The 243,793-nt window shown below is 48.8% G+C and overlaps 5 protein-coding genes, 1 long non-coding RNA gene and 1 other non-coding gene across 8 annotated transcripts in view; 2 read left to right on the forward strand and 5 right to left on the reverse strand.

Annotated features, from left to right (window-relative positions):
- The window catches only part of MTURN (maturin, neural progenitor differentiation regulator homolog), a 24,222-nt gene extending 5,208 nt beyond the window's left edge, over positions 1–19,014 (reverse strand). The window contains exons 1-3 of the mRNA XM_028526149.2: positions 18,617–19,014; positions 9,661–9,783; positions 1–22 (exon numbers count right to left, since the gene is read on the reverse strand). The exon at positions 1–22 is cut by the window's left edge and continues 5,208 nt beyond it. Of these exons, the coding sequence (XP_028381950.1) occupies positions 1–22; positions 9,661–9,783; positions 18,617–18,778 (307 nt within the window). The 5' untranslated portion in view covers positions 18,779–19,014. The remainder of the gene's footprint in view (positions 23–9,660; positions 9,784–18,616) is intronic.
- A 19,417-nt stretch (positions 19,015–38,431) lies between these two features.
- Positions 38,432–92,271, reverse strand: PLEKHA8 (pleckstrin homology domain containing A8). Its single transcript, XM_028525684.2, has 14 exons — positions 91,820–92,271; positions 70,740–70,856; positions 69,580–69,735; positions 67,995–68,119; positions 65,796–65,954; positions 64,764–64,804; positions 63,112–63,269; positions 60,930–61,086; positions 60,451–60,536; positions 56,734–56,792; positions 56,202–56,332; positions 55,490–55,560; positions 48,896–48,957; positions 38,432–43,668 (listed from the first exon to the last, which is right to left on the reverse strand). The coding sequence occupies exons 1-14, from the start codon at positions 91,857–91,859 to the stop codon at positions 43,471–43,473; spliced, it is 1,560 nt and encodes a 519-aa protein (XP_028381485.1). The 5' UTR covers positions 91,860–92,271; the 3' UTR covers positions 38,432–43,470.
- A 76-nt stretch (positions 92,272–92,347) lies between these two features.
- FKBP14 (FKBP prolyl isomerase 14) lies at positions 92,348–105,229 on the forward strand. Of its 2 annotated transcripts, XM_036010449.1 has the most exons (7): positions 92,348–92,583; positions 93,226–93,294; positions 93,454–93,529; positions 94,122–94,342; positions 96,826–96,977; positions 100,062–100,189; positions 102,854–105,229. In XM_036010449.1, exons 4-7 carry the CDS (start codon positions 94,146–94,148, stop codon positions 103,010–103,012), a joined length of 636 nt encoding a protein of 211 aa, XP_035866342.1. In that variant the 5' UTR covers positions 92,348–92,583; positions 93,226–93,294; positions 93,454–93,529; positions 94,122–94,145; the 3' UTR covers positions 103,013–105,229. The 2 variants fall into 2 exon arrangements, with proteins under 2 accessions (XP_035866342.1, XP_028381500.1); XM_028525699.2 differs by lacking the exons at positions 92,348–92,583; positions 93,226–93,294; positions 93,454–93,529 and having other exon boundaries at positions 93,943–94,342.
- Positions 98,669–113,323, reverse strand: LOC118497030. Its single transcript, XR_004899572.1, has 3 exons — positions 112,885–113,323; positions 105,787–105,858; positions 98,669–98,783 (listed from the first exon to the last, which is right to left on the reverse strand). It is a non-coding gene; the product is annotated as an uncharacterized LOC118497030 (long non-coding RNA).
- On the forward strand, positions 111,936–165,568 carry SCRN1 (secernin 1). Its single transcript, XM_036010448.1, has 9 exons — positions 111,936–112,263; positions 112,294–112,346; positions 133,117–133,276; positions 144,244–144,425; positions 149,458–149,660; positions 152,098–152,292; positions 154,873–155,038; positions 160,369–160,549; positions 161,644–165,568. The coding sequence occupies exons 3-9, from the start codon at positions 133,118–133,120 to the stop codon at positions 161,800–161,802; spliced, it is 1,245 nt and encodes a 414-aa protein (XP_035866341.1). The 5' UTR covers positions 111,936–112,263; positions 112,294–112,346; position 133,117; the 3' UTR covers positions 161,803–165,568.
- On the reverse strand, positions 120,317–120,419 carry LOC114508236. The gene has a single exon (XR_003685492.1). It is a non-coding gene; the product is annotated as a U6 spliceosomal RNA (small nuclear RNA).
- Positions 165,569–168,691: 3,123 nt separating the features above from the next.
- WIPF3 (WAS/WASL interacting protein family member 3) lies at positions 168,692–241,923 on the reverse strand. Its single transcript, XM_036010450.1, has 9 exons — positions 241,535–241,923; positions 217,547–217,696; positions 188,803–188,935; positions 186,591–186,722; positions 180,802–181,578; positions 177,066–177,215; positions 175,995–176,096; positions 171,255–171,331; positions 168,692–168,995 (listed from the first exon to the last, which is right to left on the reverse strand). Exons 2-9 carry the CDS (start codon positions 217,637–217,639, stop codon positions 168,972–168,974), a joined length of 1,488 nt encoding a protein of 495 aa, XP_035866343.1. The 5' UTR covers positions 217,640–217,696; positions 241,535–241,923; the 3' UTR covers positions 168,692–168,971.
- Between the last annotated feature and the right edge of the window lie 1,870 nt (positions 241,924–243,793).

Raw genomic sequence — 243,793 nt, forward strand, 5'->3', positions numbered from 1 at the left:
CTGCATCCGGGAGCCCCAGTAACTGCAGGGGAGAGGAGAGAAGCAGTTGTGAGCACCGAAGGGCCCCATGCAGGAACACCACCAGGGGCATCGACTCCAAGTTCAATAGCACTTAACAGGACAGCAGCTACAGATTCCCCGCAGGAGCCAACTACCCGGCAGTTATGTGTATGGACTTCTTACCCAGAAACGTCAGTCCTTTAGCGGATTGGCGCCCAGAGGGCTCTGTTTTCCTGGGGAGCCTGGAGATTCTCTACTTTTAAGCATCAACACATGATAGCACCTACCACCTATGCACAAAGATGTAATATCTACGCACACACATGCACACCTGCATGTCAGCAGCAGCACAATGAACAGTGCTGACTGTCTCATCAAGATGTCAACAATCCCCTGGCTGGTGTAGCTCAGTGGATTGAGCGCGGGCTGCGAACCAAAGTGTCGCAGGTTCGATTCCCAGTCAGGGTACATGCCTGGGTTGCAGGCCATGACCCCCAGCAACCACACATTGATGTTTCTCTCTCTCTCTATCTCCCTCCCTTCCCCTCTCTAAAAATAAATAAATAAAATCTTTAAAAAAAGATATCAATCTATTCCCCATACTTTCTCCCCTAAAAACACACTGCTATTATTTTATAACACGCATACAGAAATGTGGAAACCACTAAAATGGTCCACAAAGCAGTTAAATAAATTACGGTGTGCCTGGAAGATAGAATCTCATATAGCCTCTTAAAATAGTGTTTTAAATAGCCTAATGATATAAAAATATGCTCATAAGTGTAAATAAGCATGATAAAATTGTTTTCATTATGATACAGATTTCTTTATACACAAATACATTGAAATACAACAGATGTCGGTGAAACACATCCAAATTTTAAGAGTATATTTTTATAGACATTGTGATTATGGAAAAAGTTTTTCCCTTTTAATCTTTTTGTATTTTCCAAACGCTCTCTATTTATCACCAGAGAAATTCACAATGATACACAGTAAGCACTTTCTTGAACCACTGGCTAGCCTTCGCTTAGAAACCGAGTGCCATTTGCTGGGCCGGATCAATATGGACAAAAAGCCCTGGGCTTGGCAAGGAGCCGTGACCTTGGGCTCGGCTGAGCCTTGTCCGTGATCATGGGCATCGCTCCCCCGGCTCCTCAGTGAGACGAACGGCACGCAGGTGGCCAAAGGACTCTCTCACATGGCGACCCCTTCCTTTGCTGATGGCTGTGAGGCAGCTTCACCAAAGGGCCCTAAGATGTGAACTCAAACCGCATTGAGACACTAACATAAGATCGACCGAGCTCCGTTGACTTCGCGGTGCCTCCTGAGCGTCCTGCCACCTCCACCTCCTCCTTCCCTCTCCTTCCCGACTGTTTAATGAGACGAGAGCGAGCAGAGTCCCGACCTAAATGATGCCTTGACTCTGATGTTCTTGAAAGTTCCACAGGTCTGACAGGGCCTAGGGACCATGCTCAGGGCAAAGTTGTCTGCCAGGCACCGCTGGTCCTATCATGCCTGTGGCCTGCCAGGCACAGCCAACCACGGACACGGGCTTTCCCCTCAGAGCTCCAAGGACGCAGCTGTCTCAAAGGGGCACCGTCGGCTTGCAGCGGTGGGGCAGGAGCGCCGCTCAGTGTGGCCGAATAGTTTGCAACAACCTCATGTGTGCTTGGGAGAACGCCTACCGCGGGCTCCCTTCCATGCCCTAGCGGATGGAATAAAAGATAAAACTTGCCTCTCAAGAGAGAGAAGAGATGGTTGGTTACAGTGGACGCAGGTGACTCACATTCCAGTGTCCGGTTTTCGTTTGAAACGTGAAATAAGTCAGAAAAAGGTAAAAGCCATACGATTTCACTCAAATGTGGACATAAAACTGAAAGCAACAAATGAACAGACGAGAAAAACAAACGAGACACTCACAGACACAGACAACAGTGGGGTGGTTGCCGGAGAGAAAGGGCGCGGGAGGAAGTACAGCGTAAAGGGCCCAAATATATGGTGGCGGAAGGTGTGACCTTTGGTGGGGGCACGCAAGGCAACATACAGGTCACGTATTACAGAAACGTACACTTGAAACCTATTTAATCTCATTAACCAGTGTCACCCCAACAAATTTAGTAAAAAGAAATAATGAAAATAATCAAAATGAACTCTGATCCAAAAAAAAAGCTGCTCGACATCACTCAGAAGGTGGAAAGTGTCAAAGTAATATTATTCGAATAGCTAATATAAATATTGTGACCACCACCACCAACTCCAGAATCACCTAAATGCTAGAAGAGGCATTCATTCAACAGTACATATGGCCCCTCACTGCACTAAAGGGGCACCAGTGGCCCATGAGTTTCCTCCCGCTTAACAAATCTGACGGGCAGTGGCTGCTCTGAGCCCTGGGCTCAGCCGGGTTCTGAGGCTCGGTGGGAAAGGTCATGGTTAATTAGCAATGGCTGTCGAAGGTCAAGAGGGCACCGATGAGGCACTCAGCTTTGCAAGCTGGCCCTAAAGAGACTTGCCATTGATTGTTCCTTTTCATAATACACTTTAGCGATTCTCATGGACCCAAAGCATGGGTATCCCTCAGCACCCTCTGTCTCCCCAGCTCCGGCGGGGTGGCTTGCAGAAGAGGCTCCAGCTGAGGATGAAATCATCAGCACTCCCTTCGCCTCCCTCCTCTTCCTAGCTCCCTGCCTTACCTTAGACGTGAATCCAAAGCCCATAATTGTAGGTCTAGAGCATCAGCCCTATGGGAGGCCCTTCCCTCTGGTGGAAAACATTCTGATGCTACTTTGAGAGCTGCTCACCCCCTGCCCTCGAGGAGGGAGAAGCAAGAGGCCCCAGTGGCCTCCTGGACTTGGATGGCACCTTCCAGCAGGGCCAGCAGATCCGCTGAGAGGCTGGCGGAAACGGAAAGGCACTGGACCCGGGGTGCGGAAGCCAGGGCTCTCGCTGGGGACCTCTGCCGAGCCACTGCCTTAGCTGAGCCTCGGCGCCCTTCTCGGTCAGGTGGGGACCATGACACCTGCCCTACCTCCAGAGAAACTGGGGAGAGCGAATGAGAAAGTGGACGTGGCCATAGTCTGTGAGCTGCGGAGCCCCCTGGGAATTATGTAGCTGTGTCGAGTGGCCGTGCCTCTCATTCGAGAGCTCCACCAGGTCAGTGGCTGGTGGGAGTCACTGCTGCAGGGCCAGACCACCTCCCTGTGCATCAGCACTGCAGGAGGCGCGAAGCGAAGGGAGAAACCCAGTTCTGTTAGCCTCTTCGTTTGAGTGTCAGGCTCACATCCAGCATTGCACGGAACCCATCCATTTTGTCCTAGTTCAGATTTCATAATCATAGGTAACACTGGTTAACATATTATCTCCTAGGCACTGAATGGCTTTTTTATGTAAGCAGCTTTGCATATATTAATTCCTTTTGTTCTCATAATAATGCTATGGAATAGGTACTATTAATACCCCCATTTTATGCCTAAGACCTGGAGAGGCGAGTAACCTGCCCAGTTACCGAGGTAAGTGTCAGAGCCGGGATTCAAACCCAGGCCACCAAGCTGCCGACTTCACACATCTAACCACCAGGCTACACAGGATATTCCCTTCCAGCTGTCACTGCTGCTCCTATAGCTGGGGGCGTCACTGGTCTCACTGGGTAACACACCTTTCTAAGAATCCCATACGCAGTGTTAATGTCCACTCTTATGAGTATGCACGATTTAGAAGCCTTACAGAGACTAGAATAAGCATCGGAACTAGAATCCGCCTGGGATTCCAAGAGCCATCACACAGACATGTAACTGTCTAGCGTTCCCACCCCACCTCCATTCCCACCGATGGCGGGTAAGTCTAAATTTAACTTCTGGACCCAAATTTTGAACAGTCAAGAGACACATCAGAGACAGGAGTGCAAACAGACTGGTGAGAATGCTGGAGTCCTTGCTTTGACTGCGCCCACGTGTTCTCATAAGGAAAAGGAGACAGGCCAAGGAATCCTCTCTGGTACATTTAAAGGACTGCTGATGGTTATGATCATCAATTACTGATTGATTCCTAATTCAGTAAAATGTCTTCCAGTGGACTGGAAAAATCTTTATGCTCACTCTGGACCAGTACTGGCATTTCCGGGTCTCGCGGTCCAAGAAGCTCCTTGGAACAACTTACGATCACGTAAGAATGTCCAGGGGCCCTCCATCCAAATAGGATCGTACTGAAGAGGGAGCGAGATGCCAGCCCTCGAGAATTAAAGTTCTGTAGGCCCCGAGAGTATCGATGATCTGTTGGACTAACTCAGAGCCTTTTGGAACGCGGTGTAAACCAGCGGAAGCCATGTTCAGTTGGCATCTAGCACCTGCTCTCTCCCAAGGCGACCGTCACTCAGCACAGTGGGCCAGAGTGTCTTTCTAAAAGGGGAGGGGGGGGTCCGCCTTGGAGAGCACAGCCAACCAGCGGGGGCTTCGGCACTTTCAGTAAGTGCCCTGTGGTTTCAGAGGTCCCTGCGAGCCCCTCCCAGAGAATTCCTTGAAGCAGCAATCCTCCCGCCTCCCTGCGTGCGATTCACCCAGGGACCTACGGAAAATGCGGATTCTGATTTGGGGGGCCTCGGAGCGGGGACCTGAGCCTCTGCACTTCTAACCCCCCAAGGGACGGGGTCACTGGAACTGCACACTGAGTGTCGAGATGGTAACGCACTTGAGGAATGAAGCGCTGATATTTATCCTAACGGCCCACAATGCTGGTGGTGCCCAGAGACCCCTGGACAGGCCCCGGGCCGGCCTGCCTTTGACACCAGGGGGCAAAGAGGTCGGTGGCAAGACGACAAAGGGGTAAGAGAGGTAGGTGCTCTCTTACTTTGGGGGTCACATCCTTTCTAAAAAGGACAAGGGTTTGAATGTTTATAATGTGAGCAAGAAACATAAGCCACAATCGAACTGAAATCGTCAGCTCAACGGCTTTCTTTAAAACCCGCAGCAGTGCCCCGGGGTGCATTCTCCCTCTTCTCCGGGCTCCTGCGCCGACCTGGAGGGGGAGCGAGAACTGGGCTTCCTCTGGGACACCCAGGGCTCTGTCTGCCGCGGGGCTTAATCCCTGGCCTCCAGCCGACCATGGCAAACTGAAAACATCCATCCTGCTCATGCGAATAAGCCAGAATTAGGGGAGTTTTTCTGGTGGACGTTGTCTCTGCTCCTCCAGAGGAAACACGTGGAGTCACTCGGCATCCCCGGGGACCAGGGTCAGTGACAGTGAGAAAACACGGGGAACCTCGGGCTCTAACTCCAGGGAGCACCAGCAAAGGATCAGCCACCAACACAGCCCACAAAACTGTCACGGCGACAGGTGCCTCGGGACCCTCAAGTCTGCAGCACTGGTAAGAGGAGGAAGAGGTAACGCTCCAGGAAAACAAAATAAAGCATTGAGAGAGTGTGAAAGGGCACAGACAGGGTCTGGTGTTGCAGCTAATGGAGACAGGGAGCTCTCTTTCCCCTTACGAACTGGCCTGAGCCAGGGGCAGCCTGTGGGTCGTCACTGAAGAACAGACACAGAAACGTGCAGGAGACGAGCGAGTGGCATCATCACCAATATTCAGAACCACAACCACGGCTTTATTATCTAGCCTGACCATGCAACGACCAGCAACTGTCCACCGAGGGCCGTTTAAACAAGAAAAGCGCAGGGCTCCAGAGATCGCCAGTTCACGTGTATCATGGCTACTGACCGCTGATGGGGAGCTCCAAAGACACCCCTTACAGATCGTGCGACACGGATAGACCCGCCTGCTCACGGACGGCACGGACAGTCTGCTCGGGGCTGTCACTTGCGTACGTCTACCCGAAGGGTATGACGTTCCAGCAGAAAGGGGACAAAAGCAGGTACCAGCAGGAGTTCCCGCAGCGCAGTGACCGTGGTCACCCAGACTCAAGGACCCGCCTGGTAAGCCTTTACGAACAGCAGCGACGAAGCAGAAACAAACAGCAGCCTCGCGGGCTGGCTCGGCTAGGACGGTCTTTTGCGTTCTTAGTCTAACATTGAAGTTCCCTGCGAATCCGCAAGACAGAGAAACTGATACGACGTCTGTGTTAAAATAAAGATGGGGACACGGAGGCTGAGCAACCGGAGCTCTGGAGGCCACACGGCCTGGGAGCCAGACCGCTAGGGCAGGGCTGAGCCCCCTTCCCCCACTGGGGGCATCTGCAAGGACTCTGAGCCCAGGGGCCAAGGTGGGCCGTTCTGGCCTTTCTTCCTGGCCAGCCCTCCTGTCCCTCTGAGCACGTGCGGACCTGCCAGGTCTTCGAGTCCCGCCTCCCTATGAAGCCACTGCCCCGCACGGTGTTCCTCGGTGAGCCGCTCACACCTGCCACTCCCGGCCCTTCTGACCCAGTGTGGACAGCGCGGCTTCTTAAAAAACACAGCACAGTTTCTGATTGTACATGTTTCCCGTGACATCATAGGATACTCAGAAAATATAGAAAAGGAGAAAATAAACATCGCCCGTCACCCTGTCACCAGAGGCTCTGGCTCACGCGCCCCTCTAGGGATGGGAGTGTCCACTGGTCTTCTGAGCAGCACTAGCACCCGCCACAGTGAGCGGTTTGGACCAGCTCCTAAAGGATGGTCATCATTTTGCCCAAACCAATGCTGAGAAGCTTTCGACTGTAGCTAGCACGCCAATAATGCCTCTCTACCTCCTTTACGTTAGCCAGACGCCTCTGGCAGGCATGTGCCAAGAGCACTTAGCAAATTGCTTTCTTTCTCCTCCAAGAATCTAAGAGTCTGATGAAGCATTTCCCTAAGTCCTCTCCCTTCTCACTGGCATCTGACCTAGCGTCCCCAGCCACGCCGGCCTCTTTTGTGTTTATTACGTGTAATGGGCTAAGTCCCCCACAAGAATTGCACCATTTAATCATCACAGCAACCCTAAGATAACTATTGTCATGGTTTCCTAACTTTACAACTGATGAAACGGAGAAACAGAGAAGTTAGGTAACTTGGCTAAGGTCACACAGCCATCAAGTAAGTGGCAGAGCTGGGATTTGAATCGCTTCCCCCAGAGCTTGGGTTCCTCATCAATAAACTATCCTGATTCCACGTAACTGGGGGAAGAGACCACAAACAACACCCCGATGTTCACACTCGCTAACATCCTCTCAGGAAATAGCTCCCCAAAGAACCAGCAGCGCGCAGTGCGCAGAGCAGGGGATGGAACTCTTGGCGCGCTCCGCTCAGTAAGTATCCCGCCGAGGCCTGGACCAAAATAAACACTCTGTCCTGTAACGTGGAGTCTCGGACGTTTCTGCGGCTGTCTCTCCTACTGCAGAGTCAGCTCCCGAGCGCAAGAGCGGGGCGCTGCGCCCTGCCCCTCACTCGCAAAGCTGTGCTGTGGCCGGGGCAGGCGATCGATACATCATACATCGGGTTGAAAATGGGATGAAGAAGCAGAGGAAAAAGAGTAAGATGGCAAAAAATAGCATTTTTCTTTCCTTTCAAAGCCAACCATGCATTTCTTGGGGCGGGGGGGAGGGAGTGGCTTTGATGGTGATACTGAGCATTCCGGTGCGGAGAAGCCAACCAAGAGAGAGGGGAGACAGCGCTGTCCGCGAAGGGCTGCTGGCCCACCCAGCCCTCCAGGCAGGGCAGCTGAGGAGGGCCAGCAGATGACCCGGCTCTGGGCCGGCGGGCGGGAGGCCGGGGCGTGCTGGGGTGCACGGGCGCCAGCAAACTTAACGGACTCTGCCCGACCGATGCCCCGAAAGGCGGCAGCAGCAGGCTGTTAACAGACGGGTCCTCGTCTTCCCGGGGGGACTGCACTGGGCAGGGGCTGGCCATGGGCTGGCCGAGGGGAAACAAGGGTTCAAACCCGCTGAGGAGGCTGTCCTACGGTGAAAGCGAACGAAAATACTCCTCGGCGGTTTCCTGGACTGTAAACAAAAAGCAGCCGCCCGAGTGGATCAGGTTCCCAGCAAGTTCCAGGGAAACAACGAGCGGAAGTTTACCTGCTTCTTGGGAACTGCGAAGTTTACGCCCAGTAGCAGTGGGGCATGTGTTACTTCAGCAAACACTTTCAACTGCAACACAAGGCTCCTCCCTGTATCTTAATTCTAAACGCAGCGCTCCCTTATAGAAAGCAAACAGGCGGAGGGCGGCGGTGGAAAGATGCACACTCTTCAGTGGAGACGGAGAGGGTGAATGAGTCTCCCGGCTGGTCGCCAGCTGTCCTTCACCTGGCCAGCAACACTCCCTCCCGTCCTACCCGCGGCACATCCTGGCAGGCAGACACCCGGGTCCTCCTGTGCTCCTCTCCTTCACTAACCCTGAGAAGGTGCCTCCCACGCACCTCTCCGAGCACAGCAAAATGACCAAGCCGGAGGGCACCCAGCACGCAACTCCCGCCCTTCACCAGAGGGGGGCACCATGCTAGGTCAAGGCCTCCTCACCTTGGGAGCACCATCCCTGCCCATGACCTAGGTAGGGTTCTGCTTTAGAAATGAACCCGGGAAGCCCCACATTAATCAAATCTGTGTGTCTCCATGACATGGGGCAGCTGGAAGTAAAAGAAAATACTCAGCCCATTGAATTGTTTTCAGCAATGCTTCTGATTTTGGGGGATTGCATTTTTCCCCCATTTACACATGAAAACAATCCCATGTGTTTCCTTTCCCAGGTGTTCTCAGACGGGTAGTGCCCCCAAGCCCTGGCAGAAGGAAATAAACCTCCTCTCTGAAGGAAAGCACCCTCACCTTAGGCCTCAGTGTATTCCTCTGTATAAATTTGCAAACACGATAACCAGCACACAGAGGTAATCCAGCACACAAAGAAACCCAACAGCAGGAGTGAGGACCAGTCGAAACAACTGGTGACACACCGACTGACAAACCTTGAGATACAGGAATGGCAGACACGGCCTATGGTGCAACCACGCCTACTGTGTTCAGAGAAATAAAAGGCGAGCTTGAAAATTCCAGCCGAGAAGTAGATCGTTGTAAGAGATTTGAAAAACCAATCGATAGAAATTCCACAGCAACTGTCCTTGTACATGCAGAGTACAGTAATCACTGAATTGCACTTGTCACGACACTGAATTTACCTCCCAAATATGATAAAGGGAAACAAGGACTTTTCAAAGTGGGGGTGGTGGTGGTATTCATTTTACCTGTTTTTCAGCCAGCATGAAGACAAACACACAGATTCCTAAGGGGGGGGGGTGGCGGGAAGCAAGCTCTCTACATATATAGTGAGGTTAAAACAAATGAGAGAAGAGAACCAGCGTTGAATGTCACCCTTCTCCTTACCCACGGACGTGGAGGTCCCTCCTGTGTACAGAGCCTGCAGAACACTGCCCAGCACTTTGGCTTCAAGTCTACTGGGTGAGGACAGGATTACTCAGTTGTCTCAAGAAGGCTCAGCTGGCTTCCCACCCTATCAGAGATTCTTATCTCAAGTGATGCTAGAAATAACCATCATCCTTGCGCCACACAGCTGTGTCACATCCTGCTCCCCCCTCCCTCCCGCCCTCAGCCACCCTCCGTGAGCTATCTTTGTGCCACCGAGCAGACAAGAGGAAAACAATTAGTCATCCCAGGTTCTGCCTACTTTCCCCACAATCCCCGTCACTCAAAGCTCGGCCGGGGCAGAAAACGAGAGGGCTCTGGAAGCCAAGCAGGCACCTACAGGTCTGAAGGACTTGAAGACTTTTTCCAAGACTTCCTGGAGCGTCTTCTTGCCGCAGGAGGAGATGTAGTCCTGTGCCAGCTGCAAGAAAGGCAGGCAGTCCTCGCTCTCGCTCCACACGTGCTGGGCGTCCACCGGCCGGCGGGGGGAGGAGAAAACAAAGACACAGTCATTACACTCGGTGTGAGAGACAGAGAGCCAACACAGTGTTTTTTCATGACATGCATTTGAAGAAGGCCTCCATTCCACAGTGAGACTCGTGTATTCCTTCTCGATCTGCCTGCGCTGAAGGGGAGCGGGAAACGTGTACCCGGCACAAAACCCTGTGCTTTCGGCCCGCAATTCACCGGCTCAACGCGCCGTCAGATCTGCTGCTTCTACGCCGTGAAAAAGGGCAAGTAGGGCCGATATCCTCTCTCCCATGATTCCCACTGCCCCCCTTCCAGTGCAGGCTGGGGGCGGCTCTGACACTGGAACGAGGAGAAACCACGAACCTGCAGGATCCTTACCTTCACCTCTGGCGTCGTTAGTAACCACTCCCTTGGAACAAGACCTTTTTACCCAGACTGGCCTGGGAGTGGGGGCCATGGTAAAGTGACCTCAGAATGAAGTGAAAGTAGAACACACAGAAGTCGTCGTCACTGAGTCCCTGGAGGGGCAAAGACTTCTTGAAAGCTCCCCATCTCTTAAAATGCTTTTAAGAGGGATCACACCCAAGCATCACTTCACAACGTTAACATGCCCCAAGAAGAGACTGGCTTAGGTTTTTATTTTTTTTCTTCAGGCTAGACAAGTTTTTCTTTTTTTCTTTTTCCACGTGAGGATATCCATTTTGGCACATCTGTGAGACTAGACAAGTCTCTCCCATAAATGTTCCAGGATCTGGAACAAGCCCAAGAAACAGGCTTGAGAGAGCTCCAGGCAGAAGGGACAGGCACTGGGCTGCCAGGATGACGTCAGGGTATCCTTCAGGTGTCCAGCCTCACTGATTGGAAGGGACCAATTAATGACAGCTCAACGCTAGTTTCTAAAACGTGTAGAGGTGTGGGAGAGAGGGTGATGGTGGCAGATGGGAGAAAGCAGCAGGGACTGGGCAGCGGGGGGTGGGACTTCTTTGGAGAGACGGTTCATGTCAAGCACATACTCATTCCCCCCGATTATTAGAAATGATTAGGGCATTGCCCCAGAAAGCGCCATGCCCATCACTCAATAAGCACATTTCGCTGTCTTCCTTCTTGTGGCAGCATTTCCAAGAACTAGGTCTACAGACTTAAGATACTGCTCAGATCTAAGCGGGACTAATGAGGTGCTGATGGGCCACCTTTACAGCCAATTATCTGTTCGGTAGATGCAAAGGCCCTGCCTCCTAATAAACATAACTTCTAGATTCTCTCACTTTGGAGAAGAGCTCAAACACGATTCCCTGTTCATTAGGGACCCTGAAAGCTGTCGAGCCACGGAAAGGCCATTTATGTCAGTGTCTTCATGGCACAAAAGTAGAATCATACAAAGCGCTTTGTGTCCAGTATTGAACTTGATTCTTAATCAGCAGGGATTCAGCCAGAACAATCAAGTCCCACTTTACTGTAAGTTCTGCTCAGCACCCACGTTCATGCTCAAATTTTAGAAAGTGTATTTCACATTCTTATCCAAGAGGGGATTATTATGTAGCGCCACCCAATGGGAAATCTTTAAGCCCGTCTTCCCTACACTTGAAGATCAGAGTAAACGTAGTAAGTTTGATAAGTGCCAGGCACAGGGCCTGGCTGGCACGCAGTGGCTGTTCAACGCGTGGCAAAGCCAAGTGCCCTCTTATTAGCCCTTTGAGTCTGCAGGAGAACGGGGGTGGGTGGGGTGGGCCGTTCCACCAGCCACATGGCCAAGGTCACACGCCGACCAAATCAGACACTCAATGCGACTTCACCGAGGACACTATCCAAGGCAACGTGAGTTACAGTTCATTCAGAAGTGGGTGTATCCATGGAAACCTTGTATACTTGGTGTTTTTTTTAAAGTGCATTTGGGCTTTAAATTACAAAGTAAACTAAGGAAGTGGATCACTCAAACACTGTCGGAACGACAGGGTCCCCCCCTCTGCTTGGAAATCAGACAGCTTCTTTGGTGCAGAGCTATTAGGGCATCTCTGTCCTCACGAGCAGACGGTTCACGCCACGGGTTTCATAGCTTCACTCGTGCAGTTGCTGGTGTATGAATGTATCTTGGAGAAGGAAGACGTTAACACCGGAAAAAGGATATTCTGTCCGGTCTGCTTAAGCTGCCCTCATTTGGCTAACTCACCCTAGATTCCCTGCCGAGTTGGTTTTGTGGGTTTAAAAAACAGCTGTTACCGAATCCTTTCCCTTGTAAACAGGCCTGGCCACTTGCTGGAATAGGACACAGATTTGCCTCCAGAGACCCGTGCAAAGACAGAAGGCAATCAGTGCCCGGGGACAGTGCCCGCAGATAAAACAGGGCTCTTGGGAACTCACAGGCAAGGTGCCAGAGGCAGGAGGGTTACTTCTTAAAAAAAGCGGAGGGATCCATTCCAACCCCATGGGAGGGCGGGCAGGGTGGCAGGCGGGCGGGCGGATGCGCCTGAAAACAGGATCTCAGGTCTAGTCTTGCACAGAGACAAATGGGCGACCAGAGACCCGGAGTCGTGCACCCCAGAGCCCGGCCTCCGTGCCTTCAACGTGGAAGGCATTTGAAGCACGTGTAACCAAACTCCCCCTGTGGCCATGAAAACACTCCAGCGGGGGCCAGAGGACTCGTGGCTCTGAACGATGTACAGAAGTTCCCTGGCAAATACAAATATAGGCACGGAATGTCTTGGCCTCCCAACAGGGCTGTGAGCGCTAAGGCAGATCACAGCCCTCACGTGCTGTAATGGGAGAAACGCCAGGCAAAGGCTGCGGGGCGGGGAGGAAAGCAGTGGGTCTCCAGCTCCGGTCCGCAGCAGTCACCGGGGACTGTGACAATCAAAACGCATCTGCTGGGTCCCACTTGGGACTGTCGGATGGGGGCAGGGCTGCGGATCTGCATTCCCAGCAGGTTGGGTGGGGGCAGGCGGAGACCTGGGACCACACACACCTTGAGAACCAGAAGCAGAGTAGAATTCTAACTCACTCCAGATGTGGGGGTAGGCCGGGGAGGGGGAGCACTTCATTTAAAAACCTGCGTGTCGTTACTAACGCCGAGTCCAAAACTCAGCACAGCACGGGTTGCAGGGAAGAGCGCCCCCAGCACAGCTCCCCTCAGCAGCCTCCTCTTTCCCATAGGTCCCTCCCATTAGCAGTTGAAAGTCCCTGGTGAGAACCTGGATTTTAGAACAAACAGGCCAGCGGGGCCTCCTAGGCCCTTCCTTCTGTTGCTAAGTTGGGCGGGAGTTTGTTACCAAGGCTTGCCCGGCTTAAGACAAGGCACCTTGTCATCTGCAAACAGGAACGTGAGTGCCTTTCTGTTTTCTACAGTGTGGGTGGCAATACCCAGCTAATCCAAAACTGGCATCAGATCATCAAGGTCATTCAATCCCACAAACAGCTTTTCCAGCACAGAGGGCCATTGCCATGGGCCTCACGCTCACTGGAGTCCCCGCCTTGGGAATCTTCTGCTGTCATCAGTACCGGGGGGCCCATTTTCAGTGGGTGCAGCTTAATCCCAAAGGGACTGCTGCCCAGAGAAGCGATGGCATAGGATGAAAGGCACAAGTCACCCCTGGCCCCCTGACATATTTCTGCACAGGGTGGGAAGAGCAGGGCCGGTGGGACCTATGACCTATTCTTATGTCGGCCACGGATCTGTTGTACCAAGGAGGTAACTGAGGCTCAGAGAGGTCAGGCAACTTGTCCATGGTCACAGAGGGAGCAAGAGGCAAAGCCAGGACATCACCAGGTGCATGCCTCCAACTGGAACCTCAGCTCCTTCAAGTGCAAGACACAGAACATAATCATGCTGACAGGGCGGTTACAAAGATGAAAGGAGATACCTATAGCCTGACTCTCATTAGCAGGGGTCCATCGATTTGAACTCACATTGCATAACTTTAACCTCCTCAGGAGGAACCAGTTCAAGAATGTATGAAGGACATCTCTTTTTCCCCTGAAACAGTCTCTCTGTGTAAATAATGCAGCCTTGGAGGAAAGCCTTCTGGTCTACCACTATTCCCCATGGAGTCCTCATAGTAATACTGTCATGTAGATATGACGATCCCTATCTGACGGATGAGGAAACTAAGGGTAGAGTTTCAATTAGACAAGAGAGTGCTTTGTCTCCACTCTAGCACCATGCCCACACCATGCAAGCTCATTTAAACCAGTTAGATCTTCTTCTCCCAAATCAAAAGGTTGTGACTTGGTCACATAGTTAAGAACACAGACATGCCTAGACTGAAACCGGGGAGAGAATATAGACACAGCCATAGCACACATATAAAGTTAAATCACAGAGTTCTTCTATAAATAAAACTTTGTTCTTTAGTACTATGACAACTGCCATCTTTGTTTTTTGTATTGAGGAATGCTTAAACTACACGAAACTTTAGGTCCAAACACATTTTGATGGGTTGGCAGAAAAAGGAGGGCAACAGGGGGGTCTCCCCAGGGAGGGGAGGGCCGTGCTTTGGGTTCAGAGAGCCCCTTCTTCCTGGGCTAGGGCAAGAGACAGCGGCGGGGACCACCACGCCCAGGAGCAGGGGCGCACCTACACGCGTGCCCCTCGGTGCAGCTGGTATGTGAGTGGCTGCCGACGCCTTGCTCCCCAAACCTGGCAGAGCCCTCAGGACCTTGCAAGCGGGCAGAAGAGGGGAACGTGCCACCTGTCTGTGACCCCTTGCACTCCCCGCGGGCAGGGAGCTGGCAGCTTCATTTCATCCCGGGACCTGACCTCATGGCCCATCCACAGGAGAGGCCCGAATCAGGGCAGCGGCACAGACAGGGACAGCGCGGCCTGGATGGCCTGGGAAGTGAGAAGGGGAGAGAGTGCTCAAGGGACTGAGGAGCTGCCAGGGCAGAGAGGAAATCAAAGGCAGCCCTTGTCCCGGGGCCACCAGAGCTGTTGGCCTGCCCCGCCTGGGGGACACACACCGTGCACGGCGGAAAGAGCAGGGCTCTGGGCTCGGGCTCAGGTCCTGGCTCTGCCACTTCCTCGTGGTGTGGTCCTGGGTGGGTCCCTTCAAGTCCCTGGGCCTCAGTTTCCTCGCCTACAAAATGGGGGTAAGGATACCCACTGCACGGAGTTTTTGTGAGGCTCAAGAAGCCTCCCTTGAGCCCGTGGTCTGAGCTGGGCTAGGTTCCCAGGTGTCACTCCCGGGCTGTGTTTTCAGTGTCGGGTTAAGGTTCGAGCTGCTTTGCCACTTAAAATCTGTGGGGAAGTTAGGAAACCTCAGCGTGTTTCCACTTCCTCATCCGTCAAACAGAGATAATTATAGAGAACCCTGAAAGATTACTGAGATTATCGGAGTTCGTGCCCACCAGCGCCTGGAACACTGATACACAGCAAACCGCACGTGAGTGGTGCTTCTTGCCGTTATCGACACTGGCATTCCTGAAATCTAACCTTGGCCTTCTACACTAGACTGTCATCCATTTGTGTATTCTTATAGACACGGACTGAGCACCTGTCGTGTGTCTGACCCTGTCCCAAGGGCTGGGATACCGTGATGACTAAGACAGACAAGGTCACTGCTCTCATGGAGCTTCTCAGTCTGGTGGCGGGGGTGGGGGGCCCGGAAATAAATGGGAGGGCTGACAGAGACCACTAAGTCCTAATGAGTGCCGTGGTACGACTGAAGGAGGCTGAGGTGCGGGAGTGTGCGGCCAGAAGGCTTCTCCCAGGGCTGCCTGGAGTAAAGGAGCTCCCCACGTGAAGATGAGGGCGAAGAATGTTCCAGGCAGAGGGAACAGCAAGTGCAAAGGCCCTGCCTCCGCCTGCACTTGGCAAGTCTGAAGACCAGACAGGCCAGCGTGGCAGGAACACAGCCAGCAAGGGGGTGGGGGCAGCGGAGGAACGGTGGAAGACGAGGCCAGAGAGGCTGCAAGAGGCAGACCCCATGTGGGCCTGCAGTCAGGGCGAGGGCTTAGGTTTCTCGGTAAAACGAATGGGAAGTCGGTGTAGACGCGGTGGGGACAGGACCTGGGTTACATCTGAGATAGATCCAGAGACTCTGCCAGACCCACTACCATCACCACGCCCGTTTTAGGCACTGTTCCCAATAAGCCAGCCGGCAAGGTGCTGGTGTTATCATCCCCGTTTCACGGATGCAGAAACCACGGGATAGAGAGATTAAATAACTTCCACCAAGACGCATGTCTAGACGTGGTGGGTTGGGGTGCAAACCCAAGTAGCCTGACCCCAGGGCTTGTGCGCTCCTAACCACCAAGCAACACCACCTTAGATGGCTAGACCGGCCCCAGGAGGATGAGGGCAGAGACCCTGATTTTATTCTAGGCAGCCCTGGCCTGATGCAAAAATCAGCCCTTGATAAATGCTTGTTGAATAAATGGTGTGAAAACACCTTGAGACGTGTTATGTAAATATTCTTAAGAAATCCTTCGGATTGTAGCAATTCCAATGATTTCAAATTCCTTTCAATGCGTAACAGCTTTTCCTGGGAGAGGGAAAAGAACAGAGTTAGGGTATCTGCTTCCTGCCTGAGCTCCGGTAACTAGAGGCACACAGCAGCTTGCGAACCTGGCCAGCGGCAGGCTGGAGCAGCTGCCCAGGCTAAGAAAGCTCCGGGGGTTGGCGTCTTGTCCATCAAGGTCTCTAGAAACTGAGAAAGTGCCAGTCTAGCCAAGGAGTAACTTTTCTCATTTTCTTTCTTCCTTACCCTATTTCATTGCATTGCCAGCGACTGAATATATTTAAGCATTTTTATGCATGCAGGTGGGGCATTTAAAATATGGGTGGCTTTACAAAGGCCTGATAGACATTCCAAATGGCTCGATATACATATTCCAGCAAGACAATGGCCTTGCATTTTCTCTCCCCACATAATCTCCTTGGAGCAATTCTGGTGTCTCCTTCAGTTCCAGCAGGAAGGCTGTGTGGCTCTCTCCCCATCAGAGCCTCAGCCTCCGGAGAGGAGTCACGCAGTGAGGAGGGGAAAGGCCACCGGCAGACTGAGGCAGCCCAGGGCCGGGTGGGACTCCTGACCGAACCCTACTGTGCAGGTTAGCTGGGTCCTGGTGCCCTTCCCACTCTATCCGTGGGGCTTCCTGACACGTCTACAATGGCGTGAGTGCCCTTTTAATGACCTCCCACGCCTCTCTGTACCAAGTCGCACTTACTTACCTATTCTAACTGCACTTAGCAGTGTGCTTACACACATTTATAACTTGATCACCCTCACGAGCACCTGTGATGGAGGCCTTCCGATGCACCTCATTTTACAGGTGAGCACACTGAAGCTCTTTCCAAAGAGACAAGCTCTAAACTCAGGGAACCCCAGATCCAATCTCCGACCCAGAATTTGTGGGGCTCTTGCTGGGAGCGGAGACTGTCAGGTGCTTCATCCACCCAATCGCTGGGGCGCCGGTATGGCACCCATGTTTTTTTGGCTGTGTAAAGTGAGCTGGGTGACGGCAACTGAGCAGTCACGGGGCCAACACTCACATCTGGCTGTCACCCAAGGGCATCATCCCTCTTTCAGAGTGTCACAGGGCTAGGGTCCGGGTGGGTTCTTCCTCCCCGCGGGGTGGGGTAGAGGTGGGGGGCGGTGCTTGGCCCCACCTCCCTGGGACCAGGAAGGGCGATTTTGCGGTCTAACTCCTTGGAGAACTTCCCACGGGTGGTCGGGGTGCGCCGTGGGCGCGGCCCGCGGCCCAGCTCTGTCTCACCCCGCCTGAGGGGCCAGGGCCAGGCAGGCTCCGGCGCCACCCTACCTCCGTCCGCAGGGGCAGCAACAGCGCCAGCTCCAGGCTCAAGCCGGTGACCGCACGGTAACCCGAGCCCAAAGCCGCCTCCATCTTACATGTGGGGGACCATTCTTTTTCCCTGTCCTTACAAACACCTCACAGAGCGCCATTCTGGTCCAGTCTTCCTACTCCCACCCCAACTCCCTTGCCCTCCGCATCCCCTTCCTAAACTGCCAGCGCCAAGATCCCAAGTGGGCGCAGGGTGCAAAGTTAAAGGTTTGGACACAGCAGTTTCAGGTTCCGGTTCCTCCGAGCCCGGGGCAGGAGCGGGGATGGGCAATTCCTTCTCATCTGGAAAAACCAAAGGGCTTTGGGGGGCCGCGCCCGGTGCCTCAGCCGGACAGAGCCCGCTCAGAAGCTCATAGAGGAGCAATGGAAGCGAGAGGATAGGCGTGCCCGAGTGTGTGTGTGTGTGTGTGTGTGTGTGCACGCGCACGCGCGTTTTTAAGATCCTGGGTGTAATTCCGCAAAGAAGGTCCAGGAGATGGGGTATCGCTAGTGTGGACAGAGGCTTTGTGTCCAAACACGCAGCTTAGGGAATAACCTGGGGGGGGGGGGGCGGGGGGGGGTCCCCAGGCGGGGACAACTGGAGGACTTGTGTCTGCGCAAGGGGAGGAAAACGGGATTCCTCATCCAGACGGGACGCCTGGGTGTAGGAAGCTCCGGACTGTGGATCTTGCGGGAGGGTCCGTGCGCCCCCAGACGGGCTGGTGCGACGCGGGATACCCTGGAGATGCTCCAAGCCAAGCATCGCGCACTGGCCTCGGGGTCGCGTCCCCGAAATAGCCCGCCCCAGCTCTGCTCCCTGGATCCTAAGGGCGCCCCTGCCCGCCGCCCACCGGCCCCACCCCGAGCGCCGACACCGCGGCGCCCGGCCCCGGGGCTTCCCCCGCGGAGAGCGGAGCAGCCGGGTGCGCCGGTTACGCCCCCCCACCACCACCTGGCGCCCACAGCCTCGGGAGCCGGCGGGAGCTCGGGCGCAGGGTAGCGGCCGCGCGGCCACACTCCCTCGCGCTGCTGCGGTCCCTCCCACGAGCACTCACAAAATTGTCCCCGCAGCCGTTGTCCGGACACAGCACGTAGAAGGAGACGCCAGGGTCCGCGTAGAAATCCATCCTGCGCTCGGTCTCCTCGGTGGCAATGAGCTCGAAGGGCGTGTTGGAGCACCATTTCTCCGCAACGTCAGCTAGCTGCTGGAAATCCATCCTGGCCCGCCGCGCCCGCCGCGCCCTCGGCTCCCTCAGCCTCCTCTCCGCCGCCCCCCTCCCGTTCCCTCCGCCCCCCGCCCTCCTCTCCTCCGGCGCCCTCCTCCCGGCCGGGTAGCGCGCAGCTCCGCGGGCTCTCAGGCGGGCGGCGGGGCCGGGCTGCGCGGGATCCCTCCAGTCCCGGGGCTCCTCCCGGCGGGCTCTGTTTACATGCTGTAACGGGGTGGGCGGTGGCCAGGGACCGCGCTGCGCCGCGCCCGGCTCCTCCTCGGTCCGCCTCCCCGCCCGCCCCCTTTCGGGCCGTCCGGGAACCTGGCGCGGGCTGCGGCCAGGCGGGGCCGGGCGGGAGGAGCCGGGCGCTCCGCGTGCTCCCCAACCCCTCCCCCTCTTTTTTAAAATAAAGGGACTGGGAGCATCCCGGGGCCCTCGCGCGATCGGGGCCACCCCGGGCTGTGACGTCATGGGCCCCAGCCAATCACTGGAGTCTGAGACCTTCACCCAGGCTGGCGAGCCGGGTGACGTCACAGCGCGGACCCAACACCCGCGACTTTCCCGGTTGCAGTGAGGCGGAGGAAGCTGGCAGTCTCCGTTAGCGTTTATCTGGAGGTAGAAGGCCAGGCAAGCGTGTTCCCGAACGCGATTTAAATGCAGGGGACACCCACAGAATTGCAGATAACTTGTCCCTTGTCTGAGGCTGGCAGTGGAGGAGCTGAGAAATTCCAAGGGGAAATGGAGCTTTTCTTTCTCAGGATCAAAGCTCTGCCCTCCAGTGGAGGTAAAGAGCCGTGTCCCCTAAATGTATTTACTAGACTCTGATACGAATGTCCATTTGGAGAGGAAGATGAAACCCTTGTGTGTGTGTGTTTTTCATTAACATAAAGCTGAGTATTTCTTAGAAAGAAGCCTCATAGGACTGTCTTGAATATTATTCAGCTTCACTTCATATTGGATAACCTAAAATGATGAGCTGCTAGCTTAGAAGAGGAGAAAGTTAAATTCTAAAACAGGAGCCCGTGGCCCAGCGAGTGCACCTGTTGAATGCTCACTGGCTGCGAGGACGCCGCAGGCGTTACTGGATTGCGGAGCGCGCGTGGGACACAGCCCTCGCCCGTGGGAACTGAATGACTGCCAGCAGCGACACGTTCAAATAGCATTCATTCTACAAACATTCAACCAGCTTCTATCGCTCAAGTTTGTCTTCTGAAACAGGCCCCATGCTAACCCTAGGAGTAAAAATATGGATACTGTGTGGTTCCACCCTCAAAGAGCTGCCAGACTAGCCAAGGGGAAGCTCACGACACCATGAACCCTTGAGAGCACGCCGTTCTCTCAGTACTGTAGATGCGATGCTGGGAAGTCTTCTCTTGCATATTTCTGGAATAGGAATCCTTTTCTCCTTGACTTACCTTAATAAATCAAAGCTGCCTTCCTACAGTAAGAGCTGAAACGGCCCTCAATCTTTTGGTAAATCAGAGGTCCCGATGGTGATCAGCCCAAAGGCATCCTGGGCATTGCATTTGATCGGATCTTTTTTCCTGAAGGAACCACCCTTACCTGGAAGTTAATGCTCCCATGTAGCCATTTCCTGACTTCGTAATTTCCCAGTTCCCTTGAAAGAACTCAGTTCCGTGAAGATTTATTCTACTGGATACCAGGCAAAGATGGACATAGTCTGTTTTTTTGCCATCAAGGAATTTACATACTGTAAACTAGGCAGGATTCTAAGACCTCCCAAGATCCCTCCCTGGTGTACACACCCTCCCAATTATTCAATCAAACACTAATCTAGATACTGCTCTAAGGGATTTTGCCCACGTAATAAAGATCTCAAATCAACTGATCTTAAGATAGGAAGATTGCCCTCGGTGGGCCTGACCTAATCAGGTGAGCCCTTTGAAGGAACTGGGCTCTTCCTGCGGAGAGGTTCAAAGCACAGAGTACATTTATCATCAGGGAGATTCTCCACTGATAGCTTTGGAGATGGAGGGGGCCGCCTGGCAGGGACCAGAGAGCAGAGCTTAGGAGCTGAGAGCAACAGCCCGCAAGAAAAAAGAGACTTCAGTTACAAAACTGCAAGGAAATGAATTCTGCCAAAGACAAGAATGAGCCTGAAAGTGGACTTCCACAGAGCCTCCACACAAGGACTCAGTCTGCCTGAGACTGTGATTTCTGCCTCGGGAGACCCTGAGCAGGAGCCTCAGTCATGCTGTGGCTCTGCCTGAACTTCTGACGGACAGAACAGTGAGCTAATGAATGGGGGTGGTATTACATTGCTGTTTATTTTAACCTATCATGCAGTGGTAGAAAACTAATACACAGGACAATGGAAGAGACAGAAACATGAATTAAAAAATCCAATATGGGTCCTGGCTGGTGTGGCTTAGTTGAAGCCTTGTCCCATAAACTGAAAGGTTGTGGGTTTGATTCCCGGTCAGAGCACAAGCTTAGGTTGTGGGTGTGATCCCCAGTTGGGGCGTATTTGAGAGGCAACCAATCTATGTTTCTCTCTCACATCAACGTTTCTCTCCCCTTCTCTTCCCCTCAGTGAGCATGTCCCTGGGAGAAGATTAAAAAAATGCTATTGTAAATGTTACACAATGTTGATTTCTTTCTTTTTTTTTAAATATAGGGACCTCAAGATAGAGCAAGCTTCTTGCAGTTATACCTGGTTCTGTCATTTAAAGGATATGCATTAATCTAAAGTTCCAAAAATAAAGAGTTTCCTTAAATTTGAGACTGAAATAAAGAAAATACATAGTTTTTCTTTTTTTTGGAAAGGAGGGAGTTTAAAAAAGACATCTGTTTTGAAATCTGTGTATCAAATTTGTTTCCAGTGATGGATGACCATAATTACAAAGTTATATTTATTCAACAAATACTTTTTGTCAGAATATGAAAAATAGAATTCTGTGTATAGTGCAGTTGCTCAATTAATTGAGTGAACACTGTTGTTTTTCTTAGAAAGGCATTGAACTAAAGAGCAGAACTTTTGGTGTTTTGGGTTGATTCCTAAGTCTGCAACGTCAAGTTTCGGTACATCTGCAACTTACTGCATTGCCCCAAGCCTCATTTTTCTCTCCTGAAAATGGAGAGAACAGTGAGATAAAGTATGCAAAGTCTTTATTCCAGAACCTGGCATATGGTAAGAACTCAGGAATTGCCATTATTACTCTTCAACCGCCTCTCGGGAATGATTTGTAGCAAGATCAGCTGATTCATTTTAAAAGTTAAATTCAGGAGTGGCCTGAGGGTGCTAGCACGCTGAGGACTGGTCACAGATGAAGAGCCATCTCTTTTTTCCCCCCAAACCTACAGAGCAGGTGTCTCAACAGCAGCACTGTTGGTATTTGGAGCTCGATGATTCTTCCCTAGTGGAATGTCTTGTGCATTGCAGGATGTTTCACAGCGTCGTTGGCCTCGACCCACTAGCCAAGAGCATCTTCCTCCACTCCTCCCACCACTGTGACACCCCAACGTGTCTCCTAACAGTGCCAAATAAGTGTTCCCTGGAGGGCGACCCTGCCTCCATTGGGGAGCCACGGATTCGGAGAAAAAGGTCTCGCATCAGCTCTGTGTCAGTCATTTTGTTAATGGAGGAGTGGACATCGTGTGCGACCAAGGCAGTGGAAATCAGTCCCAGGAAGTGCACCTGCAGGAGTCTCGCAGACCTGGGGAAGGCCAGCTGCTCAGACAGGAAGACCATAGATCACTCACTCTGCCTCCCTCCCACTCGGGCAGAGTCCTGGGAGGCACCTCCTGGAGGGGTGTATTCAGGCTCCAGGAACAGTTTGTTCCAGAACTTCAGTCAGGTCTTTTGTGTAGCATGAGGCTGAATCCCCCACCCCTTTTTGGGGTGAGGGTGGGGTGGGGGGGTTGCCTTTGGGCACTGCTTGGAAGCAGAAAGAAATCAAAACGCATCCCTGCTGGTGGGCAGAGAGTTGTGCTGTCTTCACTGGATTTAGAGAAATGTTTCTCTTTCTTTCTATGAATCTAGACTTGGCTCTTTCCGAACCGCTGTGTGGCTCGGGGAGACGAGGGCTGATAAGAAGAGAAGGACTACTGGAACCCCACGCAGGCTGCGAGGTCTCAGGAGCCCCATCTGGGATTGCAAAGCCCATCCTGGGTTCTCCTGGTCAAGTCGATTCTTCCACCGACCCCGTTCCCAAGTCCTCTGTGGCTTTTATTCTAGTGTGACTTTAACATATGATTTCACCTTTTATTTACTGCCACATCGAGTCCTTTTAACTAGCCCTGCCCTCGGCAAATCTGCTCCCTCCACACAGCTTTGCGGTTCTGTGGTTTGGGGAATTAGGCAGAAAGGGGAGTGCAGCGGCTGGCCCAAGCGCCTAAGGTAGCTACCTTGTATTAATGGGGGACTGCAGACCGCGAGGGCCAGGAGGTGGTAGGCAGTAAAGAGGGGTGTGATTTGTCAAGGAGGTCATGGGCGAGGTGATAGGACCCTAGGATCTGGAGAAGCAACAGCCATAGGGCAATTTAAGAGGGATGAGTGCCATCCACCCTCCCTCTCCCCTTCTGTGCACTCAAGAAAGGTGCCACCTAGAGGCGGGGAGGATGAATAGCAGGTAGGCGCCTGCGCTAAGCTTAGGCCAGTTTGTTTCATTGCCACTGGAGTTTGAAAAAAAAAAAATTAAATTGAAAGACCAGCAAAAATTTAAAATCTACATACCTAAGTCGTTGTGACCCAAGTACCCCATAGGTTTCTGGAGGAGGTTTTACTTCAGCATTCCTGCCCCCTGGCCAGAAAAATTCGTGCTGAATTCTGTTTCTGTGTATGTCAATATTAGTTTAACAGAATTGTTTCTTTTGTCTTATCCCTCTCAAAGGCTTGAATCTAGAACTCGAGGAAGTACTTAGTTTGGCTACATTTGCCGTCAAAACACGTCCGTCTACCATTCAGTTGGTAAACATTTTCCTTTTCTACATGTTCAAGAAAAATAAATAATTTGGTTTGCTTAATTTCTTTTCTATGCATGCAAACACTTCGATATTCTACGCTGTGCAGTCATTTCCCGCCTCGCCCTCACCGTGCACCAGGATAGCTTCCGATCACGCTCCCCGTTTCTAGCATCTGCCTCCCGTTTGTAACGTTGCCTTCCTTCAGTACCACGCACAAAACTTCCTGTCCAGCAATCCCTCATCGGTGCCGAGAGAGAAACACAGACTCGAAGATGGCAAAATGGGTATTTGAACATCTTTCTCTTCTCCCTTTGTGATGATGTTTATGGTTCTGCTTCTCCTTTACTTGTCTGTTGAGGCTCATGGAGGCCCGTTACATTGGCTCATCCTTGGGAGACTTGTCCCAAGAGCGCAGGCCCAGGACTCGAACGAGGACGCGGATTTCCTCTGGGAACAGGCACGTAGGCAGGTCATTTGCTAAACCAGAAGCTGCTGTCGTTATGTGAACAGGCTGATTGCTTATGACTCGTCCGTTTGATAAGGTGCGAAGACCTGGGCGATAGCCTGCGCGGTGCTCCAGCGCCGCCCCTCCAGGAGAGCGTGCGCGCCCTCGGCCACAGGCTGGGAAAGCGGCTGATTGATGGGAAGAGTGCAGCGAAGATCTGTGACGCAGCAGACTGTGGGTGTTAGAAAAACTTCAAATCATGACTTCTCTGCTTACGAATCACGTGATCTCGACAAGATTGCCTGGCCCCTGTGAACCCTAATTTCCTCGTCTGTAAAAATGGAATGAAGGGATAGATGTTGTGAACTTGTAAATGTACAGTAGGAGATGGTACAAAGAATCAAAAAGAAGTTTTTAAAAATGTGAGAAATTTGAGGACATATCTAAGGTTTTATAATGGTCCTTGGCTTAGAATGTGGACAGAGACATTGATCAATTTTAGCTATTGTTAACCAAGTATGTATGTTAAAAGGTTCAAGTGTATCAGTTAGAAGTCTCACCCAGCTAATAAGAACAAATCTTGACTAAAGTGATCTCTGTGTCCCGTGAGTGATATCTGGAGGCAGGCAGTGCAGGGCCAACCTAGCCCTTTACTCCCTGGAGTGTGGCCTCCATCGCCAAAGTTGCCTCGTGGTCCACTAAGGCTGCTGGTGGTCCAGCGGCCACACCCACATTCCAAGCAGGACTAAGGAGGGATGGAGGAAAGAACAGCATGGGACTACTGTCTTTAGTACTCTTTTAATGCGCCCTCCCAGAAGTCCCAACCAACAACTTCTCCTTACCCTTATTGTTTCTTCCTGTGAGGGGAGCTCAGAAATGCCATTTTCCAGCAAAGCGTGCTTCCTGGAGTTTCACTGCTGAGGAGAAAAGGGGGGATGGCCACCGTGGAGGCTTCCAGCAGCCTCTGCCATAGGGTGACCAGGGCATGTCAGAGAAAGGATGAGACTCGTCCAGTCAAGTAGAAAGGAATATGGGGAACAAAGACAACTCCATCAATCCGATAGATAGCAGGAAAGGAATAAAAAGAAGCCAACGAAAATCAGTATGAGGAAAGCACATAAACTCAGACAGAGTAAATAATTCCAGTTGAAATTTAGTCAGGATCAATGTGAATGGACTTCACCCACCCACACGAGAAGGAGCATAGACTGTGGAAAAATCAAGCCAAACGCATCTGTACACTGTTTACAGGAGATATGCATTTTACCAGAGAAAGTGTGAAAGCAAAGGAGTGGGAAAATACAAAACAGGCAGATATAATAGTAGGCAAGATCATTTTTTAAAGGTAAAGTCGTAATGCTTGTATAAATAGAAAATGAAACATTAAAGACTTTATTTGATTCAACTCTTTTTATTAAAGATAGAACCGGTAAGAGGCTATAAAGGAGAATTCAAAGCACTACAGATTTGGAGTTGATGAGGAATGAATGCACAGATAGATGTAAAATTGCTTAATATCCACAGGGTGATTATCAATGGCCTTTCGCTGGAATGGTAGTATATTCTTGGTATATTAGGATACAGTTTTTATTTCTCTGTGCGAGAATAATTTGCATTACTATCAGTTTTCTACAAAGCAGCTCGAAGAAAACGAAAGGCACAAATTCCAGAGTCAGAAAACTGCGAACGGTGTGTTCTCAAACAATGCGTGGTTTTCCACTGAAGACACCAAGTAACCTTTTGGTCTATTTCAAAGTCTTTCACAATTTTCCCCTACTCTCCTCCTTTGGTGACCATAACAATCTCAAAGAAAGCTTATTCTTAAGTTTAATTTGCAAAACCCGGATCCATATAGTGATTTTACCAATTACAAACTGAATTTCTGTCTAGAAGTTTTCATAAGGAATCCCAGGATGCTCTTTTAAAAGATTGGCTCTCCTGTGGCTAGAAACTCTTGCTATCAAATTTCAGCCAATGCATGACTAGTTGAGAACGCGATGCGCAGCCTTCGGAGACATCGTCTCGATGTTAACAATTGCTCTGTCCCCGGCTGCAGCCCAGACACAGAAAAGAGGACACCTCCTCTCCCAGCGCTGCAGTCCTAACTAACTTTGTGCCGCCGATAAAAGCCTTACATGTCAAGCAAGACAATGCTGTATCTCCCCCACGGATCTGGTTTTCACTGAGTACTCTGAGTAGCTCGTTATATTGTGACTAGGTTGTCTGGTCTTCACTGTGCTGCAACACCTGTGAAAGGCGCTGTTGCGTGGCAGTTGTGAGCACAGAACCTGGAGCTAACCTGCCAGGTTCAAACCCCAGCACTCTCACCTATCAGCTGGATGGAACACCTATTAGCCCGATTTCCTGATGACTGCGAGCTGAAAACCCTGGTCTCCCAAGAATGCTTCCCACCCTTCAACCCTGCCTGCCTCTTACAATCTCTGGGATTCTCTCCTCTCCGATGTTCATTCTGCCTGGTCACAATCCTTACGTCATTTGGGATGAGTCACAATATTTCTATGCCTCAGGTTCTTCCTCTGTAAAGTGGGAATATTACGGGCACCAACATTGCTGGTGAATTGTGAGGATTAAGTATGTTAATGTATGTAAACTGCTTAGCAAACCACCTGTCAAATATGTTCTAAATCCATGAACTAAAGATAGACTATCAGGTATCAGACACAAAAACCCGACCATACGCTCTTCCTAATAGATACATTTCAAATCTAAAGTCTCAGAAAGTCTGAAAAGAATGGAATGGCAGAAAGAATTACACCAGTCAATACAAATTTTAAAAATTGATAGCACAGTACTCAGTAGCCATGCCAGAGGCCAGAAGATAGTGTAATTATATTGATAGCAAACAAAAAAAGACTTTAAAAGTTTTTAAGGTTGGAGGCATAAAGCAGGTTGCGGCAATAGGAAACACGAATTCACTAGGATTATTCCACAGTTCTGAGGTGCTGTGCACCAAGGAACGCAGCATAATTGAAAGGGTGAGATGGAAAATAGACAGATTCAAGTTCAGAATGTGGCAGACAAAAACAGAATATGGAAGATTGGAACAATGCAATTTACATCGACTCAGCATTTACTGAAAAAGTCAAGGTTTTCCGACTACAGTGTTCTACCATTAGAAATTAGTAAGCAAAAAGAAAACCCCTCAAAAACCATAAAAACACACTTCTAAACAGTTTACGGGTCAAAAAAGAAACAAGGGGAGTGGGCACATACTTAGCTCCTAAAGACGGTGACGACACCACGTAAAACACGGGGCGCAGCTGAAGGGGAACTTGAGTCCTCTTTGGCCTTAACTGCAGGCATCGGAAGAGAAGAAAGGCTTAAGAGTAATAAGAGAAATATCCATTTTCCTGTTATAAAATAAATATGGTAAGTCCAGAAGAGCAGAAGCAGGAAAGTAATAAAAAACAGAAATGAATGAAATAGAAAACTAAGAAAAAAAGAAAGAAAAAAATCACAAAACCAAAAGGTGTTAAAATTAAGAAGGTAAAATACTCTGACACAGAATAGCGAGAACAGTCTTGGGGGAAAAAAAGTTGGAGAACTTAAAACTTGCCAGTGTCAAGATGTACTACAAAGCTATGGAACCGAAGATAGGGTGGCGTTAATAAATTGTTAACATTCATGGTCAACCAATTCTTGACAAATGGGACAAGAATATTCAATGGGGAAGAACAATTCTTTTTGTTTGTTTGTTTGTTTAGCCAGTGGTGCTGGGAGACTAGATATTCGCATGCAAAAGAATGAAATGGGACCCCTGCCACACATCATATAAAGACTAACTCAAAATGAATTGTAGATCTAAAACTATGAAACTCTTGGAAGAAACCCAGGAGCATGACTTCATGATCTTGGGTTAGTCAACGACTTCTTAAATATAATACCAAATGCACAAACAATAAAGTAAAAAAAAATTATAAACTGAACTTCATCAACATAGAGACTTGTATGTTTCAAATTATACCATACAAAAGGAAAGCCAACCTACAGACTGAGAAAAAATATTTGAAAGTCATTTATCTGAAGTTTTATATTCGAATATAAAAAACTCTATGACTCAATAAGGAGAAAATAACTGGGTTAAAAGTTGAGCAAAGGATTTGAGCAGACATTTCGCTGGTGGAGATGTACAAATGGCCAACAGAACATAGAAAGATGGTCAACGTCATCTGTCAGGAGGGAGATGCGAATCACAACCAGGGCACACCGTTTCCTACCCATCAAAATGGCTACAGTATTTTAAAAAACAGATACGCATTGGTGAGGATGTGAAAAAGTTGGAACCTTCACTCGTTGCTGGCGGATTGCAAAAGACCACATATTGTCCAACTTCAGCCACAGCGGAGGCCCAGCACGGGCGAGTCCGTGGAGGGGGAAGGCGGGCTGGCGGTTGCCCGAGGCTGGAGGCGGGAGAACAGGAAGTGGCTGTTTAATGGGCTCAGCGTTCTTTTCTGGGTGATAAAAATATTCTAAACTTAGATTGTGGTGAAGACGACCCAACTTTGAAAACACAGTAAAAACCATTGAATCATACAGTGTGTATGGGTGAATTTTTATGGTACATAAATGTTACTCAATACAATTGAGTTCTGAAAAATGAAATACGGTGACATTACATGCGGCATTGTATCCTGATGGAATCCCGGAATGGAAAAAGACATTAGTGAAAAGACTGGCAAAACCCGAATAATGTCTGGAGTGGAGCAATAATAGTGTTTGTGCTAAGATATTTGTACTAATGTTAATTTTTAAACAAATTAAAGGTTACGCGAGATGTTAATGTTGCGAAAGATAGGTCAAGGTTACACAGGAACTCTGCATCACCCTTGCAACTTTTCTGTAAACTTGAAATCATTCCAAAGTACAAGTAAAAACCAGCCACAACAAACCTTCAGTGCATGTGATGGAGAGAGACAGAGAGACAGGTGCAGAGAGAGAGAAGGTGCAGACAAACAATTAGGGATGACACATGGAGATGTAAACTACAACACAGTGGCGATGTGACTATGACACTCAGAACGGTGACGTGCCAGTGCTGGGCAAGGCAGTTTCCTGCACTGTCACCACCTGGCAGGTCTCTGAGCTCGGGATGAGTTCCACAGTGTGACATGGTTCGAGATAAGAAATAGGCTCTTGGAGGGGTGACCTATGGCCTGAGGGTCAGCGAGAGGAGACACAGCCTGTGGGTCACAGTCCTCCGTGGCTGTGCGGCGGGTCACGTCAGCACCTGCGTGGGGAGCTGGTCAGCGTGCGCAAGCAGGCTGCTGGGCAGATCTGGACTCCAGGGCTTGGTGTGTACAGCAGCTGTTGAGAAAGCCAGTTGTCCAGGACCCGGGGACCTAGGGAGGCTGTGGGAAGATGAAGACCCTCCTGGCAACAGAGGGAAGGTACCGGTCCCAGGGGAAGCTGAGTCTGAGTGGCGGCCCTACCGCTAGGAGAAGGTGGGGTCTTGTCCTGACTTCCCAAAAGTAAGCTCTCATGGTCACATGGGCACAATTCTACTTGATGTGCATAACCAGTACATTGCAAAACACCTCAAAGGCACAATTTCTTAGAAAAATGTAACTTCATGAAACTGCTCAAGAAGGAATATAACTTTTGGTTGTTTATTACTTAAATCAGAAGGTTTAGCCCTGGCTGGTGGATTGAGCTCAGTGGATTGAGCATGGGCTGTGAACGAAAGGGTCGCTGGTTCGATTCCCAGTCAGGGCACATGCCTGGGTTGGGGGCCAGGTCCCCAGTGGGGGTCACATGAGAGGCAACGACACATTCATGTTTCTCTCCCTCTCTTTCTCCTCCCTTTCCCCTCTTTCTAAAAATAAATAATCAAAATCTAAAAAAAGAGAGAAGGTTTAAAATCCACCCTCCTCCATCAAAAAAAGAATAAAATAACACAACCCATTAAATCCAGATTTCTTCAGTCAGACCCAAACTTCAAAGAAGCAGTAAAAGTTATCTTAAACAACGTGTTCCAGTGAATATGAAATGAAGGAACACTGCCCACCTCATTCTATGAAGTAAAATAATTCCGATGGCAAAATCAGATAAGGACAGAACAAGAAAGCAATAATTAAAGGCTAATCTCACTTCTAAATATAGCTGACAAAATCCTAAATTAAATATTAGTCAACTGAATCCAGAAGTGCCTATTAAAAATACATCCTTACTCAGTTGGATTCACCCTAGGAATGCAAAGATGGTTAAAATTAGAAAGTAAACTGATGGGATTACCGTATTAACTGGTAAAAGGGGGAAACCGTTATGATCATATCAATAAATGGATGTAGAGAAACTTCTGACAGTGCTCAGAATTGTCTCATAATTAATACCAATAGCAAACTAGAAGTAGAAAGCAACTTCCTTAGCCTGGTAAATGGCAGCTACCAAAATTATAGGAATTTTCAAAATGATATAGCAAAAAGTATAGGCAATTGTAAAATGATGAAAACATTCCCTTTCAGAGCAGGAACACAACGATGTGCCTATCACCACTTCTACTCGACACCAGACTGAAGCTTTCCACTAGCGCAATAAGGCAAGAAAAAGAAATAAAAGTTATAAGAATTTAAAAAGCAAAAATTAGAAATACAAAGGAATCTATAAACTATGAAGAAATAGAGGTTTATCAAGGCTGTTGAATGCAAAACAGATGTAAAACCAGTAACATTGCTATTCACCAGCAACAAAAATTATAAAACTTTTTTAAAGAATATATTTTTCAATGGCAACAATAAAATATAAGGTACCCAGAAATAAACATAACAAAAGATGCACAAGACTTTTACCAATGAAATTATAAAACTTTATTGAAGAACATAGTAGAATACATAAATGGGTGGACAGATAAACCATATTTATTGGTGGGATATGAAATTTTATAGCAACAGTGGTTTTCCCCAAAATCTGTGTAATAAATTCAGCATAATTAAAATAAAACTTCCCGAAATGATATTTTTCAAAACTTGATAAGATCATCCTTAAACTCATACAGAATATTAAAGCATGAAGAACAAGCCAACTCTTTTTAAAAAATATTTTATTTATTTATTTTTAGAGAGGGGAGAAGGGAAAGAGAAAGAGAGGGATAGAAACATCAATGTGTGGTTGCCTCTCATGAGCCCCCTACTAGGGACCTGGCCTGCAACCCAGGCATGTGCCCTGACTGGGAATTGAACTGGTGACCCTTTGGTTCACAGCCCATGTTCAATCCACTGAGCCACACCAGCCAGGGCACAGCCAACTCTTTTTAAAAGAGGAAACACGGGCGGGGAACTGATTCCAGGAGACACCAACACTTTCTTTAAAAAAAAAACAGTGTGGTGTCAGCCCAGAGATGACAGCTAGGCAAACGGAGTAGGCCAGAGTCTAGAACTAAGCTCATCTCCATCTGAGAGTCCCAGCATTTAAATGATAGGAAAAGGACAGCGCCACTGGTGTGGAGACAAGCGACCAGCCCTAAGGAAACGATGAGATCAGTCCAAACCATAGTCCATTCACAAATATTTTCCAGATGGCTTAATGACCCAAAGGCAAACAAAACGATTACATTATTGGAAAAAATATCTCCTGATGTTTTCGTGATATTTGAACATGCAATTATTTTCCAAACCAAACCCAATAAGCACTCATCATAAAGAAAAAAAATGGACATTTCATTATATTAAAATGAAGAAGTTGTTTTATAACAAAAGCATGAGATACAAAGTGAAAACACAGGCTGCCATCTCAGAGAAGGTCTCTACCATGTATACAACCAATATAACTCAAAGGTAAAAGGTAAAGAACCCAAGGGAAAAACGATAAGAAGTGTGAACAAGCAATACCCAGACCATCCCCCGATGTCCAGTAACCTAGGAAACTACACTCACCAACACGCCCCTTGTTTTTTAGCCATTTGTACTTCCTTCTTTGCCAGTTATTAATCATGTTCCTTTGTAACTTTTTCTGTTTTCTGTGTATTTTCTAACCGGTGTGTGGGAGTTCTTCATGTTCTGAACTTGCTCTTTTGATCTGGCTATTCTGACCTTAAAATGCAGACCCTGCTGTTTTTTCACCTTGTTCCTGAGAACATGTTTTTTACTTAACTTTTTAAATTAAATACGACTGACATACACTTGTAATGAATGCTTTTGGTGTTTTAAGAAATCTGTCTACCCCAAATTCACAAAGATAGTGACCTATGTTTCCTTGCAAACCTTTAGATTTTTCCCTCTTATGTTCAGTTACATGATCTACTTTGCATTATTTTGTGTGTGGTGTGAGGTGTGGGAGGAGGCTCATCTTTCCCCCATTTGGGTAGGCAGTAGTTCCAGAACCTTTGACTTCCTTTCTCCATTGAACTGCTTTGGTACTTTGACCAAGAACCAATGGGCTGTACAAGTGTAAGTTTATTTCTCAACTGTCTTGTTCATGGATCTTTATCCCCTTGGTTATTACAGCTTTATGGGAAGTCTTGTAACTAGCTAATGTCAAGACCTCCAACTTGTTAACTTTCAATATCATTCTGGTTGTTTTTGGTGTTTTACATTTCCATGTAAATTTTAGAGTTAGTTCATCGGTTTCTACAAAAATCCTACTAGAATATAAAAAAGTTTTACTGAGATATAACTCACATATCATACAATTCACCCATTTAGGTATACAAGTAAAGTATAAAATTCAAGTATACAATCTAAAGTGTTTAATTCAGGCAATGATTTTTGGTATATTTATTAATTCTTAAACATTGTGGTAAAATACATGTAACATAAAGTTTGCCATTTTAATCATTTTTAACAAAACAATTCGGTGGCATTAAGTACATTTACAGGGCAGTACAACCAGCACCAGGATCTAGTTTTGCAGTCTTTTCATCATCCCAAAGAGAACTTCTTCAACTAGTAGTGGTAGCTCCCAATTTCCCCCCCTCCCAGCCCCCAGTAATCTCTACTCTACTTTCTGTCCCTATGAATTTGCTTATTCTGGCTATTTCATATAAATGCAACCACACAATATTTGTCTTTTGGTGTCTGGCTTGTTTCCTTTAGTATAATGTCTTCAAGATTCATCCATGTTTAGCATGTGCCAAAACATCATCCTTTTTTCACGGCTGAGTAATCCGCGGTTTGTGGATAATCCACGTTTTGTGCATCAGTTCATCCGTTGATAGGTACTTGGGTTGTTTCCCCCTTTCGGCTATTGTGAACAATGCCGCACTGAATATCGGCATATGAGTGTCTATCCAAGTCCCTGCTTTCAGCTCCTTTGGGCCCACGCCTGGGAGTGGGGCTGCTGGGACATACGGCAATTCTATGTTTAACTTTTCAAGAAACTGTCGAACTGTTTCCACATAGCTGCTGCATTGTACACGCCTCTGGGCAATGCACGAGGGTTCTGATCTCTCCACATTCTCACCAACGCCTGCTAGTCTTCGTGTTTTGTTTTTCCTTAGTCATCCTGCCAGATGTGAAGTGGTATCTCATTGTTGCTTCAACTTGCATTTCTCCAAGGACTCATGATGTTTGGTATCTTTTTGTGTGTTTACTGGTCATTTATATATATATATTTTTGGAAAACTGTCTGTTTCTCTTTTGCCCATTTTTAAATAGGGTTGTTTGTCTTTTTTGTTGTTGTTGAGTTATACGTGTTCTTTGTATATTCTGGATACGTGTCCCTTATTAGATGCATGGTTTGCCAATATTTTCTCCCATGCTGTAGTTTACATATTCACTTTTGGACAGTGTCTTTGATGTACATAAATTTTTAATATTGATGAAGTCTAATTATCTACTTTTTCTTTTGTTGCTCATTCCTGTGGTGTCATATCTCTGTGGCAGTTATTTTTAATGAGATTGCACTGAATCTTTAGACTAGCTTTGGAAGAACTGACATTGTAATATTATTAGTTATAACGAATGTTTATTTGGTCTTCCATTTCTGGCAGAGACCCTAAAGTCCTTGGAATTTCCTAACTTAAAAGAGTAATAAAGGCATCTTGATATTCATAATGAACCTCCTTCAACCACACCTGAGCCTGTTAACGAGGTGGCTTTTGGAAAGCTCCTAAGGATGGTGGCTGGTTGCTAGGAACACAGCCATGTGTTTGAGGGGTGGAATTTTTAGTCCCCACCCCTAAGCTCCAGGACAGAGGTGAGTTGGTGATTGAGCTCAGTCACCAATGACCGAGGATTTCATCAATCTTGTCTGTGTAGGATTGAGCCCTGAGCCTGTGGAATCTGATACTTTCTTAAGATAAAAGAGTCAGGATTTAACTGAGTTGACTTTAGGACTCTATTCAGCATCGGAGAACTGCCCGGTGGTGTGAAAATAAAAAAACAAAACACACGTTGGAGACATCCTATCACTATCAGATCTGCTAATTCTTGAACATAGTAGACCTTTTAAAATTATCTTAGGACTTCTCTATCTTGTCTCAGACACGGCCTAATCTACCCCTAATTATCTTCAAAAGACCCCACCTACTAATATTCCACTGGGCGTTGGAGTTCCCACACCTGCACTTTGGGTGTTCACAAACACGCAGTCCACAACAGTGATGCCCTCTCCTGGTGTCCCAGTACACAGTCCCGGGAAGTCCTGGGGGTACCTATTCCAGAGCACACGCCACTGCTGTGGTCAGAGGCCATCCAGCCAGAGCTCAGAGTGGCAAAGGGACAGTCACGCTGAGAAATGAGCGTGCAGAAAAAGGGGAGAGGAGGTCAGGGCAGAAAAATATATTAGCTGCCTTCTGAGGTGGGGCGGGAGGGCTCCTCTGGGAAGTGTCAGGTCCACCCTAATGTGCAGTTAGCCCTTCTCCTGGGATCTTCTAGCTGGGAGACGGCTGTGAGGTATCCCAGCTGGCTCTAGGGCTGAGGTAAGGAGACAGAGTGTCGACTGAAAACATGATTAGGTGGAGGTCTTCTCCTTGAAGGTGGCAAGACATTCCATGCAGAGGGGGAAGCCTGCCCTGGAGGCAACAGTGAATAATCCTCCACGGGGTCCGGGGCAAGGGGCCCAAAGAAGAAAACGCACACTCAGCGGGGGAAGTCCAGGCATGACGGAGCTATACTTCCCTTTATAACAGTAACAACTATTAACATGACCGCCACCACCATTCTCGGAACTCTTCCCCTGCGCTCGACACTTCCTGATGCGAGGTTTTGGCCACAGCCATCATGACCTCTACAACAACAGATGGCATCTTGCAGCTCTATGATCCAGGGATGCTCTTTTTATACTGATGAAGTCAAGGGCGTGGGATTCCACAGAACTCTCCGTGTGAATGGTGGAGAGGGAGAGAGGGTCCCCAGTTGATCCCACACATGCCCCAGTAGAGCGTTGGGCTTCCATGGGTTTCCACAAACATAATCCTGAACGGCCTTACGACAAAGCCTCACTGAATACACTGAGCGCTGCATTCCCTCATCCGCCGTGGTTGCAGCTGGGTCTGATCGGCATAAGCTCATACCCAACGACAGCTCTATTGCCCAGCAGTTTCACTCGGGCAGCGGGCAGCGAAGAGGCTGACATCTCATTTCCAAACTCACAGAAGCACAGAGGAAGAACCCTTTCAGCTCCTCAGATGGAGTGCAGCCAATTCATGTGCAAAATTCCCTTGTTGCTGAGGCTTTCTGGCTTCCTCTGCTTCTTTTGACAGCCAGTCCAGAGAGCTCCTTTTTCCACCTTTCCATCGGTTTCGGATGTGCTGGGCAAGTCACTAGGTCTCACACGGGTGTTCAGTTTTCCCCGTTCGCCATAAACGAGGACAGCACTTACAGGGTGTAGACAATGGGTTGAGTAATATTTTCGTGTGGGTAGAGGAGCAGAAGCTTATGAGTGAAAAGTAACCAGTGGGGGGAAAAGGGAAGTGTGGTGAGATTAAGTTAAACATTTAATGGAAGACAAATGTCATTACAAGCAGCAGCACATGCCGGCGAGCCACCAACACGATACACTGCTTTTTAACTCTGGTTTTCGAATACCCACCCCACCCTCCCCTGTTTTAAAATAAAAAGATAGCATGGTTATAAGACAGAAGTCAAGCAATATGGTAAAGTACAAAGAGAAAAGTAAAACAAAATAGATACCCACTTAAAAATAAACATCACTACCTTCAGGTGAGTATCATTCTTGATTTCTTTTCTTTGGTGATGAAAGGGTAGAGGGTATTTTTTATAAACAGAGACATACTTATTTTTATTTATCATGTCATTTTGCTTGCATTTAAGACAAGAAAATAAGGGCTGGCTGGCGTAGCTCAGTGGATTGAGCGCGGGCTGCGAACCAAAGTGTCGCAGGTTCGATTCCCAGTCAGGGCACATGCCTGGGTTGCAGGCCATGACCCCCAGCAGCCGCACATTGATGTTTCTCCCTCTCTCTCTCTCTTTCTCCCTCCCTTCCCTCTCTAAAAGTAAATAAAGTCTTAAAAAAAAGACAAGAAAATAAACTCAAACAATTACTAAACTTAAAGTATTTCTTTCTCCTAACAGGTATTTATTTAAAAATCCATTAAAGTTTTTTTAATTACCAAAAAATTAAGGTTATTATGTTTTTCTTTTCCTTTTTTCAGTAATATCAACTCTGCTATAAAAATGAGATTGGCACTCCTATAACCTGTCCCCCCCCCCCCTTCCAGTTTACATTAGACTATTAAGGTTCACACTATTTGTAACATGTGCCCAGGACTCTAATTCCCAGTTCGGTCTTGGGTCTTTGTAAATTCAATGCTCCCACCAGTCCTTTTACTACAGGCTTCTCCATTATCGCGTTATTTGAGTCACCTCTCCAATCAAATGGTTCCCTTAAGAAGGGCCCACGGGTGCTTTGGTGCACCTGACATTCTATTTGACAACTTGGCTGCCAATAACATATTTAAGTCACTTTTTTCCTACTCAGAACTTTAGATCCATTCCTCCATTGTTTCCTGTCACTAAATCTTGGGGAAGGGAGTTTCAGGGCCCTTGGTGACTTGCATGTCCTGCCCAAACAGAGAAGAATTCTCTTTCCATTCTTTTTGCCCATTCACTTTGCCAGCGTGTGTTCTGGTGTCCAGGGCTTCCTGCCAGGCTTCCTAGAACACAGGGCACGCTTTCAACCTGAAGGTGAACTTCAGGAAACTTTCATCTTCCAATACTTCTTTAGTTCCTTTTTTTGTCACCAATTACACATATGTTAGAATATCTTTGTCTTCCTGTAACTACCCTCTCAAGAATTAATTTAACCTTTAAAAAATTCTTTACCCAATACAGTCACCCAAGTGTTTTCTTGTTATCAATTCTGTGTTCAACCATGTTTCTCACTATTACTAATTCATTTATTTGTTCTATAGTAGGGTTATTTTGATCACCCTAAGGCAGCTGTTTCCATTAACTGCCTTTTTACCTTATTCCCTTGTTTAATCAGTTTATATTATGAACTCTCATTTACTGAATTCATGCTCTTTTGAAGTCCTCTGAGAGCACAACACAACCTTAGGAATTTTGCGTCTTAGGTTAGCTCTTCTTCCCCATTGGTTTCCTCTGTTCATCCCTCCGTTCCCTCTGCTGGCTGCAGCATATTTATGTAGCTGCCAGGTCATTTTATTTAAACTTGCTTATGTTTAAGACCATTGGCCTTGTTCAGACCATTTATTTTAATAGCTATCACAGCCAGAGCAGTGCATAGCAGCCAAGCCGAGCCCTGCCTGGGAGGGAGGAGCAGCCCTGGACACAGGCTCTTGTTCCAGGGCCCGGGCTCTGCTCTGTCTTCTGATGCTTGCATCGCGTCCCGTGGCGCAGTGAATTCCAAATGCCCGGGAGACGTACCTACCACATCCTGGGGAGAAGACTCTAGGGGTTTAGGTGCTTCTCTTAATTCTTAATTAATTCTCTAAATTTTTTGTCCTGTTTCACCCATCTCTCCCCAGCAACACCCCCTCCCCCGACGTGCACCCACGAACACACACACCGGCCCCACTTGGAGGAAGGAAGGGATAAGACTACTCGTCTTGCTCAACTCTGAGGTTTCAATGAGAATTCTGGATTTTGCAAATTCCCCCAACGCGAAGCAGGATTAGGGGCTCTCTTCATTCTCGCTGGGGAATCTGGTCTTTTTCTTTGGGGACTGTTTTTTGAAGTTTAAAGCACAGTGACAAGGGCTCCTTCCCTCGGTGAATTTAAGTGGTTTTCACTCCTTAAGTTTTCATATATTTTGATAGTTCATTTTTTAGGCTTTAGGGGAGGGAAGTTCTGTGATGTGGACTTATTTATCTTATCAAACTACACAGAAATCTTTGAGAGAAGCACTTGATAAAATACTTTAAAAATAAGTTTATTGTAACTAACGAATATAAAATCTGACAGAGGTTTTCAAACATTTTTGCAAAAAAAGTAAAACCCTCCCTCGTTCCCCCTCCCACACATTACAGAATGAGAACCGGGACAGAGTCATACATGAAACACGAAACATGAAATCTTCATTCGCTGATTGGTCCGAAAAGGCTCCAACACATTATGTTCTAAGTAAAGGTCCATCAAAATGAAGAAACCAACAAACCACTCAACACTTGCTTTCTCCTGTCATCGTGATGCAGAGGGACAAGCACAGGTAACGAGGACGGCCCGCGACAGACACTCCAAGTGCACGGATCTGTGAGACCACCGACATTCGAGACAAGAATACTGTGGGTGGAATTCAACATTGATTTAAAAAAACTAACCCGAGGAAACCTATGTTACATTGTAGCCTTTGGCATCTGGCCTAACGTATTTCTTCCGTACAGAGACGTCATTTTGTTCGATCTCTTAACCAGATCAAAGCGGCCTGAACACACGTCCCGCCCGACACAGATTGTCCACAGCCAAGTTCACATGAGGTAGTTGGGCTGTTCACTGACATTCGAGGGAAGTTGTCACGACACGGGGGACTCACAGACCAAACGCACCATGAGGCTGGCTCAAGAGCCTTCTGGGAAGCAACAGAAATTACTTCTAGCTCACCCCCCTCATCATCCCTGCCTCCATGTATACCTACAAGGGACAGGCATGCAGGGGTCTGTGTGGATGAGACCAGCTTTGCGAGGGAGACCCCCATCCCAGGGTGGCATCTGTGTATAAAGCCCGGGGAGAAAGTACCGACCACACCTTAGAATACAGGTAACGGAGAGGATGTGCTTAAAACAAGCCAGATCTCTTTCTTGTGTTCTCACAAGTTGGCCGAAAGCGGGTGGTCACTCTGAAAGAGAAGTGACTCAGAGGGTAACCAGAGAATTTTGGGACGCTTGCATTGCCGAGTAGTGGTGTGTGTGCCCCTTGTCATGAAAGGCTGGACATGGACAGTGCAGGACAGAGATCAGTGTCCGCCTCAGCGGTCCAGTCGGTGACCGCATAGCAGTGCCGCGGGGCGCCCTGGGCGGCGGTGCTCGGGGACGCCACGCAGGTGGCCGCTGTGCAGCAGGACGGCTGGGGAACGGTTACAGACGGGCTGGTGCGCGGTGTGCGCATGCGGCTGTTGGAACGACCCCTAATGACCTTGTGCTAGATAAGCAGTCTTACAATCCCATCAGACAGCTAGTGGGTATTTTATGTCATTATTGTGAAACCCCTGAGTAAGCAACTGCAGGTTACCAACGGACGCCCGGAAGCAGGACCTCTCTCTTAGTACCGAGCCCTGCACGCACGTCCTAGGACGCAGGTGTACCGTGTACCGCACCCCAAAGTCCACTGGCGGGCTGTGCGGGTCACAGAGTGGCTGAGGGCTGGCGCTCTCTGGCCAGACCCGTCAGCTCAGCCAGCAGAACAATGGCTTAAAACGTACCTTACTTACAAACGCTGAATCTGAAAGTCTAGCAACGGTTGACAGTTCACCTGGAAAGGAAATGGGCCACGAGGGTGCGGGAGCTGAAGAGTTGTAAAACCTATGACTAAAGCCAGAAGCAACGACTGTAGCCGGGGATTCCGAAATGCACCATTGTGTCACCGACTCCTTGTGGGGCACAACATAATAGTTTAGTAGAAAACACACACACGCGGGGTGCCTTCAGAAAGCTTCCAAGACGTCTCACATCGTCTTCACTGCTCCTGACCCTGTGGCTCTCTCTCTCCTGTCTGGCAGGTGTTTGCCCCACGATCAGATTACATTTCCTTAATAAGCTACCCCTTCCTTCAGCTCTTGCACTCACTTCAAATTGAATAAAGAAAAATGTACTTTACTGAATGGTCCCCATCACATTTTTTTTTAAATAAAAAAACTTCCCCCAAAATATCAAAGGGAAAGCATTCACGTTTTGGACACACATGTAAACACAATGAGTAATTAAGAAAGAAGACTGCACACGTTCACAGCCTGACGAACACAGCCTTTCCGAGCCAGCCCCCGACGGGACCTGCTCGCTATTCTGAGCCCCACGTCCGGAACTCCCTGCAGAGCTGCACGCCGTCATCCCCACCCCCAGCAGAAGGGCACCCCTCCAACGCGACCTTTTTCAGCAGAATTAGCAATACGGAGTCGAGCGCGCCTTCAAAGGACGACACAGCTGCCCTCGCCGACAGGACTGGGTTCCATCATACAGACAGGGACACGCTGCCCCCCCCCCCCCCCCGCCCCGCTCTCCCCCCAGCCCCAAGCCTGGCTTCTCCTTGGGGAGGGGTGTGGATACGAGGCAGCTGTGAGCAGGAAGCACCCTGGAAGGAGTCAGCCAAATGCTGCCGACGGCATCTCCCGACACCTGGAAGTCACGTTACCTTTTCCCTCGGGATCTCCCTAACGGCTGCTCCTGGAAAGGGACCCTGAGACCTTTGAGCCAGGAGAGCAGGATGCCTGCCTCCTCTGAGCTCGCTGTCCGAGCCGGCGAGAGCCCAGGCATCCGGACACCTCGGCAGGTTGTGGAGAGTATAAGCCTTGCTATCTTCTCTCTCTGTCCCTTCTGAGACACTGACTGCAACTTAGCGCGGATCAGGACGTGGACTGAAACGGAGAAGCAAACACTGCAGATCTGGGAGGAAGCTCTGCCTGGGCCCAGCCTCCAGGTCGGGCCAACCTTACCGACTAGTACAAGGTTCAAGTTCTCGTTCTCTTTATTGAAGGGCTCCCAGAGCTGTACACATCTGAGGCAAACTTAATACGCTCCAGGGAGGAAAACACCTAACAAGACACATTGCCCCTTTCTGTAGTGTTGGAAAAAGGGTGAGGAGAACATGGAACTTATTATCAAATGATCCTAATGTGGGTTCCCAGTGATCCCAGATCATATCAACCCCTTCTTCCCCAGAAAACTGGGTCGGCTACACCGGCCACACCTACATAAATGTGAAACGGCCACGCTGAGCAGCTTTCTTTGCGTGCGTTCACAGCTTCAAGGGCAAATGAGGTATATTCCGGGGGCCACTCCCTCCCACTGAGGTGACAGGGAGCACCAGCAGGTGGCAAGAGGGTCCTGCTTCGCAATGCTCCGTTTCCTGGTTGCATCCCCTCCCAAGGACCCGAGGACGGGGTGTCTGATGTGTCTTCACTCAAGGCACAGGCAAAGGTGGGCTGTTTTTTCAAGCTGTGTCAAGGGCAGGAGCCCCTTGGGCCACCCTCATTTGCACACCAGCCAGAGAGGGAGAGCCACACCGACTACTCGTGGGAAGGGAGTGAGCACACACACCCCCCTTTGGAGATGCCAACGGGAAGTGCTAAAATACAAAATAATCAGTGTCGTTTCAGCATCGTTTTTCTCTCCAGCCTTAAAACATTTGATGTTGCTTTTCTGTGTTTTAGCCTTTTCTGAAAGTCCCTATGTGAGCAGAGTAGCTGCTCCATTAATTTGAGCTACGTTAATGCCCCTTTGTCTAAAGACGGATGGAAGGCAAAACCAGCACTGCCCCGACATCATCCCCTCTGTCTAAGGAGGGGCTCCCTTTGCCCCGGACCAGCATCCTCTGGGGCTGCTCAGGCAGCCCCCACCTGTGCTCCACAAAGGAGCTCACCTTCTACCCTGGGGAACCCCTCACGGTGGAAATGCCCTTCCGGCCACTTGGAGGAAGCGACTTCTCACAGGGGAGGCCTGTGGCCCCTCTCCCATGCCTTCTTGGTGATGTGGCCTCCTGAGACCAGGGTCACAGTCCCCGTGTCACTCTCTCCAGGCGAATGCCTACACAAGGTGGTTTTATGACAGGCTGACATCCCAACAGTCAGCTGTGGCCCGGTCCCCACGCTCGTGAAATTGACGAGCAGCGGCATTTAGCTTGCTGCGCAGGACTGGCGACTACACCACGGCGGCTCCAAGAGCGCGTGGGGAACCCCGGCGCCTGCCTGCAGCCCCGGCTGGGCGCTGCGCTGGTTCGATGAAGAAGGCTGCCGAGTTAACCTGGTCCTTCTCCTTCTCCCTTTAACTGTTTTGCATCCACAACCGCCTCTTCCTCTTTGAAAGAAAGGACACATCATTGAGTTCATGCAGAAGACTGGATATTCTGTAAACTAGAATTTAATCTCATGGTTCTTCAAGTCTCCGTGCACAAGAGTCACTTGACAAGTATTCAAGTGCAGAGTCCTGCGTCCCACCCACGTGACCTGGTTCTGCAGGTCAGGGCGAGGCCCAGGAATCTGCTTTCTGACCAAGCACTCCCTGTGCTTTCGATGCAGGTGGTCCGGACCCCACCTGCTCCTCTATTTGGAGGCTGTGTCACGGTGAGCACACAAATCCCTCACTTCTGAAATCGGGTAACAATCCCTGAAAGTCACGGCTTTGCTGTGCAGCCCCCTCGAGACATGCCTGGGAGAGCACGGGAACCGGAGTGGGCGCTGGAGGACACCCGCACCCACGGACTCACATCGCCCACGGGGCCACGCAGAAGGAGGTTCTCCAGAGAACGCCGAGGGCCGGCAGACTCGACATTTCAACGGCTTCCGCGGAGGGGCTCTGCCCCCTCCAGGTCTTCAGTCTAATTCCGAGGGGATGGAAACACTGGCTGTGAGTTGTCGTCCTTGGTACCGAATCTGCTCACCTGCAGCTGGGGTTTGGGTGGCCTGGTAAAAACCCAAAGCCCAAAACAAGAGAAAACAGTCCCAACAAATTCATTCGTCCAATCTGCTCTTAAAACTTGCCGTGCAAGTAGATACAACAGCTACGATTTGGTTTCCAGGAGGCCCTTTGAACTGAAATATATAGCACCTTGATTTTTAAACACACAGAACTCATACAAGCATCTGAAGACTTATACGTAAAAGCACTAGGCTTTGCCTCCTCCCCTCCGTGCCCCCAGGCGAGGGAGGAGAGGGCTGAGGCTGCTGCCGGGAGAGAAGTGGGGCAACAACACACGGCGACAAGCTCAGTTCCCTGAAGGCAGGCGGTGCGGCGCCGGCCCCGCGGACGTCATACCACCTCGTCACTCTCCAGTCCGTGCACCTCATACAAAGTGTCCAGGATCGCCAGCTGCTTCTCCATGGCCGGGAGGTAGAGGCTGAGGTCCCTCTGCATCCCGGCACTGAAAGCTGCTTTCTGGTGGTCGCCCTCCTTGATGCTTAACGCGGCCACAAAATCTTCATAGGACGGCGCTGCCCTCAACGCGAGCTGCAAAAGAACGGCCCGTGAGGGTGTGCAGCATGCCTCTCGCATGCTTTCCTCTTGTGCACGAGTGCATGTGCGAACACACACACACACACACACACACGCAGCTGAGAGGAGCAAAAGGAAAAAAACAGGAATGTACCCTTCGAATTCATGGACTCTAAAATTTTTTTGAAGCACCGAATCAAATAATCTTAAGGCTCGAAGAAGCATGTGTGTGCTTGGGCCATCTTGAGGATGAATAACGCCTTTAAGTCAGGGCATACAGAGAGAATGAGTCTAAGAAAAGCTCCCGTCACTCACAGTGTGATCCGGAGTACTGCCCCTGAACCGTCAGATCTACCTGTGTGCACGCGGCTACCAGAGTCCTTGTCCCCACCTGGCCAGCGTTCCAAAGCACCTCTCCTGCTGGGGCCTCACCTTCACACCCACGTTTCTTTGCGTGTCTCCTACTCCCCCCACATGATACTGTTCCCTCTGCACTCTTGATCGACTGTTTTCTACAAAAGAAGGAGCTCGTACTTGTTGCTTATGTGTGCACTGTGCTTTAATGTGTATCTGTATGGGAACCCTGCAGAGTTTCTGTCCCTGTTTTACAGATGAAGGTCATATCGCTAATGAGGGACCAGGCCCAGACCTGAGCCGGGGACCGCCTCTGTGCTTTGTCAGCTGCACCCTCACACCACATTGCTGCCCTGACAGGAGATTTCTGGGGCCTTTTAGAACAACCTTCCTTCGCAGACCACTTGTTCCCTAAGCTCGCTTAAATCGGCTGCTTCGTGTCCACTAGGTCGGCCCTGCTGAGATCTAGGGAGACTTTCAGAATCCTGAATTATCACTCTACAGTTTCTTTCTGGAGCATCCTTACTCTTTGAATCTGAAAGCCTTGAGAATCAATCCCTCCCCACCACGCACATAGTTTTTGCATCTGGAGAGGGGCTGGTAGTTACCCCGCACCGGTCCCAGCACAGGGTAGGTCAAGAAGACCTGGGCTCGACTCTCGAATCCTTCCCACGTTAGCGTGAGGGATTTAAGCAACACGCTTAACCTCCTAGAACCTCAGTTTCCTGGTCAGTGGCAGAGAACAGATACCACTTCCCTCATTCGAAGGGCTATGGGGTATGTGCTCGTGTGGCGTACTTAACCCACTGCCAGGCACGTAGTAAACACTCAGATAACGGCAGGAGAACAAGGGAGAGAGCAGAGAATGAAGAAAAGGCCATTATCCGAAGTTAGGACGTGAGAAAATCTCCCAGAGCTGAAGGAGACGAGAGTCCAGATTTAAAGACCCACCCCGATGCTCAGCATCGTGAATGCCAAAGACCAAAAGGGGAAGGTCATAAGATTTCCAAATGTGGGGATAAAGAAACGATCCTAAAAGCATCCAGAAGAGGATGAGGAACACTTTATAAAAACAGGAATTAGAATGACATTCAATTTTACAATAGTAAGAGTGGAAGATGGAGGACAATAGATGTATGCCTTCAAAATTCTGAGAAAAAGTTATTATTAACCTACAATTCTACGCCAACCAAAGCCTCAGTCTAGGGAAAAACAGGGCGGAATACAGACACGTCTGGGCACGCAGGCACTTCAGCACCCCGTGTCTTCCCCCAGGGAGCTGCTGGAGAACGGACCGGTCAGGCCGAGCACAGGACCTGGGGAATGGAATTAGGGTGAGGGGGGTTCAATGTGGAGATGCCTGTGAAGAAAATCCTGGGGCAACAGCAGCACCACGGGCCTGAGTAGCTAATTCATGCTGGGATGTGAGTTTAGGAAGTTCTGAAATGGACGTCTCCAAGAAAAAAAAACAAACGATGTGATTCCACACTCGTGAGTTCAGACTGATGGTGACTTGGGAGATCTGGCGGTGCAGGGCAAAATGTAAACCGTGGAAGAAAGAACAGCAGACGAGAGCCCCACGGAATTTCGGCTCGCCGTCACCATGGGAACTCGTGGTGGTTCACGACATTGGGGTGGCGGAGGCGGGGGAGGTGCGATGGCGAGCTCTCGGAGGTCTGAACCCTAGTCTCTAGCAGGAAGTCGATCTTTAATAACGGAAAGCGATCAAGTCACAGCGAACAACAAACATGCTCAGAGTCACGGAGGTTTCAGGAGAAAGGGCCGCAGTAGTTGAAAGTGGCAGCCTCTTTGGGTTCAGTCTGGAAGGTGGGCAGCAGAAGAGTCTTACAAACCAGCAACTTCAAAAAAATTACTGGCAATAATATCGAGAGTCTTCACGACGTTCCTGCTCTGTAACTTTGGAAACTGAGAGAGCCTCACGGTTGAACTAATAACTTCACGTACACGAGGAACTTAAAACAATGCCCAGTGCACAGTGAATGCTCAGATTCTAAGCTGTGGCTGTAATTGTTAGCATTAGACACAGCAATTGTATTTCTAGGAACCTATGACAAAATAAGAGGGTTTTTTTTAGTCAAAAATGCGTATGAACATGTGCCGTTTTACCTGTAATAACAAACTTAGAAACAGCTTAAATTTCCAACACAGAGGGTTAAGCAAATAAATTATGGTATCTCTATAGTAGGGAAATATTGTGCAATCACTAAAAGTAATGGTTTTCAATTATTTCACTGGACTCATGGCATTTAAAAAAGGTCACAACAGAATCTATTAAGTGTGGGGGGGGGAGAATACACAATTATATTACAAGCTACACATCAAAAAAATTTACATGTATATACAAAGTATACAGAGTGAAGATAACTGTGTATATAATATAAACATGTAGATAGATATAAAATAAATACTTGTAGGTAGCTATATACTTAGATAATATAAAATTAAATGAAATATTTAAATATATAAAATATACAAAAAGCTAAGAAGGTAACATGCAAACATGTTAATAATGGCTATTATGGAATGAAGAGAATATGGACAATTTTAATTTTTCCCCCTTCTATTCTTCTATAATTTCTACAAGGTACCACGCTCTGTCTACATTCCCCCACATGGGGAAAATGCCATGAAGACTCATGCTCAGGATACATCTTCTGCTACAGCTGCATTTGTGTTGACAACATCTCTTGGGTCATTCATACTTCAGGATGTAACTTCACCTTCATACTAAAAGGTAACACACTCATGTTTCCTGCACACGGGGCAACTCGATGTTCTTCTGCTTTTTCACCTCAGCGAGTGGCGTGGCTGTCAGACCCCGGCAAGCCGTCGCAGCGTTTACTCCGGGAGGTGATGCTGTAGCAGCATCTGCTCGCTAGTGACTCACCAGCCGTCTGGGTCATTCTGTCTCCACTGCGGAGGCTGTGACTCGGGGAATGGGCACAGGTGTTTGCAGACTACCTTTGGGTTTGGACCTGGGCTCTGCCATGGCCTCACTGTGGGACTTTGGGACTGGGATTAGCAGTTCTGAATTTATGAAACAGTGGGAGGTAATCCTGAGGATTACCTGAAATAATAAGCGTGAAGTGCCTGGCACAATGCCCAGCACACAACAGGCATCCAAGAGCTCACGGTGGCTATTACTGTGACCCCTGGACATGCTCAGAAGATAAGTGGGGGCAGTTTGTAGCTGCCAGTGGTCTGGCTCCTATTTATCTCCATGCTTTCAGGAAGAATTTCATTTTCACTGAAGTTTGGTTTCTTCCACTGTAAATTCATCCCACTTTCTTTACCTGCCTCCTAATAAATCATGATCTAACAGTTCCGAAAGTAGGCAAATGATGTCTCCTATCTTTTTCATCAGTAAAAAGCACCACCTGCAGGGCTATTTTTATCCCCCCATCTTCCAAAGGACACTGCTGCTCTATGAGGTTTCCTAGCATCCCCCCACCCGAGCCTCCTCCTGGCTGCATCGGACGGAGACCGACCTCTTCCGGGCGGGGAGCCACAGCATGCTGGCTTCTGCGGACAGGCAGGGGCCGGCTGCTCCTGCTGCTGCACACGGCAGGCTAAGGGCTCTGCCGGGGGGGGGGGGGGGGGGGTCTGTTTCCCGGGTGTGTGCTCATCCTAGGCTGACGTGCTGGGAAGGAAGCAGTGGTGTGCACAGCAGCAGAACACGTGAATACAAACACCTTCACGATGAAAATAATTGGGTAATAGGAGAGTTCTGGCCCTAGCTGCTGACATACCCCATTCAGCTAGGATTCAATGAAATTCAACTAAGGGGGAAAAAATCAGAACTTGAGAATGGACAAAACCGAACGCAACGGGCAGCAGGGGGGCTATGAGCCTGCGGGCACCGCCGGCTCCCTCCCCGCGGTGGTGAGCGCTGGGCGGCTCCTGCCCCCGTAACAGGTGTGGAGTGGGGTTCAGAATGGGGTGTAGCCTAAGAACCCCCAGCCCCCAGGAATATAGGAAACCCCTCTGACCAACCCCGCTAGGGCACTGGGGAAGCTTATCACGCCTGCCCAAGAAGCAGGAAGCCCCATGGGACATGGGAGCTCAGGGTGAATATCTAAACTAAGGGCAGGGCCAGTGGCTCCTTGGCCATGCAGGTTGGAAGGGTGTAGAAGGACCCCTGCCGCCCGCCATGAGGAGGTGCCACGTGGTTTTGGACCAAGAGCTGGAGAGCAGGGCTGCACGGCTGATGGAGCTGGGACTGCGGGACCTGTCCAGCCACGCCCGGGTTAATGGGGACGGGGCGGGGGGTGGGGGGGAAGGTGCCTCAGGTGCTGAGCTGTGATCAGCCATGTTAAGCTTCGGACTTCTTCTTCCCTTAAGAGACAGTGTCTGGTTGGCAAATTCTGAAACCAGCTTGATTTAGCAAAAGGGAGGCAGGACTGCGTGTGTGTGCACAGGTGTTTAAAAGGCAGTGGGGTTTAATAGCGAAATTCTGCCATTATTCTAAACTGGTAAACCTTTGAAATAAATGATTCCTTTCCTTTCTACCAAACTCTGAGAACCACAGCTCTTTTCGGCGGCGGGCAACAGAACCCAGCGGTTCTGTCACGCTGCCTCTGCACTGACACTCCGCACCGCCTCATCGCTTGCAAGGCGACCACTTTGGAGGCAAACCTCCGCAGGTCCCTGGAACCGGATGGGGCAAAGCAGACTCTGTAACAGTCTTTTCTGCTCTAGACACGTTTTGTCGCCAACATTTCCACGCAACAGAGACCGATGGACTGAAATAAGCAATGCGTTTTCTTACTCGGGAAAACAAAGCACACAAAGACACCACACACACAAAACAAACAAAACCAGCTCTGCTGTGACCCCCAGGATGTCAGGAGGCCGAAGGGTTACTTACTGCAAAAACCCCTCGGACGACCCAGCCGTGGTGCTGCCGCAAGGTCTTTCCGTAGGCGTTATCTTGAAAAGGAAGAAAAGGCCTGTGAGCGACAATTTCATCAGAATTTTTTTTTAAGATTTATTTATTTATTTTCAGAACAGGAAGGGAGGGAGAAAGAGAGAGAGAGAGAGAGAGGGAGAGAAACATCAATGTGCGGCTGCTGGGGGCTGTGGCCTGCAACCCAAGAATGTGCCCTGACTGGGAATCGAACCTGCGATGCTTTGGTTTGCAGCCCGAGCTCAATCCACTGAGCTACGCCAGCCAGAATTTCATCAGAGTTTGACGTGCTGGTTGTACCTGGTCCTTTCTAATGTACACAGGAGCATGGTTCTGCTGGTGTTAGGAGCTGATCAAAGACGTCTACTTATGAGATCACGTGCACCAAAAGCCTTGAGTAGTACAAGCAGCAGCACCATTGAATGAATGCTTAGATTTATCACAGGATATAAGGATATTTAAAATGATAACGTGGGTGGGGAGTGGTTCCGGGGTGCAGCCAGGTTTGGAGGACCTTTGCTGCCCCATGAAGGATGCTCAACCTTCCTCCCCTAAGGCACGGTGGCAGTTTTATAAAAAATATCATTTACTGCTTTTTTCTGATTTCACAAGTAATGCACGCTCATTGTTAAACATATGGAAAACACGAAAAGGGGGAACTAAAGAAACCTGTGTAGCCGTGCCTCTCGGAGGTAACCACCGTGGGCATTCTGGGGTGGACCCTCCCCTAGACTTTTGCCTACACAGAGAGTTTATTTTCTCTGGCTAACAGTCACGACCAGTCTCATTTGGGGTCATGGTACAGAAGTCAAAGGTGAGACTCCCAGTCTTTACAGTGCACTGTAAACGTGGCCCCCTGGTCCCTGAGCCTTCAGCTCCTAGCCGCCCCTGTCCAGACAAACCTCCTGTTTACGAGGGCTCTGGACCCAGGGCTGTGCCAGCCTCAGAGACTTCGTACCTTCCCTGCACTTGGCCATGTAAGTCAACCGTTCAAAAAAGCCCAGAAATCTTTCTCCACATCCCCCAGCAGGGCAGCCGGAAAGCGAGGGTGCCGGGAGTCTAAACAACGTGGGCGGGGAGCCTGGCCCACGGAGGAGGGCGTGTCTGTAGAGCAGCGGGGTCCGAGTGCCCCCCTCCTGGCCCTCCTGGGTGGCCGCTATTCCTCGTCGTGTCTGCGCCCCGCCAGAGGAGAGTCCCCCAGGGAAAACCGTGGGCCGGGGGGCCTAACAGGAGAAGACGGTGACGGAGAACTTGGGCTGGGATCTGACTTGGGCCCAGCAACACCACTGCTACAATTTAACACCAACAAATAAAATGAAAGTCATCAAAAAAAAATTTGCTCAGAGTCCTTAGCTGACGTCTAGGGCTGCAAATACCCCTGCCACACGGGGCTGCGTTAAAATAAGATGAGGTCTAAGCCTGACCTATTTTGGCTACCCAGAGATTAGATAATGAAATACATTAATCTTCACGGTAATACCCATTCATTATCATAGTGCGTGTTCTATAATCTGCGAGTATTTTTGGCATCTGAGAGACATAAATGATACCCTTCTCCAGTCCTTTGAGGTGTGTCACTTCCTCAGAGACCGAGTCAAAGTTCCTGAGCAGGACGCCTTGAGCATCAGTCCCCGTGCCCAATTCTCTTCCTTCACAAGCGACGGGACAGAAAGCCCAGAGAGACAGGGACTCGCCCAAGGTCACAAAGCTGAGTGTGATGAGAACTCGGGCCATTCTTGTCACATTGAACTGTTCTGCCAAAAACTAATGTTTATCCTTTGCATTACAAAACAAAATCATGAAAATGAAAAAATGTGCCTTTCCCAGCCATTTCCTGAAAGAATTGGGACTTTATACTGTTTACGGAAACAATACGAATGGGATTTCTTTGCAAGGAACCTGAAAACTCACTATGAGGTATTCAGAGATTATGAGAACAACCTTCCCGTTACTGCTGGTGGACCACCATTCCGTCCAGAAACTGAATAAACGAGATAGTGTTTCTCTATCATAAATCCATCATTGGTGAGAATTTGTCAAGTTACTTGGGGTTATAGTGAAGACAAAGAAGACATGCAAGTCCAAGTCTGAAGAGAGAGCTGAGGAGGTGGGCACCAGCGCCGGGAGAGGCAGACTCGCCCCTCCACCGAGCTCGGGAACCAGCGGTGACCGCCGCCCGGGCTGAGCAGGGGCGCCAGGCCTGAGCAGGGGCGCCAGGCCAGGCGGTCGGCAGGGAGGAGCCGGGAGCCGAGGTCGGGTCGACAGTAAATGAGCAGGGAACAAACATGAAACATCGTACGGAGTGAGAAAGGAAGAATGTGTACAGTGTGACACCATGCATATGAGTTTAAAATATACCCCGAAACACTAGGTACCGTTTATGGACACAGAAACACGGAGTGAAAGTATAAACACGTGCGTTATATCATGACAAGCAGCAAATTCCGGATGAAGACCTTCTCTGGAAAAGGAGAGGAGCCGTGAGCCCAAGGGGGTGGCACACGGGGCTGTACTGAACTGCTTACATATTCGGTGAAGTGGTGGATATTTGTTGAGTGTCTGGAAGTCTTAAAAAATACCGAGCTGCTGGGAAAACCCCCTCTGAAGTCTTCACAGTGAGTAAGCTTCCGGCAGAATGAATTGTCCAGAGAAAAGTCAGCTCCGCCAGCAGGGGGCAGAGGTGAGACAAGTGCCCAAGCGCCTTGGCTGACTTCGGGCACCGTCAGGAGGGGACGTGGCGCTGAAGCGGGCTGCGAGGGGTTTCGGAGCGAGCGCAGCTTGGTTCACGTTCCAGTGTTTTCAGGATAACTAGTCTCGTTATAATTTGACACTGAGTATCCCCAAGTACAAGTTCGGGCTTTCTCACGTAGCTCTCCTGGTCTGTGAAAGCCTTTCATATCACACACATAACGGAGCACGCTAGAGCTCTTGGTGGGGTTAATATGTACCCGACATTTATGGGGCCATTCCGAGGGGAGGGATGCGCCAATACGCTGTCCCGGGCTGGGGGCACAGTGCAGAGCACGTAACATTTAGTACAATGGAGCATGAAATGCCAGAGCAACTTGCCTTCCTTCCTCCTACGAGGATGCTCTCCGCCAGCTCTTTGATATGGCATCTGCGGGCGGAGGGGCTCAGCTCCAGGCTGGACCATTAAGCACATCCACCTTGTGGAGCCAACTCTTTCTGAGAACGACTTCCAGAGAATGTCACAGGACACTGGGAGTTCGCAGCAGCTCTTGACGTAAGACCACCCCCAAAGCCCTCTCGTCATCATTATGGGGAAGCCACGTGATGACTCAAGTGCAAAGGGCACCAGGATAAAGCCCAAGGCTTCTCTGCAGACGCCGGGGACTCACTCCAGGCCGCAGAGCTGCAGACCAGCGACTGTCCGGGGGCTTTCTGGGGAGAGAGCGGGTGCCAGGGCTTCTGTTACGTCACTCGGGGCTTTTACACATCATCTCCCAGTTTCGAGGCCATGAAAGCCACACACGTTTTAGGAACATTCACCTCAAAACCTTTCTCAAGCGGAGTCTTCAAATTTGGGAGTGCCATTCAATAACTAAAGGTTTATCGTTCACGTATTCCTGTCCTGCTGTTGTAGGTTGGGAATAATTTTCGGTCCTCGGAGAGCCAGCTCATCACCGTGAAAGGAAGGCAGAACCGACTGATGCTGAGGGTACCCCAGGGAGTGTCCGCGTCCCGGCTCTGCAGGAGCGGGCCCCACACCTCAGCAGGGACAGAATTGCCCCCGCGAGTTGTTAACACAGAGATGGCTGGGCTCTGCCGGACTCCCCGAGTCGGCAGGAGTCGACTGGGGCTGGGAAGTCGGCATGCCTGCTAAGTTCCCAGGTGATACAGATGCTGCTGTCTCCTGACCACTGTGAGAACCACCGATCTAGATCTGAGAGCCAAGGGCGCCGCCGGCCCTCTCCACACCTTGGTTTCCTGGCCACAAAGGGGAGTATTGGGACGAGTGAATGAAGTGTTTATCGGGAACCTGCTGTCATGCCTGCAGCGCACGCTCTCTACGCGGTAGCTGTTATTACAGTAACGCAAATCTAATGTTAGAATTTAAAAACAAGCCCTGGCTGGCGGAGCTCAGTGGATTAAGCGCAGGCTGCAAACCAAAGCATCGCAGGTTCGATTCCCAGTCAGGGCACATGCCTGGGTTGCAGGCCACAGCCCCCAGCAACCGTACATTGATGTTTCTCTCTCTCTCTTTCTCCTTCCCTTCCCTCTCTAAAAAAAAATAAATAAAATCTTTAAAAACTATATTAAAAAAAGAATTTAAAAACATACAGGCTGAGTTGCCTATACATGGCATATAAACTGACACACACTTTCTTTCACTCACATACCCAAACTCCCCCGTTTTGGGTAAGATATCAGTACCACTTGCAAAGGCTGTGATTTTGAACTGAGAAAAGAGGAGCTGCGCACACAGCAGGAATATGCATCGAGGAGCCCGTGGGCTGTAAACAGTTAACGTGGAGACATTCTCATAAAACTGTATGTGTTTGCAGACTGCTCCTGTGTGTGCTTGGGGGGGAGGGCGGGTTGGCTGGGGAAACCGCTCTCCGCATTAACCAGCAGCAGGAAACTGGGGTTCCCCACAAGGAAGATAAGATTTAAGTCACGAAAACCTCTGAAATAGTTCTGCACACCAGAGGCACCTCTCAAATTGACAGCCCCCTTTCCTTCCCACGGAGGACAGGCTGAAGGGGAAAAGAGGGAAGGGAAAGCTGAGGTGGGCTGTGAACTATTTCGGTTCCGAAGCAGCATTTGCTCTTCAAAGGCTCCGCTCTTCACAGAGCCAACACTTCCTGTTCAACTTTCGTCCAAAGTAGGGGAGAAGAGGGGGCCAACACTTGGGTGGGGGCAGGGCAGAAAGGGTGCAGCCTTCACCCCCTCCCCCCATCCAGGTGCAAAGCTTTTCTTTGCACATGCTAGTGCTCCGCAGGCAGCTGGGTTCTCTTCTGCCCCGCCCCCACCCCTCCCCTGCTCCAGCAGAGGGGAGAGGAGATTAGCACTCCCCTCCACCCCTCAGGGACAGCCGCACAAAGCCTCCGCACCACGGGACAGGCCCCCTGCCGAATCCAGCACAGTCTGCATTTCCTGCAGGCGGAGGACTCTTCCTCCCAGTGTGAAATGTCCACACTCTGGAGAGGAATTTGTGGTTTGGCACCTGAGCTTTATAAACTTTCCATTTCTGGTTTGAGACCAATAAACCCCATTCCCGGGCAGGCTGGTCACCAGCTTCGTGTGTCATGATGATAAGAACACGAGTTCCACCACCCTGGTCCGGGGCGTGAGCAGTTACGGCGGATACACTTCTGGTGCTGCAATCAGGGCACACAGCGGGGAACGCAACTGAGACTGTCCTGGCAATTCAGGGATGTGCGAGAAACCCCCAAATGCAGGTGGCCCCAGGATGGTGGAGACTTTCTGTCGGGGAAATAAGGACCCTGGAGGCAGGAGCCCCAAAGCGACCCTGATGCAAACTCTCTGTGGTCCTGGCCCCTGGGTCAGTCTTGCTGAATTCTGGTTACCTAACCTGTACAAAGGGACTGATCTGAGGGTCAAGTTGTCTAAATTCTTCATAATAGTGCTCCAGAAACATCCGCTTTTACTGTTTCCTGGCACACCGGCAAGTTTCTAGACAGAAAGACCTGGGCCAATCACATGGGGGCAGAACCCCTCAGGCCTCCTAGCCTGGAGGGAGGACTGGCAGCAGGAGGTAAGGTCCCTGAGACAGAACGCTGCAGGGGTCGCTGGCCCCCGCTGCCCACCAGAAGCGTCCAGTGCACCCATTTCACTATCATTGTGGCTACCTAGAGCTTGACCCTGGGCGGCTTCTCCACACCGTGACCACACGGGACTTCAAAGTAATATGTGCACTCCCCTACCCCCCCACCCCCACCCCAGGCCTCAGGGCCCATGCTGGAAGAATTCCCCACAGGTCACACGTGAGCGCTCAGCCACTCTGTTAGGAGCACTATGAGGATGTTTCCAACTCTTAAATGTTTTTCATCAAAACTGACCCGATAGATACATGGATTAAGCACCGAGTTCTAGTCCTTGGCCAAGGCCCCGACGCCAGGCCCAGCTCCCACTGCAATAACGGGGCGTGTGGGCAAGGGAGGAGCACAAGGTTCATCTCACTCCAGAGCAAATGCCCCGGGCTCCCCACCCCTCCAAAACTAGCTTCTCTTTGGATATGTTAGAGGACTGTACCGTATTTAAAGATTAATTCAGGAAGAACAGACTTCTTGGAAATATTAGGTGTGCCTATTAAGAGATGGCTGTCCGTTAATTTTGCTCTTCTCTAAGATACACTGATTTTTCTGAGTTAGTTCTAGGTTACCAGGTGACTACCTCATGGGTTCTTTTCAAACAAAGTATGTAAGAAAGAAACGATTCATAATGAGGAACAAACAAGAAACAAAACCAAGTCCTGAAAAGCAGGAGTTTCCCCCCCACCCTCTCTCTCGCTCCAGGGGTCTCCACGCCACTCCTGTTCAACTGATCGCTCAACACGCAGGGAACACTTACTCAGGGCCGTCTGGATGTCCTGTTCTCCATTCTTCACTTCTGTTAAAAATCCTTTCAAAAACTTAAGGCCCCTGAAAACAAAAAAAGAGGAAGAAATGTCAGTTTCAAACTTCACTTACGTTCAGTGGGCAGAAAGAAAAGGCAGGCCGCAGCTGCTTCTCCAGCAATACCGTGGGCACGGCAGGGGGCGGGTTAAGCCACGTAGCTGTGCTTTCTGAGTTTCGTCCTGTCCTTGCCCTTGCCCTTGCCCTGGCCCTTCTCATCTGATACGGCTCAACAGTGGTTTTCCGAATGTGGTCCCCTGGGACCACAGCTTTGGCATCACCTGGGAGTTTGCTAAAGCGGAAGATTCTGGGCCTGCTGCAGACGTACTGAATCAGCAACTCTGGGTTTGGGCTGGAGCCACTATGTTTTTAACGAGCCCTCCACGTGACTCTGACATCCCTGAAGTTTGTGATCCACTGATTTAATCAGAACCAGTCAGCTTCTTTATGTTTTAATTTTCTGTACACTGTTAACAATGTTGATCACTATCAAGAGAGAGGCAATAAAAGAAACCCCAAAAAACAACCAAAAGGTGGTCTTCTTTTCATTAGGCCCCTAGAAAAGGCTGTGCAGTGAGGTCAGGCCCTACGCTCAGAAGCAGTCTCCTTGCCATGCCAACGGTTTTGCAGCATTTTACCCGCAACCCCTCCCCCTGCAGCAGCCTCACCTCTTCAGCCACAAGAGGGCTTCCGTAGCCGAGTTCCTGACCTGGGCCACGTCCGCCTCCACCTCGTGCAGCACGATCTTCTGGAGGGTGGCAAACTTCTCCTTGTTGGTGATGTACTTCTGATTCACTTTCTGCAGGCAAAGCAGGGGGCGGTCTGAGCTCAAAACGCTAAAGCAACCAAGCACATCAGTACAGCAACCGAGACCCTGACGTCTGTCAAACAGGCCTCTAAGGAATCAGAATAAATGTGGTCTCTGTTACTTTCCTCCCCGCGTTTGCAGGGTCATATTATTTCTGTTTGAGAATTCTTACGAGGCTTAAGCTGGAGTGAAATGGCTGGTTCTCCGGTTTTAAAGCAGTCTTTTTAGAGCGTTTTTCCTGCCCCGGGACCTCTCACACAGCTGTCCTGTACCACGCCTCCGTACTTTCTATTCTGAGATCAAACTCCACAATCATTCGTTTCTGAAGGAGATTTCATGCAACCATTTCCTCCAAGCACACACTGTCCCCAGAGACCAGCTAGTACATTCACCTTGATATTTCCAACGAGATCCATTTTAACAGGAGCAAACACCGTAGGGCCAAGTTTGTCTAAAAGAAAAAAAATTAAAGACAGCTTTGAAAAAGCATTTTTTTTCAAGTGGAAAATATTGTTTTAATGTATCAATAAATTTAGCAGGTTTCTTCCCCACCAAAAGAAAATAACTTTTCTGTTTTGCCTTTAAATCATTTCCTAAACATAAGCTGCAAAGGGTTCCAGGATACTACCCTGAGGGGAGTAACCATACCAAGGCCCTCCGTGGCAGGTGAGGATAATCTTACACACTTAGAATACAGCGTGTAACCCTGAGGGCTGTTCTGCCCAGTGTGAGAGCTGCTACGTTTGTGGCCACTCCACGCTTGCAGTGAGCTCGTCCGGACTAAGATGCACTGTGAGTGTAAGACAGCCAGACACCCGAGTTCGGAGATTTAATGCCGAGAAAGAATGCAAAATACCTCCTTAATGAGTCTTTTATATTGATTACATGTTGAGGTGGTATTTTGAATATTCTGGGTTAGATAAACTAAATGATAAAAATAGTTTTATGTTTTGTTTTACTATTTTATGGACCTGCTAAAAAATAAAAAATTATACGTGTGGCTCAAATATTTCCGGTGGGCAAGAACAACTGAACAACATAAGTGTGTACAGCTAGAAAGCCAAAAGGCAATATAACGGAATTCTAAAAAATACTTGAGAGATCCAAAAGGAAGGCTGGAACAAAGACAGGTAGGTAAACAGCCAAAGAGGAAATGAAATTGAATACTAGAAGATAACATTAATTGGATAGAAGTCAAGAAAAGAGTAACAAAGGAAAAAACACCCAGATAGGACAAATATTGGGTTGTCCAAAAAGCTCATTTTTTCCATAGGATGGCTCTAGTAGTGCTTAGTTGTCTTTAACTTCATTTGAAACAATTCTGTTAGACTGTATTGTGGCAGCTGTCATATCAGTGTGCATTTAAAAAATTATCAAAATTGGTGAGCTTTTGTGCAGCCATTTTAATATTGAAGATGGAAGAAAATACACAACATTGTCAGTGTATTATGCTTTATTATTTCAAGAAAGCTAAAAACCTGACTGAAATGCAAAAAAAAAGATTTGTGCAGTGTATGGAGAAGGTGCTATGACTGATTGAATGTGTCAAAAGTGGTTTATGAAGTTTCTTGGTACTACTGATGTTTTGGCCAAAGAATTCTCTGCTGAGGGGCTGTCTCATGCATTGGAAGATGTAAAACTGCATCCTGGCCGCTGCCCACGAGAAGCCAGTAGCAGGAGATCGCTGACAGACTCAACACATCCAAATCAATAAAGTTAGTGGTGAAAATGAAAAATGTGTCTTTTATCTTATGGAGAAAACGAAGCAGAATTTTTAGCCAACTCAATAGAAAATAAATTACAAGACAGTAGACTTATATTCACCCAAACAATATAATTCACTGCATTAACACAAAGTACAGGGGAAAAGCCGTGATTATTTCAATAAATGCAGAAAATATATTTTAAAATTAACTCATTCATGATCACCAAAACTCAATGCACAAAAGTCCATGGTATCTATAGGCTATCAGTGGACAACTAGAACATAAAGTAGTCTTTACAATGGCATCAACAACCATAAAATTCCAAAATTTATTCCTAATGAGACACGTGTAAGGCTTCTATACTTAAAAAATGCTACGAACATTGTTGTGAAAACGACAAATACCTGGGGGAGTGGAGCGACACAGCATGCTCGGGGATCAGAAGACTCAGTGTTTAAGGAGTCAGTTCCCTCCTCCTGGGCTGATAGATTCAGAGTAATCTTAAAATACCAACAGGCTTTTTAATAGAAACTGAAAAGCTAAAACTCATTCTGACATGCAGAGGACCTAGAATCGCCAAAGCAACCTTGAAAAAGAAGAACAAAACTGGAAGACTTTCATCCCTGACTTCAAGCCTTACTGTAAATGCACGGTAATTAGGACCCAGAGTGTCGGCTTAGGAGAAACTAATAGGTCATCGAGACGAGAGAGAGAGAGAGAGAGAGAGAGAGAGAGAGACCAGAAACAGACCCACACTTGGGTCAACTGACCTCCAACAAAGCTGCCGAAGCAGTGTAAAAGGGAAAGAATGTCTTCAACAAGCGGTTCTTGAACAACTGCACATGAGAAGAAAAAATAAAGAAAAGAATCTCAACACTCACTTCACACCATGTACAAAAACTAATTCCAAGGTGACTGACAGACGGAAACGAAATTGCGAGAGTGCAGAAGACAACGCGGGAGAGGAGATCGTCACAGCTGGGGGTGACAAAGCTTTCTAGGACCCTGAGAGTGCTAACCTGAAAGGAAGAAAATGGGTCAACTGGATTTCATGAAAATGAAAAACTGTGCTCTTCGAAAGACACACTTGAGACGGGCCACCATGGTCTGGGGAAAACAGCCACAATGCACATGTCCGCACTGGAGTGTCACTCAGAATATATGAGGAACTCTTAGAAGTCAACAATAGAAAGAAAATTAACCAACTTTTAAAAGTGGATTAAAGATTTTCAAATAATTATATGAAAAAGTGCTTAACATCATTAGTTATCAGAGAAAAGCAAATTTAAGCCATAAATACCACTAGACACTCACAGGAATGGCCAAAACCAGAAGTACTGACACCACCAAGCGCTGCTGAAGAATGCGAAGCAACCACGACACGTAAGTGCACGGTTGTGCAACCAGCCTGTATAAAGCTGAACGTACCAACCCTAGGAATCATCGAGTCCACGCCCAGGCATTGGCTCAAGAGAAAGGAAACGTACTCCCACAGGCACAAAATGTTCAGAGCAATTCCACTTGTCACAGCCCCAAACAAAAAAACTACCCAGATGCCTATCAACAGAAGAATGAATACGCCAACTCTTAAGTTCATTTCATACACTACTCAGCATTGAAAGGGAGCGATCTGCTGATACATGCAGCATCAAGGACAAAGACGTAGTGAGAGAACAAGCCAGCTGCAAAAGGGCACACGATACGGTTTTATACCTATGAGATTTTAGAACAGGTAAAACTAATCCATGGTGACAGAAAGCAGCAGAATGGTTGCCTCAGGCTGGGTGACAGGCTGGGGACGGACTGGCAGAGGGAACATTCTGGGGCGATGAAACATTCTCAGTCTTGTCAGAGACATAGGTTACATAAGCAGGTGCATCTGTCAAGACTCACTAAATCCTAACATGTCAGTTATGCGAGTTATACCACGATTTAAAAAAAAGATGCAGAGTTAAATGGGTCATGTAGCAACCTTCAGCACATTAGCAACGCCAGTACTCCTGACTCTATAAAAAGTACATGTAGTTTGAACTTAAATAAACATATACGTCTATATTTTTTTGATCTTTGAAAAAACGTAACTGGTGAAATTTTTCACATAGCACCAATGGATTTGAAGGTCTGTTCCCTCAGCGACTTTCACTTCCATTGTAAATTATGATTTCTAGAAAATGGAATTCCCTTTTTTTCATTACACCACTTGAGGGTCAATATTTAATCATGAAATGAGAATATGCAAGAGTGCTTCAGGTCACGCAGCGTCACTGCATGGGGCCGGTGATGCGGAGAGGCGGCTGGGAAGGGTCGCCTCCCTGCACGCGCAGCGCGGGCTCCCTGTGTGAGGCAGCCCCGGTGAGACGCGTTCTGGAGGCTGATGAATTTCAGGCCGTGCGGCAGTCTTACCCAGCACTGGAACCACAGCATAGCACGATGCCAAGAATGCTTCTGTGGGAATGCCACTGTCTTCCACAAGTTCGATGTCACTAAAGCTAAGCAGTGTGATAATAAAAAGGAGAAACAAAAGCAAACAGAACATTAGCATTCGGTGCAGTTCAGAGGCAGTCACGAATGCAGCTGCCCTGCACAGGGCAGACCGTGTGGCACACCTAAGCCCCAGTGACTGTTTTTGTGTTATAATACAGTCTCAGGAGAACAGCGTTTTCCAAAGAGCATCCTTCAGCACAAGCTAAAATGAGTCCATGGAACATGCTCTCGCAGCCCAACGCCTTCTCACCCACCGCGTCAGACAAGGCCGGCAGCAAAGCAGGAACTTGGGCACACCACAGTCCCCGCCCCGCCAGGACACACGGTTCCCGAAAGGAGCCTCCGGGGGGATCTTCCGGAAGGTCTCCCGCTGCAGGGTTTGGGGGAGCACAGCGTACCTGGTGTTCATGGTACTGAAGAAAGTCGGGATGACCTCTTGGCCTTCTTCCCCGTGGGACTCCGGAGAGCTCCCCGAGGGGCTCGACCCTCGCTGTGCCGCGTTGTCGTGATTTCCCAAGGCTGCCTCTCCCTCTCCCTTCATTACTTCCCCTTGGGCTGCAAAGTAAAGCTGCTTATTACCAACCCATTATCTGTTACAAAAATATATGTATTCATTGTCAAACATTTCTAAAATGCAGAGGAGTACACAGAAATAGAAACCAGGGACATACTGCACACACACACACATACATACATATGCACACAAACTGGGTTTAAATATATGTAGATTTGTGTCTTGCTTGTTTTCACCAATGTATCAAAAACATTTTCATTATCATTAAATGCTCTGCAAGCCATGACTCTAATGGCCATGTGAGACTGCATCATGCTCGTGCGGAGGGTATTTATGTGGTTTCTAGAATTTCACTTTTAGAAATAGCCATTCCTCATCATTAGTGTATTCTGGCTTTGTGAGTTGGCCTACTTGCTAAAGTTTATCTGTCATTCAAAAACCAGTGCTGCCAGCACTTTTGCAGTTATTTGCGGACATGTGCAGAGTGGTGAAAAAATGAGTCACCCGACATATACGTTCCCAACTAAGGCTGAACAAGGTGACACTGCCTTCTTTCAGCTCCCGTGCTGCGCATAAGGGTTTTTTAGTGCCAAGTTTTGTGCATTTTGTCGTTGAGTTCACTGTTTAAACGGGCCCCTGAGCGCCGTGCTGTCTGGTGTTCCTAAGCACAAGAAGGCTGTGACACGCTTTATGGAGAAAATACGTGTGTTAGATAAGCTTCGTTCAGGCAGGAGTTGCAGATAGAGCTACTGGCCATGGGTTCGATGTCACCGAATCAACAACACACATTAGACAAGGTGTCTTTGAGTAGAAACACCTAAGACAAGGCTATATACTGATCAGTCGACAAAAATACGACTATTTTTCTGCAAACAGTCATTTTGCAGGAACCTAAGCTGTATCTCCCCTTGGAGCGATGGCTCAGTGTCTGCTAATTCAGTGTCTGCAATGACTATAGGACAGAACTGCCATGAATAATGAGAACCAATGGTCATGTCATAAAGAACATCCCTGTCCAGCCCTGGCTGACGTAGCTCAGTGGATTGAGCACGGGCTGCGAACCAGGGGGATCACCAGTTCGATTCCCAGTCAGGGCACATGCCTGGGTTGCGGGCCAGGCGCCCAGTGGGGGGGCATGCAAGAGGCAACCGCACATTGGTGTCTTTCTCCTTCTCTCCCTCTCTCTCTAAAAATGAATAAATAAAATCTTAAAACGAAAACAAAAACAAAAACATCCCTGTCCAGAGATCTGTCCTTAAATCTGACTATTCCCTGTGGACAAATTCCTAGAAGTAAAATTACAGGTCAAACGCTAATACTGTTTCAGGAGAAATTGTCCGTCTTTATTATTCACCCAACGGATAAGACTTCAGTGATGGGTGGATCATGTGCCTTCTATTAACGGTTATGAAAACACATCTTCTTTTTTCCCAACTCGTCTGGAAAAATGGGCTCTCTTTCTTCAAGGGAAATGAGGAAGAAAATTTTTTCCCTTTATTTTCAAAATAGTTATTAAAAACCGATAACACAATTAAAAGCTCTACTGCAGCTGTGGTTTTCAGTGGTTGGAGCCGTGGAATTTGCATACCTGAAAGGGGCTGCGGCCTGAGGAATACAGAGCAGGCCGGGTGAGGGCCTGGCGGTGGCCACTGAGTCCCGACAGAGTCGGGCCTCGCCAGAGCCTGGGAGGATGGGAACCTGACGCAGTCTTACGTCCGATCCCATGGTGTGAGTTGGGAGGACTCAGAGATTCCGAGCAGGCCGGTGAAAGGAGCACACAGGCTCTGTAAAGGGTCAGCGCAGACTGCTGTGCACACCGCTGCCCGTGGACATCTCGGCCAAGACCAGTGAGCGGGAAGTTGCTCTTCTTCCTGCTCTTCAGCATCCGGTCAGACGGTGACGGACAAGTGACCTGTCGTCCAGCTAGCACATCGGCCCCAGGAGCCACCTAGTACGCAGCCACGAGTTCAGTTCCTACCAACTGTCCCCATGATGGACAATGAACCAAACCCCCAAACTCCTGAGGTTGTTCAGAGGTTTGCTTCAGACTTTAACTTTGCTTTTACCTGTTACGTTATCATCTGTGTTCTCTTCACTTGATACGCTGCCATCGACCTCTGCAGATTTCGAATACAAGGAACTCTTGTTTTTCATTAGGATTTCTTCATCATCATTTATTTCCATAGTTAAAGACCCATTTTCACAATTGTTTAGCTCCATCTGCCTGGAAATTTTTTTTAAAAAGAAAAGTCAGGTCATATTACTGGTCATAATTATTTGGTCAATTATTTGGTCATAAACAGATGGCTCAGGTAGATCTTATTCTGAGGGACGGGGGAAGGGTTCACTTGGATTAAACAGGATTGCCCAGTCAAGCCTAGTCTGTCCCCGCCCCGCCTCCCGGGCAGGCACCTGCCAGCCACTGAGCAGGCCTGCCTCCAGGCAGAAGCTGAGAAATCAAGGAGCCGTTCATGGCTCTTCGTGCGCCCTCCTGGGGCTCAAACCTCCTGCTCCCCAGCAGCGACAGGAAGTAGCCATTGACAGTCCTTCCTTTTCCATCAGCTTCCTACAGGCACCACGTTTAACACTGTCCTCACTCTCTCCGCCTCTCCCTGAAAGGTTTTTTCTCTCCCCAGCTCTCAGAATCACTGGCCACCTCCAGTGTTTGCCTGGCAGCTAACTGTCCGGAAGCCACGTGTGGTGGCCAGAGCAGAATTCTCCCGCTGGGTATGCGCGGCAGGTAAAACCTGGGAGGACAGAGGACATCCTGAGGACCTGCTGCTCTTCAGGGTGACAGAAAAGGCGATAGAGCGCCCAAGAGGAACAACTGATTCTCTAAGGGGACAAATACGACACCTTATTACAAGTGCTCAGGACCAGCTAAATTAGAACACTTTCTGCTAATAAAAATAAAGGGGAAGGGTCCAAGCTATGTATGACTCCAGGAAAGACATTTATTTTCTAAAGAAACAAACTTCAACTTAGCAATGAAAAATGTATATTAAGGAAATATCTCAAAAGAAAAAAAATCTATAACATTCTTAGCAAAAATATTTAGGACAGGAATAAAAATTTTAATAACCAGATTGGGAACACTCCTGTACTAAAGAAGCAAACTGTAGTACATAAAGAGATGAAATATTACATAATAACTTTAAAAGACAAATAGATCAACTAAGTCACAACATGGGAATGCTTATATCCAATAATCATTGAACAAAGACCCCAAATAATAGGAACATAGCTATGCAGATGTGTCCTTTTTTAAATCAAAGGAGTATCTTGAGGAAGAAATAGTTTAGATCTTGATATTTTATGTTCTTTTCTCAGCCTGTAAATCTACCTAAGACTTTTATTTCTATACAAAAAAATCCCCCCACACTGTCCTTCCAGATAAAAGCACGCTCAGATCAAAGCTCAGCTCCCCCACAAGAGCAGCAGCTCCAGACCCCGGCTCACTAGGGAGATGGAGAGTCACTAGAAGGGGTGGGTGAGAGCCTCGGCCGCAGCCGAAAATGCCAACGCCTCCCCTGGCAGCCGCTGCCGAGTGGGAGGGAGGCCTGCAGCTGCGTCGGGCTCCCCCGAAAGAGGAAAACCGGGTGCCGTTTCCCTCTGGTGTCACCTTAAATCATGGGAAAAACCACCCAACAATCAAAATACTCTTATCTTTTTTTTTTTTAATTTTGAGAAGGAAGAAGAACCAAAAACGCTACTGTACCTTTCCAGTGAATTATGAATCGGTACAACAGGATGCTTCACCTTGAAAAGAAGCACAGAAGTGAAGTTCACACGTTGCACTCCCAACAGCGCACATTCGGCTGACCACACATGAGTGATAAATGCGACCGTAACACACGCCGCTCCCGTGTCAGAACAACTGCAGGTCCTCCCAAAGGAAGGGGGTCATTCCTCCCAACCAGCCCTTCATATTTACTCAGATGAGGGTGCCCACATTTCTAAGTAAAAGGGAAGACGGTCTTTGAAGGACCTAATTATCAGAGCCAAACCCTTAGCGCTTCACTCCCTTATAATTTCCGGTATGCTCATTAAACACCAATAAATACCAAGGTATGATGCGGCCCCGTGTTAAACACTGAAAGTTTAAAGGTTAACCATGTGGGGTGCCTGCCCTTCAGGTAATCTCACTGTAGAGTGAGACTGAAATACAGGTGTGCAGAGAAGGGGAGCTCTCGGCCCACCCTAGGGGATTCGGGGAAGAAGAGATCAAACAATGAGGGATGAATAAGCACTAACCAGGGGGAGAGAGGGCAGAGGGCATTCCTGGCCCTGGGAAATGGCACCCGGATGTGGGGCTGCTACGAGCAGTTAACACACACGTTCAAGCAGATACTGGCAACAGAAGAGACAGCTGGGGACGCAGGAGGGGCAACGAGGGAGCCTCGGAAGGGTCCGGTAGAGGGCTCGAGTGTACGCTGCGTGAGCGGGAATACTGTCCAGCTGCCTGCGAGGGTTGGGCTGAAAGTGACTAGTCAGGAGGCTTCCACGAATCTCAAAGAGACTCACTGGTCAAGGTGCTGGAGAGAAGAGGCTAGCTACAGGTTTAGGAGGTAAAACTGCCGAAAGGAACTGACTGGACGAGGGGACTTGAGAGCGGATATAAAAGTGGATGTAAAGAAGTCCACTAGAAAAGTCTTCATCAGTCACCAGAGGGAACACGGCTCAGTGTATCGCTTCCCGGCGTTCCCACTTTTCCTGCACCCCGCTGCGAGCCGCTGCGCAGGGCTCTCACCTTGCTGGACTTGAGCATGGCCAGCTGCGGGGACCCCGGCGGAGTGCGGTAGAGCAGCTCGGAGGTGAAGGCGGCGTTCGCGATCTGCATGCATTCTTCCAAGGTCTTCAGGAAAGTGTTGCACGTTGATTTCAGCAGCGTTCCCACGTCAATTCCCTCCTAAGAAACAACCAGAGTGGAAGACTCCTTTACCTTGCCAAAAAAGAAAAAGCCCAATGGTGGAATGTCCTTAGAGGTTTTTATCCACAGCATCATAATAATAACGTCCCCACCTATTTTGCAGGACAAATACGTGCATCAGTTATAAAAGAAAGGGCCTGGGTGAGTCCGCTTTATTTATGAACCACACACGAGCCTCGCCCTCAGCCCTACCCTTCATGCTCACCCAGCACGTCGGCCGAAGGCAACAAGACTACGTGCCCACATGGGTGCTGGGCCCGGGACCCTCGTGAATTTCCAGTCTACAGAGGTAGCATGAGAGAGGGAATCGGAGCCCGAAGACCAGTGGGATCCATGGGAAAACGTCTCCCCCGTTGCCTGAGTAAAACTGAGGTTCTAACACAGAAGCATGAGAAACCACGAATCGTGCAATGTTTGCTTTCAGAATGGGCTTTCTGGCTTTGGGTTCAGATGAGTCTAAGAGGTCTCAGCAACTAGAATTGTTTTGACTAGCTAATTATTTTTTTCTCTAAGTCATTTTACTTGTTTAGTGTGATTTTCCTCTGGATATTGACATGAATGTGTTGCTCAGGAAACTGAGGCCGCATCCCGGCTAGAGCGCAGTGACCGCATCCTAGCAGCGTTACAGCCACCAGACCGGGCCCAAGATGGAGCTGCTTATGCTACCCCGGAGAGGTCACCGGAAACGTTTAACGAAGTCTCTACGCAGGGCTCTTCCAGAACAACATCTCCAGACATTGCCAGATATCTCCTGAGGGGCAAAACTGCCTCGACAAAGAGAATAAATGTGTGCATTTCAGCCTACAGAAATAGCATGCTAGAGCATATAACTCTCTAGAATGAATCCAGGATTAATTAATTGCTAACGATTAATTGCTCTAGACCAGTGATTTTCAACCAGTGTGATTTTTAAAACATGCAACATCTGACTATTTAGTCAGGGGCACAGACCTCTTTTGCCTTAGACTGTCAAGTTAAAAAAAAAAAAGACAACAGCCAACACAATAATCGTCCAGTGTGAATGAATCAAAATTATACCTTTTTTTGGGGTCAGATCGGCAAAATATATATTTTTGGGTGTGTCCAGGAATTTCAGTAATTAATTTCTGTGCATCGTGAGATGAAAAAGGTTGGAAATCACTGTTCTAGACTATAAACGCCCCAAGGACAGAACTGAAAAACTTTTTGGTGCCCCTCCCCTTCCTTATCCCTTCAGAGGGTCTCGCACATGATTGGCAGCTGCTGAACGAATGAGAGCCCAGAAGGAAGTGAATGCGAGAGAGTCGGATCTCTGTTACTGGAAAAACTATCAGCGCACACACGCCTAGTAGCACAGCGTTGGAGAGCTACGTAACAAAACCACTAGCTACAACCCGCAGAGCCTTCGTTTCGTGGGCTGTGGTTTGGGTTCTAACCGCCCCGAGAGCAGCAAGGCAGAGACCCGCTCTGGTGAGTGTGAGCCGTTTGGTCCAGAGCTTAATGCCAGAGATACTGGCTTTTCACATGTGTTTTGGGTGGGTGAATGGCCACTTTATTAATACACACTAAAAGTCGCAACCCTTGCTGCTGAAGGAGGGAACAAAAGCTGATTTCCATCTCTGAAAGCACTAGTCTGTCTTCAAGCACGCCAGTCGCCAGTGTCATCGAAGGTGACAGATCCGCACTGCCAGGCACGATGGGGCCACGTGAGTGGCCACACCTGCGGAAGAGGCTCTGCCAGGCAGGCAAGGTGCCGCTTTAAAGAGCGACACGAGCTGGGGGCGACGTGTTTGAGGACATCAGTACTGAGTGTAAAGGTCCCACACGTTGGAAATTAATTGATCCTGGATTCATTCTAGAAAGTTATATGCTTCCATAGGCTGAAATGCACACATTTATTCTTTGTTAAATTTTATCATTTTTTTTCCCCTCTGGAAAACAGTAAAATCCAAGAGAGCCAGGGATTACGTGACAGTAAGCATCACCCGTATGCAACATCTGGCGCCACTTCCCACCTGGGTGAGAGAAACAGTATTTTACCTCGGAACTGGACACGCCCGCGGAGGTCACCTCTTTCGTTTTCTCCACTTGCTGGACAAGGAGGTCACAGTAGAGTCTTAGTTCCGACATTTTGGTTTTCAAGTTTTCAGTGTTCTCAGCAAACTCTAAATGACAACACGATGATGAGGCACGTCATTACCGAGAGGAATGAATGGCTTACGGGTTAGTTCACCGTACGGAGAGTAGGACAGTAATGCACGCCTGAGTCGGACGCGTACAGTGCGGGTCACAGACGGGGTATCAGGGAAGACACGGAGCAAGGGGAACAGCAGGGGGGGCCTCCGACCGTGGAAGTGGTTGGTGCACGTTCATTCTGAAGCCAACCACGGCCTGATCGGCAGTGCGGGGAGGAGGAGATAGCGCACTTCTGATCCACGTGTCACGGCTGGGACCAGACACTCTGGTTTCCCTTCAGATCACATAAATGTCCCGCCTTTTACAATGGGGAGCAGGTCCAGGGTTCAGAGCTTTAGTCTCAGTTTCACCCCAGTTTTGTCCGTGTGTAAAATGGGGTCATGGCTATCCACCTGCCAGCACAGGGCTCACGGCTGGGAACAGTGTTCTGCAATGTGCAAGGACCACGCACGAGGGGCTCATTAGTTCCGGGGACTGGGCCGGCAGGCCGCATGTCCGGACGGAGAGCGCCCTCCGCGCACCTGCTGCTCCCTCATTTGCTCCGAGCTCCTGCCGCCCTGGCGCTGAGGGCTCAGCGACCATCGTCACCCGCCTCTGCTTCCTTCTCCATAAAAGTGCTGCACGTTACCACCGGATCTGAGTCACAGCTGACAGTGTCTAGTGTTTAGTCCCAATTTGGCATTCAAAACCACCAATGCAGAGGCCACTTACTTTAGTTGCCTGTACCTGAAGAGGTGGCACATCTGCCACACCTGTCATGAGAAAGGTGTCCTGAAACACTTTTTCCCAGAGGCCCTCCTCACTCCCCAACATCTTCAGGTGCATACACGGAGCTAGCTGGCAGGTAAGGTGGCGACCGGGGCTCAGGCAGTAAGCCCCAGAACCTGTGCCCCAGTCCAGACAGAAAGCTGTGCCGTGCTTCTCGGACCTACGGTTGTCGAGGTCATGAGCAGTACGCAGTAGTAACCTGACAATTGAGCCCCCATCCCGCCCCAGGGAAAGAGAGGAAAAGCGGGGGTTACTGCAGAAAGCTCCCCGATCCCAGGCTTCGCTGGCTCAGCCGCTCTTCATCAAAGGCCCGAGCTCTGCCAGACTGGGTACTACGGGGCTTCCTGTGATCACTAATGCGTGCCGTAATCCTTCTTATGTAGGTCACTGCCTCTGTTTAAAATATTAGGGAACGAGGATCAGAAAGATTAAGTGAGCCATGCCGAGGTCAGAAGGCCAGGAACCTTGACTAGAATGCAGTGCTACTCTGATGTGCCAAGACTGAGACAGGGACCCCGGTTTAAATCCCACCGGATTGTGTATCACCTGCAGGACACCAGAAGCTGGCTAGCTGGTCAGAAGCCAGATAGTAAATTCGGGGCCCAGAGACGACAGTGGGTGATGCCCAAGGCTCTCAGGCCAGAGGACAGTCGCTACTTGCCTTTTTCCTTCTGGGTCCTACTGTCCGTCAGGCAAGCCTTGGCTGACCCCAGGGCCACCAGCCACCGCTGCCTCTCCGCCACACTTCTGGCTTTCAGGTAGAAGTACTGCTCCCCGGGGATGATCAGGTCCATGCGCGTGTTATCTACAGAATGCACTGGGGGCGAGGCAGAGCGAGGTCAGGGGCCCAGAAGAGCCCACCCTGGGTCACCGCCACCCCACCCAAATTCCTGAGCTCAGCTGGTGCGGGTCGCTGAAGCCCCACTACTGCTCCCTGCTTGCTCGCCTCATCCCAGGTGCCTCTGCCGGTGGCAAGGGAAAACCCTGCCCCCAGCTCCCAGGTGTCACACCCAGACTTCAGCCTAAAAAAAAAAAAAAATCATCCAATTCTCCACTGGGTCTTTTATCAGCATAGAGAAGGAGTCGCCCCTTTGGCTTGGGTGTGTAAAGTCAGCTGCTCTGAGGTCGAAACGGCCTGCGTGCCACCCAGTAAGAGGGCGCGCTGTATCTCCTTGGGTTTACTGCAAAGCGATCAAGAACACGAAGTTTTCCCTTCTCTGCGTCCCTTCCCAAGTCAGAGCGAACGCCTGGGAATTCCCTCAGCGCCCTCAGAAGAAGAAACGAGCAAACCGCGCCCTCCCTTACCCACCACCCACTGGCCTCTGACCCCCCGAATTCCTTTCTAATCCGCTTCTGAGTCACATCTCAGTGTGTCTCACGATCCCCAAAACCAAGAAGTGAGGCTCTTTGCAGGTCTGCCAGGCGTCTGCTTGTTTGGTTTGAGTATGGGGTGGTGGCGTGGAGTGTGTACGTGTTTCGAATTCAACACGGACGTGTCCCATGCTGCAGTGAACAGATTTAAACAAGCTCCACCAACAGCCCCTGGCCCCGGGGGGGCAGGGCACAAAGGAAGGAGCGCTAATGCGTGGTGAGGCCCATCGCTCTCATTCGACTCCCTCTTAATCAACCGCCTCGGACACAGTGGCTGCAGTTTCAGGCTTTATTGCAGAGCTTTCTTGTGGGACATAATGCTACACACTTTTTCTGCACTACAGGAGAGGCATGCACTACGTGAGAAAGGCATGCAGGGACCAATGCTTTCTTTTTATTCTGGGGAGGACACAAGGAAAGGCAGAACCCGCAGCTCTCTTGGTTCCTCACCTTGAATTTCGCACACCGCCATCTGGATGCTCCCTTTGCAACCTTTCCAGGCGTCTTCCGGAGAGTCGTAGTAGGACAATATCCCCCCGCAGAGGAGGAACCACCGAGGCTGCCAGCCTGCAGACAGAAGAAGAGCATGGTCTCAGTGACCGCCCGTGCTGCAGGTGCCTCGCAGGACACAGGACTGGGACCTAACACCAAGGACGCTGGCGCCCAGCGCCAAGGCACGCACATTCCAGGGGAAACTAAGGGAAAGAAGTAGGCGAGGAAAGACCTGGGTGTTTGATTCCATTTTTGCAAAATTGAAAACACCACAGAGGCATATATTTTTTGGTTATATAATGTATAGGAAAAGTCTGGAAGGATCGGTAGCAAGTATTGTGATGATTCTCTAGGTAACGGGATTACTGGTGGATTGGGTTCCCTTCCCCCCTAAAATGCAGCACAGTGATCTGTGGTTTTCCAGTGTTTCCTGAACATTGCTGTTGCCACACACCTGCTCTCCTCCCCTCTGGCTGAGAAAATCCCCCCAGACTTAGAAATGAGGCAAAAGACCGTACGGCCCTTTCCACACCACAGACTGCGGACAAAGCCTGCCCAGGGCCGTGAGACCACCGGGAAAAGATGACTGTGGCTCACTATCTGGTATGGATCCAGTGAGACGGAGTGACCTGAAGACATTCAAGGGCTCACCTACTTTCACTTCTGAGAACCTCCGGGGACCAGCCGTGCCCGGTCACCACGCACACCTCACCGAGTCCTCTCACGCAACCTGCGTTCCCGTCAAACCAAACTCGCCCGCCGCATTCCTGCTGCTGGGCTCCTGCTCCGGCCGGATCTCCTCCGTCCGAAATGTCCGCCCCTGCCCATCCCTGCGTCGGCCTTGCCAGTCTCCTCAGTCAGGTTTATTCTTTTCTTTCTCTGGAATGCCATTGCCCTTGAGGGACGCGTGTCTCTCATAGGACTGCTCAGTGTCGGGGGTGGCAGAGAGAAAGCAGCAGGGGATTTGCGCAGAGCCCCAGGGGGCTCAGGTACAGGCACGTGATGACGAGCCCCTGGGGACTGATCATTCACACAGACCAGGTGGCTGAGACACCCGAGCTGGCAGTTTATTACACGCTAACAGACTGGTGGTGCGCCTCCTGAAGTCCCCAGCCTCCGATCAAGGATGCATGGGACCGGGAGGCTAACCGGTCGGCACTAACTCTAAGCTCAGCACAGAGGGTGGGCGACAGGCGTGATGGGGCACTCATTGACTTCATCGGGTCTGCTTTTCTTTTTTAAATTTTTTAATTAAATGTATTGGGGGGACACTGGTTAATAAAATCACACAGGTTTCAAGTGTACAATGCTTCAGTGCCTCATCTGTACATTATACTGTGTGTTCACTGCCCAAAGTCAAATCTCTGTCTGCTTTTCTAGGAACGAGAGCACTCAGGCCTGCCAGGCTACCACGTCTCTCACTTTCACAAACAGAACACTAATTCTCAACCTCCACCCTCTAGTAATTCACAGCAGTCACTGAAATACCCTGCCATATGAGCCTTTCTCACTGAAGATAAGCCGTCTTCCCTATAACTGTAGCTTCTGCTGGTCTCGTTACTTTTTATACTGAGGATGTCCTTCCCAGAGACAGGCCTAGACCCTTTACTGAATGTAAGGAGCCCCGTGGCCTTATCTCAACACAAGTCAATTATTGGCTGGCAGACCTCTTGGGGTCGACTCATTAATTTCTATTTCGGATGTGGTGCTTCCTGACCTTAGCCACAAACTGTATGGAAACTCACACTGGAAGGCCGCTGTCCTTCGCTCAGACATTACAACCCAGGCAGCCACACTGATCATCAGACTACGTCTTATTGCGCAGAGAATCAGCACTCCTGGAATCAGACTTCACTGGCAATATTTTAGAAGGCTGCCCTGGTACAGAAGGGTAGCGTCTTCTCACTGAAAGATCACCTCCCGTGACTGTGTTTGGTGTGAACACTCCCCAGAGCCACCATGACTCCTGAGTAGAAAGAACTGAGGATGCAATTACAACGTTTATCAGATTTAGAACCCCATCTGTACTGGGGTTCTCCGGAGGAACAGAACCAATAGTATGTATATGTATCTCTCTCTGTCTCTCCATAAATACACACTCATGTAATGATGGAGACTGAGAAAGCCCAGACCTGCAGGCGGCAAGCTCGGGGCTCAGGAGGGCCGATCTGTAACTCCAGCCCAGAAGGTAGCCAGCAGGCCTGAGGTCCAAGAAGAACCAATGCTTCGCTCCAAGTCAGAAAGCGGGAAAAGAGTAATGTCTCAGATCAAGCTTTCCCTCTTAGCCCTTTTGTTCTGTCCTGGAGTGAGACCCGCTCACGTTAGGAAAAGCAATCTCCTTTATTGCACCTGCCAATGTGAGTGTTGCCCTCACCCAGAAACGCCCTCCCAGACAACACCCAGAGTGAGGTCTGACCGAGGATCTAGGCGCCCCCTGGCCCAGGCGGGTTGACATATAAACTTAACCACCACACACCATCGATTTTAAGATACATCATTATTTTATGTGCCATAGGAAAGAAAAAAACCCTGCTTATTAAGACATGATATAGCATTGATGCTAAGATGCTGATTTCAGAGTTATTAAAATATGAAAAGAAGTCTAAATTTTTTAAAATACTAAACTAGGGTTATTTTACAGTACTTACTCTGAAAAAACGTCGCTCCCCCCCTCCCCATACACAGATACACACACCACGCCCAGCTGCGGCAAGCTCTGAAAGCAGCTGGTAAACAACTACAGTGACTGAAACCAAGACTTCCCCGTAACAGGTTCGGTGCTTATCTAGAAGTCACAGTTATGCCTTTCCAGGGGAAGTTCAATGATTGTTTTCTGTAGACTGTAATTACAAAGACTAGGACCAAGGAACGCTTTTCTTTGGAGCATAAAGTCCCTGGAATTTCAGCAGGCACAGGAAGAGACCACAGAAGTCTCATTCTCATGACATACGTGTGTCATTTAAAGCATAGCAATGGAGAGTCCCCTGTGTTATTGGGACGCCCTGCTCTTTCGTGACGTCCCGTCCTAAGAAGCTCAGCTGCAGCTCAGGAATGACGGGCTGCAGGAGAAAAGAGGCATGGACGGTTCAGAGACCATTAATCCTCGTCTCGGTTTAAACTGCAGCTGCCTCGGCTGGTATATATGATGGTTCCTTTTCTGTGCCCAGCGGACTGGGCTAGCTGATGACCGGGGCTGGTGAAACACCGTTTCTGGGTGTGTCTGTGAGGGTGTCTCGGGGAGGGGCCAGCATGTGAACCGGGGCGCTGAGTGAAGATGACGGCCCCGCCCGTGCAGGCGGGCACGGTCCAGTCCACGTGGGCCTGAGTGGAGCAGGAGGCAGAGTAAGGCGGAACTTACTCGCTGCTTGGAACAGAGGGAACTTCAGCCTGGTAAACACACCTGCAAAAACCCCACTGCTAAATTACAATGAAAGAGAAAAGACTGGGTACAAAATAGACAGCGGGAGGTTAGGCATAGTGTAGGAAATGGAGAAGCCAAAGAACCTATATGTACGACCCATGGACATGAACTAAGGGTAGGGGGTTGGGATGTGGGTGGGAGGGGGTGTGCCGGGCAGAGAGGAATAAAGGGGGGGGGGAATGGAACAACTGTAATAGCATAATCAATAAACTACATTTAAAAGGAAAGACTGGATGCCCTGACCCCAGTATCAGGAACAAGACAAGGATGCTTGCTCTCCCCACTTTATTCAATATTGTATTGAGGTTCTGGCCAGGGCAATTAGGGTGCAAAGTGAAATAAGAGGTCTCTAGATCAGAAAGGAAGAAGTAAATCTACCTTTATTTGCCAACATGCTCTTATATATTAAAAAGGAAATTAACCCTAAGCAATCCACCAAAAACTTACCAAAATAAATGAGCTAGTAAGGCCACTGCAAGATATAAGACCCATACAGAAATGCCAACTGCATTTCTATACAGTGGCAATGAAAAAATGGAAAAATGAAATTAAGCAAAAAAATTCCATTTACAGTAACATCAAAAATTAAAATACTTAGGGGTAAACTTAAAAGAAGTATTAAATTTATAGTCTGAAAACTACAAACATTATTCATAGAAATTAAACATCCAAAGACTTTATTCCAAAACCGTTACCACCTTACTCTTTTCTCACAGGGTGCAAATGCCTTTCTTTACTTGACAGCTGTTGTTTGCAAAATTCACTTTTTTCAATTCAACTAATGTTAAACAATAGATATTTTCAGTGAGCACAATTTTCTTCAAGAAATGCACTTATATTTGACTCTAAAATGACACAGACCATGTTAATTTTGAGCTCTGTGTTCCTCCACATCAGCCATGATTTTTAAATAAAAATTTCTATGCAGAGATGTTCTTATTCCTTTGAAGATCCAATCCAGATAAGTGATTACTTGTGAATCATGCCAGTATCTGACTAAAAATTACTGACACTTCCTTCTTTTATTACTCACTAGCCTTGTGACAAGTAGCTCATCCAAACACACCATTTCCAAGAAAAAAAACTGTATTCCATTTAAAGACACTTAAATTTTTTAAAATATTTATTTTTTAAATTTAACACACAGTAAATTTCTTCTTTGGTTAACAGTTCTGGGTTTTGATAAACACAGTTATCTAACAGCCACCATAATCATCAAGACACAGAAAAATTCCATTATCTTCCCCTTGACTTTCCTTGTGCTGCTCCTGTGTTGTCAGCCGCCCCCTCCCTGCCACCGCACCCCCACCCCCGCACTTCACCCCAAACCAACTGCTGCTGTGTTTTCTTTTTAAATGGAAAATATTTTCTAGCTTTCTTGAAAACTTCCTCTTTGGGTTACTTAGAAGTGTGCTGTTGAATTTCCTAATATTTGAGTATGTTCCACATCTTTCTGTCACTGATTCATAATTTACTTTTATTAAAGACAGAACATTGTTTTACATTTGGCAGAGCTTCTGCTACAGCCCACAGTATGGACGATCTTAGTGACTGTTTAATGCGCATTTGGAACACAACGCCGTGTTCTGCTGTTATTTGGGGGGCTCGTCTATAAATGTCAATGAGGTCAAGTTGGTCGACAGTGTCCAGATCTTCTACGTCACTGGACAATTTACTGTCTGCCTGTCCTACCCGTTACTGGGAGAAGGTTGAAGTTTGCATGCATGAATGTAGGTCTATTTCTCCTTCCAGTTCTGTCAGATCTCCCTTCATATATTTCGACGTTGTTTTTAGATGGACACACACTGAGGATCCCCATCTCTTCAAATGAATTGATCCTTCCGGAATCATGCCGTGCCACCTTTATCACTTTTTCCTTGTGCTGAAGTCTACTCTGTCTAATATTAATAGAGACAATTCAGTTTTCTTTTGAGCAGCGTTTGAGGCCCTGCCCCCACACTTGAGTAGCTTTCCTCATTATCAACATCACTCACCAGAACGGTGGGTTTTTTCCCTTATCATTTATATTGACACATCATAACCACCCCAAGTTCATAGTTCCAAGTTCACTCTTGGTGCTGTACATTCTAATAGCAGCCACTTTCAACCTTGTTCATCTCAGGCACACATAAACTAATTATTACAATTCTGCAGTACACACCATATATATTTTTTTGCAGATCTGACAAAAAATAGGTATAATTTTGCTTCATTCACATGAGGCAGCTATTGTTGTATTGGCTGTTGTCATTTTTAATTTGACAATCTCAGGCAAAAAACATCAGCGTTCCTGACTAAATAGTCAGGTGTTCCATGCTTTAAAAATTCTTCTGGCATGTGAGTGTACCACAGCACACGGGTTGAAAATCACCGTTCTGTGGGTTTGGACAAATGTATAATGATATATATCTGTCATCATGCGAATCCCACCACAACCCCTCAGCAACCACCAACCTTTCTACTGTCTCCATAGCTTTGCCTTTCCAAGATGTCACAGAGTCGTTAGTGCATATCCTTTTAGACTGGCTTCCTTCACTGGGGAAGATGCATATAAATCTCCTCCATGTCTTTTAGGGCTTAGCAGTTCACTTCTTTTTTTTAGGTATATTTTATTGATTATGCTATTACAGTTATCCCATTTTTTCTCTCCTTTATCCTCATCCGCCCTGCATCCCCCTTCCCTCAAGCATTCCTCCCCTTAGTTCATGTCCGTGGGTCGTACATGTAAATCCTTTGGCTTCTCCATTTCCCATACTATTCTTAACCTCCCCTGTCTATTGTGTACCTGCCAATTATGCTTCTTAATCCCTGTATCTTTTCCCCTATTCTTCCCAACACCCTCCCTGCTGATAACCCTCCCTGTGATCTCCATTTCTGTGATGTGTTCCTGTTCTAGTTGTTTGCTTAGTTAGTTTTTGTGGTTTTTTTTTAGGTTTAGTTGTTGATAGTTGTGAGTTTGTTGTCCCTTTACTGTTCCTAGTTTTGATCTTCTTTTACTTAGATAAGTCCCTTTAACATTTCATATAATAAGGACTCAGTGATGATGAACTCAGATAAGGTCATTAACTTGACCTTATCTGGGAAGCACTTTATCTGCCCTTCCATTCTAAATGATAGCTTTCCTGGATAGAGTAATCTTGGATGTAGGTCCTTGCCTTTCATGACTTTGAATACTTCTTTCCAGCTCCTTCTTGCCTGTAAGGTTTCTTTTGAGAAATCAGCTGATAATCTCATGGGAATACCTTTGTAGGTAACTGTCTCCTTTTCTCTTGCTGCTTTGAAGATTCTTTCCTTCATTATTTTTAACATTGGGTAATTTAATTATGATGTATCTTGGTGTGTTCCTCTTTGGGTCCAACTTCTTTGGGACTCTCTGAGCTTCTTAGACTTGCATGTCTATTTTCTTTGCCAGATTGGGGAAGGTTTCCTTCATCATTTTTTCAAATAAGTTTTCAATTTCTTGCTCTTCCTTTTCTCCTTCTGGCACCCCTATGATTTGGATGTTGGAATATTTAAAATTGTCCCAGAGGTTCCTAAGCCTCTCCTCATCTTTTTGAATACTTGTTTCTTCATTCTGTTCCAGTTGAATGTTTATTACTTCCTTCTGTGCCAAATCGTTGATTTGAGTCCCAGTGTCCTTCCCTTTTCTGTTGATTCTTTGTGTATTTTTCTTTATTTCACTTTGTATAGACTTCACTTCTTCCTTTATTTTGTGGCTGTACTGAACCATTTCTGTGAGCATCCTGATTACCAGTGCTTTGAACTCTGCATTGTTACATTGGCTCTTTCCTCATCGCTTGGTGCTTTTTCTGGAATTTTGATCTATTCTTTCATTTGGGCCATATTTCTTTGTATCAGCAGGCCTGTTATATTATAAGGGGCAGAGCCTTGGGTATTGGCCAGAGCAGAGCAACCCACTTTGTCCTGTTATGATATTGTATGAGGGGGTGGGGTCAGAGAGGGAACAATGCTGCTTGCTTCGCTATCGTCCCACTTTCAGTCACTTCCTTGGTACTCACAAGCAAATTGGGCCCTTCTAGTGTTGATTGCTGGGGGTGGGCTCGTGTGCATTCTAGGACACTAGGGGTCCCTCAAAGGGACTCTCCTGTGAAACTGGCAGTTTCTCCCACCGCCACAACCCCCACAGGTTTTTATGCCCAGAGGCTTTGAAACTTACTTTTTCTGGGCCTGGATCCCTGAATTGCGTGGTCTGTCTCACTCCCCAGTTATTCCTCCCAGTTTATCCACACATGAAATGTGGGACTGCCTGCTCCACCAGCTGCAACCTTGTGCGCATCTTCTCTGCCCCAGCTGCCCACCTTCACCCCTCCTACCAGTCTGGGTGAAAGTTTCTTCTTTGATTTCTTGGTTGTTGGACTTCCATACAGTTCGATTTTCTGGCAGTTCTGGTTGTTTTTGTTTTTAAATTGGTTGTTATCCTTCTTTTGGTTAAAGCAAAGCATATCTACCTATGCCTCCAACTTGGCCAGTCACTCCTCAACAGTTCGCTTCTTTTAAACTTTGAGTAACATTTCGTTGCCTGGATGGACCACAGTTTATTCATCCATTTACCTACTGAAAGACATCTTGGTGACTTCCGAGTTTTAGCTATTATGAATAAAGCTGCTATAAAGATCGTAGTGCATGTTTTTGTATGGACTTAAGTTTTCAACCTCTTTGGGTAAATACCAAGGAGTATGACCACTGAATCATATGGTTGGAGTATATTTAGTTTTACGAAAAACTGACAAACTGTCTTCTAAAGTGGGTGTTCATTTTCCATTCCTATGAGCAATGTACAAGTTACTCTTGCTGACATCCTTGTCAGCATTTGGTATTGTCAGTGTTCTGGATTTTGGCCATTCTAATAGGTGTGTTGTATTAGCTCACTGTTGCTTCAGTTTATGTTTCCGGTTGATATATGAGCTACTCTTTCATGTGCTTATTTATCACCTGTCTATCTTCTTTGGTGAGGTGTCTATTAAGGTCTCTGGCCCATTTTTCAGGTGAGTTGCTTTCAAATTGTTGAATTTTAAGGGTGTTTGGTATATTTTATTGTCAGATGTGTCTTCTACAAATATTTCCTCTCAGCCTGTGATTTGTCTTCTAATTCTCTTGATATTATCTCTCACAGTGAAGAAGTTTTAAATTTTAAGGGCAGTTTATCAATTATTTCTTTCATGGATTGTATCTTTTAAAAAAAGCATCAAAAACACCCAAGGACATCTAGGTTTTCTTTGTGTTGTCTTCCAAGAGCTTTATAGATTTGTACTTTACATCTAAGTCTCTTACCTATTTTGAGCTAATTTAGGTGAAGCATGTAACATCTGTGTCGAAACTCATTTTTTTTTGGCATGTGGATGCCCAGTTGTTCGAGTACCATTTGTTGAAGACCCTATCTTTGTTCCATTGTATTGTCTTTGTTCATTTGTGAATGTTCAGGTGGTTGTACTTATATGGGTCTACTTCTGGGCTCACTATGCTATTCCATTGATCTATTTGTCTATTCTTTCACCAATACTACACAACGTTGATTATCGTAGCTTCCAAGTCTTGAAGTCAGGTAGTGTCACCGCTTCAACTTTGTTCCTCACCTTTGTATTGTGTTGGCTATTCTGCATCTTTTGTCTCTCTAAAAGTACTTTAGAATTGATTTGTTGACATCCATAAAATAACTCGCTGGGATCTTTGACTGGGATTGCGTTAAGTTAATAGATAAGTTGGGAAGAAAAAGTGACATCTTGCCAATATTGAATTTTACATCCATGAACATAGAATATCTCTCCATTTATTTAGTTATTCTTTGATTTCATTCACCAGTTTTGTAGTTTTCCTCATATGTATCTTGCACATGGTTTGTTAGATTTATACCTAAGTATTTCATTTGAGGGGGTACTAATGTACATGGTAAATGGTGTTGTGTTTTGAATTTCAAAGTCCACTTGTTCATTGTTATGTTCATTGTTAATTGCTACATAGGAAAGCAATTGACTTTTCTGCATCTTAACCTTGAATCCGCAACCTTGCTACAATCACTTATTAATTCCAGAGTTTTCTTGGTCAATTCTTTCAAATTTTCTACATACGTGATCATGCATCTGTGAACAAAGACAGTTTTATGTCTTCCTTCCCAATCTGTCAACTTTTATTCCCTTTTCTTACCTTATTGCATTGGAAAGAATATCCAATGTGATGTTACAAGAGTGGTGAGAGGGAACATCCTTGCTTTGTACCTGATCTTAGTAGGAGAGCTTCTAGTTTCTCACTAGTAACGATGATGTTATCTGGAAGTTTTTTGTAGATAGTCTTTATCAAGTTGAGAAGGTTCTCTTCTAATCTTAGTTTACTGAGTTTTTTATCAGGAATGGGTGATGTGTCTTGTCAAATGCTTTTTCTGTACCTATACATATGATCACGTAATTTTTCCTTTTTAGTCTGTTGATATATGAATTACATTGATTTTCAAATGTTGAACTGGCCTTGCATATTTGGGATAAATTCCACTTGGTTGCAGTGTGCAATTCTTTCTATACACTATTGGATTTGATCTGCTGATATTTTGTTGAAGATTTTTATATCCATGTACATATATCCTTTTATATGTAATCTATAATTCTATAAGTAAAGTAGGCTTCTCATAGCACATAATTTGGTCGTGTATCTATCTATCTGAATCTGTATCTTTTAATATATTTGTTTAGACCACACATGTTTAATATATTATTGATATGGTTGGAATTACAACCATTGTTTCATTATTTTTTCTATTGTTTCTTGTTTTTTTCTTTTCCTTTTTTTTCTTAGTTTCCTGCTGTCCTTGGGATTATATAATTCCATTATAATTTATTTATGCACTTTTTGCTGTATCTCTTGGTATTTTTTCAGTGGTTGTTCTAGGGCTTAGGAGATACATACCTGACTTTTGAGCCTAGTAAGGATTATTTGATCATTCCAAGTCCTTTTAGCCTTCCCTCTCTATGTTATTACTATCATTTGTATTACATCTACATAAAGTGAATACCCCCACTGATAATGTTATAATTTTTGCTTCTACTAGTCATATACATTTGAAGAACTTCAGAGACAAAAATCATCTATTATATTCACACAGGTATTTATCATTTTTGTTACTCTTATTTAATCCTGATGTTCTAAGTTTCCCTGGTATCATTTAGACATTTTTAGACATTTCCTTATTATAGTTTTCTTTTATCCAAGGTTGTTATTTTACCTTAACTTTTAAAGAACATTTCACTCAATACAGGATTCTGAATTGACAATTCTTTTCTTTGAGCCCTTCAAAGATGTTGTTTACTGTCTTCTAGCCTCCATTTTTTTCTGGCTAAAAAAATCCCAGCTATTGAAATAGTTGCTTCCCTATATGTATTGTATTTTCCTACTCTTGCTGCTTTTGAGATTTTTTTTTAAGTCTTCAGCTTTTTCATTAATAATGCATGTGGGTATGTCTTTGAGGCTACACTGGTTGAAATCTGCTGAGTCCCCAAATCTGTAAATCTGTAGTTTTCACCTAATTTGGGAAGTTTTCGGTTGTTATATTTTCAAGCCCCTTTTCTCTACCAGTGTCTTCCTCCTTTCCCCTTCTCCCTTCTCCAACGCCCACAGATCCCCGTGGTTTTACTCTTTTTCCTCCAATGTTTTTTCTCTCTGTTCTTCAGACCAAATAATTTCTATTGACTTCTCTTTAAGTTCACTGAGTCTTTGCTGTGCCATCTGATCTGTATTCTAGTGAGCCCATCTACTGAGTTATTTTGTAAAACTGCAAATGCCATACTTTTTAGATCCAAAATGTCCACTTAGATCTTTTTTTAATAGCATACATTTTTCTTCCAAGAATCTCTACTTTTTCATTTGTTTCAGGAGTGTTCATCTTTATCATTCGAGTCGGTCATTCAAGTTTTGTCTTCCCTCCCCAGTCTGCCTGTTACTGTTTATTTTTCAGAGTGCTCCAAGAGTTGCTTTTAGTGCTCTGTTCAGAGTTTGAAGTTTTAATCAGTGGACAAAGGGGCTGCAGTGAACTTCCTCCATGTTGGCCTAATTACGACACTCTTAAACAGAACAACCAGGAGGATGCCCACTAGGTGAAATGTCAGCCAGGGGGCACCACTCTGCCTATAAACCCACCAGAGCTTTCTCAGAACTTTTGCCAACTAGTTGTTAGGGGAAACCAGCTTCCAATACTACTGCTGAATGGAATAAAAAGACCACATTAACACATTGTAAACTTTTAAAAACCCATAACGAAATAAATGCGGCTCGGTAGAAATGCAGAAAAACATGAGAAGGGGCTATTTAAATCCATTCTTAGAAAATTAAGCCAAAAGTAAAGGAAAAAAGTGGAGGAAAAGTGCTTTTTTATCAACTGAAAGAGGAAAAAAAGGTAGAGAATGCAGGTAGAGAATGGGAGAAGCAACAGGGCTGAATAGGTCCCTGACTTCTTTCAGCTTTAGTTTCTTTCTTTCTTTTTTTTTGCGGATGCACAGCATGAGCTTAACAGGCGTCGGTGGTCTGGACTGGCTTTCAAAACCTGTAAATCTCTACCTTCATACAAAATAACAGGAAACTGGATTCTTTTACAGAACCTATTTCAAAAGAAAGTAACTAACGTCAAGAAAATAAAGTGAGATTGCGTTTCTTGACAGGAGTGACAATCTTTCTGAAGTGATGAGTCAAGGCTTAATTTATTCACCATAAATTACGGTTACTGGGTTCATAACCCACGCACATTATGTGATGGGTACAATTCACTATAGTATGGATGTTATATAGATATGTTTGTAGTTAAAAAAAAAAACCCTACTGTTTGTAATAGAAGCTCAATTATTGACCCCTGACCTCCATAGACTAGGTGTTTCCCACGCCTGGCCCCGGGTGCTCCACCTCACAAGGGCCCTCCCCCGTACCCCAGCTTTCCCAGGCGAGCCCCAGACAGGACAGTAGGTCACAAAGCCTTTGGGTTCTTCTGCCAGGTCAGTCGGTAACAATTTTGCTGCAGGTGGGAAGCAGGGAAGAAGAGACACCCCTAATAGTAACAGATAATAACCAAGCATTAGCTAAATTATAACTCCTTAATTTACCATGAGTTAATTCACAGAGCATTTCTTGAGCACTTATAATTTGCCAGGCTTGGCAATTTACAGAAAAGAAGGTCCCAGCCCTCAAAGGAGGACAGCCCACTGGGCCACCAGCATGCAGACAGTGGCAAGGAGGCTATCACTACGAGGTACTGAGTCGGATCCTCTTCAGAGCCCACTGTGCAAGCCTGCTGCCAGTCACCTTTCCTGTGTGCTTGAAGCCACTGACCTGCAGATTTCTTACATTCATCTGTTCCGGGCAATGCCTCTCCCAGGCCCCACCATCACCTTACTCATCAGACTAGTCAGAATACGTTAGTTCAAGTTCAAACTCATAACATCCAGGTGTGTCATCTCGACCACATCACTCAGTCACTTAATTCCTCTGGGCATTATTTTCTAACGTATAAACCAAGAGAGACGGACTAAACGCAGTCTCCAAGGTTTAACATGTCCTCTTCCTTCTGACTGTAATGTCTCTCTTATCAAATCCAGCATCCTCCTACCACCCTAGTGTCACACCAGAAGGTCGTTCTGCCCCGCCCCTCCCCTCCCGGCCAGTCGGCCTCACTTCCAGCATTGCACTGTGCCTATTCCACTGGGCACGGAGTGTGAAGGGCGTGAGGTCAGGCAGACCTGGCCCGTCATTTGCTCTGTCGTTCTAAGTTGTTTATCTTGTGAGCCTTCATTTCTTCACCTGTGATATGGGAGATCTTGCCTCCCTTCCCCCCTGCCCTCATCATCTTGCCCCCATAATTCATCATTCCCTCTTCCTTTATCATGTTTCAGCCAGTTGAATCTTCCTTGTTTTCTAAAAAGATTCTGTTTACTTATTTTTAGAGAGGGGAGAAGGGAGGGAGAAAGAGAGGAAGAGAAACATCAATTGGTTGCCTCTTGCACGCACCCTGTCCAGGGACCGAACCCACAACCCAGGCATGTGCCCTGACAGGAACCAAACCAGCGACCTTTCGCTTTGTGAGCCGACGCCCAGCCGAGCTACACCAGTCGGGCTCCTTACATAGTTTTTTTAACATGCTCTTTCCTCCTGTTTAGAAACCCTGGTGACTCACTGCTGTACCAATTCTAAACTCTCAGTCTTGGCTTGGTTTACTAATCTAACCCCATCCCATCAATACTCAGTATTTCCTCCTGCTTGCGGACAAGAACCCTCCTCTTCAGTCCTGCTGGTTTCTCCCCTGAGGGTCACGTCTGTTCCCTCACCTTCCCCATTTTGTCCAGGTCCACTCCACCCACCCTTGGGTCCCACCTCCTCCATGAAGGTTTCCAGGACTACTCCTGAAAAAGATTCTCCACACTTTTCTTGACAAAGGTATGCCTGCCTGTTTTGACCAGTTTTATATCTTCCTTACATTCTTACTTTCTTCTCTCCTACTTTCCAGCTGCTTATACCAGTCTCAGAAGTTGAACGGCTGGTCTCCATCCAAATGGTACTTGTCAGCCTGCAGAGGCCGAGAAACAACGGGATATCGGTGATGCCAACCTGGTGACCAAAGCCTTTGACATTCCAGCGTGTCAGGGGTGCCTCCAATTTGCCTTTTACATTCCAGGAGAGACGCCAGAGAGTGACAGGCCACACCTACCTGCACCTGAGACCAGTTATACCCAATGTGTTCCCTCTAAGCTTTGTCAAGCCACAGCCTTGGAACAACCACATGAAAGCTTAAAGGTTGAAATCATGAATTTAGCTGGAAGAGCATTATCTCAATTGAATAAGATTTCCACTAGATTAGGACCTCCCCTGAGAGCAAGGATCATGCCTTATTCAAAGCAGGATCCCCAACACCCCTGACCCCCATCCCCAAACACACAGAGGGTTTGGTGAGCTCTGATGCTCAGGGTTACGTGAATGAATGAATGATTGATTGGCAGACTGGGGACTGTTAGATGGTGTTAAAAGGAGAGTGTTAAAACCATTCCTCTGGCAGATAAAAATCAAGGCAGAGCCATCCTTGTTTTGGATACACAGGAACAATTCGATCTGAAGGACACGAAGTAGATTCCCAAGCAAATGATATTTTGCTCCCTTTGATGTGACAGAAATACTGGGAAAGGTCAGGCCTCTCTCTGGCTAACTCTGCAGATATTAACCATTTCTCCGCCTCTCCTGGTACTTTCACATCCTCCAGAACCAACCTGATATGGACCCAGGGAGAGAAACACCCACGCGTCACGGCATCTTTCTGGCCGACCCTCCCTGCTGTCTCCCTTCCCCGTCTTCTCTCCGACAACAGCCCCCTGTTGGTTCTTCTGCCTGCCTGCCGGCCTGCCTCAAGTCTATTCCTAACGGGGTGTAACCGGCTCCGGCTCAGTTCTAAACAAGAGGAAAGTGACGGTAACAGGAGGTGGCGAAGATTAAACACTGAGGGCACAGTCTAAGGACAATGGTTCCCAGGCTTCTTTCGTCCACAGACCAACTCCAACGACACGAGTCTCCATGGATGACCCCTAACACCCCTGTCCACAGCGCACATCAAATGGGCGGTGCTGCTGTGGACGGAGCGCCGATGGACCTACCGTCTAACATCCCTTGTGCTCCTTAACAAATAGTCGTTACTTTTGCTGGAGACAAAAGTGCAGACCAGCGCTACACAGAATGACACGATCCGTTCTCATCCTTCGCCCAGACAGAGGACTGTCAGAGGATGGACGACAGGGTCAATTTCAAAATTGGGATGGTTTCCGTGCATGTTTTCCTGTAGAATTTATATCCATCCCACTTCCAGAAGGAGGACTTAAGGAATTCAAAATACATTTACTCTCAAAAGCCACCAGGAGCCACAATTCGCAGACGGGCAATACACATACACTGAATTTCTCTGGTCTTACCGTTAATCCACCCTTAAGTAAACTATGAGCCAGGCAGGTCCATATATGGTTTTCCATTCCCTATTAATAACAAAACCAGTATGGCCATTATTCTCGCTGTCATCTTCAAACAGAGGCTCGGGAGGATTAAGTACTTGCTCAAGGTATCAGCACTGGCAAGTAGCAGAGCAGAGGTTTGAACTCAGGGCTTTCTGACTCCAACCCTTTGCACTCAAGCATTCAAATATACCAGGCCACGGCCCTGTCCCTGAAACTATGAATAAAAGTGTTTCCCACTGGATATCTGTGTACAGAGAATGTACCCTTACATCATGCACAAAAGTTAATTCAAAATGGATCTGATATAAATATGAGAGAAAACTGTGAAAACTTTTGGGAAAAAGCATAGGAGTAAATCCTCATGCCCTTGGGTTAGGCAATGGTTTCTTAAGATCTCACATTAAAAATTTACACAAGAGCTCTGGCTGGCATGGCTCAGTGGATTGAGCGTGGGCTGTGAAACAAGCATCGCAGGTTCGATTCCCAGTCAGGGCACATGCCTGGGTTGCAGGCCATGGCCCCCAGCAACCGCACATTGATGTTTCTCTCTCTTTCTCTCTTTCCCTCCCTCCCTTCCCTCTCTAAAAATAAATAAATAAAATCTTAAAAAAATAAAAAAAAAGTTTACACAAGAAATAAAAGCAAAAGGATAAACTGGACATCGAAATGAAAAACATTTGTGCTGCAGGCCTGGCCAGTGTGGTGGGAGTGTGGTTGGAGTGTCGTCCCACAAACACAAAGGGCCCCGGGTTTGATTCTTCGTCAGGGCACACGACTAGGCTGCGGGTTTGGTCCGTAGGAGAGGCAGCCGATGGGTGCTTCTCTCCTTCTCTCTCCCTCCCTCTCTCTCTCTAAGGTCAACAGGCAAGTCCTTGGGCAGCACTGAAAACAAAACAAAGCATTTGTGCTGCAGGTGAAAGACAATCGATAGAATAAGAAAAAAGATATGCAAATCATGTTTGGTAAGAAACTCCTATCCAGAATAAAGATCTCTTACAATTCCACAATGGAAAAATAAACTCGATTAACAAATGGGTAAAGGATGTAAACAGACATTTCTCCGAAGAAGATATACAAATGGCTAATTAGCACATGAAAAGATGATCAATGTCATTAGTCGTTAGGGAAATATAAATCAAAACCACGTTGACTCGCTAGGATGGATAGAATAAAGAAGACAGGCAATAACAACTGTTGGTGAGAATGCGGAGAAATGGGAACCTTCTTCAGAACTGATACCAATGTAAATAGCACAGCCACTTGAGAAAACAGTCTGTAAGTTCTCCAAGAAAACGGAGCAACTCAAATGTCCATCAGTGGATGAATGGATAAACAAAATTGTATCTCCATACAATGGAACATTGTTTGTTAGTAAATAGGGATCAAGTACTGATACGGGCTCCAACAGGGATGAACCCAAGCCACATTCCAGGTAAAAGAAGCCAGTCACAAAGGACCAGGTAGCATAGGATTCCATTGATTCAAAACGTCTAGAATAAGCAAATTTATATAGACAGGTTAGTGGTTGCCAAGGGCAAGAGGGGGTGGGTGGCAGAGATTGCTAATGGGTACTGAGTTCTTTTGGGGATAAAGCAAGTGTTTTAAGATGGATTATGGCAATGGCTGCACTCTTAAAACACACTAAAAGTCATACTAACGAGCAAACTTTAAATGGGTGAAAAGTATGACAGGTGAATCATGATCTCAATAAAGATGTTGAAAAAACAAACAAAAAAGGTTGACCAGTGGTTGTGAGACCATGCGATGCTTGCTTGGTATGACTCATGTTTCTGGTAGCCTCCTGGCATTGCCCGCAGCACAAACACGCACACCTGGTGGGGGCCCGAGGGGCGAGCAAAATTAGAGCACCTCTTCCGATGGCCATCTGGTCCGCATGATGCAAGCGACTGCTATTTTTGGAATGCAGCGCTGCACTGGGTGTACGCCCTAACCTGCTGGAAGGGCCCAGCAGCCGGCTGCTGCCTGGAGCTGCTGGCAGCAGCTCTTGCATCCGCTGAGTGGGCAGGAGAGGGGCCTAAAACTGCACAGTAGAACGCTCACAGCTGGCTCAGAGAGTTTCCTCGTGACAAAACACGCACAGCACTGGGCAAAGTCTTCCTCACTCCTGAACTCCTCCCACCTCCCACTCCCAAGTCAAGTCTGCTATTCTAGGTCAACATGCTTTAAATGTAGGTGCCTTATGAATCAGCGAGAATTATGTAATGACCCAGAGGAAGGACCTTTACGAGTATTATGTAAGGGAGCACTGGCTCTGGAGCCACTTCCTAACCGTGTGACCTGGGGCCAGTTCCTCTACCTTTCTGCGTCTCAGTGTCTCCATCCGGAAAATGGGAACAGTCAGGGCAATTGCTTCCTAAAACTGCAGTGACGACGGAATGAACTGACCTACCTAAAACATTTAGAATAGTGCGCGGAATATTGTAAGCGTTAAGTTTTTTTGCTATTCTTATACATAGTGGCAGGTGAATCTCATCTTCTTATGGAGGAAGACACTAAGCTCAGCAGTGGTCAAGTGACCGCAGCGGGCAGTGACACAGCGGGCACAGACTTTAGGTCTGACTCCTCGCCTAGTGTCCTTGCTACGACAGCGCATTCGTGCAAACCATGCACATGTCCTAGCCCGTGACTAAGTTTTAGGGCTTGAAAGACACAAATTACACACACACAGTGCCTAGCCCCTGTGGCTCACACGACACGGGTGTTTGTGGAACATCTAATCCACTCCCTTTCCACTGCAGGTTTAATCTTCTAATACCTGAAGAGGGGATTTGACACTAAACCCCAGAATGTCCAATGTTCAGCTGCTCAAAAGGCAGGGGAGCTCAGGACTGTTGAAGAAAATGCACGTAAGCAGGTATCCCCCCCATTTTTGCTTGGAAGGAACACAGGCTACCTGAGCGTGTGCAGTATATTAGGGCAAAGAGACTTTTCCTCCTTTCTCTTTCTGTATTTTAGTGGTAGTTTCATGCAAGAAATAGAGATGTTATTCTCAAGGCTTGATGTTGTCAACTTTTAATGCCTGATACCTATTAGTTTAATGTAAGAGGCAAAAGAAGTTCACAAAAATAACTATGTTATTTGGTAAAATACCAAAAAATGCAGCCAAGGTAAGCTGTAAGCTTCTGAATGATCTTATCTCCCCCTCCACCCCCACCCCGCACACAATCACTGCACAGTGTCTAGACCAGCCTGTGAGGCCCTAAAACATCAGGCCTCCCCCCACCTCTCGCCGGCCCCTGGTTTGTTACAGCTCACTCCTCCCAGCTCCCCAGTCATGCGGGTCTGGTCTTCTTTCACTTCCTCAAACTCCCAGGTCTCTCTCTGTCTTACTGTAAGGCCTGCATACTGACGTTCCAGTACCTAGAAAGTTCTTCCTCACAGCCTCCCACTGCACCCCTGCCTTGGCCTCACCACCTAGTTTCAATTTATCATTTGAGATCTCTTAAATCTTTTCCTCAAAAAAGCTTTCCCCAATGATCGGGACTAGCCTCTCCTCTCCCCCAATCTCGCACACACCTGGAACACGCATCTGACCACTTACTCCAGGAATGCCTGTCTCCTCCAGCCCCTTGACTGGCAGGTCGAGGAAAGCAGGGCTGTGTCTGTCTCCTCCGATGTCGCTCACCCTGTGCCCAGCTCAGAGTGGGTGGCGAAGGAAGTTCGCCACGCTTGCCAAGGGTTCAAAGGATTGGTTGCTAAATGGATTTCCTAACTTTCCCACTCAAATGCAACACGGCATTCCCTATCCGGCGGGGTGCACGGCAGGAATGCACAAACTACACGGAGCGTTACATTCTCCCTTTGGGGGAACACTCAGAAAGAACAAAAACTCAGACTTGGGATTACATGTAAATGCATCAGTTCTCCCTAGGCTATTCTTCTTCCTTTCCATAGTCAATGCATCTCCTAATGTGGTCAATGTGTTGAACCATAATTCTAAGTATATGCAGGAAAAGTGGTGTGATGGGTGTCTATAAGCGGTGTGCCCGCAGTGAGGCAGCCCCGGGGGGCCAAGGGGACAAGCTGTATGGCGTGAGGACAATGACCTCTTCCTCTGGGCTTCCGCCCTGGCATTACTCACAGAATGAACTTCTCTTACTCGGAGAAGAAAAAAAAGTAGACTCAGAACAGATGGCACAGGCATCACACGAAAGATTCCAAAAGGTCCTTCTAGAGAAATTGTGCTCTATTAAAGGATAACACAAAAAACAGTCAGGAAAAAAAAAATAAGGGGCTTTCCATGCTCAGAAGGTAGGGACTGTACCAAGAGACTAAACTTTCTACATGGAGAGAAGAGTCAGAAAAGAGACACAAAACAAAAAACAAAAAAAGGAAGGGGTGAGGGAGATGGAGAAAAAGGAAGAGGAATGACTGTTGAGGATGAAAGGAAAAAGTTACAAAGCACATGCGATGGAAGGGGGTGATGGGACAGCTATTAAATTGTACTCAGCGGTAGAAGATCCATACATCTCGGAGTTCAAAGACACGTCAAAAGGAAAATGACCCGATCTCTAGGTTAGGAGAGTGCCAGCCCCGGATGTTCACTGAAGCCCCGCCATGAATTACCATATCTAATGCAATCGCTTGGCATCACTGAAGGTAAGAGATTCTGGGTACAACCAGCAGGTGCACTTGGCTGTGCCGTGTAACCTCATCAAATTCACTACGCCGACTATCCCTCCCACACACAGCCGTCCCTAACACACCCCAGAGCATCGCCACACCACGACCCTGAAAACCTGTCCTATCAGAAAGGATGGGAAAATATCTCCCTGATTCTAAGAGATACTGGGAATATTTCCAAACACAGACATTGGTATTAGAATTAAAAAATGCCTAGCTCATTTCCCATAATAAAAAGTTTAATTCCAAAAAAGTGCCTAACGTAGTTTCCAGCTTACAGAGGCTTTTTACTAAATGTTGCTTGCACAAATGAAAAAAAAAAATGCTAGTTCTGAATCATTTTCACGGCTTAAGAATAGTCCTGACCTCAAGATATGAAGGAACTACATCCACAAATTGGAAAGGAGTGGGCTACTATTTTTAAGCCATTCTGTTCTGCAGGGCAAGAAAACAACTGATGATATTTGCATTGATTTTGTGGTACTTTCTGAGTCTGTAAAACAAAAAGAAATGCTCAGCGGTAAAACCAACAACCTTGCGCAAACCGTGGAGCTCTGAAACTGTTGAGATGGAACTGTGACAACTAGGTCTGAAGGTGACAAGGGAAAGCGTTTGCACTGGGGACTTTGAAAAAGGCCCTTTCCCCTCTGGAATTCCAGGTTACTACGGGCATGGCCAGGCAAGAGCAGCGCCTCCCTCCCGACGACACGGAGGGCATCGTGCTTTTCAAGTCACGACAGATCTCAGGATTTCGTAGGTTTCCTTGAAGTGCAAGGGTAGCTATTGCCCTCACCCCGTCCCAACAGGGGAGTGTATCCGTACAGCACGGGGCACACTGTCCTGTGAGTGAAGTGCTTTGAAGAAATATTCCCGGTCCGCACAGGTCTCTAGGGTCCCAGGAGGGGTTGTGACCCCGACCCCCAAGAGGCGCGTCCCCACGTCGCCCTCCAGCTGCTCAGACAAAGGACCGAGCCCCTGGCGCGCCCCCCACTCACCGCTCAGATAGTTGGTCCACTTGTACAGCACCCCCTCCATGGCGCCCGTGGCCCCTCCGCCTCTGCCGCGCTGGGGCCACTGTCCCTCGATCGCCAGCCCCCTCACTGCTCCAGACCCCAGGAGGCGACAAGCACCGGCGGCAGGGCCATCTCCCGGGGCTGCCGAGCCGCCCACTCCCGGCGCCCGACTCTGGTGCGGGGACGCCTGGCCAGTCTCACATTGTCAGCCCGGGGGCGGGGTCACTGCAGCGGCCTCCGCAGGTTAGCACACGACAGGGGCTGGCGTGCTTCGGCCAGGAGATGAAGATGCTGGGTGGGCAGGAGGGGCGACTGAAGCCTTCAAAGTGCCGCAACACGGGCAGCGGGTCGCTGGCGGCGCCACCGCGCGCTACCTGAGTCCTCGACCTGCCGGGGCCCCGCGGCCCACTCGCGCATGCCCAGTGCACCGTTTGCGTGTGTCCGTTCCTGAAATCCACTCCGGAGTTTGGCTGCTACAACGAGGGCGGGGCTGAAGGAGCTAAGAGGCCCGCAGGGAAATTGAGTCCTGGTTAGGCTGGCTTGCAAGAAATCTTGGGGTGAAAATGGAGGAGGGAAGCTGGTGGGACAAGTGTGGGACTTGCTCCTGACTGTTAATGGTGCCATAGATGGGTCGGGTCCTACCCTCCCCCCCGCTGTTTGGGGCTTAACATGGCCCCTTAGGGTGGCCCCTGGATTCTAGTTACCAGGAGATTTCGAGGCTGCCCAATTGATCCCACACACTCCCGGTACCCAACAATAGGGTTTAGGGAGATGATGGGAATTTCAGAATAGAATGCTGTGTGGCCAGTGTAAATGAATGGAAAATTCTAAGGCCTGGCTACCGGAAATGTGGTCCGAGGACAACAGCACTGACATCACCTAGGAGCTTGTTTGTCAGAATTGCAAAATCTCGCCTCTAGCCCAAATCTCTGGAATCGAAATCTGCATTTTAACAAGATCCCCAGGGGATTCCTATGCATATGAAAGTGTGAGAAAGTTCTGTCCTAAGGTTAAGTGAGCAGGGAAATTAACTATAAATTGGGTAGAAAGAGCAAGTTACGGAACAGAGTGTATGTACGATGTGTTCTAAATAATTTTAGGCATATGTCACAGAAGCATGCACCAAAATGTTAAGATTATTTGCGGCGTTTTTTTTCTTCTTTAGTGCCCTATTTAGCAAATAAAAATACAGAACAATCCTTTGTTTATCTGAAATTTAAATTTAATTCAGCTCCTGTACTGTAACTGGAAACCCTCCTTCAGAGTTTTCCCGTTTCTTCCCAGTCGACTACAATGGACATGTGTATTGCTTTTGAAATTAGGCGGAAAAATGTAAAACTAACATAAGCCTGTGTAACTCGTAACTGTGATTACTCTCTTCTTTAAAGTGGAGGTGTGCACGTGCTTATCCTCGATGGAAACTATTGTAGACATTCCGAGTTAAGGACAATTAAGTCCTAAGTGATAAATTATCAGTAGCCATAACTTTATGCGGTGTTGCACAATGCATCAGAAGACCTGATTTGAAGGCGGAGCTCAACTGCCTTGGGGCTAATAACCTTAAGCAGGGCACTTAATCTCTCCTAGTTTAATTACTTTTTTTTTTCTTCATATGGGATACGAGAACCTGCCCTACTGGCAGTGGAGTAAGGGTCACTCACAGGAACGCGCTTCGTTGAACCCTACAGCACTGTACGTCTTTATTGTTTATACCGTAAGTTAAATAATAAGCAATAGCAGGGGTGTTAGACTGTGGAATCCTGGGGCTTCTCCCCTACGGTGAGAAGAAATACTTCAGGAAATCTCTACCATTTCACAAGGCCCCAGGACTCCTCACACCACGCTCATCCCCTGTCTTTACACAAGTAAATCTGCCCTGGAAGTTTCCGGTTAGCTCCTTGCCCCACCCCTCCCAAAATTCCAAGTTGTGGAATTCTTTAATCCTCGGGGCTCTAGGACCACTCCGGGTGGTTCACTTTGGCCGACTCCTGGTTGGGCGGGTTGTAAACTACGTTCCTGCGGCATCATTGGCTTGAGAGGTGCCTGAGGGACAGCACTGTAAGCCAATGGGAGTCTGTACACGGTGTAAGACCCACTCCTGCCCGGGATTTGGGTTTAACTCTTTAGAGGTGGGTTCGCGGTGCGTGGGAAAGTTGCAGATAGTAAACCTGCCACGTCTGCTCGGAAGGGAGTCATGAACTTGCTAGAGGCCGTTGTCCTTAAGTCATCGACTACGTGCATTCTTAACCCTTTGAGGTCCGGGGTCCTTTCTCTGTTTTTGTAGGAACTGCTTCCCTGCTCCAGCAACATGAGGCTTTTTTTGTGGAACTCCGTCCTGACGCTGTTAGTCACTTCTCTGAGCGGGGCTCTGATCCCCGAACCAGAAGTGAAGATTGAAGTGCTCCAGAAGCCGTTCATCTGCCATCGCAAGACCAAAGGGGGGGATTTGATGCTGGTCCACTATGAAGGCTACTTAGAAAAGGATGGCTCTTTATTTCACTCCACGTAAGTAATTATTCCCCGCAGGAAAAGCAGCGAAGAACCCACCCATCCATGCCTGCTTAACGGCAGGAAAGGCAGCGTGTACCAAGTTTTACCACTCTTAAAAAAAAAAAACCCAAAACTGAAATATCTTATTTTCTTCTTTGGGGAAAGGAAATTGTTTGAAACCAATCTTCTATAAGGAGACTTTTTAAGGTCTTACTGGAAACATGTAGTCAAGATAAAGCTGTTCATTTTTTATTGTAAAAATTCGACCTAGAATCTCTGAAATACTGCAGAAGATTTTGGGGTATAATAAAATGATAAATTTTAAAAAGCTTAACGGAATTCTGCTTCTCAAACTTCACTCCTGAGGGAAAATGACTCAGATCCATTTTTAATTTGGTGTCAGTGAAATTGACTTAAAACTTTTCAGAGCTACTTCATGAGCGGGATACACAATCATTTATTTGCCTGTTGTAGGATATGTTAATGCTAATTCTCTGACCTATTTAACTTTTTTGTTCTGACATATGACATGGCACAGGACCATGATTTATTTCATCATTTGTCTCTTTTTAGAAATTCAAGGACTTAATTGATGCGTATGGGTGTAGTCATGGATGATTAATCCTTTACCTACAGTGAAGAATTTTCAGGTGGTTACACTATCATTATTTCTGTACTATAAACAAATTGCAACATATAAAACTTTCACAAGTGTAATAATTTCCAATCAGGCATTGATTCTACTTACTGCACTCCAAAAGTATTGATTTGAACATTTCCTTTATGTTAGGCCCTGTGCTTGATACTGGGGTGACTAAAAAACTTTGGCATCTTTCCATCACGGTCCATTCATTTATCTCTCTGTCTATCAAACCTGGATGTTCAGATCTGGCCTGTTTCGAAGTTTCAGATAAGTGATTGCCTCTCTTTTCTGAGCTCTGTTAGCCCTTGTAAAAGGTTCTAAAATGACATCTTGCCATAGAATTCTCCGCAACTCTTGTCTTCTTATGTCAAGGCCATTGCACAGTGGATGTCAAAGAGTAATTATGATTTTCATTTTAAATTTCCAGTTATGTTCTTATTTTCAGTCTGATCTGTTTTAGATCCACACCGATTTCTTTCAGGACTCAGAACCGGAAGCCCATGTGGACTGCAATGTCAGTCACGGGCATCATTGAGCAGTTTGCTGCTAAAGTCTGGTCATTGATGAGGGGACGGTTGTCACGCAGCCTCCATGTAAATGGTCAGGAACCGCCCTGAGAATGATGAAGAAGTACCATAAAGTGGTCATTTTATAAAGAATGTTTGCCATTTCTAGACCCATAGCCTACGAGCTAAATAAGTAAAGGTTTAAACCCTTTAGCCATGACAAGAAATGTGCCAAAACTATAGTTGGTGCTGGGTGGTAGATTGTTTCTTTCCTTGTCATTTTTTCTACTCTTCCCAGATTTTCTACAGTGGGCATTTTCTTACTTGGATCATGGGGAGAAATTAAGGAAAAAAGGAAGTAATGGCCTTTACCTAGACTTAGTGACCATGGACCCATGAAGCCTAGGAGACTGGCTTCCCTTTCTCGCCTGCAAGATACTCTTGTACAGAGCACTTTCCATGTTGTACCAAAAGGGGGCTGAGTCTCAGACACTACCTGGCCCTCAAGGCCTCCAGCAGCTCCACAGGTGGGTTTTCTTGGGCTGGCCTCGCTTCAACTCTTGAGCCAGGACATCCTGACCATTCTCTTCTTCTTGAGTCCTTGAGGGGCCACCCCTTCAGGCTTTCCTGCATAACCCTGCAGTAGACCCCTGCAGAGAGAATGGGGCCAGGGTCTGGGTGGGGGTAAAGGGCAAAAGGGCAGGCTTTCCCAGCCAGCAAAGCCATCAGCAGGCTGTATGTAAGGAAGTTTGTAGACAGGCCAGAAGACGCTATGCTCCCGACTCTCATGGTATCCATGTGGGCATGGACACGTGTGTGGGTCATAAATTCTTTTTAGTCTCTCAGCCTCCTTCTGAAACTTGCCCACTCGTAACTAGTTTTCTCCTTCTTCTACACCCAGTAGCCTTGCTGGGACAGCATCCCTTTAGGGTTAAGACCTTGAACTTTGTAGTTAGGTCAAACACTAGCACACTTAACCTCAGTTTCCTCATCTGTACAATAGGGGGTAATGGCACTTACCTCATACGATGATTGTTAGAGTTGAAAGAGGCAAAACAGTTGGGGTAATACCTGGTATATGGTAAATGCTCAAGTAACTGTTGACTGTTTTTATTATTATGCCCTTTGCACTTCTCTAGCCGAGTCATCAGTGTGAAATTTGCATCAAGAAATATGGACAGTGAATTGAATTACACTATAAAGTTGGTTTGGTTTTGTGTGTGTGTGTGTGTGTGTGTGTAGCTGTTTTTGTTAATTTCCAAATTTAAGCACTATAGGTGGGGGAAAATGCACCACGGCAATAAAAAAAAGTTACTAAAATGTTCTAATGTGTTTTCTTTCTATCGTAGTCACAAACATAACAATGGCCAGCCCATTTGGTTTACCCTGGGCATCCTGGAGGCTCTCAAAGGCTGGGACCAGGGCCTGAAGGGAATGTGTGTGGGAGAGAAGAGGAAGCTCATCGTCCCTCCTGCCCTGGGCTACGGAAAAGAAGGGAAAGGTAATGACACTTCCACAGTTTTCTGTAGCGCTGGCGTGCTTTTCCAAACGAGGAGCAGCAGTTAGTGTAACTACTGTGTATTTCCCCCGCCCCCAGAAGTAAATTCAGGACTTGTATTTCTTTGGAAAATATAATTATGTCTTGATTGTCATTTGAAATGGCCAATTAAAGCCATAATATCTAAATGGTGTACTGAGCTAACAATGAAAAAGGTCCTGGAAACTTCAACTCAGTTATTAACATTGTTCACCAATACGATAGCTTCTTTTCTGTGTGTGTGTGCGCGTGCACACGCACGCTACAGTATGCATAACATATTTACCATTTAAGCACTTTGAGGTGTGCCGTTCAGTGTATTAAGTCCATTCACATGTTATGCTAACATCACTGCTCTCCATCTCCAGAACTTTCTCGTCCTCCCCAACTGAAATTCTCCTATTTTCACGATGCAAAAAGAGAGATTACTCAGCATAAGTATTTTGATGAGTTGCAGTTTTGAAATATAGATGATTAAGGCATGACCTGCAGTTATGGGTATGAGCTGTGTGTGACACTCAACTGAAGCTTCCACAAGAAAGCTTACACAGTTTTTGATAATTTAACGTAAAACAATAATGGAATGACTTGAAATGAGTTTAGGTCAGGGGTGTCAAACTCGTTTTCACTGGGGGTGGGGGGGCCACATCAGCCTCATGATTGCCTTCAAAGGGTGGAATGTAATTTTAGGACTGTGTAAATGTAACTACTCCTTAACTTTAAGGAGTTGCAATTACATGCGGCCCTTACATTCGCAAGGCTGATGTGGCCCCTGGTGAAAATGCGTTTGACATCCCTGGTTTAGGAGAACAGAAGCGGGGGGGGGGGGGGGGGGGGGGGGGGCGGGGCGGCAGGGGAGCTGATCCAGGGAGCCCGGTGCTGTTTGCTCCAGGGCAGGCGGGTAGACCTGCTGTCTGAGTGGGAACCTGTTTGGCCTCCTGAAGGGCTATTTCCCAGAGTCCAGAAGCCTAGGCATGGGCAGGTATCCCATGATGCTTTATTGTAACCTAACCTAAAGGAATAACCAGGTGTAGGAAGAAAGTTTTGTGAATAGAGACGTCCATTACCATGTTGTTTCTCATGGCAAGAAAATAAAAGTAAAAAAAATAAAAATTGGAACCAACTTAAGTGTGTAAGGAGAAGGGTTTGTTTAGCAAGATAAAATATGGCCCAGTTACTTAAAAATGGCATTTCAAAGATTTAAATAATTATATCCAAAATATGTATGCTATAATATTATATATAAAATTAGAAAATAAAGATACAACATAGATTATATTATGATAGTAAGTATTAGAAAAAAGTAATACACAAAGTGAGTCACAAAGAAATAAATAAAAATGTTAACAATGGGGCTGGGAGTTATTTTTATTTCTGGTTCTGTCACTTCCAAAATCTCTGCAATGGGCACATATTACCTACATGATGAAGAGAAAAAAGTTCTAAGTAGTCGTGAGAACCAGACGAAGGAGCGCTCTGATGTGGTGGGAATATGGACTTCACAGCATCCCCAGGTCTAAACCATTTACCAAGTGGGAGCCCTAGCCCCAGTTTCCTGGGAAGAAAATAATAGGTCTCATACAAGAAGCATCGTGTGCTCTAAAATGGAACTGGAACTTGCTGTATAAACCTTACGCATAGAATGGGATTTACTAACCAAACTCATTCCTTCTTTTTCACGATCATTCCCTTTAGAGAACCAAGTGTGTAGAAAGTGTTCTCTGACTCTCCAATGTATCCTCTCACCTTCCTGTGTCTTTATGGTCCCGCCTTTAAGATTTAAACATGTAGCATTAGTCCATTAGTCCCTACAGTGTTTGCCCCACTGCATGGAGCTGCATGTTCCTTCATAACCAGTAGGGATCCAAACCCGAGTCGTTTCCTTCAAACTGCGCACCGTGGAACTAATTCTGCTAATATGTAACGCTAATTTTGTAGTCCTGTAGTGCCTCGTTTGCATGCCACCTTTGGAAAGGGACCAGTTCTCTCGGCGACCTCGTGCATGCCCCCCCCGCCCGTCTAGGTCGGGAATGGCAGCGCCAGAGACATAGCGTAAGTCTTCTGTCCTCAGCACTGACACGTGCCCTTTCCTGGAACTCTGTGGGATGGGGAGACTGAGGAATGCTGGGAATGTTTACCTAGAGCTGTACCTTAAACAGAGTTATAAGGAGACAGGTAAAAAAAAATGTCTATATTTGTCAGAAATAAAAATTTTTTTAAAGGTCTCTGGGGATTTAAAAATGCTCTTTTCACTTTAAAAATTTTTTATCTCCCTTCTCAGGAATGTGTTTTAATTTCTCCCCTTTTCTGAAATTTTCTTTCACATCTGTATAATGTCCTGTATCAGAGCAGGTGCTTTCCAACTTTCTGGAGTTGTTGACCCTTTCTGAATTGTTTTTAAAGCCTACAAGAGAATTCTATCTTAGCAACATAGATTGAGAGCTTACCATTGATCAAGTATCATGCTAAGTGCTTTGTACGGACTCACCTTCCTTCATCTTCCCAGCAGACAGACTCCGGAGGTGGGCGGGACTGCCGTTAGTGTTTTGCAGACTGGGAAACTGAGGCCTAGAGATGGGCAGACGTGAGCTGCAGACCTAGACAGGGTGACGCCAGAGCCCGCTCAGCCGGCAGCCGCCTCCAGGGGTGGAGGTGGCAGTGTTTCCGTCGAGACTTTCTGACCCAAGTTAGCAAACCACTGGTAGTAACTCTGAAACAGCTAGAGCACTTGGAGTCATTCTTGACTTAAGTATATTTGAAATGTCAACACCCAGGCCATTAGGCGTGTGTGTTTGTGTGTAAAACAATCTTCTAACTGCAAAGATAAAACCAGACTGCTTTTGATCTGTTAGTTGGGATTATTCCTTCTTTATTCTACTTTTTGAGTAAAATATGATTGTAAGTAATTTCCATTACATGTGATAATCTTAGGAGGGCTCTTCATTTCATTCAATGAAAAGAATAATTTGTCCAATACCGTAAGTTTTCTATCATCACAACTTTGGGATCTTTTTGATAAAACTGCACCCCCCTCTCCCTTCATGTTAGGTAAGATACCGCCAGAGAGCACACTGATATTTAACATCGATCTCCTGGAGATTCGAAATGGACCGAGGTCCCACGAATCATTCCAAGAAATGGATCTTAACGACGACTGGAGACTCTCCAAAGATGAGGTGGGCGCCCCCTCCTCTACTCGGTCTTTCTTCCCTTCTTTCAGTTCGCTTTTCGAGAAACGTGTTTTTAAAGGAAATGTATTTTTAACTTGAATAAAATGTTATTTCTAAATCTTCTTAAAATGCCTATGGTATGAAAATGGACTTTTTCCTAGGATATCATTGTTTTGGAGAGAACTATATTGAGACGGAAAAACACACCATTTAGTCTTTCGCTTTTTTTCTCTCCCTAGTGTTTAAGGTTGCCCTGAGTTGTTTTGTTTTTTTAAGATTTTATTTATTTATTTTTAGAGAGAGGGGAAGGGAGGGAGAAAGAGAGGGAGAGAAACATTGATGTGAGAGAGAAACACCGATGGGTTGCCTCTTCTTGGCGCCCCATCTGAGGACCGAACCCAAAATCCAGGCATGTGCCCTGACCAGGAATCGAACCGGCGACCTTAGCTTTGTAAGGTGATGCCGAGCAACTGAGCCACACTGGGCAGGACTGTGCTGAATTTTTGAAAGCGTTCCCATTTTGGAATTACTGTATCAGAAACATAGGATATCTTGAGAAATATCTCCCGTGGACAGTTTTTGTTTAAACCTGTGTAGACTGGCTGTTAAATGCATTTTGTAGTGATTTCCTAACACTTAGCAGCAAGCAACTCACGTGCTCTGTTTTGTTCAGATTAGCCCCGGGGGTTTTCCACCACAGGAGACCTTTCCCAGCCCCTCAAAGTCCTGGTGTTTGAGGAAGGGAAAGGAAGAAATCTTCTTCCCATCCTTTATTTGGGCTTTCCCAGCCACAGCTACACATACCCGTCTTAGTCTCGCTGCTATGGGGAAAGAAGTGAGGGCAGATATTTATCCCTTTAAAAAAAAAAAGCTACCTATGCTCTCCTTTACGGCTGGGGTGGTCAGAAATCAAGTTGGTTTTTATGCTTTGATCAGTTTGATTTTAGTGGCCAGCCAATGATGAAGTCTCAAATAGGCTACAATGTTGTGAACCACTGGGGCACGATCCACAGCTACTAAATTTACAACACCTCATACTGTTCCCAGTCATGGGACATTTTTTGATCCAAGATAAATTGTTAATTTTCTTTCATTAGAAAATATCGAGTATACGATACTATTCACACGGTTCAAAAGATCGATCCAATTTAAAAAAGGTGTTTACCAAGAAGTCTTTCTCCCATCCACGTCTTCTACTGTGTGATCCACCCCTTGTTGGATCCAGTTTTATTAGTTTATAATGCATCCTTCTAGTATTTCCTTACGTAGATTCCACCAAACAGGAATACATGCTCAATTGTCCCCTTTCTTACACAAAAACTAGTATATTATACATAAAACCTGGCATTTTGCTTTATTCACACAATAACCTTGGAGATACAGTCTACATTAATTTACAGAACTTCATCGTGTCTTTTTTAATTTAAATTTTGAGTTACTAATTTTTTTTTTCAGAGAGAGAGGATGGGGGATAGAAAGAAAGAACATCAGTTTGTTTTTCCATTTATTTATGCATCTGTTTGTTGCTTCCTGCATGTGCCCTGGCTGGGGTATTGAACCCCCACTGTGGTGTGCGGAAACCCCCACCGCGGTGTGTGGAAACCCCCACCGTGGTGTGTGGAAACGACACTCTAACTCACCAGCTGTGTGGCCGGCCAGGGCAGACCTTCACCGGTTTTCCTTTTACAACTGCATTAAATCACCTTGACCTTAAAAATAAATATACACTATATGTTTACCCGTTGGTGGTAGGAGGAGGCAAGAGGATTTGAAATTGCTGACCTACCCCTGGCTGGTGTAGCTCAGTGGATTGAGCGCGGGCTGTGAACCAAAGCATCACAGGTTTGCTCCCCAGTCAGGGCACATGCCTGGGTTGCAGGCCATGGCCCCCAGCAACCGCACATTGATGTTTCTCTCTCTTTCTCTTTCTCCCTCCCTTCCCTCTCTAAAAATAAATAAATAAAAACTAAAAAAAAAAAGAAATTGCTGATCTAACAAAAGGAATGATAGGAATATGATTAAAAATTAAAGTGCAGGTTGTATATTCCATTATAGTGAAGCGGGTGTTTAACTGGGAACAGTATTTTGTTCTATTTTTAAATACCTGCACAGAAGTTGGAAACTTCAGTCTGCGCACCACTCCTCGGGCTGGGTTTTGCTGTAATTTCTGAGATCGGAAGGTCATGGGACGTGGTCACAGGCAGGCAGGTCCCCAGCATGCACTGTTCCTAGACACTAATTTAAATTGAAAACGCCACCATGGAATCGGATTTTAGGGCAGATGTCTGGAATTCTGACCCTTGTTAGGAAATGCGATGTGGATAAGTGAATGCACTGAGACGCTGCCTTTCAAACGCTTGGCTTGATGTAGACGCAGGTCGAGAACAGGTCGTGTGTGCTTTGAAAATTGGGTGTTTTTCAGATGATGGAAGGCTGATCGTTGCCACTGGGCAATATTCTGTGTCTCTACTGTAATGATACAGCAGGAGTTTTTGAGGGAAAAAAAAGTCTTCGTGATTCTTTTACTGCCATTAGAAATGTACCCTACAGGCGCTGTTCAGTAGTTGTTATGCATCATGCAGGGAGCTACCAGTCCAGCCTGTGATACTGATTGGCTCCATGTGGGTGTCTGATGAATTAGAATTATTAACCAGGCCTGTTATTTTGTAGGTTAAAGTGTATTTAAAGAAGGAGTTCGAAAAGCATGGTGCGGTGGTGAACGACAGTCATCACGATGTCCTGGTGGAGGATATTTTTGATAAAGAAGATGAAGACAAAGATGGATTTATATCTGCCAGAGAGTTCACATATAAACACGATGAGTTATAGAGCGATATCTGCTCATTTTATATAGCATCCACCATTAAAGAGGGGCCAACCGTCTTTAAAGAAAGTCTTATTTTTTATCGTTGTTTTGTTCTGTTCTTTGTTGTTTTTTGTTGTTGTTATTTTTATGTATTTTTCTGAATGTTATTTAAAGAACCCCTTGGATGTCTAAGTACCCATTTCTTTCTGGTAAATTTTGGGGAAGAAAAAAAATGTACTTGTCTTTGACTAAGAAGAATTCTGGACCAATGTCTCCCTTCACATATGAAGTCTTGTGTGCTACGTGCAATTTTAAACTATCACAACCGGGGCCCTGCCCAACACAAGTGCGAGTGCAGCCTAAAGCAGCAGCACCCTCGGTGTCTGCTCCCCTGGTTTCCTCTGAGTTAGACGCTGACGTTTGCCAAGCCCTTTGCGGCCGCCCAGAGCTTGCTGTTTCCATGGCATCATGGAACAGCGTGTCTGCACCTGCCTTTGCGTTTCTGCCTGGACCAACAGGAACATGATGGTTGAACTCGACTTGTTAACTGCTTTGCTGAGGAGATGTGCGATGCTGAAGCTTTGAACCAAGTTAACAGCTTACAACTGTGCATGCATCGAACGTCCCGCCTAGGGCTGAAGCTGTACAGGGTGCGGCAGAAGCAGGCTTACAGTTGTTTGTATGGGAAGTAATATGATAATTAACACATAATAATACGAGGATGGTCTCTGTGTTTCGCGTATTCACAACTGTAAACCCACTTTGCCTCCACCCTGCGGGAGGTTTGGTTCCTGATTGCTCCTGACTTTTCATGGTAAATAGAACCAATTGTTTATGTGTGTTTCTTAATGAAATGTGTCAAAATATTGTAGTCAAGGTAGAAAGTTGTATTTAGTCAGTGCTTACCTTTTAAGGCTCACAGATTACCCTTCCTGGTGTTTAATCAATAGTCTATAACTCGTGCGTTATCCTATAACAGCACTGTGTCTCGATTAGTTAGCCAGTTAAAATTTCCCTGTTACTGTCCCATCAGAAAAAAGGCAGACCCACAGCAGCTGCTATTGAATAAGGTCTATCCTGGGTCAAAAATGTGATGATTTTATTATGTCTTCTTCAGTTGGCTTTTATCCTTAAGAACTTTAAAAAGTGTCCAAATCCCCATTTACTAAGAATAGTCTTTTATCCTTTACAAAGTGATCACAGATACATCATTGGCTTGAATTCTCATTTACCTGAAGCCCATGAGAAAAGCTGACAGGTCTTCATGAACCTATTTTGTAGATGAGCAAATTGTCACTTGAAGAGATCAATTGTTGTGACTCAGGTCAACAACTAACTTGCCAAACCATATTTCAGTCCCCAAGTTCGTTATCGCTCTACTACCCTCTACTATTGAAAAGCAAACATTGCATTCACTGGGTCTAATTCTCTCTTCAGTTTGCTTTCCTCTCTTTTTTGTCTTTGGGTCCTTATCCTTTGAAGATGCTTTACTGGCTATTTCTGGTGCCTTAGAGTGCTCCCCTTGACCCAAACCTGGCTCTGGTGTTGCTGAATAATCTTGGGGCAGCGAAGAACTGCCTTATTAAGCCCGGGTGTGATATGAAGTTCCCGGTGTGTGTCTTAGTCTTTTCATTGCTGCTTAGCTCTAGATTTTTTTTTGTTTTTTTCTTTAAAGAATCATGAACAACTCTTACGTCATACATAGATAGACTTTCAGTGATTATATATTGTTTTCCTCGATAACACCTTTCTCTGATTAAATCAACTATAGCTAGAAAACTCTTAAAATCACTGCCATTTTCCTCAACCTGGAGGAGCTGGAAGTCGCACTACAGAAAGCCTCATGGGGCAGGAGGAGGGGAAAGGAAGTGAGTAGCTTGTCATGTGGTGCTACTTTGTAGAAACATCACTGGCGGTGCTCTCTATGGCAGAGCAAGGAAAGTCAAAAGAATTTTGATCGTTCAGGCAGCACATTTCTTTATCTGGGGTGACTCTGTATCAATTCCCACAGAAACATTTAGACACAAGTGTGAAATGGAAACATGTAAGTGGCAGCAGTTGCCTTGAAGTCTGCTGTCTTTGTGGCTCGGTTGTCTCTCTGCACCTTTTCATCTGTGGGAGTAATCAGGCACAAGCCGGGACTCCACTTGTACATACTTTGACTCATTAATACTGCTAGGTGTGTCATCCACATTTACAGTGCCATGTTATGGTGTTCTTTTCAAAATAAAGTATATTTGGGAAATAATTGGTTGCGTGAAAAATTCTTTGCTGATTTCTTCTGCCCTTTATTGATTTTCTTGACTGGTTTTCTAGGTTTTATATCAAAACCAAGGGAGGGAGATGGATAGGTAGTTTGGGGAGGGGTAGAGTGACATTTTGAATGTGCCCGATTATCTACTCTGTTCAGATACATTTGTAAGGAAAGCTGTGATTTGGTTTAAAGTGTTTTGGAATAAATAAGCATTAAACCTTTGGCGTTGAGGCAATAGTTAATAGTGAATTTGGGTACTGGAGATACTGTTTGTGGGCTTTTGTTTGTTTTTCCATGGTAGTTATCACTTTTGCTTTGGCTTGGGATTTTATCGTGTGTCATGAGTGGGTATTATGATGATTAATGCCTACCGAGTGAATTAGTGCCATAAAATACTCTATGTAATTAAATAAAATGCTGGGGTGCTATAAAAATAACAAGAAAATGATTTCTGTTTCAGGTGGGTGATTAGCTATTTGAAACTTTCCTTGAGGAAATGAAGTTTTATTCCTCCTCTTATTCGTGATGCAGGATATTGCTTACCTCCGTAAGGCTATTTAGATACCAGCATGCTATCTCCTCACTGAACTGAGTGCATGGGTGACTGCTCAGTGTCTGGAAATTGCAAGAGGAGAAAAAAGAACTTGGTGCAATGTTATGGGAAAAACACATTTCTCACCTTTTTGTTAAAAAAGTGAAGTGTCATGTATTAATAACTCTACTAGAACAGAAAAAGGATCGTCTGGCTTTCCCAAATTATTCTATGTGTTTTTTTTTTTTAAAGATTTTATTTATTTATTTTTAGAGAGGGAAGGGAGGGGGGGAGAGAGAGAGAAACATCAATGTGCGGTTGCTGGGGGTTCTGGCCTGCAACCCAGGAATGTACCCTGGCTGGGAATCGAACCTGGGACACTTTAGTTCCCAGCCTGTGCTCAATCCACTGAGCTACGCCAGCCAGGGCTATTTTATTTTTTCAGAATTACTTAGAGCCCACTTCTTTAGAAGACTACATAGTCAAGAGATTTTGGAAAAAATAATAGTTTTCTTCTTTCCAAAGATTATATATGTGTGTGCATGTACATTTGTGTGTATATACATATGTGGTGTACTATATATTGTGTATAAACTATATATTGTGTGTATTTAAAGTTTTCTACTGAAGATAGTTATTGAAATGCTCTCTCTAGTACATGATTTCCCCTCCGAAAACTTGAAGCTAACAATAGTGTGACATTGTTCTACTTACGGTGTAAGTCCTAGAGGAGAACATAGGGAGGAACATCTCAGACATTCCACGCAGCAATATTTTCACCGATATGTCCCCTAGGGCAAGGGACATAAACAAAAGAATAAACAAATGGGACTTCAACAAAATAAAAAGCTTCTGTGTGGCTAAAGAAAACATCAGCAAAATGAAAAGGGAACCAACCATATGGGAAAATATATTTGCAAATCATACCTCAGACAAGGGTTTGATCTCCAAAATATATAAAGAACTCACACAACTCCACTCCAGGAAGACAAAAAAAAAAAACAATTAAAAAATGGGCAAAGGACCTGAACAGACACTTCTCCAAGGGAGACATATAAAGGGTCCAGAGACATATGAAAGGATGTTCAGCATCACTAGCCATCAGAGAGATGCAAATTAAAACCACAGTGAGATACCACTTCACACCAGTCAGAATGACCATCATAAACAAATCAACAAACAAGTGCTGACGAGGCTGTGGAGAAAAGGGAACCCTAGTGCACTGTTGGTGGGAATGCAGACTGGTGCAGCCACTGTGGAAAACAGTATGGAATTTCCTTAGAAAGCTAAAAATGGAACTGCCTTTTGACTTGGCAATTCCACTGCTGGGATTATACCCTAAGAATCCTGAAACACCAATTCAAAAGAACCTATGCACCTCAATGTTCATAGCAGCACAATTTATAATAGCCAAGTATTGGAAACAACCTAAGTGCCCATCAGTAAATGAGTGGATCAAAAAACTATGGTACGTTTACACAATGAAATACTACACAGCAGAAAGAAAGGAGCTCCATTCTTTGCAACAGCGTGGATGGAACTGGAGAGCATCATGCTAAGTGAAATAAGCCAGGCAGTGAAAGACAAATACCGTATGATCTCACCTATAAGTGGAACCTAATGAACAAAACAAACAAGTAAGCAAAATATAACCAGAGACACTGAAATAAAGAACAAACTGACAATAACTAGAGGGGAGGTGGGAGGGGATAAAGGGGGAAGGGAGGAAGGGTCATCAAGGAACAGGTATAAAGGACCCATGGACAAAGCCAAAGGGGGGGGGGTAGGATCAAGGGTGGGAGGTGTGGATGAGTGGGATAGGTGGGAATTGGTGGGGAAAAAAAACCAAAATGAGGTCATGGATGTTTAATTACACTTACTGTGATGATCATTTGGTAGTATATACAAACATCAAATCACTATGTTGTATACCTGAAACTAATATAACATGTTAATTATACCTAAATAAAAAGGAATTAACTAGAAATTTATTAAAGTACCTAATGTAATAGAAATTAGGGGGATGTATGAAGAAATACAGTTCTGACATTTTTTAGATCTGTCAGGACCTAAAACTTCATGGTTTCCTCATTAAGTCTGTCTTCGTATTAGTGCTTGTAAATAAACCCAGAAATGTTTCCATAGTGCTTTTCCCCTGACACAGGGGACTAGAGGGAGTTTTTATGAGGATCTCTGCATGACAATGCAGAAAAGCTGAAATTACCACACCTTATTCTCCACCCCCTTTTTCTCTGGAAAAAGAAAAATCTTTGCCTCCGTCTGTGGAAAAAAAAACCCCAGAAAATCTGGTATACTTTTATTTATTACCTCTTAAATCTCTGAACATGGCTAGATGGAGTATAAGTGACTGTAATAATTGCAGGCTATTTTAGGCGATTTTTTCCTCTTGCAAGGCAGCTCACAGAAACCTTGTAATTTACTCACACCTACACCTCATGTGGTTGATTGAGACCGGTGATAAAAATCTTTATTGATATTTCTTGAGGTTCTCCATATTTGTTTGGCTCTTCTTTCCCCTGTCTCTATTTGTGAGGCGTCAGTAGCAGCACGGTCTGTCTCCTGTATACGAAGCAGAGGCAAAGTGTATTGCTGCTGCTAAATACATGTTAATGACACAACCAGCGTCTTCCTGCTGATCTTGGGGAAAGCAGATGCCTCTCTGTTCTCACGTGGTCCCAGCTGCCGGCCCGAGGCCCTGTGGTCGGTCATATAGAGAGAGACTCGGCACTAGGCTTCAAAGGTTTCAGGCCCAGTGGGTAGCCTGGCAGGCTCCCAGGCCGGTGCTCCATGCTGCCGCCAGTGGAGGGGCGTTGGTGTGCAGGTATCATCATCTACATGAAAAGTGACACATTATGGCCATAGGAAGGCATAGAACTGCATCTGTTTTCCAGCAGTGACTTACTGAGTGCCCTCACACGAGGTCTGGCTCTCAGACTTCAATGTGCAAGAGAATCAACTAGGGGCTTCAGGCCAAGATGGAGGCATAGGTAGACACACTGTGCCTCCTCGCACAACCAACATAAGGACAACACATTTAAAAACAAAAAAACAGCCAGCATTGACAGAACATTGAACTGTATGGAAGTCCGACAACCAAGGAGTTAAAGAAAAAACACTCATCCAGACCTGTAGGAGGGGCGCAGACAGGCAGCTGGGTGGAGAGGACTGGCAGCAAGGCAGCGGCTGGTGGAGCAGGCGGTCCCACATTTGCAACGCAGATAAACCGGGAGGAACAACCGGGGAGTGAGACAGACCCCGAAACCCAGGGCCCCAGTAAGGGGCAATAAAGCCTCAAACCTCTGACTGAAAACACCTGTGGGGGTTGAGGCAGCAGCAGAAATTCCCAGCCTCATAGAAGAGTTCGTTGTAGAGACTCACAGGGTCCTAGAATGTACACAAGCCCACCCACCAGGAATCAGCACCAGAAGGGCCCGATTTGCTTGTGGGTAGTGGGGGAAGTGGCTGAAAACTGGCAGAGAGTGGAGCAAGCTTCATTGTTCTCTCTCGGGCCCCTTCCCCACATACACTGTCACAACAGAGGGAGTATGTTGCCCCACCCCGGTGAACACCTAAAGCTCTGCCCCTTACTATGTCACTGGTGCACGAAGACAAAACAGCCCAAATGAAGGAACAGATTAAAGCTCTAGAAAAAATACAACTAAGTGATGCAGAGATAGCCAATCTACCAGATGCACAGTTCAAAACACTGGTAATCAGGTTGCTCACAGAGTTGGTTGAGTATGGTCGCAAAATAGAGGAAAAATGAAAGCTGTGAAAGGTGAAATCAAGGAAAATGTACAGGGAACCAATAGTGACAGGAACCTCCAGGACATCTTTAAATGTTCCAATGTCCAAGTCATAGGGGTGCCAGGAGGAGAAGAGGAAGAGCAAGACATCGAAAACATATTTGAAAAAAAAATAATGAAGGAGAACTTCCCTAATCTGGCAAAGGAAATAGACTTCCAGGAATTCAGGAAGCTCAGAGTCTCAAAGAAGCTGGACCCAAGAAAGCACACACCAAGGCACATCATGACTACATTAGCCAAGATTAGAGATGAGGAGAGAATCTTAAAAGCAGCAAGAGAACAGGAGACAGTTGCCTACAAAGGAGTTCCCATCAGACTGTCAGCTGATTTCTCAAAAGGAACCTTGCAGGCAAGAAGGAACTGGAAAGAAGTATTCCAAGTCATGAAAGGCAAGGACCTACATCCAAGATTGCTCTATCCAGCAAAGCTATCATTTAGAATGGAAGGGCAGATAAAGTGCTTCTCAGATAAAGTCAAGTTAAAGGAGCTCATCATCACCAAGCCCTTATTATGTGAAATGTTAAAGGGACTTATCTAAGACAAAGAAGAAGATCAAAACTATGAACAGTAACATGACAACAAACTCACAACCATCAACAAGTGAATCTAAAAAACACAAAAACAAAAACAAATTAAGCAAATAACTGGAACAGGAACAGAATCACAGAAATGGAGATCACATGGAGGGTTATCAGCTGGGGAGGGGAAGGAGGACAGAATGGGAAGAAGGTACAGGGAATAAGTAGCATAAAATGTAGGTAGAAAAGAGACAGGGAGAGGTTACTAGTAGTACAGGAAATGGAGAAGCCAAAGAACATATATGACCCATGGACATGAACTAAAGAGGGGGAATACAGGTGGGAGGCGGTATGCAGGATGGAGGGGGGCAATGGGGGGGGAATGTGACAACTGTAATAACGTAATCAATGAAATATATATTAAAAAGAATCAACTAATAGCGTGACAAAATGCAGGTTTCCTGACCCCAGCCTCAGTGACTCTGAATTCAGTAGATCCTAGAACAAGTCATGAAGGAACATTTAATACCACTCAAACTCACTGGGCTACAGGTCCCTTGGTTGGATTCAATGCACAATGAAGTCCCTTTGTGCTCCAAGAGTATGTGCACCAAGGCTCTGTTCTATGGTATTATCTGCCCCAATTCCCTCAGCCCTCTCCTACTATCCATTTGCTCACGTGGCGACCCACAATCATTAGCATAACATTCAAAGGACAGGCAAGAAAGTCTCCTTTCCTTCCCTCCATCCACTCGGCTCTCCCTGGTGGCATCTACTGTTTCAGTTTCTAATATATCCCTCCCAAGATATTCTATGCATTTGCAAATAAGAGTACAGATGTGTATTTTTTTTCTTCCCACAAATGATAACACACACAATGTTTTACACATGGCTTCCATCTCCTGCTTAATATAGGTGGGATATCTCACCTATTAGTTCACTGAGCGCTCCCTCCTTTTTTAAACAGCTGGACAGCATTCCATTGTATTGTGCTGTAATTTATTTGAATAGCCCCTGCTTGACGGACGTTCACGTCCACTCTTTGCCAGCACAAATAGTACAGCAATGGATAACCTTGTACTCATATCATTTCACACCCATGTCGTATCTGTAGGATAAGTTCCAGTCGTGGAACCCTCCAAAGATCGTTATATGTATTTGTTATTTGGGGAGATGTTGTCAAAATTGCCCTCCATGGAGGTTATACAACTTTTGGATTTTGGCTAATCTGACAGGTGGAAAAGGCTACATTGTATTTGAAGGTAAGTGAGCTTGAACAACTTTTCATGTGCCTAAGTGGCACTGCGTTTGGTTTCCTGTGAACTTTCTCTTTACGGGACAGTCTTTTTTATTAATTCATAAACTGTAGAGTCTGTGTTTTGTTAACAGATAGATGGTCATGTCCAGACCAACGATGATGCCAGAGCACACCTGTACACGTACACACACGCGCGCGCACACACACACCCCTTTGTCCTCTGTGTTATTAACCCGGGGATGGAATCTGGGCTTTGTCACTTTTTATGTGACCTTGGGTGAGTTACTTCACCTCTCTGGGGCCCATTGCCCAAGTACCAGCACAGAATCTGGCATACCGACGCGGCACAGGATGGCATCTTAAAAACCAGGGAATTGGCTCGGGCATGTGCGTCAACAAAGTTCAGGACACGTTTCTCCACGGGGACATCTCGCTTAGGCACCAAGGCCGGCAGGTAGCAACCAAACGGCGGAGTCCTGGAGAGGCGCCCGCCCTGAGGAAGCGGGGCCTGGCTCTCTTAAAGCCCCGGTTTTCCCTTTAGTGACAGCTGCCACCCCGGCGGTGACCAAGAAATAAAAATCGAGCAAAGAGCCACTTTCTGCCGCGGGATCCGCCCTGTCGGCCACTCCTCCTGCCTCCAGGCGCTCTGCCTAACCGAGCCGAGGGCGGCGCTGCAGCCCGGGTGGCCCAGACACTACTGGCGCTGCGCGGCCCCCGGGTCCCGGGTGGGGGGAGGCGGGGTGGACCCCGCGGTCACGTGAGCCGGGCCCACTGAGAGCGGGGGCGGCGGGCCCCAGCGCCGGGAGTCTGAGGAGGGGGAAGCGCCCGACGGCCGCCTCCGCCCCTGCAGCTGCAGCCCCGGATGTCGCTGCAGTAGTCGCGCCCGCGGCGGCACCAGCACCCGCACCCTCGGCGGCGGCTGCAGCATCAGCACCGCAGAGCCGCTCCCTGAGCCCGCCACCCGGCAGGTGAGCCTCGGCCGGCAGGACCCGGAGCGCAAGGCGCCGGCAGCCGCTTCTCCCCGCAGATTTCACTGCCATCCGCCATCGCCGTCTCCTGCGCCTCGCGGCCCCCTGCGGTCCCTCCGAACCCGCGGGTAGCGCTCCCCGGGGCCCACTCCTGGCCGGTGCTGGCTGGGACAGCCTAGGGTCTCCGGGGGAACAGGGGATTGGTGGCCTCGAACCGGGGTTGGGGGTGACTGGGGTTTTTGGGCTGCGGGGGCGCAAAAGAGGGATGCCCCACCCTGGGCGCGAGGACGGCAGCCTGGTCGGAACCTGCCCTCAACGGTCCACACCCCAGCCCATCCATGCCCCCGTCTCCCTTTAACTCGCCTCAAACTCCCCGGGCTGCTTTCCCTGAGTTTCCTGTTCTTGATACCGAAGTTGCTGCCCCGCTGGGGTGTGTGCCTGTGCGCCCCCACCCTCGCCACCCCTTGGATCGCTCCCGGGGTTCGGCGATCGCCTGGGCGCGGGAGCGGGCCTGGCACCTTCCCCGGAGGTAACGCACCTGCCGCGCGGGTGGGCGCGCGCGCGCGAACATGGCTGCCTGGCGGGACCGCTGCCGGTGGCCCGTCTCTGTCCCCAAGTCCACCCGGTGCGCGGCCCCGAATCGGGTACCGGGGACCCCCTCCCCTTCAGGGCAAACGGGCGGGCTGCCGCTCTCCTCCACTCTGGCCGGGACTTGCCACAACTTGTCCACAAGCCACGCCCGGAGCGATTCTTAGGAGGTAGGGACGTGGAGGCAGATTAACGCGATGGCGCGGGGGGCCACTTATTGGTAAAAAGCTCCAAGGCGTTTCTGGAGGATTAGCCACCGCAGTTTGCCTTTGCGTCCTCGCTTCTCCTGGCTGTTGAGGCGTCGATTGTCTGGCGACCACACTGAGATGAGTGTAGTCTGCAAAGCAGGAGGCACCCCTGCCTTTGAACTTTAGAGAATGGACGATAAAGGTGAAAAATGTCCGCTAAACCCAAGTGCATCTAAGGGAGCTGTCGTTTGCTGAGACTCAAAACCGAGTCAGGGTTTTGAGTTAAATAACATGCGCTTTCTGAATCTGCGGTTTAACTCCGTCTTGCAAGTGTCTTGAATTAGGTGGTGGCAAGCTTCCCGGTAGGGTGCGCGTCTCCTGTGTTCCAAGCCTGAAGAGCTGATGCATCAGTCGCCGAGAAAACCTATGTTAATTCAATATGGCAGCATGAAAAATCAGGCCAGCCGGAAGCAGCGCGGCCCACGGCTAACACGAGCTGCCCCTGACTCAGGCCTCGGCGGCGAGGGAATTGGGGGGAGGGGGCGGGAAGCAAGGCTCTCCTGGGTGTTGCTGCAGCCAGCCCTGGGGGGCGGGGTAGGGAGTTATTTTTGTAGCAGGCTACATTTCAGGGTACTGTAGGGCTCTGGAAGGGTGAAGAGGGAAGTTTGGGGGGGCTGTCATTTATTTTCTGTAACTTAATCAAAAGCTTAATCAAAAGGCCCAATTAAAAACGCTCCGTGATTTTGATCTGATTTTCTCCAGGTTCCACTAAAGTGGGATTTTACGTGGCTGCTGACGTCTGTTGGATGCATAACTTCAGTGTTGTTTTGTCCTCACAGAACAACCGGCTCTTAAGAGAGATGGGTTTGTAATGTCAACATCCCCCGAGAACAGTACACCTGACAAATACCAGGTTCTTAGAGCAGGTTTTGTGGCAGGAGCCTCTGGAACACCATGACCGAGCTTGGAGGCACCGGGGGATGGGAGACTCTTGGAGGGTGACTCATGTTAGGATTTCTCTCTCTTCAACAACAGCCTTTCTTCCCCACCTCACTGCTGTCCTGCCACCCATCTTCTCACTCAGCGGGGGGGAGATGCATGAGGAGGCATTTGTTTGGGGGATAAGGGGACGGGAAGATTAGCACAAAGGTCAGGAATGGTGGTGCTGGAAGCAGGCTGCCAGCACCATGGTGTCAACTGGATTCTACAGCCTGGGCAGCCCAAACCAGCGGGGGGCACGGACGAGCCCAAGGTCATATAGCTGGTTGGCAACTGGCGGTGAGGACTGAAATCCAGGTCTTGTGGCTCCTCCCCCAGTTCACGGTTCCACAGGCCACCTTTGAAAGCCTGGGGGAAAACGGCAAACCGGTCATTATGAGGGTGGTAAGCGGAGCAACCCGAAAACAAACTGTACCATGAATTTTAAAAGTCCATAGGTTTCCCAATTCAGGCAATTTAGCTTCTTAAGCTGCGTGTGCCTCTTCACATTTTGCAGTGACTAAACGGCTTCTATATTTAAACCCTGGAAACATTATTATTTTAGTCGTAATCTTTGAGGCGAGAAGCACATTCTCTGATTGAAAATTAGTTGCTGATGCTTGTGGGGAACCAATAGGCCATTAAAAAAAAAGAAAGGAAGAAACCAAAATGGGGCATTTAATAGCTTTTGGATGTAGTATTTAATTTTAAGTACAAGGAAATAACAAGCCTAATTTAAAATACTTTGAAGCCGCTCTGAAGACAGGCCTTTTCTGTCATTTGAATTTGAATTCTCTGACTCATACCCGTGCCCCCAGATCTACTAAAGCAAAACTAGAAATGGTGCCTGGGTTGGTATTTGTGTGGAGGTGGGGAGGGTGTGGGACATACTTCTTCTGGGTGTCCTGTAGCTCCAGCCCAGCGGTCTGCAGAAGGAGAGGTGGGCTGGGAACAGGCAGCAGGGAGAGTCACTGGCGATGGTGAAGCAGTTAGCAGTTAGGTCTGGCTGGATGTGGGGAAGTGAGGACAGATGCTGGGACCACATGTACCATTAAAAAAATAACTGCATTAGAGTGTGAATGTGCAGATTCATTCATTTAAATTCCCCCTATATGCCAAAGGTATTTAAAATCATAAGTTTTTAAGATACATAAACACATTATTTGTGTTTGTTGGAGTACAATAAAAAATATAGATAAACCAAAGTTATTTTTTAAAAATCACCCATGATCCCTTTGTCCAGCAATAATTAGTCATTATGCCCTAAAACAACCTCAGCCATTAGAATCTAGATGATAAAGACCTTGAAAACGTGTTTTTAGCTCCATTTCTCCATGGGTTGAACAAAGCACTCATAGGTAGGTGTTTAGGGGCTCAAAATACATGCTGGTGCAATTCCTCAGACTTCTTAAAAATCCTAATTATGACAATGTGCCCTTCTGAATATTGTTTGCTTCTCTCAAAGTAAAACCTTCGTGTATTTTAAAATTGCACTTAGCAGTGCCCTGGTGACCTGAAAGAATTAAATGAGATGTGTTAAAATGTCCTTCTTAAGCACTAAAGTCATCAAACTTTAAAAAATAATGAAGAGTCCAGCCCAGGCTGGGTGCTCAGTTGGTTGGAGCATTGTCCCTTGTATGAAAGTTTTGCGGGTTTGATCCCTGGTCAGGACACATACCTAGCTTGTGGGTTTGATCCCTGGTCAGGGTGCATGCAGGAGGCAACTGATTGATGTTTCTCCCACATAGATCTTTGTCTTTCTCACCCCCTTCCTCTGTCTCTAAGATCAATAAACATATCCTTGGATGAGGATTGAAAAAATAAATAAAAATAAAAGTCCAATAATGTGAGCTTGCTAGAAAGAGATTTAAAATGTATAGGTACACATATATGTATTCACATACTGATATATTCATCTGTATGTATAAATGCTTCTTTAGAAAATTAAATGTGATATGTTTCCTAATGGTAACACACAACAAATGGCCGAGGCATAAGTGGGCATTTATAAAGTAGTTTTTAAGTCCATTTTGCTAGATATAAAGTAACCCTCTGGTTACCAGCAAGATCTTATCACTACTTTACTTCTTCTGTAGGAAACGAATGTTTAGCTAATTTTTTTTCATAGGAACAGAGTGTATGCCACCATTTTAAGAATGGGAAGATATTTTAGAATTCGATTTACAGGGTTAATAGGTACATATCACATCGCATTAACGGGAAAAGCTGAGAATAGACCATGCATTTTTTAGATGGGAGGGAAAACAGATGGTGGGAAGAGGAAGGTCATAATTGAAAGCAACCCTGCCAAATTAGTGGGCGCAATGGCAGCGATGTCGAAAATGAGGACAGAAGGACTCTAGATGCGGCTTGCTAGGTGGCCTCTGGCCCTTCCCCACAGAGAGGGCTTTGGGCAGGTAACCACATACCTGCCCTTCCACGCGGTCTTCTTGCTGTATCTGCGTTTTCATGATACGTCCAGAACCCTGATCTTTAAGGACAAATTAAGGGAACAAACCATTTTAGAATGTTTCCCTATTTTGATACTTTGCACTATTATCTCATTTAATCCCCATAACGGTACATGGTCAACAGCGTGGTCAGATTTTACAGATACAGAACTTAGTAAGCACAGGAACTGCACCCGGAATTCATATTTCATTAATGGGATGCAAATCATTTTCTTTCTTCATATTGCTATGAAGGATGAAAAACTGTCTTCCAACCTGCCATGTGCTGGAAAACAGCTTCCTTACCATGAACTTGATCCAGCTATATTTTTCTAATTTGGCTAGCTTGAGTAAAAAGGGAATCCTATTTGGGCTGTTTATCTACTCTTTCCTGCATTAAAAAAATTGTTGTAATTGTGAGAAACGGCCATTCAGCTCATCTCTCCTCTTTCCCTCACTTTGTTTTTAAATAGTTGTATGTATATTTATATATACATATATTTGAATAGTTGTGTATATAGGTGAATAGTTGTATATAAATGTATATAGTTGAATTGTTGTAGATAGTTGTATATATATTTGAATAGCTTTATAAAGCTGTATATATCATTGAATAGCTGTTTGTAGCTTTATATATAATTGAATAGCTGTGCATAGCTATGTATGTAGTTGCACAGTTGTATATAGCTAATTATTTAGTTGAATAGTTTCCCTCATTTGCAGATCCATGAAAGAGTTCTTGCAAGAAAGATAGACATGCAGTCTGACTTTGTTTAAATGGTGTAATATGTTAAATGCACCGGAGCGATGGACAGAGCACTGGATGTGGTGGACATCATGTGGTCACTGTTTGAATCCAGGTGTGTCCCAGCGTTGAACACACACAGACCGAACAATACAGCCATGTATGTCTGCATGACCATTTTTCAAATGCACAAAGATGATTGCTACTTGGTACATGCACATTCAGTGAAAGTGTTACTAAATCCATAGCGTGTACCCATTACATATTTTTTCCAGCCATCTGCAATGACTGTTATATGGGAGGGTCCATGAAAATTTTTTGATGTTGAAGAGTTGACAACCTCAGAATATTTTGCATTATAGGTGTATTCTGGAGTGATTTGAAGAATATATTTATAATGCAGTCGGTTACTCCCTAATTTATCCTATGAGTGAATGTAGAGTATGGAACATAACCTTCCCTTTGAGCATAGAAAACTCTCTGTTTCCTTAGTTACTAGTCTGTCACGTGAGTCATTAAATTAGACTTCACTTTATTCATATTTCTTATTGTGGCCATCGCTTACAATGAGGCAGAATCACGTGTCCACAAGGTAAAATGAGTTCACTTTGCCATGGCTAAGCTTTGGGGTTCTCCTAACCCCGAGTCTCTGCCTTATCGCAAGGCCATATTTATTAGCCATAAGTTGGGATAATGGATTATTGTGATTGTAACTCTTCCTTTTTAAAAAAAATATTACAAATTCTATATATTTGTGTGGGAAATTTGAAAAAGCCAAGGTATACAGAGGTCAAGACATTGTGATTTTACAACCCAGAGAGACTGTTTGTTACTCTTAAATTTTTTTTGCATTTCCTTAAGATTTTTTTGCATCCTCAGTCCAGATAATATATATAATTTGAATGATAGCGTGTACCATTTGTGTGACCTCTTCGTATCCCCAACTTATTCCCATGTATCTATATATTCTCAACTCTCTATGATATATATAGATAGCCAATTACATATCATAAATTTGTTTTATTTTTAGGTTTTTATGATACTTTTGTGGGGGAGGGAAATGTACCAGGAGTGGTTTATTATGATAAAGTTGTATAAGGTTAATGAGCTGGAATTTTGATTTTGCAACTTTTAAATAGAGATTCTTTTCACTTCCTCTTGCTAATCACTGAGACTGCAGTATTTTGGGAACAAAACAACGAATCGGTTTGTGATCATTTCAATCAGGATCCGAAGGATATTTCTGAGCAGTCTTCCTGATTTAGAAATATTTGGCTACTTGAAGTGATGTTTAACTTTCCTTTTTTTCTGGTTCCAATTCTTGCTTTCTATTTAAGGGAGACAAAATATATTCCTTGCATCTATGTTAAATGAAGGACAACTTATTTATTTATTTATTCCTGTTTATTCTATTACAGTTGTCCCAATTTTTCCGCCTTTGCCCTCCTCTGTCCAGGCCCCCCCCACTCCCACAGTCTGTCCCCACACCGTTGTCCAGGTCTCTGGGTCATTTGACTGATCCCTTCCCCTTCTTTCTACCATTCCCCTCTCTCCCCTTTCCTCTGGCAGCTGTCAATCTGTTTCTTGTTTCCATGTCTCTGGTTCTGTTTTGCTCCTTAGTTTATTTTATTTATTAGATTCCTCTTATAAGTGAGATCATATAGTATTTATCTTTCACTGCCTGGCTGTTTCATTTAGCATAATACTCTCCAGTCTCATCCATGCTGTTGCAAAGGTTAGGAGCTCCTTCTTTCTTTCTGCTGCGTAGTATTCCATTGTGTAACGATACTAGTTTTTTAATCTACTCATTTACTGATGGGCACTTGGGCTGTTTCCAACACTTGTCTATTGTTAATAGTGCTGCTATGAACATAGGTAGGGACGCATAAGTTCTTTTGAATTGGTATTTCAGGATGCTTAGGGTATGTTCTCAGCAATGGAATCGCTGGGTCATAAGGCAGTTCCATTTTTAATTTTTTGAGGAAATTCTCCACTGTTTTCCACAGTGGCTGCCCCAGTCTGCATTCCCACCAACAGTGATCTAGGGTTCCCTACTCTCTGCATCCTCGCCAGCACTTGTTGTTTGTCGATTTATTAATGATGGCCATTCTGACAGGTATGAGGTGATACCTCATTGTGGTTTTATTTTGCATCTCTCTGATGGATAGTGATGTTGAACATCTTTTCATTTGTCTATGGGCCATCTGTATGTCCTCCTTGGAGAAGTGTCTATTCAGGTCCTTGTGAGAGAGGTGAAAGCAGACATCCCTGTCTGGTTCCTGATCTTAAGGGAAATGTCTGTAGTTTGTGCCCATTGAGTATGATGTTGGCAGTAGGTTTTTCATATATGGCCTTTATTATTTTGAGGTATGCTCTCTCTGTTCCTACTTTGCTGAGTGTTTATCATAAATGGGTGCTGGACTTTATCAAATGTTCCTTCTGCATCTATTGATACGACCATGTGTCTGTCTTTTATTTTGTTTATGTGATGCATTGCATTTACTGACTTGCGAATATTATACCATCCTTGCATCCCTGGAATAAATCCCACTTGGTCATGGTGTGTAATCTTTTAAATGTGTTGTTGGATCCAGTTTGCTGGTATTTTGTTGAGGACTTTGGCATCTATGTTCACCATAAATATCAGCCTATAATTTTCTTTCTTTGTTGTGCCTTGCCCTGGTTTTGGGATTAAGATAATACTGATCTTATAGAAAGGGTTTGAGAGTCTTCCCTCTTCTTGAATTTTTTGGAACAGTTTGAGAAGGGTGGGTGTTAGTTATTCTTTGAATGCTTGGTGAAATTCGCCTGAGAAGCCATCTGGTCCGGGGGCTTTTGTGTGTCGGTAGTTTTTTGATTACTCCTTCAATTTTGCTAGTTGTTATCAGTCTATTCAGGTTTTCTGCTTCTTCCTGATTCAGTTTTGGAAGATTGTATGTTTCTAGAAATTTATCCATTTCGCTGAGGTTGTCCAATTTCTTGGCATATGGTTGTTCACAGTAATTTCTTACAATCCTTTGTAAAACTAGGGAACGCTTCATGAATTTGCATGTCATCCTTGTGCGGGGCCATGCTAATTTCCGTGTAGTTCCAATTTCGGTAAATGCGCTGCTGAAGTGAGCACATCCTTTGTTTCTAAAAGGTATTTTTAAAAAGTTGGATAAGACATTATATCTTTAAAGTAGTGAAAAAAGCAAAACATTTAAATCACAACGAATACTCCAAACCTTCCTGACTATCCTGTCATCTGATCTCCCAGTTTTAAAGCCGGAGGCCAGGAAGCACCCAGCCTCCGACCCCCGATTTGTCCCACCAGGGACAAGGAAATCCCGCTCTCTCAAGTTAACCAGAGAGGGGGTTCACCCACCTTCACCATGATGGCAGAGTATTGCAAAAGGAAATTGTTTTCTTGCAAATAAAATTGAGAGGCAAGACGGCAGAATGTGGATGCCCTTTGAGGCTGGCGAATGCCATAATGGGGTTTATTGGACCAAGAACTCACCCCTTCCCCCAGGGCACTAATGTTACAAGGGAAACTGAAGTTCCTCCCTACCCCTCCTGCCCCAGTAATCCTTCTTCAGAGGGGTACCTAAGGCCCAAATAAGGTACTCACAGGTAGTAATTACAAGAAAACATGTGCTGTATTAGATGAGTCCAGTGCTATTTCTAACATTAAAAGATTTTTAAACAGCTTATCATGAGCTTTACTTTTTAAAAGTTATTGATTATAGCCCTGGCTCGTGTGGCTCAGTGGACTGAGCCCAGCCTGTGAACCAAAAGGTGATAGGTTTGATTCCCAGTCAGGGCACATGCCTGGGTTGCGGGCCAGGCCCCCAGTTGGGGTCGTGCAAGAGGCAATTGGTCAATGTATCTCTCACACATTGATGTATCTCTCCCTCTCTTTCTCCCTCCTTTCCCCTCTCTAAAATAAATATTTTAAAAAAGTTATTGATTATAGAAAATTTCAACCATACCCCAAAGCAGAGAGAAAAGTACAGTAAAAACCACTATGTACTCATTACCCAGCTTCAGCTGTTATTACGCCATCTTTTCTCATCTGGGCTCCCACCCTTTCTCCTTACCCTGGATTACTTTCCTTTCATCATTTCCCATGGAAATATTTTAGTACCTCTAAAAAAATATGGGCTTTTTTCCCCTGACATAACCATAGCATCATTATAGCTCAGCAATTAACAATAATTCCACACTATCATCAAATAGCCAATTAGTGTTCACATTTACCCAATTATCTTATAAAGTTTTTGTACAGTTTTTAAAAATCAGCATCCAAATAAGTTCCATTCATTGCAATTGGCTGATGTGTCTGTTAAGTAGCTTTGCCTCTGAATCTTTTTTCTTTGCAGATTTTGATGTGGTTGTTGAAGAAATCCAATTTGTCCTACAGAGTTTCCGTGGTCTGGATTTTGCTGTTTGCATCCCCATGGTATCATTTGTATTTTCTGAAAACCAATGGCTAGATCTAGGGCCTTCCTCATGCCAGTTTGATTCTTGAAGCACATTTTGGTTTCACTTTGGAACGTGAGTGATGTGCTGGGTGCCAACCATTGGTGAGAGGGCCACGGAGCACAGTAGGGACCGGTGGAAAACCGGCAAATCCCTTATCAGTGAGTGGTAGGAGGGTGGAAAGTGAGCATTTATTGAGTGCCTACTGTACACAGCCATACGACTAGGTGCTTTTCATGTGATATTCAGGAGTGCTACATTGTGAATGGGGGATTGGTACCATTTTCACATGCAGAAATGGGCTCAGAGACAGTTTACAACTTGCCTGTTTCTCACAGTTGATGGGTGGAGTCAGGATATAAACAAAGGTCTGTTTGTTTCTAAAGTGTGTCATTCTCTTGTCCCTGTGCACATGGGACCATGTAGGCATTGGACATGAATGCAACTGACCTGATATTGAAAAAGGGGGAAAAAAAGGCAATAGCCCAAGGGCGATGAGAGGGGGTACTGACACTGGCCATTGTCTTCGGATGGTGGAGAAGAATGTGGGAGGAGCCTCCACCCTGCTCCCTCCCACCATCCCTCCAAAGCCTGGAAATGGTGTTGCCATACCTTCTGAGTTTTCAAGAGAAGCCAGAATTTCTATGGCAACTCTCCAGATTTTAAAACGTTAGCTGCTATATTCAGATTAACAAATAAACACCGTCTATGCCATCACTCTGGGCCATACCAAACAAAGGTGCAGCCTGCCACCCTGGTCCCATCCCCTGCTGTTAGGAAGAGTGCCTGCGGACGCTTGGCACCCCAGGCCCGCAGGTGCGAGCTGTCAGAGGCAGGCGTTGTGCTTGATATTAGAGAGAGGGAACGTTTCGCAGCTCTTAAAAGACATCAAGTGACAATGAAGAAAATGTTCCAAAGATGAAAGGAAGAACATTTTGACACTGCAAGGAAAAGCCACGTTTCTGAAGTCAGAACAGATCAGACCCTGACGAAGAAACAGCCTTCGTCATGCACCTTCTCTCTCTTTTTCTTGTGCGCCCGAGCTCCCACGGGGTCTCAGACGGCATTCTGAGCGCTTGGTAAGCATTTGCAGGTTTCCTCTCCTCGAAACCTCACCACAACCCTGTCGTCATCCCGTTATAGAAAGGGGACGTGGGGCTGAGATGCAAACCCAGGCTGACTCCAAAGCCTGCTTCCTTGCTTAATGCGGCCTTTCCTTCCTTAGCTAGTTCCCAACTCTAGGCCTCGACTGTTAGAAGCTGGAATTTGCTGGCTTCTAACATCTTCTAACAGGCTCCTAAAGCTTTGTGCTCTCTTCTCCTGAGCCTTCAGTGACAGTACTTAGTAGAATCTTTTCTTCAAGCAGAGCTTGAGGAGTCCAAGCTAATTTATGTGCCTTTACATCATCAGCGGGTGTTTGCAACCCAACTTTTAGTTAGATAACTCCTCCCCCACATGCCTTATTTATTCCTTACTATCCCGAGATAGCAGGTATATAAGAGAAAAACCAATTTATAACTGACTGTCATTTGTCCTGTTTTCAGTTCAGCGGCAGGAATATCGATACTTTTTTTTTAAATATTTTATTTATTTATTTTTAGAGAGGGGAGGGAGATAGAGAGAGAGAGAGAGAGAGAGAGAGAGAAAGAGAGAGAGACAGAGACATCAATGTGCGGTTGCTGGGGGTTATAGCCTGCAACCCAGACATGTACCCTGGCTGGGAATCGAACCTGGGACACTTTGGTTCCCAGCCCGCGCTCAATCCACTGAGCTACACCAGCCAGGGCTAAGGAATATCGATACTTTTAAAAATGCATTTATCAATAAACAAAATAAAAACCATAATTTCTTCTTTGCTGTGTCCGGAAGCTGGTAACTCCCAGACGTCGGATTCAAACGTAGGGGTCTGCTCCGTAAAGCTGGGAGCTTGGAGTAGGGAAGCCTAGTCGGACACTTGAGTTTCATTACCTTGTGCCAGTAAAAAGGCATTTTGTCACAGTTTTTTTTTTTTTTTTGCCACACAGTTAATAAGCCTAAAGCTGATAAAGACACTCATTTCTCCTTCTCAGGAAACTTAAGGCTTTCTTTTAACAGGATAAGGTGGCCGAGGAGGGACTCTGTGGCTTTGGGGAGGTAAGAGGCAGGGAGGGCAGTGTGGGCTGCAGGCAAAGAAAGACCCTACTGGCTCAGAGCATTCACACCCCTCCGTGACTGCTCACTGAACTTGAAGACAAAGACCTTTTCTCCCAGGCAGCTTCCGCCCTCCTTGTCCAGACATTCTGTGAGCGGTCTCCTAGTGACAGGCGTGCAGTGGTCCAGCCCCCAAGCCTGCACCCAGCTCCCCGTCCCTGGTCGGGGGATGGATGTTGGCAGATGCAGCTCCTGGGCTGTGAACTCCAGGGAATCTGGTGTTCTACTGTCTCGTTCCCAAGGGCAAGTCCGTGCAAAGAGTTTGATAAGGAAGACAAGGATGGTTAGAAATGGAGCTTGAGGGTCCTTTCCTGTGGCTGATAGCACTGAAATTGTTTCCATTCAACATCTCCCCATTCCCCTGCGTCCCCTCCCCTAGCCCCTGGTAACCATCATTCTACTTTCTCGTCTCTATGAATCTGACTACTCTTGGAACCTCAGGTCAGTGAAATGATACAGTGTTTGTATTTTTGTGACTGGCTTATTCTATTTAGCATAAAGTGCAGATAAATGTCCTTTAAAATATTCTTAACAAATACTTCGTAGGAAATGGCTGTCTGTGTAACCATCCAGGGAAGTTAAATTGGAGTGTTTCATTGATTGGAACTGCTAGTTTATTGCTAACCTGGCAAGAATCCTAATGGGTATTTAGCACAAAGAAGCCTTATTCAGGAGAATAAGCCTGTTGCTTTTAAAGAATTTTGCTGGAAACCCACAGTGAGAGAGAAATGTTGTATTTCAACCCAGCACATATACACACTTATGTGTATACCTGAACTTAAAGTTTCTTGGACCAATACTTTTCCTCACTACGTGCAGTGCATATATTTTTTTTGTAAAAAGTGCTTCCCTTAAAGAAATGCTGATCATATCCACTAAATCAAAACCTTATCCACTCAATTGATTTTATAACCCAGGAAAAGACCACAACATACAGTTTGGCAAGCACGGCTTTTGACACACCTGGGGGGGTTTCAGGCGAGACCCCGGGCTCAGCTAGTGGCTTCAGAATTGCTCCTTAGAACAAACAAGTTTTTTTAAAAAAGCCATCAGTCATGGCTTTATTTCTGGGTCAGCTCTGTCCCCTGATTTTAATGCTGGCTTCAGTAGAGTCGGTTATAATTGACAATTCATTCTCAGTGGCTATGCTCTGTCTTGAAGCCAAACATAAATGATGAAAAAAATTGTATCCAATTTTTTTCTGCCTTAGTGTCACAGGTGGGCACAGGTAACCAGGTTCTTGGTGATCGGGACAAAGAGTTGAACCGAACACACAGAGTTTATGGCAGAAAGAGAGAGCAGATTTATTAACTGATAGTACACCCCACAGAACATGGGAGCAGGCTAACTCCAAGCAGAGATTGACCTCATGGGCTGGAGGGATTCTATTTTTAAAGGGTGGCTATTTCTTGGCTAGTTTTGGTGGGCTTTTATTGTGCACGTACAAGTAGTTGTATTATTTTAAAGCTACTGCGCATGTGGTGTCCCATGATTTTCGTTGATTGGCCACTGGGGAAGGGGGTTGCACAATGGCAATTTATTATAATGGTATTGTAACGAAGCAGGGGTCATGTGGCATCTTCTGTGCAGGTGCATTCATGAGTCACCATGATTCAGCGCTTTTCCAGAAAGCAGGAGCACTAGTCTTAGAACAGGGCCTCTGCCCTGTATCCGTGAGCTGCTCTGTGGGGCTCTGTGGGCCCATTTGTGATTTCCGAAGCTTCCTGTGAATATTGGGGGCAGATTGACTTATACAAATGCAGTCCTATCAAGATTCAACCCTCTAGGGATGACGGATCCAAGTTTGTGTATTGTTGGAAGGCTTCTACTAGTCTGTTTCTGAAGAGAGCTGGGCTCTCTTCCTCCCCACACCTGAGCACAGGCTCCTTAGTGCCCCCTGGGCTCACCAAAACCGTAAGTGAGCAGACGGCGCACCTGGGAGCAGCATGCTACCCAAACCATTATCCACAGCTCCGTTATTCCAAAACGGTGTTCAGAAACCAGTTTTCAACCAAACCATTTCCCTTCTCTGCTCCCTTCCCCACTCCATTTCCTTTCCACCTTTCCAGGCATGATTAGGCGGCCAGTGCCATCAGGAGGAGTGCAGAGAAATTCTCCGAGACTGGGAAAATCCCGAAGTCTCACTCTCCCTTGCCTGAGGGGATTGGTCTGCCACGGGCAATCCTCAGTCCCACCAGAGTTGCCCAAAACTGTTACTGAACAGAGCTGTGTGTTTAGGGGAGGGGAATGATATACTGTTACTGAATGGACCCACCCTTCTCCCGGGAATCCCCTATCCTAGGTTCACCTTGCCCGCCGCCAGGAAATTATAGCTCTCCATGTCAGAGATTGGTGAAAAGGAAAGGAATTATTTATTCAAAAGTTATACAGACTTAAGAGTAATGACTTAATGTCTTCATTAAAATCCCAAAGTCCCTTAAAACACCCACAAACACACACAGTCCTTCCTTCCCCCCTTTGCCCAGTCTGGGGTACTGTATCTCAGAGAAAGAAATAATAGTCCGTGGCTCAGGTAGCCCCCGGTTCTTCCCCGTCATCCATGTTTGGCTGGCAGGCCTCCCTCGGTTCCCAGCACCATCAGCTGTGTCGCCAGGATCTCCAGTTCTTAATCCAAAACCACGTGGCACCTTCTCATGGCCCAGCAAGAGTCCTTTCACCCCTTTCCTTCCCCCGGCATCTCTCTTGCATTCTTCCAAACTGCTAGGAGAGACCTCTGCACCGCTGCTACATCTTAGTTTCCGGCTACCTAAACTGCGTGGCAAAGGGAGCCCCAAAAGCCATGTGGTCCCAAAGCTTGCCAAAGCTGCGTAGTTCTCCTTTGCATGGCTGCAGCGCCTGGGTTTAAATCCCAGCGCCAATCTTCCTGTGCAGCCCCATTTCCGGCTCCTCCCACAATTGGTTACACCTGCCAGCATTCCTGTATTTCCCCAGCTTTTCTGGGCTGCCATAGTAAGTCCAGGCAGGCGTGGCCCCGTGGCATGGAGCGAATCATCTCCAGGCTCTCACACAGGTGCTGTAACCAGGAGGAGTTGCCTCTCAGTTACATCTTGGATCAAAGTCGCTCCTGTTTCCCTGGCTCAAAGCATGGCCACAGCTACTTAACATATCCATGAAATCCATGAAAAGTTATAGATATGTTAAATGCCATGCCCAAGGTTAGTTGCAAAACTGTTGCTATGCAGAACAACTCTCAATGGCCCTGCTCCATGTGTTCCATCCCCCAGCTCAGACTTGTGGGGGTGAGGACATCCCGTATTTTTATTTTTTAATTTTTTAATTTTTTTAAACTTTCCTCAGGTGAGGATTTTTTTTAAGATTTTATTTATTTATTTTTTTTAGAGAGGGAAGGGAGAGAGATAGAGAGAGAGAGAGAAACATCAATGTGTGGTTGCTGGGGGTTATGGCCTGCAACCCAGGCATGTACCCTGGCTGGGAATCGAATCTGGGACACTTTCGTTCCCAGCCCGCACTCCATCCACTGAGCTACACCAGCCAGGGTGACATCCCGTGTTTTTAGTATTTCCTGGACACCCTGAGTTCTGGACTCCATTAAATATCCCTCTTTGGGGGGCCCCCCCGCCTGCACCCTGTTATATTAGCATATGTGATTGGGAGTTAACTGGGTTTTAGTTTATTTTTCCGTGTGGAGGAAAATATGCATCTCATAATGCTGTAGTAGGTTCTAAAGGGGAAAGGAGAAAAATCTTTAACTGTTTCTTGAGTCAGGCACGCACAATTTAACAGATTACAAAAATCCCATAAATAAAAATTTCAAAATGCATGGTTTATACAGTATATATATAGATGAGTCATCATGTCATACATATTTTTACTTTGATACCTGGTATGTTAACTACTATTTTGATAAGTAATAGGAACAAAACTGGGTTTCCTTGCATCACTTTGAGAAGGATTTCACCTGAGGCTCCGCAGGGGCTTGGCTGCCTGCTGGCCTCCTGTTCCTTTTCCTGCTAAGGAGCCAGCCTGGGAGTCCTGCCCACTATTGCGGAATAATAGTATTGAAGATTCGCTCCTCCTTCGGTGATGCCCCGAATTGGGCACACCATAAAAAAAAATGGAAAAGAAAGCATTCGAAAATAACTGTAATAATGGCGAATAAAAATTTTTCATCTTAAATATTACATAAGAATTTGCCAGTTTTGAAATTTTAGGTGTGTTAGGACAAAGAAGTAGAGCCCATCTTTTCTTTAAAAATAAAATCCCAAAATTGGTAATGCCCCCTGGGTTTATTTTTTTGAAATGATTTTTGTGATCATATAGGTACAAATACCTGTAGGGAAATTGGAAACTACAGAAAATACGAAGAAAGACTCACAGAAGTGGATGGCCAGAGTACCACCGTTAATATTTGAGGCACATTTCCTTCCAGTCCATTTCCATGCATATTTTTCCAAAGTGAAATAATTTATTTGGGGCCTTCTTCAAAACCTTTTCTCTCATGCAATTAAAACCTCTTCACAAACACATTTTTTAAAACAATTTTATAGTAATTCACCATGTAATGTAAAATAGCATACATTTTAGCCATTTCTCTGATGCTGAGCAATTCACTTTAGTCAGTTTTTATCTGTATTGATACCTCTGCAATGAATAGTTTTATGCACAAATCTTGCCCATATTCCTGACCATTTCCTTAGGGTAGAAACATAGAAATGGAATTTCTTATCAATTCTTTTGTCTCTATCCAAGGAACTGTCTCCTCCCTATCACAGCCAACTTCTCTGAAAAGTTGTTTATATGCAATGGCTCCACTTCCGACCTAAAACCTGGCCTAAAAGCTGTCAGTGGCTTTAGTGTTTATTATGGGATAGACTCTAAAATCCTGGCCGTGACCTTCACCCAACATGGACCAGCCTGTCTGCCTCTGCAGCCTCTTCCCCTGTTCTGTCCAGCCTCAGCTTCACTGCTTTGTTTTATTTTGAACTTATTGACTCCTCCCCCTTTCCTCAGCCACAGGGCCTTCAAACCTGCCTCTTATCTCTCTGACACAGTCTTCCTCCCCAGCCATCTGTCCTTTGTGGAGCAGGAGGTGAGATACCAGCTTGGAGGAGGTGGTTGGAGGTTTGAAGAGAAGTGAAAGGATCAGAAGTTCATTTAGGGCAGAGATAAAGGGAAGGATTGAACTGATAAGTGCCCTATGGTTTTCCTGAAAGTGATGAGGACACTTTCACTGTGTACTTGGAGTTGGGAAAATGAGGTTTACATCATAGGAAATGGACTTGGCCTCCAGGGCTCTGGTCCCCTTAGTTTCTGGAGCAAAGGGCTTGCTAAAACCCTGTGAGTTCAGTGTGGTGAGCTCAGCAGCTGCTTCTCAGTATTTCTTTTCTTCCGGCTTCTGGAAGCGTGCTGCTTCCTCCTTGCCAGTTCATTTTATACGGATGACAGCACATGTTGTCAGACTAAGTGGGGGACTTCACAAATAAGTACTCGTGGGACCATGGGAAGCCTCAGTATGAAAATCTTCATTTCTCAGTTTAGTGGGAAGTTACAATGTGGAGACTTCCTACTACCCACGTGTGACTATTTCAATTTAAACTAATTAAAGTTTGTGATAAAATTAAAAGTTCATTTTTTTAATCACACCAACTACGCTTCAGTAGCCACATGAGTCTAGTGGGCACCGTGCTGGATGGTAGAGACTGAACGTCCCTATCGTGGTAGGGAGTTCTTTTGCCCAGCCCTGGTCTAGGGGGTAGGAAAGGATCCGGCGAAGCCTTCGCCGCAGCCTCAGTGTGGAGTGGTGGTCCAGGAAAAACAAACAGACAGTTAGCTTTGGCTACTTGGCTGCTGGTTCTGACCCACAGCTTGCTGGTTCATCTCACATTAAAAAACAAAACAAAACAAGAGCAACAACATTAAAATTCAGCTTCCTTCTGGCATTCCCAATGATTCACAAAAGTTTGTGGGAAATCAGGCTCCCTGACCCACATACCCCGGGCTTCTGCTGCCTACGCCCTCGCCATGGTGGGGTGACCAGGTGACTTGGTCACGCTGACCATGCAGATGTCCTGGCTGAAGAGGGGGTGCTTGTTGAAATCCCTGTGGCTTTTACTGATTTCCTATAGATACATCTCATAACTTCGAGACCGGTAGATTCCTTCTATTTTTGAGGATCAAATAAAGCAGGTTTTTCTCATCGATGAGTACTACTTTTGAGGCGTAGATGAGCAGTACCTTTGAAACGGTCCAGTAGCAGGGGAGGAAGGGAAGCGATATTACACACGAGAGGCAGACAGACCCTGGTGAATGTGCCCTTTCTCCATCCTATCTTCTTCTGGGTCTGTTTCACTCCATCTGGCTCAGCCAGCCAGTCATGCCTCCCACCCCAGATTCTAGGAACCCTCTATCAGGGCGTTTTATCTCATCGTCATCCTGGGTCTTCCTTGCACATACGGAGCCTTTGTTCCTTTCTCTCTACCCCTGCAGTCTGAAGATAATGCAGTTTTTGTGGAAATGGGAGACCTTCAGGGGAGAAAGAACTGGAGCCTCTTTATCTTCCTGCCTTTTCTTTCTCACAAAGGGGAGCGGGCCCATTTCCCTGAGCCCCGAGGGAACTGTTTGCAGAGTCACGGTGAGCAGTGCTGGGAAGAACTCTCACAGCCCTGGGCGTGCAAGTGCAGGCACCTTGAAGTAACCCGGATGTGGACAGACCAACGAGGTCCCTCCCAAAGGTGTTTCTAAGCACAGACTGTTGCTGACTCTGCAATTTGACAAGCTCCAGTTGTGGGTGAGGCGAGCTGGTTTTGATCGGCTTGCTGAACAGAAATGTTGAGACGCTGCTCTATTTGAACAGTCAACCCCCAAATAAAGCGTCTCACAGTCCTGTAGCCTTGATGGTTTGCAAAACATGTTCTCCGGCATCACGCCTTTCGATACTCATGGTAAACCTGTGCGCTGGGGCAGAACCTCTGCAGAAGAGAAAACCTAGGCTCAGAGTGGTCAAGTGACTTGCTCAGGGCCACACAGTTGTACTTAGGGAGTGGAGCTGAGTTTCCAATCCCAGTTGCTTTTCTGAGAACATTGCTTTACTTTCTCACTTACATTTTGGATTTGTAAAATGAAATACATTTAAGTTGGGTAACTAATGCCACAAATATTATAGTTGGCTCAGTAGAGAATGTTTGTCGAGTGCCTGCAACACGGGGTAGGGGAGAGAGCAACCGGAGTTGGGTGGCTCGGCTCCTGCCCGTAGGGAGCTTTGTGTGGACAGGAAGTGGTACATTTACGAGCAACAAATGCACGTTATCCTGGAAGGAACTGGATCCAGCAGTGCTTATGGATGCTGAGAAAATGACCAAGGTTTTTGTGGACGGTGTTTTGAGAGAAAGGGATTTTGAGTCAGATTTTTTCAGACATTCACAACAACTAAGAGAAGGGCATTCATTCTAGCAGGTGCAGAGGCGTGGTGGTGAGCAAGAGCTGTAGAGAGTTAGCTGCTGTTTGTCAGACTGTTGACAAAGGAGAACTGAACACTTGTTCATTATTTATTGAAAATCTCCCCTGCAGAAGACATTGTGTAGAGCTGGGTTTACAGTGGTGTGTGCGAAGGAGACATGGTCCTTGCCTTCCTACTGCTTAGGCTTGGGGGTGGGCTGGGGTAGGGGCAGGGGTGGGAGGGGAAGGCTAAGTATTGATTGTTGGTAATAAAATACTTAATATTTCAGATTTGATTGTGTCATCTGGCATCATAGATTAGCATGGCATTTGAGCTGGTATGTGAAGGAGCAGTAGTTAACGAGGCAGATGGTTTGGGTACAGGGAGCAGGGACAGGAGAGTTCAAGAAAGAGGGTGCAGCCTGTGCAAAGGCCCTGGGCATGCTGGAGGATCGGGAGGAAGGCCGGTGTGCCAGAGATGAGAGAATGGAAGGGGTGTGCGGCTGGAAATGAGGCTGCGGAGGGGGCCTGAGCTTGATCAGACGTTGGTCTTTCTTCAAAGACCTGTGGGAAACCTGTAAACAATTTTAAGCAGAAATGCCATGAAAAAAAAATCTTCCTGTTAAAAAGATCACTTTGGCCACAATGTGGAGAATGTTCTGGGGGGGCAATAATAGCTGTTACGAAGCCACCCATGGGAGGCTGCTGCAGTGATCTGGGCTAGAGATGAGGGTGCTTGGTCCGGGGTGCAGGGTGTAGGGTGCAGGGCGAGGGTTGTGGAGATGGAGGGAAGTGGACAGTTTCCATGGAGATTTAGGAGAATTTAGGAGATTGGACCTACTTGGTGGCATGTTAGCTAATAGAGAAGCAGATGGTAAGATGGTTCCTGAGTTCTCCATGTTCTCATGGGCTGGGTGTGGAGCTGGTCATGCTATGGGAACCTCGGAAATGGGACCAGCCTGGGGAAGATGACGAAATCTGTTCTGGGTATCCCGTAGGCAGTTGGCTGGGGAGCGCAAGGAGATAACTGAGCTGCAGTGAAATGCGTGGGCCACTGGCATGTGAGTGACAAGGATGGCTCTGAGCGGGGAGGAGTTTCCCCAGAGAGAAGAGAGCATTAAAGGAGGAAAGAAGGATCGAGCAGTGAGGATGCTCAACGAGCAGGTAGAAGGGAACCAGCCAGCTGGAGAGCTGGGAGGGAAACCAGGACGTGCCTGAGTGTTGTGCCATTGAGATGGAGTAAAAATATACAAAAAGGGGAGTCTCTTTCAACCTAAGTATAGACCCATTTCCACCATCACTCCAAAACCTATTACGTGGCAGCCATGCACCCCGAGATCTGAGGCACCTCTGTGGGGCGCTGCCACAAGGCATGTGGATTTATTTCTTTGTTGCTGTGACAGACTGCAGCGAGAGCATGCTCTCTCCCCGGAACAATAACCTACTTTCCTTTCTCCGACGTCACTGCCCTTTTGGCCGTCACTGCCCTTTTGGCCGGCGCTGCCGTCTGTTGCCTCTGGAGCTCCTTTAATCCCACGGAATGCTGAACATTATCTGGTCTCGGTGGCTTTGTAGTTCTACTCCAGGCACCCCACCTTCATCGGCCAGCTGGGCTCTCCTGATGAGCTAGCTGCACACAGTCCAACGCTAAGACCACTTCGCCCGGTGAAATGTGCTCGGAGAGCTCACTGCTGGCGTGTTCCCCGTTAGACCCGCTTCCGCGCTGTCTCTGACGCCCACTCTCTTTTCAGCATGGCTGCAGCCCCTCCAAGCTGCTGTTTGGTGGCCTTCCCGCCGCGTGCGAAGGACGGTCTGGTGGTATTTGGGAAAAATTCCGCTCGGCCCCGGGATGAAGTGCAAGAGGTCGTGTATGTCCCGGCTGCCGATCATGAACCGGGGAGCAAGGTGGAGGTGAGTGACGTATTGCGGTCTCTCGGTGAGCACGCATTCCCTTTCTCTTGCCTGGCCCTGCACGCCCGCACGTCTCTCCTGGAAGCCGCTCACTGGTCCGAGCTGTCACACCGGCTCTGTGTATTCCCCTTGCTGTTAGGATGGCTTACAGCCTTCACAACAGGGTCCTACGGGGAAGTCTGTGTTTGCTGCTATGGCCCTTGTTTTGTAATTAAGTAAAATATTTACATGGTTCCGGAGTCAAGTCTGCAAAACAAGGTACGGGCACACTTTGGAGATACTGTAGGGTTAGTTCCAGGCCAGCGCAATCAAGCCAACGTGTTTTGCTGGTCGAGTATATGGCCTTCATTTTGTAAGAAGGCAACATCTGTTGAGTGCTAGGTTGATTGTGGGGGTGAGCTCTTTGGAAGTTATGTAAATGTGTAATCACTATGTTGTACACCTGAAACTAAATACTACTGTGTGTCAACCGCCACTGGAAACAAAAACAAAAAACAGCGACAGGTGTGCAGCGCAGGAGCGCAGAGCACAGTGAAACAAGGGGTGCCTGCGTGTTCCTAGGAGTCTAGTTCCTGTGTTCCTCCTTTGCTCCATTTCCTTTCTCTCCCACTGGCAACCATGCTCGGAAAGTTTTCTGGTTGGTTCTTTCGTTAAGAAGTAACCTGTGTCGGGAATGAACCTCACACACACGCTGTGCGTGTCCACCCAGGCCCTCGCCGCCTTCCTCGGATGAATGGTAGCCTGTCTCGTGCACGCACTTCCCTCCACTTCGCTTCCCTCAACTAAAGCCAGATCTTGGAGATCACGCCACGTGGTACACAGAGATGTGCTCATTCCTCAGTGAGAGCTGCCGGCGTTCCGTTCTGTGGTTGTGTCCTGGTTTAATCCGTCCCGTGTTGCTGGAGCTGTGGGGCGTTTTCCAGCGTTTTGCTGTTACACACAGCGCCAAACTATCTGTCACAGCATCTGGTTTTGGTTTACATATTTTTATTGTTAAAAATTATCCATCAGTTTTTACTTGGAGTTTTTGTCGGTATTTCTCTGGGATTGGTGCCTAGAAGTGTGACTGCTGGTCACAGGGTAAATAGGTGTGTGCTTTTGTTAGATATTATCAAACTCCCTTCTGGAGGTGGTCTACCAACCATAGCTTCTCCATATTCTCAGTGTGTTGTCAAGCTTTCATGGTGATTATTTTGTCAATTTTACATTTTGCTTTTTTACTAAAATTCTTTCATTGGTTATGTCAGCTCTTATTATCCATTCTTTTGGGTTTTCCAGGTATATTGTTATCACACCTGCAAATGGAGATAGTTTGATTGCTCTTTGTTGAATCTCCCATTATTTTCTTGTCTGATTGGCCAGTAGCTTGGGTTCAACGTTAATAGTGGTGGAGACCGTGGGCTTCTTCGCCTTCGTGCCTGACCTGAGCAGGGCGGCCTCCAGTGCTTCCGTGTTGAGTAAGGCTCTGGCTTTGGGGCCGAGAATTACATAGCTCTATCAAGTTAAAAAGTATATATCAATTCCTATTTTTTAAAAAAACTAGGAATAGGTGTTAACTTTTGATAAAGGTCTTTTCAGTCACTTAGTGGCCGTCTTGGATTCAGATTGTCATAGTGTCCCAGTGCTTGTATTCAAGTCACTTAATAATGACCCCAAAGCACAAGCAAGCGTAGTGATGCTAGCAATTTGGAAGTGCTAAAGGGAAGCTGCAAAGCGCTTCCTTTAAGTGAAAAGGTGAAAAAGTTCTCGACCTAATAAGGTATTTGATCATGTCCCGTCATCACAAGAAGAAGGGTGAGTGTGGTACGATAAGATATTTTGAGAGAGAGGCCACATTCCCAAAGCTTTATTACCGTATACTGATTTTTTTCAAATACATTTTTATTGTATTTTTCCCATTAGCACTTAGTCCCTTTAAACTCCCCTCCCCCCACAATCACCACACTGTTGTCCATGTCGGTGAGTCCTTTTTCCTTTTTGCTCCGTCCCTCCATCCCCTGCCCCCTGCCTGAGCTGTCAGCCTGCTCTCCATCTATGAGTCTGTCCCTATTTTGCAGGTTAGTTCAGTTTCTTCATTAGACTTCACATATGAGTGAGATCATACGGTACTTGGCTTTTTCTGAGTGGCTATTTCACTTAGCATGATATTTTCCAGGTCCATCTATGCTGTTGCAAAAGGGTAAATCTTTCTTCTTTTTTTTATGGCCGAGTAGTATTCCATTGTGTAAATGGCCCATAGCTGTTTCATCCACTCATCTACTGACGGACACTTGGGTTGCTTCCATATCTTGGCGATTGTAAATAACACTGCAGTGGACATGGGGGTGCTTATGTTCCTTGGAATGAGTGTTTTGTTTTAATTGTTCTAGTGTACCATTAGTTATTGTTAATCTTTTACTGTGCCATTTTGTAAGTAAAACTTGTTTTAGGTATGATGGTATGGAAAAAAGTGCAGTGTGTGCAGGGTTTGGTCAGTGCTGTCAGGCACCCACTGGGGGCCTTGGAAGGTGTCCCCTGCAGAATAGGGGTGACTATTGTATAAATACGTCTGAAGTAAATATTTTACACAAATCTGTTTTCCTTTTTGGGGGACAGGCTAATTAATTAATATTTTAGTCTCTTGGTTACTTTCGTTTTAGGGAATGGATTCTTTGCACTAGTTAGCCCCTGGTATATTATTACTCGAATACACCGTAGGTTCAGTTGTGCCTCTCGCATGAATAAGTGGAGTATGATACACCCCAGGACTGGTGTCTCAGGCAGCTCTGCCCTCTTTGTGGGCCGCGTACCTGTGTCTTGAGCTGCCTCTGTGGTGCATTTCCACGCTCGCATGCTGCAGCTGAAATAACCTTGCCTGCCTGTCCGAAACCAAGTTCAGCTCCCAGTCCCATTTGCTCTGCTTCCTCTGAGTGTTCTCCATTGTTTGCCACGTGGTTTAGTCTGGAAACAGGAGGGAAATGCTCCCGCCCGTCCCCGCATGCATGGGGATAGCCGTCACTGAGTCCTGCTGCTTCCTCTCCTGGGTCCCCCTCGCCCCCACGGCCCCCAGCTCCTTCAGACCCACCTCCTCTCCCTCCCATAATCTGCTTATGGGTATCCCAGTCTCTTTGTCCTGGAGTCTCATCCCTTTTGGGGTCACCAGATTTTTTCCCCCCGAACACAGCTCTGTCACTGCCTTGTTTAAAACTGCTGGGCTGTGTTTACGGGGTGAGAGTCCAGGCTGCTTTGTACGCCATCCAGGATGCTGCCCAACTGGCACCCCACTCCTTTTCCTTTCTTTTCTCTCTTCCAAATTCAGACTTATTTTTTTTAGAGCAGTTTTAGGTCTACAGAAAAATGAGCAGAAAGTACAGAGAGTTCCTATATATAGGAACTCTCACCACCCCCACCCCACCCCCGCCCCCCGGTTTCCCTGATTACGAACATCGTGTCTTCGTGTGGAACACCTTTTGTCATGGGTGAGCCAGCGTTGACACCTGCCCCAGTTTACTTAAAGGTTCACCCTGGGTGCTGTGCCTCCTCGGGGTTTGGACAAATGTACAATGACATGTAGCCGCCATTCCAGTGTCCTCCAGAGTATTTTCACTGCCCTGGAAAACCCTTGTGTCCCGCTATTCATCCTTTCCTTCCCGGCCCCGGGCAGCCGCTCATGTGTCTCCATGGTTGTGTCCTTCCCAGAGTGCCAGAGAGTCGGAATCACCCAGTGTGTGGTCGTCTTTCATGGGTCTTGGTAATGCATTGCTTCCAGCGCTGAATAATAGTCCACGTCTGGGTGTCCCACAGTTTTTCTTCATCTGTTGAAGGGCCTCTTCATTGCATCCACATTTTGCCAGCAATGAATAAAGTTGCTATGAGCATTTGTGTGTAGGGTTATTTTGTGGACATATGTTTTTAACTCATTTGGGTAAAGATACCATTTAATGCAATTTTACATTTTTTTTTAGATTTTATTTATTTACTTTCAGAGAGAGGGGAAAGGAGGGAGAAGGAAGGAGGAAAACATTAATACGAGAGAGACACATCAGTTGGCTGCCTCTCACACACCCCCAACTAGGGACCCAGCCCACAACCCAGGCATGTGCCCTGACCAGGAGTCAAACCAGCAACCCTTTGGTTCACAGGCTGGGCTCAGTCCACTGAGCCACACCAGCCAGGGCTAATTTTACATCTGACTAGGTAATCCAGTGATCACCTATTCAAATTAAGTGATTAAGGGATACAAAAAAAGTTTACAGTGAGAAGTCTTACTCCCCCTTCTTCCGATCCACTCGGGTTCCCCTGTTATGTAAGCCTTTCCGCCAGTTGCTTGCACCCCCTCCCAGTGCTTCATGCACATGGCATGAATGTGAACACTTAGCCTTTGTTTTTTTTGTGAAAGTAGCACATCATATACACTATTCTGAAACTTGATTTTTTAACTATGTAATTTTAAGCTTATAGAAAAGGGCTATAATTTGCTTTTCTTTTTCATGTAATGACATTCTGAAGAGATTTTTAATATCTGTGCATAAAAGTTACATATGTTTTTACAGCTGATAGTAGTCCATTGTGGAGGTATTCCACACTTTATTCAATCAGTCCTCTGCTGGTGGACAGTCGGACCCTTGGCTAGTCCAGCAGGTATCGCCGCAAAGAACATTGCACGCGGGTCACTCTTTACCTGTGTGGATATAGCCATGGGTACACTTCTGTACAGGGTCACTGGGCCACAGGGTAAAGTTTTTGTAGTGCCTGACGTCCATAAGCAATTTCTACTTCTATCGGCATTCTTAGTTTTCCTCTCACAGCTCACACTGTCGGCCCCAGCTACACCGAGCTGCTCACCATTTCTGGAACAAACAGCACACTCGTATTTCTCTGTGCTGTTGCTTTTTCCGTCCTTTCCTAAGAATGTCCTCCTTTCCCCTCTGGCCATCTACCTGGTAGACTCCTGTGCATCCTCTGAAGCCCCAGCACTGATATCCCTCCCTCCCTCCCTGTCGCCGGCCAACCTTCCATGAACGTGGAGCACTTTGTGCCAGTATAAATCCACTGAAGTTCACAATCGCCTGAACCTGGAGGGATGAGCTCTGGCCCAGGTATAGGCTTCTGTGTTCCAGTGTCACCTTCCCCATGTACTGCATCTTGGGTCCTGGAGACTCCGTTTCCTCATTTTCCATGTGGAGATCGTAACCCCCCAGGGACAGAGGTTTTTGTGAAGCACACGTGAGCTGACATGTGACAGACGATGTAAACTCCAAGGAGAACATTGTGCAGAGAGTATTTTTCTTTTTTCAAGAACTGCCTAGTGTGGAGGGACTCGGCGATCCCCCAGGTCTCAGCTCCTCCCGTCCTCAGCATGTGCTTCTGATCTGCTCTGCAGGCGCAGCCCCACGCCTTGCCCTCCCTGGCAGTCACACCTGTAACTTGTTCCAAGCACAGAATGACGGGTTCTTTCCCATATTTGGGCCTGCGAGCCACAAGAACTATCGTGAGACTTGCATAACAGCCCTCATCAGCATGTAGAAATTATTTTTTAACGATGAAGAGTGAGAACTTCCCACAAAAACCCATTTAAAACGTTGCATATTCTGCAGTTTTCCTAGAAATGTCACACTTGAGTGGTGAGATCCCAGAAACTCATCTTCCGAGAATAACCGTGTGCAGAGAGTTGTCCTGATGACTCATCCGCTCACCCACCCACCCTCCCAGCTGGCCCCAGGTGGCCTGCCCTTCTACTTTGTCCACCTCGCCACCCTTCATCCTCCCCGCAGTCTGGCCACCTGCCTGTCCATCCATCATCTACTGTATGTCAAGTTCACTTTGCTTGAGACCACAGGAACAACAGATCGTGTCCTCCAGCCCAGAGTTCCTCAGTTTCTAAAATCTCATGGCACGTTTCCGTTCAGCTGCGCAGTTGGCAGATGGGAGCATTTTATTTTATGCTCTTTAGTCTTTGTCCTGTAGATTCTGGGTTTTTAACAATGCCTCTCTGGATTGTAGAGTAGGGCAGATTGTGAGGTCCCCTTGGTCCTGAGGAGGCTGTGGTCCGTGCATCACAGCACTCGTCCCAAGTGTACCTCAAGCCCCGCTCCTCCCCACTGGGCGGGTATGAGGAAACAGAGGAATGATTCCCTGCACTGTGTGTGTGCATGTGCGTGTATGCGTGCGTGCGTGCATGCGTGTATGCCTGTGGGTGGGTGTGGCTTCATTCTTATGTCGTTGAACCTTCTATTTAGGAAAAATATGCATCCCACTAGCATGCTGTTCCAGGAAAACAGTGGATTTTAACTGAAGTGTACATTGTTTATACTTGGTGCTTGAGAAAATAATTATACCACAATTTGTGGAGAAAGTTGAATCGTGGGGGTGACATTGGTTAATAACATTATGTAAGTTTCAGGTGTTCAAGTTTACAGTCCTTCATCTGTACATTGCATCGGGCGTGCCCCACCCAAAGTCAGGTCTCCGTCTGTTGATATATATGTGACGCCTTTTACCCTCTTCATCCTTCCCGGCCCCTTCCCCTCTGTAACTGCCATTCTGTTCCAGGCAGAGACAGAATCCTTGACAACCAAGTCAGGTTTGACACACAATGGTTTTTTGAAAGTGTCCCTTATTATTATATAATAAATCTCATCTCCATGACTTCCCCCCTTTCAAGTTTTTGTTGTTTCCATTTTTATCTGTTTTTGTTTGTTTTGTTTTCTTGATTCACAGGAGCGGGCTTTAGAGAAATAAAAAGCAGTCCTTCTAAAATGTGGTTGACATCTTTTGTCTTTATTGAGACTCATCTGAATCTTAAGGGCACATTTTCAAAACCAGACAAGTAGCAGGCCAGACACTGGGATAAAAACATGAGGAGAAAAAAAACAACCAACCGACCAAACAGAAACTCTCAGTGATCATTAGCAATGCTGCTGTAGAGTTGCAAAAGTTTCTAAGACTAGAATTACTTCTCTAAAGCATCCCTGTTCCTCTCCTGCCCTGAGAAGCCCATCTGACTCATGAGCTTGCTTCCCGGTGGTTTTTGCTGGCCGTGCCAGGGTGGGGCCCCCCACCTGCGTACAGTAGGGGGGGAGGCACAATGGCTGCGCTTCATGGATTGAAACGTCCATTGTGTGAGAGCCTCTACCCCTCCTTTCCCTGGGAGATGTCCAGAAAGAGTGTGTGTTGGAATGTGCAAGGGGTAGCAGACAGCATGAAGCTGATTTTGCTTTTTCCCTTCTGAGACAATCACATGAAATAATAGAGGACTCGCTCTGCTGAAGAATTGTCTTTTGTCTTTGTCCCCAGCACCCTGTCGAGGTCCCTCTTTTCATCCTCCGACCTGGCGTGTGTCCCTAGGGGCCACCAGGGAGTGTGGCGAGCTTGACCCAGTCCATGCCTCTAAGTAAAACCTCTACGTTTAGGCAGTTCTGACGTCGAGAAGCATGCCTCGCCATGCTCCCTGCTCTGGGCTTTCTCCCACTGTTGTGCAGCTTTGGCTCCCAGGAGTCACACTCGCTGACAGATTTCTTTTATTAAAGGCTGGTGAGGAGCGGACATGGGGCAGCAAGACAATTTGCTTGTCACTTTCACACCTTCATACCCAAAGCGGATGCCAGAACTCTCCCTAGAAATACCGATCCTTTAAGTGGTGAATCTTTTTTCTTTTTTCTTTTCTAATAGAAATTGGGCTAGGAATCTTGACTGGGGGAGCTGACATATTTTTGCCACATTTGCTTTTTTGTATTTCTCTTTTCCTGGTGAGACCTCTGCTACCTGCAGTCCTACTTACTCCCTGCCTCGTTAATAGTGTGGCAAGTGTGAAGGCCGTTTAAAAAACGACCGCCTGCGGTGTTCACGTCCTGGGTGGCTGACTTTGCAAAGTTTAGCTAATTACATCGTGTGTAAATGTTCCTTATTTTCAAGGGTTGCTCCCAAAGTGGGGTTTTAAATCACCCATCTATATGAGACACGCGTGGCCCTCCCCCCATCTGTCCCACACCCGGGTGGGACTCGTCAGAGTTCAAACGCAGCGGAGGGTGTGGAATTGCAGCTGCAGAAGGCCCGTGTTGGGCCCCGGCCCCTGCAGTTAGGTCATGACAAAGCTGCCCGAGGGGCAGGTGTTACCGGCTCACCTAAGGTTTGGGGGCGCACACACCCCGTCTCCCTGCCCCCTGCTCTGTAGCTCGTGAGGGGATCTGGGCCATGGCTGTCAGCCCGGTGCTTAGGAGAGACTGATCTCGTCCCTCTGGCTGCTCGGGGATCTCCTTCCTTCCTCCTCATTCCGAGTCTGGCCTGGAGAGGGTCACACTGGCCACGTGTGTTGGGAACTCCCACAAAGACCGTATGTTCTTTCCGATTCACCTTTTGACATTTTCCTCAGTAAGTCATTACTTACTGAGCTCTTGCAGTCCTGGGACCCAGTGACGTCAGAACCGTTCCCCTAAGTGGCACAGTGGGGGATGTCCCTGCACCATGAACACACCTTTGACATCCCGGCCCTTACCCCAGTCTGTCTCTTAGGCTCTTTATTTACCTCTGTCCAGAACACCTTGATGTCCGGCCCATTTTTCGAGATCAACCCAAATGTCGCCTACTTGGTAAAGCCTCGGACCACTTGGACGTGTTTCCTTTTTCTTTTGAATCTCTAGTATGCTCCCTCTGCCCTCGGTTACTTACTCATGCACTCATTCACTCGTTCATTCATCCATTCAGAAAATGGTGTGTCAGTGCCTAGTATGTGCCAGGCTCAGGATAGATCCATGAACCAGATCTCCCCGCCCCCATAGAGAGAATGTGTGGACACAGCCCGTGCAATACGTCACTCAGTCAGACAGTGTTTGGGAGGCGGAGTGGGGGAGGGACTGGGAAAAGAACAAGCAGAGCAGGATGGGGTTGACCAGAAGTACAAGGGGAGGAAGGGGCCAGATGCAGCGCACAGTAAGTAGACAGGCCTCGGGGCCACTTACGGACACTGGCCTGGTGGTCACAGTGATGTGCACTCATGCCTTGTCCTTCTTTCCCAGCCACCAGGCTGGGGAGTGGACAGATCACTGATCTATCTTCCAGCAGCGCTGAGCACAAGATGCCTGGTGTAATAACTGGTGAAATTCAAAGGTGTATTTGAGGGCAAAGTAGTAAACCCATTTCCTATTTTCACTTTTTTCCTGCCCTTAAAAAAATTGTGATAACTCTGTGCTTAAGAATCTGAGACTCCTCCCCTACTTACTCATTCCTTTTGAGACAGACTCAGGTACCGGAGCTCCGTGTGCAGAGGGGCTCGGGAGGGCGTTGGCCAATGCCTGGACTACTCTTACGCGAAAGAGGGCAATTTCAAGATATAAACTTCAATTACATGTGGATGAGCACAGGGGACCCTAGTTTGTTTATTGCTTTCACCAGGTTTTGCTCTAAATCATTTAAAAAGTAAATGACTTTTGGCAGCTGAACAGGGGCAAACATTTCCAGAGCATATTTTAGTATCGGTTTGCCACGATAAACTCCAGGTTGTCTTGACAACCTTCAGGTTTAATTAGCTTTCAGTTTACAAATATTTGTCAAGTGAAATAGCATCATCCCAGGGCAGAGCAGCATCTACCAGGGCTTGCAAAGATGCAGGTGTCACGTGACCCACGAGTGTGCATTTCAGCTCTTACCCGTGGTCTGAGATTATGGAAAATCAATGCAGAAGAGCTTCGTGGGCTGCATTCGGCCACTATAATTGGGTCTTGAGTCAAAAACAGACCTAAGGCTGCCGTGGATCCAATGCTTGCAGCTCCCTAATTTACAATGTACGTGGCTGTGACGGCTGATGAAGCCCTCCCTTGAGAGCTGCCGTGCTGTGTGCAGGGTACAGCCCTGAGTTTCATACTGCCTCCACCCAAGAGTGTGTTGCGGACTGATAGTCAGTGTCAGAGGCCCCTTTTGGATAACCCGGGCCAGTTATCCAGTGGAGTTCTCCCCAGCCGGGAGAAGAGCCAGCCAGGAAGGCTCTGAGATGCCCCGCCCCAGTCCCACACCTGTTCTTCCATTCACCTCTCAACACACCGTGACCAGGTTTACTGCCTTCACGCTTCCATGTGAGAGTTTGTACGAAGCAAGAGTTCTGAGGCTGGAGAGACTTTGAAAGAAATTGTTTGATCTGGATTAGCTCATTCCCTTTTTCCAGGGGCAGACACAGCCCCTTGAAGAAGATAAGACACACAGGCCTACATGGCGTGCCCTCGAGTTCTGACAGTAGCTAGAAATTTGCCTCTTGGGCATGTTTACTCATGTGTCCACCTCCTGGGCTCAGTGTGGGGATCCAATGGGACAGAAGGGGAAGCACACTGTGTCAGAGAGTGTGCATGTAATGCAGTAGCTACGTGTGAGGTACTATCTTATCTTTTCTCTTCCACCACTACAGTGATTACGTAGGTTGTCAAACTGTGTTCCCAGGAGTCCTAGGGATCATTTCAGGTGGCTTAGGGACCTCCCATCTTCAGACAAAGCATCTTCCCTTTTATCTGTCTTCTGTGTCAGGCTTCTAGGTCAAGTTTCTTTTGTAGACAGCGCTCTATCGTATCAACAGTGTTTGGAAGCCACTGATGGAGAAGGATTTTTGCAAATGAGAATCAACAGCTCTGTTTGTTAGGACTGCTGGTGCTCATCTGTGTCTGTTGAAATGACCGGCCACAGAATACTCAGACTGGCCGGATGCCTGGCTCAGGAAGACCGCCGCAGCTGTAAGCCTTATGGTCCGACTGGCTTGAACCAGCGAGTCTAGAAACTGGTGACTGGCAAGACTGAAGGTCACCGTGGAGACCCTTGAGCCGCACTGAGTCTTGGGGTGTCTTTTAAGTCTGATGTTCTCAAGGCATTTTATTTTACTTATCATTTTATTTTCATTTTATTTGCTGGGCTGTTTGTAACCGATGTGGTGGTTCGGGGTAAGTACCAAGGTGAGAAATAAGTGGTACCTGACAGGTGTTGGCTCTCTCTTTCCTGTCTTCGTTTTTCAGTGTACTTACATCTCCATCGACCAAGTCCCCAAGACCCATGCCATTGTGATAAGCAGACCCGCCTGGCTTTGGGGGGCAGAAATGGGAGCCAATGAACACGGAGTATGCATAGCCAACGAAGCCATCAACGCCAGAGAACCAGCCGCCGAGACGGAAGCCTTGCTGGGGATGGATCTGGTCAGGTACTGCTCGGCGACCCCGAAACCTCACATTTTGTAATACAATCCTCCTAAAGAAGATGTGTGCCATCTGATACAAACTTTGCAAAAAAAGAGAGAAAGAGAGTAGATTACAGTGGAATATTATTCAGCCCCCCCAAAATCAAGTACTGATATGTGCTGCAACATGATGAGTCTCAAAAAAATTATGCTGAGAGCAGCCAGACCCAAAAGGTCACATATTGTGTGATTCCATTTCCCCAGAGTGTCCAGAATAGGCAAGCCCGTGCAGACGGAAAGGAGATCAGTCGTTGTCTGGAGATCAGGAGTGATCGCTAATGATCCGGGCTCCTCTCCGAGGTGTGGTTGGTGTTCTGAACTTGGGCCGTGATGATAGTTGCACAACTTGGTGCATGTGCTAAGAACTAGTCCACTGTGTGTGTTAGATGGGTGAAGTGTATGATACTTGAAACATATCTGAAATCTATAGGAGAACAAGGATGTGTATAAAGTACATAGGATACAAAGGACAGAAGACCACAGACCACTTTCCCCCCTTTCTCCTCTCCACCTCAGTCAGGCCTTCTTCCTCTCCCTGCTCCTCCGGCCTCCGTGCAGCAGAGGGGGGCGGCAGGACAGGGGGCTTTGTCCGCGTATTTGCGACTGTGTCACTGCGCCAGGAGTCGCGTGCCTGGCACATAATGGGCAATCGGTGACTGGGTTTGGGACGAATGGCTCAAGCAGAGGGTAGGCCGGGACGGAACGGCATTCTGAAGTGGCTTTCTTCTTTCCTGAGACGGCAGAACGCAGTCGGGCCGTGGACAGTGTTGAAAGGAAGGAGACCGGGCGGGGAGCCGGGGCCCTTGGTGTTCGGGGCAGATACACACCAAGTCCTGTCACCTCCCTGGGCCACGGTTTCCTCGCTTGTCCAGGGTGAGCCCTGAGGTTGGATGACGCCGAACAGACCTCCCAAAGCTAACGTTCTAGAAGAAGGAACAGCGATGTTCCCGTTTTGTAGGTGGTATGGGGAGAAGTTGCGCATTTACTCGGAAGCCTGTGTGGCCCAGAGCTTCTGCCAACCGATGGGTAGCTCTGTGAGTCGCCCTTTCGGTGTCACGTTGTCTTTATGATGCCTTCCACACAGTCTTTCCTCTTCCTGGCCCTTACAGACTCAGAGGAGCCGGTCCCCTGAGCTGGAGAAGAGGGAAAAGCCTCCTGTTTACAGTCAGTTTTCTCTTCATTAACAGAGTTAAACCTACAAGATAACAAGTTTTGAGCTTATGTTTTGACAGCTGTCCCAATGTTTGTACCACCATACGTTACAGAAATCCTGCAAATGAAGAGTTAACGATGAGAAGTAGTCCCCTTTCAGGCTTCATGTGTAGCCTTGCCTTGTGAGTTACCATGACATTCGTGGTGTGGGACTCATAGCACTGGCAACGATGACCATTTTAGCAGTTGATTCCTCTGGGATGCTGGAAGAGAATTTGTTTTGTCTTCAAAGCCTCTGATGTGCCTTTAAAAGATGGTCAGTCCGTAATACTGAATGTCTGCTTTGTGCCAGACGCTGGTGGCGCATGCAGAAGCTCCAAAGCTTCAAAGAGACTTTTAGTCTGGCGGCAGGAAGAGGACAAAAAACTGAGCAAGGCGAGGTTTTCAGACCAATTTAAGGTAACAGTAGGAGAGACGGGTCTCAAGGCTTTGCGATCCGTAGCCACACAAAGGGCGCAGAATCCGAGGGAGGGGCCCTCAGCAAACCCTGCGGGCTGCCCAGAGACTGTCCCGGCTGTGTGTGTGTGGGCATGCTTCGAGACAAGGTTGGGGGTGTGGACAGAGATCAGGCAAAAGGTCTCACACCCCGTTCCCCCAAGTCAGTGCAGCCCTTAAGCTCTTCTTATTTTCTTTCAGCTTTCAGCCCCCTGGCTGAGGGCTGGTCATCTCCCAATGTCCCAAAGGTCGTGAACCCGAGAGAGACCTTGCAAGCCCCTTGACTGTGGGGAAAATGGAAGATTACAGTTGACCCTCAACATGGGTTTGAACTTTGTATGGGTCCACTCATACGTGGATTCTTTTTTTTTCAGTCAGTACTGTAAATGTATCTCCCTCACAATTTTCTTAAGAAGTTTTCTTTTTTCCAGCTTACTGTATCATAAAAATATAGTATATATACGTATAACATACAAAGTGTGTGGTAGTCGACTTGATGCGTATGTTATCGGTAAGGCTTCCGGCCAACAGCTGGCTATCAGTTGTTAAGTTTGGGGGGAGCCACCAGTTATATGCGGATTTTTGACTGTGCAGCCGTCAGTGCCCCTGGTCCCCAGGTTGCTCAAGGGTCAAGTGTATTTGCATCTGCATCCCCATAGGAACACACCCCCATAAGGGAAGGGCAGTGACCATTTTCATGAGTGATTACGTATCCATGGGAACCCTAGTGATAACGTAGTTTACCTTAGTTGGGACGCAAAGGGACAGGGTCCCCCTGCTCCGTGGGGGTGTGGGTACTGAAAAGAGAAGCAGGCGGAGCTCCTAAGCACAGGGGCTCCGATCAGGGCAAGTGCCGATGGGACTCGTTTTCTTTAGTGAGACGTGCTAACACTTCAGGAACGGGCACCTTGAACTTGGTACACCTGTAAGAAAGTCATGGGTCCCGAAGAGGGGTTTGCCCAGGGATTTAAAAAAAAGATGGGAATGGAGAACAGCTAATTCTGAGACCTAGAGCAACCTGGACCAGCCGCCTACCTTGGAAGGACTAGAATCACACTGGAGGCTGATGGCAGAGCGAGACTGACCTTGGCCCAGTTCATTTCACCCCTTTCCCCGCCCCGGTCACGCCCACTGGGAGGTGCGGCCGCCAATGTGAAGTAGCTGTGGGGGCCAGAAAGGTGCCGTTTTCAGTTTGCATCTCGCGAACCTGCCCCATCCAGGAAGTGGAACTTGTGAGAGCTCTAGAGCAGGCCTCTGGGCGCCGTGTGACCTCTGGCCCCAGGTCACCGTGGTCCGGGTGCACCTGCGCCTTTCAGTCTCAGGTGGAACGGGAAACCTCCCTGTCACTCATGGCCTGGGACTGAGGTGAGGTTGTCCTGTCCCCGTCCCATGGCAGGGAGACCAGGTGGGAAAGGTCAGGTGGGACAAAGGAGTCTCTCTCTCTTTTTTTTCTTGGCATGAGGCATAAAATTGGAATCATCCCCGTGGAAGGGTGAGCGCAAGTACTAGGGGTCTCAGTGCGGAGCGGGAACAGGCAGAGGAGCAGGAGAGCTGAGTTAGAAACTGCCAGAGAGAAGTCACGGCCTCTGAAGGTGGGGGGGTTGCCCTGGCCAGGCATCTACATGCTCCTGGCACTTTCGCTTGGGCAAGGGGGTGGTGCCCTGCAGAGGCCTGGGGACAGGGAGCTGCCTGGAGTGCACACATGAGGCAGGGTGACCAAGGACTGCCGGGGACCTGTGGGCAAGAGGGAGGGACCCTCCCAGGTGCACACCTCCAGGCTGGGAGACGTGCTCGTGGCACATCTGTCCGCTTTGGATCCTCAGGATAAGATGAGTGCTTACTTCTCTGGCTGCTTCCTGTCGGCACCGACCACCAGAGCGCCGACCGACTGTGGTTCTCTAACGGGTCCATTCTTTTATCGCTCTCCGTAGGACTTAGGGTGCCGCTTCGCAAATCATTGCCTTGGCACCAAGTCTCCCTAAATACCCCTAAAGTGAGAAGTGCCCAGTGAACTGATACATAATAATTGTCTGACTACGAAAGGAAGCCTAGTACAGGAATAAATCCGTAGCCTGTAGCCTTTCCTTCTCCCGGGCAGCACAGTGAAGTGAATGTCCCTCCAGGGAGAATCGGGCCGGGCGAGTGTCAGGGGTGACTGCTCCTCCAGTGGCGGTTTTCCCCAAGCACTGGCCGGCGCCACCTTGCAGCCAGCCGGCCCATCACCTGTGTTCTTAGACCTGGTTCCTGCCGCCAGACTTTAATTTGAGTGAAGAGATGAGTAAACGGACATTTCCTGAGTCCTCAGCACGTGCCGTCCTCTTTCCAATCAGCCAGAGAGGGCAGTCCTGCCATGCCCACTGAGCAGAGGAGAAGGTCAAGGTTTGGAAAGGTGGTTACTGAAGGTCACACTGCCAGTGGGCAGCAGACGCGCAGCCGGAAGCTGGGCTCCTTTGTTTCTCACTCGTTTGTTTTCTGCCGCGATGTGTAGCCTCTCAAAACTTACTGATCCCTTATGTGGTCCTGGGTGCTTGTGCTGCTTAGTTTCATGTTCATTATCTCCTAAAACCCACCCTCCTAGCAACCCAAAGATACAGGCACCTCTTTCATAGGTGACGTGAAACCGAAGTTCAAATACATTGTGTAACTTGCCCAAGGTGACGCGGAGGGCGAGCTCTGTGCCCTCGTCAAGGTCAGGTAATGGGAAGGGCTGGGAGGGGACGGCAGTTTCACTTCAGGAGAAGTATGCACTTTCTGATAACGGAAGCCGGGAGCCACCCCGGCAGCCGGCAGGCTGGTAGGCAGCGGGAGAGATGAAAAAGGGTTGGTACTGATCTTGTCCTAACCAGCAGCCCGTTCCCACTGAGGTCTCTGAGCCGGTTGTATGCGCCGGACACGATGGCTGGTTATGGAGCACCTTCCCTGCTCCCCCAAACACCTGGTGTGGGACAGGGGAGAACGTGGCTGGCCCGGGCAGAGGGCTCCTTCCGCGCAGAGGTAGGAGGGAGAAGGAGCCAAGCAAAGGGGCCTTGCTAAGCACGAGGGCAGACCCGGCAGCTCCGGCAGCTGTGTTGGGGGACAGAGCTGGAAAAGAGAAGGGGAGGTGGCTGAGCCACTGGGGTCCTGACTCTTCTGTCCATGTGGGCGGGGGCTGCCCAAAGATGAGAACACCCCCTCAACTGGGAACCGAATGCGTGAGGGTCCTGCTCATTTGCTTGCACACTGGCCTGCGTGGTTAACGTACGTACACATGTTGGCACACTTCATAACTCCGCCTCATCCCAGTCCTTGGTTACTATGGTAACGATCACATGGCACGGAACGATTGAGGTGCACCTCCGCTCTCCTGCAGGCTTGGTCTGGAAAGAGGGTCAGCAGCCAAGGAAGCCCTCGATGTCATCGTCGCCTTGTTGGAAGAGCACGGACAGGGCGGGAATTATTATGAAGACCCGGCCTCCTGCCACAGCTTCCAGAGCGCCTACCTGATCGTGGACCGCGAGGAGGCCTGGGTGCTCGAGACGGTGGGGAGGTACTGGGCCGCCCAGAGAGTCACAGGTGAGCGGGTGCGGAGGGCGGGGCGGAGGGTCCGCCGAGGTAGCTGGGAGTCAGGCCCCTCGTTCTCCGTGGCCCACGGCAGTCAGCGGTCGGGGCTGCCGTGGACAGTGGCGCGCGGGATCCTGGAAGAGGCCGCCCCACGGAGGCAGTGAGATCTAGCCGTGGTCTTTTGACTGAGCTGTGCAAGGGTCGTGTCTGCCTGGAGGAGGGCCGGTTCCTTCTCGTTCTCGCAAGGGTGCGGAGTGGCATCTGGAAGCCGTCCCAGAGTATGTCCACCCACGGGTGCCCCACATACAGGTGCCAGGCGTGTCGGCCTGCCCGACTTCCACAGACGTCACAGGGCTAGAGGAGCTGGCGTGGGCTGCCAGGTCTCCAGGCCTCCTGCGATGCAGGAACTTGAACTTCCCCTAAGGAAACCGCTCCTGAGATGGAGTCTTTCTGTCAGATGGTTCCATTGAGAAGGCTGTTGGTCCGTGCTGAAAACAACCCTGTTGTTTTTAGGGAGAATGTAAAACTTTTTGATCTATAACTGCACTTTAAAAATTTAGTCTCACTTCTAAATATAGCTTAAAAACCCACCTCATCAAAACCAATGTTGTCTTTCCCTAAATAATTAAATAAAAAAAACCCCCAGCTCTGACCAGAGTGGCTCAGTTGGTTGGGTGTCATCCCGCAAATCGAAAGGTCGCCAGTTCGATTCCCTGTCAGGGCACATGCCTGGGTTGTGGGTGCGGTCCTCTGTCGGGGGCATGTGTGAAAGGCAAAGAATCGATGTCTGTCTCCTTGTCTTTCTTCCTCCCTCTTCCTCTCTCCAAAAAGAAAGAAATAAAATCTTTAGAGAAAACCCCCAGCCATTCCTGGACTCATTGATTTCATGTCCTCTAATCTCAGCAGTGGTGTGGTTGCAGCAGGACTGAGTGAACTCTGACTCCCAAATGCTAACATTCTTGAAAGCAAATGTCTATTATAAATCAGTCCTCTAGGCAAATAACGTTTGTGGAGTTATTTATAAGACTTAAAATATATCTTAGTGCGGATAATGTCAAAATCACTTATTGCCCTGGCTGGTGTGGTTCAGTGCACTGAGTGCTGGCCTGCAAACCGAAAGGTCGCCGGTTTGATTCCCAGTCAGGGCATGTACCTGGGCTGCGGGCCAGGTCCCTGGTTGGGGGCGTGTGAGAGGCAACCAATCCACACACTGATGTTTCTCTCCCTCTCTCTCCCTCCCTTCTCCTCTCTCTAAAAATAAATTTAAAAAATATTTTAAAATATTTTTAAAATCACGTATTTAGGACAAAGCTATTTTTTATTTTCATTAAAATAAATAGTTTTACACTTACGGTGTCCCCTGAAATGATGGATGGCAAAGGACGTCAGCCAGGAAAGCCTACCATGGAACTCTTACCGAAGAGTTCACCAGCCAGGCTGAGAGGCTACAAGAACTCAGCCCCGCCCTGCCCCTGCCTCCAGGAGCTGGGTGCAGGCAGGAAGGGCTTTATTGCAGCTTGAAGTCTGGGTGCTCTCTCTCTCTCTCTCCCTACTTCATTCTCCAAGAATTTAGAAGCTCAGCGTGCTCCCTGGAAGCAGCAGCAACTGTGAATACATGTTTTGAGCTACAAGTGATAACTTTGTAGTGAGCTGGACGTCGTCCTGAGGCTTGAGGGCCAGGGTGTCCTTGCTCAGGCTTTGGAGCAGCCACAGCAAGGCAAGGCTCCCCGCACCCAGGGGGACTGGTCCCTCAACACTCATCCTCCAAGGTGCATGCAGTGTACTCAGAAAGCAGGTGTGTCTGACTCCACACGTCCTTGGCTACACTTACTGTATTTTTATGAGAAAAAAATTCCCATGGATTTTTCTCCCGTGCACACATGACACACATCCATTCCCAGGTGAATTCTGTTATTTTAAAGCTATCCACGATCAGCGTTACTATGTTTGTCTAAATGTCGGGACCTGAAAAAGTAGTTGAATGAAGGAGTGTCATATTTGTATTTATAGGCAGAGGGTGGTGGTGTACAGCGCTCTTTGGGTAGGGCAAGACTCAATTGGGGAGGAGGATTCTCTGCGGTTGCTACATTCACAAGTCTTGTTAGTAGCTCAATGACTCTTTCAAAGGACCTTTCACTTTGCTTGTAAGTAGTCAGTGCTTGGGGTGTACGTAGCCAGAAGGAAGGGTTTCCTTTTGACTATGAATTAAAGATCAAGTGGCCATTGCTCATTTACAAAGTGATAATGCGGGTCAGGATGGGTCAGACCTTCTGGGAGAGCTTCCCAGAAGAGGAACAAGGCTCATCTGTTGCTGTCTCCAAAAACGGAACTCGTTTCATCCCCGTGGTTACAGTCATGTTGCAGGGGAGAGGTTCCCTGTAACTTTCCGTGTCTTTGTTCAGCCTTTGTGAGTGTATTTCCAGCTGACTGGGCTGTGTACTCTCTGCAGAGGGAGTCAAGTGCATTTGCAATCAGCTTTCGCTCACCACCAAGATTGACGCAGAGCATCCTGAGCTCCGGAGTTACGCCCAGAGTCAAGGCTGGTGGACGGGAGAGGACGAGTTCAATTTTTCTGAAGTTTTTTCTCCAGCTGATGACCCTCCACACTGCTGTGCAGGCAAAGACAGCTTGGAAAAGCAAGAAGGTGAGTTCACCCCTCACGGTTCTCCCTCTCGTACCTCTCGTCCCGCAGCTATTGTAGAGAACTCGTCTGAACTCAGGGCGAGCGAAGAGGAGGAGGGGAGAAGAGACATCATGCACAGAGACCAACTCGTGCTCAAGTCCTTGAGGTTCGGGCGAGACGACAACTTGCATTTATCCTTACACGGTGCTTTTGCATCCATGGAGCTTCCCGCTGCCGTTATGATACTTGTTGCAACCATTCTGACACCTCGACATTTGTGTATTTGACTTAACTTCTCTCTGATTCTCTCCTCCCGTTAGCCTGCTGGGCCTCGAGGGCAGGGGTGTTGTCTTTTACTCCTCTTAGGATCTCCTTGTGATGCGTGTTGCAGTCCTGTGTTCCGTGAACGTTTATTAACTGTGGAATTGAATTTTCTCCGTGAGCCCCCTGTCTCCCACCCAATTATCGCAGCAAACGTACTGTTTAGATAGCTCGTTACTTTTGTGCCGGAGTGGAAACCCTTCCACGTGAACCTGAATGGCCACATTTTGTATTTGCTAGTGAGAGACATGTGTTTTGTTAGGTCAAGCCTTTGATCATTTAGAATACGGGTCAGCAAACCATGACCTGCCACCAGCCACCTGTTCTGTAACTAACATTTTATCGGAACGCAGCCACACCTGTTGATTTCTGGCCGCTTCTGTGCCACCGGGGCAGAGGTGAGCAGTTGCCACAGGTGAGCTACCACGGAGATTGTGTGTATGGCCCATGGGCCTAAAATATTTATGTGGTTCTTTAAGAAAGAGTTTGCTGGGCCTTAATCTAGGAGAACATTTTGAGACTTTTGCTATAGAACTTAATGAGAATATTCTGGGCAAGAAGGTACAAAAGTATCTATAAATAATTTAAAGTGGGAACTCAAAAAAAAAAACCTCCTCAAAGTTTTAATCTAAAAAAGTTGCTTGATGAAAGTATGTAATGCCAAGTAGGAAGCTGTCCTGCCGAAACATCAAACCCAAATCTGATGACGCCCGCACGTCTAGCCACTAGTTTGCAGTGAACACACGGAACGGGTAAACAGATCAAATAGGGCCGTGGGGATGCCAGCCGCCGAGGTCAGACTGGGACACTGTACGGGAGGGACGCTGTACAGGAGGGACACAGTATGGGAGGGACGCTGTACAGGAGGGACGCTGTACGGGAGGGACGCTGTACGGGAGGGACGCTGTACAGGAGGGACACAGTACGGGAGGGACACAGTACAGGAGGGACACTGTACAGGAGGAACACTGTACAGGAGGGACACTGTACGGGAGGGACACAGTACGGGAGGGACGCTGTACGGGAGGGACACTGTACGGGAGGAATGGTCCAGCAAGTAAAATGTCAGTGGGATTCATGACAGGCAGAGTCTAAGACAGGTCTAAGGGACATCATCAACTTATTGGATCCTGATTCAAATCAATAACCTCATGTATGAGACAATGATGAAATTTGAGCACTAGGTAGTTGAAGAAAGCGAGGACTTACTGTTGATATTTTTAACAGTGACACGTTCAGGGCTGACCATGTGGCTCCATGGGCCGTATGAGGCCTGGCCTGGCTATGAATACAGCCCGACACAAAATCGTAAATTTACTTAAAACCTTTTTTTTTTGCTCATCAATTTTCGTTAGTGTTTGCGTATTTCATGTGTGACCCAAGACAACTCTTCTTCTTCCAGTGTGGCCCAGAGACGCCAAAAGGTTGACACCCTGTTAGAGATTTGCAAAGAGGAGGGAGTTGTGCTAGTGAGCGTTAAGGTACCTTCTCCCTGAGAGATGCTTTGATGCCATCTTTGGGAACACAGGCGGAAAGAACCGTGTTTGAATGAATCGTAACCAGAGGGAGAGAAAGTAGAACTGGGATCGAGGATTTGTTTGTTTATCTACAGCCAGAGCCCAGAGTTGTAAGGACTCTGACTGTTCTGAACACCTCCCTGTCCACATTCTCCCCTGCAGAGAGGCCATTTTCCAAATACAGTGGCGGTTCTAACCAGGAAGGGTGTGTGAGCGCACTTGAACTGGGTGGTGGGCTGTGCATGGATTGCATGTGCCTTCTCGTGGGTGTCCTTCCCTTGTGTTACTGTGCTGGCTGAGGTATTGCTAAGTGCTGGATCCAAAAGACCCTGGAATACTGTGGCTTAAAGAAAATGGAAGTATATTTCTCTCCTACAGTATAGTCCAGATGTACTTGGATGGTCCGGGGCTGGCAGGTTACCCTGCTCAACACGTGGCTTCCATTTGGGACCCACCTGCTGGCATCTGCCTGCCAGCCAGCCAGCAAGGAAGGGAGCCAAGGAGAGCAAAGGGCAAGCATCCCTTTTTATGGATGTGAAAAGGAAGTCATACACGTCGGTTGTGCTCGCCTCCCATTGGTCAGGATTTGCCCCATGGCCACACCCAGCCACCAAGGAAGCTGGGAAATACAGTCTGTAGTTAGGCAGTTATGCTCCCAGATATAATTTCAGGAGTTCTAGTACCAAAAAAGGGAAAGGACTGGATGGATTTGGGTTCGCAGCCTGCCACGGTGACATCTCCCGCGACCTCTCTCTCTTTCCAGAAAGCATCACGGTGCAGACTATGATTGATGTCTTACGGGACAAAGCCAGTGGCGTCTGCATAGACTCCGAGTCCTTCCTCACCACAGCCAGCGCGGTGTCCGTCCTGCCCCAGAGCCGAAGCTCACCGTGCATCCACTATTTCACCGGGACCCCAGACCCTTCCAGGTGCGTCTGAGACACAGTCCTGTAAGCGAATGCACGAGCTACCCTCAAAAGCCTGTCCAGCAAGCGTGCACTAGGTCCCTGCACTGCTTCTTGTGCAGCCAAGTCACAGTGTCTAGTCGGCCTCACTGTGGCCAGCACAGCACAAAGAGCTTGGAGTAAGGGGTGTTCTAGGCTTTAGTCACATAGCATTCATCACAATCATGGAATCCAGTGGTTTTAAATTCAGCAAACACATACAGAGTGTGAGCCAGGCATGGTGATGTACGTGGGGGATGCAAAGCCAAACCAGACGCGAGACAGACAGATTACAGGAATGCCCAGGGTTTCTCAAAACAACCACTGCCTCTGAGTCAGGGGACAAAGCCCGTGGGAGCAACTTCAAGTGCACATGGTATTTTAAGGGGTTGCTTTCTGCCCATGAACTTCAGCAGAGGGGTAGAACTTCTTGCGTACTAGAGACCAAATGTGTATAAGGGAAGAGGTGGCGCAAAGGAGATGACCGAGGGGAACACTTCGCAGAGGAAGGAACTCTTGGGCATGGGGCGTTGTCGGAAGAGTAGGAGTTTGGGAGGGACAAAAAGCAGGAAAGACATCCTGGGTAGAGGGAATAGCATGTGCGAACGCACAGAGGCATGAAAGCTCATCTCCCAGGGCTGGTGGCTCAAAGGCCTCTTGGTGAGCACGTGCCGCCGGCCCATGGGGGCACATGGGGGCGTTGGGGGCAGCTGGAATGCTCTGCCAAGGTCTGGGGCCTGGTCTTTAGGGAGCAGGAGCCTTTGAAGGAGTGGGTTGAACCGAAGAGTGGCTGTGCCAGCCCCCCTTCTCCCGGTGTCAGGTGCCTGCTCTCCCAGTGCTCGGTGGCAGGCCTTTGTGACGCCGGGGCCCTAAGATAAAGGGACGCCGCTTCCTAGGCTGAAGTGCACGGCCTAATACAGTGAGAGAAATGGGTTGGGACATAGCCTTCGGATATTTAAAATCTAAGGTTTCAAGTAATTTTAAAAGCAGATTATCGATGGGCCACGCTAACCGGGAAGGCCTTTAAGAAGATCAGGAGCTTTCCGGAAGGTGTTCGTTTTTATCTTCTGGGTTCAGTGAGCTGTGTTTCCTGCTCTGACTGTGGAGCTGTCACAGGATTTTTTGTTTGTTTGTTTCAACATTTCCGTGTTTGTCATTGGCCGTGTTCCACATTTTGTCTTCTGTCAGCAGGAAGCATCCCTACCTACTCTAGGGGTTTTCAGTAGTGAGATCAGGGGCAGTGTGGTGGCTTCTGTTCGCGTTGAGAACACGAGAGAGGCACCTTGGGGAAGCGGTGTCAGAGCTGGGCACTCCAGGAAGATCCCAATCAGAGGGCGGGACTGCCTGGCTCGCCCCTCCCAGTCACGTCAGGGACCAGAGGACGCGGTTTGACTACTGCTCACTCTGCTCCGGCACTTCTCCCCACCATTGCTCACCGCATTAATTATGGATCCTTCTCCTGAAACAACTCGTTTTCACATTCGCTTTTCTCTCCTCCTCCTCTCCCTTACTTTCCTCCCATGCCTCCTAGCAAGTACCAGGCACTAGGTAAGTTTGAGAATTGGAAGAGGTCCAAAAGTTGAAGTTCGAGAGCTAGAGGGAGATGCAAAAGACCTTTAATTAATTCATCAAAAAAGCAAATCCCATCTTACCAGTACTTTGTTGAGTCAGCTGCTCCCTCCATCACCTTTATAGTGACTCCGACTGGCTTTTGTGCACTGGGCTGACCTCTGGAGACCACTTCCCAGTTAGAAGCTGGTCCTTGCTTAAGTTTCACCGATGTGAAGACTCGGAGAGAGAAGGGAATGGAGGCCCCTTTGCACTTGGAGACTGTAAACTCCAGAGTCCCACGGCACAGTAGAGCCCGTGAGAGCTGACTACGGCGATCCTTCCCGACTGAGCGCTCGGTGAGGCCCCATTGGTTGCTCAGAATGGGCCTCAGGGGGTGTATTTACATCACAGCAACTGGCAGACACCGTGAACCGGGGCTCTGGGAAAACACGCACATACTCAACATGCGGGATGGATAATCCAAGAAAGGGAGAAAATTTAAATATTTTCCATTTTAAATATTAGAAGATTATTTCCCAACCCATTCCCCCTAATAGTATTAGGCCATGTACTTCAACCTATGAAATAGAAAATAGACGTCCAGCCAAGATGGAGGCGTAGGTGGACACACTGTGCCTCCTCGCACAACCAAAAAGGACGACAAGTTTAAAAACAAAAACCAACCAGAACTGACAAAACATCGAACTGTATAGAAGTCCAACAACCTAGGAGTTAAAGAAGACACATTCATCCAGACCTGTAGGAGCGGTGGAGACGGGCAGCCGGGCGGAGAGAACTTGCAGCAAGGTGGCGGCTGGAGGACCGGGTGGTGCCACATTCGCATGCACATAAACCAGGAGCAACAACCAGGGAGTGAGACAGACCCACAACCCAGGGCTCCGGCGTGGGGCAATAAAGCCGCAAACCTCTGACTGAAAACACCTGTGGGGGTTGAGGCGGCAGCAGGAGAAACTTGCAGCTTCACAGGAGACTCCGCTGGAGAGACCCACAGGGTCCTAGAACGCACACAAGCCCACCCACCCGGGAATCAGCACCAGAAGGGCCCAGTTTGGTTGTGGGTAGTGGGGGAAGTGGCTGAAAGCCGGCAGAGAGCTGAGCAGGTGGCGCAGTTCCCTCTCAACCCCTCCCCCACGATAGCATTACTACGAGGCCACGTGAGTTGCCCCGCCCCCGTGAACACTTAAGGCTCCGCCCCTCATACGTCACTGGCACGCCAAGACAAAAAAACAGCCCAAATAAAAGGAACAGATCAAAGCTCCAGAAAAAATACAACTAAGCAATGAAGAGGTAGCCAACCTATCAGATGCAGAGTTCAAAATATTGGTAATCAGGATACTCACAGAAGTGGCTGAGTATGGTTCCAATATAGAGGAAAAAACAAAGGCTATGAAAGGTGAAATAAAGGAAAATGTGCAGGGAACCAACAGTGACAGGAAGGAAACCAAGACTCAAACCAATGGTTTGGATCAGAAGGAAGAAATAAATAGTCAACCAGAACAGAATAAGGAAACAAGAATTCAAAAAATGAGGAGAGGCTTAGGAACCTCCAGGACATGTTTAAACGTCCCAATGTCCGAATCATAGGGGTGCCAGAAGGAGAAGAGGAAGAGCAAGAAATGGAAAACTTATTTCAAAAAGTAATGAAGGAGAACTTCCCCAATCTGGCAAAGGAAATGGACTTCCAGGTAGCTCAGACAATCTCAAAGTAGTTGGACCCAAGGAAGCACACACCAAGGCACATCATTATTACATTACCTAAGATTAAAGATAAGGAGAGAATCTCAAAGGCAGTAAGAGAACAGGAGAAAGTTACCTACAAAGGAGTCCCTATTAGACTATCAGCTGATTTCTCAAAAGAAACCTTGCAGGCCAGAAGGGGCTGGAAAGAAGTATTCAAAGTCATGAAAGGCAAGCACCTACATCCAAGATTACTCTATCCAGGAAAGCTATCATTTAGAATGGAAGAGCAGGTAAAGTGCTTCCCAGATAAGGTCAAGTTAAAGGAGCTCATCATCACCAAATCCTTATTATGTTACATGTTAAAGGGACTTATCTAAGAAAAAGAAGATAAAAAACAGTAAAATGACAACAAGCACAACTATCAACTGCCCCTAAAAAATAACAACAAACTGAGCAAATAACTAGAACAGAACCACAGAAATGGAGATCACATAGAGGGTTATCAGTTGGGGGAGTGGGAGAAGAGAGGGGGAAAAGGTACAGGGAATAAGTAGCAAATGGTAGGTAGGAAATAGACGGTGTGGGGAATGGTGGTTATGAATAGTACAGGAAATGGAGAAGCCAAAGAACTTATATGTACGACCCATGGACATGAACTAAAGTGGGGGCGGGAAGCAGGTGGGATGCGGTGTGCAGGGTGGAGGGAAATAAATGGGGGAAAATGGGGCAACCGTAATAGCCTAATAAATAAAATATATTAAAAAAAGAAGTAGAAAATAGGAGAAAAGTCCTAGGCAAATAGGGCGTTTGACACACTCTAGTGGCAAGGAGCGGGGGAGATGCAAGGGACGTGGTGTGTGTGTGTGTGTGTGTGTGTGTGTGTGGTTTCCTCTCCCCCCAGTGCACTAAGCTGGATCAGCTGACACTACCTCGTGTGTTTAATCCAGATGTTAGGGACGAGTGGCACCTGTCTGTTACTGGAGATGGTATTATGGGCCTCAGATGCCACAGCTAGGCACAGAGAGCCTGCGTGGACATACACCAGGTGCAAATAGCAGCCCCCTCCAATTCAATCTGAATTCTTCCAGCACCAACTTTCTCCTCTCTCCTACCCTACATTTTTGACTTCTCAAAACTGCCCCGAGCATCGGGAACCAGCGCTAAGGTTGTCCCATGCTCCAGAAGCGCTGCTTCTGCGTGGCCATGTCTTTCACCGATGGCGCTGCACGCAGATGTGAGTTTGGCTAAATGATGGGAGAGAAGCCGGAATGACCGGTAGATGAGCCAGAGGGACACCCGCGGCTGAGAGGAACTGGTTGTTCTAGATTCTTTCCCCGTCGGCTCCAAGCTTAGCGTGTTGGTCCCAGCGCGGCCTTGTGTGTTGCTCCTGTCTGGGGTGGGGGGTGTGGAGAGGGAGAGGGAGGGAGAGAGGAGGGACAGAAACATTGACGGGCTACCCCCCGGATGCACACTGACCCTTGAACCCGCAGCCTCTCGGCGTACCGGACGATGCTCCAACAACCGACCGAGCCACCCGGCCAGAGCCCCTGGGGACCTTGTGTCTCATCTCTGTTAATCTGTTCCCTCCCCGAGCGTGTCAGAGATATTTCAGATTTTTTTCAAATAAGGTAGAACCTAAAAAAAAGTAGAGAGCAAGGTGGGGTCTCAGAGCTTTCCTCTCCAGGAGGCCACCCCGCAGCAAACGGTGGTAGAGAGAGGCACGCTTCTTCCAGCTGAAACAGAGGACTCATTGCGCCGCCCATTTTACCGGAGGAGCCTGGCAAATGGTCTTCCCAGAACAAAGGAGGTCTGTTCAGATGTCTCCTCACCGTAAACAGGAGGAATGGCAGCTTGTAAGGGGCAGTTAGAGTCACTGAAATATTTACGAAGCTACGCAGTCGTGTCTCTTCCCCACGCACCCGCCCACCACTCACCACGCGCCACCACCCTGCGCCCACCTGCCCGCCGGGAGTCGGCTCAGGACGTGTCTGCAGAGTGAAGGGACAGCGTCCGGGTGTCCCCAATCCCCCCGTCTGGCTGAAGCACCTCTCCTTTCTCTCCAGGTCCATTTTCAAGCCTTTCATCTTTGTTGACGATGTAAAACTCGTCCCCAAAGTACAGTCTCCCTGCTTCGGGGACGAGGACCCTGCCAAAAAGGAGCCTCGGTTCCAGGAGAGACCCGACCGTCGGCACGAACTGTACAAGGCCCACGAGTGGGCACGTGCTGTCATCGCCAGTGACCAGGTGAGTCTGGGGGCCGGTCAGTGGAGGGGGCGGGGTCAGTGAGAAAGGAACAGGGGTGGGGACCCAGCTCACCGTTCCCTCCTCTCCTGCACGTCTCCCAAAGTCCGGGTTCCCAGGGCCCTTCCCAGAATGTGGGTGTCAGTTTTCCCACCCGTCTCTTGAAAGAAACCAAATGAAGCAAAGACTATACTTTTTAAAAAGATTTTTATTTATTTATTTTTAGAGAGGGAAGGGAGGGAGAAAGAGAGAGAGAGAGAGAGAGAGAGAGAGAGAGAGAGAGAGAGAGAGAGACATCAATGTGCGGTTGCTAGGGACCTGGCCTGCAACCCAGGCATGTACCCTGACTGGGAATTGAACCTGCGACACTTTGGTTCGCAGCCCGCGCTCAATCCACTGAGCTATGCCAGCCAGGGTGAGCAAAGCCTATACTTTTGATGTTATTCTACAGCCCAGTGGGCTAAGAGTAGTTCTCCTTCACTTCTGTTTGCCCAGGAATTATTGAAATATTCACTTCTAGTTGGGACAACTGCTTTTCTGCTTTTTACAATTCTTTGTATACTTTTGGGGGTACAAAGATTGCACACGATGGCAACACTTTAAAGATGCTGTTTTAAAAAACTGAGTTCTTCAACCCTGGCCTGTGTGGCTCAGTTGGTCAGAGTGCTGTCCCGTAACTGGAAGGTTTCGGGTTCTAGCCCCGGTCCAGGAGCATAGGATCCCTGGTCCTGGTATGTGTGGAAGGCAACCAATTAATGTTTCTCTCTTCCCTTCCTCTCTCTAAAAGCAATGAAAAAAAAATGTCCTTGGGTGAGGATTAAAAAAATCCCCAAACCAAAGAACTGATTCTTCAAAACAGTTCTGGAAAGGGTTAGGGCTGCACAACAGTGTGAATGTACTTAATGCCCGGACACAGGCCATGAAAAAGGGGTCCCGTGGTGGATTTTATGGTAGGTGCATCTTATGACAATAAGAGAAAGATTCTCAGGTCTCCGGTGAGAAAGAAGTTCTTCTTCAAAGGGCGCACCCCCTGCCCCAGCCGAAGCTTCAGTCAGGGTGGTGACTCCACTGTTGTCCCCACTGTTGTCCTCCCTCAGGAGCAAGGCCGCAAGCTGAAGAAGACCATGCTGGGCCTGGAGAAGCAAGGCCTGGAGGCGATGGAAGAGATCCTGGCCAGCTCGGAGCCCCCGGACCCCGCTGAGGTGGGGGACCTTTTCTATGACTGTGTGGACACGGAGATCAAGTTCTTTAAGTGAGTGAAGTAAGCGCCCCCTTCCCCCTTCTTATTTAAAGTTTCCCACCTTACTAAATTACCAGCAAAACAAACCGCTCTCCAGTCTGAGTAAAACGAGAAAGTTCTGCTGCGGTCGCCTTGTCCGAAGCCAAACCCAACTGTGAACTCGTGTTCTGCCCGGAATCTCACAGCGTCCCCTCCGCCCCTCGGTCCCCTTCCTCCGAGGTGTGACAGGCGCCCCGCGCACCTGCTGCTCGGCCGGAGGACTAGTCGTGGGTTTTAGGCTGCTGTCATTGTGTTCCGGTGACAATGGGCCCATTAGCCTTCTCGGGGGAGGATGAGGGTTCCTCGGGCCTTGAGAGGCCGGCCCCGCCATGCTGAGTGCGTGGGAAAGCAGAATCTTTTGAAGTCTTACTCCTCCTCTCAGTAACCGTTTCTTTCATGTTAACAAGAGGCGCTTCTTTGTCTGGCCCAGGGGCTTGTGTGTGTTCGAGGGAGCGGCTTCCTGGCCCCCCTCCACGGGAGTGCCGGTCCCTAGTGCAGAATGTCTCTAGATGTGTCTTTCGAGGGGCACGGCCGGTGGGGGCAGGGGGTCCCGTCCAGTCCCAGCGGTCCTCCAGAATCCGTCTCGTGTGCCGTGGACGCCCAGACCGCTTCCACGTGCGGGAGAGCCGGTCCTCCGTGCCCGCCGGAACCGGCCCACTCTAGACTGTCAGGAGCAGCCCGGCCCGTGACCACCCTGAGTGGGTCACCCAAAGGCACGGGGCTCGCCCTGCTGCGAGCACGCCCGCCACGTGGGTGAGGCCTCCTGTAGAAATGGGTCTGGGCCTGCTTACTGCCGTCTAGTTTAGGATTAATTAAATGCCCCTGCGGTGTAGTTCCACCTCCCAAAGCCACGGAGCTCTCAGTGAATGAGGAAAAGGGAAGGAGAGACTTCTGAGTGTTTCGGGTCTCGTTCAAGTAGCTGGAACCTTTGCAGCCGCAGCATTATCTCAGCAGAGACTTTAATTAAACCGACTGGGGTCCCATGTTGTGTGTGCATGAAGGATTTGACTCACCACCGAGCACGGAGGAGCGTGTGAGGGAGGCCAGATGGGCTCAGCGCTGGGGACCCAGAGGGCGCGAAGGTGACAGATGGATGTAGAAGCATTTCACTCCAGGGTGACAGTCCAGCCCCCGCCCTTCCCGCCCAGCCTGTTATGTCCCAGAAATCTGCATGGGGAGCACCTGGCTTTCCCTGGTCCTTCCCTTTACCTCCCCCCCCCCCCCCCCACACACCGCATGCTCCAGTGGCTGCCCTCAGAGGGTGGCCGAATTGGGCAGGTGGTGGGGGGCGGGCTTACCTCCAGCTACTGAGACTCTCAGCCACTCTTGGAATTTAAAGGGGCAGAGACGATTAAGGGAAGAGTGTGTTAACACACCAGCGAGTGGGAGGTGGCAGCTTCACCACTCCCAGTGACTCCTGCTCAGAAGCACTGTATCAGAGCCCATGGGACCTGGAAGGGACATGGGTCCCACACGCAGATGCGGACCCTGAGGGTCACGGGTTGTATCAGAACAAACCTTTTTTCCTGCCAACTCCCTTGCAAGAGTGTAGGCATGAGCGCACCCAGAGCTTGCTGGAACCAGGAGCTTGCTGCCCGGGGCAGTCCCGTTAGTTCTGTCTGGAAAATGACCGACTGCCAGTGGTGAGGGCCAGGAAGGTTGTCTGAGCTGACAAAGGTCACAGCAGCCACTCGGGGGGGCCTATAGTCGCTGAGACTCTCATCCCGGTTTGGCTTTCGCTGTGGATGAACTTAGGGTCCCCTCCCGTGGGGAGCCATCATTCTGAGTGTCTGTCCGCCAGGGGAAGGGTGGCGTTCCAGAATGAGGTAGGCGCCTCATCCCCTCCTAGGCCCAGCTCCAGAGTGGCTGTCTAAAACGAGAGGATGCAGAAAGCCACTCTAAATGTCACAGTGAGCTGTCACCTCCCCCTGCTACGGAAACATTTTATCGGACCTGACATGTCTGTGATACCCGAGGTGATCAGGGGTTTGACCAGGAGGAATCCAGGGAGAATGGATTACACGGAGGCCTGCTCTTATTATTATGGGCCCAAGGTCACGGGGAACCCAGCCAACCTGATTGTGCGGTGAGAAACACAGCGGCTGCTTCTGTGAGGGGGCGTGGACCTTAGCCCGGCACTTCCCAGGAGGGCCAAGGCTAACTGGGAGTCGTCTGGGCTAAAGCCGAACGTCACAATTGTGATGCCCCCGTGTTACCACTAGAGGGCACAGCAGCCTGGCCCAAGTTAAACAAGGCTGGGATGCTTCCATCCGCCAGAGAGGTGGTGTGTATGTATGTACAGGCAAACCAAGCAATAGCAGTGGACAGGTTCTTTGTACGTTGGGAAGGACAAGCAGAGAGCAGAGAATCTGCTGATGCAGCCGCAGTCACTTCCAGTGACTTTTGTCGACTTCCATCAGCAGCTTGAAGTACGCTGTCGGATTAGAGCAGGCTGTCGTGGGGGGAATGTTTGTTTGTAAATGCTCCGGACAGACTCTGCTTCTGAGAAATGCGTATCGTGACGTGGACACTTTCTTGACCAGGGATTGCTTTTCTAAAGGCAATATGGAGAAAGTGAATATTCAAGATGAACTATGAAAAAAACGTTTAAAGGTCAGCGTGTAAATAGCGTCCTGGAATGCCGTGTGTGTGCCCATCAAGACCTGGGGGGAGGTGGTGGTGCCATGCAAGCTTTGCGCAGGAGGAAGACATGGCCGTGAAGGACAGACCGTCTCCCCCACCCCCCCACCCCATAACCAGGCCTAGGCTAGTGGGTCTCGTCTAGTAGAAGGGGTTTACCATAGAGGATGCCAGCCCCTGGCCCTTAAGGGACCGGGTGGGGCGAAGGCCCCAGGAAACGTGCATTAACTAAGCAGAGGTAGCGTGCTCTGTCATGCTTGGAGCTGGTGTGGAACTTTAGGTAGAGGAGGGGGTCCTTGCAATTACGGTGGTTCTTTAGTGCCCAGTAACATAAGGCCCAGTGTTATTGTTAGAAAGTCTTTCTTCCAGGCTACGCTGCCCATTAGATATTAGCAGTGAGGTTCCTTTGCTACTGGGTGAATTGTTCGGCGTAAAAACATAATCGTCCACCAGGCAAACTACTTTGCTCCCTCGCTGATGTCATCCCAGGTGTGACATCCCAGTGGCACAGGTGTGACACAGCTGTGCCTGGCCCAGCAGGGAAGCCAGGCAGGACCGGTGCGCTTGTTATGAAGCCACCACCTGCAGTCATTTGTGGGGAAGGTCTTCCGCCGAGCTCTCAGCTGTGGGGAGGCTGTGTATGGAGGGAAGGGGGAGGGGAACCCGCCAGCTGGCCGTCCTCGTAGAAAGGGGGCGGCGGCAGGTCCCAGGCACACGCTGTCCCAGGACGCCCTCCCTGCAGCTGTGGCGTTTCATCCCACCGGGCCCTGGGTCCCGGCTCCCCTCCTGTGTTTGTGTCGAATGTGCTTTCATCTGATTGACTTCGAGCATCCCAAAATGTCGCGTGCAGAGTTCTCGGGGGGAATGAGAATGCACATGTCTGCGACCATGTTGTGAGACGTCAGGCCTGTGAGCTGGGAAACGCGACGGGCGGGGGTAACGCAAAGGAAAGTGTGTGTTTCCTTCCGTGGGGACTGACCGAGTAGACGCCACAGCCTTTTTTGTACAAGTGTCCAAAACCAGAGAACTTCCCCATCCAGTGCTTGCCCTTGGACTTGTCTCTCAGTACATCACGCTTACAATAAAAAAAATATGGAAATGAACGTCTGCTGGCCTCTTCTGTCCTGCGTCTCGTGAGTAAAGGTGGGCGTGCTTCGCAGCACAGAAAATGTGTGAAAGGGGGTACATTTTTCTGACTCGAATCTTCAGAAAACCCAGTCAGTTCGGCAGGTTCCTCTGTCTTTGTGCCCTTCTGTGGATACACTCACTCTGCAAGTAAGTACAAAACCACAGTGAGAGCCCACCTGTCGGGCTGCGACTATCCAAAACCAGAAAATCTTAAGTGTTGGTGGGGATGTGGAGGGATTGGAGCCCTTGTACATTGCTGGTGGGAGTGTCAGACGGAGCTGGGGTGGGAAACAGTGTGGAGGTTCTTCAAGAAAGTTACAAGTAGAATTAGCGTATAATCCAGTAATCCCACTTCCGAGTACATACCCAAAAGAATTCAAAGCATGTTCTCAAAGAGATGTGTGTACACCCATGTTCAGAGCAGTGTTATTCAAGAAAGCCAAAAGGTCATTAAAGAGCATATGCAGCGCGGGCTGGGAACCAAAGTGTCCCAGGTTCGATTCCCAGCCAGGGTACATTTCTGGGTTGCAGGCCATAACCCCCAGCAACCGCACATTGATGTTTCTCTCTCTCTCTATCTCCCTCCCTTCCCTCTCTAATAAATAAATAAATAAGTAAAATTAAAAAAAAAAAAAAAAAAGAGCATATGCATCCATGGATGAGTGAATACACGGAATGGGGTGTGCACATAAAATGGAATATTATTCAGCCCTGAAGAGGAAGGAAATTCTGATGCCTGCTACAGCATGGATGGACCTTGAGGGCATCGTGCTAGATTTGAAATCAGCGAGTCTCAAATAGGCAAATATTGTATAATTCCACATGTACGAGGTACCGAGAGTAGTCAAACTCACAGAGATGGAAAGCAGAATGGTGGGTGCAGGGGATGGGGTGGGTGAAGGGATTGGCAAACTGCCTGTACCATGGAGTGTGGGGAGGGCCCGTTCCTGGACTTCTGGGACCCCAGGGGTAGGGGCTTGCTTGGGTGCTACGTCACTGAATCTTCACCACCATATACTCAGGTACGGAGTGATGCCTCCATGTTACAGGTGAGGAAACCAGCCCCGAGAACCCTGAGCCCGGCACTGGTCACCACGGGTAGGTGTCAACAAGGAAACGGCCGGAAGCATCTCCACTTACGACAGTTTATTAGGTACAGAGAGAAGAGTCTGCAGAGGGAACGTCGATACATGTAAAACACCTGTGAGTCCCCAGGGGCAGAGACAGCGTCCCGTCGGGGGTGGGGCCCCGAGACTCAGATGTCTCTGTGCGAGGTGACGGCCAAGGGCGCACCCTGCGTCCTGAGAGTTCAAGGGGCCTGAACTCGGGGCAGGTCTCCAGGAGAGATGCAACGCCAGCGTCCCGAGAATCCTCCCTAACTGCGACGTATGCTTTCTGCTCCTTCCTTCTCTCTGTCCTTGACTTGTTTTATCTTTAACTTCTACCCCAGCGGTGCAGAGCACGGAGGTGTAAGCACCCCCCGGGGGCAGGCAGAGCACTCGCAGGCAGAACTGCCTCTGTCTAGGCCCTCTTACCCCTAGTCATTAAATCCTCGGTGATCATTTTGTCCAACTGAGAGGGAGGCGGAGTGGATGCCATTGTAATAAAGAAATCCTGACCTTTCGGAAAACCTTCCAGAGCCTGCGAAACAAATCAGCCGTGCCCAGAGCTGGTGCCCTGGGGAGACTTCTTTTCCACTGATTTAGCTGTTACAGTCTGGCTTGATTTATTCCCCCGAGCAGGGAACTTGACCTTGCTCATGCGCTTCTTTCTGCAAGGACGCAGCCCAGCCACAACGCCGGGTGGCCTCTTAGCCTTCACCGCAGGCTGCAGGCGGGTGTGTGCGGTCTCGGTCACGGTCACGCGTTAGCCAGAGCCCTCCCACCTGTCTGCCGTGTCTGGATGGCTTCGGCTGGGCGTGACGCCCTCAAGGTGTGAGCGCGGGAGAGGCCGCCGGCTCCAGAGGAAACCTTTGCACTGCTCTCCCAGCCTCTCCCTCCCCGGTCTCCTTGAATCTGCAGCTTTTCTGATACCAGACCAGGGAGCCGGCTGTTTCCTTCTATTTTCTGTCCCTCTGCTGTCACGGCCTCCCTCTCCAAGGACGCAGAGTGTGTGGGGTCAGGCGGTGAGCAAACACAGGCTTCCCTTCCCTCGCCAGCTCCAGACCAAGGGTGTGAGCAGCTGTCGGAGCCCGTCCTGACTGGCTCCGAGTTCAGGGCTGGCTGAACTTGGACACCACTCCCTCCCCCCGCCCCCACTCCAGAGGTGCCCGTCTCAGGGACCAGGGGCTCTCAGACCAGTGACATTGTTCAGCTCAGAAGGGAGCTGGGGTTTTGCCTGGCGGACGGTTCCAGGTTTCCCAGGGCTGGGGGTGGGGCGCCAGCTACTTGAGGCAGATATTTCATAAGGTTTTGGTCTACACTTTATCTTGCCATAGAAACCCTGCACTCGGGGGAGAAGAAAAAAAGAGACCTCCGAGATAGAATTAGTAATTTACTCTAAGAAGGAGTTATGTAGGTTTCTCACTTGCAGGGAACATACCAAAGTCTCATAAAGCTCCAGCCCCCCGCTCACCCTGGCTGCCAGGATGGGGCTGGGAACTTGGAAGAGACACGAGGAAACGTCTCGGGGACTCGGGCGTGAAGGCCACTGTAAACAGAGCGTTGGCTGCTTGTAGGATCATTCAGTCACCAAAGGGCCAAGCCCGCTCCCGCCGTGACTTTTCGGCATATTTACATTAGGCAGCAAAAAAAAAAAAAACAAAAAAAAATTTCCCTGTACTGCGACACGGGAATGAGACGTTGCATCTCGTCTGCTGGAGGCTGCGTGGCGTTGTCTGGGTGTGGGGACACACTAGTCTCTCTGAGCTGTGTCGTTTATAAGGCATTATTTGGTTTGATTCTGCAGTGTGTGCGCTGGGAGCATAAAATCATGCCAATGAGAAGCCGCGGGGGCCCACTGCGACTTTGGGCTGCTCGCAAACCAAGGCGTCTTCTAAAAATGGCTCCGAACCCGGGAAGGGCCAGCCCACGAGCGTATTTACAGTCACGGGACGGACACTGGGGTCACGGGACGGACACTGGGGGAGGGGAGGGGCGGGGACAGGGCTCTCTGAGCCGATGGACGGGTGCCGAGAGGCATGTTTAAGAAGGGAGAAACAGTGAGTGTGGTTTTTTTTTAAAAAATAAAAGTTGACTACGGTACTGACTTCAAGCCTGTGCAATCCAAGTATGTACAATAAATAAACGCTCCGTTCAGAGCCTGTATGTCCACTGAGTTACAGCTGGAGTGTGGTGAGGTCGGACGCGGTCTCCCGGCAGGCCTGTCCCACGGCGGGGAGCCCCAGGTGGTTGCAGGCCGCTGGCCACCTCCGTCTTCTCACCGCAGCGTCTTCAGAGGTAACTGTGGAAACACGGTGACACGACCAGGTGGGGTGAGAAGACTCGTTGCACGCGGGTGGCCCACCCCGGGTCTGGGCACGGAGGCCCTCCATCACATGCCAGGAGCTGATTGCACCCAGGGGGTCACAGGTGGGAAGGGGATGAAATGGGACGTGAGTTCATGGCATGTGGGGACCCAGTGCCGTCTTATAAACATTGACAGGATCCAGCACCAGCAGATTCACTGTACGGGGAGCTCAGGAAAAGCAAAGAACTTGCTGGAGACCCCAAGACAAGGCAATGGAAAAGAGACAAAGTGCCCAGGCCTTCCGATTTCCAGCCCAGGGGTCCCCACTGTGCGCACGTCACTGGGCCCTGTGTCCATAAAAGAACGCCCTCCGGGGCTTGGAGGGCTCCGTCTGGAACCCAGGGATTTCTCTGGGCAATGGCTTTGTGTCTCACTGAAGTGAGGATGAGTCAAGGTGATGTTCAGTGAGACGTAAGGAAGGTCTGGGCTCTGGGATGACCAGGGCAGACTTCCCAGTTCATCCTGGACTAGACCTCCGTGGGCTGGCTGATCTGGGTGTGTGCCTGCCACAGGCCAGGGACCGGACCCCGAGCAGTGTCCGATCACACCTGTACATTGGAAGGTGAGGGTGACTCCTGTCTGGGCAGCTTCACCGTGCCAGGAGAAGCAGCAACCTACAGGGGAAGGGATACTGGACAAGGACTCAGAGGTCTGGGCGTGTGACTTTGGGCAAGTTCCTTAACCCCTTGGAGCTCCATTTTCTTATTTGAAAAAAAAAAAAAACACTGAAGGCATATCTCCAGCTTCTATCACAGGGTTATGAAAGGGTCAAGTGAGATAAGATACACAAGTTATCTGAAAAATATAGAGTTATGCAATGCAGGGACTATTCTTTTGATGATGACTATATGTCTCCAACCACAGGAATAAGGTGTTCATGGTGGAAAGTTCAGGAATTGTAGAAATGCGCTAGGAGGAAAATAACACTCAGCGCTAGCCTCCCAGAGCAAACACCTGTGCATGATTTTGTCGTCTTCTGTCCTATTCACACACAGCTCCTTCTGTCCTACTCACACACAGCTCCTTCTTCGTGCCAGCACACGCCCAGTTTTGAGCCCGAGACCCTCTGAGGATGGTGACTGCGATCCCTGGGTCAGCCGTGCTAGGGAAGGAGGCTGTGCTGTCCGCCTTCAAGGAGCCCATCCCAGCTGCCAGGGACCTCGTCCCTTCCTCCTCCCGTGACTTTCCTTGGGGTTCCCTACAGCTGCGGAAGGGCCCAATTTAACTCAGGTCACCCACCCCCTGCCACACAGAACTCCAAACAGGGGAGGATCTATTGGGGGTTTTCAAAGAAACGAAGGGTCTTTAACTAGGAGACACGACCACGTGCAGGGAGAGTCGTGGTCTCCGCCCACGTTAGGAGACGCTCTGTCCACGTGGCCTCGCGTGAGCGTGAGGGCGTTTCTTGTCTTATCACATAGGCACCTGGTGGAGGCACCTGGCCCTCCTCCCACTCCCCTCTGGCCACCAGGACTTGACCTGTGACTAAACCTGGCCAAAATAAATGATAATGTGGATGTCTATACGGGATTCAACTTAAGATCTCCAAATGTAATGATCAAATGCTACCGAACCATAGTAACAGAATCCTTTCCCTTTCGTTAAAAGAAAACGTCTCTAAAAATACATTAAATCTGTTCTCACGGGTTCTTCTTGTTCTGTCACCATGTCCAATATAACTACTTCGTACCATTCTCAAGACATGATAAATTTAACTTTCTCCAATATTTTGTCGGCTCTTTTTATGCTTCGCACATTCTTGGGATAGCCAGAAATTTCAAATAGAAATGCTCTATAAAAATGTAAATGAAAATTATAATATTGGTGGGGGGTGGGGGAAACCTCCCAAGGATACGAGACCTTGTGTCCTAGAGAGGAGGGACAACAGCAACTCTGCTTCGCGCACAGGACAGAGTTTCCCAGGCTTCTTGAGCCAACACGACGAGGGAGGGGTGAGTCGGGAGGGACCCGGGTGAGTGTCCAGAGTCCACGGGGCTCTAACTGCCCCTGTATGTGGTGGTCGTTCCATGCAACCCCTCTCACTCTTTAGATTTTGACATCCCAAGTGTCCTTCAGTGGGAACATGGTACCCCCCAGCGGCTCTCCCTGGGAAACAGAGTCTGAGGGAGAACGTGAAGCCGTTAGGAGAAAGCATGCCCTCAGCATCTCGGAGAGACGGGAGGGCTGCGTTACCTGAGCGTTTCTGCCTTTGATGTCATCGGAGCTCTGTGCAGCAGCCTCGGCGTGGAGCCAGGGACCAGGCGTCCGGCCTGAAAGGCACAGGGGCGATCTCACCATCTGCTGGCCCAGGGAGCGGCTGCGCACGTCCCAGGGACAGCGGGCTGGCCTGGCATTGGTGGCGGCGGCAGCACCGGGGACCTGAGCAACCTGAGCCGGTCAACCTGAACCCTCCAGGCTGCTGGCCCCGGCTGCGTGTTTCCACCGCGGCGTCTCCGTGCCAGGCTGTGACGACAGAGGCATCACGTTCGATATGCGGGGGCGGGGGGGGGGAGGGGTGGACAAGGCACTAAGACCTGCCATCTCAATGCACGTGAGAGCATCTTAGCTCAGAGCAGACCGCCGTCTGCAGTCCTGGAGATGCGCCGCGCCCCGCACTAGACTCCACTTAAGGAGAGAGAGACAGATAAGTGCGCGCTGGCGGAATCAGGCTCTGTTCCCCCAGGGCCCAACTCATTCTCGAACATGGAACATGCTACACCTTACACAAGTTTTATGTCAATGCATTCTCATAAACGAGAATTCAGAGAACACAGGAGAACGTAACAGGAAAAAGAAAACCAACCGGAAGTGGCTCTGCCCTTTCCCCCACATCCCGATTCTCTACCCCAGAGTCCCCGCTGCCCCAGGTTTGCTGTTCAGTCCTCCCTCCAGACACGCTCCCCCTTTGGCAGTTACTGTGTGTGTGCGGGTGCATGCGTGTGCAGATGTGCAGTGTGGTTGGTCTAGCCAAGTCTTAAATCCAAATCCCCAGACCTTAAGTCCAAGGTCCTGCTGGACCTTGTCCTATGCATCAGGCACTCTGAATAGTGGCCTAGGTGTCACTTTCTCTGCTGCTTTTGGTGAGAGATGTTTCTGTCCTGCTTCGGCCACAGACTCAGAATTAAATAGCCGTGTCCCCGAGCCCTTCGAACAGCTCGGGCTGCCCTGCTCCTTACAGAGCGCTGTGAAAGCAGAAACAGCCAGCACGGGCGACCTGTCCCAGCGACAACCTGGGAACAGCCCGTGTGCAGTGAAAGCGTGTAGGAAATCCAAGGCTTATGGTCAGGGGATGGAGTCGTGAGCAGCTGCGGGAAGGTTGACAAAGGCACAGATCACTTGGGGTGACATTGCAAGGCAGGAGAGAAAATCGGGCCAGAAATCATATAAATACGGGGACCTCAACTATTTTTAAAACTCACAGACATATACATCATACCCCGAAAGGATTCCTCCTGGATTAATGGGTCATCTTTAATCTCTTAAAACACACCTTCCAGGTTTTCTACGGTGAGCTGGAAGCCATCCTGGACGGCAGCGGTTCAGGTAAGACGCGCTGTTGAAGAGGAACTGCCCCACAGAAGGGCCTCTACAGCTCAGAAACTTCGAATCCCAAGGGCATTGGCACTCTCATTAAAATGCTTTTTACACCGAGGAGTGCATTTGTTCTGGGACAAAGATATATCCAAGTAAATGACAGAGGGAGTGCTAGATTTTTAGCCAGTTTATTAACTAAATACAAAGTAAAAAGACACTCATATAAGCCCTGACCTAATTGCAGGTGGCAGTATGACCTTGAAATGACCACTGCAAGGTTTACAAACCTCCAGGCTATGACAGATAGGGCTCCCCCCGGCTGTGGTTTCATAACTGGCTGGTCTGGCCTGTGCGCTGTGGGCTGTTCAACAGCATCCTGGTCTCTGCCCCCTGGATGCCGGGAGCATGTGCTCTGTGCCCCAGACCCTCTGGAACAACAGGAGATGTCTCCAGGCAGCACCAAATGTCCTCCGGGGGAAGAATACTGCCCCCACCCCCTGCCCCGGAGAACCACTGGGCGATACAACAGGCTTCCCTGCAGGTCAGCAGTGGGCACTGGTTCTCACAGACACTCCCAGAAACAACAGCAGAGCTAAAGGGGAATCGCTTTCTCCATAAAATAAGGGGAAATGTTGCATCTCTCCTTATATAGTATTGATGGGAACGGAAAACGGAAAACACCACGGTGGTTCCTCACAAAATTAAAAGCAGGCTTTCCCCATGATCCAGCAATTCTACTTCTGGGTACGCACACAAGAGAATAAAAGTTGGGTCTCAGAGAGATCCTTGTACGCTCATGTTCATGGCGGCATCTTCACAAGGGCCGAAGGGCAGAAGCCCTCCAGGTGCCCACTGGTGGAAGAGTGGATACACCGAATGTGGCAGGCCCACGCAGTGGGACATGCACGCAGTGGGACATGACGGAGCCTTAGGAGGGAAGAGAATTCTGGCGCCTGCTTGAACACAGAGGGACCTTGAGGACGTGGTGCTGGGTGAAATAAACCAGTCTCAGAAAGCCAAACTCTAACAGATTCCACTTAGATGAGGCACCAAGAGTAAGTAGTAAAGCTCATAGACCCAGAAAATAGAAGGGAGGTTGCCAGGTGCTGGGCAGGGGGGAGAATGGAGAGTCGTGGATGCGTGGGGACAGAGTTTCAGTTTTGCCCAATGAAAGGGGTTCTGGGGAGTGTTTGCACAACGATGTGAGTGTGCCCAACACTACTGAACTGTGTGTGCACTGAAAAGGCTGTGGATGGCAAATTTCACGTTATGTATTTATAGTTCAAAGTGAAAAAAGGAAGGAAGCATTAGGGCATCTGTGTGCTGTGGGCTTGTCAGAAGGAGCGAGCGGCAGGCGGCAGGAGGCAGGCAGGCAGAACCGCCCCGAGAGAGCATGCAAACACACTCACCCGGGAGAACAACACCGTCTCCCAGACCGTGGAGAACTGTCGTCTGGGGGAACCAGCTTACTGCCTAGCAGGAGGAGCACCGCGAGGGGACATGTAATTGGGCAGGCATGACCCACAGCAGACTGGCACTAATATAATTAACAAGGCTCTACCCTGCGGCACGCCGGGATGGCGGGGACGTGCCGATGTGATTGTGCTAGCAGGCTGCGGAAGTGCTTTATGTCTGCCAATTACCAGTGCCATTTCTGCTCTGTAGGGTGTCAGTTCACTTCGTCGGTTTTCTCTCCTCCGCCGCCTCCCCCCTCTTCTTTTTTTACTGTGCCCACCTAAGCATCAGGAGATCGCATTTGGGTCTGGGCACCGATCTGAACATTTCTTCGGGAGGAGAGGAACACAGTACAGCCTGCCAGCTGCACCCTCCTGGCGAGCTGTGGGGGGCATAGCTTTTTTTTTTCTTTTTGTATTTTCAGGGATGAGACTGGGCACCGTGGGCTCAAACACAGAAACTTCACGTTAGAATTCCCTGAGTCTGAACGGTGAAGGACTCCGTGCCACATGATTAGGAAAGGATGCAACACAGAGAGATTTTTTAAGAATCTCTTCTGGGCTGGTTTAGGGCAGAGGTCAGCAAAATATGGCCAGCGGACCCAACGCAGCCAGCGCCCGTGTTTATAAATCAAGAGTTACGGGGAAGACGGCCATGCTCGCTCATTCACGGACTGTCTGCGGCCGTTTCCACGTGGAAACGGCAGGACCAGGTGGTCGTGGCAGAGACCACACGGCCTGCAGCGCCTCAAATAGGTCGTCACCGACCCTTCAGAGAAAACGTTTGCTGGCCTTCGGTGTAGCGTAGGGGTCAGCCGCTGAAACGCCTCTAGGGGCCAGGAGGTCACATTCACGGGGTGCGGTCCGGGTGCGCCAGAGGGCAGGGAGGTTTGTGGCGTGAAGGGCGGACAGGTGCAAACCAGCAGGAAACTGAACCCCAGAGACGGGACCTCCCTACAGTCTCCGTGAAAGAGACTCACGGGGTGCCTGGTCTGGGGCTAATCCCAGACACTGGTGACTATGATTTTCCATGCCGGTCCACAGAAGCCCGGGATTGGGGGCCTCACTCAGGGTGTGGGCGGGAACACATGCGACTCTTACCCCAGGCCGCTGACTCTGCCCCGTCTCACCAGCTGCTGCCCAATCAGACGGGCTCAGCACCAGACAAGAGCCGGTTCATGTTTCAACTAACAGGCAGCATCACTGTGCTGTCTATACCCCACCTTGCTTTTCTCTGCTGCCTGTGTTTCTAAAGTACTTGCCTCCCCTGGCCTCTGGGCCTGAGGGGCAGGCCGGCCAGCCTCTCCCTCTGCCACTCTTGGGGGAGGGGCTGAGTGCCGGCCTGGCCATACAATGCAACCAGAGAGGGGCAGCACGCACTGGGCTGAGACTTTCAGCCTTAGCTGGACACTGGCATCACCCGGCAGCTTTCACAATTACCAACACCCTGGTCCTACCCGGGTTTCTAATTTAGTTGGTCCAGGTGCAGCCTGGCCTTTTGGGTTTTCAGGTTCTCCAGGTCATTGGGGTGTGGAGCCGAGGCTGAGAACCATTGGCTTGAGGACACTCTCCATTTCACGGTGTGCCAGAGTTCCACACTGGGGGTTTCAGGCTCTTCCCCAGCTACTAATGCAAAGTTCCTGCACCCCATTTTCCCTGGGGTATTCAGATCCCTAGTCAGAAGCCCCAGAGAGGGGAGGGGCAAGTGGTAAATTCATCCAAATCTGATGATGCTGAACACTGAACCCCGGTCTTCTGTAGCAGCCTCTAAATGACCCTTGGGGACTGGGGCACACGCACGTTCCGACACTGCCAGGAGTACGCACGGCGCTGCACTGCTGTCCAGGACACGAGAGGACAGCCAGCCTGCAGTCGGCCAGTGCACACCAGGCGCGGCTCTCGGACAGTCAGGGAAATGCAGGGGTCCTCGCCGGGCGGTACTCACTTCTGGGGATCTTGCTGGGGTAAATCTTCTGGCTTGGTTTGTATTCATCCGGAGGAGGAAAGTCTTCCACGGAATGGAACGTGAATTTAGACTCAAAGTCGTCTGCACGTGGAAAATGGCAAAGTTGCTCTGGTTACTGAGACAGCCCAAGGTTCGCCTGCCTGGTGCTAGGGTGCCCATGGCAGGACCAGTCCCCCCAGGGCTGCCTTCCACCTCTCAGTTTTTACTCTTTCGATGGGAAAATCGAAAGATTTTCGGGGACCTGGGAAGAGTGAAATTAACACACTCTCCCCATCACCCGCCCTACCTTACGGCCACTAATATCTTCAGGAAGCTTCTAAATAGCCACAGGGCAGTGCAGGGCCCAGACTCAGAGGTGGGGGGACATGGCAGCAGCAGGGACAACAGAGTCCCCATGGCCTGAAGCCCTCCTGAGCTCCTGGGTGGGCCTAGGTCAGGAGGAGTGGGCAGAACAGGGGTCCCGGGCCTGGCAGCTGACACGGAGCATGGCCTATGCCCAGTTGTGGGCCTGGGCCCCCAGAGCAAATGGGTTCTGCCCTGAGCTCCTGGTGGGAGAGGAGAGGGGACGTGTGGCCCTTTCACAGGGCAGGTCCCTGCTTTGCGATCTAGGATTTCTGGCTGGCAGTAGCTCAACCCACAGAGGGATGCAAAGATTTCTGGCCACACCTGACTGCATATCAATTTCCGCCCTATCTCCATATTTTTGCCCTAACTGTCCCCCTGCCTGCTGGACCTTCTGTCCGTCCGTTCACTGTGTCCCAATCACGCCATTCATTCAGCCTTGTGCAGGGACTTCTCCACGGAGACAGACACACCGTTAAAATGTTGGTTTTCTTCCCTCTCCGTCAGTCAGAAGGTGAGGAGTGGATTCTGGAGCCCTGCAGAAAGCCTCCAGAGAATCCCTCTATTTAACACAACCTGTGGTCTGTTCTACGCTACCATGCGTTCCCTGTTCTGACAAAGCAGGCGCCCGGGGCTGGCACGCTCCCACTGGGGCTGGGAACCACCTCCCCACCGGCAGCCAGCGTGGCAGCTGCTGGCCCCGCTTACCGATGATGTGCAGGCTCCCGTTCCGCAGCTGGCCCCCGGGCTGCTGCGTCTGGGTCCAGCCTGGGACCTGCTGGCTCCTGCTTGAAAGCTCCGTGGTGGGGGATCTCGCAGGAGGAGCCGGTGGTGGATTTAGCTTCGCCCCACTGGTGCCTGACGGAGAAGATGACGGAGTATTCAGATACAGGAGTGAATGGGGACAGAGATGCTGTAACCTCCTGTGAGGGGTGAGTAGAAGGGCAGCCTCCAGAGACAACCCACTTGGGACTGAATCCAGTTGTCCTGCTGGGATAATGACACAACCTCTCTGTGCCTCAGTTTTCTCCTCTGTCAAATGGGAATGATAATAGTGCACACACCTCCTAGAGTTGTTGAGAGGGTTAAATGAGTTCATTTGAGTCAAGTTGCACATAATGAGGGCTCAATAAATGTTAGCTGCTGTGATCATCTCAATGACAATGGCAGTCCTCAGCATCAGATGGCATAGTCCCCGAAATGGGAACCACTGCAGAGTCCCCAGAAAGGGAAGAGAAAGGAAAGGACTCCAGGATTCTCTCGATGGTTCTAACCCTGGGAGAAGGCTTCCAGTTCTTGGAGAGCAGCCCCTTGAACTCAGGGCTGGGTATCTGGGCCCTGGCCTCGTGGGCCTAGTGTGGGTTGGAGATGTGACCAAGAGGTGACAGACTGGGGGCGCAGCTCAGAAGGGGGTGATCTCACAGGGGGAGCCAGTGGTGGATTTAGCTCGCTCCCACTGGTGCCTGAATTGTCCGTAGGTGAGGCTCAGGGCGGGGCAAGAGGAACAGCTGTCAGGGGGCTTGCTCCGGCCCCTGTTTCTGCTCACACCTGCTCCCCTGCATCGCAGACGCTCATTGCTCTTTCCCATCTGAATCCACCTACCCCCGGGGCCCCACTCCAATCCCACCAGCCTCAGCGAACCTTCCCCGAAGACCGCCGTGGGCGGTGCGCTCTCCTTTGCCAGAACTCCATCTGACTCGCTGGCAGCCAGTAGCTGCCGTCCTGCCCGTCGGTGCAGGCAGGTGTCCCACTCACTCCACTCCACGAAATGATGAGACCGCTCCGCTGTTACTGTGCCAGGATGTTCACAATTACAGCCTCTTCCTCTCCCACCCCTGGCTGAGAAAAAATTACCCTCCTGCTGTTCATGGAAAACTAGGGTTCACGTCCAAAGACACAATGAAAGGGGCCAGACAAGCATCTGTTCCCGGCCTTGCGTTTCCCGCCGCGGAGCAGGCCACAGTGCCAGCTGGGGCAGCTGTTCTCTCTCACCCGCCACCATCGGGCTTCTCCTCCCCCTTCAGGTCCCGCCCAGACCCGCTGCAGCTGGAGACCCAGCACGGAAGGCGGCTCCCAGCTCCTACCAGCCATCTGCCCAGCCTCTGGTACCCTGCCCCCTAACCCCCCACTTTTGAGCTGTGCCCCAGTCTGTCACCTCTTGGTCACATCTCCAACCCACACTAAGCCCACGAGACCAGGGCCCAGATGCCCAGCCTGGAGTTCAAGGGGCTGGGGCTACTCTCCGTGAAATGGAAGCCTTCTCCCAGGGTTAGAACCATCGAGAGAGCCCTGGAGTCCAGCCTAGAGAGGCATCGTGGCGGTCCCACCTTCCGATACAAGTAGAGCCGCCGGCACCTGGCTCTGTGCCCAGGTCCACGCTGCCAGGCTCCCTCCTCAGCTCTGCGCATGGGCCTTGCACTTCGTGATGGAGCCGCAGCCGGAGCCTGCGCAAGCCCAAGACTGCGGGGTCATGGGAGGACACGGGAGGACATGCATGTATGGGCCCATGCCTGTGGGCGGGCAGTGTCCCACACTCTGCTTCCTGTGAGCTTTTCAAGAAAAAAATCTCATCCTTCCTACCCTTGCTGGTCCGCCCTTCCTTGTACCAGGATCCACTAGGACTCACTTGCCCCCACAAGCAGACTAAAGGGACTGAGGGCTGCTGACCCGCTTCTGGATGGAAAGCTGCCCTCCACGTGGTAAGAGTGACGGAAGGGAAGTAGCCTGCGCCCCAGCCACAGGCACATTTCCTCACTTAACACGCATGACAATCCTACAGGAGGTGTGTTGTTATTATTTCCATTTGTCAAGTAAAAGGAGGGCAAAGTTCAAGAACGTTTAAAAACCGGGCATTAGGTTACACAGGAGTGGAGGAGGAACCAGGCTTTGGACTCAGATGTCTCTGGATCTAAAGCACTGGTGTTTTAAAACCACACGAGGGACATTGAAGAATGACAAGGTCAGAAAGGGCTCGCCGGCTCCAATGCTGGCCCCACGGTGAACAGCAGGTTGAGAAGAGAATGATTAAAACCTTATCTCTCGTCACTAAGAGCCTTAAAAATACCCTTGCTCTTTGCACCAGGGATTGCCTTTCAGAAACCTATCTTAGAAAATATCTGAAATGCAGCCCACAAATTGCTGTGAAAGTATCTCCTGCAGCAACTCACATGTTATTAACGATAAGAAGAAATGGAATCGACTTTAATATCTAACATTAGAAATATGGTATATACTGATGATCATATTAATATGCTTATACACTTTTACGATTTGACAGAATTGTTTTTAATATTAAATAAAACCAGAATAGGCAGTAGTATATACAAAATAGTATTCATTATGTAAATATATAGATACATTCAGGGAAAAAAAAGAAAAAAATGCATCCCCAAAATGACAGTTATTTCTCCATGACATTATTGTGGGTGATTTAAAGGTCTTTCTATTTGCTCTTCAACGAGCTTGCGTTATTTTTTAACACAGGGAAATATTTAAACTTTACGCATCAAAGGATTTTCTGAAAGACCAAGGCATATGTGCCTAAGTGTGATGGGTGTGCAGGGGTGTGGGTGTATTTTTAAAAAAGAAGTTGGGTGTTTATGACTGTGTTTGCATGCATGGGTGCGTGTGCGTGGACGTGTAGGGGTTTCCGGTTCAGGGGGACCCACCCCAACAGTGAACGCGGCCTTTCCACCGCGCGGACACCCGTCCTGCGCATGTGCACGCAGTCCGGAAGCGCCGCCGCTGCCCGGGTGAACGGGTCACTCTTAACACGGGGCTGGAAATACTGACCCTCGGTTTTCTGGAGTCAGCAGGAGAATCAGCCTCCCCAAAAAGGGGGGGATGCCCATAATGCTCATCCAATCCACGGAGGGTCTGCGACCACTCGGGCTGGGAGCCGGCCTGCGATAACTCAGGGGAACTAAGCAGGAGGGCTGGTTCTGGGACAAGGGCACCCGCAGCCCCTCCAGCCCCGGGGCGATGGGGAGCACGACCTTCCTCCAGATCTCGCGGCTGTCAGGGCTTGTTCCCACAACTGCTCGCGGGAGAACTATTAATCATTCCCATTTCACACAGGAGGAGAAGGGGGCGCAGAGAGGCCGGGTGAGCGTCCAGGGTCACACAGTGAGGACCAGCAAGGCGACCCAGGCCAGAAGCGCTGACTTATGGTCTGCATGCTCTTGGACAGGTCCTCCAGCCTCCCCTACTGTTGGTCTCCTGTCTCTAACGCGAATACCCCCGACGTAAAGTGCCACAACGAATCTTTATTGCCCTCCACAGGGGCAATGCTCTAACCCCCAATCCTGAGTTAAGACATCGCAAGGTACTCCCCAGCCGCTCATAGGAGCAGGCCTCTGGCTGTGGCCCCGGTGCCTCCTCAATGCCTGGCAAGGGCAAGCGGTCCTCTGATCGGGTCACCGCGGACCGGAACTGCTGCGCTCACCTGGGCCTCGGCCGGGCCTCTTCTTCTGCAGGAACGGCTGGGGCTGCGACCCAGGAGGCGCGGGTGGAGCGGGAGGAGCAGGCAAGGCTTGCCCGCTCGGCTTCAGTGGCTGAGCCTGGAAGCTGGGCGACTTGGGGGGCAGTGGGGGTGGGGCTTCACTGCCATTGTTGGTGCCTGGCATAGGGGGCGCAGGCACCAAGGACCTCGGGGTGCATGAGGCGTAAAGGGGAAGCGGCGGGGGCGGTGGGGGCGGCGGGGCAGAAGGCTCCGGGGCATCTTGAGTGGGACTGGCAGCATCGGCATTGAGTCCGGGGTACCCGCAAGGCGGGAGGAGAGGGAGCGGGGGCGGGATGGGTGACAAAGGCAAGGGGGCTAGCTGAGGCTTCACTGCCTTGTCACTGAGGATGGAGTTCTGGGGTAGAGGGGGTGGGGTTGGGGGAGGTGGGGGAGGGGGAGGGGGAGGTGCCGAGGGCGGAGGGGGGGCCACCCCCAGGGTATTACCTTTGGTCTGTGAGCCAGGTGGGGACACTAGGGGAGATTTGATGGCAGAGGAGGAGGGCAAGGGTGGGGGTAGGGGTGGGGGCGGTGGGGGTGGCGTGGGAGGAGGCGGGGCAGGCACGCTGGGGCGAGGAGGGACGGCTCTGGCAGCGCCATGCGCCTCGGAGGCGGCACTGCCCAGCCTGGGAGACGCCGGGGGGTTCAGCGGCCCGCTGAGAGTTTTGGTGGGAAGCCGAGGAGAAGGTGCCCGGGAGCCAGGGGCCTGCCCTGTCTTGCCGCCTGGAAATGAGACAAGTTCCGAGTTAGAGCAGCAACCGAGGAAAGAGAAGCCCCACGTGTGTGGGCAGCAGTGACCGAGGCTCTCAAGCGCGATGTCGAGGACCGGCAGGTGATGCTCTCTCGCGGCAGGTCCCCTGAGAGGCCTCAGGTGCAGCAGCTGTCACACTAGAGGGCCAGCTGGACCGGACCCAAGCTCCTCGCCAGCATTACGGTGCTGCCAGGCCGCAGCTGTCCTATTGCATCCCACCGGGGCCCTCATCTGCTGGGGCCCCCTGGGCTCCCAGCCCAGGGCACGGGACTGCTCCCACATCCCCAGCCCTTCCTCATCTCAAGGTCGCCTCACACTCATCACTCCTACCCAGTAGGTCCATCAGCCCTTACATCCTAGTTTGGGTCCTCAGGGGCCAACCAGAATCTCCGGGGTGGGGGGGGGGAGGTGTCCCTCCCTCCCAGCATCAGGGAACAAGGACTTGTTTCCACATCGAGAGCAGAAGCTGCATGCTCCGAAGCTAGTGGGAAGATCCTGCCTCGGGGATCTGGCTCCAATGACCTTGAACCTCCCACTCCTTTGGCCTCTGGACGTGCCCATCTCTAAGGGGGCTGCTCTCTCCTGGTCTCCCGGCTTCCTCACCCTGTAGGTTCTCCACCGCATCCACCCCTGCTTGGAATCCAGTGCTGCGTGAATTCAACAACGACAGAGCGCCTACAGGAAGTATCTGTGTTTGGTGGCCTTCGTGGAAGACAGGTGTGGAGGGTGCTCCCCGGGAGCAGCCCGGTCACGCTGCACACCCTTTTGACACACTGTTAGTGCCTTCCCTTGGGTCCCTGCCTGCCGGATGAGGAAAAGGTCCCTCCCCCCATGTCCGGTATAGAAGTTCCATAATTACTGCACATGCAAGCCTCCATGTGGGATGCATTCAAAATATTTCTCCCCAACAAGGACAGTGCTGTCTCAAAGAGGCATTCTGGGGACCGAGTCTTCCCCTGTCTCCATGCCCTTCCACTTCATAATCCCCCAGAAAACCTGCGGGAAACCCTTGGAAACGTGCTTGCTTCCCACACCTCCAGCTTCCTGGGTGCTGCAGACCAGGACCCATGGCCTTCACGCCAGGTTCCTACCCCAGCCTCTGGGGGCAGCCTGAGCCTTTCCGCCAACGAGTCTCCAGTGAGTTTTCCCAACCGGGTGCTAAATCCTACCCCAAAGTACCGGATGCCAAAAGCCAGGCCAGTCAAAGCAAGGTGACTCGGGGGAAGCTGAGTGGGCAGGACAGAGTGGGCGGTGTCTGACTTTCCAAACAGAAGACCCTCCTCTGGCTACGCTGTGACAGTCACCTGGACAAGACCACTCGTTACAGGGCTCAGCTGTGGGATGTCTGTCCTGGAGGCGGGGCAGTGACATTTTCACTCCTCTACTGAGGATTTTCTTTGAGGTGGCTTTGGAAGAGAGGCCTTTGCCTGGGTGTACCCACCCTGGTTGACTCGACCCCCCCTGGGGGCCTGAGGCCAGCGCTGCCCGAGCAGCTTGGCTGACCACGCCCAGGAGGGAAAACCCCCACTCGGCCTTCTGCCACCACAACCCCAACATTCTATGTGAGGTCAAGGGCAGGGGCCAGGCTCAGGGAACCCTGCCTCCAACGTCTCAAACCTGTGTGCGTCGTCCACGGAGACGGAGGTGGGGAGCCCGGGCAGCTCCCTAAACCAGGGCCCACTTGCTGTGTGGACTTAAAAGGTGTAACAGGTCGGAAGGGCAGACTCAGGCCCCAAATAACTGACCCAAACTTTTTAAGTGACTGAGGACACCCATGTCTCCAACATTCAAACACCCAGAAAGTGAGTCAGTTCAAAGGGCAGGAGCCTCTGCTTGCTAAGCAGCCAAGCGAATGAGAAAGGGGCCAACAAAGGCATTTTTGTCATAGTGCGGGCCGAGAACCAAGGCTGGCACAGTCCTCCTCCAGCTTATGTTCAGGCCCACTCCGGGGTCGTGCACAGAGCTGGCAGCACACATTTAAGGTGGGAGCGACAGGAGAGAGAGCCGCTGACAGGTGAGGGCAGGCGAGGTGAGCAGGCAGGCACCGGCCAGCAGAGAGCTCCGACAGGGCGTGCCAAGGCAGAAAAGGGAGGAAGCCTTCCAATAGAGCATGGGCACCAGCCCTGGACACCCCACCAGAAGCACAAAGGGGACCAGGAATCAGGCGGGGACAGGCCCGCCGGAGTGCACCCAGGAGGTCTCGCTAGCGATGGGACAGGGGTCAGCTTGTAGAGCCTGCGGGTTATCAGAAGATGAAGTCCGTCTCCCCTTTCCCACGAGCTTATGTTTCCAGAGGACCCCGGGTTGCACGGGAGTCTCGCCACACACTCCTCTCAGCCCAGCGACAGTCACTCATTGCACCCTATTTTAGTGACCTCTCCCTGCGAGTGCTGAGTCAGGGCTACATTATGACTTCTGGAGACCCTCTTCCTTCTTAAAAAAAATACTTAGAGCTACATTTTGTGAAGGCACTGGTGTAAAGACAAATATAGTATTTGACCCAAAAATTTGCCACCCACCCCGATTTTAACATAAATTCAAACGTTTTCATGGGCCCCTAAAAGCACTGTGAGCACTCGACACTGCTCTCCGGGCTTCATGGCTCTAAGCAGCCATACTACCCACTCACACATTTCCCTGTAGATGAATATTTACTGAGCACCTACTCTGTGCCAGGCATTTTTAAGGCAGTGATCAAAACATAGTTCCTGCCTTCATGGAGCATGCATTTAGAGGGGAAGACAGAAAATACAGGAGTAGATATATAATATATCCAATGGTAATAATAATAAAAGAAAAAAATTCAGCTAGAAGGGATATGCAATGAGAGGGTGACTCATTCTACATGGATGGGGAGTAAAGCCTCACTAAGTTGGTCAGATGGCCCTTGAGCAGAGACCTGAAGGGAGGGAGTAGCGAACCAAGTGGACACCTGAGAAAACGTGTTTCAGGCCTCGGGAGCAGTTTGTGCAAGGGCCCTGCGGCAGCAGTACACCTGGTAGGTGTAAGAACAGCAAGGAGGGCAGTGTGTGGCTGGAGCGCAGGGCGTGAGCCGGCAGGAGTGGTGGGCAAGAAGATCAGAGAGACGGCAAAGGGCCGAGTCCTTTTCCGTGAACGAGAAGGGAGCCGACGGGAGAGCTCTGAGAGGAGAGAGCCCTGGCTGTCTCACTCCAACATGGCACTAAGGCTGTGCACCTACTATTGATCTGTCCCTGACTTCCCTCCCGTGACAGGCATCATTAGCCACTTCATTGTGCGTTCTGACCTCCTCTACAGAGATCAACGCTTGACTGCACACGGTGGCTTCGACGTCTGACACCTGTGTCCTATTGGAGGCAAGCAGGAATACTGCCGGCTTCCTTTGTCCCATCCCTGTTATATCCCGACTGGGGTTATTTCCGTGAAGAGAAGCTAGCGGGATTTTTATATCTCCAAGAATGTTTCTTTGGTCCCAGGCAGGAAGTTGGAAAAAGAAGCAGGCACAGAAGAATGCCAGCTCTCAGGACGACCCTGGCACTGTCCCGTCTGACGAACCCTCAGCAAAAACGAGGACAGGAAATGCCCTCTGAGGGGGTTCCAGGGGGGTCTCAAAGCATCCCAGAGCCCTTATCTTTGCTGGACTTCATCAGTGGGTGACGGCAGCAAACGCATCCCTTAACGTCAAACAGTCCCAGCAAGAAATTTAGCAGAGTCGCATGGGAGGAGATGTTCTATACCTGGAATGTCTGGGGCTTGATATTTCTTGGATTAATAAAATTCTTTGAGTTTATCCAAAAAGAAAGAAAGAGAAGAAAGAAAGAAAGAAAGAAAGAAAGAAAGAAAGAAAGAAAGGAAAAGAAAAGAAAAACATCTATTTTTGCACATACTAAAGATACATTTTTCTAATTTTAAGGCAATGTTTTCCAAACATCTGACTGTGGTAGGCCAGTTGCAACAATGGACGTGATTGTCCACTCGTTCCTGACTCTATACCCTCTGCCACGTGATCTTGCAGCTCCTCTCACCGAGAGGTGAAGTCTGTTTCTCCGCCTTTGTCTCTGGCTGGCCTTGTGACTCACTTTGGAAAAGAGGATGCAATAAAAAGTAACACTGTGCCAATTCCAAATCTAAGCCTCAGGAGACTTTACATGCTTCTAGCCTCTCTGTGGGAACCTTGCCACCACTATAAAAACAAACCCTGAACATTCTGCTACATACTGAATGACCAAATGGCTCAGGCCAGTTGCCCCAGATGAGGCACCAAAGGTATCAGAAATGTAAAATTAGCAAAGCCATCTACCAACCTGTAGACACTAGAGGGTGCCCCGCTGAGACCACCCTAAATTGCCAACCCACAAATTGTAAACTGAACAGATGAGTGTTAGGGTGTTTTGTGACTTAGCAATACCTAACGGACACAGTGACACAATGACTGAGAACCCTTCGGACTCACTCATCGCCAGTGAGGCCACAGTGATGTCACAAATGTCTGTCTGCACTCTGCAGTCTGGGCCACAATCACGCCACCACTAAACACCATGCACTGCGGCAAGTCCGTCTTCATTTATTACAATGGGAGGACGTAAACAGATGGATGATTTGAAAGATCCCTTGAGCACAATCGTGGGCTTTGGAAATTTCTGGTGCTTAGGTTCCCAAATGCATGATCCCCTACCACACAGCTGTTCACTGAAAACACACCGCTCACTAGCGTGTGAAGGATCGCCCAGGTGGGTCTCCAAGTGAAGGAGGTGAAGATCACAAGATAGTGCCCTGGCTGGTGTGGCTCAGTGGATTGAGCACTGGCCTGCAAATCAAAGGGTCGTCGGTTCGATTCTCAGTCAGGGCACACGCCTAGGGTTGCAGGCCAGGTCCCCTGTAGGGAGCGTGCAAGAGGCAACCACACATTGGTGTTTCTCTCCCTCCCTTTCTCCCTTCCCTTCTCTCTAAAAATAAATAAATCTAAAAAAAATCACAAGATAGCTGGGTTTGGATTCCTCCTTACCTGCTGCATCCCTCTGGCCTGCTGGTCGCAGCACAGGAAAGCCACCAGCAAACAGACCTCCCAGGGCTGGGGGCGTGCTCCCTCCTTGAGAGTTTGCAGAACCTCCTCCTTCTTTGTTGGCGCCTTTAGAACCTTTAGAGAGAAGAGGCGAGTGGATGAAGACTCATGGGTAGAGCTGAGCAGCCCGTTCTCACCCTGGGGCGTGGTCTGGCAATGCCAGTGGCAGCCTGCCGGTTCCTCCAACCTGCGGGACCTGTGATGCTGCCCTTCCAGATGGCATCTTTGCCAAACTCCCTCTGCCTAGACCCCCTGCAGGCTCAGGCCCGGGCCTGTCTGCTGCCCTCTCTGGGTCTCCCGAACAACCAACCATCAGTGGCTGACCACTCTGCAAAGCGACCTAAAGCAAGGGACCCAGACACCGCCATTTAGTAGATGTCAGTGGAGGAACTGGCAGCACCTTTCAAAGGAGAAAACCTAGACAAGACGGGTGCAGGGCTGGTTTTGTCTTCCACTGGGAGGACTAGCCAGAGGAGACCCGCAGATCCAGGCAGCAATTTTAACTTCTCGTCCGCAGAGCCTGGCCCAGAACGGCAAGCCGGAAGGGAAGGTGTGCAGTGACTGACGGGGTGCTTCAGCATTTCCCTTCCTGAGCACTCACTCCTGAGCCCCCGCACGCTCCCCTGCGCCTTCTGGTCTATGGAGGAGAAAGCCTGTGAGCCCCGGAGGAGAAGGGTCACCAAGTCCAGACTTCTGGATGAGTGTGCTTACCAACTACATAACAGGGGAAGACAATCAGCTCAGACAAGGGCTCCTGGTAAAAAAGTCTTCACAACCTGAATCTAATGAGCACAGAGAAATGAAGGCACAGTGCCCACTGGTGGATGAAGGTGGCCAGATTATTCTAAATATTAATATTACCTATTACTAGCTCATTGGAATGATTAGTGAGTATTCCAATAAAATGGACTTATCTGTTCATTGGGCTTAATCAATTAGATAGTGGGTCTCACCAGACACAAATTTCTAATTTGGTTGTGGGAAATATTTCTTAAAATAATTTGTCTGTCCTTGTGTATTAACATAGATAGCAATCACAGATACTAGATTCTCATATTTTTAGGACTATCTTTGAGAATTAACATCATGCTCACCATTAAAAATATATGAAGATGTGGTAATACCTTACAATAAATAGTTCTGCATGTTATCTCAACCTTCCCCAGCCCTGACGCACACGAGACACAGCAGGTGTTATTATCCCTCCCATTTTGCAGGTGAGCAAACTGAGTCTCGGAGAGGTGCCGTGCTTTGCCTGGTGGCAGAATGAGAAGTCCCCTGACCCAAGCACAGACTCCATTTGCCCTGTCATCTTCTAGAAGACACAGACAGCTGCCGTCATGTGATCCCGTGAGGGGATTCCGAATCAATCTTTTTCCTTGTGGGAAAACAAAAAGTTCGTGTTGTTTCGTGTTGAGACTCTATGTTTGCTCTCACTGAGTTTGAGGGCTCTGCTGACTCGGTGACGTTCCAGTGTCAGCTCACGGTGGAGAAGCACAGAGCAGGTGGTACAGCCCTATGACGAGGTATCCGTCGGCAGTAAAGAGGGGAGAAGGGCTGGCTCCTGCTACGTGCATGAGCCTGGCAGACATGACGCCCAGTAGAAGGAGCCAGCTCCAGAGGCCACATGCTGTATGATTCCATTTATAGGAGCTAGCCCCACATAGGCAAATCCACAGACACGGCCAGCAGACTGAACGGTTGCCAGGGGCTGGGGCTGGGGGGCATGGGGAGGGACTGCCAGTGGGTCTGGGGTGTCCTCCTGGGGCGCTGGAATGAGTGCTTCGGGACGAGATGGAGGTGATGGCTGCACCACACTGCGAACATGTAAATGCCGCTGAATTGAATGCTTTCAATGGGTACCAGGGTGAATTTGGTCACAATTTAAAAAGTTATGTCGCCATGAGATTTTTTTTTTAGCACTTGAAGAGTGAGGAGAGGAGAACCCTACACACTGTCTACACACCTGGGAGGGAAGCGCCGAGTCTCCACCCACGTGGCCTGTACGCCGAGCAGGTCTGAGACAGTGCGACTTCTGTCCTGGGTAATGGACGTGGCCCCCGCCCAGAGCAAGCCAGGGGCACCTGCCTGAGCCTCCCGTGGCCTCCCGTGGCCTCCCGTGGCTCGCGCAGTCCTGGCCCACGCGCTCACTTACTCTCGATCTGCGGGGCACTGCGGTCATTGATCTGTGTGACCTTCCGTAGGCGGGTTCCTTGCTGGATGTCGGCCAGCAGTGCACTCCGACCTTTGGGGTCTACCTTCTTCAAGCCGGACGCGTCTGCACTCACCTGTAAGGGAGCAGGAGGGAGCTGATTATAATCACGTAGAACATCTGTGGATAAGCCCAAGGTCCTGTCCCCTGTAAGGTTTACCTCCCGTAGCTCTCGGCCTTACCCGCTTGTCCTGCCCTGCACCCTTCCTAAGGCCGGTCTCACCTGGACCTCTGTGCAGCTACCTGCAAGTCTCCGTGGAGACTCACCTCCTGCCCTGCTCACACCCCTCTCCCTGGGGACCCAGAAGGGGCTCTTTGGGCTTCTTCCTTCAGGAAGCCTAAATCACTGACCCTCCTCCTCCTCCTAGCTAAGCCCCACCGGCAGGCCCGGGCTTCCAGCTGGGTGTTCCGGACCCGCTCCCAGGTTCGGAGTGGCCGCCCTGCCTGGTGTCCGCTCCTGGAGCAAACTCTGCTGGCTTCAGCTCGACAATGGGAGTTGGTCGTGTCGCCCTGCCTTGCCCTGGGCCACTCGGAGTGGCACTAAGTTGCACTCCGTCACCTGGTCCTCATCCTCCCTGCTGCCGGGTGGCCCATTATGCCTCCTAACTGAAGCAGATTCAGCCCCAAGAGCAGGTTTTGAGGGAGGGGCGGTGGTCTTCCTGTGACCATGGAGCACCGGGGGAGCTGGGGCGCAGAGGCGGCATAAAGGTAAGCAGACGGGGAGGGCCGGGGATTACAGGGAAGGGTAAGTGCCTGCCCACTTTCTGGGCCCGGTGTCTGGTGAGCTTGCCCCCATTGTACAGATGACAAAACTGAGGCTACGAAATTGTCTGTTCAAGGTCACAGAGTTCAAGCCCAGATCTGCTCAGTTCCAAAGGCCATGTGCTTTGTACTTGGCTATCAAGGTCATGTGCCATGGCTGGGCTAAGTGTCCTATGGACTACTAAAATGCGTCGTAAATACATTTGTGAGAATAACCTTCATTCTAACTCTGCAAGTAGCCCCAGGTCCAGCTGTTTCGCTTCCACTGTGGCTTGAGCTGACATGCCAGGGGTCTCCATGGACCATCAGATCCAGGGGGCACCGAACAACACGTGTAGGTTGGTGGCAAATAAGGGAGGGGTGGGGCTGCCTTGAAGACAGTCAGGGGGATCCTCCGAAGTTAGGTTTGCACCACGTGACCTGAGAGCTGGTTAACCGTGCCTCAAAGCATGAAATACCATGTGTCTTCAGCCTTCCCTATAAACAGCACCACTTAGAGGTCTTTTCTGACCCCCAGCCTAAATAAGACCACCCAGTGTTCTCTCTTGGGGTGCCCTATTCTTTTTCCCTGGTAACTTTTATCACAGGGTGTATGTTTGTATTTTTGTTTCACGGTGGACATTTTCCACTTGTGCCTATGAATTTAAGGTTTACTCTCCCACGTTTCTCTGTCAGGAAAAAGATCTCGTTCATTTTGTTCACCAATATGTCCCCAGAGAGTAGGACAAGGACTGGCCCCAGATGGGCCCCAAAACTGTTCACCGGGTGAATGAATGAGTGAATGAGTGAGTGAGTGAATGAATGAACTAGACCCAGGATATATAGCATATCGACCTTGTCCTCAAGGGCAAGCATGTGTACAGGGAGACTGGACATACACACATGGGATAAAGCCACTATGTCATGCGGCATGTGACCACGGGAGTCCCCCAGAGAGGGAGACCCCGGAGAACTCAGCAATGGCCACATTTGCCCAGCTGAGCAGGCTGCAAGGGAGATAGGAGACCTTAGAAGGTCCTTGAAATACAGACAGGAGTTACGGGTCCTTGCTGCGGCCATTTTTGTTGTCATTGTTCAGAAAAGGACGAGCCAGCTTTGCTGACTAGACTGTCGGAGACTCCGTCAGGTCACAGGCTGGAAACAAAGTCCGCTGTGGTCTTAGCGAAAATGTGCCGAGTCTGCGTTTTCCCGGGCTGTCTCTTCAGCACGACGACTCTCTGAAGGGCGCAAGCTCCACAGTGGGGTCTTAGGAGAGGGGCTCATGAGTGATGGCCAACAACAGAGCCCGGGGCAAGGGACGTCAGCCCTAGCGCCGTATCCGTTTTAGGCATGGGTGTGAGAACGCACATGCACGGCACAGGGGTTCCCACCAGGCATGCTTAGAAACTCCTACGTATAGAACATTCACATCAATAAGTTAAACAGTAAAGTTTTGAGATTTCTAAAGTTTATTAAAAATCTTATCTATAGACAGTGACAGGAATGAAGGGTTGACAGAAATATCACGACCCTGGCCAAGAGGGTAGGGCAACTTTTCTAAGAATCTGGCGTGGCAATCGCAGACACGTGTCGGGGCCGGGCGCAGGGGAGAGAGAACACGCATTGTCACCGTCTTCCTCGTTACAAGGCAAACGACATGGAGTCACAAAGTCAGGCGTGACCCAACCCGGGTGGTGGCCTTGAGGAAGGCTGGGCTGGAAAGGGGCGTTCCTCTGATTAAAGAAGCAGCGAGGTGAGCAGCCCTTGCCCTCGTGACACGGTGAAGGCGTGGGGAGGGGTCATTTCAACTAATTTAGACTTGATTTTTAATTTCTTATCAAAATCACCCCCTGACTCCCTGACCTTGCCCATCTCAGTTTTCAGGCACGGGCTATGAAGGAAGTTGTGTGTCTTTGGGAGAGTGATTGTAAACAGATTCTCTACTTAGCACAGGTCCCAATAGGTTGTTGTTTTTTTTTTAAAAGATTTATCTATTATTAGAGAGAGGGGAAGGGAAGGAGAAAGAGAGGGAGAGGAACATCGGTGTGAGAGAGAAACACCGATCGGTTGTCTCTTGCACACAACCCAACCGGAGACCAAACCCACAACACAGGCGTGGGCCCTGACCGGGAATCCAACCGGCCAGCTTTCGCTTTGTGGGACGACGCCCAGCCCACTGAGCCGCACGGGTCAGGGCAGTGTGTTCTAGATGACTCCACATGACAGATTTGTTGACAGACGCCTTCCAGATCAGCAGGAGGACAGGGCGGGGCGCGTCATGTTTACAGGACACAGCTCAACTTGCGGACTAAATTTAACAAGCCTCCTGTGACTTTCTGGCTCTTCCCTGCTCAGGCTGGAGCCTGACGGTTTTCCACTAGAGGGCTCCCCTCTCCTGGTGTTAATAGGTATCCTCCAATGCTCTCCAGGGGGTAGAAAAGGATGAATAACTTCGTGGCTAAGGTGACCATGTAGATGGAGGCTTAACCGGTGTTGTACAAAAAGGCACCTGAGGATGTACAATTTGCACATCGGAAACTCTACTACGTAGTGACAGTTGTTCTTGTCATCTGCAGTATTTATTACCAATTAAATGAAAATTGACTTCTTAAGAACCTACAACCCTAAGAAGTCTTTTTACTGTGGTGACAGCCTACAGAAACAGGGAGGAGGAGATTTCCAAATACTCACTGGCTTTTATTCTGCGCAAATCCCGATTATTGGCGACTTTACTAAAACATAATCAAGGGAGAGAAAGCTATTCCTGGACACTTTTCCTATGGCAAATATATCCACCAAACCCACTTCCTCCCCCTTATCCCTTGCCTCCCCCCACCCCACCCCTGCACCAAATGATAAAGTAAAACATCACTTCAGAGTCTCCTGAGGTTCTTGGTTGCTAGCACTGTTACAGAGTGTGACAATTTGCTGGGTTCCGCACAAGGCTGTTGCTGACTCAGTGCTCCTAGAGCCAGCTTCAAACGGAAGAGCCCTGGTCCTCAGAAGACGCGAACCAGCAGCAGACTCATGCAAACCAGCTCACCGCTGGGGCTGCAAGGGCTGGAAAAGGGAAGCCAACCCATGAGATCGGGGACACGGACACTGACTGGCAGTGCTCACACTCACAGAGCCAAGGGCGGGGAGCCGTCTGCCCTCTTTTCCTGATAAGTTATACACTTGTTTGCACACCCATTGGTCGTCCCAACAAGGGACTCGATCCGGCTGGGAAGAAAGATGTCAGTTCAGCCCAGATCAAATCCTTGAAATGCACAGCCTTTCTGCCAACCGCCACTTCGCTACCAGAGGCCATGACGGCCCCCGTCCGATCGATACCGGTGTCCGTGAGAAACGCTAATAAAAATCTAGCCGGCTGAGCCAAGCCTAGCAGGTTGTTTGTCTTAAGGCTGATCAAAACCGTCTCACTTTCATACAGTGTCAGCCTCGCGGCCTCTAAAGATGCGTTCCCCAGTGCGGCTGTTACACCTAAAATTAGTCCTCAGGTTTCCAGGCACGCAGTCTGCTCACCCCTCCAGGTCTCAGCCTCCTCCCGCGCCCTCCGGACTTGGGGGCAGACAGCAGCCAGGGCACCTGCCTTGCATGAGCACGCCTGAGTCCCTCCACAGCCAGTCTGGCCCGTAGGCTGCCTGGGGGAGCCTGGGATCCAGGAAGAGATCACTGGTGAGTATTTTCAGACAACTAACTGTCCCCTGCCAGGCCTGAAGCCATGTTCCCTGCACTGCAAATGTGTGCAGAAGTCAAGTGGTTCCAGGATGAGGCGTCTCGCAATCTAGTAGTTCTACGTCTCATTTTTGGAAATGCAAATATGCAATTACGATCCATGAGCAAAAAGAACGGACCCTCTAACCTTTATAAAGCCTGCTTTATGGGGCGACAGACTTGTTGCCTGGAGTGGAGAGCTCCCTCATCCACTGCCACCTCTCTTCCCAGGAGGTAAAGCAGATTCAGGGCCTTTTGTTGGGGCTACAGGCTGCGCATCACCCGAGCCTGCCTTTCTCCGCACAGCTGCCGGACATGTCCCTTCCCTCCATAAAACTCTGCCGGCCCCCCACTGCCCTCAGAACCGTGTTCAAATCCCTTCATGTTGAGCAAGGCCCTTAGGGGCCAGCCCAGACTTCCGCTCCCGCAGCGTTCGATGCTGGAGCTCACCCCTGGACTTCAGCCTGGGCTCATCTGTCTGCTCCTGGTACACTGGTCTCTTGGCTGCTTTCCAGGGAGCTTCCTGATCCTGGAAGGCCGGCTGAGGAGCCCTGTCTTGTTCCTAGAGCAGCATGCTCACCCTTACCAGAGTACCGCTCCGCCCCCAGGTCATGGGACTCCATTCAAAACCTGTGGTGGTCTTCCATCTCACTCGTGTTAAAAAATTTCAAGTCCTCACTGATATGATCTGCTGGGTGGACTGCATTTCCTCACGCTACCCGGAGTTTACCCATAAACGCCAGCATTTTCCCACCCGCCCCAGTGTCATAAAGCAGTTCCACCGTGTGGCGAGCGGTACTGCCAGTACTCATTTCTAGCAACAGCAACAGCTCCGATTCCAACTCGAACGAGGGCTCTGAGACGTGTCTGAGCAGAGCCCGTGGGCCGTTCCAGAGGCCGGGTCTGGGGATTCTGCTGTTCCAGAGCCGTTCATTGAAAAGGAGGTCAGGATATGGGTGGCAGATTGGACCCTGGACAAAAGCACGCCTTCCAGTGCACGGGGTGCTCATTTAATCTGCTACAGAGCAAGATGAGTTTGTAAGTAGTTCACGGACAGTGTGGAGAGAAGGAGCTGAAAAGGTGGCAGACATCAGCAGAGCAAATTCCTCTGTTACTAATGTAGCCCAATAATATTTAAGACACGAGCGCTGACTCTGTGCCAGGCTTTGGGTTGGAAGGGAGGGAGCTGCCAGCATCCTGTTCTCAGGGCGTGGAAGTACGTGGGTGGGACCTTTGCATGACAACATAGGTATGTCCATGTATAGAGTACATGTACACACACATCTATATTTGTGTGCATGTGCGTACTGCATGCACACAGGCATATACACATATATCCCTCATTATTTATTTTCTGGACCTGCGCCCCCAAGCTGGCCTCCACAACCAGGACCCTAACCTATCTTCAAGGCCACCCTCGTGGTCGTATTGAAAGTACCCATTGTCTGCCGCTCCTTCTCAAAACGCTGCGGCGACTCTCCACTCTCCACCACGTCAAGGAACGCACCCGCGCTGCCCCAGGAACCGTCCACCTTATTCACGTTTCTTGAGGAGTTCGAGCTGCTGTGGGCTTCTCGCCTGTTTCTTTTCCACTCACAAGCCTGAGCTCCGGCTTCTGCCTCTTCTGGAAATGCCCTCCCTGCCCCCAATGCTACACACCCGCTAAGGCGCTTACTTTTTTCTTAAGCGTTACATTAAAGAGTTTACTTTACAAAATCCTTTTTGTCTGTGTAACTTCTTCAACAAATCTTTTCCTTGTCTGATCCACACCCAGCCGCAAAGCACCTGTAGTTCCCTACTGCACTACTCAGATCTTGCCAAATATTATAGTTTTCTATATGTTGGTGTTTCCAATGTGTAAATGATACTAAAGCCATTTTCCTGTTAGCATCAGCATATCTTGCTTTTTACAAACCATGTGAGCAATCTATCAGCATTTTGTAGACATTAACTCCACATGCACCTTGGCCCCTGGGTCCCTGACACCTGTGGGCTCAGGCGAAAATGCAGGTGCGGGAGGAGAAGCTGCTGCTTCCGGTTTGCTGCAGCCTGGACCCTTCGCTGCCCTCACTCTCCACCCTTTGGTCGTTCTGTCCCTAGAAGTGAGAGTTCAGTTTGGTGCCACTCCCTCTTTTCTGATGATGCCAACACTCCTAGGCTTTTAAGATGAAGATGGGATTACGAGAAAACCTGATTTTGAAACCTACATCGGATCATCACCGGGAGTCGAGGCCGGGCAGCAGGCTAGGGTTGCTAACAAATAACCCGCAGTTTCAACAGCGTCTCCGATCTGCTTGGGGTGTCACGTCTTCTGCTTCTTTTGGACAAAAAGTACTTCTGAAAAGAAACAGGCCTGCCCGGTCCCAACCCTCCCAGCAGATTGATTTGCGAACTGTATCCAGTTCGGCTCGACTTCAGCACGACTGTTTCTGTGAAAGGCTTCCTCCTTTTCCTCCCAGGCGTGAAACCCACGACTCCTTTCCCTGTGCCACTGGAAATAACCGACTTATGCTGAGACCTGGCTCCTGCTCTTTACCACGCGTGCACAGGTGGTTTGGAGTCTCGGTGAGGAGGCTGCAACATGCCAAGGGTGACAGTGGCAACAATGGCGATAATGAAAGGAAATGAGAAGACCTTTGTGTATGCCGGGCACCATTCCAAGTATTTTATATGCATTGACTCATTCAAAGGGCCCTCGAACAACTCCTTGACGTAGGTAATAGTTGTGAATATTATGTCCAGTTTACGGATGGGGCGAAGCAGGCTATCTAACTACCACTAGGACATGGAGAGCTAAGAAGTGAGCCAGGCATCTCTTAACCACCATGCTGTACAGCCTTTTAGTAGTAACACCACCCAGGGAAATCGTGAAGGTGAAACACCCGGGAAATATATGGCAAGCCTGCAGCCAGAGGAAGGAGGTGATCCAGTTGCCCCCTGGATCATGGGACCATGGTAGGTATCGCCTCACAAAGGGTGTGACAGCCAGAGGTGGGAGGAGGAGGCAGGGCAAGGGTATCAGAAGAAAAAGGAAAGGTAGGCAGAGAGAGAGAGAGAGAGAGAGAGAAAGAGAGAGAGTGTGAGAGTGAGTGTGTGTGTGTTGCTTCTCACAAGGCTGGGGCCCAGGGAGCGAAGAGCTAGGCCCCTGCCAGGGCCCGAGAGGAGGGCTGAGGCTGAGGGACGGGCTCCGAGACAGCCCGCGGAGCGCCCTAAACGTGAGCCGGCGGCCGTCCTGGCACGGGGAGGGCTGGGAGCACCTAAAATGGAAACTGCGCAGAGTAACCCTACGCCAGGAGGCTGATACCCTCAGCCGTAAATAGCCTGCACCTGAACCTCCCTCGTCAGGTAACACAGAGCCTCCGTGGGCCAAGCCTGCCGGTCCACCTCTTTCTTTCCAGGTGTCAGCCCCTGATCTCCTTTCACACCCTTCTGCGGGCTGCGGGCTGGGGGCTGTGGGCTCCAGCACCGGGGCCTCCCTTGACTGACTCCGGAATAGGTAAGGACTAGGAAGATTGCCCCGGGATGAAAGGAGACCAAGGCAATAACCAAGAGGGGGGCATCCCCAAATTTCTGGAGAGTTCAAGATATTTCCTAAAGATGGTACCTATGATAGATAATGATGTGCATGGAGCTCACAGTCCCTTTGTAGGTCCTTTGTATGGAGAACCCAGCAGAACGCTCTGGGTCCAGACTGGACTGGACCCTACAGAACCTATGATTCACAGCTCAGCCCAAGGGCAGCGCTGAAAGGGTCTGGCTGCTGAATCTGATCATACCCCCACCCATTTCAGAACCTGCTTCCAAGCTCCTCTGGCTGGGTCCCTAGGTCACCAGACTTGGGCTGCTCAGCATAGGTGCCCCCTAACTCTGCAATTACTCTTGGACCTAGGTCAAATATAAATAAATACGGAACATCGTTTCCACGCCATCCTTCTCAGGAAAAGTATATGTTGTTCTTCTAGTCCTGCTAGCATTGCCCAATGAGCCTCTTGCTCTCCTCGCTCCACAGCAAATATCCGCCGTGCATCTCCTATGCGCAGGGCCGGAGCCGGGGGAAGCCAGGCACTTCCACATATTCCTTGCTGGGTAAGACTCAGAAATGTGCCAGCCGAGCAGAAAGATCTGGAATCCACTCAGTCTATGTTTGGACCTCGCTGGCACGCAGGCAACACAGAGAGGCCACGGCAGCGTGAGCAGAGCCCGCAGCCCCGGGCTGCGCTTCCGACTGGCGGCTGAGCATCCCCATGGAGGTGTCCCGCTGGTAGGCTACGCTGAGCACCATGAAACAAACTCGCTATCTCCCCCGTATCACCCACCAACGACAGACACACACACACACACACACCTGTTATTGCTCTGGTGATATGGATCTCAGCAATATCCCTCTAGTCAACCAGGCTCAAAATCAAGACCTGCCCAGACCACACCCTTGGCATCCTATCATTTCTCAAACCTATCTACTATCAGCTTTACTTCCAAGACGTGTCCCTAATTCCTTCTGTCCTTTCCAGCTCCTCTGCTGCTTTCCGTGTTCACGCATCACTCGTGGATCATAAACACTGCCTTATCTTGCATGGAACAAGCACTCCAAAAAGTTCACGAAAATAAAACTTGCTTTTTAGTGTGAAAAGGCGGTGCGAATTAAAAATAAAAATAAGTATTTTTGTCATGACCATCACAGAAGGGGCCGGCGGGAGCACTTGAAGTGTGTGACTCACACAACAGACGCTTGTTGACGGCATGCCTGTATATTTTTAATGAAATGGGGCCACCTCAAAGCCTCCTTTAAAAATACAGTAGCATCTGTTTAGCCGCATGCCAGCAAGTGTGGAGGAGAGCAGAAATAAACCGAAGGTCACGACAGCTGCAGTGAACCGAAGTGACACGCGGGCTTGCCTTGTTCTTAATAACCATCGACACGGCTCTGTGACAGCTATGACAGGGAAAGAATTGCGCTTAAATGGAACAGGCCCATCATCGGAGGAAGTGGATTGTAACAGAATAAAGAGGGGCTATTTTTAGGTGATTTCTCTCAACTGTATTTTTGTCTCACACCTAAAATTAGGCCCGCGGCTCAAAGCCGTCTGTAAGCAGCGCGGTGGAGGCTGACACAACCGTTCGCCACCACGGCTCTCTGCAAACGGAGATCCAGCCCCGCTTCCTATCCTTCCTTTGCGCCCCCGGGGTCTCGGCCTCCTGGGCGTCTCGGGGAAGCCCACCCTACGTAGGGAGAGGCCACAGCCCTGCTGGGGGAGAGGCCACGGAAGACCACCAGGCTACCGGCACTGGTGGTGAGAGACGTGCTCCTTCCAGGCCGAAGGCTGTTCCGAGGATGGAGCTGCTGGAAGTCGCAAGACTCTTTAGGGAATGAGAACATCGACAGAGTCAAACACACATCAGCTGCCTTCGATGTGCCAGCTCCGACTCTGATCTCTAGCTCACTTAATTCCATTTTAAGAACCAGCAGTCTGGGTCCTGGCAGAAACTGTGACTACATTATACAGTAAATGTAAGACACTCTAAAAAAAGTTAATACATAAACATTTTTTAAAATTACATTTTAAAAATGCTACCCATCTTTGGTACTTGTTCTGTTCATTCTGAGTAACGATGCCATCGGAGGAACGGTTTTAAAGATGACGAATCATGAACAAAATAGGGGATTTGAGTCTTAACGAGAAAATGGAAGTTGATAGCGGGGGAGGCTTTGTGGGTGTGGAGGCAGGAGGTATGAGGAGACTGTGCTTTTTGTTTAATTTTGGTGGGAAGCTTTAACTGCTTTAAAAATAAAGCCTACTTTTAAAAAAATCAAATCACATACACACCGAGAGATGCATTCTAGTGTTTGCATGGAAACAAGTTAAAGAATTCATGGCATTAAAGCTTTCTGGTCCCTGAAGCCACAGGGTGGGGTGGAGGAATGGGGCAGGGCCCAGATAACGCCAGTGGCCAACGACTGGTCCCCAGAACCCGGTCTGGAAAGTGTGTTTTATCTTTGAATTAGCGGTTGCCCGTGCAGAGCTCTTAGATTGTTTTGTTAACAAATGGAAGAGATAAACACTAGCTAAACGACCAACCAAATCTGCAGAAGCAAAGTACTGTGGCCAAGTGTGTGGAAGAGGCATTCCACACAATGGCTGTGTCAGCGTTTGGGGGGATGAGGTGGAGCGTAACGAAAGAAAAAGAAATTAATACATGTATTTGTATTTTTCTCAAATAATTGGGGGAAATGGTGCCATGGTTGTTTTTAAAAGAAAAACTACTCGGTTCAGCTTCTGAAATGCTGGCGTACGAGGGAACAAGGTTTAATTGCACTGTGTTGCAGAGCCAGGACACGGGCAGGCGAGTGGGGCGTCTCAGGTACAAAATGTGGGGGGGCGGGAATGTCAGTGCCGGGATAAGAGCCTGGGGGTGGGGGGCTCGGGCTCTGTCGCCCACTCCAGTGAGGAAGGCAGGCATGTCCACCCGGCCCCTTAAAGCCCAAGGTCGGCTGCCACTCGGCTCGGGCTCAACAAACTGCACGCTAGTCCTGGCTGCAACGAATCCCTATTGCTTTGAATTCTTCCCTTCCCTGTGTCTAATCCCAGAGGGGCGGCCAGTGGGCTTCACTGATTTGGGACTCTCACAGCCTAGCAGAGTGATTTACAGACAGACAGACAGACAGACATTCGAGTAGCATATACCTATTGACAGGTGGTTTTTAAAGAGTTGCTAATGAAATGGAATGAAAGTAGAAAAATAACAAAACAACCTTTTCCCCTCAGCTTCTTCTGGTGCCCACGAGGTTCTTACATGACGTGTATCCCACCCCATCCACCTTCTGTCCAAGGGCATCAGCCCATTTTATAGCAACAACCAGTGATCCCACAGGGCAAGATAAATGTAAATAAAAATATCCAGGCTGACAATGACCTCCTTGTACTGATTTTTAAAGAGAAGACTAATGATCAAGTGTTTTACTTCTCAAAATTTTAAAGTGGGAAGGAAACAAAGTTATTTTAAGTATGACCAATAGGTAGGGAGGAAAAAGCTATACTTTTAAAGAGAGAAAAGGAAGCTGCGTAGTCGGGGCAGGGACGTGGAAGGATGCACAAAAAGGAAAGGAGAAGTATGTACAGTCGTCCTGTCCACACGGATGGAGGGGGGTGTGTGCAGCGGGTGTTCAGGGAAGAGACAGAGAAGCACAGGCCGTGAGAGGGACCGCTGTATCCATTTCTGCATCTACATCCATCCACCTGCACACACACGGGTAGGAGGGGCACCGAGAAGACATATTGGGAGGTAAATAGGTTGCCAGATACAATACAGGATGACCCATTAAATTCGAATTTTAGATAAGCAACAAAAATTTTTAGTGTAATTATGATATATTTCCACCCTACTTATACTAAAACAATGACTTGGTTTCATCGTTAAGTAATTTAGCTGTTTGGTTGTTTAACTAAGATTCAAGTTTAACCGGGGGTCATATTTTCATTTGTCGACTCTGGCAACAGCGATAAGGCAATGAAGGGAAGGTCGAATGAGAAAATGTAAAGGAGACGAGAAAAAGGAAGGAGTAAGATGATTTGGAAATAAATGAACTTTCACTTCTTGTAGTTTCTGGGGTCCCGGGAAAGACTTTGAACTACTTTGCACTTGGGCAAATGCAGGCCTACACAGGACCTCCTGGGCTCGCCCCGGGCTCCCCCACCGGCTCCGGCCACAACTGAATGCCATCGTTCCAGCCAGAATCGGTCCCAGCGAAGTCCCGAGAAGGGGGTCAGCAGCTGCTGTGTGGCATGCAAACAGAGCAACTTCCTGTATAATGGATGCTAAAATGATCTCAGGTTGCAAGGAATAGACGCAGCTCTCCGTGGAAGGGTCCAGAAATAGAAGTTCTCTGCCCATCAATCCTGAAATGCATTATCTCTGCAGCACACTCAGCACTTTGTGTTATTAGACGCAAAGGCCGCAGAGGCCTGTAGACGAGGTCTTAGAGGCAGAAGGCCCCTTCCAATCAGCAAATCTGCTTTTCTAAACAGTAGACGAGATGAGACACAACAGAACACGTAAGAATAAAACAACAACAAAAAAGCACAGAGACATGGGGGGGCGGGGGAGAGAAGGTGCCTACACAGCCGGGGAGTGAAGATCCAAGAGGCGGGTCCTTTCTGGGGATGTTGACGCCGGAACGCGATTGGCCCCAAGACCCCTCCTCAAGGTGGGGGGCGGGAGAGCAGAGAGGACAGAAGCTGGGGCGTCACCGCACTGGGGGAGCTGGTGAGTGGCTTCTGCACTGGCCTGCTAATAAAGGCACTGTGTGTTCGTTCAGGTACCACAGCCTGAGTGCGCTGAGCAAGAGAAGTTTATTTTCCTGTAGTCCAAGAGGCTAGAAGTTCAAGATCAAGATGTTGACACGGTTGGTTTCTCCTGAGGCCTCCCTCCCTGGTTTACAGGTGGCTGACCACCTTCTCCCTGCCTTCACACGGTCATCCCTCTGTGTGTGTCTGTGTCCTGAGCTCCTCTTCTTATAGGGACACCAGTCCTGTTGGATTAGCCCCACCCTGAAGACCTCATTTAACCTTACTTCCCTTTTTAAAGACCCTATCGGCCACATTCTGGGGTCCTGGGGTTTCGGACTTCAACTTATGAATTTAAGAGCAGGGCACAATTCAGTCTGTGTAACAAGTTGGGTCTGTGACTTGGGGTCAAGGCTGTGGAGCCATAACCTACCTCCCAGGGCTGGGCACCTCCAACGTTCACCTGAAAGAACTTGGTGGCTGTGAACAAGTGACCTGGCTCAGGTCCGTGCCGCCCCAGGGTCCTCTGCACGCGTCATTGCCTCTGAGTTCCTCACGTGCAAACCAGGACAGCCCATGTGACCCTGACCCATTGTAACAGTGTGTCAAGGTCAAACGGATGTTAACATGAGTCCACCCGTTGCCCCATGGTGTCAATAGCAATAATCCCCGGTAGACGTTAATCCCGAATGTCACGCTCCAGGGGTTCAGCTTCCAATTTCATCTCACTGAGGCTGGAAGAACTGAGCCCCAGCGGACAACTGTCTCCAGGGCCTCAGAATACTGTTCTGTAAGTACAGAGAACATCCGGGAGGAGTGCGCCCCTCAGGCCACCCTCCACATTCTTTTTATGCGGATGTTACGAGGGGCAGGTGGCTTCCCTGTGCAACACGAGCTGCCCGGTGTCACTGGTGAAGCCCGGAGAGGATGCTCTCTCTCACTCATTACATGCAGATTCCTTGAGCGGCTCCCCAGGCTGTTCCTCGGAGGCCCAGCCTGGCTGATCTTCCTCCTTAGGGACTTCGTCTTCACCGTGCAGGGGAGACAGGCAAGAAACAAGTCATCCAAACTGTAACGTGTTTCAGCTTGGTGACAGGCTCCCCCACCGTGAGCGCAGCCACGGAATAGGAGCTTTGGCTTTCTAGTGAGTTCCCATGGGATGGAAAGCCAGGGGCATGCTCGTAAAAGGGCAAGAGCAGCCGTGTGCACAAAAATGCCACTGACGCCCACTGGCGTGGTTCTAGAGCCTGCTGGGCTCTTCACATGTATTCACTTACTCAGTCTTCACACCAGCGCAACGAAGCAGGGAGTATTTTAACAGGGAACGAAACTAAGGCACAGGAAGGCCAGGTGATTTGCCCGAGGGTACACAGTTTCCGGGACGGGCACGCAGGGAGTCTGGCTCAGATGCTGTGTTGGCTCTATGAGCAGGGCCATTGCTGTCATGCAAAACGTGAAGAAGCACTACCTGAAATCCAACCCTGAGACACACCACCTGAGAAGGCCGTCCTGCCAGTCCTGGTCTCAGGCCTCCTAGGCCTGGCTTCCCTGGGGACCTAGAGGTGTCCCAGCCACCTCTGACATAGCCACAGCCCTGGAGGTGACATGGTGCCAGGGGCAGAACTCAGGCCAAAGAGTCCAAAGACCCTACCTGCTGTGTGACTCTGAGCAAGGACTTAGCCTCTCTGGGCCTCAGTGTTTCACCCTGTGATTGGACCATGACCATGGTAGGAGCTGACTTCCATCCAGTCCCACACGGGCCAACTGCTTGTTGGTCTCTGCCAGAGGGAACTCCCCGGATGGGAACGACTCCCCGGTAGGACTGCAGTGACAGCCGGAGGGTGACTGGAGCTGGCGGCTAACATCCCCAGCCCCTCGTGCCCACACAGTCTCTCAAGGGTCCCCTGCAGGGTGGAGCCCCAGTTGCCCTTGCTTTCTGCCCTCCCCCTCTCTCACTTCCTCACTCCCTTCCCCGGGTTTCCGAGATCACGATCCAAATAAACTAACCACTGGCACGCAAACCCTGGTCTCAGAGCACTTTGAGGGGAACCCCATGTGAAGACAGCGACCTCATCTAGCTCACGGAGGGTGAGGCACGATCACACGGAACTCGATGGGAAGGCGTTTGTTAAATCTCAAGCTGCTTACAGTGACGTGCGAGAGGATCACGGTCTGGAGGAATAGTACAAAGGCACTATGATGACTGCCAGAGAAAAGTTCCCATGCCTACAAGTGACTTTGGATGCACCCCTTCTCTTCCCTGTGCTTGTCCTCCCAGCCTGAAACTCAGCTGTCAGGATACCCGAGTTCAGGGTATGGGGGGGGCAAGTATTATTTGGCAGCAAAGAGAATCGGAGGTTTGGTGAAACGCACGGATTCTTCCAGTGAAGAGGGGGAGGGGCCCACCACCAGGAAGGGACAGCATATGTAAATTACAGTGTATGGGGGGCGGGGCCTGAGGGTTAGGGCTCTGGGCGTCCAGCAGAGAATTTAGGGGACTGGGTGCTTGGGTGGTTCTCAGCTGGTTCTGGTTCTCCTGGCATCTGGGCCTTAAGGTAACATGTTCCAGAAGAATGTGTCCCTGTAGAGCTGCCGTATGCCTGTTCATCTGACACCTGAACCGAGAGTGCCTGGGCTTTTGTGAGTTTCGGGTTTCCATATGGAGCTCCACTGGTTCCTCGTATTCACCCAAGGAGGCTGGTGTTGGGTGTTCGAGTCCCCTTTCCTCCTCTTACCCAGACTCCCCACGTTTTATGCTCAAGAATGCAGCCCTCGAAGACCATGTTTAAAGTTTCAGAATATCCTCTCCTTAGTCATTACCTAGCAACACAATAAAATAAAGGAAACACAAAACAAAAGAAAATCATCAACACCACCCCTCTCCCTGTAGGACGGCCCCCACTGTGCAGCCTGAGAGGTGAAGGGCAGCGAAGTCCAAGGTCACACAAAGGGCACCCGTGAGGCAGATAAGCAGGAAGCTCAGCGCCTGGGCTCTTGCTCGGAGCCAGGCCAACCTACGTGGGGTGTGGCCGGTCACCCCCACAGACTTCACCTTCATGTGCCAAAGCGCAGCAGGAAGGAATGCCATTGAACTTCACAAAGTGCACCGAGCCTTCCAGGCCACTCACTTGACAGCTGCTCTTATCCAAGCCAAACAGGCCGAGTCTGGCCCTGCTACTAATGGAAAATGTATGTGCCTCCAACACAGAACTACATTACTCGTGTTAACATACATCGGTGGTCTTGAATGGCCCTGGGGAGGAGAAGGAGCCATGGTTTCTCCCAGGTGAGGGTCGGGAGTGGACGATCCAATGACATATTTGGTCAAAAAAAGGAAGATGAGGCTGGGCTAAAGTGACGGCCCAGAAAGGGAGAGAGGAGCTGATGCGTGAGCGTGCACGCTGCTCACCAATCACCGGAAGTCACTTGAAATGGACGTGGGCAAACGGGTGTGCCAGAGAGACCATCTCAGGATGACTCTGACATCTGGCTCAGGAGAGGCCCGGGGAAGAGGGACATTGCGGATCCCTGTCTCCCCACCCCCCACTGTCGCATCCTCTTGAGGGCAGCCTTGATCAGGTCCCCCGAAGGTGAGTGACCCCGACAACAAACTAGGGCCTGAAGAGCCGCAGGGACGCAGGAGGGCGCACTGTGCTCCTGGAGAGAACAGCGAGTGACCCAGCGAGACGCCGCTACCCCAAGATGCGGGGGCAGTGGGCGGGGCTGCCGCTAACAGCACCGCCTGCGTGTTGTCAAAGCATCATTTTAATTCCCTTCTTGGCCACCCCATCGTGTATTGTGATTTCCACTTCTCAGGGAAGGAAACAAGGCCTAAGAGGGTTCCCCCGGTTCCAGTAGCCGCGCGGCTCGGAGCCAGGCCCATCTGACACGGGAGGCTGCGGCCATTCCGTCCCAGCTCAGGTGAGCGCCGGCCGCAGGGGGCGGAGCGTGCGTGTCCAGTGGGCGCAGTGCTCCCTGCGGCTGGATTCGCCGTTATTATTGCCGGCAAGCCTCCACCTTCCCCACCCCCACCCCTAGCGTTCTGCAGTGATTCTCAAGGGGAAGGAAGGGTGGGAAGTTCCTCTGGGAGGGTCCGAATGGCCTTTGAAGATGTGAGAAATGACATGCCCCGCTTCTGGGGAGTCTCCCTAAGCAACTGGCTCCTCCTCCTCTTCCCTCTTCTTCTTGTCCTCCTCTTTCTCCTCCTTCTCCTTCTTTAAAAGAAAACCTTTTCTGTTGCATATAACAATGCACTTGGGTGGATATTTTTTAGCAATAGCTGTGAATTAGTGGCACAAAAGTAGCTCCTCTAGCAGCCCTCTGTTGTGTCTGCACCAGGGTCCCTTGAGCCTAAGAAAGGGGCCCTGCTGGGCCATCTTGCCCTGGGCACCGAGCCCCGAGGGGGTGGCTACACTCCGTCCTGTTGTAGATCTGACCCCCCGCGTGGTTGTCCTTTTCCCCCTCCAGTCAAACCAACAATAGTTTCAGAAAACGTGACCGTCTGTAATGCCCAAAGGGCAGAAGCCTGTGTGGCACAGCTGTGAGGTTTAAAGATGCCCTTGACGGCCTGTGGTCTGACCTCTTGGAAATCACTGTTCACCTGCTTACGAACCCACAAGTTTTAAATTTTTTAATTTTGTTATATTTTTTAAGCTGTAGCACACTTTCCAAGCTATCTGCACACCTGAAGGTTTTGCCTCGAAGTTGTTTCTAACGCTCTTTTCCCATCACCGCCCTCCGGTAATCCTTCAGCAAACAACCACCAGAGCCAGGTTAGTCAGGGAGGAAGGACCGGTGAAGGTGAACCTTCCCCCGAATCTCCGTGACCTTGGCATTGAGGAGAGTTGCCGGCTGGGAAAGTTTTGCTTTAATAATTCCCACAGCTGTCCTTGGTGCTTTTTCTGAGGGGAGACACCAGACGGGGCGAGATGTCCTTGTACGGGGGCCAGAACAGTAGATGCTACTACAGTTTCATAAGCTGCTGCTTGTTATCTGCTGTTCACACCAGGCCTCGGGGCTGACTTAGAAATAAGGGAGCGTGGGACAGCATGGTGGCCTGCCTCGAAGCTTCTCTGACATCCCCTTCCAAAGTCACGTGCATCACGTCTCAGTCTTAGGACAAAAAACCCCAACACTCCATAAATCAACTCAGTCGTGACAGATGACACCTCCTCCGCAGGGGGGTCCCACTAAAGACTCTACCGTTAGTCTCTAGAAAAGGTGGGAGCCAGATTACGCGGGGGAAGGAGGCAACACGGAGCGTCTCAAGCAGATGTTCCGTGCCTACCGGGGTCTTATTTTTCAAGATGAAAAGCTTCCGTTTTAGTCTCAAACATCCATCCGCACTAGTGAAACCGTGCTATATACCTGCCTCCTGGGTTCTGCCAAGTGGCCTCTCTTCTGCATCTTTCGAGGTTGTGGATGTCCATGACATCTTTTTATGATGCAACATGAACACACCCAGAAGTTGCGTGTAGAGCAAGCACCTACGTGCCATCCTCCAGCTCAAACAACGATCAACTCCCAGCCGGTCCTGTTCTGTCTGCACCCTGACCGGTGTTTCTCTGCTCATGAAAAACAGATAGCTGAGATTGGATGGCATCCAAGAAAAGTGCTCTCTGAAATATAACAATAGTACCATTAAATAAAATGGACTCTAATTTCTTTACATCCACCGATCCCCTCTCCGTGCACAAATTCTCCCAGTCAGCAGAGCCGGCAGAGGAAGAAGGAGCCAGGCCTGGAGAACATTTGCCTTTGTTCACACAGGGGCTCAGGGCCAGGAGATCTAGGATTCTTGCACGAGCATCACCGATAAGCCTTCCGGAGACACGTGCCCGTCCCCTCGGCAGCCTCTGGGTCTGCGGCTGCCGAAGCTGCTTGTGAAATGACAACTCAAAGAGCAGCTGAGACATCAGAGCCCCCTCTGAACATTGAAGGTATTTGCACCAGGCTGCCATTTTCACTGGATGGGTCCCAAAGGACACCCCTGGGTCACCATGCTGTCCTCGCTCACCCCCTCTGACCCTCAGCTGAGGGCTCATCGCTCTCATCTGTGGCCGATTCCCGGTGCCTCTCGCTTGCCCTGTGGACTCAGGCCACTGACCTCGGTACGAGGCATGGCAGAGGAGAGAACCGTCCAGCTCCTCAGAGTCCTGCTCCAGCGGTGGGCCCTGGCAGAGGGGGTCTGGCACCCTGAAAACCTACAGTGGTCACCTCTGCCCACCTGTTTTCAGACTATTTTCCAACAACTGGCCTGACTTTCAATAAATCAGGCTCCTAACCTTGACTTTGACTTCTGTTGGGTGACTTCCCACCCTACGTTGACCACAGGGGCCTGTGCCCTCAGCCTACCAGTCTCGGATCTGGTTACTGGCCCATCTGGTTCCTGGTCCCCGAAGTAACAGTGGCAAGCACTGACTAAGCTGGCCTCAGGTAAACACAGCTTCTTCGGTTACCATTAGGCCCTCACAGCAACCCCATGATGCGTGCATTCGGCGCATTTTTGCAGAATGCCTACGACATGCCAGGCACAGCTTGGTGCAGAGGATGCACCGGGAGCAAAACTGACAAAACCCCCTGCCTTCATGGAGCCTCCACTCTCAGGGCAGGGTGTGCTGGGAGGTGGCGATTACTATTCCCATTTACAGGGGAGGAAACTGAGGCTCGGAGGGGCTAAGTCATTAGCTTGGCATCACGTGGCACAGCAGGGGCCCAGCCTCTACCCTGCAGGACTGGAACGCCCACATGGTTTTGTTTGAACATACCATGCCACATCCTCCGAGGTCCCCGCTGAAACCCCGTGTGGCCCACTGGGTGCCACACACGTGCAGTGGGGCACAAGCGCACCAGCGCGCCTTCGTGTGTTAAAGACGGTGGCGCTACATGGGTGGGATCCTGCTTTCACCAGCTCGAAGTCACCTTCCGGCTCCTCGATGGTGAACAGACCTCAGGAGAATGGAAATGGGTTGCTACCCGTACAAAATGGGTGTACCATGTTGCTGTCCCTGATTTTTAAATGACTTTATATAAAGCAAAGGTACAAGCTCTATTCTCCTTGAAAACAATTGTTGCATATTGGCACGGGCAGAGTTGTGTCAAAGGGCATTTTATGGCTTTTAAAATAATACCTGGGTGTTAAATTTTGCTATCCCTAAATTTGTTCCTTTGTATAGAACTGCCTTTGGTTTGTAAAATCTTCTTACTGACACTTGAATGCGTTGGTGGTGTCCTGACAGGACCCAGGGTAGAATGTGTCCTGGCTTTCAGGGCAGGTGGCAGATGGGATGTCGTGGCTGGTTAGCTCACAGAGGGTCTGCCTTGTGAATTCTATCTTTGCTACACTTACTAGTGCGGGAAGTAGAGCTAGGTACTGAGTGTGCGCCTCACGCCCAGTGCAGGCCTGGGCACAGTCTCCCCGCCTAGCGTCACTCACAAACTGCTCGCTGGCCCTATGTTCCTCTCGTCCCTCCACCCGTCTGTTCAGGGGAGATCTCAAAGCACTGAGACATGGCCAGCACCTGAGGCTCCAAGAAGCAGGCTCAGGGAGATGCACGGGAACTCATTCAGAAAACAGGAGGGCTCTTGAAATTAAGGGGTGAGACATTAAGGGTCCCTCCCACGAGTGAGAAATCTGTAGCGACAAAGCAACGCAAAGTACGACAGTCTGGTCCGGCGAGAACCAATTGCATTCTCCGCATTTCCATGACCGCGAGCAGTGATCGATGACTAGTCTGGTAGTCATTGGATTCAGGTTCTCACCTCTTCAGAGGCCAAGACCAGACGGGCTAATCTGTGCAGCAAAAGCTCCGTGAATTTGCCTGATGGCTGGGTCAAGGTTAAAGACACAGTCTGCAGCTCCTGAGCTCAGAGGCATTTGCTGCCCCCACTGCACCCTAGCGTGGCTGGCAGCCGAGACCCCATTTTTCCCAAGCCCGTCAGCAGCCCAGCTGTAAACTAAAGACCGAAGGACACTGCCGTCCTTGGCATTGCTGCCTGCCGCTCTGATGCGGACTCTGTGCTGCTAAACTGCGGGTTTTGTTCAGAGGCCAACTTGCAACATGTCTTTTCTATTAAAGAGGAGGAAATAACACCTATTTAAAAGGGAGAAAAAAACCCAACAGGAAAGTAAGGAGAAATAATAGAACCATAAGGGGAAAAAAAGTGAACGATGCTAGCAAGAGGCCTGGGGATACAGGAAGAAACCTGGGCGTGGGAGTGGGAACCATCGACTTCCCGGCTCAGAGGTTCGGGGGCTGGGGACAGGGCCTACCAGAGAGGACGGCGGGGCTTCGTGGTTCACAGCAGGGGCTCTGCTGCCGTTCTGCCAGCACCCGAACGGTGGCTCTGCCAGTGTCTAGCTGTGGGGTCCAGGGCGATTACTTCCTGCCCTGTGCCTCCAGTCGTCCATTAGAAGAGAATCACGGTCCCAGCTTCTAAGGGTGACTGTGAGGATTAGTTCATGTACGAGCTGAGCACTTAGAGCAATGCAAGGCATCAGTCCGCACTGCGTGGGTGTCTGGTGCTAGAGGTGCCAGTGCCTTTCATTCCACCCGGACACACAGTTGGAAGCAGCAGCACAGTAGTAGCGCACAGAGCAGCGACACTCTCACGGAGCCCAGGGAGGGTTCCAGCCTCCCCCACTTCCAGCTGTGTGACGCTGGGCACCTTGGCAACCTCCCTGTGCCTCAGTTCCCTCGTCTGCAAGATGGCCCTATTCACGCCCCCATCATGGCACGGCTGTAAAGAGCAGCTGAGACAATCCGTGTCCAGGGCTCAGCACAGTGGCGCGCGCAGTAGCCTTTCCGCCGGCGCCTGCCATTATCACTGCGTGTTATCACACGGCCCAACTCCGCCAGTCGGTAGGCCATCACTCCCTTTTCCTTTTGAAAACCCTCTCCTCTAGTGGTAAAAGTAATAAGTGCTCTGTGTAGATATTTGAGAGAGCAGAGAATCGTATAAAAAAAGAAGACAGAAATCACCCATCCTCCAGCCGGTAGATAACCAGTGGGTGTCAGCGGTGTTCCGTTTCCTTCCGCCTTTACCGGGGATCACCGGCAGGCGGGCACAGAGGGTACCGGATCGTCTTCCCTCCCTGGGACCACTTTACCTGCACGTAGCCTGCTTGTTTTTCATGTCACGTTACCTGTCTTTTCATTCGACAGTCTGGGACACGTGACTTTTACTGTCTGTCAAGCCCCCACCGCACAGGCGTGTTCGCGTTTCCAGGGTCCCGGCGCCCCACCCCCTTGCTTACAGCTGTATCTAGGGTCTGGGCTGAACGTATCTCCCCCTTTACGGCAAGAACGGGAAGAGAAGTTTGGGGGAAGGCGTCCATGGCCCCAAAGGCCCTAGCTCCAAAAGGAGGCCCTCCTGAGTATGACAGTGTCTACTTGAAGAGACCACCCAGGGGTAGGGGAGCGTTCACGGGCAGCTTGCTAGGAATCCCCAGTCACCCTGGAGGGCGAGCAGGGTTGTGAGAAGAAAGCGTGGGTGAGTAGTCCTTGCCAGAGCCCACTGAGGTCCTCAGGCATCGCCCCCTGGCCTCCTCCCTCCCACCTTCCTGCCTTTTCCCCGGCTCAGACGCTGAGCGAGAGCGGCTCACGTTCCTGGGCTCCTATGAAATTCGATAAAGGCCTTTCTCTAGCAAGCGCCGGCAGGCTTTTCTTGCCAAGCCCCGGGCGGGCGTGATGGGTGCACAATGTGCCGCCAGCACACCGCCGCAAGCCTTCTCCTCTTTGTTCCCGCGGCCCCTCCCACCTCGCAGCTGTGAGAAAAGAAACACATTTAAATACTGTCCTGAATGGCTCTTTGGAAGCGTGAGTGGCAGGTCCTGCCACACCTCTCTCTGGTTCTTCACTGAGGCAGAGGGACTGCTCGCAGGTGCACGCCAGGCGAACGGGAGAGGGAGAATTAGGTTTTTAAATGGACTCGAAGACAAAGGTGTAGTTTTGCAAATGTGAGGCAGAGAACAAATGTAATACTATATCCTAATGGCTTGGCCTAATGCAAAAGCCTTCTCCTCGTCCCGCTGGCCACTGTCAACCCTGGGTAAATGTCCCCGATCCCTTATTAGTGATGCTAATCAAAGCCCCAGTGTTGGGAGAATCTAAATGACTGACAGTATTTAAGATTTTTAAGCCTCTCATTATTGCCAGTGGACCAGTACACATGCAAATTCCCTTTTCCAGAGTGTGGGGTACTATGCAATTCCACGAAGCTCCCTTCCACCCAGCACCCCTTCGCTCGCCTGCTTTCTTTTTGAAACCACAGCAAACACAAAACTCTGAAAAAGGCTCTCATGGGACTTCAAATACCACTCCATGTCACACGTGTTCTTTCACAGAGTGACACGGATTTGCATGAGCTCCGCCTCCTGGAGACAGTGGGAAACCTCTCAGTGTAAGCCACTGTTGACATTTCCCAACACGTCGGGAAGTCCACCTCGCTGTGCAGTCCTTAGACAAGGAGAAACACTATCTCACGGAGTTGCCTGAATGCAGAGGCTCTGGCCAACAGTAAGGAGGGAACCGAACAGCCAGGGACCACAGTACGCTCTTCATTATAATGTTCCTTAAGCATTTTAAACCTTGACACCCTGGAAGAGGCAGGCAGAAATAAATACCTGGCAAGCACAGTGTCTTCTTACCTGGTAGTGTTGCCTTTCATGGTAAATAAATGGTTATCCAGCCAGTTTCCCTTCTGTTTTAAAAGAAAGAATGGCTTCCTCCTTAGGAGGTTTGAGCTGGAACAGCAACATTAAAAAATAATGCTTAGGGATCTACTTTTCAAATAAACTCATGCTGTGGCCACGCCCCTGCGGTAAGGCTTGGCCTGGGCAACCCAACTGCAAAGGAGTTATCGGCTGGTCAGAGGCACACATATTTCCTTCCTCTTGTGTAGACAGTGTCATGTGACTGTGACGAGAAAACAAATCACAGGCCGTCTAGGAGTTTATTCTCTCATCTTGGACACGACCTAGAGGTCAAAGCAGATTTTAAAACAAAAGTTCCGTAAAATTCTGCTGCATTTCAAAAATCAAACCCATTGTATTCCTTTTTAGGTTTTGAAGAGAGTCACATCCTGTCTCCAAAGCAACAGTGATAATTTAATTATGAGTGGACCAATGCACAACGCAGGCAACTTTTGTATTGCTATTGGATTTTCAATGCTTGAGAAACAGAGTGGAGCTCAAAAGACGGGGGAAGTAGGGGGCCAGAAAAACAGTGAGACAGGCTGGCGAGGACTGCCTGGCTTCAGGCCTGCTCCAGAAATCAGCAGGCTCCACTGGCCTTGCTGCTCGCTGACTCCCACGTTCGTGGAAAGAGAAAAGATGCTCTTTAGAGAAGTGAAGGAGACCAGGATGGGAGGGGCAGGCAGGGGAGAGTAGGAGGGAGGAGGAGGAGGAAACAAAAGAACTTCTAGCCCTGGTCTAAGCTGCAGATCTTCCGGAGCTAAGGCGAAGCCTGATCAGACATATCACACAAAATGCCCTGTCCTTGCAAAGATGACATAAAATCTGCCCTGCTGGCCAGGAGCATCCATGTTTAAAGTCCTGCACACTAGTTGTGAAGAGGTTTAACTCTACTTCTGAGCCCTGTTCACACACCTATTCATTCATGCATGCATGCGTGCATTCATTCACTCACTCACTCACTCATTCATTCATTCATTCAATGAGGGGAGTGCTTGCTGTGAGCCCGGCACTATGGACAGAAAAGACCACAAACCATAAAATAAGGACCCCAGTCAAACAAAAGCAAAATTAAAAACTGATAGGTGCTATGAAGGCGGGGTTTAAATGTATGTTACAAGCTCCACTGTGGGGTGTGAGGAAGTGATGCCCCAAAGAAGTGACGTCTGAGCCGAGCAGTAAGAGACAAACAGAACAGTTTAGTTAGAGCCTTAAAGCGGAGACACGAGGAGAGAGGCCCAGTGCGAGGTGTGAGCAGTAGGCGGGGCCAGATGGCAGGAGCTGAGTGGGCTGCCTTTAGGAGGGGGATGGGAAGTCCTTGAACAGTGAGGCGGGGGAGGGACGCGATCTGATGCAAGATCGCGGCTGCTGGTGACCCAGGACGGCTGAAGGAAGCCAGCTGTCTTCCTGGACAGGTGTTGGCAAACTTTTTCTGTAAAGGGCCAAATATTTTAGGCATTGTGGGCCAAGAAGCAAAATCATGGATTTTATGTAAGTACTATAAAACAACACCCAAACCCCAAATTTTCATAAAAGTTGCATTGATAAAATTCAAAATATACTGCTGCTACCACTACTACTACTAAAGTATAATTTAAAAAATACAGGTTGACTAGTGACAAGAATAGGATTTTTTGGGGGGGATAATAAGGTGTTTAAAAGGTGTTTTGCCATTACCATAAAAATGGTTTACAGATAATATATAAATGAATGAGCATGGCTGAAGTCTACTAAAACTTTATTGATGAACTGAAATTTGAATTTCATACAATTTCATGTCATGAAATATTGTTTTTTCCTTGTTTTTTTTCAACCGTTTGACAGTGTGAAAACCACTGTGAGTCTGCAGGCGGCACAGAAACTGGACCACGGGCTGCATCCTGGTTGCCAGTCTCCGATGGAGAAGGGCCCGAGTTTGGGGTGTGTCCAGCTGTTGGCTTACGAGTCTGTTCATTTGGGGCAGATCACTCCAGGGTGACGCTAGGGGTTTCTTGTTGCCTCCCAGCAAAAGGCTTATGATATAAGGTCATTCTATTAGAGATAGGTTTGACCCAGTTTATAGTATTATTATTATTATTATTGTTAATTCTCACCCAAGGACCTTTTTTTCCCATTGTTTTTAGAGAGAGGGGCGGAGGGAGAGAGAGAGAGAAACATCAGTGTAAGAGAGAAACATCGATAGATTGATTGCCTCCCAAACACTCTCCAACTGGAACTGGACCCACAACCTAGGCATGTGCCCTGACCAGGAATCGAACCCATAACCTTTCGGCTCATAGGACAACATTCCAACTAACAGAGCCACAAGGATGAGGGCAGCTTGATCCATTTTAAAGCTACATTTTCCCTTTGTAATTAGAAGTAATTGTGAGTGATACTTGGAATTCTGTGAACATACTATTCCCCTAAAACTTTTCATTAAGTGGTTCTAGCTTTTATAGATGACCCTTGCTTGAGTTAATCATTATACTGGAAGTTACAAAATGATTCTGGTATGATTTTTAATGTTTGTCTAGTATATTAGTATACCATTTGTAGATTATATAATCATTTATTTATTGAATTGTCTGGCATTAAAAATTTAGATTTTCATTTCTTTTTTGTTTGCTCTTACAAAATAATGCTCTTATTAATATCTTATAGCTAACTATTTACATACATTTATAATTAGTTACTTAAGGAAAATTACTTAAGTGAAACTGGGTCATGGAGCACACCAATTTTTTAAAGGGATTTGATCTAAGTTAACAAATTGTGTTTTAGGGAATTAGACCAAGTTTTGCTCCCATTAAGGGTACTTGGTTCCTGGTACTCCAGCCAACATTTAAAAAGTACTATCACCAAACTAATAGGTGAAAATGATTTCTCATTATTTTAACTCATGTACATTCAATTGTGATGAGGTGGAAACATTTGCATTTCTTCTACCTCTTCACATCCTGTGCCTAATTTTCTATTTGTCCTTTCTGCATTAATCTGTAAGAGCTCTTTATGCAGTAAGGGTGCTAATTTTTTGCTTTAAATATGCACTGTAAATATTTTTCCAAGGTTGTAGAAAAAGATATTTTTTTAAATATTAAAATTTACATGGCTATTTTTATCCTAAATTGATCTGTTCCTCCATGAGAAAGATGGCAAAAAAAAAAAAAAAAAAGGAATGGGGAGGGAATGCTAAAAATAATCAAATGTAGAATTATTTATATTTACTTAAGCACCTTTCAAAAAAAAGAATTCTCTAATGAAACAAAAAATTTTATCAGACCTAAAAATTCTTTTCTGATCTTTTCTATTTATTACATATATTATATAGCCAATTTCACTGTGTTTTAAATCCATCATTCCATGTCTACCGTTCATAATCAGCACAATTACAAATGTAATTTTTAATTACCACTATGGCATAATGCACTTTTTAATTAACAACATGACATCACACATGTAATTTAGTGCTCATAAACCACTTAAGATCTAATTCTTTCACTAGAATGCTGTATTTTGCTGGGTATAAAGTGCTCCCTGTATAATGCACACCCACGTTTTTGTGTGCATTATACAGGGATTATTACACCCATGGTGTGCAACCATTATGCCCACGTATCATGTGCATCCTTATTTTTACCTCAAAAATTTGGGCAATAAAGTGCACACTATACACGGCAAAATACGGTGAGTGGCATCGCTGTGCACATCCTTGGAAAACTTCTTTTTGGTTCCTTTAGAGTTAATTATGAAGTCAGTCTCAAAACTGAAATTACTGGATTACCAGGGGGAAAAGTATGATACGCTGGGTCCACTGTTTGCTGCCGGAGAACACTCCCGAAAGACCCATTCAGCATTGAGGCCCAGGTATTTCTGTGTCGCCAGCCATGTTTTAAGAAAGGGCTAATTTCCCCAAGTCCCCAATGATACAGGTTTTGATAAGTTTACTTATTCTGATTCAGTGCATGGGTGTATCGTGGTATTTGAAACAACTGTAAGTTGCACTGCTTGGTGCTAGCGAGTCCGTGTAAGACCCATGTAACACTGTCATGTATGTTTACTTATAAACAATGGTCCACCTCTTTTATCCTTCCTGGGGTCAAGTTCAGCAGCGGAATTTCAACACTTACTCCTGCTCTCTCTGTGCACTGGTCAGAGAGCTTTCAGATGGAATTCACCTTATGTGCTTTCATTCCACCCCGTTCAAGGGCCAGGACCAAGTTTCAGGCAGGTCTAGGTCCCTGGCACTTCCGATACTGTCTGCATGCAAAGGTGAGGTCACAGGGGTGACAGCCCATGCACACTCACACTCTCACTGTGGCCGGTGGCCCTGTGCCGGGGCCTCAGGCCCTCCCTCCATAACCAGTCCTCCCCGGAGTGGCATCACCCGCACACCTGAGAAGAGGCGTGCACAGCTGGGGGGGGGATTGCAGGTGATGCTTGATTCCTGGACCCGGCTGACTTGGCTTCCCCTCACCCCTATCAGCCCTGCCTCTGCACTCCACGTCACTGGGACAGCCGAATCTCTCATCTCCCACTGAACACAGGAGACCTCTCTATCTGACCCGAAACATCCTGCAATGCACACAATAGCCTCACACAACAAAAATGATCCGGCCCCCCACGTCAGCGGTGCCAAGGTTGAGAATTTCTCTTTGGAAAGCCACCCTCCGTGCCTGTCCTTCTAAGCGCAAACCCAGCCATTAATCCGAGAGAGAGAGTATCCGGCAACACGAACTGAAATGGACTGAATTCAATCTGCTGCAGATAGAGACATTTCATTTAGAGATTTATATTTCATTGTGGCGTTTCGTGTGACACTTCTCTGACTGGGGCCCAGCACTGGGCCACCGAAGCCCAAGCTATCGTTATCACCATCCAATTACACACTGGAACTTGCCTTTGCAGCACGCCTCATTGGCTGTGCACTCCGGCTCGGCCTCTCCACGGAGGTTCCCAGCGAGATGGAAGGGTTGATTAGGGGGACTCAGGAAGCCTGTCTCTAGCAGGAGCAATTAGAAGAGGAATTATGTAGCCGTCTGCAGACAGACGACACTGAAGTTGAGGGTGGGAGCTACCGAAGACGAGGGAGAGAGATAACTGGCTGGCTTCTCTCGGAACCAGACCCTGCAGCTGCCGCAGCCAGCAGCCTGAGATGCCACCAGTCACAGGGGAGCTAGGTGGTGGCTGCTTCTGAACATTTAAAACCTCCTGCTCAAGTGTATTCAAAGTAGCTTCCGCTGGGCAGTAAAGGAGATAGGAAAACAGGTCTTACCGGGGGTGCTGATGGTGGGGGCGGGGGAGGAGCCCCCAGAGGTGGGGGAGGTGGAGGCAGAGGAGGAGGTGGCGGCGGCGGAGGCACCGGCATGTGTCAAGGCGTTGGTGTCTCTTGCTTGTGAATGGTCCCCAGAGAATGGTGTTGGCTCTGAAAAGGAGAAGAGAAGGTTTTAAACGTGGATGCCTTTATCCACACACAGGTAACACATGTCATGCAGACATATGGACATTATAGTTTCATTCATTTGTCCATTCCTTCCTTCATTTGTTCATTCTTTCATTCATTCACTCAATAAATACCGAGTGTCCACTGTGAGGCAGACATGGTGCCAAGGGCTGGAGACTGAAAGAGCAGCCAGATTCTGGAGAGAACTGGGTGAAGAAACTGATAAAATGTAGCTATTTATGTATCAAAATTAATAGAAACATAAATAGCAACACTGCATTCCATGATTTTTCCAAATAACTGATTTCTACCTCCTTAGCATTACACTTTTAGTTTTACCATTTCTGTTGCAATTTAAAACATATTCGGTCCATACTCTGCTTTTCCCAAGCAGAGCAAACGGAACGGAAGTGAACCTTTTCTGCCTGCCGCAGGCTACACGTTACTAAAGACAGCAGCCCCGAGCAAGGCTGACAAAGGTCATTGGTCATTCTCCTGCTTCCTACCTTCAGCTCTTATTTTTCTTGCTGTCTCTCTGTGGCTTCGACGCAATCATCGGGGTGGGGGCATGACACTTCTCTGCAAAAGCTTCCTATCTGGTTTGCTCCTGGGCACCATTCTGCCCGGACAGGTCTGTTTTGAACAGTTAATACTGTAGACACCTGAGTTCCAAATCAATATGGCATGTGTCTGCATGGTATGTGTGTGTGCATGTGCGTGCATGTGTGTGCATGTGTGTGCATGTGTGTGTGTCTTAGAATCCACACCAGGGCACACTGCAAAGGCTTAAAACCCACACTGCGGGCAAACCCCACAGTTTACAAGGAGGAGGAAAACCATACGAGAATCTAAAATCACAGTTTAGGCAGAAACAGAAATAGACATCAGACCTAGGCAGGGGTGAATCTGTGTTTCTGCCATCCCAATAGTGACTGTTAGGTCAGAACAAGGCCTGTGCCTGCTTCTTCAACTTTAAAATCCTCTGGCATTTGTGTTATTCCATGTTAATGTTCACATCTCCTAGAAGCAAGAAGCAATGATGTAACATGGCACTTTATTCCAGACAGAGTCTACTATTTGGTTTATTTAATGCATTCTAGCTCTGGTTGGCTGCTATGTGACAGGCTACTTTCATTAATTTCCACAGCAATCATCTAAGATCAATAGTTCTTTGTTTTCAGCAGAGTTAAGAATCCCCTACAATTGTACACAAATTATAAATGGTATAAAATATATGTATAAGTTCAACTTTTGAAGCCCTGGCTGGCGTAGCTCAGTGGATTGAGTGCGAGCTGCGAACCAAAGTGTCGCAGGTTCGATTCCCAGCCAGGGTACATGCCTGGATTGCAGGCCATAATGCCCAGCAACCACACACTGATGTTTCTCTCTCTCTCTCTCTATCTCCCTCCCTTCCGTCTCTAAAAATAAATAAATAAAATCTTAAAAAAAAAAGTTCAACTTTTGGTGGAAAGAGTCCTTGATCATTTTCGCAAGAGTCCCATAGAGGTACACGAGCTGATCATTGTAAGAGACCATATTTTTCTTAGGAAGTAACCCTCGAAAATTACCAAAGCCTCATAATTACTGCATCATTGCCCCTTCCCTTGCTGGTAAAACAAGAACAGAAAGACTGAGAAAATAATAATGCTCATGAGAGCCCACACTATAAAGCTACCGTACAACTGGGCAGAGATGCAGAGGGTAGTACAGTAGATACTTCTCCCTGGTCACGTCAGTGGTTACACGATCTAATACACTCAATAACGTAGGGTGGACAAAGCTGGCATTTCATTGGCTGAAGGCCAAAGCAAGTTGGGGGTGAGCCCACAATTTAGTTGGAACAAACATAAACAATCAGTTAATTATATTTTAGCACTTTATTTCATAGCAGGTGCTGGTTGATCCTTAGTTCAGTAGCAAAAATAATTACAGTCCGCAATGTATAGTAAGGATTAAAGGGTTGGCTGAAGTATTAATAGAATGAGGGAAAACATGTACGGAGGTCTCATTACATGAGGATTTCATCTGTTAGCCAAGACAGATGAGAGGAGACAGGCCTTGGTGAGGAACTGGAAATGGATTAAAAGAGTAGCTTGAAAAGCTTAAATGTTTCTTACTTAAGGGTTTCACCATTTATCAAGGGAAAAATGATCAGAGAGTCCTGGTTGGGTGGCTCAGTTGTTTGGAGCATTGTCCTGTACACCGAAAGGTCAAGGGTTCAATCCTCGGTCAGGACACATGGCTAGATTGTGGGTTCAATCCCCAGTCGGGGCACATACAGGAGGCAACCGATGGATGTTTCTCTCTCTCGCCCTTCCTCTCTATCTAAAACTTATAAACATATCCTTGGGTGAGGGTTTTAGGACATGACCATAGGAAGTAACCTTATGGAGAACTGTGGCAGGGGTATTCACGTAACTCCTCAGCACACAGGGAGGTAATATTCCCCAGCTGCCTTTGCAGTTAGTTGGGGTCATGTGACTGAGCTCTGGCCAATGGAAAGAAGGCAGAAGTGATGTCTTCCACCTGTAGGCTGGCCCATGAAGACCTACCCACAACACACTTCTGTCTCCTCCCCCATCCACTGCCTGGGCGCCCAGGTCCTAGGAGTGGGCGGAGCCAGAAGGTGTCAGAGTCTGGGCTCCAGACTCACTTTTTTTAAGGCCATCTACGAAGCATCTGATTGGATGTTAAACACCTGAAAAATAAAGGTCTACTGTGTTAAGCCACAAACGGTTTGGAGTTCATTTGTTACAGCCACTCCCTTTTAACCTATCTGACACAGGAACTAAAGAGAATATAGCCAATGTCCTCATTTGAGGTAGCTATGTTTTATAAAGTGGCCATGAACGCTGAGTTATTAGGAGCCCCTGAACCATTGCTCCTAGGAGATGTACAGCGTTAGGTTCCCGTGAACATTTAGTTATGAGATTATTGTCACCCCGTTAATACATACTCTTGTTTTACGTGTGTTTTTGCTTAAAGACACCTTATGTATATATATTGCTGATATATTAACACTGCACCCACGCCAACAGTACTATACCTCGAGATGGAATGGAACTTATCTAATACATACATCTTCTGTGTCAGGCACCTCACAGCCTTCTGGCACTCAAGAACACCAGCCCGAACTTGAATGTTGCACTTGGAGACAGCGCAATCACCAACAAGAGCACAACGTGTTGAAAAGCATGGCGCTAAACAGCAGGAGTCAAGGGCACTAGCGCCCACGGAGCATGGGAGCCGAAACCAGGAGGCAGAGTGTCCCTTTGAGAAGTGACTTTGGGGTTACACGTACAGTTCAGCAAGTGGGTGACTAGTGAACTGTGGAGTCCGTGAGTAAGGAGGACTGACTGTGTAATTTTCGAACCCCCTCAACGGCCTTGGCACTGCTTCAGGTGCTCACAGTCCATGGATTTAGTTAACCCTGCCGACAGCTCTGTGGGTAGACACTGACCTGTGGCAGATCACCAACTTCTGCCTCACAGCAGTTAAGCAGCTTCTACGAAATTTCGTGAAGACTACCAGCCCTGGCCTTTCTGACCCCAAACCTCATTTCTTCATTTCACCGACTCTCTGCTTCCATTGTGTAAAGATTTAAAGATATTTCCGGGACCCTCCAGGGAGAGGGGCCTCATCTAGACAAGGACAGCTCTGCCGCTTGCTGCCCCTGCGCTTCGTTAGCATCCTTGCTCCCCACCTGGCTTGTCCTCAGAAACCTGAGCACGATTAGGTACCCCTGGGCTTCTGTCTTGCTGAAATCACAGGAATGATGTTTCAAACTCTGAGATTAAAGGATATTTTTATATGCAGTACTCGATGTCTGTGAAGGGTTCCTCCTGACAAGGGTAACAATTAAGCAATTGCTGAGAGGAGCACGTGTTAAAATCTGACAGTTGAGCAGAATGCAGAGCTCCAGGAGCTCTCCGATGCTTTGTGCTCGCCCGATACACGGAAACGTGTTGTTTTGCTCTGTCACGTATGAAAAGAGATGGATTGAAAAGACAACTCTCAAAGGCTTTCATATTGTCTCCTAATGCAGGAAATAACTCTGAAAATCAGCGTGGAGATGCAGGTTAGATATTCTTGCACTGTTAGAGGTGGCAAAGGGAATGGAATGAAGACCGCTTCTCTGTGAGTCCCGGGAAACGGGACAGCATCAGACAGCCCTGGCCTCTCCCTCCGCCTCTGCTTTTTCCCAGCCGTGTGGCCTTGCTCAAGACACCTGACCTCGGTGGGTCTCATTCTCTTTATTTGCAAAGTAGCTATAATGCTTAACTCTTAGTTTGCTATCAGGTTGAACACCAAGAGTGTCTACGGAGAAGAGAAATCAGGTCCCGACACGCAGCAGACACTTAGTGGGGAAGCTGTATTTATCACCACCCCCCCGCCCCCCGCCACCTCTGGGCCCACAAGTCACTCTGACACCAGGCGGGGTAAGAGAAGCGCCTGTGAGAGGGGTGTAGTGCTAGGGAATGTCGGCATGCACTCGGACACCAGGAGGTGAGGAGCAACGAGTCAGTGTTTGGTAGAAGCCGTTGCCTTCTGCAGCAGGTGAGAAGGCGGCTCCAGCATTCTGTCGGGGTTGGAAACAGGGGCATGTCGGCAGAGATGAGGCCGTGGGACAAGGCCCGCAGCACTGTGAATACGGGTGGGAGTGAGGGGGAAGCGCCTGGAATCATCCAGCAGCTTCAGTGACACCGAACTCCTCTGCAAGTGTCCCCTTCCCTGGGTAGGTGTGGACATCTGTCTTGCTGATGTCACCCAGCAACTTTTGCACACTTTTCCTGGGCCTGAAGAACTTCTCACTAGTCCTGCCTCCTCCACCCAGAAACCAGGATCTCCTTTTCCCAGCATCCCTTGCAGGTGAGGATGTGACTTGGGACCATGGACTCAGAGGTGACAGGGGATGGACAGGGCCTGGGCTGGTGGCAGGAGGCTTCCCCTCCGCTCTGGCAGAGACTGACAGCCAGAGGGAATGTGAGCCCAGGACTGGCCAGATTGTCCCATTTCCCCCCAAAGCCCCCAGATCCAGATTTCCACGTGAAACCCCGTTGGGAAAGGTAGGTGCCTAGTTCAAAAGCATCCTGAAGAAAAAACAACCAGTATGGTGCCGGCTGGATGCTGGCAATATTGAGGGGGACACTATGCAAAGTGTACGGTCGTCTAACCACTCACCCGTATACTTGAAACCAATACAAAATAAAATGGAAAATGAACTGTAAAAAAAAGAGAGTGGACCAACTGAACATGTGTGCAGGTCACACAGAACCCACAGGCTGCCACAGAGCGAGTTCTTTACCAGGAGCTGGCGGGGGAGGGGGGAAGGGAAGGGAGCTCATGGCTATTGGCGGTAGGTGATGGACTCTGCCTCCTTCCCTCTGCTCCGCCTCCTACCCCACCTGATTGGCTTGTCTATGCCCATTCCGTGACAGACGGGGCTGGGCTTGCCTAGTCTGTTGGTATAGAAAGTTACATCAGTATATACAGCGACTGGGCTTTGGGAGTTACTGCGGAGACAAATAACTCAGAGTAAGCACTTTTACCTACTAGTTGTTCTTCTCCTACTTCCCCCGAAAGAGTAGTTTGTCACATTACAGCTGTTCCCAAGCAGAAAATGTGCCTGTTTAAGAAATATAAGCAAGAAGGATTACTGCCGCTATTGGGCAATGGCATCTTTTGCTGGTTCTAAAAACACATTTCAGTAGGAACCTGGAAATAAAGTTCTCCACATGCTCATAACTTTCCCTGTGTTTACACTGTCCCACTGAGTCTCTTGTTTCTTTGGCTATGAAATCAGGGAAAAGAGCAGAGATATCTCACCTGCAGGCTACTAGGGGCTACTACGAGAGGTGAAGGAGCCCCGGGTGGGGGTGGCCCATCTCTCACTTTGAGGTCTCAGCGGAGTCCCGTCACCCACACATGCGTCATTTATTGATCAAAGGACCCTGCAGCCAAGAGCTCAACCCACAAGCCCAGAAGCATAGAAGTCACAAACCAAAAAAAATAAAAAGTTCTCAAAAAGCAAGCGGCAGAGTTGCCAAGGCTATAAATAAAATAATAAAGAATTTTTTAAAAAATTCCTTCTCTACAGGTGATGATGAAAATGACTTAGGAGAGTGGTCACTTCCTGTGGTCACTTCCTCTTCACGTACGGAGCAGGGGCCGATGGGAATCCCCTGTGCTCAGCCCTCTCCTGGGACTTCCCGCCTGTAAGATCATCGGCCCCAGGCCCACCTCTCCTGGCTAAGACCTTCCTTTACAGGCTAAGGGGGAGTTGCTACTCTCACCCTCCTCCAAGGTATAAAGTCCTGAAAATATTTATCCTTTTAGGGAGGAGGGGGCACGTTGGCAGAAAAGCAAGGGACGGGGCAGGGGGGAAATGCAAAGCACAGGATAAAAAATCCTTGATGTTTGTAAAATACGTCAGCTCAGACACAGCCCTTAGTGTGCATGTGTCAGGCCCTGCCGCTGGAGTTTTCCATAAGCCTCTAACACTCCAACTAGACAGATACTATTATCATCTCCATTCTCCAGATGAGGAAACTGAGGCACAGAGAGGTTCGGCAAGTTACCCAGAGTTAGCCAGCGGACCAGTGGAGGAGCTGGCACTCAAATGTAGGTTCTGATTCCCTTGGTCTGGGGTGGGGCCTGAGATTCTGCATTCCTAATGAGCGTCCTGGGCGAGGGCTGGCTTTGAACAGCTCTCGAATGTAGAAGCACGTACGAAAGACCAAGTCTCCACCCTGCACCTGAATCAGAATCTTTTTTTTTTTTTGCAGGGAAGAGGATTTGGGATTTATTGAGGTCACAAGCACCCCTACCTCTCATATTCATCCTGCCTGAGCCATGCACAGCCACCCCTGTGCAGTCGGGGTGGGGAGTGAGCAGAGTCCGGGGTCCATGAGGCAGTTCCACGAAAAGACCTCCAGGGACTTCCACTGAGATGTCCCCCCACCCCACCATGATGTATCCATTGCCATCAGATGCTAAGAATGTGGCCCTGTTTGCCACATCCTCAGGGTTCCGCAAACATCCCACGAAACAGAATCATGAGGAGTATCTTATCAACGTGTGATATTTGTGCCCCCTCAAGTTTGAAAAGGCCTGTTCCAGAATACACCCGGTGATGAAACCCTGCCGCACACAGTCAGTCGTAAGTGAGGTCCTTTACCATAAAGGCCCTGTTTCTGTAGACTCATTTAATTCCCGCAGACCGGTTCCATGAACTTGGCATTGGTACTTAGGATTGGGACTGGCCCACGAAAGTGAAAGAGAAACCGACCTGAATGCCCATTCACCTCCCACGGAGGTGACATGAAGAGTTTCTGACAATTGAGAAACACCGGCCCCACCAATGGCTGCTGGAGCTGAATCTGCTCAGCTCTAACCGGATATTAAAGTTAATTAGCTGCCGAAATGCCTCCGGCATTGTCTGTGTGAGTTCTGAAAGGAAGACACACTTTAACCACAATCCAGTGTGAAACCTAGCAAGTCACACCTACAATGAACTCATACATTGCTTTTCTAAATGAGATTCTTCTTGAAACACAAATCTGTTCTCAGGTTATTCATTGAATTCATTATAATATTTGCACAGTATTTGGCAAAGGGAAAATGGGAGATATTGGTAATATTTATCATCGACTCAGGTGTTTATATTACAGCTAAACACCATGAAAATTTTGTGTGTGGATCCCAAGGGTGAAAGGAGAAAATGTTGATTTCCTGCCTTTTAATTTTTTCTGCTACCTTTGAATTCGCTAAAATAAGAACTAGGCTTATTAAAAATACATGATATTAATCACACATTTATAAGGAAGCTTCATTTTACATAACAGCCACGCTTCTGAAAAATGGCATCTCTAATTTTAGGAAGTCGAGGCATGCTTTGACTATACAAAAGAAGTTTATTATTCAACAATAATCCACAATGAGTGTGACAAAAATGAGTCATTTTACAAAATAAAGTACCATCTCCTCATCTTATGATGTTAGATTTTATGAAAAGGGCCATGTTTTGCTCTTTGAGGTTAAGGTGGTAACTTTCCACTTGGGATTGCAACTATTTCCGAAAATGCTGTTCTGGGCATCACTGAGGAAAAATTGTACAGACCAGAGGTGGCAGAGGGTACAAGTCTATGAGATAAATGCTTATTTCTGAGACTTCGTGTGGGTTTACGTATGGTCACCGTACTCCTACAGCTGCAGCGTGGGCCGGACAAGGGCCAAGTAGAGCCTGGCACCTTCCGTCCCTCACGCAGTTCGAAGTTCTGCTAGAACCTCAAACTGTCACGGGGGAAGCGGCACCAGGATGGCACCAGACCTCGGATCAGCACCCTTGGTGCTTGGGTTTGGCAAAGAAAAAACTCAGAGCCATGGAACTCAGATGATAAGAGAACATTTATTTAGAAAGTCACCGAGGGAGACAAGGTGAGCCAGCTGGGCTGCGTGGGCTCAGGAAACCAGTTACAGAGGAAACAAAAAAGGAGGAGGGGGCCTTTGGCACTTAGGAAAAAGAGAGGCAGAGAGAAGTTTTCTGGGCCTGGCACTGAAACACAGCCGAGGCCTAGATGTCCTCCCTGGTTGGACCCAAACTCTGACTGTGGTCAGCAGACCCGAGGCTTCATTCCTAAGATCATTCGACGTGGTTCAGAACCCTTTGTCTTGAGGGTTTTGTGCTTAAGGGATGGTTATGCGAGGGAGTGACATGAGGCTGATCTCCAGCCCCCATTCCTCCTCTAAGGGGCTCTGCCACCTGACTAGCGACATGCCAGGGGAGGGAAGGTCAGGGGAGGGTCTGAACCACATGACTAGCGACATGAACGGTCAGGGGGTCTAAGCCCCATGACCAGTGATATGAGAGGGGAGGAAAGGTCACCCCGGGAGGGCAAAGTCTTGTGTCCTCAGTTTTGCCCATTGCTGGGTGCCCTCAGCTTTCCTCCCTGGTGACCTTCTGTACCTGGCTTATCATCCTCACTCTGCTCACGTCTAACCGCCTACTCTATCAAAACCACCTGCTGCAAGGAGCCACCCTCCTCTCTGCCACGAGGCAGACTCCTTCCTGTGACAACTAGTGCAATCCACTGGCAGCCACACCTGGTCAACTGGCCGGAGGTCTCACCCCTCAGATGACAGGGCATCACTCCCCAATGTCACATCTTGCAAGGCTCTTTAACGAGCCAAGTTCTAATCGTATCCTCCACTCTGTCTCGCGTGTCCTATCCTTTACACACATCACACTCGTCACATTTCCTTACATACTTTTCCTTTATGGCTCCGTGTCTTTGTCCGTGTCATTCAGGCTGCATGTGATGGCCTTCTCCACCTGGAACATTCCTCCTAGCCCTCTCCGACACACTCAGGCACCAGCTTCTCTGCACAGACTCCTCCCTTGGCACAGATGCCGAATCCGTAGTACTTTGTTCCCAGTTTTATTACAGCACCAGGCACTCCGGCAATTTTCTTTCCACGTGCCTGTGTGTCTCCTGCCACTCAACCACAGCCTACTGAATGATTCACAGGGAGAGACTATGTCTTAGGTATCTTGGTATCGCCAAGGTCAAAGGTAATGCCGAACACCATTGCCTTGGTATTGCTATGGGAACAAAGAGAAAACATATACAGGGTCTGGCACAAATAGTTCCCCATTTTTATTACAAAATCATAAGCATGTAATTCTGTGACATAACAATATCACAGCCAAGTGCACCATGTGACATTTTAGATGAAATAGTCAAATTGCTGACCATCTCGTGGGAGACATCCCCATGCCCTACCAACTGCACTCAAGCAAGCCTGACTTCTGCCGGAGCCTGTACATCAGGGATCACCAGGCCAACCGCTCAAGCAAAAGAAGGAGACATACCTCAGCAGCAGAACATGAGGTAAGTTCTGGGTGAGTCTGCAGGTGAAATAGTCTTAATGATTATTAAAGAAAAATAGTACAAGCTGAAATAAGAAGGGAAGAGAAGTGCAGGAGAAATTCCCGTCCCACAGCAGACCTCATTATCAGTGTGGGAATGGACTCTGGATGTTGGGGGTCTCAAAATGTACAGCGCTCACTGGAAAAGCTTTACCTGTTAGAAACGATGGCATAGAAGAGAAACGACTGTAACTGGCCAGCTGGGAGAACTGGTCTCCAATTCTCAGTTTAATGCCCATCTACTTCTCCATTTACAAAAAGGTACAGACTTTTCCTTCTTTCCCAATTTGCATGAATGTGGGGACCAAAAGCAGACAGCTTTGAGATAAGGATTAAAGAAATGAAGAAGAATATACGATTCTATCCAAAAAGTTAAGTTCTTTCAAATGCAATTTTCTTAATTAAAGATATGGTGGCTCCTTGGAAATGAGAAAGGAAGCACGTCTTAAAGGGCAGCAGAGGGGAGTCTTTTTAGTCTTTTAAATTAGAAAACACATTTCAAAGTAAAGCCGAGTTCAAGGGCTTCTACTTTGCAGATGGTGGGGTGAAAATATCTCTGTTCTCTCTTTTTTTGGAAACCATTTCAAGATAATAAGGAGGGGGAAACTCAGAAATGGAAATTCATCTTGAGATAAAAACTAGATTTCTATAATCCTGAACAAAGAGGCTATAAATACCTGAATTAAAGAATACCTAGAAAATAAAGATAATGAAAACATCACAAACCAGAATGTATGGAAACAGCTAAAGCGTGATGCAAAGCGAAAGTCATAGCCATACAAAATTATGTTTCTACAACAAAGAATTCAAAGCTCTCAAGAAGTATAAAACAGTATCATAAAACTAAAGAAGCAGAAGAAAGGCATTAGCATGTAATGATGAAGTAAAAAACCAGATAGTTGGAAATTAGAAAAAAGATCATTGATGCAACTGTGGTCAGACAGACAGGAGCAGAGCAAGGATAAGAACCCAGGGACAGGAGGTCGCCAGGGCGGAATCCCCAGGTACCTCACAACAGACGAAACTGGGAACACAAGGGCCTCGCCCAGAGGGTGCCCTTTCCTTCCCTAGCATATCACTGGTCATGCAGTTTAGACTCCTGACCTTTCATATCACTGGTCTTGTGATTCATGACCTTTCTCCCCTGGCATGTTGCTAATCATGCAGGTTAGGCCCTCTTACATGGGGAATGAACAAGGAGGCCACAGCACAACCCTTAAGCATCGAGCCCCCAGGGCAATGAGGTTTTGACCTGCATCAAATACATCCAGGCCTCAGCTGTGTTTCAGCTCTGGGCCCAGAAAGGCAGCAAAACCAGACCAGAGACGCCACAGACGACATCAGGACCAGCTGCACTGACTAGTGACCCCTTGCCCTGGTCCCAACCAATCAGTGGAGACCGAGGCCCTGAAAGAATACACCTGGAACACTGGTGAACATTCCACTGGGATTGTTCACTGGCATCTCCCCTGAAATCCCCGCCTTTGGAGAGAGAGAAAAGCCTTCAAGCCTAGAAACCCAGTGTGGCTCTCTCTAGGGCGCACACCAGTGTCTTGCCCCACCGCCTTCCCCCAGGCACGCTCTCCTGGCCTCTCTCTTTCTCTGAAATTCCCAGGGAGTTTTAAATGTTTTATTGCTTCTGTAACTTGTATCCTCAGCCCGTTTCTCCTACAGCTCATTTTTGCCTCTTTGACATTTTAAATAAACTTTCTCTTATAGTTTGAGTGCTGGCTCTGAATTCCTCGTCAGCCAGGATGCAAGCGCTAGGGTTGCTGAGCTGAGGTCTAATCGCCTGTCACATTCTGCTGCCGTTTCACTGCCAATAAAACGAGTAAATCCAAAAACTTATTCTTTGAAAAACAGAAAAAAAATCTAAGTAATTATCTAACCAAATCAAAAATGAGGAGGAGAGAAAGAGAAAGCACAAAACATACAAAATAAGGCATGAGAACAGGAAAATAAATGATAATAATGGAAGACATGAAAAAAATTCGCTTAAATCTGGACAAAGAAATTGGAAATCCTGGATCAAAATGGACAACCGTCTAGGAAAATATGAATTATTGAGCTGGCCAAGACATGGAGAAATCTAAACAGAAGAAAAAGTGGAAGTTGTCAGAGATAAACCCCTAAAAAGCATGAAGGCCAGACAAGTTCCAGGCTGAATTCTGCCCATCCTCTAAGGAGCAGTTAATTACCATGTAGCAGTCAGACCCAAACTTGAGAAAAATAGAACAAACTAAACTACTGACCAATCTCATTTATGAATGTTGAGGGAAAAAACAATTAGTACAAGTAAACAGAATTCAGCAACCCATTAAAAATAATGCATATCAGCCAAGTAGCAATTAAATGCAAGGATGTGTCAGTGCTAGAAAATCTACTGATTGAATGCACCATATTACAAGCTCAAAAGAAAAAAAGCATAAGGTCCTCTCCTCAAAATACATCATGGTAAATGAGGAAAGAATAAATTCTAATTAAAGTCAGGTACAAGACAAGAATGTGCCCATTCCCACTACTGTTTATCAGTATCCTAAAGGTGGCAGTCCTTTTAATTAGGTAAGAGAAAGAAATAAAATATGCAATACTTGGAAAGGAGGTTCAATGATAATTTTTTTCAAGATGATGTGGCAATGCCCATGGAAAACCTGAGAGAATCAACAGAAAAGTTATTTCAAACAATGAGAGAATTTGAGAAGGTGGCTCTTCAAAGCCAATAAACAAAATTCAGAAGTATTCCTGCATATAAACAATTACTGTTAGAAAATATAATGAAGAACCAATTATATTTACAATAGCAACTTGTTAAAAACCTCCCAAAGCATAAATTTAACAAAATGTGAAAAGACTGACATGAATAAACTTTAAAACATTACTGAGATACAGTGAAGACATTGAAAACTATTTTATTCTTAGGAAAACTAAATATCATACAAATACTGATGTTCCTTATATTTATACATTTAATGTGATCACAATGAAAACAGCTTTTTAAAAAAGAACTAGACAAGGTGATTTTACAGTTCACATGGAAAGCTAAAATCACTGGTTATAAATAAATTATAAAGCCACATTTATTTTAAAAATTTGGTACAATTATATGGAGAAGTAGTGAGGCGAATGGAACAAAGAGTTTAGAAATTGACCTAATTTTTGGAAAATCTGGGTATGATAAAAGGAAAAATGCTGCACATAAAGTGGGAAAAAGATAAGCTATTAATTAAGTTATTGAGGAAATTGAGTAGCAATCTAGGGAAAAAGTTAGATAACCATGTAAGGATCTCATGTCTTACATTAAAATATATTCCAAAGGGATAAACATTTTAATTTCTTAAAAAAGGACACAAAATCATATAGAACAAAATATAGGAGTATTTTTTTTAAGTTCTCGAAGTCAGAAAAGTTTTTTCTAAAAGCTATAAAGGAAAAAGGTTTCTGCAAAAACAAGCACAGACATGCAGACATAAAACCACAATAAACAAAGCCAAAAGCCATGCCACAAATCGGAGGAAAATGGCATTAACAGAGAAAGTCCTATCACAAACCGGGGGAAAACGACAGCACAATAAACATTCCAGCAAAATGGCCCTTTCCCTTCACTGCCTTTTAAGGCGCTCCCACAAAGCCACGATGGCGATCGGTCACACGGCAGAAGGACGAACCAGGGGCAGGCAGCTCACCGAGGCGGCGGCACAAGTGGCATTTCGACCTTATTCCGGACGAGAAGATGCGCGTGAGAACCACACTCGGACACTTAGATGGGCCGAGATCGAGATTGACGAAGGCGTGGTGGAGAGAGGGTGGGGGTGGGGGGGGGAGCAGACCCTCGTGTTACTGGTGGAAATGTAAATTAACATTATTTTCTGTAAAGGCCCATGAGCAAGTGTATAAAAAATTAAAAATACATCTTTTAAGCACCTGGCTGGCATAGCTCAGTGGATTGAGCTCAGGCTGCGAACCAAAGCATCGCAGGTTCGATTCCCAGTCAGAGCACATGCCTGGGTTGCAGGCCATGGCCCCCAGCAACCACACATTGATGTTTCTCTCTCTCTCTGTCTCCCTCCCTTCCCTCTTAAAAATGAATAAATAAAATCTTAAAAAAAGAGAAATAAATAAATATCAGACAATAAAAGTAAAAAAAAATACACCTTTTAATTCCAGGAATTTATCTCACTGATACAGTTGTGAGAAATACTGTGTATTGCAGCATTCTTTTTAATAGCAAAAGGCTGGAAATAACCTATGTAGCCATTGGCTGGGAATGCGTTACTAAATTACAGTCCCCGCCTTTCCGCAGCCACACCAGGTGGCCGTTGGAAAGAACATGGCTGTCCTGCACGTGCCACTGTGGAGGGGTCTCCAGGTCATGTCCAGTGAAGAAAAGCCGGCAGCAGAAAGGTGCATATTGAGTGGGCATGCCGTTACTTGTGTTGTGTGTGTGTGTGCCTATAAGCACACCTGTAACATATATAAGATACAGGTACACATACATGCTTGTGTGTCTATATGCTTGAAACATCCCTGAAGGAATGGATAACAAGAGGGCCTGAGACTGGGGTATGAGAAAGACTGGCATATCGTTTTTATGCCTTCGAGGTATGCCTGCATTATTACCTGTTTGAAAAACTAATTTTAAAAAATGAGAGTTCTGGTTTGCCTTCTTGGGACTACCGTGAAGCAGTATTTTAAAAAATGCATTGCACAAAATAAAGTATGAGACCTCTCCACATCTAGAAGGTAAATACAAATGAATAAAGAAAAACATAACTTCGTCTTGACCATCTGTCCGGTGGCCAGCGGCTGAGCGCGCAAGGATCAATACTGAGGGCTGACCCCGGGCCTCCCTGGGCCTCCCTGGGCTGGCCCTGCACGCCGACTTCCAGGACGGCTGATCATCACCCCAACAGCCACCCACGAGTGTCCAAGGTGACTGACCCAGGTGCTTAGAAAATAGCCAAGGGCAGAATGCTAGCCTCCTCTTCACACCAGCCCACAACTCCAAAGGTCTGATCCTCTCCTAACACGTGGCTGCTAGCGCGCAGCGAGGAACAGTGTTAGTGCCGGCCTGTCCGTGAGGCAGGAACCATCTGTGAGCTGGCTCCAGCTGCCACCAATCCCTGTCGGTCTGCAGGTGAAACTCTAAAACCCTAGGCAGTACACATTTGGGTGGGAAAAAATAAAAGAGTCCTGCAAAAGCTGTTAAAATGGGGGGAAATTCATGTTCAATTCGGGGAGAGATGTTCGCCTGCTTGTCTCGTTTGGGGCAGTTACATCACCTATTTCCGAAGCTGTATTACTTGCTGGAGAGCAGCACGACTGAAGAAAAATGTTTCATTTAAAAGTTTAAAAGGGTGCTAGAAAAAGCAACAGCTTTAAGCAATACTACAGATTTAAAATCTATTTCTGTCGTTAAAAGGCAGTACAAAGCGCACCCTTAGTCCTGTGGCTTGGTTCTGGCATGTGAGGAAAAAATGTCCCCTGCTCTATTAGGGCAGCAATAATTTACGTCAGACACATGGCAAAGGGGCCAATGTCATTTTTGACTGTAAGTTTATTCCCTTGGTAAACACAATTGATTTTTTTAAAGATTTCATTTATTTATTTTTAGAGAGGGAATAGAGGGGGAGAGAGAGAGAGAGAGAGAGAGAGAGGGAGAGAAATATCAACGTGTGGTTGCTGGGGGCTGTGGCCTGCAATCCAGGCATGTGCCCTGACTGGGAATCGAACCCGTGACACTTTGGTTCGCAGCCCGAGCTCAATCCACTGAGCTACGCCAGCCAGGGCTACAATTGATGTTTTAACACTGGCATACACAGCTGGCAGAGGCTTTGTTGAAAGGTTCACCAACACATCAATAATTCACACGTGCTAAGTGAATCACCTGTGCTAGGAACTTCGATTGTTGTTGACATAATTATTTTTCATCCCCTGAAACAACTCTACATGACAGATGCTTTTATCATCCCCATTTCACAGGTGAAGAAACAAAGGCTCAAATATATACAGTAATCCGCCCAAGGTCAAACAGTTGGGATATCACACGACTGTACCCAGCCTCAGTGCACTGACCTTGAACCTGGGTGCACTGTTGGCCACTCCACCCAGCCTCTGATGAGTGGGTCAGACTGCGCATAGTCAGGGAGCGAATATTTGCTGAGTTTCTTCTCTGTGTTAGACACATTGCTAGTCATGCAGCAAAACCGCACACAGGAATTGCAGTGATCAATATACACATATTCGATAAATAAATCTATAGACACAGAGCTGCTACCTGCAAACAATAGTCTATGTTCTTACGTATGGAAAGTTACTATGTGCCAGGCACTTTTCTAGCAAAAGGCAAACAGGGAAAAAGGAAAAGGTAACAATGAAACCTACAGTATATAAAAGGACAACATAGGTTCTGATATGTCAGCCACAATAACTGTAAACATATTATTAAAGTCTCTTACTAAAAGACAGAAATAGGCAAACGGCTTTAAAAAGTCAGCTCTGTCTTCTTCACGAGAAACACGCTGAAACGAAAGGGTGTTTAAAACTCTGAAAGGAAGAGACTGAAAGCCGTACCCAGGACAGACACGAAAACCCGGTGCAGACCCTTCCCCTCGTCCACCGCGGGTGGAATGCAGGGGGCGCGGCCCCGTTGGAAAGTTCAGAAGTTCCTCGAGATGTTAAACAGTTCCCGTCCAGCCCAGCAATTCCACTCCGAGAAATGAAGACGAATGCCCACACAAAAACCTACACGTGAGTGTTTATAGTAGCGTTGTTGCCGAGGGCCAAATCTAGAAACCACCCGCATGTCCACCAGTGTAGGAGCGAATATACGAACTGCAGTACGGCCGTCACAGGGACTATTGTTCAGCAACAACAAGGAACGGAGTGTTGATACGTACTATAACATGGACAAACTCCAAAATCGTCGTGCTAAAGTGAAAGAAGCCAGTCACAAAAGGCCACAAGTTGCATAATTCCTTTTACAGAAAACGTCCAGAATAGATAAATCCAAAGAAACAAAAAGCAGATTAGTGGTCGTCAGGGCTGAGCGTGGCGGTGGGGGCAATGGGAAGTGACCGCTAACAGATTTGTTTTGGGGGTGAGGAAACTGTTCTGGAATTAGAGGTTGCCGTGGTTTGTGTGACTCTGAATACCCTAAAAACCACTGAATTGGATGCTTCCAAAGAGTGACGTTCAGGGTACGTGCATTAATCTCAGAAGGCTGTTATTTTATTTTTTAATCTGATACAGCATGATTACCATCAGGCAAAACAGAGTCCAGGACAAAAAATATTAATAGAAGTATAAAATGCTTTGGAAATGTACATAAACATGTACTTAATTGCTCCCCTGGGTTATGGACAAGTGAAAAGCAAGGAGAGCTCTGAGCCAGGCCCCCCTGATTGAGGCGGGTGGGGGCGAGGGCAGAACAAAGCTGTGCCGTGTGCATCTGTGTGGCAACTGGTGACGAGGAGCATGTGCTCACAGAACCAGGTTGTCAAGGAATGAGAGCCTGATTTTGTAGGCTTTTAAAGAAAGGAACGACAGTAGACATTCTTGTTTTAAAGACAGCACCGTGGGCATCAAGTGTGGAGAGTGAATTATGAGGAGAAGCAGCAGCAAACAGGCAGGCCAGTCCGCAGGAGGGAAGATGGGTGTCTGTGTGAGTTAGGACAGGCAATGGGGTTGGGCCAAGGGCGGTGTGGGTTTGGCTGTCTGGGGTAAGCAGGGAGGAAGAGGCCGGGGTCACCCTGAGACTCCTTGCCAAGACAATCTAGTGTTAAATAAAGAAGACAAGAGAAAGTATGGGGGTGCACAGGCAGGGAAAGGTGAGTTTAATCTGAAGCATATGAGGTGCTTTGGGCAAATGGAAATTTAGGTCTGAAATTTAGAAGCAGGGCTGGTGACAATGACACAGGAATCTTGACATAAGGCAGCCAGTGCGTCCCGTTCTCTGATGCTAACTGTACAGAGAACTGGGAAATTACAGCACTTCTTCTGTATTGTCTAATCAAGTCAGGGCCATGGACAGCTGATGATGGAAGGAGGTCAGGAGGCTGATACTGCCGGCCGCCTACTCAACCACCCTTCCCTCTTCTTTCTCATAGCAGAGGCCCTCGTTTTGGGGAAGGGTGGCAGTTGCAATTGGCTCAGCTAAAAATATTTGATTTTTCAGGCTATTAGACATTTACAGGGCAACCCTGTGACAATATTTACAGGGTAGACATTTACAGGGCAACCCTGTGACAATACCCTGGCCAATGAGATGAGGGAGAAGTCTCCAAGGAGGGTGTCACTTGCTGAATAAAACAGCAAGCCCTCCCCAATAGAAGGGCCCTCCCTCTTTGGTTTTTACACCTTCCTTTTCTTTCTGCCCGTAGTACAGAGGTAAACCCAGAGACGCAGCAGCCATTTTGTGGCCACGAGGCAACCAGCTTTAGGATGAGGTCCTACAGGCTGAGGTGATGAACACAGGCTGATCCTCTGATAGCATCGTTTGACCTCCTGCACTGGCCCCAGACTGCTTTTCTTGGGAGTCCAGTTCCACAACACAATGGAACTTGTAACTGTTTGGGCCAGATTCTGATGGGTACGTTCTTTTGTTTTGGCTGCTGAATGCAATCCTGATGCAAGTCATATACATATATGCACAACAGAGCCAGATTTTTAGTGCATGCATATATATATATATATATATATATATAGATAGATAGATAGATATAGATATATCTATCTATATATATCAAAAAGATCATTGTTTCAGTTACTAAAAATAGTTTAAAATGAAATACTCTTTATTCTTACCACCAAGACATACTGCAAGCAATAAGGGGCTTGAGAGATCGTAGATGGCACTGGGGTTTTCTTTTTCCAAACAGTGTGATAAAACTGCAGCTTAAGGGAGCTGACGGGACCACCAGTAATAAGAAAATTCACCAGCACACACGTGTGTAGTAATGAGCGTGCGTGTGTGATGACACCCTTCAGACTTTGTCTGGATCGGGTAAACGGATCTGGCTCATTTCAATGGCTTCAGCCAGAGCAAATGTTCTTGAAATGGAATGGTTCACCTGATTCTCACAAGAACGATAACCTTTGGAAAAAGAGTCTTTCTACTCTCGCAGGTGCACAGTAAAGCAGGAAGTAGCAGGTCCTCGCACCACAGACTTCTGCCCCTCCCAGAAGAGCTGTGACCGGGGTCCCACTGGGCTCTGGGATTACATCACTGGAACTTCGGTCAGTAACGGTGCAGCGAACACTTCGCTGTTGCTTCTTCCACAAAGGTTCCCTTGTCCTCAGGGCAGGGGCCGGGCGGAAGACTTACATCTATGGTGACAGTGACTGCTTTGAAGACCCATCAGGAGAAAATTATCCCAGTCTTCAGGACCAGGAAAAGCTGGGTAACTGATCTGTTGTTATCTCCTGGTCACTGTGGATCGAGTAACAAGTGTTTGTATTTTTCTCTTTGTTTTGGCTGCTGGGAAGCTGACAGGTTTTTAATCCCACCTCCAGAAACTGTGTTAGACCTGCTAGTACACACACCTCTGGAGAATACTTGTGCCTTAAGATACATTCTTGTTCTCTAAGACAGCTCTGGCTTTTTATCTCATTTTCTAGTCCGTGTGTTCTCTTGGCTCCAGTTGCATTATCTAAGAATTTCATGTTGGTTACTACCTATTTTTGTAAGTTCCTCAAATGCTTTAGGGAACAGGGAACCTTTAAAGCAAACAATTTTTTAAAGTCTCAGATAATAACAATAATAAGTAGTCTCTAGTTTATCGAACCTTGCTATGAGCGAGGCACTGTTGTAGCACTGAACCTACCTTTTTTGCCCCGATAGGAGGTAAGTACCATTATGATGATGTCCATTTCACAGATGAGTAAACTGAGTCACAGGGAAGTTAGGTAATGTGTCCAAAACCATACGACAAGTAATGGAAGCAAGATTCAAACCCAGGTAGTCAGAATTACATAGGTCATACAAAAGAAGAAACAATAAATATTTGATTTCTAAAAGAAGTAAAGGCCTGAGCTGAGCCTTTTCCATCTTTAAAGGAGGTATCTATCATATACCTTGTCCATACAGTGATGCTGGAGAATCCATATGAACAGACAGAATGAGGCAGTAAAAATCAAAAGGACAGGTAATCCAAAAATAACTGGCTTTTGATCTTGGATCATAAAAATATTCATTCACTCATTCAGTCATTCATTCAGTGCCTATGATGGCCAGGCATGGCCCGGGTGCTAGGAAGAGAGGTGAAGTGGACCCAGTCCCCACCCCACCCCCCGCCCCCAGGAGCTCAGGTGCAATACAGGCAAGTCAGACAGGTGAAGGGCACCTTGGGGTTCAGAGTGGGCTGCCGGTGGACCAGAGGAGGGCCTGACATGATCATCCCTAAAGCAGATTAGCTCTTGGCCTCTGTGTCCCAACCGATAATGTGAATAAGGAGAATCAGTTCCCTGATAAGGCTGTTGCAGTGCTTTTACACACATTATCAAGCTGGTAGCCCAGACCAGCACTCTGAGTGTTCGGCACCTGTGAGCCTGTAGCTGAGTGCACGGCAGCCTGGGTGCTTTGCTCTGACACACGCGTGGACCTGCACACACACGGGGCCTCAGAAGCTCAAGGACAGAGGCTGGATCCTGCCTCTTCCTCCCTCCTCCCAGGAGCCGACTTACAGTCCCCTGGCAGCCTGGCACTTGTTTCTGGATGGCGCTATCTCGGAATCAGTGTCTTGCAGGAATACATCGCCTACACAGGATGAATAGTCCTTCAAGACACACTTGAAAATCATCCTCCGCAGTGCCTGGCCCCCAGAGGCTCACCGGGCTCTTGTGCCGCCCTTGTTCCGCTCCACCGAGTCTCTTTGGCACGCCACCAGTGCGGGGCACGGCATGGTTCCCCGGCTGCACAACGGCACGGGTCAGGTTCCCGCTGGAACAGGCATAAGGCACGGGCCTATCGCAAAGGGGGAGTGTCAAGTGTGTTACTGGCTGGAGCCACGGAGAAACCATAGGTGCTGTGCCTGCCCTGCATCCGCTGGGAGCCCCAGGTCTCCTTGGTCTTGTACTGAATAAAAAGGAATTAATCACTGCCTCATCCACCCCAGCTCACATAGAAGAGTTCCCTCTCCGCGTTTGTTTTGTCACGCTCTCCACAGTCAGTCAAACATTGCGGCTCTTTTCTAAATATTGCAGCAGCCAGATGGCAGGAACGCCAGCGGGACACGGCACGACTCTCCTAAGGACAACGTGGTGATGATGCGTCTTCACGCGTGACAGCGGCACTCGGCGGAGCGCCTTCGTCCAGGGAGACCTCGCGGCTGCCCCGCTTCATCCAGATTCCTCACACCAAACACCATCGTTCCAAGAGCAAGACACACGCTCAGCGCTGCAGTCAGAGACCGGCTGGTAGAACGCACACGGTCCTGCTTCTCGAGAGTCCGACTCGTGGGCAGAAGGAGACAAGGGCTGCAGACCACCCAGGAGGACCTACCTCTCAAGACTCCCCTCTAGGCATTGCATGACTGTTCCCTAAAGTTCCAAATACTTCTGCACCACATTCCAGGGGTATTTATAGCAATGTTTGCCCAGTTACTTTTGTAGTTTTTTTTTTTTAACTTAAGCATTAATGAACTTATCGTTATAAATCCACGAATGTAGGGAAGTGGACCGTTCCTGGTGAAAATGCCACATGGTCTCTTCTAGAGTTAATGGCATTTTGGTTCCTCAGACCTTTTCCAGGCTCCTTGATGTACTCTCTCTGTGTGTTTAAGTGACTGTAAAATCACAACCTGCACTATATGCTTTCGGAACAATAAATCTCCCGAAAAGAGCGTTGCCAGGCTGGACCAGCTGGCTTCCTCCCGTTCCTAAAACTGCATGTTCTTAGACACACGCTGCCTCCATCCCTTCTGCTGCCCGCTAACTTCAGGCTGTGTGACACCGCGGCACACTGACAATGATATGAAAACAAGAGACTCCTGGGAAGGAGCACAAAGGGGGCGTGGCAGGGAGCCAGCCCTCATGTTCCGCCGCCCCATGGCTCTGCCCTGCCTGGGGCGGCTCAAACAGCCTGTTGAGGGTCTCGTGTGTAGGGTCTGAGGTCTGTGCAGCCAGGTCCTGAACTCTGCCTCCTCTGAGGAAGGCATGCAACCTTTTGTTTTCTCAGCTGTCAAAAGGCACGGCCACAGTTGTGTTGTATCCTAGGAGGTGATGCACTCTAAGGCATTCGGTCAAGCCCACACCCCCAACTCCCCACCCTCCACCCCCACCCTTGCAGCGTCTACTCCATTTCCTGTAATTCCCCAAACTTCTTTTGCTCCCTTGCCCTTTTCATTTCTCCCGGTTTGGTTTCTGTGGCTTTTAAATGCGTCTCTGAAAGGCACTGGCTGGAAAGCCTCCCCCATCTGGGCATTCAGTTGGTACCCACTTTCCTGTTGAGGGAAGACGCACCTAAACCACGTGTGCCCATCTCTGGGGAAGAACTTCACAGATGTTGACAATGTGCACACTGGTGTGACCACTGCTTAGGTGCAGGTGGGGCGTTTCCCCAGCACCCCCGGAGCCTCCCCGAACGGGGGTGCCCTGTCAAGGTCACTACCAGGCCCAAAGGCAACCCCTCTCCCAACATCCATTGCAGAAGTTAGCTTTGTGGAAAGCTGAAGAAAAAATATTCAGGGAAGGCTAGCGTCCCAGTGATAACTGTTACTACTGACCACGAGGAATGCACTTCCAATGCTTCCTCGGAAGAGAGGGAAGATTCTGGAGAGGAGGAGAAAGACCCCGAACTTTCTAAACCACACAGGTCCTGTCCAACAGGTCCCTTGTTTCGCAGCCAAGACCCAAGGTTCAGAGAGGCGAAGTGACGGCCCAACTTCCTGCTACGGAGTGACTTTACTTCCAAACGCAGCCTGTCACGGAACACCCCGGGTGTCAGGGAGGCTGGCTGTGCGTCCCGGGCGGGGGCGGGACAGGCGGGGGTGGGAGCTGCACTCCCCGTCCTGGCAGAACTTCTCCTCAGGGAGCAGCGCACACTCAGTCCCCGTGTCGCCCCCGCTCCCGCCGCAGGCACCTCCACGCGGCTGGCACGCCACGTTCGGAAGGAGCTGTTCCCGGAGCCGGTGCCTGCCCGCCCACGGGGGCCGGGCCGGGCTCCCCCCACCCTCCGAGACCCGCAGTGCCCTCTCCCCCAAACCTGCGGCCCTGCCACCTGCGGCACGGTGCACTGAGGGGGTGGGAGAGAGGAGGGTCCTCCAAAGGACCTTAAAGCCCCTTCGTGGCCGCATCTAAATTTCTGGAGCCCCGGGAGGGGAGTCCCGAGACCTGCGCCCCGGCCCCAGTCCGGTCACCACGAGCTGTGTGTGACCTTGGGCAAGTCACTTCCCATCTCCAGACCCCAGACCGGGCTCCACTTGGGGGGCTGTTTCTGTGTCCCCACAGCCACCTGCAGTTCTGCGATTTCCTAGCTCTTTCCTCCGCCCCAGCGTTCCCGAGACAGCCCCCGCCCCAGCGAGACCCCAGCCTTTTGTTCTGGGGGTGACACGGGGAAGGGAGGAGGGGGGAGCTCGGGAAAGGGTCCGGCCGGGCGGCCTTGGCGCTAGGGGCCGCTCACTGGACAGTCGGGGCGCGGGAAGTCACCGAACAACCCCGAGGCGACCTCCTCCTTCCGCGATCCCGTTACCGCCGGGGCCGTGGGGCCGAGCGCGGCGGGCGCAGGGCGTCGGGCACCGGTGCAGCGCGACACCTCTTCGACGGCTCGGGGGGAAGGCCCACCGGACGCAGGCACGCGCGGGGCATCCCTGTCCCCGCCGAGGGTCGCTCCGCCCCGGGACGGGCCGAGCGGCCGCCGCGAGAGCCCTTCCCCCCACCCTCAGTCACGGACCCGCTACCTGCCGCTGGCCGCGCCTGGGGCCGGACGGAACTCGAGCTGCGGCTGACGTCCCCGCTGCTGCCGCCTGCGGGCTCCGGGCTCCGTCCCGCAGCGCCCGAGCTCCCGGCGACGCTGCTGCGGCTGCGCTGCGCTCCGGGCTGCGCTCCGTGCAGTGCTCGGTGCGCCCGGCTCGCTCCCCGGCCGCCAGCTCTGGTGCTGCCGGGACGCGGAGGCGGGGCTGTCGCCCCCACCTGCTCCGCCGGCTCCGGCCCAGGAGCCGCCGCCCCGGAGCTCGCGCCAGCGACGCGCGCAGGGCGGCCGTGCGGGCGGGGTCGCTCGGGATCAAGGAGGCGGGACCCAGCCGCCGGCGCGCCTCTGCGGGAGAGTCCCAAGTCTGAGCTGCGGAGAGAGTGAGGCCTAGGAGGGGCTGCGGTGCGGGAGACACGCGGCCCGGCGCCCCACTCTGGGGACACGCCACTCCTCCAATTTATTCCCGAGTGTTTGGAACCCTCCCTGTGCTCCAGGCGGTGTCGTGAGAGGTGGGGACTAAAGAGAGGACGGGATCGCCTCTCGCCCCGGCAGAGTTCGCAGTCCAGAAAGGGAAACCGACTCGCGGGCAACTACCACCCGCATCCAAGAGGGGGCGGTCACAGACGGGGCTCCAGATCCAGACTCGGGGGAGATCCGGGAAGGCTGCTGGCGGAGCTAAGGTCTAAGGGATCTGAAAGATGAGCGGGAATTGCCCGAATGGAGGCGGGGCCTTGGGGGAGGTGGGCTGCGCCAGACGCGGCCCGAGGGGCGAGGAAGTGGGCTGCCTGTGAAAACCCAAACAAGTCTGAGCAGCCCGAGGTCCTTGGTACGGCCAGAAAATCCCCGTCACACGCCGTGTTCAGCCCCCTTGGAGGGTGCAGGAAGTCTGGGTCTCGGGCTGGATGTACTCCTCTAGGCGCAGTGACGGTGTGGTGAGGATTCCCTGGCTCCCCGCCCCCCCCCCTGTGCTCTCCTGCCAGCGGAGGAGGAGGAGGAGCCGGGAGGATTTTCGCGGAGGGTTCACTGAGCCCTGCAAGGTTTGAGCGGCTGGTACCCTGAGCCAGGGAGTCTGCAGGGCCAGGTTCTGGAGCAGCTGCCCTCCAAGTGTGTCCCCCAAGCGGCCCTTCGCTGTTTCCTTAATTACTCGTGTTTATGGCCTGACAATGTGTAGGCTTATATTTATAGCAATGATAATTGACTCACTCCTGGTGTCTTTCGCTCCTGTGTTGTCAAAGAACGTGGGTTTGCATTTAATTTAGGTGAAGAAGGGTACGTGCGCGGCCGGCGGAAACCAATGGGGCCCACCTGTTTCTTCTGTGCTCCTCCTCCTGCCTTACCCCCTTTACGACCGCAGAAATCTAAAACACTGTGCCCAGCCTGAAATGCATAAATCATTTTGCACAGGTGACCACTATTTAAAACATGACCAATCTGCCCCCCTCCCCACCCACTGAAACATTAACGGACACTCTCCTTCTCTGGATCCCTAATGCTCATGCTTATTGAACACATAACGGTTAGTATACAGATACGAAGAGGACGAAAAGATAAATTAGCAGAGGAGACTTTCCCGAGAGCCCACCGAGTCCCTTTCCCATCAGGTCTTCCGCTGAGTGGCCCAAGGAGGAGCTAGTTGAGTGGAAGGGCTGTTGTCTTAAGGGATAGAGCAGATGATTGGCGGAAGAAAGTGCTACAGGTTGGAGAGGCTTGGGAGGTGACGAGTGAGGCAAGGGGGGACGTTGGGGCTGAAAGCTCAGGTGCCCAAAGTTTCCTGTCACCAGGAAGTCGCTCTGCCGCCGGTGTCTTGTCTCTGGGGACACCGGAGTTGGAACTGGGGCGAGGGATTCTCTGAAATGCCTCCCCAGACCTGTTCTTTGAGACACCGACAAGGGGCGTGCTGAACGGTGTTTCACAACGTGTCAAAGCCTTTGATCCTTCTGAGCACATAACATAAAGTAATACAAAAAAACCACCTTGATCTTGGAGACAAAGGATGTGGATTCGAGCTGTCACCAGCTAGCTGTGTGATGTTTACTATTTCGGTAGCTTGTTGGGCCCTTCAAACCTGAACTATTTTTTTTAAAAGACTTTATTTATTTTTAGAGACAGGAGAAGCAAGGGAGAGAGGGACGGAAACATCAATGGGCAAGAGGTACATTGGTAGGTTGCCTCTCGCTCACCCACAAATGGCCACCTGGCTGCAACCCAGGCATGTGCCCTGACTGGGAATTGAACTGGTGACCTTCTG

Source organism: Phyllostomus discolor, chromosome 10 (assembly GCF_004126475.2).
Source record: "Phyllostomus discolor isolate MPI-MPIP mPhyDis1 chromosome 10, mPhyDis1.pri.v3, whole genome shotgun sequence".
Taxonomy (NCBI): domain Eukaryota; kingdom Metazoa; phylum Chordata; class Mammalia; order Chiroptera; family Phyllostomidae; genus Phyllostomus; species Phyllostomus discolor.

Coding starts and splice junctions, on each gene's coding strand:
- PLEKHA8 (XM_028525684.2), bottom strand. CDS start 91,859: ATGGAGGGGGTGCTGTACAAGTGGACCAACTATCTGAGCG. Junction 68,120..69,579: donor TAGGACCCAGAAGGAAAAAG/GCAAGTAGCGAC, acceptor GTTGTCATTTAG/AGTTTGCTGAGAACACTGAA. Junction 61,087..63,111: donor CACAGATGATAACGTAACAG/GTAAAAGCAAAG, acceptor TTTACTTTGCAG/CCCAAGGGGAAGTAATGAAG.
- FKBP14 (XM_036010449.1), top strand. CDS start 94,146: ATGAGGCTTTTTTTGTGGAACTCCGTCCTGACGCTGTTAGTCACTTCT. Junction 94,343..96,825: donor GGCTCTTTATTTCACTCCAC/GTAAGTAATTAT, acceptor TTTCTATCGTAG/TCACAAACATAACAATGGCC. Junction 100,190..102,853: donor GGAGACTCTCCAAAGATGAG/GTGGGCGCCCCC, acceptor GTTATTTTGTAG/GTTAAAGTGTATTTAAAGAA.
- SCRN1 (XM_036010448.1), top strand. CDS start 133,118: ATGGCTGCAGCCCCTCCAAGCTGCTGTTTGGTGGCCTTCCCGCCGCGT. Junction 152,293..154,872: donor CAGCTTGGAAAAGCAAGAAG/GTGAGTTCACCC, acceptor CTCTCTTTCCAG/AAAGCATCACGGTGCAGACT. Junction 155,039..160,368: donor GGGACCCCAGACCCTTCCAG/GTGCGTCTGAGA, acceptor CTTTCTCTCCAG/GTCCATTTTCAAGCCTTTCA.
- WIPF3 (XM_036010450.1), bottom strand. CDS start 217,639: ATGCCGGTGCCTCCGCCGCCGCCACCTCCTCCTCTGCCTCCACCTCCC. Junction 176,097..177,065: donor CGGGAGCCTGCACATCATCG/GTAAGCGGGGCC, acceptor TTCCACGTGCAG/ACGACTTTGAGTCTAAATTC. Junction 168,996..171,254: donor TCAAAGGCAGAAACGCTCAG/GTAACGCAGCCC, acceptor GTGTTTCCACAG/TTACCTCTGAAGACGCTGCG.